The 243793-nt window shown below is 47.2% G+C and overlaps 2 protein-coding genes across 3 annotated transcripts; both read right to left on the bottom strand.

The window, feature by feature from the left end:
• Positions 1 to 1043: 1043 nt before the first annotated feature.
• FERMT2 (FERM domain containing kindlin 2) lies at positions 1044 to 48871 on the bottom strand. Its single transcript, XM_035551124.1, has 16 exons — positions 48799 to 48871; positions 48622 to 48709; positions 47853 to 48021; positions 32365 to 32598; positions 18877 to 19011; positions 13980 to 14205; positions 13710 to 13812; positions 13252 to 13359; positions 12283 to 12417; positions 10332 to 10381; positions 8762 to 8886; positions 7439 to 7545; positions 6918 to 7139; positions 4301 to 4425; positions 3772 to 3913; positions 1044 to 2395 (listed from the first exon to the last, which is right to left on the bottom strand). Exons 2-16 carry the CDS (start codon positions 48676 to 48678, stop codon positions 2222 to 2224), a joined length of 2112 nt encoding a protein of 703 aa, XP_035407017.1. The 5' UTR covers positions 48679 to 48709; positions 48799 to 48871; the 3' UTR covers positions 1044 to 2221.
• Positions 48872 to 65571: 16700 nt separating this feature from the next.
• Positions 65572 to 131949, bottom strand: DDHD1 (DDHD domain containing 1). 2 transcript variants are annotated; one of them, XM_035551200.2, is made up of 13 exons: positions 131244 to 131949; positions 116873 to 117046; positions 109580 to 109681; positions 104416 to 104544; positions 102430 to 102577; positions 91643 to 91749; positions 91394 to 91500; positions 79370 to 79632; positions 77062 to 77137; positions 72297 to 72446; positions 70734 to 70986; positions 69241 to 69423; positions 65572 to 66593 (listed from the first exon to the last, which is right to left on the bottom strand). In XM_035551200.2, exons 1-13 carry the CDS (start codon positions 131947 to 131949, stop codon positions 66412 to 66414), a joined length of 2580 nt encoding a protein of 859 aa, XP_035407093.1. In that variant the 3' UTR covers positions 65572 to 66411. The 2 variants fall into 2 exon arrangements, with proteins under 2 accessions (XP_035407093.1, XP_035407092.1); XM_035551199.2 differs by lacking the exon at positions 109580 to 109681.
• Positions 131950 to 243793: the final 111844 nt, after the last annotated feature.

Genomic DNA, 243793 nt, shown 5'->3' with positions numbered 1-243793 from the left:
CATCCCCATCGGCGCCAGGCAGCCCAGCACTTACTAGCCTCGTGCCACGATTTATCTGCTGCTTCTCCAGACTTCGAGGTAAACTGCAGCTCAGTTATCCCCCCCCCCTCCGCCCCACTCCGACAGCTCATTTTAAGCTGCAGTTTTTCATCCGAGGGGAAGGGAGAGGCAGCCTCGAAAACCCAGGCCCCCTCAGCCTCCCCCAGAGCCTGTGGGGCTCCTGGCTTCCCCCATCCCTGGGGGCAGGAGAGCGGCCTCGGCCTTCCCACGCCCCAGCGCCGACCTCCCCCCGCAGCCTCCGCACCGTTTCCTGCGGCCTCCGCGCCCTCTGCCTCCCCCAGCTGCACAGAGGGACATGGGGACGGACATGGGGACGGACACGGGGACAGATGCACCTTCCCCCATCTCCCCTCCCCTCCAGCATAACCTCGTCCCTCTTGTAGAGGGGCTTTTTTTTTGGCTCGCCGTCCCCACCTCCCAGCCCTCCCCGCGTCCCACGTGCATCAACCCGCGCGCAGCCGGTGGGGTGCGAGCTCCTGGGGGTGCAGCTCCAGCAAAACCAGTGGGAGAGTGCACGAACTGGAGGGGAACGCATAAACTGGAGGGGAGGTGCAGAAATGCAGCAGCGATGGCGAAATGCCTGGCTTCCTCCCCGCCTGCAGGGAGCAAACCCCGGGGGAGATGCTGTGGGCATTGCGTGCGTCCTCGCCCAGGGCTGGCATTGCTTTCTCGTCCCCATCCTGCCCCATCAGCAGCTCTGCTGTGTTGGAAAAGACAACCTGAACCCGTGAGCTGGATTGTGCCCTTCCCAAAGGGTCCGTGTCCCTCTCCTGGGGTGTTTTAGGGTGGCCCCGAGGCTGCTGCACAGCCTGGTGGTCCCTCAGTCACCCCTGTCACATCCCCTAAATCACCCCTCGGTCACATCCCCTGAATCACCCCCCGGTCACATCCTCAGCCTTCAAACTAGGGGCAGGAGGAGCCCCAGGGGTGGGAGAAGGGCTTTGGGGGCGCAGCACAACCACAGAACCCAGCGACGGCAGCAGTTAAATAAAAGATTTGACTTTTATTTAAAATAAAATGCATTTATACATAGTCTTGAAACCGCAGACTACGGGAACGCAACACTGGTTATTCCTGGCATCAGGAGGAGCGGGCCACCCGCTGCCGCTAACGCAGCCCCTGCCCGGGGCCCGGCGCTGAGGGTCTCCTGGCCCAGCTCCGAGGGCGTACTTAACTTAGGTAAAAACTGGGCTGAAACTGGTGGGTTTGTCGGTTTTTTGTTTGTTTCCACACCCCCCCCCCCCCACGTTATTCCCCTTATCCCTTACAGGCATACTACAGTTAATGCTGATACACCAGATCTATGCGATATTCTAGCTGGCTTGTGAGAGTAGTTAAAAAAAAAACTGTACAATTTTATAAAATTTGTGTTTTTACATTAGTTACACAAAATCTATACTTCATAGACCTTTACTTCATATTGTAATGAAAAAGTTTGCATATCATAGGCAGAACAGTGGCTATGCTGGTGAATACTAAAAGTGTCATAATACAATATGGTGTAAAAATAAAAAAAAAAAGACAATATAAATGATTATCAAAAGGAAAGTTAACAAATAAACCAAGCTATAACAGACTAACAGAAGGTCGTCTTCAAGGCCACACGCAGCTATCTCCAAAATAATGTCAGGCACCTGCAGCAGTCCTGGTGCATGTAGTGTGAAAGGAGAGATCGAAATTCTACTTATGGGTAGGACAACTTCCGAACAGGTCAAATTTACAAAATAAAAAAAAAAACCAAAACCAAAAACAAGAACACAAAAAAAAAAGAAATAAAACACTCATGCATTAAACATGATAAATAGACTTCATATAGTTAAAGCCCTGGATGGCTTTCAAAGAAGATGGCTTAGAGTTCTCTTAGAAATTTGGCTATTTAAGGTCAGTCAAATCTGATCCCGATCTGCCGGCACGTTCGGTATCTAAAGGGGGCAGGCAGCATCACCTGGCCCAGGCACAGTCTCGTTATAGCAAATTAACAGAAGTGCTCATTAGTGCACACAGATTAACTGGTCTGGTAATGCAAAAATTTTCATGATAAAAAAAAAAAAAGATACATTTCAAGCTTACTTTATTAAGCAGCATATTTCAAATAACAGCTTTTTAAAGTTAAATATTAATACGGCCACGGGGTTTCCTCTCGGCGTACAGTACATGGGCCTCACACCCAGCCGCTGGTCAGTTTGTAGAACATCTCCTCGTCTAAGCTCTCGTTCTGGTCCTTCGCTCGCGTCGACAAGAAGATGTAGCCGCCGATGAACTCGTGCACCACCTTGCAATCCACCTCCGTGCAGATGAAGGACACCCGGACGTCATCTGCAAACTCCACCGTCACCTAGGGCAGGGAACCACGGGGTGAGGGGCACCGCGCGCATCCCCGCCGCGTCCCTTCCCCATGAACCGTTTGTGCTGCCCGAGAGAAACCCAGCTACACAAACTGTGCTGCAGCCACTACTGCTAGAATTTTTGGGGACAGAAAAGCCTCTTGCTGGGAACGAGCAAGCCTCCTTCGCCTCAGAGACCGTTACAGAGCGTGTTCGTGCCTCTCGGCGCTGAGCCTGTGCGTGCGCACCCTGTGCTTTACGAGAAGCAGAGGCTGGACACAGGACTGTTAATAAGGGCTGGGATTTGTTTCCCGGTTCCCCTGCGAGTGTATTGTGGATTTATACGCTAAAGTTTTGCTGTAGGAATGTTTTACGGGGTTGGGGAGCTCGTTTCAGAGTGACTGCACAGCCTGCCCATCCCGACGCCCAGGAATTTTTCGTCCCCCCGACGCCAACAGCTCTGCAGGGGCAATGCTGGGGTTTTCCTGGCAGAAAAAGAAGGTCTGGGCAATTCGGATACAGGGGTTTGCAAACTGGGTCCAAACAAAGACTCCGAGCCTGAATAATTCTGCCAGCAGCTCTCAATGTGCTCTGAAGCACGCGGGGACAGCCTTCACACAGTGGCTGGAAGCCTAGATCGGGTGCTGTGCTGGGAAAGAGCACAGAGTTTGTGCACCCAAATGTAGTGGTTGGGAAAACAACTATTTTGGAGCTCAGTGAAGTGCCTGCTCTTGCTTTGCATTAATTACAGGAACGTCTGAGCTGTGCCACAAGTAAATGGGTTTTAATATGGATAAAGGCTCAGCACATTGCTGTTACTGGTTAGGATCACGCCTGAACCTCAGTCCTGAAGTCTGATTCTGTTTCACTGCCCTTGAGTGGGTGTTCGGAGAGACCAGGCCAAAACTGCTACGCATTAATTGTGTAACCGGCTTAGTTAGAGGTTGAATTCTTTCCTCGTTTTTAAGGGTCACACTTGGCTCCATCAGCAGCTCAGACAAGCTCTGATGGATCTCCAGAGGGTGGAGGTAGGGAGAAACTATTTTATGTGAACACAGAAGGATGCCACCCCAGAGCTACCTCCAGAAAAAGAGCCTGAAAGCTTTAGTAAAACATGCTATCGCTCTGCCTGTTTCCAGCAGTGCACCGTGACCTTCCAGCCAGCCTCGTGCCAGCAAACCGCCTCCCAGAAGCCACGCTTTGGAAAACAGCAACAAAAATCTGACTTTTTAAAAGCTGATGTACAAAAACTGACTGCAATGTCTTTTCCACGTAAGCAGGGAAGTGGCCTACCTGTGTTAAACACCGAGCAGAGGGCCCTGCAACCCTGCGGCGCACACATCTGGGCGCAGGGCACAAGGTGCACAGCTGGGATCTGCCCTCTTACCATTTTAATCTCCCAGTTCACGTTCCACTGCTTCATGTTGCTGAATCGCCACGTTTTGACGGCGTCGCCCGTGCTGGCGTCCATCCGTATCAGCCGGTTGTAGGCGATGCCGATCAGCTCCTCCTTCTTGCCCCCCTGGAACCTGCGGCACGGCGAGGGATTAGCAACTGCGAGCTAACGCGGAGCTAAACGTGTTAAATCCAGCAACCCAGTTAACTTATAAAATATAAATTGATGTGATTAACACCGACACAGTCGATGTGATTAATGCTTTTAATTTCGGTTCAGGTGCAACTTCACAGGCCAGGATGTGCCACCGGAGAGGTGTGAAAGAAGGGGTGCATTTGCAGGTCCTAAGCAGTACGTGCAAATCCCCTCTCCTTGGAGCTATGGCTTCATTCTGACCAGTCGCAGATGACGGATTTAACCCAAGGATGTCATTCCCAATCCCAGGAAAATGCTCATAGGGAACACACTCCGTGTGTTTATTCATGGCACACACCCTGCTCTGCCCAGCACGCCCACTGACCTTGCGATGAAGTGCGTGATGCCAAATTCGGGCAGCGATTGCCACGCTTGGATAAACCGCATCTTCGCCTCGATGAGGCTCATCTGGGCGACGTTCTGGTGGGCCTCCAGGATGCGGGCTGTGATCTGGGTGCGGTGAGACACGGCGGCGTTAGGCACGGGGCTTGCGAGCGGCACCTCCGGCACCCCACTCGCCACGGCCACGCCAGCAGGCACAGCTCGGCCGGCGCTGGGAACGGTGCAGGTCAGCGCCGTTATCAGCAGTGCAGATAAATGACAATTTCTACCCTGAGGACGTATTTCAGCTATTATTGCTCAAAGAGCGGGACCACGGCTGATGGAGCTGTTTTTGCTTAGTATCTCCAGACACAGAAAGCAAATAGAGCTCTGACCTGTCTGAAGGCAGAGAGCACTCAGACTCATTTAGTTTAAGACGCAGGATGTGAGCAAACGGCAGGGCAAATTTCTGGTGTAGGGTTTCTACTTTCGCAGCATAAATCACTGGGGACCATTACAAAAAACAAACGGGGCTAGAGTTTCTCAGGGAGGATGGGTTTTGTTAGTTTTTTTCATTGCTGCTCTCACAACCAAAGGGGGGTCTAGACTATTTTAAGTTTTTTAACTTAATTTTATTGTTGCTGTCACTTACCAAGTCTCTTACATAGCCTGGCTGTAGATGGCAAGGCGAAAAAAAAAAAAAAAAAAGAAAAGGAGGCAGAAAGAAAAAAAAGCGATCAGAAATATGGCAACAAAGCAAAGAAAAAGAGCAAATTATCTGCAAACCAAAGTTCAAGCCAAAAAAAAAAAAACAACAAACCATGCACAATTTCGTAGGCAGAAAAGCAGCCAAGGTGAACGCAAGCGCGGAGAGGGGACAAGCGAGCAGATTCGCCCCTCGTGCCGGTGCAGTGCCGGCTTCTCGTGGAAATGGTTTTGGTCGGAGAATTCCTGCTCTCCCACTCCTCCCCCTGCCTCTGTGCAAACTCAACTCTATTTATTTGCATGGAAAAGGCCTTGAGCTCAAGAGCTGCTTTTATTTGAGATACGCAGAGAAATGATGGAGATGCTGCTGGGGTAAGAAGCGGCTGCGGGATGCCACCAGCAGAGCCAGGCGCTGCCTGGGGACAAGGCAGGGACATCAAACCCCTGCCAATTCCCAGCTCGTGCAGCTGAGAGCCCTGAATGCAAATGTTTTTTTTTTTTTCTTTCTTCTTTCTTTCTTTTTTTTTTTTTTTTTTTTTTGCTTTTAGTATTTGGCACTCCCCAAACCCAACCTGCCAAGCCTACACTGCTGCAGCGGCACGTGGAGAAAAACAACCCCTGAGTGGGTTTGGGGCTGCTGCGTCTTAAAATCATCTTGCGAGGCCCATTGCCAACTCCCATTTTGCACGTCCTCCTCCTCCCCGGTGCCGGGGCACGGGGAGGGGGGACCCTCACAGCCAAATTCCTTGCATTCCCTCCTCCCTCTGTCCTTCCTCCTGTCTGTCCCTCCCAGCCACTCCCAGCAAACAGCCTCTGAGGCTGCAAACTCTGCCCCTGGCCACATTCAGCTGATGCCCACGGGGTGCTGAGCCAGGCAAGGGCTCCTGCTCGTCCCCATGGTTCGACAGGGGTTATTTCCATAGCGAGGATACCTGCACGGTAAGCAAGTTCTGCGGGCTAATATTTTTCCAGGTGCCTCCATTTTACCGAGTTCAAGCCTAGAAGGTATTATATATGTTAAAACTGGATATTTATGCAGCCTCTCCTCCATCCAAGTGGATATAAAGGCTTATTCAGAAGAATAATAAGGGCTATATAAAATATAACTCCACTGCCAGGAAATCATCGTGCTGTGCCAATAAAAAGTTATATTTTTCCTGCTTCTCTGAGTTGTAGCCTTCTTCTTGGTTTTGAGAGGTCGGATACAGCACAGGCTGCGGAGCTGCAGCCAAACCATTAAGTCACTGAAAGGCCACGGAGCAATGCCTTCCTTATTTCTGCTGCTGAACTGAAATATAATGTCTTTCAGAATGCCATGCATTTATTCCTACCACAAAACAGTTCAGCTCTGTCATGCACGGACTGAATATAGTGTGGAGTTCAAGCGCAAGTCACAGCAATTTAAAATGAAGCAATGTTTCAAAGACTGGCATTTTGAAGTAGTGGAAAAGCGAAGAGAGAAAAATGCAAACCACGTTACAGCCAAGTCTGTACAAAGCAGTGCAAGCAACTGCAACTCCGCTCATCCTGAGGCTTTCCGCACCCGCTCTGCGCAACTTCTGATCCCAGCACCGGGATTTGGTCTCGCTGCTGGACCGGGCTTTGCTGGACTTTGCTCCAGCACCCTCCTGCAGCGCCGTGCGCGGGGTGAAAACAGCTCCAAGAGGAACCAACACTGATTGCTTCCCCACAGCCCAGGCTGCTTGCGTGCACGTCACCTATCAGCGTAACGATGGTGGTGGGTGCCATTCCCTGCTGCCGGGTCCGCGGACTTCAGTGGGCGCTCATTTTAGTAACCGTGTGCATCCAACCCAAAGGCAGTGTCCAAACGCAGCATTAACCACCGGCTCCTGCCGAAGCGGGCGCGTGCGGAGCCCGGTGCGTACCGAGGCTGCGGCGAGGCGGCCGGCACCTACCTGCTTGTTCTTGTACTTCTTCAGGTAGCGAGGCGACACCAGGCACTCGGGGTTGATGTCGGTCGTGATCTGCTCCGGGATCAGCTGCGGGTCTGGGTTGAGGTGCTGCATCTTCAGGAAGGAGAGGATGTTCTGCACCTCCATGCTGTACGAGCTGTCCGCCATCGTCTTGCCCTTGGAGGCGAGGCGGCAGGCGGCCATCCAGCTGGCGTACTGCCTCTCCTGCAGCCCAAACGAGACCCGTGCACCATCAGCAGGGGGAGCTGGCACCGTCCCCCGCCTGCCAGAACACCCAGTGTCCTTTTTGGGGAGCCTGGTGCACAGCCACAGACGGACAGAACCCCGCCGCGACATGGACGGATGGACAAAACCAAGTGGAGGAGATGCGGCACTCCCAATTCAGGGCGCTCGTAATATCAGCACCGAATACTTCCGCATGCAAACGTGCTTTGGGGTTTTGTTTGTTTTAATTAGCAGCAGCTAAACGGCCCACGCCACGCGGGGTGAGCCGACGGACTTACGTTGTCACAGCGAAGCCAGATTTCGTTCATTCCCTCCGCAACGGGGATCAGGAGTTTGATGTTGAACTTCTGACCGGAGATGTTCACGTCGGGGGTGACTTCACATCCTGCAACGAGGGAGCCAGCGTTCAACGTGTGTGTAAAGACGTGCGCTTCAGCAAGGAGGAAGAAAAAAAAGGAGACGAAAAGGCACAGCACTCCAGCTAAACTCTGGCAAATGGCATCACAGGTCTTGCAGCAGATCTCCTACGGGACAAGCGCTCCATGTCGCAGGGACAAAACCCCTGACAGACAGCCGTTTTTCCAAGTGGATGGAAAGAGAGGGAAGCAAGCAAGATCTGGTTTGAAAGCAACGAGGCTAAGGCTAACACCTGCCCACTGGACTCATCTCCCAGACCTTCCCTGGCCTTGGGAATGGACCCAACAGCCTGCAAACACTACGTGACCCCTAAATTTTCATGAAAGTGCAGGAAGTGGTGGCTAGCTGGATCCTGAGCCCTTTGTCACTATTTTGGCTGGGCTCACTGCGATCTTTAGCGGTGAGCATGAGCATCACGTTTTCAGTGTCTGCAAAGGGCTACGAGCCATTGTGCCAGCGTGGGGGTGGTGAATTGGGACGGCCAAGGAAAATATGCCAAAAGCTCCCATAAATGTACTGCAGGCTGGGATTCTCAGGGCTGCACCCTAAAGTCATTTGGCATCACAAAATTTGTCTGTGTGGTTACAAAAATAACCTTTCTGAAGTTTGGTCGCTCTTGGAGGAGGGATGTTTGACTCGACATAACAGCAGGCAGCCAGAGGAAGTGTGAAACCTGGTGTGCAAGGCTTGTGGGGAGCACCTGAGCGAGGCTGCCCACAAACAGTGCCAGGGAGAGGAAGAAAAAAATATTCCAGGAGCAGAAGGAGAGCACGGTCTCCTCTCTGCAGCTCAGTGTGCTCAGGCCCATTCTTTGCTGTTGGAGTTGGTTCAGCAGTTTTGAATAGCTGTGACGAAAAGGAAACTGGGACGCTGTCTCCTTGGGCTCACATAAACCTGCCTGGCTTTGCTCTGCAGCCGAAAAATGGGCTGGTCAGAGTGGGGAGTGCCCAACAGCTGTGCTACTGAGGAGGTGGCAGCACTTTCTGATGGGGCTGTGGACCACACGCTTGCTAGACATCTAAGTCTATACCATGATATCAAACCCAGTCACCCTCTTTCCTTCACATATGTATTTATCTAGCCCTAGGATGGCATGCCAGGAACACAAACGAGTGGAAAACCAAGATGCAGCAGTGGCAGACAATTACTGGAATAGCTTGCAAGCGTGCGTATGCTGCTCTTACCTCTCAAGTTCATCTGGTGGGCAGGTGTCCCGTTGGCTTCCTCTTTGCTCTTGTAGCAGGAGATGGAGGTATCTTTGAAGGTGCACCAATATGGCTTGTAACCTTTCAGTGTCAGCTTCTTGGGCCTGCCAGACAGGTTGATGGACATTACTGTGCAAATCCGCAGCTCGCCAGGCGATGGGGTTTGGTTCAAGGGACTGCTCAGCTCCTAGGCCAGCTGCTGCACTCAGAAACTCCTGTCACCTGTGAAAAGCTGCTGCCAGCAGCCTGGGGGATGTCCAACCCCAGGACAGCCCCTGCCGGGGAGCTGCACCACCACGCGCTGTCCCTAGAGTCTCTGCAGCACCACCAGGGACATATGGGGACGTATACACAGGACGCATACACATAATAGTGAAATATATTGCAGCTCCTCCCTGATGAAGCACGACAAGAGGCACATCCAAAATAGATTTCATTCCCGCTCCCTGTCCTCAAGGGGCAGCAGCAATCAGGCTGCAAGTGACCACTTGCCATGAAGCAGATGCAGAAGTTAGGCTGGCAAAATGTGCAGGCAGCAGAGGTGAGATGCCCAGCTCCCAGACTGTCCACCGGTGCCTTTATGGTGTCTTTTGGACTCAAATTGCAATTCTCAGGGTTTGAAGCTTCCACCAAACGGGAGGAGGGAACCAGCATCTTCTTGCGGTTCCATCTTTTCTCCTGACCACTGGTGCTCCAATTTGTGAGCAATTAGCAATTTGAGTTGTGTCTGATTTTATTGGCAAATAAGCACATCAAAGGAAACAAGGAGGTTTTTGTCTGATGGTTTGCTTTAAGGGGAAAAAACCACCCACTCCAAAGCATGGCGCAGGCGCCAGCCTTGAAACTTTGCCCCAGTTGGAGCAGACACAAGCCTGGAGAGCGGGACCAGCCTCATTACCACACGTCCGCAGAGGAAGAAAAGTGCTTTTCAGCACGCAAGTAGCAGCTTCTGGCTCCAGAACCACACGATTATGAAATAAAGGCTTGTTAGGGAGCTATTTCGCTGCCACCGCTTTTCTTCTGCTCCTGTTCCTACCCTGTGAAATCCCATCAGGTTTATTCACCGTCTCCAAACCGTTCACCGTCACCTGTGCTGCAGCAGGCAGTGGACTGCAAAAGGCAACTGTGGCTGCCAAAGTGCTAGCCAGGGTCCAGCTGCTGCCGTTCCCAGTTTCCACGCGCCAGCACCCAAGTTACAGCAAAATTAACAAAGCCCATAAATCCTGAGCGTACCTGCCGGGGTGGCTGCATTGGGTTTGATATTTAAGAAGTGATCAGCTTCGGGATCAAATGGGTTGGCTGGGGACAGCGCGAAATACCCAGTGACTGTGCCAAGTGCCGGATGAAGAAGTAAAAGGTTTTAATAGCGAGGGTGCCCAGATGCTGTGAGCTGCGGTAGAACAGCTCAGTGGTTTTTCATGCACCATAACACAGCGGTGTGCGGTGAAATCTCAAGTCAGGAGGGGGAAGAAACGGGCATTAGGCGTCAGGACCATTAATTATTCACTGCTCTTATGTCTCCCAAGCACCTCTTCCCATCAGTACTTACTTGAATACTTTAATGTAGTCGGCGAGCTCTGGGATGGAAGTGATGTCACCCTGAAAATAAAAATGATCCCCTTCAGTCACCTGCCCCAGCAGAGCCCAGGTAGGTGGGGGCTCCGGGGCGGCGAAGCACACAGAGAAAATCTACTGCACAAGTGCTTTTTGGAAACCAGAGGACAATCTTTTATATTTTTTAAGGAATTCCTGCTGCCCGTGCCCTGCAGAGCCAGTTCCCAGCCAGGTCACTGACTGTCACACTGGCTTGTGCTTGCACAGGGATTTTTCTCTTCCTTTAAGATTTCCTTACACTACAAATAAAAGAAAAAGATGCTGCTTTTGCACTACCCTGGAGGACTGTGGAAGGGCTTCCTGAGAGTCTAGGAAGGCTTTTTTTGCCTCCCTAGTTTTTTCATATTGAGTTTATCTTGGTGTACCTCTGTATTTTGGATGAGTAGAATACAGAGGGTGGCATTTTCAATTCCCACGAGCTCCAACTAAAGGGTTTTCGAATGACAAAGAAAGCAAACAGTGCTACAGCAGCTTCCAGAAGCAAGACAGTTTACTTTCTGTCTGCAATGAGCAATGCTGTTTATAGATACCATGGGGAAAAAAATGCAGAATCTAAACAAACAATCCACTAATTGCCCATTATCCGTATTCAATTACTCAAATGCCTCTGGAAATGGCTACTGTTAGCAACCGGTACAGAAAGGGACGGATATTTTTTGATGAATCATTGTCTTCTTCACTCCTGTTTGGCAGGGACTGCTCCTTAGTACTGCACTTCAAATCTGCTTTGCAAGGAAATTATAAAAGATATCTTGGCTCTAACAACTGGTCCTTATTTCTGTTGCATCTAAGTGATGGTGCTCTCCCTGGGGGAACACTAGAATGAGCAGCAGCGGTTAACATTGCAAATATCTGCAGGCTAGGTGTGGATGTTAACTTTAAAAGACCCTTTGTAAACACTTAAAAAATTACATGAACTGTAAGATTGGAAAATTTCAGGGTTTTTAGGTTTTGAGAGGTTCAGAATTTAAACGAAACTCAAATGTACAAAAGTGCTGGAGAATGGACAAATGTACAAAAGTGCTGGAAAAGCCGGGCTGTGCCGACAAAGCCTGACTGGACCTCGTCCTTTTTCTGCAAATTAATTTTCGGGCCTTGCAACTTTGAAGGTGGGAAGCCAGTGTTAAAACAATGTCTCAGAAAGAAAGGAACCCTCTGAAATACAGACACAGCCCACTCCAGGCTAACATCCAGTCTAATAAAAACAGGGTTTCAAAAGCATAAGCTATTTCTGAAAATCATGGCAGCTGTTTCAGATACTGTAAAACTTTGTCGTGAACTAGAAAACAGTGGAAGAGAAACATCAGTGTGAGGAATTTGGGAAAGTCAGCCGCGAGAACAGAAACCAAATGAGTTTTATTTGAGTTTTCCATTATTTGAGTGAGAAGGTGGCTTGGTGCAGGGGGCTCAGTAAGATCCTGGCTCTTCCAGAAATTCTCCAACACAGTTTGGACTTCCAATCTTTGTAGGAAAAAAGTGTTAATGCACTCGATTCCTGTGGCAATGCCAATTAAATTAACTGGAAACACCCCAAAAAGAGACGGCTTAAATGCAGCCTTGGGTTCAACACGCGCCCATGCTCAAAGAGCTTTTACCAGCTCCATGCTGGCCCCACACTGGACACTGCCTGGAGTCCCCTGCCACCAAAACCACCTAGCTGTATTTCAAAAAACACTAGTTTAATGAAAAATATTATTGGGCTCTGTGTTCTGCATTGCTCCACCATGGTCTTTTTTTTATTCAGCAAGAGCAGAAATAGAAAAAAAAGGGAGAGGAAGGAAATAAAACTGGTTGGATGCATGGAAAAAAAGCATTCCTGCTTGGTGAGAGGCGAGGAGGGGACATATAAGGCACCACGCCACCACACACCCAGCTGTAGCCCTTACCAGAATCGCTGACGTTTTGCCACCTTCCAAAGTAATTTCTAGGTCGGAGAGCGCAGCATCCACCTCATCCACCTCCTTGTCGCTGTTGTTCAGGTGGTTTTCCGACGACATGATGGACAGCTTATTGATGTGGTACTGAAAGGCAAGGCACAGCCCCATGAACAAAGGAGCTCCTGCGACCTGGAAACCTTGGGCTGGCCATGGCAAAAAACTTTTGCTTTAATGGCACAGCCCATGTTTGTGACAGGACGATGGTTATGCTGCTGAGCTAATGCAATGTGCGGGTGTGCTCATGCACACATATTTTACACCCTCTTGCACTGCAGCTCTTTTTACCATGGAAAACCAAAAAGTCTGCAAAATCTCCCTCTAAGGACCATGCACAACCCCCTCTGGACTGCTCAGGGAGTTAAACAGAGTCTTCACATTTCTGTTCTCACTATTTTCTTCCTGGGAGGGGCCCTAAGAGCAGACTCTTGCTCCTGTTGGGGATGTTTTTGCATCCTACTGCAACAAGGAGCGCCAGACCACACATAGTAAATGGCCTGCCATCCATCCCACAGAAGTCAATAGCAGGTGTAGTATTTATGCCAAATAACACCAAGTATTTCATAAAACAGATAAATAAATAGTTCTGGGAAACCCACAGATTATCACCAGCTGTTCAGGGGGCAGCGTGCCAGGAACGCACAGTTCAGTAACCTAGTGTCCTTACTGGGGTTTTTCAGAAAGGGTAAAACTAAAAGTTAAGGCAGACATAAACATGTTTGGTAAAAGAGGACTAAGTTCTTCTTCATGAGAAGTAATAAGCAGAAAACATTTAAATTGCCCAGTAAGCTCAAGTGAGTATTAGGAGACGGGAAACGAGCATGAGAAACCCAGCCTCCCACCAACGCATCAGTGGAGATGTCTGCAGAGCCACAAAATCCACATCACCCAAAACCACAAGTGTCTGGGCCCATCTCCTACCTGCAGCGCTGCGAACATCATCATCTCCTCCTCTGTGCACTCGATCTCCTCCAGCAGAATGGCCCACTTGGACTGCTCGTACAGCTGGTTGATCCTGATCGCGTCGTACTGCGCACAGCGAGAAATGGTGCGGCTGTGAAACACGTGCTGCAGCACGACCCGCCATCTCCCACGCTCCCAGCACAAGCAAAGACCACCCAATTAACCTTTTTCAAGGCTCACGTCAATCCAGCACTGGAAAGCCTCATGGCCACCCACCAAAGCATCCCTTAGGGCAACTTGAGTGATGCCCTGTGGCAGCCCGGGACGTGGCAGTGCGCACACCCAGGCTTGATGCACACACCACCAATTTTTGAAGCGATGGAGGATTTACCAGCACAAGTGCACGTCAGAGACACAGGCATCCTTCGCCCAAAACATTCACCTGCAAGGTGCAAGTGAAATGAATAACTCTGTACCTTTGGATTCAGGTCAAAAAAGCTGTAGTACTTGAACCGGAGCAGCAAAGCCTCGTTTTCTTTCACCTCTTGCTCCATAAGAGATCGGGACGAATCCAGCCATCTGTAAATTGTCAACAAGGGATAACACACACGAAGAGCTCTGGCGAACTCGCGACGACGCTTTCAAGAATGCAATTTAAAACCACATATATCTATTTTTTTTTAAGGAAGACCTTTTTTTAAGGGAAAAAAAATAGAAGAGAGAAGAAAAACAAATCCTGAACTCACCCTTGGTTGATTTTGGCTTTATCGAGAAGCGCCTGTGGCTTGTACATTTTTGCGAGGGACTCTGGGGAGGTGACAGGCTGGCTGACGGCCAGGATGCCCGGGTTCCCCTCCGACAAGGCGCTGTCACCGAACCAGGCGGATGTGGGTGACAGGGGGCTGCCGTCGTGAGCGTCGTAGGTTGGCGTCATGGTTTTGCTGTACAGTCCCGGGCTCGAATATATGTTTCCTACCAGCGAGAGGAAGAAACGCCGGGAGTTAGCTTGCGGCCAAGCCCTGCTCCGTACAAAGCCAGTTCAGACACAAAAACAAAGCCAGCGGATGAGAAACCTTCCCTTTTTCTTTTACCATTTTTTTCCGCAGTAGGAAAACACTGCGCTGCTTGTTTTCCCATGACAAGCTGTCCCAATCTCTCACTCTCTCTCTCTCAGCTCTTCTCCAAGAGCAAAACTGATGGAAAAGCCATTCCAGGCTGAATCCATGGGAAAACCCTCAGGTCTCCCAGGCCGCCAGCCTCGGGAGCTGGCGCCTGCCCCTGAGCTGGGACACGAGCGGCCCCCCACTTACCGGCATTACCTGTCGCTTAAAGATTTTGGAAGTCAAAGGTTTTAGAGGAGCAGGAAAATAAACTAAGGGCACGGCCAGAGAGACCAGAGGCAGAGCACAAAAGTCCTAAGGAGGTGGAGCTCACCTTTGACGGGGCCGATGTAAAGAATATCGGTGCCTATGGAGAGGGAAAGAAAGGAGGGAAGTGAGAAGGCGAGAGAAAGTCACCGGGAGGGCTGGGAAGGAGCGGAGCTGAAAATACAAATGTTTGCAAGAGGTCTGAATAGCACACGTGAGGTTTAACCACCCAAACCCCAGTGCAGAGCCGGCCTCTGGCTGAGACTCCCCTAGTTAAAGTGATTTCGCTTAAAATCAGGGAGGCGTTTCAGGTGAGTTTGCAAAATTGTCTTTCTTGCCAAATGGTTTCGAGCGGGACACTCAAGATGTGGATTCTCTGAGCTTCCTGCAAGCAACGCATCAAACTGCTGCGATCAGTCAGGTTAACGGTTGGACTTGATGATCTTGAAGGTCTTTTCCAACCGAGGTGATTCTGTGGTTTTGGCAATTGCCACTTCTCAACACAGACCCGAAACTGCCATGTTTTCACCCTGATTTACTGCCGGGGAGGCTCCTCCAGCGATGCAGCCGCAAGATGCGTGCTCTCCCGCTGCTGCCCCGCTGCACGCCCTCAGTCGCCAACAAACTGTAAACCTGTTTTTTCCCAACACGTGAAACACTTGCAAAGCTGCCCAGAAGCTCGCCCGTCTCTTTGCACACAACTTTCATCAAAAGCACTATTTTTCTGAGCATTTGCAGCAGTGCCAGCTGACTCGGCAGGCAAAGTAACCCAAATGACTCCACGCTCTTATGCTCATGTTACAAGAACTGGCCAGGCATGGAAACATGGCATTTTTGTGGACAGAAAAGCTTGCTTAGATGGCCTATTTGATATTAATGTGCTGAGCGAGTGGTGCTATTTGGTGCAGGACTGATCACAAGGCATGCATTAATCCTAGGTGAAGTTTTACAGCTTGTATAGGTAAAAAAAATCACTTTTAAAATTACAAATTACGAAGAGAAGAAATCCGACCTAACTTGGCATCTCATATCCCATATTAGCTGACAGCTAATGAGTCCCTGCTTATCTCATGGGAGCATTGATTTTTATGCTAAGAGTATAAAATCCAAATTTTGAAAGTAAAGGAAGTTTAACAAGTGTATCCTAATGTCAGTGATTCCACTGCGTATAAAATTCAGGCAATGAGCTCAACATCATTTGCTGGGAATAAATCTGTGCACCACTATTTAGGAAGACCAATACTTGGCTCTTTGGGAAAGGATTGTGTCCTTTTGAAATCACGTTTCCCATTCCAGCTTGCTCAGATGTGTGATACAATGCACCCAAAATATACCTTAGAAGAGCACTAGCTCCTTGAATGTGCAAGAAATTACAGAAAGATGAGCCACAAGACTGGTTTGAGTCCATCCTATTGGGAAGATGTGCAACCCCCCAGCTCTTCCATGCGTGGTTCTGCATTTTGGAAACCCAGCTCCAGATAGCTTCATCTGTCTCCTCATGATGAAATATCTTCCACATCCCCAGCTGTTTTGAAGTATATTAAAAAACTTCAGAGAATATTAAAAAAGTATTCCAAACACTTTGTAACACTGCAGGATTCGATCGAGAGTTTTCCCACAATATTTAGGACTGAACTGAATTAGAGGGATACATCTGGGCCCAGCAATCCGGTCCGATCTGGAATCGAGCTACATGATACGACATCTGGAAGATAACACAATCGACGTCAGTGAACCAACTTCACACCGTTTTGAGGGGGTTATACACAGAACTGGCCTTTTTATTAACTGTCTGATAGGATGGAAAATGTAAGTGAAAGCTGGCAGGTGCCATCGAACCAGAAAACCTTTGGGATGCTTTTTAATGCTGCTGCTGGGTTAGCTGGCACCCTGGTTGGGATTCATGTTCTGACCAAAAGCCTGGGGACTGGGAAGCAGTGTGGGAACCTGCCACTGGGACAGAGCTGAAAGCTGAGGCTGAGCAAAAATGCTGCAGGAATCACGGCAGGATGGGAATATCCCCCTTTGAGCTTCACACTTTCAAGGAGAAGGCAGCGGCTTCTCCTTGCCGCCATCCGTCGGCCCTTGCATTGTGCCAGCTTCAAGTAGACAGGGCTGAACATGGAGCAAGGAAAGGAAAACCCACTTCTTGCCCCAAAGCGGGCAGATGTTCACATGGACATCCATGCATGTGCAAGCCCTGCTCCCCTCTGTTCGAGTCTCTGCTCCAGAGCACAGAGGAGCAAAGCTTCCCCGTGGATGTTCTCCATATCACCTTCTGAGAAGGTCGCTGAAGTCATTCAGAAACATTTCAGAAGTTTTCCTTAAAAAATTTGCCTGTGGCAGGCACTGTCATGGAAAGTTTCAGCTTAAATAGCTATAAACTTGGCTAACTTATAAACAAGTGAAAACAAGAATTTCAGTGGAAAGTGTTAGGCAATACTTACTGCAGGTATATTGACAGCTCTGCCTACAGAGGTTTAAATTGGTTGCATTGCCAGATGTGGGGTCCTCAGTGACAAAAAAATGCCCATTAAATCTATATGCACTGAAACAAGCAGATCCAGAAATGTTAACTCATTTCACATCAGCATTCAGTGCACAAACTGATGTTGGAACAACAGCAGCAACAATTTATTCAGATTAAAAACATGACGTCTAACTAATGGGACCTAAACGTTGCAGGTAGCTGCAGTAATTAAACCTGCAGCAAAAGTCCTTTCATTCACAGAAGTAGTGCAGGAAAGAAAAAACTGTAAGACAGTTCAAAGTGACTCACTGAAAGAGTAATAAATAATTTAAATTAAAAAATGTCTTTTGCATACGTTTCCCACAAAGCAAGCCAAGTATTTCCTATTAATCTAACAGAGATGCTCTCTGTGAATGTTGCCTTTCGGAAAGGCTGATGACTACCTCTCCTGATGGAAATGCCAAACGAAAATGAAAATTGGCCTGAGCTTTGAAAGATGCAGGGAAAGCTCCTCTAGCCAGGAGTGGATGAGGACTAGTCCAGAAGTATTATTAAGTGACTTAGAAGAGAAAGAGTGAGAACAGAGGAAGAAAAGGAGTATTTTTCTCTTGCTGCAAAGCTCCCAAGGGGCTTCTGCAGCCCACCCTCCAGAAGTGCCCAGGGTGGTGCTGAGCAGCTGGGAAGCTTGTGCAGGAGCCCCGGGCCCCTCCATCCCACAAGGGATGCAGACCCACAGCTGCCCCCCCAGCTGGTTGCCGAAAAGGGGAGATGCCAGCCCTCCCCTGTGCCCGTGCCCCGTGTGAATCTGCCCGCAGGCATGCAGGGGTGAGCACCGTGCCCGCAGAGCACCACCGAGCACGCTGCTGTGACCTTCACTTGTACTTTGGTTAATTCAAGAGCAATTAATACAAATTTACTGAATCCCAAGGTTGTTTGTTTTTTAACATTAACGCTTCCCTGCTTCTCTGCTGTCGCTGGATTTAAATCCAGGAGCGCTGGCAGCCAGGCATGTCTCGCTCGCCCGCCAGCACGCATCGCTGCGGCTGTCTCCGCGAGTCCATTAGGGTTAAAGTGTTCCCACTTGACCGCCTTCATCCTTCCAGCCCCAGCCTCCAGCCGCTGCGGAGCAGAGCCAGAACACCCCTCTGCTTGCAAACACTCCCGGCATTGATTTGCTGCTTGTGGCAAGCGGTGCTGCTCCATTAGCAGTGCTGCTTCGTTAGCGGTGCTCTGTGAGCCACACTGGCAAACTCCCGCAGCAGCAAGAAACCCCCGACAATGAGAGCTTTCTTTTAGCGTTACCACCTATAGCCACGCCCTTAGCATTAGGGAGCACTAATGCAATTAATAAAAAGACTATTTCTGGTGGGCTATAAATAAGGTTTAAAGCAGCGGTGTTGCCTAAAACGCACCTGGAATTTGAAGTTAGGAATGGTTTTCCATTTAACTTCTTTCTTAATAGGGTAAGAAAACATTTCAGTAACACAATCTGCATGCTGAAGTGGTCACACTTTCTTTTTTATTTTATGTGTTTCTTTATTATTTTATAAAGCCTGGCGTTGTTCTGCTCCCCTGCACACCTCACAGCCCCAGGCATTCATCTGCGCCGTCATGACCGCGTGCAGCAGCCCTGGATAACTTATGGAAATAATTCGGGGTCCATTTCTTGCACAGACCTTAAGGAATTTGGTCAGATCAATACTGCTATACATTTTTTCCCCGCATGCATTCCCATTTTATTACCTGGCTGCTTCCTCCCACTCTGCTCCCCATAAGCGCATCACCACAAAGCAAACCCAGACTCACCCGACCCCGGCGTGATTAGTGGGCCCTCCAGCTCAAAGGCTTCATCTTCACATTGATCATCCAGCTTCTTCTTTTTTTTCTTTGATGGATCTCTGGGTTTCCTCAAAAGGGAGAGCTCTTCTGGATGCCTGATGTCTGGGGAAAAAGCAGACCTCTTTAACAAAGGCAGGATGGAAAAATGGGGAAAAAAAAAAGAAGAAAATCTTTCCTTTAGGAATAACACCCAGTGACTTGCAGTATCTTGGCTGATTTTCCTGCTTTACTATGGATAGAAGTGAAGTTGAGACCCAGCCTGTCTGAAACAACCACCTTCCTTGCACCAGTGGCGAGAGCTAACATGGTGTTCGGGTCAAACACAGCACTTCCCAGGCACAGCCACCTCAGCGCAAACACAAGCACTGCCAGACCCTGGCACCATTCCCACCCCATATCTTAACTATCTAATTTTATATCTTTCTTTATAAATATTTAACCCACCTATTCAGGCACCTAGGTGACAGGCCTGGTTCTCTCCCATCCACAGCAGCAACTCAAGAGTCAAGCCACTTATTTAGTTATCCGACTAGAAATGTCACACACAACACCCTTGTCTTTCCCACACAACATCCTTGTCTCTAAACCGGAGAGATGTGGATTTGATGGGCGGGCTATTTGGTGGACAAGGAATTGGCTGGATGGCCGCATCCAGAGGGTTGCAGTAAACAGCTCTATGTCCAGGTGGAGAGCAGTGACAAGTGGTGTCCCTCATAGATCTGTACGGGGACCAGTACTGTTTAATGTCTTTCTTAATGACACGGACAGTAGGATCAAGTGCACCCTCAGTGTGTTTGTTGATGACAACACGCTGTGTGGTGCTGGAGGGAAGGGATGCCATCCAGAGGGACCTGGTCAGGCCTGAGGGGTGGGCCTGTGCGAACCTCATGGGGTTCAACAAGGCCAAGTGCAAGGTCCTGCAGCTGGGCCAGGGCCGTCCCAAGCACAAACACAGGCTGGGCAGGGAATGGATTGAGAGTGGCCCTTGGGAGAAGGACCTGAGGGTGTTGGTTGATGAGAAGCTTGCCACCAGCCGGCAATGTGTGCTTGCAGCCCAGAAAGCCACCCGTGTCCTGAGCTGCACCAGCAGCAGCATGGCAGCAGGGCAAGGGAGGGGACTGTGCCCCTCTGCTCTGCTCTCGTGAGGCCCCACCTAGAGCCCTGCACCCAGCTCTGGGCCCCCAGCACAAGAAGGACACGGACATATTAGAGCAAGACCAGAGGAGGCCCCGAGGATGCTCAGAGGCTGGAGCCCCTCTGCTGTGGGGACAGGCTGAGGGAGCTGGGGGTGTTCAGCCTGGAGAAGAGAAGGCCCCGGGGAGACCTCACAACGGCCTGCCAGTGCCTAAAGGGGCTGCAGGGGAGCTGGGGGGGACTTTTTACAAAGGCATGTAGTGATAACGATGGTTTTAAACCAAAAGAGGGTAGATTTAGATTAGATATGAGGAAGAAATTCTTCCCTCAGAGGGCAGTGAGGCCCTGTCGCAGGCTGCCCTGAGGAGCTGTGGCTGCCCCATCCCTGGCAGTGCCCCAGGACAGGCTGGATGGGGCTGGGGGCAGCCTGGGCTGGGGGCAGGGGTTCCTGTCAGGGAACTCCAGCCTCTCCCACTTCCCTGCCCCAAACCAGACGGAATAATTCTAAAACCACGTAACTGAAAATGAAGAGCATCAAAGTGCATCAGTGCTTCAAGCCATGGGAGTATCATGGTTTGCTTCTACAAAGCACACAATCTGCATGACTAATGAAAATGAGAAACACATAAAAATATGTAGGAAAAAGGGATTACACGATTTGGGTGACTGGGTAACAAAATCCTCCCCAGGAATCAATTCTTGTCACGTAAACTGCAGCTTGGCCAATTAAAGAGCCACACATTTGGCTTCCATCACAGGGCTCTTGCTGTTCTGGGGGTTTGGGGTGATCATATCCAGGCAAAAGTATTTTGGGGTGTCACACCTCATGCATCCACTTCCAAGTGGGAAGGAGCTTTCCGGGAAAGCAAAGACCAAAGAAACCCTCAGGAGAAACCCTCTGGAGGGTGTCCAGAGGTCCCTGCTGGCACTGGGACCCCAAGCGGGGAGCAGGGCTCCATCTCCTCTCTGCTCCACATAGATCGATAGGTAGGAACTGTCCTGGCATTCACTTGGGCACAAAGCCATTTCATTGCAATGATGAAAGATTGCAAAAAGACCTGCAAGCTCTGAAGTACTGCTCAAATTAGAAAAAAAAGGAGATTCTGGTCACACCTGAGCCTGCAAGGAAGAGCTTTAGAGCTGCCCCTGCAGCTGGCTGTCCCTGCTCAAACCCCTTGGTGGTCTCCAGCTGTTTTCCCCCAAAATGCACAGAAATGTGCGAAGCTGTGAATCCTTGACGCTTTAAGGAAAGTGACCACAATTCCCATCTCAGTTGCACACTGAAGCTTGCAGCTGTACACGTTACGATACCTAATGGATTGCCTGGGGAGAAACTTGCTGTTTTCATTTGGCATGGCCAGGAGGGCGCGCGGGCTCGTCCACCAGGGAGGAGAGGATGCACAGAGTCGGAGCAGGCTGCACTTCCCCACCAGGAGGGATGCTGAGCAGGACAACCGGTAATCACCCACACCATGAGGGATTACACGGTCAGCATTTTACCCAACACATGTGGTGACCACGCCGGCAGCAGTGGGAGTTTGCTGTCTGGTCCCAGCCACAGGGATACCATTAAACCTGGAATTCGGTGGCCAGCACGTGACCTGAAGGAGACACATCTGTGCTGCTCCGTGATGCAGCAGATGTTTCCTACCCCAGCCTCTTTCCCTGTGAGAAACGATGGATGAGAACACCAGGCTGCGAGCAGGCTCTGCCCCAACCCAGCGACACACCATGAGCCAAGAAACCAGATCTACCTCTACCAGACACGATTCCCACCATCCCCAGCCGGACAGACACATCTGGCTTTTCTTGTAAGCAGTCTGTTTCTCTCCAAGCCCATGCTCCCGTTGGGTGCTCAGGCACAGGGCACATCCCTGGAGCATCCCCAGCTGGAGCACTCGGGATGGAGCAGGACCCAGCAGCCTACGTAGGTGCAGCGCTGCTAAATCACACAGCTGGACACGATGCAGTTTCCACATTTGCCAGGGTATGGCTGCCATTATAAACAGCACATTCCAAAAATTACTTTATTTTTTTAAATTTGTTACAGCATGGCTTCCCTGGCAGGCTGTGTCCCGTCCCTGGACTTTGTTTCCCTGCTTGCAGACGCCGTGAGCTCCATGGGGCCACAGCATGGGCTATCCCATCCCACAAAGGGCACCACAACGCCCAGCCTGCGGTGCTGTTTGTACAACAACCTCTGCTTCTCCCCTGGGGCACAACTAACAACCTGGCTGTGCCTGCCACATCGGGGCCATGTGATTTTAGGTGACATGCAAGGACAGATGCCTCTGTCCTGGTGTCTCCTCATCCAGCACCTCTGGATTTACCCATCCTCCATACTGCGGGTCTCCCATCCCAAACCACCCTCTGACACAGCTTTAATTAATTAAAGTGCACACTGATTTATTATTACTACACAAACACTGTCCATCATGCTGAGCTCCCTCCCCACAACAGCTAGTTTCACCTCCACTCAACACTACTTTTTGACCATTTCTAGCAATAAATACCCGGAGCGCGAATACAGACAGCTCTTCTGATTCACTCTTCTTGCCTCCAGCTTATCTCATTACGAAAAAATCTGCTGGGATAACCAGGATCATGAGCATGGGACAACACACAGCAGAGCCTAAAATGAGGAGTTCCCCTGGTATTTTGCTAGCAAGGTTTATACTCTGCTGTTTATTTATGGTGCATTAGCAACTGATGCTGCCGCTCAGCTGAAACCATTCAAAGAGGCCAAGAGAAGGGCTCCAGGCCAAGCTCGGCTCCTGAGAGCAATCTGCTGGAGACGGCCCAACGCTTGACCATCTGATTTCAAAGCGACTTTTTATAGTTTCTCAGTTGTTCATGACGCTATCTTCGGATTACAAAGGATGCTGCAAGTTTTCGGCAGCTGCTTCAAAGCCGTGCATTGCCGCGGGGCACAGCACAGCAGCATCCTTGCCATGCAAGAGCACTGCTGCTCCTCCGCGGCTGAGCACTTTTTTCAAGTGAAAAACCACAAGTTTCACCCCAAGAGCTGGTTGCTGGACAAACCAGCCTTTCAGAGCCTTCAGAACCCCACTGAAGCCAACTGCAGAAATTTGGGTTGCAGGGGGAAATAAAAATGAACCCTGCCGTGCTACAAGCACACAAGAGGCAAGCGAACACCACTGTCTGCGTGTCTGCAGTTCCTACCCCCGAATTAGAGAAAAAGTGAAAAGCAACTTTGCACATTTTCTGGCTGCGCTTTTCAATCTTTCAGTAAACTACTGGTGAAAAAAATCCTTGACACTGCTTATGATTAATAAGTTTACAAAGGCTCTTCAAGCGTGTTTTGAATAGAGACGAGCTTGGCAAACATGCTGTTTAGTTACTGTAGCTAAAGCAGAGGCTGTCCGGGGTGTAAGGGCTTGCAGATGGTAGTGCTCCAGTTAATTGGAAACTGGGACAAGGAGCTGCTCAGAGCCCCAGCCCCTCTCTTCTGGCCATAAAAGCAAGAGAGACGTCTTTAAAGTACAAAAGCGGAGTGAGAAATCTCAAGTCCTTGATATAGGTTTGTGCTGTGCGGTAAGTCACGCTGCGCCTGGAGATGGCCATTCGCTGGAGCTGTCCTCTGGGGTAAAACATCTTCCCAGGTTCAGTTCCAGCCCCAAATCCACACGCGAAGGCCTCTGTTAACATCTCCTCCCTGTTTTTCGGCTGACACCAGGCTGCTCCTGCCAAAGGTCACCTCCGAGCAGAAGCGGGTGGGTTGCAGCAGCGACCTCCTGATGCGCTGTGAGCTCGCTCTTCAATTTATGCTTTTGTTGTCATCCTCCGGGCCTGTGTTTGTTTCAAGAGAGACTCCTTGTCTGTACACACAAGACAGATGGCATTGGCAACATCTATGAGAAATTACTGTAAATGATCCATTTAGCATTTTATTTCTATTTATTGTGCAAGCGCGTGGAAACCCAGCTATTCCTCCTCCTGCCGCGAGCCCCGGCACGGCTGGTGGCAGCCACCAGGATGCTTGTATGGAGGGGCAGTGCCACCAAAACCTGCTTCAGAAACCTCTTCTCATCCAGATCCGAGTGGGAACCATTTCTGCAGCCCCCAGCAGAAGGGGCTCGTCGAACCCATTGGGTTTTACCAAGAGAGGGAAATGCCCTCGGGCGAGGGGAGCACACGCATGTGATTTTCATAGCAGGCATCTCAGAAACGTGACGGGGAAGGCGGCTTTTCAGCCTCCAGGATAAATTTCCCCAACTGTTGGACAAAGGCATTCTGCTCCCTGCAGCATCTCCTTTCCCGTTCGCCTGCAAGAGCCTGTCTGTGCCTGTGCTGTGTCTCGCTGCAGACAAACCCTTGGCCTTTCCTTCCCGTGTAATCCCTCATTTTTGTTCCAGCCCATGCACAGCTCAGCCGGCCCAGCTGTACCCATTTATCTCCCACCCGGAGACGAGCAGCAGAGCTGGGATGAAATCCTCCTTCTCCACAGGACACTCGACTGACTGCGCACAGAAAACTGGCTTTGAAGAAAAATAGCTGCCCTGCAGGCTGTAAAATTCAAAATTTACGCTCTTTTGGGCTGAATCACGCGGCTGCTGCATCTTTAACACCAAGGTGCGTTGCGGCTGGCCCTGGCCCCAGCCATGGGAAAGGAGTTGGGAATGTAGAGACAGAATCAAAACCCATGGGTTTTGGCATGAAAGAAGAGGGGATTTTGCTGCTTTGTCCCCACTGAAGGTTCAAACTACCCTGATTGTCCCACAGGCGGCGAAGCAGCACACCGAGGGGTCAGGGGACACCAAGTGACGATGTGAGAGCTCTAAGTGACGTGTTCTTGTCATGATGAGAGATCAGATCTGTGGTTTTCTTGTACCGACCACATCCACAACATGGCATTATCCACTGGAAGCGGTGTCTGGGGATGTATCGACTTCTCCAAAATTTAGAAGTACGGGAAAGCACACTACTTTCAATATCCAGTTTTGATATTTTACGAAAAATAACTCTCTGAAGAAGTTGCCATTCATTTTTCTACCCCACTTCTGGCTGCCTTAAAAGGCCGGCAAGCTGGTTAGCCTAGCTCTCGAAGCATTGAAAACTCCATAATTTTACTGGTAACACAGACAGCATTTAGGGGAAATCCTCTCTTTAATGCTCATCCAGTTACCCTCAGCTAGGAAATGTGTTTTGAAGTGGGTTATTTCTGCACTGGATCACCAATGTCTTGAACCAATGACTCATAAAAATTATAGCCTTTGCACTTCAACATGATGATTCTTAGAAAAATGAGACCTCAAAACCCGTTCCTTTCCCATTTCAAACCTAAGACTACAATTTTTTTTTTGAATCAGCAAATTCTGTTTCGAGGCACAAGCTGACAGACCTAGGTATCACTGCCTTATCTTTAACATAAACTCATTCAAGATAAAGTCTGCAAAACAAACCTAAGGCAAAAAAAAAAAAAAAAAAGAAAAAGCACATAGCTTTGGGAACGCCTGGAGATAAGAGCCCAGTTGTACCGGAGGCGGTACCCCAGCTGACGGCGGAGCAGGTCCTCAGCAGTTTGCTGGGTTTGTATACCCACGCGCATTCAGAACATTTTATTATGGGTTCTTCAGCTGCCCGGCTGCTTAAATATTTATTTGGGTAAAAGCCAAGTTCTGCGCCTGCTGCCCCAGGCAAGCAGCTCTGTCAGGACATCCTGCGAAGCCTCCTGAGATGCCCGACAAGTGTCACGGGCACTGTCCAAACCGGGGCTGACCCTGGCACGGGCTTTGCCTTCCCAAATTCCCTACGGAAAACCCAAGCGCCCACTGGATTAGCGACTCGCTGCCAGGGCAGCGATCTGTAAAGCCACCCGAAAAATGGTCTCTGAAGCTGTCAGATGGGTTTGCGGAGTTGAGGGCACTTCTTGCAGATGCTGTGTGAGCGGTATGCGGAGCCGAAATCAGGCGGCATCGGTCGGGGGGACCCAAGAGGAGGAGGAGGAGGAAGCACAGAGCAGCGACGGAGCCAACCGTTAGCACGAGGCTAATAAAAAGGGCCGTCGGAGAGACAGGAGGAGCCAAACGCTGAATGTTTTGATGTTTTTTTCCACGAGTGGGACGGAATCCCCAGGCTCCGGTTAACCAGATGCCTTTGAGAGCCCAGATGGCACTTCGAGCCTTTCCCTGAAGTTTCTGAACTGCAGCTGAAGTCGAATTAAACTCATTAGATTAAGTGCCACAAACAAGAGAATAAATCCATTTATAGCCTCTGCATCGGGCCATAAAGAGCCATCAGAGGGAGAATAATCCTAGGGAAGGTGGTGGGACCGGGTCTGCCAGCAGCTCCTAATGTCTTCAGGACGGAAGGCTATTTAAAGGGTCTCTGTCAACAGACGAGTAAGGATGAAAAAATTCACTGACTCACGCAGTGACATACGAAGTGATGTTACTCGACAGGCAGAATGGGGACGGCGAAGGGGGGAGGAAAGGGGAATACTTTTTTCCATTTCAGTCACTTTGCGATTCCATCTCGTTATTTCTCTTACAGTCCAGTTTCTGGTGTTCGTCTGGATCCTACACAACAGCTGTGGATGAGTATAGGAAAGCAATAAAAGAGGAAAAGAGCGAAATGAAGAAGTTGGCAGCAGCACACTCGGGCCTCCCAATTTAAAAAGCTGAGTACATTGCAATTTGGCAGACTCTCTAAATGGTAAGATTTCCTTCCACACCCATCCCCTAGACATATTTAGAAATAGCTGCGCTACTGCCAAACCTCTGCTCGTGGTAGCAGAAGGCAGCAAACCCTGCCTCGGTGCTTGGCCGGCTCTGTCTCTGCGCTGGGACGTGCGTGATGCCTCCAAGCATCCTCGTGGTGCTGCTGTGCATCCCCAGACCGCACCAGGGGAGAGCTGGTGCCACCCCTCAAACGCTCACATGCATTTACCAGGACCCCACTTCAGCCCCAATATTTTAGGAGAAGCACTGTTTTGTTTTGCGGCGGGGCGTGAGGGAAGATAAAAAGGTTTAAGAGGAGATTGAAGGCACTCTTCCAGCAAAGAGGAACCTAAAGGAATATTTCTGGGTTCAAATGGCAAAAGGCAGAGTGGGTGGCAGCTGGGCACGTCCTGCCATGGGGGGAGAACGGGGCTGCACCCTCACAATTTGCAATGGGGTGCAATTTTACAAGGGCGAGGAGTGACTGTCCCCATGTCCCGTGCTCTGCTCCAAGGCCTTTCTGCATTTAACTCCGGCTGCACCCAGCCATGCCGGGCTGCTGCTCGGCGTGCTAACGAAGCCGGGCAAAGCCCTGGGAATGCTGTGCATCTAGGAGTACCAGCGGGTTTCAGTTTTGCAGAAATAGCAGCTTTTTATAGAAGTTTTTTTGGCAACTGAGGGCGTGGAAATATTACAAATACTTCAGAAGGCAGAGGACATTCTGTACTGGAGGAGAGACCATTTATAAAGAGAGGGAAGAAAAAAAAAAAAAAAAAGGTAGGGTCATATTCAGCGTCTAGACTGCCGGATGGTGTCGCCTCGCTCGGGCTTGCATCACGCAGCTCCCAAATGCCACCGCCACCTCGTCTCGGGTTGCACTCGGTGGCTGGAGGAGAAGCGAGGAGGATCAGCTATCGCCTCCCCGTCAGTCACGTTCTTCTGCTATTTTGGGGCAGGGAGAGGTGAGGGGAAGAAGCGGGGACTCCCCAGCCCCATCCTCGGCCCCATGAGCTCCCCGCGACTGGGTGACCCTTCCCGGAGCAAGAGGGCTTCCGACTTTTTGGTGTCCCTGAGGATCGGACCCAGAATGGGTGCAGGCAGGGGAACTGCTGCTGCTTAACACAGGTGCTCCATGGACTTGGTTTCCAAACCAGGCGGTTAATTCTCACGAAGCTCCCCGAGGATGAGGATGGAGGAGCTGGGGGAGATGCCTCAGCAGGGAAAGACGACCTGAAGGAACTTCTTTGGGTCCTGCACAGCCTCAGGGGGGACAAGGGAGGGAGCAGTAACGTGTTTTGGAGATCCATACGGAGCAGCCCTTCCTCCCAGGGCAGCATCCTCCCGGCTCGGGCACCCGTCCTCCTCCCAGCGCTCCCACCAGCACCAGCCGCCACCATCTCGGCACGCAGCAACTTTCCCTCATCCTGGGGCTCCCAGGACACACGCTACTTCCCTGAGAGAAGCAGCGCTGCTGGGGCAGGAAACGCAAAAGCATGGGAAAAAAACCTTCACACTTAGGGCTCTGTTTGCTTTTCCTCTCCCACGTGCCCTGCCAGCAGCAGCGTATCCTGCCTGGAGTCCATCGCTGCTCCCAGGGTACATGGAAAAAAACCTACAGGGAGCTGCAGCAGCAGCAAGGGAGGGGAGCCTGCAAGGAAGCAGCGCGATGGCAGGAGTAGACGCAAAGCATCCTCTGCCCTGCAATCACACGAAGCTGGGGAGGAGGGGAGGATTTCTCTGCGTGTAGTTCTGCAGGATGATCAGTCAGCAGGAGCCGTGACACGGCTGTGCGTTACACGCTGGCACAGCCAGCTCTGTGCGTTCAGCCGCATCCCCCACCTCCCCAGACCTCCGGTGGAGATATTCCCACCCACACCAATCAAGTGCTGAACTGCAGCCACGTCAAATCGCATTTGTATATTTGACAAGCTGTCTGCCAGGCAGGAAAATCTCCCAAGCAGGACAAAGGGGAGGGGGACACGTGGGACACCCGTAAGCGGCACCATGTCCCCAGCCTGCAGCACCCTGCTCGTCCCCGTGGCACCTCTGGCAGTCCCTGAACAAAAAAAGGGAAGTTTTACTTTCTCTTTCTGTGGTCTTTAATAGCAGATCAAAGCTTGCCCTCCCGCTGCCCGGGCATGCAGCCAGGGCCAGCCTTTGGGCCAGGGCTGCCCGCTCCATCCTCCGCCCCGCTCCGCTTCTCCTGCCTCCATCCTCCATCGCCCCCTGCCCCGCAGGCTGACCCTCCCCACCGGCTGCTGTGGGAATCGAGGGGCTGCAGCCCAGCCATTGGGAATGGGGGAGCCTTTTCCGGCTTCACACGACCTCCATAAACACCGGGGGGGATGTGCGAGAGGCTCCAGCATCTTCCCACATCCACCTCTGGGCTGCCCCAGGAGAGCCCCGGCACAACAGCGGCGAGGGCTGCTCTCCGCAATAATTTCCATCTGCACAAGATTACAGACTTTAGGAAGAAATCCCAAGGGTGACATGACATGCCTGGCTGCTGTGCTCAAGGAGACGACAGCCTCTGCTACAGCCCTGCCGGGGACGGAAACCTGTCAAGGCTGGATTGCAATAATGCCCTCGTTTTAATTAAGAGAGATGCAGAACGGCAGCAACCTCGCCGGCAGGTCCAAAAGAAGCAGGTCTGAGGGCAGCAGAGCCGCCCTGGTTTGGTAATGTGGTCCCGTCAGAGGATGCTCTGACTCGCAATTTCCCTCCACAGAGCTCAAACAGCATTCCTCATCTGCTATTGCTCTAACATGAATTCCCCGTTCCCCTTTTGCAGGAAATTCAGCCCCTGACAGAAATACGAAGTCTCAGGCACCACTTGGCGAAAAGCCACTTCCAAGACCGAAGAGCCTTTCACAGCAGGCAGAAACTCTGGGCTGCCTCCCTCCTTACCCATCCCTCCCTCATTTTACAGAAGTTGCAGAACCAATGCTGTTGCAAAACCTTCACGTAGGGCTGCAGCACTGCATGTGCCACACCTCTGCAGAAGAAATATCATTTCTCGGGCCACCCCGCTCCAGCCAGAGGATGCTCCCTGCCTGCAGCATCCTCCAGACCAGGCTTTCTCACCGCAGAGCAACGGCAGAGCTCAGACATCTCTACATCCCAACGTGCAGCCCTCAGGATCCAAGAGAACAGCTGCCCACGGGCTGGAAAACACATGCACAACGAACAGGATCGCACGGGGAAGCTTCTTCCAGGAATTGCCAAGCTTTCTGGTTGTTAACCCTAAAGCTTGTCACATTCTATAATTTAAAGTGAATATAAGAAAAGGCGCAACCCAAATAATACACCCAAGTGTGATCCTGCTTGTCTGTAGGGTATTTTATAGACGTAACCAGCTAGAGTCCTGGTGACATGAGGAATTACATTTAAGGATTAATTACTCCTTAATCATGCCATATGTTAAAATTACCGAAGTATGTAATTAAATGCTCTGGGGGCAAAGGCAGCAAAGAGAGCTGAAATGTGAGCAGTTCACAAACACAATTCTCTCTGCTGGACACTGGTTCAGGCCACAATGAACTGTAATTTTAGAAATCAAGGGATTTTTAGAGGAAAGAGTTGTGCTGTTAGAGCAGGGATTACCTCTTTCCCCTTCTACCTTGAAATATCTGCTCAGTTTTCCTTGGGGAGGCAATGAGCACAGTTGGTGTTGGTGCTCCCTGCACAGATGCTGGGGAGGGCAGGAGAAAGGTAATGGAGAAAAACAGGGCAGAATAAACACCAAGTGGGGGGGAATAGAGAGGAAAACAGGCGCTATAGCAGGGTCTGCAAGACCCCAAGAGAGGGATGTGCTGGAGAAAAAGGAAAGGGGGAAGGATTTTGGTTCCTATACACATATAAACATATATATATATATATATATCTCAGATATATCTGATACGTAAGTTAAAAGTTATATATATGAACTATCCAGCTATGAAACTATATTATATATGGATATAGAGGCATCCGTATACCTCCATGGAGCAGGGAAGAGCCTCCAGTCCCAGCCCCGTTTCCCCATGCCGAATGTGGCCGTTTTCCCTGCAGCTCTGCCGAACATCTGGCTTCCAGTAAACACCACGAGAAGGGCTAAACAAGATTTAATCGCTGTATTCAGCCTCGTAGTCTCCATCCATCGTCAAACGGCTTGGGCTGGTGTAAGGCATGGAAGGAAGAACGGGGTTTCCAGCCAAATCCTCCTTTTGCTCCTTCCCCCCCACCAGGCACGTTTAGCCCAGCGCTTCGGATGCCACAGCAGAAAAGTCAGAAACGCCTGCGACAGATGTGCTGCTCCTGCCTGCTGCAAAGAGCTCTTATCACTGCCCAGCTGCAGCCCTCCGAGCAGCTTTCCACCCCCTTGCACATCTTTAAATATTAGCATTATCCTGTCGGTTTGCTCATAAATACGCTGAGAGTCCTGGAGTTAAATAAATAGCTGCTGCAGGCCCATTTAAGGTTCTGACTGCTCTGCGGCGGCAGTGCAAGCTCTCTCGTTACGTGATTAACTCTATCAGAATTTCCTGACGTGACTCACTGCTATAAAGATTCAGCAGCAGCAAAGCAGACGCTTGTGACTCCTCTGTCTTCAAGGTACTGAAAATGGCAATGGAAGACGGGGGAGGACACTAAATCCACTCGGAAATCACGCTGGCTAAGGCTTTTCTATTTTAAGGAGAATTTTCCCAATATTTATCAAAAGGAAACCCCCAGAAACAAAACAGGAAAGGAACAGCGGAGAGCCCTATCAAGCTCCATCGTCAGCTATATATATCGGCTTAGCCGCGGATGCAAGGGGGCCGTGTCGTAACAGCTCGCTCCCAGCCGGCCGCTTCCTGCTCCGTGAAATAACTGGGTCAGCCAAGAGTAACCAGAGTCGCTTTTGGAGAGCAGAAATAGATTTTACTACGCCAGGGCTCGGCTCGCGTCGCATCCTTTGGGAGGGGAGGCTGCCCCTCGCGTGGAGGAGAAGTGGGTGGCAGCGAGAACATCGTTCAGTCCCTCTGGACTGAAAGATCGTGCCCAGGTTTTGGGGGGGGTATAAGAAACATGGAAAAATGGGTAAAACGAGATGCCCGGAGGCAGCAGCCTTGGACAAGCACTGTGCAAGTGAAGGGAAATTTACTGAGGGAAGAAGTGGAAGGAGGAGTTGGGGAGGAAGGAGGAAGAATCGGTCCCTTCCCTCCACCAGACACTTTTATAGCGGAGCATCATCACTTAACCCCTAATACGATTTTCCTCTGGAAAAGAACCCATGCATCTGGAAGATTTCCTATTGCAGGGCTTGTTTGTCATCTAGCGCATAAATTTGCAGAAAAAAAGAAAATTAGGACCCAACAGCAACAGCTTAAACACAGAGCAGGGCTGCTGCTGCCCTGCCGCCCGCAAAGCCGAGCACAGCCTGGTTATGAAGAGTGTTCAGCGCCGCATCTCTCCATCGGCTGTGTCTGCAGCGTGCTTTTTTACCTAAGTATTTACCCAGAAAAGACGAGATCTGAAAGGCAGGAAGGCAGACACCCAGGTGTCGATTCCCAGGTGTTTGGGGCTTGAAGGTGGAAATCGGCAGCGACTCGATGAGCTCACGGAGACGCACGTGAATGGGAAGAGAGGGGGAAGCCGAACCAAGCGGCCCGATACTTACTGAAGGTTTTGCAGATGTCGGAAACCGCCTTGAAGACCCTGTCCGAGAAGTTGACCTTCACCTTCACGTACTTCATGTTGGGCAGCTGCAGGCGGAGCAGCTTGTGCTGCGGCGTGAACTGCAGCTTGGCGTCAGCCTGGATCCCGTACTTGTCCAGCGTCCAGTGAGTTTTCAGGAGCCACGTCTTCTTCTTTTCCCACCACAGCGCGTGATCCGACCAGTCCTTCTTGACATCTGCAACAAAGACCCCATTTCGCCAGTTAAAACCGGGACCAGAAGGAACGCTCAAAAGACATCAAAGCAGAAATTCAGGGGCGTCAACCGAGACGCGCCTATCGACCCGAAACGCCATCAGACAGAAGTAATTGCTGCGCTCAATAGCACCCAGAAGCCACCTCGGAGATGAGTGCCTCGCTTTTCTAAGGGATGTACCGAGGGGTCTGAATCGTTTTGGTGAGCCCTCACCTCTGGCTGTTGCTGCCAGCCCTGCTGAACAAAGGAGGCTCTTTCTGCTCTCGCAGAATTTAGCACAATGGGGGCTTGCTCGGGGAATGGGGTCCCTGCGCACTGCCACAGCATTAACCCAGAAATGGGACAGAGAGGAGGGAAAAAGTAGGAAAAACGCACGACAGATCCATGGATCACCTAGCCTGGTGGCTGGGACACCAAGGGGCTCGTTAACAACCCAGCACTGTCCCCGGGACGGATTTTCCCAGCCCTTACGTGATATTTTCCTCTCTCCCACTAACACCCATCCTGCGCCGCGCTCTCCCCTTGCCTGTCCCACAGAGCGTCTCCGAAAACTGCCCAGGCACCAACGGTGCAGTGCCAGTGGGGAGGAGCACGAGCGCTGACCGCAGATGGGAACTGCCTCGCAGGCATCCCACGCCGCTCCGCCAAAGCCCAAAGGCAATAGTGGGATTTTGGAGCTGGCCACGTGCGCGATGCCACCCCAAGAAGGACATTTTCCCCCGTGCCATGGCACAGTGGCAGAAGGCACATCAGCACCCGCTGGGGCAGGAGGAAGGCAAGAAGGGGGCAGCTGCATTTTGCAAGGACAAGTTATGGGCACACTAAGCACAGAGGATTTGTTTTATTTGCAGATTTTTATTCCCGAAGCTACTGCTAATTTCATATCCAGGACTCACAGAAAATAAGTCACAACGGGATCTGGACTGCGGGATCATTGAGAAAAAACAGCATGGGATTTGAAGCAGAAGCTTTTTCCATGTAAATTCTGGTAAGATGGCACAGTCACGGAGCCAGAAAGTGGAAATGTTCGGCTAGACTTTTCAACAGCCTTGTACAATCAAATTAAACAAAACCAAATATAGAAAAGCATGCAAACTTGCACAAGCTTTGGCTACTCTCAGAAAAATCCGAGAAATCATTACAATGGACTTTGGTAATGAAGTCCAACTTCTGCCCTACTGGAAGCTGAGCAGGTTGGCACGGGAAGCCTGGGGGAGGAAAAAAAAAAAAGTGTTTTGAATCTCTAACTTGTGCCTAACAGGAGGGGATTTGGGTTTAGGCTGCAGGTTAACCTCTCAGGCCATGGCGTGAGCATGCACAGCATCCTCCTCCCGCCCAAGAGCAATTAACAAATTACCAGTGAGATGCTGGCTATGCCTGGAGGTTGCTGAATGCCCCTGGGGCCGTTATGCACAGAAGAGTTGGTGAATGTTTAGCAGCAGTGTCTGCGGGCTGGGGAATGCCAGCCTCCCGCTGCCACCTGAGCAAAGGTTTACAAGCATTCAGCAGGGCCCCAGCTCACGAGTTACTGATTTGTCGGGGTTTTATGACAAGGCTGGGGATTTCGGCTCAGCCCTTGCACACCGACAGCCACGGGATGGATGCTTCCTATGGGAAGAAGAGCGAGCCGAGAGCCTGGGCAGACCTCTGGAGAGCACCAGCCCGATGGCAGCGCTGGCAGGGAGAGCAGCAGAAATGAAGAGCCCGTTTTCACATTCGCCTCCCAGAGCTGTGCCAAGAGGGATGCTGAGGACGTTTCGGGCAGCAAAACCCTGGGAGCCAGCGCTGGGCACCTTTGCTGCTTGCCCCGAAAAGCAGCTCAGGCCGTCCTACACGTGCAAGAGGCATCCCTAATCGCCCAGACAGCTGCAGAGACCTCTGCGAGGACCAGACATCCGATACGAGGGGAAAGGCTGCTCTACAACCTGCTTTCAACCTTAAATATCCCAAGTGTTAAATTCACGCCGGCGCCTTGCCACAGTCGCACCGCACCTGCTCGTCCGGCGTGATTACATTTGCAGATTTTTATTCCCAAAGCTACTGCTGATTTCACATCCAGGCTTCATGGAGCAGAAAATAACTCTTCATCGAGATGCGCGAGAAGTACTTTTTAATTCTGCAGCCACTGTCGCACAGACGGATGCATGCACGCACAATCACCATTTAAGCACTTCGTAACGAAGCCAAATTTTGGTGTAGTGCGAAATAACGAAGGACCCTGGGCCGGTAGGATACCGGGAGGTTTACCAACGCCTGACTTCATAGCATGGTTTGGGTTGGAAGGGCCTTTTAAAGATCACCTAGCCCAACCTCCCTGCTCCAGAAGCCTGAGCGCTCCTTGGCAGGCTCCCCGCGAGCTTATGACTTACTCGCAGTAGTATACAAGACCCCGGTGTTACATAAACACCGCCTTTGCCTCGTTATTTTGGGATATCCCCCGTTGAGGAAGGAGCCCTCCTCCTGTGAGCCAGGAGCCCGGGCAGGACCTTCGTCACGCTCCGGGAGGATGAGAGGTGCCTCCTCCTCTCCTCCTCCTTCCTACAGTTGGCCAAGCCCCGCAGGGCTGAGATTTGGGTTGGGAATTATTAAAAAGAGTAGGTGGGCAGGGAAGGGCTGCCAGCCTGTTTGGTGCAATTTGGGGTTTGTTTGTTTGCTTTCGAAGACGTGAGAAGGAAATGAAGCTGTGCAGCTCGCGTGGGTCCTCCTGCAGGACTCTGCCTCGCGCTCCAGCCTTGCACACACACGCGTGCCGTGGCCACAGCCAAAACAGAGGCTCCCGCTCATTTTTTAATTATTTTTTAATTGTAAGCAACGACTTTTACAGCAGCAGATTCAAGTCCTCTGAGCACGAATCCTGCCTGTATCCATTTGTGTACGTACGCATATCCACGCCGATATAAAATACCTCAATATAAATATAATGATCAATATTTTGATATATTATGCATCTAAAACATACAGGGACACATTTATTTCATATATACACACAGACATACCTGCATGTATATGGATGTCATATCTCCACACACATATAAAACATATATAGCTGTGTGTATACACAATAAATGTTATATACGTAAGAATGTATATATACATTAAATGTTATATACATAAGATATGGTGCGGGGACTGAAACCAAATCACAACCCAAGCACTTCCACTCACAAAAGTGGCTTTTGTGCTTGGTAATCCACCGCGGAAAACAACTTCCAGGCTTTTCAAGGAGAAGAATGCTTTCATACGGATGCAAGAAGACAAATGAGAGTTAGGTTTTTTGTGGTTTTTGTGTTTTTTTTTTTTAAGCTTAACGTGCAATATACACCTCATTGAAAAAAACCACAAATGCGGACACCGCCCGTGGAACGCCAGCGGCCGGCAGCAGACGGCTCGAGAGGACTGGAGCACCTTTGGGCTGGAGCAGCGGCTGATAAGGCGGCAGCCCGGCGCTCGCAAGCCGCAGGGAGCGGCCAGAGGCTCTCCAGGGTTGGGGCTGTGCCCCTGTGGGGACAAAGAATTCCTGCAGAGGAGCCCGGGGCTGCCAGGTGAGCCGGCTGCAGGGGATGCATAAGGCACTGCCTGGCTGCTTCGCCGGGGGAAATACAGAAATGCTTCAAAGCATGCGAAAAAGGGAGAGATTTAAAACTGTGAGTGAAAAAATAACAACAGTAGAAGAGGGGAGAAGAAAAATAATCGCTTTTTGCGGTGGCTTCGGTTGGTTTTCCATGTGCTATCAAAGGACGTGTGCCAATAAGGTGTGCAGGCGCTGGCAAGAAGCCTGCCCTCGCATTGCTCCGATGTCTGAGCATACTTTATGCGCTTTATGGGCTGCTCCGGCGCACGGAGCAGGGCAGAGGTGGCAGGGGATGAAGAATAAGAAGGGTTTTGCAGCCATGAGCACTACCAGGGGTCAGCTCCAGCTAGTGGCAGCTCTCTCGGTCACAATGTTATTTGCTCAGTGTCTGTGCATATCTATATACCTGGAATCTCTGCATTTACCCATATATCTATTTATTTATTTATTTATTTACCCATATATATATATATATATATACACCCATATATATATATTTACCCATATAAATATATATACACCCATATATACATATATTTACTCATATATATATATACCCATATATATATATGGGTAAATGCAGATATTCCAGGTATATAGGCATGCACACTGTGCATATATATATATGTATGGGTAAATATATATATATATATGGGTAAATGCAGAGATTCCAGGTATATAGGCACGCACACTGTGCATATACATACATATATACACATACATACAGATATATTTATCCATGTATACATACATAATGTATATTTATCCATATATACATTATATGTTTATATAGGTGTGTATATATACATACACCATATTCACCCATCTATAATTACATGCACACTCTCTTGGTAAATATATATATATGGGTACAGCTATGTGTATATATATATATGTATACAACCCATATCGTTCCCTATGGGGTGGGACATGACACCGCCGCGTCACTGCTCGCGCTGACCTCTGAACACCCAGATTCCTTCCAACATGCCAAAGCCACTCCTTCTGAGACAATCATGGAAGAAATATGCACGAACTGGGCTGTTGCCATTCATCTCGGGTCAAACAGAAGCGCTGATGGTTTTTGCTGGGTGACAGGGTCACTGTCTCGGGCGCAATCTATTTGTTGGTACAGTTTTGAGTGTTTTGGGGTTTTGGAAGTGTAAATTGGGATTTAAACTGGGATTTTAAATGGAAAAGGATAAAAAAAATCCTTCTGCCCTTTGAGCATGACACTTGAAAAATTATACTTTGAAGCACAGAGAGAGAAATACTCTAAAAAAATCATTATCAGCCTGCTGTAATAAAGCTGCAGACAGGACAATCTGATGCTCTTGGTACTCATGAGATTTAATGGGGGTTTTAATCAGATGCCCTGTATGCATTTGAGGCCAGCTATGAAAAAATCACTGTGCGTCAGCTACTCTGCAGCCACCACTTGCGAAAGGGCTTTTACCTTCAGGTGAAGACAGAGCAGCAAAGCGCTACCTTGAATTCTCCCACGTTTACCCCCCACGGGCAGCCACCACCCCTGCTATGTTATCCTGCCTGTCTTCGGGAGCACAAATATCACCTGAGCACACCCACGGAGGTGTCAAAACCAGCGCAGACCTGTGCTGGAATTTAAATTTAAGGAAAACATTTCTTGCATGAAAAATAGCCTGACTCGTTAAAAAAAAAAAATCATAAGGAAAAAAAATCAGCCGTGCAAGATCCAGACGTCAGAGCACACTGCTCGGTTGCAGATAGCTATGCAAAAGCACTGAAAAAAGGTGCAAAAAAACCCCGCAAAGGACAACAAGCACATGAGGATGCGATGCAGAGCGCAGCCCTTCAATGCATCCTTGCTCCGAGTAATTATTGGCTGTGCTCTGCTAATAAGGGAGTGCTTTGCTCTGATGCTGGAAACGGAAGTGTCCTTTCATCGGGTTTGTAAGTCAGGGCTACAAGGGCAAGCCCACACCTCGACATGGTGTATGCTGACTGATGCACCGACGAGTTGACAAAAAAAATGCAGCTGTCGATCCTCCTGCTGCCCAAAAGCTCAGCACCTCCTGGTGAAGCACCCACGAAATGTTAGGTTTCTCGGTGCTCGGCACTGTTTGGTGGCCCACAAAGAAAAAGGGGCACACGGCATGCTCTCTGCCAAGTGGTTTTGCAAAATCATGGGGCCAAAGCTCTGAGCCCTTGTCCCTGGCACACACCTGAGCCCCCGCCAGCACCCCAAGGCGACCGCGCGCAGCCCCGGCCAGCAGGACGACTGCCGACGAGCGTGAAAGTCGCCTCTGCTCTAAAGTAAACTCTAGGAAGGAAGCTCTTTTCAGCGGTAATAGGATTACTCAACTAGCACTTGGAAATTTAATTCATTAAGATGCCACGGCACTTGCACTGCTAGTGCCCAGATCCCTCCTCCTCCGGCCCCAGCGGCAGCGATCTCCCTCGCTGCTCACCTGCAGCGGCAGCAGCGACACCCTCCTCACCTCTCCAGCATTTGGGGCCATCCCACAAAACGTGTAAAGCACAGGCTGTCGGCCCCACAAGCTCTGAGCCGAGCATATGGCACCTGCCCCCGAGGCAAACACTTCCATTGTGTTTTTACGCATAAATTTATTATGCGTACGGGCATGTAAAATAAAATCCGTTTTATTTCTCAGCGTTTGCTGCGGCAGGAGGTCCGTGGGTTTTTCTCTCCTGCTTTGTGCAGCCATACCCAGCCCAGTCTGAACTTGCTGGCCCGAGTTTAGCAGCAATGCTAACCCCGGGGGAACGCCAGGAGACCCCCCAGGAAAGCTGAGCGCGACCCCCAGCACCCCCAGGTACCCCACACCAGGCGCACGTGCGTCCTGCGGGCTCCCTTAAATCCCCTGCGCCAGCACCAGCAGCAGTTTGGATTGCTCATTTTTCTCAGGGAGGAAATGCAGGAAAGCAAGGGCGGATTTTTATTTTCAAATATTTTTTAACAGGGTCTTCGCATCCTGATTTAGCCCCTCCGTTGCACCCCCCTCGCCAAGCACGCCTCCAGAGGCGGCTTTCGCCGCCTGCTCTCCGCGGCGGATGGAACCACGAGAAATGGAAGCAAACTCGATTAGGGTTTACATGATTCACCCAGCACAAAATAGGAAGCATCGCACGGAAACAGAGCGGCAGCGGAAGGAAGGAAAACCGCGTCGGCGGGGAGACTCCAGCTCCCTGCGGGGACACAAAAGGGACGAGCGCCCGGGGGGGGCGACGATGCCAGCGGTGCGCAATCCTGACTCAGCCCCCGAGGTGCGATTCCTGCCAGAAAAACAGGAATGACACCCGTGCTTGATACCCGAGCCAGAGGACGTTGCACGGGACGCATGCACGGGGCAGATAAAGGCGGGCTGAGCAGGCAGCCTCAATTCCCTGTGCCGTGTTTGAAGGCTCAGCCCCGCTACGATGCTCAGTGCCGGTTATTCGGTGATAACAGCTTTGTCTGCAAAGCGAGCTGTGCAACCGCTGCTGTGCCTGGGGTGCGCGGCAGAGCGATGGAAGAAACCCCACCTTTATTTATTATTATTATTATTTATTTCTGCAGAAGTCATTGTGCCATTATTCATAGTAACTTCTGCAGACATATGTGTAATAACATCTGCAGAAATATTATGCATAATCTGATCAACAGGAATTCAGAAACAAGTGTAATAAATTCTGCAGAAATATTACGGATAATCTAATAAATAGGAAACACTATATGTCTTCTTTATTTCCATGCTGCAGGCTTCTAAAGGGCTCCCAGCCCTCGAGCCCGTGGCTCCCGCTGACCACCTGGAAGGCACAAAAGCCACCAGGTCGCTCGCCCTGGGGTCTGGCTGCTCCCAGCGAAGCTCTGCGTGTGACCGGCGAGGACGGGAAGCTCGGCGAGACGGCGACATCGCTCTTCCCAGGCGATTTTGGAAAGCGCAGACTTTCTAATTGAATTTGGAGCTTCGGCGATTAAGCCTTCCAAAAGCACATATATCTGCAGGGAGGAGGGGGAATAAAAGAAAACAACCAGTGAGACAGCCCAGATAATTGGCTGGTCGGAGATTTAAAATGTAATAATTGGCAAGATGAAGTTCAGGTTGCCGTCTGGCTGTTTCGCAAGCTAAAAGCCATCCAAGGTTGTAAAAAACGAAGGTTTATGCAACTGCTCGTGTGCCTGCAGCCCTCCAAATATTGCTCTGGACCTGCTGCCCACTTACAGCCCTGTTTTCCAAGGACCTGGAGGGCTGCGGGGCGCTGGAGCCAGCTGAATCTGGAGAGAAGTCGCTTTCGGCAGCGCACCGCTCCCAGGCACGGGTTAATATTTGAAGGGCCACGAGGTGCCACCTGCACTCGGACCTGCTGCAAACGCGCCGCAAACGGGGCGAATGCGAGAGAAGCTGAGCGGCACGGTTCTCCGGAACAAAGAAGAAGTTGAAAAAGCTTTCCTCCGGCTTGCCGAGCACTTGCTTCCCCTTTCCCAGCAGTTCTCCCCCATGGAAGCTCCAGCCTGGATAACCCAAACCAGGGTCATGTGCAAGAACCAAGCCTGGCCAAGAAAGCGAAGTTACCGCAACGCGGCTCACGTTCCTCATTTCCCCGTCAAGCAGGAATTTGGGGATCTCGGTGTTTTTCCAAAATGTAGCGAACAAAAAACCCTGAAAGCCAGCGAGAACGCTCAGAGCTGAGTCCCGCCGGCTGAGACCTTTTGGTTTTGCTCCTCTGCCCCTTCTGAGCTATCAGCCACATCTCAGAAGGAGAGCAAGAAACGCTTCTCCTTCCCAGGCGGCAGGAGGGGGCATCTGAGCAGAACGAGACTTTTCCCCCAAAGCACGTCCAGGCTTGGACCTGGGATAAACTCGGTGTGCCAAGAGCTCTGTGAGCGCTGTAAATCTCCTTCCTTTGCCTCGCCTGTAAGAAAAGCCACCACCAAAAAATAAATCCCCCAAAGGCACAGAACACGGGCTTGCAGCGGCTGTGCAATCGGCGATGTTGAAACGGCCGAAGTTTGCAGCGCAAACACTCCCTCTGCTCTTTCCCAACTTGGCAAACACTCTCCACACCCAGGAGTTCATGTCGCTGCCCACACACCTCTTCTCCCCCCCCGTACCCAGAGAACAAGGGTTAAAACCCGCCGCGGTCGCAGGTTATGCCGCGAATCCCCACGTGCATTTCGGCACGCGCCGCGCCGCGGAAAGTTGCTCTTGCAGGGGTGCTGGGTGGCAAGGCGGCATTTCAGAGCACGGGTCTCTGCCCTCGTTGTGCTGGGGCCACAGGCACCAGCCATAATCCTTTCTGCCAGGCACCATCCCCTAAAAACCGGCCCGTTCCCCCACTTCAGCATCATTCCTTGCCCTTCGTCTGGCCCCACCCGAGGCCCTGCTTTGCCAGGGCGCGCGCTTCAAAGACAAGCGCACGTTTAGCGAATTGAGGTTCCTGGTTTGCTTTTTGTCATGTCTCCGAGGGGGACGGATTCAGAAATCCCTGCTGGGGGAACGCACAGAGGCAGTCAGCTTCTGATTGAAACGTTGGACTATTCTGAGCGCAATTTTATTCGCTTTTTTGTATGCAGCTGAGGGAGACCCGGCCAGACGCGAAACGCGAGGCCGCATTGAAAGCCCTGATGGACGAGGGTGGGGAAAAGGAAAGGATGGCCGCAGCAAGAAAAAAAAAAAAACAACAACCCAAACCAAAACAAAAAAACAAAACTAAAAGGGAAGTGCACGGATGTGCCAGTGCTCTCATTCCAGCTCCATCCGACGTCAGCGCTTCGAGCAGCTCCCCTCGCCAGCTTCCCCCCGCGTTACGTCAAAGCGAAACCTGACAAAGTGCGGAGAGGAAGCTGCTGACTTGGGCTGGGTCTGAGCGGCGAACCCAACAATTTCCTGTCTGTGGTCGGACAAACCCTGGCACCGCGGGAACGCCGCCGCCGCTTCCCCCTCCGACCGGGCTCCATATCGCAAGGCCGGGCTCTTCCCAGCCCGAGCGGGGGTCTGGAAGGGGAAAAGCCCCCCCGGCATCACCAGCACGGCGCGAGCCAGCGGGGAGCTGCGGGAATTTTCCGCCGCGGCCCCAGGTGGAGGACGGCTGCTTCTCCACGCGGGCTTCTTGCTTGCTTTTACGCGCCGCTATTTGGACGAAGAACAAACACACGAGAGAGGAAATTACTGCAAAAATAGATTTTTTGTTTTTGGCATCCCAAGAGCCATCGCCACTCGGGGCAGAAACGCTAATCGCCGTGACCGCGGCTCGGAGCTGCGTGCGGCTTTTACCTACCCCCGCCCCGAATTCCTCCGCTCGCTGGCAGCGCAGATGAATATTCCGCTCATGCTAACAAAGAGGACATTATTTGAGCCCCGATCCTGCGATTTTGTTGTGTGCCTACGTAGAAGCTTCCTGGAGTCAGAAGCTGGATGCAAAGCAAGGAGCCTGCCCCACACGGAGCAACGCGCGTGGCCTCTGATTAACGGGCTGCCTTAATGGCCGCTTGCATATCTCACTTACATGCCAGGAAAAATATGTTACCCAAGGGAGGAGGATTCAGCATAGGTCGATAGTGAAGATATCAATCACGCAGAGATATGAAAAAGCAGGGCTAGCAGCTCCAGAGGTCTCCTTGAAGATGCTGCTGGAGCGGGAGCATCCCTGCTGGGTACGGCCTGTTGCTGGAGCTGCTCTGCGCCAGCCTCCCACCACGTCCCCTCCCAGCTGCTGAGAAGCCCGGGATGACATTCCCCAGAAGGTGGCTGGTGCTGGGCACTCGAGGAGCAACCCTTGCCCAGCATGAGCTGCCCTTGGTGGTGACCACCACCACCACCATCACACCACCACCACCACCATCACCTCCTCGCAAGCCTCCCGGCGTGCTGACCAGGACTCACAGCCCTCTGCAAACACCACGCACTTGAAAAGCGAGAGAGGGATGATTTGAGCACTGGTTTTGAAGCAGAACTTCCTCCTCGCCTCAACTGACAGCTGACGGCCAGACGAGCATCCATCCGCAGCCCTTGCGGATGAAGATGCTCAGCTGTCATCCTCGTGGCACGGCTGAGAAACGCCCCGGCCATGCTGCAGGCACCAGGCACGGATGTTTAGATCAGGATTTTTGGAAAGCATGCCTACAATAAAACCCTTTCCTTTACTCTCGTTGGCCTCCAACCGCTCCTCTCACCTCCTTTAGCAGCAGGGTGAACATGCCCACCTATAGCCCTCGCCTATGGCTCCTGGGAGGATTGCAAGGCAAAAGGAGCAAGGCACCTGCAGGACAGCCCCGCAGGCTCACCCTGCCTCATATCCGCAGCAGAACAGCACGGTGCAGGCACTCTGTATTTTTTATTTTTTTTTTTTACACAGCCTTGAGCTCTTTCAGAGGGCCCATTTCAAGGCAAATGATTTCCACAGCAGGTCTCACCAGGGCTCGGCGCATTTGTAAGCGCTGCAAAACCTCAGGCACGGAACTCGGAATCGATGATGCTGCACTTCCTTGGTGTTTTATTCATAGCCCCGTAAGGGTTCCATTAAGGAAGAGTCCTTACGTGGCGAGCGCTAATATTTTCATTCAGTCTTCCTACAGAGCGGGGCTGAAGTCATTGGCGAGGTAATTCGGGCAGAGCCCATTCGATTGGGAACAGAGCCCCTGGGCTCCTGATGAATCCCAGACACATCTGCAGGCTGAAACCAGCGGAAGAAAGAGCTCAGTGTGCTACGCCAGCAACAAAAAAACTCAAAATTTGCATGTGCCAGCTCCCCTGCCAGCCCCCGTGTTCAGGTGGGAGCCGGCCCTCTGTGGCGACGCACCTGGAGAACAGGACAGCAGGGCTGCCAGAGGGGGCAGAGAGCCTGGCACAGACCCCCAGGCCATCACCAGAGACCCGCTTTGCCAAAAAAAACACGGACTTGGAGGCTGCCATCGCTGCTGTCAGGTGCTCTGTCGGGGCAGGGGCTTGCTCTGCCATGGGTCCTGTGCCCGCATCGAGCCGAGGGGTCCCAGGCGGTCCCCTCTGCAGGTCCTCACGGTGCTGTGCAGCTTCATCCCTAGGCTTTGGCATCCGATCAGTGCACATTTAGGTCACCTGTCTTCAGCCGTTCATCTGCCAGACGTTGTTTGTCCCCCTCCTTGTTTCCTTCAGCTCGTCTTTTACTCCCGCAGCACCCACCGAACGCCATCCCCCTTTTGCAGTACGTCCCAGAAAGCTCCTCCCAGGCCCATTCCAAAAAAAAAAAAAAAAAAAAAAGAAGGCAAGTTTTTGGTCGGGTATGTTTAAAACAGCCTCGAGTTGACAACAACAATAACCTCTGCTCACTTCCTTCCTTCCTCCACTCGCAGTGATTTTAAGCCGCGTTTTTTGTTTGTAAGTCAATAGTGGCAGGATTCCTAAAAACCCCTGGGTGAGCACCACGGGTTTCCAGCGCGGAGCCGGCCCTGCGCCCCAGGACGCAGCCTTGCTTGTGATTTTAAGCAAGGAGAAACAGGTTGCTTCGTACTTCAAAATTAACCAAATGTCTTCTGCGAAACTGGAAAAGTCTAGAGTGAAGCCAGCTCTTATAACCTTATTAAGTATAAATACGTAATAACAACAATAATGATGATAATAACGATGATAATAACAATAATAATAACAATAATAATAATAATCTGGCCCAGCTTGAGATGCACTGCACATTACAATGGCATGGACAGGATTAACAGCACGCTCCCTACACCGTAACCGGGATTTTACCCCGTACCTTTATAGGTGACCAATTAAATCCTACTGCTCTTAAAACCTCAGCAGTTTTTGCCTATTTTTCAGAGGTCGATTCTGCGAAACACATGGTACATCTCAATTAACCAAGTGGCTTAATCCGGCAGGGTGATAAATAACAGGGAGCGAGCAGGTCACTGCAATTCACTTGAGTAACCAGATCCCTGTCTGCTGCTTGGGATTTTTCCAATCTGCATTAGGGATAGGTTTTAATTGTAAACTCCCCAAATTGCAGGCTCTGTGCTGGCAAGGACTGAATGCACAGGAGTCACTGATACCCGACGCTTAAAGCCACCACCCTACACTTCTGCCAGCACCCTACAGCAGGGCCAGTCTGCTCACGGTCCCCAGCGATGCCCTAAATTTCAGCAAAACTCCCCCAAATCATCTTGCCCTACCCCACAAGCAGGGCAAGAGGACAGAGCAGGCAAAGCCATGCCCACGGCACCGATCCCCCATCCATCTGCCAGGGGGAATCCCAGAGCTACGGGAAACATCGCTTTTAGGAAGTTTCCCTAAAACTCAAAGGGTGAAAACTATGACCTTTGGAAAACAATTTTTCAATGCTGGGAGCTGCTAAAAAAAATAAAAGGGCAGCAGCAGGGAGCGAGGGATGGGTTGAAAGTGCAGGGAGAGGGGTCTGACATGGGAAAGATGCAGGATGAACGCATCTGGAGGCGAAAGGGTGCAGGAGGGCGAGGGGACAGCATCCATCCTGCTCCCCAGGAACGACCCCGATCAAGCGGCTGGCCTTCAAAGCACAGCAGTACAAATAATGAGGATGGAAGGGAGGTGACCACATGCAGGGAAGGCGAGGAGAGAGGGAAGGGGCAGCCTGAGCGTCCGCGGGCCCCGAGCACCACGACAGCCGAATGCACAGCTCCCGCGCGGGGCCGAGGGCCAGCATTCCTTCCCCATAATACAATGCCTAATTTAACGGGAGGAGAGGAGCCTGGCGAGCTCTTCGCGGGGGGACGCTTTGCGTCAGGAGCTAATTTAAGCCCTCGCTGGGCTTCGTCCCCCTGCACGCGCCGAGCCCCCGCACGCCAGGCGTCCCCTCAGTGCGACGTCAGCCCCGAGTAGCAGAGCCCAGGGGGGCAGCGCTTATCCATCCGGGGGCCGATTTTTACCATTTCTAGAAAGCCATCGACTTTTTTTTTTTGTTTTTTTTTTGTGCTTCCCCCAGTGCTCAGCCCAGCTTCGGCAGATCTTTCTGCAGCTCCGGCATAAAAATAACAAAAATAAATGAGTTTTCTGAGTCAAGGCTGTCTCGAGCTCAAGACCCTTTGATGCAAAGGTTTGCTTCCTTTTCAAACGAGCGTACTTATGTCTGTCTCTTGCTTCCTTTAGCTCCAGATAATTGATAAATTGGAGCCCGAGCATGGTGTAAGATGGTGTTTTTAAAGCCACGCAAACGCTTCGCATGTAAGCAGGACCTGCAGGCGCAGCTGACAGCGCTGCTACTCCCACAGCCACAGGCATGCGCCGGCAACTCGAAATTAATATTTTATTTGAGCAATTACGGTAATCAGCCTGAACAACGCTGCTGGGTAAACACAGGCAAGCCATAAGGAGCCGATACAAAGAGGAGCCGCTACGAGGCTGTCCCTGGACCACGGGTTGGGGACAGCACCAAGTGGCTTTTGGGGACGCCGGGCCGCGAAGGCACCCACGGAGAGCCCACAAAAGCTCGCAGCCGGCTGGCCCCACCGCCTTCAGATGCTGGTTTTCACATGCCCCAGACAAACGGGCTCTTTGTCCAGGTGCGAGCTCAAGGCCACCGGACACCGCGGGGCTCCCGGTCCCCCTTGTTGGCCCCAAAAGCCAGGCAGCCCCAAATCAGCTCAAAGACGCTTTCCTCGCCCAAAGCGGCACCGCGTGTGGAGCAGGGCCAGCCTTTCCAGTGCTGACCGTGCAAACGCGCTGCCCAGCTCCGCTCTGTGCTGGCTTTCCGAATTAAATCTTTTTTGTCAGCCGGAGAAGGCGCACTCGCACAAAACCCACCCATAAATGACGATGTCTCCCGGCCCCACGCAAAGTCCCCTTTGCAGAGCAGCTCAAAGCACCGGCCCCGGGGCGGAACGGTTCGGCTGCTTCTGGCCCGAAGTGGGTGCAGAGCGTGGGTGCTGCCGGGCACCCCTCGGGGCCCCAGGGGGCTAGGTGGTGCTCAGAGGGGTGTCTGGGGAGAGGGGCACCCCGGGGCACTCGGAGGGCTGGGACAGGGTGCTGGGTGCTCAAGCAGAGTCGTGGGGCAGGGTGCTGGGTGCTTAAGCAGAGGCTGGGATGGGGTGCTGGGACGTGGAGCAGGCAGGGTGCGGGGTGCTGGGTGCTCAACCAGACTTCTGGGGCAGGGTGCTGGGTGCTCAAGCAGTATGCTGGGACAGGGTGCTGGGGCAGGATGCTAGGTGTGGGCAGGGTATCGGGTGCTGGACATAGGCAGGGTGCTGGGCACTGGGCATAGACAGAGTGCTGGATATAGGCAGGGTGCTGGGCATTGGATATAGGCTAGGTACTGGGTGCTGGATGTAGGACGGGTGCTGGAAATAGGCTGGGTGCTAGGCATAGGCAGGGTGCTGGGTGCTGGATATAGGCTGGGTATTGGGTGCTGGACACAGGCAGGGTGCTGGGCACTGGGTGCTGAAGCACAGCACTGTGGCAGAGTCCTGGGAGCTGGGGCAGGGTGCTGGGGCGCTGGACGTGGGGTGCTGGACACAAGCAGGGCGCTGGGTGCCGGACACGGGCAGGGTGCTGGGTACGGGCAGGGTGCTGGGTGCTGAAGCACAGCACTGTGGCTGAGTCCCAGGCTCTGGGGCAGGGTGCTGGGTGCTGGGGCAGGGTGCCGGGCGCTGGGGCAGGGTGCTGGCTACAAGCAGCCGTGTGCCGGCGCCCAGCCCTGCCCGAGGCCGGCGGCCGGGGGGGGGTCGGGGGGGACTCACCGAGCTTCTCGACGAGGCGCAGCATGACGCCGCCGATGTGGATCTCGCCGGTGACCCGCAGGGTGACATCGCGGCCCAGGTCGGTGACATGGACGCTCAGCTCCCACGTCCCGTCCGCGTAGCAGCCGTCCGGCATGCGGATCCCGTCCAGCGCCATGGCCCCGGCCTCCTGCGCCGCCAGCCAGCCCCGCTCAGCCCCGGCACGGCTCGGCTCGGCTCGGCTCGGCTGGGAGGGAGCTGGGGGCGCGGGGGAGGCGGGGGGTGGGGGGGGGGGGGCCCGAGCCGCTGCCTGCGGGGCCGCCCGGGAGGAGAAGGGGCGGGCAGGGGGAGAGGGGCGGGAGGAGGAGGAGGAGGAGGAGGAGGAGGAGGAGGAGGGGGATAATAATTAAAGGAAAAACGCGCCCCGCGCTGCCGGGCCCCTTGGCCTTTTATGGAAGCGAAGGACAGAGCGCGGGGGGGCCCCGCTCCAACATCCGGGACTCGGCACGGCTCGGATCGGCTCGGATCGGCACGGCACGGCATGGCTCGGCACGGCTCGGCACGGCTCGGCACGGCACAGCTCAGCACGGCACGGCTCGGCACGGCATGGCACGGCACGGCATGGCACGGCACAGCTCGGCACGGCACGGCATGGCACGGCTGCTCAGCAGGCCCCTCCAAGCACACCCCACCGCCACCCCTACCCCGGGATTTCCCCACTTTTCTAAGCCCCCAGCCCCGCAGCAGAGCCGGCCGGCACCGAACCGCCTCGCCCCGCGCCGAGCCGTACCTTGGCATCGCAGCCTTCGGCCCGCGCCGTGCCCGGTGCCGCGCTGCCTCCCTCCATCCTCAGCGGCTGCGAGCCTCGGGGATGGGAGCTGTGGGTAAAGGAGAGCCCGAACCAGCACGAATGCAGAAAAAAAAGTGATTGTCCGCTTCCTGTGGCTCTCCACCCAATGATACATACGTCCCGCCGTGGCAGCCGGGCTTCCTGAGAAGGTGGCGGCGCGGGAGGAGCGGAGACGCGAGGCCCACGGTGGGCAATATGCGTCCCGCGGTTGGCGCTGGGCAGCCCCATCCCGCTCACCCCAGCCCCTTGCAGCGGCCTCTGCCCTCAATTTCCACGTGTGCCGCTCCCGTGTCCCGCGCCACGAACGGCAGCCGGGGCTTTGTCGTGGTGGTGGGCACGAAAAAAGCGTGGTGGGGATGGTGGGGGCTCCCCAGCTTCCCCCTTTTGCTGTTTTCGTGGAGGTATTTATCAAGGGTTGCTCCTCTGCTTTCCTATAAGCCTTAATAAAGGCTTTCCTGAGCCAGGTTTCGCACACAAAGAGCATGGAGGATTTAGGCTAACGTGGCCGATGCTGCTGGAGGGGACTTGGGTAACAGTGGCCTCCCCCCAAAATCCTCCCAGGGCCTTGGTCCCTGCCAGTGTAACCCCATTTCTTCCCCCTGAGCCTGGAAGCTGAGCACACTCTGCGTGGGGACGGCCTGGGAAGGCAGGGCAAAGCCATCCCGTAACAGCCCGGCTCGTATCTCGGCGTTACTCCTCTGTCAAACAATAGGGCAATAAATAGAAAGGGTTACTCTCCGCTCCGGCGTTTTGGCCGAGCTCCCCAGCTGATGCAATGCAACACGGCCCCGGTGAAGCCGCATTGTTTCAGTCCAGCTGACTGCACTGGTTCCTCCTGCCCCCAAAAACCCTTCCCGGAGTTTATTTCCCCAGCCTCGGTGGCAGGGGGACGCCGTCCCCGGGGCTCCCCTTCCCACCCGCAGCGGGGGTGTGCGCGGAGGCGGGCGGCCTCGTCGCCAATGCTTGGCCGAGCCGCGAAGCAAGGTCAAAAATGCACCCGCGAGGCTCTTGCGTCAGAGGCAGCCAAGCATCCCGGGGCTCTTCCCACTGTTTGCAGGAGCTGTGTGCTCCCTACGAGCAGCAGCAATAGCCAAATAAGGTGCCGCAGCGCACGGCCGCCCTGCCGGGGCAGGGATGATGCCCACCAGACCTGCCCGCGCACGGCTCCCAGCCCGCTGCCCCTTCTGCCTCCGCTCCCCGAAAGCGGGATGCTGTTCCCGTGAAATGACTCAACAGCAGGGCAGCTCTGAGATACCGGCGGTGGAGCCGAGCTGTTCCTTCCCTGCCTTTATTAGGCTCCTTTTTGCTCTGTTTTTGTTTGCCTTTTCTTTTTTTTTTTTACTGATTATTTTAATTTTTAACTATGCGTGATTGTCGAAGCCAGCTCGCTTTAATACCTTGCTGCTTCGGGGCTGTGTGTGAGCCGGTCAGACTGGCTTTCTCCAGGGTGACTGAAATGTGCCCTGTGTATTTGGGTGCCTTGGCTGGGTGTAGGGAGCAGGAAAAGCAGCAGGATCCAGGCACGGGAGCAGAGAAATTCCCCGAAGCCAAGTGTGAAGACAAACCCATTTCCTCCCGCGGTGCAGCGCGGCCAGGCACAAGACACTTGGCCCCATCACCCCAAAAGCTTGCCCAGGTCCTCATACTCCCCATCCCCAGCCTCTTCCTGAACGAGGGACAAAGTTTAAAAAGAAAACCCCAGAAAGGAGAAATGCAGAAGCCTGATTTTCCCTGGTGCTTTTTGCGGCTCCAGCACCTCCCTGGCTCTGTGCCCCCATTGGTGCCGCTCCATGCTGCACTGTGCTCGTGAGCCCACTGTGCCCTTCCTCAGCACCTTCTTTTAGAGCTGTGGGCTTGGAGCAAGGCTTGGAAGGATGTGCTACAAGAAATAAAATCCCAGGCAAGAGCAAGCCATGGGCCCACAGGCAGGCAGGGCTGAGCAGCAAATATCTCTCTCTCCTCGTGCCGTTGTTTCTCTGCTGGCAAGAGCTGTCCGAACCATCTGTGCGGTTTTCCCCGCGTGTCTCCATCTCCTCCCGGCTCCCAGCGCCCTCAGGACACGGCCAAGGTTCGCTTTTCACAAATGACCATTTCCTAGCAGAGGGAAGGTCACGCTCCTGGCAGAGGAAATGTGCTGGTAACTCCGCTTCCTTGTTTATTCCCGGCCACATTCATTCTTCCCTGACTCTGACATTTCAGAAATGTCCATGTGACTTTTTCCTTTTTCTGAAAAAATATATGCAGAGCAATGGAGTTGTGTCACAGCTTCGCCTCACAGGAACAGAGCAGAGGTGCAACCACCTGCTGCACGCACCAGGTTATTCAGCATCCCTGTAATAAAAGGGTGGACAAGTTTTGAGTTTAAAAGAGTGGAAGAAGCACTTGAGAATGGAGGTTCAGTCTTTCCAGACCGTAATAATTCTCTCTGGTGACCTTGCAAAGACTATTGAGCATCCCCATGGCTTGCTACCAGCAGTACAACAGTATTTCCTTACATCCCTGAGGGCACAACTCCACTGGTGCAATCCCGCTGCTTTGCTCACGCAGCCTTCTGCCAGGCTCATCGTCTCAGCCCCAAATTGTTTGGTCCCGAATGAAAGAAGTCAGAAAAATCCCCAGGTGTTCGTCTCCTCCTTGGTGAAGGAGGATGTGGTGCCCAGGGCCGAACACACGAGGCAGCATCGCATCTCTTCCCAGGGCGCGAGGGCCAGGAGGGATGGGCAGGTCTGCAGGCTCAGGTCCTCGGATGTCTTCAGCATGGGCCAATTCTTCTTCCAAGGGGAATACAGCCAGGGATTTTGGGGAAAGGATCCTGGTGCCACGGTGGGCATCCCTACAGACAGCAAGAGCTGCCCTCCTGGTGGCCAAGGACACATGGGACGAAGCTGGGGAGCAAGAGCTGAGACTGCCACAGCCATCCGGCGCGGTCCTTCGTGCCCAAAGGTTACAAAACATCCCCCTGAGGCTGGAATAAATCCTGGCTTGCAAGAGATAGCTACTCTCCGATAAGAGACGCCGAGCCAGAGCGAGCCACCTCCTCCCTTGTTAAGCTGAGCCAAGGGTTCATCACCCTGCAGCTACCAAACTGCAGCTCCTCTCCATGCTGCGTGTGCCTAGCATCACGCCGTGCCCCCGAGCCCATTACACGCACACCACAGGACCAAAAACCCACTGCAGGGCTCTTCATCCACTCAATCTTCTCTTTCTTTCCAGGAACTGGAGACACCCAAGCTGCTGAAGCCCCAGGCTGGGAGGTTTTTCTTCCCAGCCTCATCCTCCACAATCAGCTGCGCACAACAAACAACCCCCCGGGCTCTCCTTCCCCGACCCGTGTCAGGCTTTAGTTTCCTGTTGACATTAATCCCTCTGCCGCCGTTTATCTTCTGGGCTTTTTCTATCACACGGCCGTGTCCTTCCGATGTTCCAGCTGCCAGGAGCGGCCCCCACGGCGTGAGGTTCCCAGAAAGGAGGCAACGTGCCCCAAATCAGGGTCCTCGGACGCCGGGTGTCCCTGAAAGGTCCCGGAGCACCCGCTGGATATCTGCCTTAGCCAGAGGGAGCTGTTGGCTTGGATCCACGTGGTGGAGAATTTGGGTATATCCTGGTAAATTCTCCCCAAAGCTAATTCATCCCAGGGCTGAAAAATGTCCCCCAGCTCCTCAGTCACGCAACCGCTATGCCCAGGACCCCGCTCTCATCACGGATGTTCCTCTGCCTTGCCCGTGGTCAGAGCCCAGCCTGCACCTCTTTATTAGGGGCTCCTATACCAGGTGGGCCACTGGACGAACGGCCTCCCGCCTGGCCATTGCCAAATTTTGCAACTTTTCCAGCAAATGTACTTTTCCCTGCCCATTTGCACCAAATTTCAGCCGGTGTTATCCTCCGGATGCTTTGCAAGGTGCTGTAACTTTGCAGGTGGTTGGTGTAAATCATTTCGTTAGAAACTTTTGGTGGAAGATCCTGTGTTTTGATGAGGAAGACCCCGAAATCAATCAGTTTGTAGAGATTTTGGCTAAAAGTGACTTCACGGGGTGCTTTACTGCCGTACTGATTTGCACTTGCCCAAGAAAAGGGGTGACTCCAGCCCAAATGTCCAAATATCTCTCCCCCCCTCCTCTCCCATAATATATAACACATTAAACCATTTTCTATTGTCCATCAGATTTTTGGAGCCTTTGTCACTCCCGTTCTGGCTTTTCTCCACCTCCAGAAGGCCTCCTATTCATTGGGCTTTACGAGTACAAAGTACGGGCTGGGAGGCTGAATTTATCTGGGGGAGCTGAGGCTCCGAGCAAACCCAAATGTCACGCAAGGCTCCCTCAGCAGCCCCGGAGCTGCCGACTCTGGGGTGCCAGAAGAAACACCCAGCATCTGGTGCTCGCTGCTGGTCAAGAACAAATGAAAATCCCGAATAATTCATCCGATGGCTCCCACACCATCATCTACAGAGCTGCCCAGAGAGCGGAAAGCTTGGAGTGGAAAGCGCCTGCTTGGACGTGATTTACTGGGACGCAGCGGGGGAAAAAAATAAAATCCCCGAATCACACCACCGATTATTCCCAGCTTCTTTTCGGGGCCTTTCAGGGCAGCTGCTGTGACGGGAAGCGGGGCTGCGGGAAAAGCCACCCCACACCCTGCCCGGTATGTGCAAGCTGCAGCCCCGCAGCCGGCGGCACCGTGCGCGCCCTGCCCCGGCGCTTCCCCTTATCTCTGCGGCCCCGGCTCTCCACTCCCCAACGGTCTGGGGAGGCTGGCTCCCTGCCCGTGGGTTTTCCCTCCGTGGGTGCAGGGAGCAGCGAGGCCAAGCCCTGTCCTGTTATTCTGTGTTTGGGGATCCACAGCCGGGGCATCCCTGAGATGTGCCCGACCGTTCCCACCTGGACGGATGCGCTCTGGAGCGGGTGGGAATCGATGGGAGCTGGGGACAAAGCCCAGCAAGAGCAGCCCCATCTCCTGCCCCATCTCCTGCCCCATTCTGGGCTTTCACCACATTGTTTTTTCTTCGCTCGAATCCCCCCAACCCCGTGCAAATTTTGCAATGAGCTTCCCAGGGCACAGTTTGACCCCGTGGCATTGCAAAAATCCCCAAATCGTGAACTAGGGCAGCAAATCCAGCCCTGGGAAGTGGCTGTCTGGTGGTGCTCCAGAGATACAAGGATGGGGATTCACGGGGATGATTTTCCCATTGCAGAAACTGCAGCCTGGGCCACCCACCTCCTCTGTCCAGTACCGGGATGCTCGGTGCTGGCTGCAGCTCCAGCCTGCCTTGTGCCAGTGTCCCGGTCCCCACCCTGCAGCCCCAGAAGGATGCTCTGGAGATGGGTTTATGCTTCCTCTCCCATCACCCGGGGGAACAACGGCAGCCTGGGGTGGGCGGGTAGGGAAACCCAGACCCCCTGCCGATGCTGAGAGCAAACATCCATCACCCGAGCCCCAAATCATTCAAAGCCTGAGGAATTAAGGACTCGGAGCCAGCCGTGCCGCAGCGGCGCAGGGAGCAGGGAGTTCCCCAGCGCTGCAAAGCCCCAAAGGCCAAACAAGCAGAGCAGCAGGCCCATAAATCCCACCCGTCCTATAAATCACACCCTCCCCATAAATCCCACCCCTGGCCGGGAAGCTCTGCAAAGCTGGCTGCGAAGGCTGGCGGAGGAAGGAGGGCGCCGAGGACGGATCCGACGGGGTTTGGCCGCCCTTGCTCCCGCGCTGCTGGAGAACAAAAAGCTCCCGACCGAGTGCTTTTATCAGCACGCACGTCACGGAGCTGCGAAATCGGGGCTGATAACAGGCGCGTGAGCAAAGACACAGGCGCCGTGCGGGCACCAGGGCGTTTGTGCCGCAGAGAGGTCGGCTGACGGAGCCATCGTGCGGCTTCGCCCTGCAGGAATCACCCAAATTTGCCCCCAAACCCACGCTCGGGGTGCAGGGGGAGCAAGCCACCATCGTCCCGTGCGACTGCTTCACTTGGGCACCCCCAGCGTCCCCCAAGCTGCCCTCCTGCCTGGTTTTTAACCAAGCACATCCTGGTGGGTTTGGGGTGGTTGGGAAGAGCCTCCCCGGGCACGGGGTGCCGAAATTCCCTGGGCAAATCTGGGCACAAACACCGCAGGCAAGGAAGCCACAGGGATTTCTCCCATTTTACAGAAAGGAAAACTGAGGCTGGAGGCATCCAGGGCTGGGAGGATTTGGAATAACAGAAATAACAGTAGAAAATAACACAGGTGCTAGATTGGGATAACAGTAACCCCAAACTGCTTCCTTTTGCAGGGAATCAAACAGAAAACCAACACACCTTTTAAAGAGGATTATTGTGGGGACCTTTCACTTGCCTCCTGGCCACCCCAGGTGCCCGGTGTGGCCGCAGCGAGCTCCAGGGCTGGATGATGCCGAGGCAGCTGGATGGCTTTGTGCTTGCTGGCTTCGGTCCTCGCCGGAAAGGTCAGCAGCGATCGGGGCGGTAATGCAGTTAGCGCTGGAAAAATAGAGACAGAGCAGATCGGGGCGGTTTAATAAGGTGGGCGTTATTGAATCAGCCGGGTGGGATGAACTTCACCTCCAGGCAGCGCATCTGAAGCGCCGGCAGCTCTGCAGGGAGCAGCGGGGGGCGCTCAGCGGGACCGGGCATGGGGGGGAGTTGCAGGGAACCCACCAAAACACCCCAAAACTTGACCCACCAAAAAAACCCCAAAACTTGAAATTACAGTGGTCTGTGAGCTCCTAGAAGGTGCACAGCGGTGCATAGACGTGGGGAGAGGAAGTCCAGGGGCAAACCCCATTTCCTTCCCCTAGGGCGCCGTGGAGGGACTGTGTTTCCATGAGGTTTCTGGCACAACCCCACAGCTCTGTGAATCTGGGACACGGGGGGACCTGTGCTGCTGGCTCGTCGGTGGTCGTGCTGAGACACGAGGGGGACCAAAGGTGAGAGGAATTCAGGCTGTTTGGCCCAGAGAAAGAGAGCCTCGATAATATCTTCAGGCAGATAACAGAGGGTTTACCTAAAGAAGGAGGGAGGAAATGCTCGGTTCTCTTTTCCACAATGGAGAGGCAAAAAGAGAGGGGAAAGCGCCCAGAGAAAGATTCAGGTGAGCTCCTAGGGGAGTCTATTTTGTGTATAGGGGGCTGAAGGACTGAAGGGGGTGGGGGGCATCACCATCATCAGAGGTTTTTAAAGCTAAGCCAGAAACCAGGTGTTTAGCCTGGCCCAGGCAGCAGCTCTGTGCTGATGGGACTCTCCCACCCCAGCCCCTTTTCAGACCAGTAAACCCTCCCGGTGGCTCCCTGCTGAAATAGGAGGATGCTGGGGCCGCCGTCCAAGCTCCCGAAAGAGCAACAGCTTTGTCCTCTCCAAAGACAAGCTCAAAACCATGCCCCTCACAGGTAAACCTCCGTGCTGAATCCAGCGCTGAGGAGGCAGCACAAACCCTTGTGACCTCAGGATGGAGAGCACGGCGCTGCTAAAAAAACCACCCCCGGGGCCAGCCAAGACACCAGAGACGCAGCCTGGAAGGCAGCAGAGCTACAGCAAACGCTCGGGGGCCCAGAGACTTCATCGTGCCGTGGGGAGCTGCTCTGGGAGCGCTCCCGAGGTGTGGCAGGGCGATGCCGATGGGATGGGCGGTGAGGGCAGGCGGGTGGCCGTGTCACGCATCTGCTGCTCCCTGGGGAACGGAGAGGCCGAGGGGAGATGGCGCCGCATGCGCTGCAGCCCGGTGAGACCTACCTGCAGCTCTCGCACAGCAGGCGGAGGTCTCGGTGCAGAGTCAAGCGTGGTCACTGCGGGAAAGGGCAGAAACCAGCTGGGTCCTGGAAAAAGGAAAAAAAAAAAAAAAAAGCCACCAGAAAATCAGGTCAGGCTCTGAAGGTGGCTCAGCAGGCTGCGGGGAAGCTGTCGGGAAGGAGAACAGCACAATGCCGTTGGGTGAGAGGTGTCCCCAGCAGAGAAGTGGCTGGGGTTGGGGTTCCCCTGTGATGGATGTCATGGTTTCAAGTAGGACTGCGGCACAGAGGTGCCCCAAAACAGCCCAGGAAAGCACTTATCCCTTCTCTGGCTCCCCAGGGCTCTCCACACCAAGCACCAGCTGCTGTTGGGAAACCCCACCTGCACTCAAGAGCCCAAATCCCAGCTCAGCTGCTCCATCCCCATCCCCACCACTGGTGGCTGCTCGGGCAGGGATGGGCAGGTCCCAAACCCGGCCCCACAGCCTGGGCAGGGGATGAGCAAAAGCAGTGGCGCTGCCCCACGCCCCGATGGAAGTGCTGCAGCAGCGTGCCGGGATGTGCAGAGGCAACAAGATATTCCCAGGACCTCACTTGTTTTCCCATCTACACAGAAACACGGAAATGGAGAGGAGGAGAGACCTATTTTGGCCGTCTGCTGTGCTTTTCCTCCCTGAGGGGTTTTAACCGAGGTCCTGTGAAGCCAATGCTGTTTATCCCGGGCTTGCAGCCTCTAGCCCTTTATTCTGCTCATTTTTAAATAACACAAGCGTTGGGCTCCATCAGCTCCTCTGGGAGATTTTATTTTTTTTTTTCCTTAAAGGCTGAGTCCAGGAGATCTGGCTGCCAGAGGATTGGTTTTTTTCCAAGCACAGAGGCCCCTTGCCTCCCTACAGGGCTGTGGTGCAGCCAGGGTCTGCTCACATCATTCCTACTTATTTGGGGTGCTGGAGATGCTGCCGGCTGAGCAGGCAGGTCACTGCAACATCAGTTCCCTGCAGGGAAGCACCGCTGCCTGCCCTCACCTCCTGAATGATGACACGGAAGGATGACAGTGCCTGGCCAGGAAGAATAGTGATAGCAGCACTGGAAAGAACAAGGAAAAGGAAAATCATAGCAAGAACCCGAAGTTCAGCAAATCCCTTGGAAAGGAGTCAGTGCCTTGCAGGAGCCACGGCAGGATTTCAAAGGACAGGTCGCCAGCACCATGTGGACGACCAGCCTGCAGCGGGGTGGCCATAAGTGACGTGTCCTCCCCAGAAGGGACCCAACACGGACACGGAGCCCCCTGTCAAGTGGAGACGGGGGGATCCCAGGATCCCTTCCTGCGAGATCCTGGGTCCTGGGAGCAGGGCTCGCATCTCAGCTGGCGCAGGACCGCCACCTTCTGTGCCCAAACGGCCCGGGGGCAGAGAGTCACAGAGCCACAGGAGCTGGGAGAGCTCCCTGCCTGGGTCAGCCTGGAGTTAACTTTCCAGGCGAAGCTCTAGGAAAGGAGAAACGCTCAAAAGGCCAGCGCAAAGGCTGGCGCGGCGCTGCTCTGCTCCATCCCAGAAAGCCAAACAGATGGGGCTTGTCCTGCCAGGCAGAGCAGTTTGGGGGGAAATAAAAAGGAGAGGGAGATGCTTCCCTGCAGAATAGCTGTTCCAGAGAACGTGGGTGACATTTCCAGCAGGGCAAGGCATGCTCCACGGTCATGTCCCAGCTAATACAAGGAAGATATGGGCCCGTCTCCAAGCGCTCTGGCTTTGGGCCAGCCGCTTAACTCTTGGCATCTCAGTTCCTCGGCTGAAAAGCAGGCGAGCTGTTCTGCCTGGCCTCTCCCTCAACCCCTGGGATTTTCGGGCTCTGGGGGGTGAGGACAGGAGGTACACCTACAGCCCCACACAGTGAGGTGGCCAGAGCAGGGCCTGCTGGACATGGCTGCGACACAAGTGATGGAAAACAGCCCCCAGCTGGCTGTCAGAAACCCCGTCCTGTGCTCGCAGGTGCTACAAGCCTGATTTTGGTGAGGTCAGGTTCAGGAAGCATCATCTGGGTGATTTATGGTTTGCTTTCTGGGGAGCTGTTTCCTCCTGCTCATCCAGTGCTGGGGACTCCCCAGTGCTCGGGACGCTGGGCTCTGGGGCTCAGACACGACCCCATGCTCCTGACCCACCTTCTCCAAGGGAATTTGGTGTCAGCAGTGAAGGGGATAGCACTGAGAGCTCCTGGGACAGCAGGAGGCTGCCTCAGGGAGCTTTCCCTTCTGGATCAGGTGAACAGGCAAAATGCCAAATTCACCACAGGCGGGGTGCGAAGTGCCCGGCTGGACATCGGAGGGGACCACGAGCTCCTGGGCAAGCAGGAGAGCTGCCAGGCACAGCGGGAGGTGACGTGCGGGTGGCCAACCTGCCACCCCATAGCAAGTCCCCTGCCCTCCTTGACCCCATCCCCGCCAGGGTTGGGGGATTTGGGGGCTCACGGAGGCAAATCCAACTGCAAAACGCAAAACCTTATGTCAGGAAGAAGTCCCAAGGCATCCTAAACCAGAAGCATATTTGGGGAGTGAGTCAGTGGAGGGGGGAAGCAAACAGAGAGTTGCACCCTTTGACTTGATGAAAAAAGCATATGGCAACAGCCAAGATTGTGAACAACACTCCCGCTCCGGCAGCCGAGCCAGAATGCAAAATCATGACTCAACCATCGGGTTTGATCCAAATCTAAAGGAAAATCTCGTTCAGGAGGGGTATCTGCAGGGAGAGCCGGCGGGAACCGATTTAGCAGGTTCATTAACTAAATTGTTTGGAGGGAGTAAATGATTTTGCAGACGCTTTTAGGCTCATTTTAAAGCCCTGCTTTAAAACACGGCTTCCACTGTGGAGAAACAAGTGCGCTGTGCCTGCGTACATAGCGCACGGAGTACATTTACCCGCGTTACATTTACCCTCACATCCTTTTTCCAGATACCGCCGACTCAACTCGCGAGGACCTCAGCGCTTTACCCAGACACAGCTTGCAGCCAGAGCTCCTGCTTCCCCCAGAAGTATTCCACAGAAGGCTACGAACACGTCACCGTAAATCGTAAATCCAAGAAGGCTGTGGATGCCATCGTGATGACGACACGCAACAAAAAATTGGCAAAACGCTCGCTGCAACATCCTTACACTCTTGCTTTTCCTTGGGCAGCTGGATGCCGCCCTGAAGCTAATTAAAAGAATAGGAAGCGCTGCAGAATATGGGAATAACAGGACTGCGCCTGCAGATGTTTTCAGGCACCGCCACTTGGCTCGGGCCGCTCGGAACCAAACCTCACCGCAGGGAGGGCAGCGCGGGGCGGCGAGTCCTCAGCGCTTCTTTCCCAAGCCCTCGTGGATGCAGATGTCAAAAGCGCGACTCGCGGTCAGCCCAGCGACTTGGGAAGGGAAGGGAAGTGATCCCTAGAAAGCAGCCCCGCGGTGCCGGGTGGGAAGCTGGCGGGACGCAGCGGTCCCTCCCTGCTTCAGCCATCAGCATCCCAATTTATGCAGCTCTGGTGAAGGAAGAGACGCTTGTGTGCTGCTAGGGCAGGATGGCAGCCCCACTGCTCCCCTTGGGAAGGGGCAGTGCACCCGTAACCATCAGGACAGGCTGAGAAGGATGCTTAGGGTCCCTGGGGACCCTGCAGGGTGCCTGCTCCAGACCTGGGACCGAGACCCCCCCGGTCAGGCAGCTCAGCAGCTCCCTTCCCTCCGCCTTGCGCCCACAGCTCCTGCCAGGAGCATCAAGCTGCGACATGTTCAGCACGTGCCGGCTGATAGGCATCAGGCTGCTGCCAAGCCCTGCCTTGATTTCATCGCTGCCGCTCCTGCCTGCTGCTTCTCCTGCCTGCCTCCCACCGCCGGCTGCAGACAGGTCCCTCCCCGGCACGAGGAGGTGGCAGGTTTCTTCCGTGACAGCAGAGCAAGCATCTTCAGAGGGAACATCTCTGCCCTCTTTTTCCTGCAACCACCACAAAGCAACCCCCCCTCTCCTTCCCTCAGTGCGCTCCGGTAAGACGGCAGCGGGGAGATGAGCAGTGTTTGTTTTGGAAGTGACCCGTCCTCCTTTGCAACTAGGTCTAACCATTTCCGTCCTGAAAGCATGTCTAGCAAGGCTGAAAGTACTTTCAAGGTTATTTTTAAACGCAAGCATCAGTTAAAAATAATTACAGTTGTGAAAATCATTTCTGACAGGTCCCACAGTATTTAATATTCTGGGAAGTTAGCACAAGAGGACGCTGGCAGTTTTAGGCTGGAAACGTGCGTGCTCCTCGTCTGGCCCTTTAGCACAGGGATAAAAGGTGGAAAGACAAAACATTTTCGCATGTTTCAGAGGGCTCATCTTCATCGCGCAGAGATTTTTGCCATTTTCAGGGATTCTCAGTGGGAAATGCGCCCACGTGGGCAGGCGGCGTGCCGGAGATGTTTATTCCACCACCTAACACGATGTTAGGCACTCACCCAGGCACAGTTACGGGGACTCGGAACAGGATCCCAACGTCACCGAACCCGAGGGCAGCTCTTTGTTTCAGCAGGGCTGGGAGCTGGCTGGTGGGGACGGAGCATGGGCAGGACCACACGGGCTGCTTGAGGTGGTCTGCCACATTACTGGTGATGTATCAGGAAAAATCTGGATTCATAAGGCACTTGGTAAAATTCAATCATTTCTACTTGAAACAGATATTATAAATTCAAAACCCAAGCTAAATGATACTTCGTATAAACTGCAGAAAGCAGTTAAACCCCCAAAACTGAGATGTTCTGGTGCAGAAACACGCTTGAAAAGCCTGTTTTAAGCTGGAAGTCAAAGACCTTCTTACCAAGGGGCATAGCGAAACATCAACACTCTAAGTACAAAGTACCGGACTACCCTGAGATGAGGTACTGACTTCCAGAGAGAAACTGAAAGAGCCCTAAAACCAGCAGGAACAAATCAGATGTGGGGTCTTGAGTGTGTGGTTACAGCCACAGCCCGATGAGAAGTTTGCGCATCCCCTCTCCCCTCTCCCTCTCCCTTGTCCACGCTTACGGTCGATGAGGGACCAGGGACGGGCAGAGTAGCTGCAAGGAATGGCATTTTATTTAAGAAACAGATTTATAACATATATAAGGACATACTTAATATCCATATATATATATATATTTATATGTCCTTAATATGTAAGGACATATTTAAGGAGCAGATCTGCGGCAGATGCCCACAGAACTGTCAAATGAGAACTCTCTGGGTAAGTCACTGAAGGTTTCAAACCCACAAGATGCCTCCTGGCACTCCTGGGGTTTGCTGGGGACCCAGGGACTTTTTGGAAAGAAAGGACTGCAGCCGCCGCCTGGCAGATAGGGCGGTGCAGTGGAAACAGCTGGCGTTGGAAATTGCTTTCTAAAGGGCCCAGAGAGCACTGGCCTCCAGGATGACCCGAAAGCTTGACAGCCAGGCATTTCTGCCCATACATTAGACGTCTCCTTTTAATTCCTGGGAAGAGGAGGCCGTGTCAAGGCACTGTCAGCGTCAGAAGCCTCGCATGCCTTTCTAAGTGGTTCTGTAACAGCATGTGGAGCAACACAGAACTGTGACATCTATACAGCAAAACGGGGGCCCCAAGGGGGAAAGGGGAATCCCACCAAGTCTGGGGAACCCCTCTTTGGAGAGGCCAGCCTCGATCTGCTGCTCACTGGCAGTGCTATGAGGACAAATGCTGTCAGGCCCCGAGCGAAGCTGACTGATGGCAGTGACGGTGAGGGAGAACACGCACACCCATCCTGAAAGCTAAACACATCCATCTGGGCTCTGCTGACACTCGGCTTTCGGAGAAGTCTCCCAGATCATGACAGCAATACGTGCCCCTGGGATTTCAAGCGCGTTGCAAAGCTTCCACGGCGCTTTTAAGTCCTGAGGATGCACAGGCCATGCTGAGACAAGCACTGCCTCGAAGCAAGCTTCAATTCCAGGGGACTGAAATCGAAGCAGAAATGAAAACGGAGGGCTTCTGAAGAGGTTTGAGAGCAATGAGTAGGAGACAAACTGTACTAAAAAAAAAACAAACAAAACCTAAAAAGCCCAACAAAAAAATAACAACAACAACAACAACAAACAGAACAAAAAACTGCGGAAGAGGGAGGGGAAAAAATAAACCAGAAGAGTTTGCTTTTGTGGAAAATAATTATCAAATTTAGTCCAAATGCAGTGTACAAAAGGAATGCCAGACTGATGTCCATCCAATAAACCAGAAAATAATTGTCACACAGGTGACATTTGGAAGATTTTTAGGCTTTTCACAAGGTCAACAAAGACAATAGATGTGGACTCCTTGTGAAATAACCAAAAGTGGTCACTACGATTGCAGATGAAGAGCAGCCAGTAAGATAATGCTTGGAAAACTGAAAATGACATATGGAAGCATGTTACTGGGTCTTGGTGTGTGAAAGCTTCCTGAACCCCTCACCGTTGCTGAAGGTGCATGGTGAGGAACAGGGACATGGCCCTGTCTGACCCCACTGCCGCTCGGTTCCAGCCCGGCTCGAGCAGAAAAATGTGAAGGCAGAAACCTCAGCTCCAAGCTACCAACAGAAAAATGGGAAATGGAATGAAATTTGAAATAAATTTCCTAGGCAGAGGGCGCACTGATAGACATTAACTATCTAACTGCAAAGAGTTGACAGGGATTAATGAACTGAAAAAAAAATAATAAATAATTCCCACCCATTTAGCTACGGGCACATTCAGCTCTGCTGACAAGTGGCATGGGAAAGGAGCACCAGGACAACCGAGTCATAAAGGAGGAAGAGGCGGCAGCCAGGTGTGATATAGACATGAGAACGGGACACATCTTTCAGTTCAGCCTAGTGCTGAAGGTGGCCAGCTAGACTGTCATGGGAAAATAAAACAAAGGGTCCCTGGCACCAGAAACAGTGGCAAACAAAGAAAGGGGAGCGTATACAGGGGATGTGATGTTAGGGCACAGCCACGGCAGAAGAGTTAGGAGGAAAGGGATGGAGTCCAGTGCTAAAAAAAAAAAAAGTGCTGACCATCTGCAAAAATGACCTCGTAGCAAAAAACCCTCCAAGTGTCAAATTAAGACAAAGAACTCAAGGACACTTTTCGGAAAACAGCTCAGTATCTGTCAGAAGACGGACAACAACGCAGTGTGTTTCTTTTATCTTAGTTTCTCAAGAAAAAGCACCAGTCAACACAGCTTGTAAAGCTAAACATCGTTCTTGCAAATGAAAACAAGTCAGTAATTGGAAGCCAGGACATTCCAGCTCTATATTATGCTGCGGACCATCTGACCAGAAAGCTTTAAGCATGAAATTTAGACTCTAGCATGCAGAGACGTGACTCTACTTGAATGTGTTGCACCGTAGAAGAGAAACGGGGCAACCTTTTTTCGAACGACTTCAAAATTCAATTACCATACAGCATTTCATCTCAGCAAGAGGATAAGAGATGTTTTCCTGAGAATTAAAAAGATGAAAGTCTGCCTACAGCATGCTTAATGTGTTCGCATGCACTTTAGAATAGATTCCCATTTATTCTTTAGGTATGCTTTCTCTTTGTAATTAAGCTCAGAGATTAGTAGATGCTTCATGAAGTCACAAGTTGGAACAGAATCATAATCCACTAAATCAGAAAAAAATGCAACGCGATGAACAGGTCCTGGTCCTTCCTCTGCCTTCTCGCAGCAGCTCGTGGGGGACTTTGGGGGACTTCTCCCTGCTTTACCCAGAGGTGCACAGCAGGCACGCAGGGATCTCACCCCTTATAGGGAGAGCAGTGAGCAAGCACCAGCACGTCCTGATGCGGGGGAAACTGCTATCCCATAAATCTGAAACACGTTCTGGACAACGGCAGAGTTCGCACAGACCGCAAGCATTACAGGAATTAAGCCCCTTTTGTTTACAGCACTGAAGAAGAGATCTAACGTTGATGCAGTGCTATAAGGGGATAGCACAGCAGTGACATTATCCAACTCAAAGTACTGAAGCACAGACTGTACACATTTGGAAATGTTTTGCGTGCTCTAAATATAAAAGGAGATTCTCCTTTTATGTTCGAGTTCTCCTATTTAGGAAGAGTCAATTAAACAACTTATCTGGAAAACCAGTAATGTAAACAAAAGCCTGCTTTCTGGAGCAGAGGTGTCAATCTTCCCTCTCTTAAAGGGTTGATTTTAATTTTTAATGATTACTCATCAACCAAGGTAAACGTGCCAGACACTAGAGTTACAATTCACCGAGGCCAAAAGGATTTCTTTCCAGAGTTCCACACTGATGCTTTGTCCTTTACAGCACCCAGCCACCCACCTTTGTTCAGTTTTATTTCACTGCATTTATGGTAGTGCTGTTTCTGTCACCTTCTCTCCCCCTTCCCCTCCCCTTTTAGTCTTTATCTCTTTATAATTATTCCTAAATCCATACCCTCAACACACAGGCCTAATTCCTTCCCTACTGCACCATGGCCTACGGCAAGAAACAGCCTGAGCAGTATTATTTGGGAGAAGAGCCGCCCTCTCCCTCCTGGATTTCAGAACGGGAAGCCTGGGTGGTTTCCACATCTCTTAACCGCTGGCTGAGGCTGTCTGCTGTTTTGGGCTGATGTTAGCACATCTGTTTACATTGAGAACACAGCTATTCACCAACACCACGGCCTCATTTTTTTTAAACATTAGTTTAGATTCTGCAGCTTCTAAATGTGCCATACAGATCATAAATACCTGAGCCAGAGGCAGCTCTGAGGCCGTATATCTGACACTTCTTCTCCAGAGCCTCGCATGTTTTTAAAATCTCAGCAACGACCTTTTAGTGTTTCATTTGGAGATTATTTCCTTTCATCACGACACTTCTCTCTTCACAACTCCTGAATTACTTTCAGATACAAATCTAATCTAAGTTCTGGTATTCTCAGGCCTCACCAAGTTTATTTTATGCTGCTCTCTTTCCTCTCGATAGGTTCCTTGTACATATATATACACACATATATGCATACAACTTTATACAAACACACACATATGTACATTTAATAATGGCAGGCAAAAGACAGCTGGATCCTCTGCACACCAAGGCTAATGTGAGGTCAAAACCTTCATATATTCTGGAAAAACGCTTGGAGCCTAAAAAGCAAAGGCCTAGCAAAGCAGTTACTTACCTTTGAGAAGAAGGTGACTAATGTCATTTGTGTGAAACCACAAATATTTATTTTAATGAAAAAATACTTAAAGTGTGCCACAGTGTCCATATATTCATTTGAATAGTAGTACAAAGATATGTATTTCTGAGAAAAAGTCTTAACACTGTAGAAAATAAATGTGGTTCTTAAATTATGTCAAAAGAAACCAGTAAAAAAGTAATGTTTTATACACTGGAATAAAATGAAACAGTTAGAGATAATAAATTATAATTACAGTTTTTCAAATATTTGCTTCATGCTTTTTCAGCATTAGTTTCCAAATGTGTCACGTATAATATGCTCTCAGAAGCCAGCAGTCAGAATGGTCTTTCAATGGTAATGTGGACAATAGGATGTGGAGCTGAATAAAGTCCTAGAAAAATGACACCACCGTTTGTTATTTACTGATACATAAAACATCAGAACATGGCAGTTTTAGGTTTGTAAGGAACGTATATTTTGTTAATGGAAATTAATTTAGTTTTTTAATCAACTAATCTTTTATACTTCAATGAACTAAACAGCAATTATGGTCATTAACAAGTATGTCACCCAAGCACACTGCACAACTGTGCTTACGGGATGCTACACATTGTATCGGCTCTTTATACAGTCAAAGTTAACAAGAATTTGGAATAATTTCAGGTCTAATTAAGCACTGCAAAATGTTTAAAACTATAAAGTGCTTTTAAATACAAATCATTTTTGCTCTTTAGAAACAGGAAAAAATCCAAACATGCACTTAAACCTGAAACCTCCATGCCATATATACTGCAGTTTAACAGTAAGACATCAGTTTTGTGCCATTCGTTTTAAAATTTCCTTTCCCATCCCTCCCCATACCCAGTCAAAAATTCAAATAGCGTCTAAATTGGATTTGTCGGTATCATCTTGGTCGTGCTTGTACATGAAGGTTAGAAGGAAAAGAGCAATATCCAGAGATGACCAATAGGCAGTGTGTGATGTGACTGCAGACCAGTATCTGCTCTCCACAAGACCTTCCCTGAGCTCGAAATCAATCCTGTGCTCCAGTTCCACTAGAAATTGAACGAGAAACAGAAATGTCGTTAGAACTGTATGTCAGTGGAAGAAATCCTTGCATATTTTTCTCTCAGACTTAGGTTCTGGTTTTGCTTGCACACAACCCCTCTGTTCACATTTAACAGTACGCTCATATAAATCAGCTGCAATTTTTAAGAACACATACATACATTTTAATGTACATGCATGTAGCACAAACCTGACCTATGAGTGGTGCTTAGTTCAGGAAAAAAACAAAAACAAAACAGAAACCAAACCAAAAGCTTGGAAAAATCCCGTGTTTTTTTTTAAGTGTCTGTTTTCCACATAGTAATGATGGAAATACATTTATTTATGCTCCTTGGGATAACTACACCGAAGTATCCAGGAAATGTTGGGACCCCCTTGGGAAACTTTGTCAGAATGTGGATGGCTCAGAACTTTCAGCAATAAACAATTTTTCTGCATCTCTAGCAGCTGTACAGGGAGACTACACGCAATACTACATGCCCTTTCTGAAATCGAGCAGTTCCTACATTGCACTAGCCCTTTTAATTTCCAGATTATTCCAAATATATTTCAGCAGTTATCCTTTCATTTCAATGGCTGCTTTGATTAATAACACATTCAAAGTAATTTTCACTGCGTGTTTAACTGGGCCAATGGCTAACCTATTGTGAAGGCACTTTAGTGGTTAGAAAATCTCTACAAGGAGCAATAGAATGAAAAGGACAAAACTGAAAGCCTGCTTAGCTACAAAAGCCAAAACCCCATATTGAGTAAAAAATGTAGCTATTTATCAAAGCCAATTTCAAGGAATTTTAATTCTTGGCTCCAAGACCGCATAAATGGAGCATCACACAAGCGCTGCCTCCACAGTCATGGCACAGCAGCATCAGGGAATGACAGGCCTTCATATTTTCACAGCAGCATTTCACTGCCTTCCAAACGCAGCAAGGAGAGGGAGTCGGAGCCTTTGCATACCAGGAGACAACCACAGTCATTTCCACTAAGATGCGTGTATTCAAAATCAGTCTCTCTGCAGAAAAAACACTCCGACCAACCCTGTCTCCATTACAGAAGCTTGGGAGGAAGCCAAACCCCACTGCAAGCCGCGCGGCCGCTCTCTCAGAAGCGAACACTTTGGCCGTGGATTGCATCATTCTGCTTGCAGCCTCGCTGGCCTCTGCTCCACGTTCTCCTTCTATGGAGCAGGGATGGGGCTGCAGCAGAGAGGGATGCAGGAACTGTGCAGAAGGCCCTGAAGTGCCACCCCCGCAGAAGGAACTAATCAACAGCTCCACAATACTCGCTGTCACGTTGGTTTAATTTCCTTAAGTTTAAAGCAAAGTTTCTGTCCTCAATACTGACTCAGGAAGGTTATCTGTTGAAAGTAGCAGCGATCAACAGCCTGCAATGTATCATGTGAATGCTATCACAAGATACAACAGTGCTAATACTTGTGACTGCTTAGATTGCAAAAAGCCCCTCCTTGCAATGAGAAGTTTAAAAATAAAATCAAGTATGAGTGTCTGTAAAGGAAGTACCTACATTTTTCCAAAAAAATGCATCTGCTAAAATTGCTCGCTATGTTCCGGGTGGTTCAGGCTAGGACAAGGACAGCCTCTGTTTCCAGTCATAAATGCCTTTAAATATAGATTGCTTCAGAATTGCAAATATATGGGCAAGCTTAAATAAAATCCATTTCATGATACATGGTAAGTGGGATTCTCTGCAGGAATTATTTTGCTTTCCCTAGTGATGGTCTAGGAACTACTGATGTACAGATCTCATCAGCTATAACTCATACACACATATATGTGTGTGTATAAACAACAGACACAAATACATAAACGTCTTTTAAGAGGAAAAAAGATAACAGGGAGAACAAAGTCAGTCCTTGGACAGCCTTCATAGAATCATAGCACAGCTGAGGCTGACAGGGTTCATCTGGTGTACCCCCAGCCCCAGCAGGGCCCCCCTGAGTAGGGTGCCCAGCCCCACGGCCAGGCGGCTGCTGGAGATATCCCTGAGGAGCCCTCAGCCCCTCTGGGCAGCCTGTGCCAGGGCTCCGGCACCTGCCCGGCCCAGCAGTACTGCCTGAGGGGCAGGGGGAGCCGCCGGGGCTCCGCGCTGGGCCCACGGCCTCTGGGCCTGGCTCCGGCCTCTCGGCTCCCTCCTGCAGGTGGTCATGGACATTGCTGGGATCCCCCCAAGCCTCTTCCTTTCCAGGCCGAGCAGCCCCAGCTCCCTCAGCCTCTCCTCACAGGGAGATGCTCCAGGCCCCTCAGCACCTTGGGGGCCCTATGTTGGGTTCTCCCCAGCATGCCCGGGTCTCTCTTGTACTGGGGGGCCCAGAACAGGACCCAGCACTCCAGGTGCGGCCTCCCCAGTGCTGGGCATGGGGCAAGGATCTCCTCTCCTGACCTGCTGGAGACACTTTGCCTCATGCAGCCAAGAAACCATTAGCCTTCCTAGCAACAAACGCACATTGCTGTCTTAGGAGATTCAAAAAGAACAGACTCAATTTTTATCATTTTAGAGCAAACCAACAAAATTAAATAGAGGCATATGTTATGGCATTTCCAACCTCCCACAACACACACATGCAGCCCACTGAAGGTCTTGTTCCCACAGGGTATGTAAGGGGGACTAGTCACTAACATGTGGGTTCGAGAAAGCCTGAGCTGCTTTGTGAGAAAGGCGGCGTTCCAACAGTAGTGGCCCTCTTGTCGTCCCCCTCTGCTCCATCTTTCCCGGCCTCAGGTGTCTGTGAGGTGGTTGTACTAGATCGACCAAATCTTGAAAAAAGCATCCCTCCAAGGCCCTTCCCAATGCTCGCAGCTCCTGCATTCACCAGGGAGAGAAAAAAAAAAAAAGCAAAAAACACAAACACAAGCACAAGAGCATCTAAATCAAACTGCAAATTAAAGTCACTGTAGCACCCATCAATTAAGAGTTGAATGACGGAAAACACTATTCATGCTTTTCTAGGGTGGGAACAGCTTATCTGACTTAAGCGTACACTGCTCACCATGAGACTAATCTAGTGTGCAAGCAAAGGCTATAATTTGGAAACTGTAGTTAAGGGAACAAAAATACAAAATAACACTTCTGAACTTTTTAAGGATGTGTTGTAATTCCTCTTTCATAAAAAGCTGAAGACTAAGACAAAAATGTTTTATAACAATGGTAGTACTTTCTGAACATAAGGATCCCATCGGGACATTCAAGACACTCCTTTCGGTAAGGGGTCTTATGTTGACATAACCCTTACAGAGATTTAGAAATGCTATATCATCCTTCAGAAGGACTATTTTGGTTGCTCAGGAAGAAGGGTATAAAAGTTAAGAACAAATCTGTGTTGTTTTCTCCTGACTTTGCTGCCACCTTATGGACAAGACATTAAAGTTACTATAGTAAAACAGCAAAAAGCAGCGTACTGTGAGAGATCACTGCTTTGGAACATTGTGTATTTTTACTTAAGGACTAAACTGCTTTTATACACTCTATTTATTAGATTAGAAAGATTCCTTGCACTAGGTTATGTTAACCTTCTTCCAAATCTCACATATAGAGCTAAAGAAAGTCCTTGAGTCAACAAAAACTGCAAGTGTGTGCTCAAATATAAGCTCCAGTGAAAGTGAATTTAATCTCAACTAAATCAGAGCTTATTTTGAATCAGAAAGCCAGAAGGGGACAGACTTCATAACTAAGCAGCCTGAATTTCCCTTGGTAAAATGATGAATTAAATAGAACTGTGATACTTTATAAGGATTGATTTTTCTCCTATTTGTCAATACCAGAACATGTAGTCACAAAACAAGCTTTAAAACATTTTTCCATGAAGTACAGTGGAAACTATTAAACCCCCAGGATGTTACCTCAATAAGCCAGACAACAATAAGGCGGCAATAGCATAAACTCCCTGACCCACATCCTCTCCCTGCAAGACTTGACTCCAGTGTATTATGTAAACTATCTTTACTTCAAAGTAAATGTTAGTTTGGATTAAAACAAGCAACACACCTACACAGAACAAACACTAAAAATAGCCAGGAATAGCTTGCTGACAGTTGCACCTTAAACACCACACCACAGAGCAATGAAGCTATACAAGAAGATGCTATATAAAAAAGAACATAAAAATCAATTACCCAATATACTGGCTTTGCCTATGTTTGTTATAGACTCTCCATAGTGGCGTCGAACCATGACTGGTGAAGTAGTTGGGCTTGGTACAGTTGAAGCACTTTCGCCATCAGTTACTGAGGTAGGTTCTTTTGTTGGGTTGAGAAAACTTGGCTTCATATGCTCATAAGGTAGAGGGTTTGCAGTGTTGTACCAGTGGATCTGGACAGGTGAAATGTTGCTGTAGTGTTTCAGAATTAAAGGTTCTAACCTATAGGCCTGCAAGAACAATTCAGAAAAGAAAATTCTGAGAAAATACTAAAGAAAATTCCCATACAGAGTCTTCTTCAACCTCAAATCCAAAATATCTGTAACAAGTAAAGCTTAGAAAATGACAGAATAATGGCATTATATTCTGGTTCACTTATTTTCACCGCCTGGGAGATACATTAGCTGCCCAGTTGCTTATACACACACATTTGCATATTTTTCTGCAACAGCTTTACTACCCATTTACTGACACAAAAACTGCTATTAACAGATGTTTGTCATTATGCTTAGAAAGACCAAATTTTACACAAGTTAAACTGATCCTGCACAATGAAAAAGAGTGGAAAACCAACTATGTGAACATTTTGTTTGATAAATCTTCATTGATCCCTGTGCAAACCATGAACTGGAAGGGCGTTTGTATGCCTATTAAAAAGTCACTTTCTATCGATTCTTTGTTTTTCTTTGTTTACTTTTCTTGTTTACTTAGCTATAGAAAAGGGTTCTGCATTTATTTATCTTAGAACTAAGCAGAATTACTACTTGCAGAGTGGGCCTGCTGACTGCATCCTGACTAGTCATCCTAGGTGTCCCAAGAAAATTCTGTTTTTGGAGTTGCTAGAGCTGAACAAGATCAGATGAGCAAGAACCAGTGTGTTTGGAGCTGAAAGATATCCAGCTTCAGGTAGAGTTTAAAACCAAAAGTATCCCCAAATTACTATTCTACAGTAAGCGTGAAACTCCCAAATCAGACTTCCATCAAAGAAGTTGCCGAGGCAATACAGATCAGAAGCCCAACATCCTGCCTTTGATAACAGCGAATACTGTCTGCCTATAGAAGAGCTTAAGGACAGGGCAAAGCTACACCAATACTTCCTTCCCAAGTCCTATCCCACCCTCTAACAATCCGTTATTATTCAAGGATCCCTTGGGAAAACAGTCTTTGATTTTCTTCAGTACCTTGTAAACTGCTTGTGTGCGTTTCTTTTAACAGCAGTAGTTTCTTAAGACATATGACGTTTAATAGAAGTCAGTAAGTTAAATAAAAGTTGGAACTAGAGTGAGAAATTTCATGTCTTTGCAAAAAACATTGGGTATTCTCACATCTTACCCCTATTAATATGAAAAAAGAGGCATATATGATATTTAAGGCAATTACTTGTAGAAAATATTCAACAGTTATACAATACTAATTAAGACACAGTCCTGTGCTGTAACATACTTGCGTTGATTCACATGCTTTGAAGACCACATATTATCACACAGCTGATGCTTAAAAACACTCAAGGCAAAAGCTTGCAACTGCAATTACAACTCACCACTGGATCTGTTGGATGAAAAATATTTAGTAAGCGGTTACAAATTGTTCTGGGCAGAATATGATCTTGACTACCGCTGTTTCCTGGACGGATGCCACGCAATGCCAAAAACACTGCTAATGGAGATCCCATACAGAAGAAATTCTCAACCTAAGGAGAGATTTCATCTACATTAATAAGGGAAGTAATGCTTTCTAACATGGCTGGATTTGATTTCTGTTTTACAACCAAGAGACATGTACAGTATTAGTAACTCAAAACAGGGAAGAGCACTATAACATACATAGTGTAACATAACAGGTTAAGTTTCCCATTTCCCTTTGCTGTCAGAAGAGAGTTATTACATGTTGTGGTGCTGCATAGTTCAAAAACTGAAAAACAAGTTGGATAATTGAACTGAAACAAGTCTACCAACACTGGAAGGGGTAAAGTGAGAAGAATTTGGAAGACACTAAGGATATGTGATGAGTTTCACAAGACCGAAGTCTGATTTCTCTTTCCAAAGACTACCACAGCTCCTTGATCTTACCCTCACCAAGTATTCCACGACACATTTTGCTACATACACCATCAAGGAAGTAGAAATGCAAGCTAAACTAAGTATTAAAGACAACACACAGAATTCTCATGGTAGTCACACACACATGTGCAGGCTGGTACAACCTCTTAAAAATATCTGGTGTTCAGTGAACAGAATGGTGCTTGTCAAAAGTGCCACCACATCACGCGTTAGGCACCACTGCCTAGGTACAGCACACCGAGCTACCCTGCAGGCTACTCCCCTGCTGTCCAAAGCTACTGTGACTTGCTCCGAAAGGACTGCCTTTAGCACTGAGAGGCAAGCTGAGTGAATCCGGACTGCAACCACTAACCCATCTGACAAAGGTCACTGAACATGCATCAGTGGTAACGACTTCTGGTCACTACCAACCTGGGCCGGGATTCAACAGTGACCTAGAGGTGAATGGCTTCGTATCCCATTACCAATCCTCAGACATCGTCTCCTAGAAACATCAAATGTAAAACTCTGTAGTCAAAAGTATTTTCAAAAGTCAGATACTTTTTAACCTTTAGAATATTTTCTTATACGAGAGATTAATTTTACCATTATCAGAACTTCACTGTAACTTTCCCAATAGTGCCAGTTTGCAAGGCACTACAACCAAGCAACTATTAATGCACTGCTGCTGAACTGGCAAGAGAAATGACTTAATTCCCGCTAAGTGCATGTGGAGAATACTTGGATTCCCACACGCCTTCACTGTATGTCAGCACATGGAGCGAGGGTGTGGAAATAATGGTCTGTTTCATCTATCAGATTCCAGCCCTGAACAAAACATTCTTCCTCCTCTTACTTGGCACTGGTACTCCACCTCTTCCATCCAAAAGAACACACAAGTCCCAATTCAATAGAAAAAAAATCTAGGTCTTCAGTAAAGCTATTCAATGTCATATGCTGCAAAGCACTGCTAATTGTCATCTATATTATTACTCTAGCCTAGTTCAAAGCAGCTCTCCTTTCAATTAAACTTTACAAAGAGCCTTACATTTTTGCAGTTTGGACAAAAAGCTGTCTCATCTTTAAATACAATAGGAACAGACATTCACTGTGTAATCCTTTAAACTGAGTAACTTCTAACCCTGTCCATCTGATATGCCTGTATACCGCATTTGGAGTACACGATTACGGTCTTTCTGCTTCAGAAAGAAATCAGAAAGTGACTGCCACCTTAATGCTTGCTAGGAGATAGTTTAAAGATGTTTTCATGAATTCACCTTAGGCAAGTACAGACTAGGTGAGAATCTCAAAAGGTAAATATTTGCAATGGTTACAAGGTACATGGCTTTTATTCCATTTTTTCTACTGGTAAACAGAAGATTAACAGCACCCACAGACAGATGACATTTTCTTGGACCACAGTGTTCTTTGCTATGTATTTTCTTACGTGTGCAAGCCTTTCAACGTGATCTTCCAGCTCTCTCATTTCCTCTGGAAAAGTTTACAAAGACAAAAGTACCAAGCGGAGGGTACTTTAAGGGGTGGCAACAGATCAATACCAAAGCAGCACACACTAAAAATCGAAAGTAAGTCTTCCAAAAATAAAGTCCTTTAAATTGCAGCCATTAGACTCCTAGCACTGTTGCAAAGTGGCTGAAGAGAAGACTACAATCTGATGAAACCTGCTGGGAACAGAGGACTAAAATCTTTCTAGAAAGCATCTATTAATTTTGATGTTTCTCCATGAAGCAGGAGTGAGGCACTTCACATATACTTCACTGTAAATGTTTAAGAGCAGAGAAGCAATTTTTAAGAACATGACCTTTCAGGATAGCACTTTTCTGCCGGTTATGATTCATAAGCAGAAGTCATAATTAATTTTTATGTTAAGCAGAAGCTGAGCCAAATACTCAGCCGTTCAACTTAAGACTGATGTTTTTTCAGAATGAAAAGAAAAATAAAATAGCTGAATGAGACAACACAAGTGAGACAGCTCAGCCCTTTTGTGCATAAATGAGTGTGGGGGATAGATGAACATGTTCAGTGGTGAAGTTAAAACAGAAGAGACAGAAGGCAATTACAGTTCATGTTTATGTTCTGCCTTTTAGCCTGGAGGATCCCAAATTTCCTCCCACAGAGAGGAAATACAGACCTCTCCAGCAGTCTCTACCCATTCCTTTGCGCGGGAACATTCTGCAGCCTTAACAAAGAGAACAGACTTCATCAGTATTACATGGGGAATTTGACTGGACAGTTGCGTGTTGAATTACTCTGGCACATTTTTATATTCAGTTTAAAGTCTTCCTCCTCTCCGATAAGGTTGCACATCAGCATCCTACTAAACACTCATAATTCTTGTACAGGTGGTAAAACACTAGTATCTTACATAAATTTGTGATTGTTTTTGTCAACATTGACATCACTGTCAGATGATGCTATATAAAAACCACTGGGTGAAGTACTACCTGGAGCTTCTTCTGGAAGAGCTTCTGTAACCTTCTGTAACCTTCTGTAACCACAGAAGCTTCTGTAAGCTTCTGTGAATTAGAAGTGCTAAGGAATCATGAATCACTTTGGGCCAGCACACTAACAAGTCCAGATTTAAATTAATTTCCATCTCAGTAAGGAGCAACTGAGGTACATCCTGCTCTCCCCTTCCATATGGTGACTGAAAATCACCTTACAACACTGTTATTTTCATGAACCACAGAGTCATAAAGAGGTAGGTATTGCACCATTCCCCACGCTTTTATTTTCTGGCTAATCCTTTTCATTACAACCATATGTACCCATTTGGTTGTGCAATACAGCCTAAGGAGATCAGGGACCAAAGAATCCAGTTGCCTGCATTGCACGGACCAAAGTAATTTGTGGATCAAGCATTTGCCCTGAATAGTAGTAACTCATGACCATCTAGAGCTTAGGTCTGGCACGAAAGAACCAAGGTGCTTACTAGTCAGTACCTCCAAAGCAGTTCCTTCTCTTTCAACAAGCTAGTCATCACCCTCAGTTAGCTGGACTGGCTTGCTCATGAGCAATCAATCATTGTTCAATGTCATCCTGTAGAAATCCTCCCTTGGCAGAGGCCCCTTGCCACAGATTCATAGAAAGCCTCCTTCTTCTCCTGGAGGTCTCCTCACCTCCCCTTGAGGTCTGTCTCCAGCACAGTACTCAAGCAATGGGAGTCACCAGTGCAAAGCACTGCTTTACACTAGGAGCACTAGCATAAAGAAGTCAAACGTCTTTCTTTTAGTAAGGGTAAGAAAAAAAGACGCATAGCGTTGGAAAAATACCTAGCAGCAATTTGGATTGATACAGTCTTCTCTTCTTCCACCTTTCTTTTCCCCTCCCTTCCTACTCCCTCTAAAAAGCATCTGTTCAAAGAAATCTTCAGTTTAAGCAGAGCTGAGTGAAGAGTCTTCTTTGCACAGAGCTATAGGAGTATCAGTCTGACTCCAGCTTCTTTGACGGTAGAGATAATAGAACAACATGTGTTTTTAAGCCGTGATAAAAATGAGAAGGCTATGACAAATTGAATTATGGTTAGTTTCCTCTTTTTCATGGCTCAGGATTGACCTTGGCTTCTGGAAGTGCTTCTGAACTCAGAAGGAAAGAAAAATGGCAAGTTAAGAACAATGATCTATTTTCTTCTCATCTATCATGTCACATTTTTATAATTTAATATTTTAGGATATAGTAGAGCAAATACGAAGTGTTGCGTATCCCACGAAGAAGCTAGAAAATGTCTTTTCCCGGTGACATGAAATCCTAGCGATTTACAGAGCCGATTAGGAAGCAATCTGTTTCATGAGACTAAAAGTAACTTGTCCTAACTGTCAGACCAGAGTAATTTGGAAGGAAAATCCACTGCTGGAGGAAATTCAGTCAGATTTACTCAGAGGTGTGACATGTTAGAAGTAGTCCCCAAAGAAAATGGGTTAGTTGACAAAATAAAAGTGAAAATTTTTAAGATACGTGATTTTTGTAATTTGCCAAATGACTTTTACCTTCCCACATGGTTGTGCGTGTATGTAATGTAACAATCTATACGTTGGCTTATGTATTTACATATAAACATATATATTTGTAATAAAATGTAATATATGAATGTAGTAACATGTTTACACACATCCATACAAATTCAAACTCTTCTACCAACATTATGTCTATGGACATGGAAAAAAAAAGGTAGAATAACTCAAGTGCACTTTTACTACAAGCAAAACATTTAGTAAAAACATTTAGTAAAAACCTAGACATACATACCTTAAATTTTAAGACAGGTGTTTTCGATATGGTAGATGCCTTTAAGCCTTGTAACCTCTCCTCTATTTCTTTCAACCTAGAAAATAAGAAAATCTTTCTGAGATACAAAAAATAAAATAAAAAATAGCATTAACTTCTCTGATCCAAACAGGCATTCCTGGAGGGTCCAACAGTTTTGTCTGTTAGGAAGAGAGTGACCGTGCTGTTTGTTTTTTCCTTTGAGGCAGTCCAGTCGATTAAGATCAATGCTTGTGAAATCCTGTTTCTCTGACAACAGGAGGAATCAATCAAGACATGACAGTTTCCTTGTTCATCACCCCCAAGAACTTGGCTATCTGCCTTCCTCAGGAGCAGGTGTCTCATGTCCTGCTTCCTTGGTGGTTTTGCACCCAAATCAGCTGGTTTTTGTTTGTTTGCTTTGTTTAACCAGAGCAACAGGAAACCCCATGGCCCAAGCATTATGGAGTTCTATATTGTGGTGGAGTATCTGGAGGACAGCATCCCACATTTTCAACTATCATGAAAAAAGGTCATTTACTTGTTCTTCTAGTCAGCATAAATTCAAAAATAATAACAATAAAAAAGAGCAGCTACAATATAAAAGGCCTCCTATATAGGTAGAGCATTATGCCCTCTTCAGAGCAGGAAAAAAACCAATCTCTTCAAGTTCTCCTAAAGCATTTTACAAACAAAAATGTTAAGCTTAACCTCTGTCATCCTGATTAGGAAGAAACAAGTCTGGAGCTAAAGCTTTCTGAAAAGTGGTACTCTCAAAAAAGTTAGCATGCTTTAATGAATACTAATTCATTAAAAAAAAGAAAAACTTGTTAAAAAAAACTAATTCATTAAAAAAAAAGAAGGCATGTGGAATTCTTAACTATTGTGAACTGCTGTCGAAGGGTTTCAATAAACAAACTCGTATGCTCTGTGTACGTTATTCTACAACGTAGAATATTTATACATGCTGTCACACACCCTACTCAGGCATAAGTACTTCCAGAAATCCATTACATATTTGACAACCTTACAACACTAGATATCCAGAAGTCAGAAAATATAGAACTGGCATCCTGTAGCAGTTAAGACTGCACGACACTAATGTGGTTCATGGACAGGAGAGCCACTCTTATCTATTACAGAAGTGCCTGTGTGAAATGGTACTTGAATTACCACGGATGAAACCTGAAACACTTCAGTGAACGCCTAAGGAGCTGTAAGTGTGAAAATGGTAATTTTTCACTACTCACATGCCAGTAATATGCCTGAAAGCTTGTTTTACCACTAGGCAAGATTATTTGGTCTCTTACTTCCCTTCTCTCAGAAAGGTTGCACTTTATCCAGCCTTGCAGCTGTTAAGAGATGTTCTGTACCAACCTCTAATTACACGCATACTGATTTCAAGTACTGCAAGAGATCTGATACTATATTAATGCTTCCCAAGTGCCACCAGTACTAAGATAGGTTTCAATAAGGCACCAAAAAGAACCGTGACCATGATTTATCCCCGCCTTCCCACTGAAAGACTGAAGCTCAAGCTCCTATTATTAGATTCTCTATTTACAAGGGCCTCATAGCACCTTGAAATCCAGGTTAGAACAGGGAAGGGACCTTAACACTGTGGAGACATCATGATGATCTACAACGTCCCCTAATACGGAGAATCCATACCAACACTTGTAAGGCACCAAAACCAAGATCCAATCTGCCACAATGGGCAGTGCTGCTTTGCATGCAGAACTGCATTAACCTTTCCAAATGGTAGCATGCAGAAACTGGTAAATGATCCGCAGCAGAGCAGTAATCCCATAAGCCCAATCACAGTAATCACAACATCTGTAATCCAGCTGGTGGAGCTCAATTTCCAAGCTGAGCTTTCCTTGGAGAAAACTTCTCATTTTTCTCTAGAAACACAGGAATTTCACTACTCAGGTTGTGAGTATTTCAGCTCACTGTCCACCTGCGAGCTACTTTGCTGTGTTTCTCAAGTCTCTTGAGGGCTAACGGCCTGACTGTCTCCTTTCCCTCCCAGCTAAGAGCAGCTCCCAGTGCATGCAGGCAGTAAGCAGCAGCTACTTGTTTGGTTTTGGTACAGCCCATAGGATATAGGTTCAGAGCTCTTATTAGCAGTGCCAGCTATCTCTGACTGCTTAGTCCTGAGTTTAGCATTTACCACTGCCATTCAGCATCATCACAGGAACAGCAGCCACAGAAGATAACAGCCATGGTAGGTTCTGGAAACACCCAAAGGACATCATTTAGAGATGTGTTTTTTTTTTTTTCCTTTCATAATCAGAAGTGGATGCATTACCGTTGTTTGGTTATGTAAAGTTCTTCAAGTAAACGTTGCTCCTCGTAACTCATCCAACTCTCTTCGAGCTCCTCCTCCTCCTTCTGCAGCAACTGCTCGTAAAGCCTGACGGGGTTCCAGCCAGTCATGATGTCATAGGTGATGACACAGCCCAGTGAGTGGGACACGATCGAGACTTTCCCTCCTTTCTCCTCAAACTCTGGATTCCGAGAGCAGAAAAGCGTGTAGAGCCGGTTCAGCTCCTGCTGCAGCCCCTTGACAAGCTGTTTTAAGACAGTAGGGGAAGAAAGTTTAACAACATCATCATATCACTCCTGTTCATGTATGTTGAATGCTACATAGACCAGCTTCTTGAGCATGCAGATAGAATAAGCATGATGGTCTGTTTGCGTAGGTTCAGGAGGTGAACAAAGCCTTAGGGTTGCTTCAACTCTGTTGCTGTTCTAGAAACAGCCCTCAAAATGCCCACCTGTAGAACAGAACAAATGAACCTGAGGGGCACCACCAAGCCATGTGCCAACCCTAAAACTGCTGCACTGCACAGCCCGAGGCATGATCACAGAATCCTTTAGGTTGGAAAAGACCTCTAAGATCACCAAGTCCAACTGTTAACCTAGCACCACATCACGTCCCTAGGCACCACATCTACACGTCTTTTGCATACCTGCAGGGATGGTGACTCAACCACTTCCCTGGGCAGCCTGATCCAATGCCTCACAACCCACTCTGTGATATTGAAATAAACCCTCAAATGAGTAACAGCTGTGCTTGAATTACTCCGCAACATCCTCATGAGATAAGCAATAGGTCTCTCTTTTCACTAGCAGTCCATTAGCAAAGCAGTGACTGCTAACACACCTGTATTTCCCTCACTGCCTGTTTCTCCCCCCGTTTCTCCCTCTCGGCAGTATGTTTCTCCTCTGTCAGAGGTTCAGCTCCTTTTCTCACTTAGGAGGCTGGAAGGAGCCTGGGCCATACGATCTGGAACCAGCTTGCATTTCTGCGACAAGCCCTGCACGTAACCCTAGACCCATGCTCCCTTCTCTATTCATCAAAACGAAGTAACAGCATTCCTACCTTGCTGCGTGGGACTGGGAAGATAAATCCACTAAAACTGATATGCTCAGACACTAAAGCGACAGCCTAAATGGGTTCTGGGAAAATATCCCAAACTGCTTTTGGATCTTTGTAAAGCATACTTGATCTCATTCAGTCTTTCATTATTCTGCCCACTGCCTATCTACAAGTAGGCTTTCTATCTTACTTCTACTCCTACCATACTACCCCCAATGTATTTTTTCCAAAGGAATCAGAAAGAAATGATGCTGATAAAGAACAAAAAGCCTCATCCCAGGCAAAAGGAAGATAGGGGAGGAGAAAGAGCACAAATGAGACAGGCAGAGCCAGAATTTGAACATTTGATATAAACAATGCTAAGAAACCGAGTAGGTATTTACTGGTTATAGGCTTTTGGGAGATTGTGAAGGAAAAATAGGAATGTAACATAGTTCTCAGACATCATAAACTAATCTTACGATACTACCAAAATAAATACATATTGGCCCGAAGTTAATTGAATATCCCAGAGGTTTATCTGCTTCAAATCCTATACTAGTGTACATATGCATAAAAATGTTAAGATTCACAGAAATAATTTTTAAAGAAAAATGTAAAAAGCCACAAGATTTAGAAATTTGACAAACAAAAAAAAAAAAGGCAGCTTTACTTGTGCTATTCAACATGGTAACTGAGAAATGCTTCCCGGCTGTGGCACAGAGGAGGACAAACAAGAAATTGCAAATCATTTCCTTGTTAGCAACAGGAAATTAGAGCTATAGAACATGTAATTTGAGCATGATTTTTCAAGTGTCTGAATCATTACTGAATATAAATATGAATGGCACTAGGACTGTCAGTGTCTGGTGCACTCTTTACTGAGACAGAAACCACACAAGCCCTATCCCTCAAAGCGTTGTGAAATGATTAACAAAGCCTTGCGACAGCTCAGAGAGGAAAATATCAACATTCCCATTTTCAAGTCTTTTCACTGTGATGCGTTTGGCACTATGCAGACTTTGGGTGCTACTTTCACACATGAACAAACAGGCAGAGGTTTTTAGCAAGAGCTGAAAATAGAAATCAGGACTAGCTTTGGCTGGCTGGCATTTTCTCCATTTAAAAAAAAGGTTTTGATTACAATCCAGAACAAAATAACAAATCTGTTGAAATCAAAGCGGTTCAGGATTGTTGCCAGGAGCTCAGAGATAAGAGGGAATGCTGCTCTCCAGTGTCTGTGTGGCCGGCTGTTGTGATCCTCCGAGGGAGCCGACACACTTTGTCCTGCCATCGGGGACCTCAGCAGGGAGCCCAGGACCCCCAGCCACACAGCAGGTGCTCTGCCTGGAGCATGGGCTCCTTGTTTCAGAGCAGGCAGCATAGAAATGCCAAGCAGACTGGTGCTGGACTCATTGTGGCTTCCAGGCACTCTGTCAGTATAGGGGGAGACGACTAATGCCATCTCATTTTAAAAATCCTACACCATCTAAACCTGAAAGTCCTAAGCAATACATGCCAACATGCAACTTTTTTTTTTTTAATGGGAAGTTAAAAATAACAACTCAACTACTTCCCTGTGTTGCTTGTTGCATAAAAGCTGTTGCTCCCAGTGCACTGCCCAGCTTACTCAATTGTCCTGTACCCTACTCTCCTCTACCGTAGTCTTATTTCAGAGGAAAAGCAGATACCTTCCAGGAAGGATCTTCTGTCGGCCTGCCCACAGCCCATAGGCACAGAGAGCACAAGTAACCTGCTGGCATCACAGCATTTCTTTATAAAGGTTTTGTTCTCTTGCCATTTTGAGGCGTAATACAGCAAATTCCTGGAAAGTCCTGGTCGGACACAATATCTAACCTTGCTTTTGACCGTCCTGCTCCTTAAAAACATGCCGTTACTGAGGAGATAGGCAAAAACATGGACAGCAACGAAACTGTTCAAGGATTTCCAAATAGCAGTATATTTAAGTTTGCAAGCCAGAGTACAAGCATTAAATTCAAACTAGATCATTGGCCAGATATTGTTTCTAAACTCCAAATCACCGGTTACCTAACTTTGTTGTATAATAGATCTGCTGTAGTAAAGCCTCCAGGTTTTGAAGCACTATGTATGAATGGTTTATTTTTCTGCTATGACAAAAACAACTCTGATCAGACAACTGATCCTTTTGATACACAGTAAGAAAAAAAAAACGACAGAAGGAAAAGAAAAAGCAAATTCATTTTAAGTCCCAGCTACAAAATTATTTAGTTAAGCAGTCTATAAAGTTAAGATATTATTTAATCCTGAGCTGCTTTCTTAGTCTTAAAAAGCACACAATACCCTGACCTGTAAAACAAAAGCTTGTTTTGAAAAGGGTTTTAGCCTGGCAAGTATAACATGAAGTGCTTTCAGATCTGTTTTGTAGTTACAGCCTGAATGTATCCTAACCCACCATTAAAAATTATTTCTATAAATATCAATTGTCCTTATCAAAATCAACACTTCATTGTAATTAAACACGAACACAGCCACCTATTAAATTTTCTCTCCTAAACTGCATCATTGTAAAGCTGACTTTTTCCCCCCCATGTACAGCTGGTCATGTTTTTTTCCTCCCTTTAAATGGTTTATGGGAATCTGTTTAATGAAAAAAAGAAAAAAATAAAGAAAAAAAAAAAAACAGGTCCCCTTTCACCCAGCCCCCCCTGCAAAGCACAACACCTGAGTGGCTGCTGCATGGTCTATACCTCACTGTCAGGTTGTAAGCGGAGGGTGCATAGTCCAGAGCCTGGTCTCCTGCTGGCAGAACTTCTCCTGCTCACACTTGAGCTATAACCGATGGCCTCCCAACAAGGAAGCCCTTTGCCCTCTGCTTTCCCCTGTGCTTCTGCCAACCCTAAGCCTCACTGCCTGCTGCTCCATGCATCCATTACGTGCTTAGGAAACACCTGCTCTTTCTGCCTGAAAACAGGAAAGTAGGAATCATCCAGGAAAAAAAAAAAGTGAATAGTGGAATGCAGCATGAACCGACCCCTCTCTGTTTCCATCTCCCCTCTTGCCTCCTCCCTCCCCGTTTCCACCTTATTTTGGTGATCAGTGAGACTGAGCATTGACAAAGAGCCATTTCTGCAGCCCCTGCAGTACTGCTGTTCTTTGCCAGCCCCCCCAGAAGGGCTTTTAGTAAGGTTTTCCCCACAAAAAGGCTAGAGTTTCCTTGAGTTTTTGCCCAACCTGTATCACCATCTCCTAAAGGCTTCTTGCACAGACTAAACAAGCTCAAATATCTCACACAAAAGGATAAATGTGGCAGCAGCCAAGTGAGTCAATTTTTTTCCATGCAGCTGCTCCCACAAACCTTGCTGGCTGCTTTGACTGCTAATCCGCTGGCTGCTAAGCTCTGCGTTACCCTCAGCTCTTCCAGGAGGGACCAGTGAAATGCAGCAGGCTTACGTGTCTGCTATGAGCAAATCAAACCATTGTAACAACGGGAACACTTCTTATTTCTTCATGAACAGCCACATCAAATCCCTTCATCCCAGCTGAACCTTCCACCACATCAGTTTAGCATCAGCCTGAGGACACTGCATTATTTGAAAGAAAGGTACAGAAAATCTTCCAACGTTCCTATTTTCCTTTCCAGAAAAGTCCTTTCTCTTTGTTCTGATTTCTGGGGAAAGAAAACCTGAGCACATTTTGCAGACTGATCGTTTCAGTGCAGACTGGTGCAGGATTAAAATGCTATGAACCTTGCAGATGCATCACTGCAAATGCTCACGTATAACCAGAGAAAATAAAACAGAAATAAAGAAGGACTTTACAACACCTGAAGCCTTTAATAGAGTCAAATTTCAAAGGCAGATTTTATAGGCAGTCATAATCAGGCAAATTAAGCAACCCAAAATCCTCAGACTTGGTAGAGCGCCCTTATGTGTCATTACATTTTCAGACCTGCAAAAATAAAGACGCTTGAGACACAGCCTGTGACACAGCTTGACACAGCAGTATCCAAGTCATGGATGCATTTCCTAGATGTTTTATTCTGCTCCCAAAAGGCAAGAGAGAGACCTGATTTCCAGTGGTTGAAGATTTCAGTAACACAGGGTGAATGGAGAAAAACACCACAGGACAACTGAGCAGATGCCGCATGCTGCTACTGCTCTGCAAGGCTCTTTTGGGAAACTATTTTATTTTTGCTTCGTGAAAAGTAGATCGATTATTAGCTGCCTGGAGCTCCCTTTATCAGCTGAACTTGTGCCAGCACATCTTCCGTGTAGGAAACTTAAGCTGACAGGATCAAGTTGCTCAGAAGTCATCAGCTTATATGCTGACAAACTGAGGTTAAGTGCTCTTCACCCTTCGCAAACTTAATTAAAAGCCAAGCAAAGAATGGCCTCTCTGCATACGTGTTGAGAGCCAGAGTGACAGTCATGCAATTTGAGGGGAAGACAAAGCTGAGACTGACAATCAAGGCAGGGAATGGGTCACTGGGCCTGCTCTCATCTGGCCATAAATCCCCTCTGCTTTTCTGCTTTCCAATTACATGCCTGTCTGGCATATCACTTCCAACACATAAACCAAACCAAACCCAAACAACCCATCCCAACCGTTCAGGAGTCCTGGTGGCAAGGGCATGTGCTTGTAAACACAAGATGGGAGCCTCGGCCAGACGAGACACACCGCTGCCATCCCGGCAGAGGAAGGAGCTGTGGCAAGACTGACCGTATGGGCAGAAGGATCACGTCTCTAATCGCCTCTTGGACACTTGGGTACGCCTGGATTGCTGAAGCATGAAGGGCAGTAAGTAAATGTGTAGGCAGTGAGATATGCAGAGCTGCTGTCTGTCTCAGCTGAAGCCCCTCTGTGAAGGGCATTAAGAGTGTCCTGTGCTGAGCTGGAAAAAAACAAGCCTCTAAATCCCCATCACCAGCATCCAAAACAGCCGTTCATTCCTCTTCTGATGGAAAAAAGTCTTGCAAGACCCAAGCGTAGATAAGCATGCCGATTTCTTGCAAAGCAGAAGGAAGTTGGCTATGTGTGTGGCAGACAAAGGCCTGGACCACCCCGAGGAGGCAGTAGGAAGAACTTCACCTCCCCTGCATGTCCTAGTGGGCAGATTGCTGGGGTAAAAGTGGGCTTTTCAGTGCATTCCAAAAGTACCAGGGTAGAAAATGACACTTTCACTCAATATTCAGGAAATTATTATTTTTTTTTCCACGAGAATAAGGACTACAAACCCTCTGCTGGCACCCTGAGCACAGAAGTGACGCAGAGATTTCACTGTTCTTACTCAAATCCTCAATGGCCTGCTCGTGGCTGAAAATTGAATATAGCACTCTAATCTCAACCTCTTTCATCTGCCAAAGACAACAAAAAAATTGCCCTTCTCTTGGGCTCTCCTGATTGTCCTCTACTGGCACTACTCTCAGCTCTGAGCACCCCCTTGTGAAACTTTCGGAGTGCCTTTCTGTCCTATCCACGGGACCCTCACCACTGGACATCTTCTCACATGAACAGCTTGAAGCCCAAGGGAAAAAAAACACAACAAACAATAACAGATAACTACATATTAAAAGGGAGTGCAGGAAACCTGACCTCTGCACCACTCCAGCTTGAACAGCATGAATGTTTCTGTAGGCTTCGTGGGAAAGGAATCTGAAGCAGATCTGAGAACTGTGAGCTCTGTGAGCAGTTCCCTCCAGACGTCAAGAGACCTTCAAGAAGAAAGTGCAAATTTGTACAAAATTCAGCAAACAGGCAATAAGAAAGCGTGTGGGCCAACTGAAGGTGGAAGAAGGTCTTTAAAAGCCAATGAAAATCTGAAGCTCAAGGATAGATTGTAAAGGAGCACGAAAACAAAAGCAAGGAGCATTTGCTTCACATGAACAAAAACATGCCAGCACATACCGCAGAGGTGGGGAGGCTGCTGACCCTCCAGAACACAGGAGTTGTCATGCTGCCTGGCGGCATCACGGATGGATGCCAGAAGAGTGTCACAACAACAGATGAGAGGCCAGAATGAGACTTAACTGTGTGAAAAGACAGGAACGGCTTCGTGTCTTAGCGACGTTACAGATAAAGGATCCACTGATCTGCCCAGACCCCAGTCTCTTTCTCACTACCCCTCTTTTTGTTGAAAAGCTGAGCCCAACCCATTTCTAGCCAAGTCACCGTAGTCAAAGCTAAGTTTAGGTTCTGGCAGATCCAGTAACCTACCACTTTATGAAGCTGACAATCAAATGAATTAAGCAACCTGTGAAAGTGCTGGCAAGCAGCTCCCTATTAGGTTCAAGGGAATAAGCAAAACCAGTGTTGAAATAGTCCCAGTTAAAAATCTCCTGCCTCACATCCCTCTCCTTTTGAAACATGTTAAAAAAATGCTTTTTACTGCTGAAAGGAGTGAAGCAGAGAAGAACATTCCAATTACAAAACCTCTTATCAAAGAGGGATGAAATCTCTAGTAAAAATTAATACTAGTTCCATCTTTGAAGAGTACAGTCATTAATCCCCTTTCTTTCGTATGTGTGTAAGAGCAAAGTGACAAGCCACTTCAAGGTGGACAGTGCAGCCTGCCCAGGGGAGCAACGCTATGTTGACTGCATGTCACTGCATCCCCTGGTCTCCTAAAGCCTGTAACACTCCTCCACGTCCCTGACCCTTCATTTCCTCTCGCCAGCTGGTGAGAAACATTCAATGCCCATTGCATTCTTTCCCCTGCACGTCGGCTGTGGCGGAAGTAATCCATAAACATCTACTGATCTTCTGAGGCTATTGCAATATTTGAACTAACATTTTAAAGGTCTTTCAGTGACGGATGCAGATAATATTAAGCCTGTATTGCAGGAACTTTCTGCCAAGACATATCAATAATTCACAGCATTACAATTAGCCTGGAAGTAAGCACAGTGGAGATCAGTAAAATAAGCACTTAACAATATAATGAAGGTGACAACACTAAATTTGCTATGCATCAATTAGGCTTTTTAAACTCTGTCAGAACCATTTATTATTAAAGAAACACAGAACCACAGCAGCACGGATGTGACACAGTCACCCACTGGACACACTAACAGCCCATATTACGTTACCATAAATAGCACCAGCAAGATCAGAATCAGTGTGAAATGACTGCTCATTTAGAAATAGGCATGCGGGCATCAAAATATCAACTTAGTTTCTTTTGTTATCATGTCTGTAATGTTTAAACAGGGACTCTGCTTTCCTCATCACGGAGCACCACACAGACGAGGAGCTGCGTAGCACAGTTCACTTGCAGCCTCACGCAAATGCCACAATCAACTGGGAGGGCTACAAACAGCCCCCACACTGAACTCTGAGACCAGGCAGTCTGAGATGTTCACTGAATTATTGATACGTGTCTAGTATCACATTACATGTCAAAAATCCAAAAGGTGCTTCTGACATTTTCCTACCATGCTGCAGAAGAAACAATACCTGCAATCAGAGAGGGGGTTATCCACCAGGTTCCCGTAATGCCTCACTGAACAATCCAGCTGCATCCGAAGCAGCTGTCTGCTGTCTCATATGAAAGCTGATATGACAAGGTTTTTCCTTATTTTTTCTTTCCTTCAGTGGTTACCCACTCACATATCCCTCAGCAAGAGGTTTAAAGAGCAGTCAAAAGCTTTAAAGCAATGGCCACATTACTTCCAGATGTGGGGAGAAATCCTTTGAATTAGAAATAAAATTAGTATCAAAGTATAGTTAAGCGTTGTCAGGTGGATAACAGCTTTTGTTCTTCTCTAGGGTGAACTCACTGCATTGTTCAATTCATTTCATGGGGCACAGCAAAGTTTAATTAGCTCCTTTTGAGACACTTCTAAGATGTTTGGATGGAAAGCTTTAGGAGCACCAACAGCATCCAAAGACTCAGGTTGGTGTTATAAAGTGGTGTGCAGGAATACTAATTCTGAGCAACATGGGACTATGTGAATACTTGAAGACAAAGCTTACTTCCGAGCTGGAATGAATACTCTGAACAGAGTGACCACTGAACATGGTGGGGAGATGGACACCACAATGCTGGTTTTCCACAGGAATGCTCAGCTTGATAATACTGTCCTTAATCTGTGCAAAGTCAGGTCACAGGAAATAAAATGGGATAAGAAGGAGTAACTAAAAAAATACAAGTCTCATTTCTGTAGCTAAAGGCAAAATAAAAGGTGAAAAGACGTACAAGTATTTAATGACTACGGGTTTCCACAACTCCTAGCTAAGTGAGCAGGGATGTGATCAAGAGGTCACATCCTTGACAACTCAGTGGCAGCACATGAACTCTGTAGCTGAGCAAAGAAGAAAAACTGCATCCAAATATTTTGACTACAACAAAGATTCACTTCAGAAACCTGTTCTTCAAGGTTTTAACATTACACCTGTAAATAGTGCTTTTTGGACAAATGCTCGCAATTCAAAGTGTACAAATTCGCTTTGAGAAAGCTGTAAGATTTATCAATGCAGACCAAATAAGGAAGGGTAATGATCAACCAGGACGTATTGTTGGGGTGAAATGTTTCAAGAAAATTCATAGAATCACAGGATGGTTTGGGTTACCCTGGCCCAGCTGCAGGACCTTGCACTTGGCCTTGTTGAACCTCACGAGGTTCTCACAGGCGCACCCCTCAGGCCTGCCAAGCTCCCTCTGGATGAAATCCCTTCCCTCCAGCACCACGCAGCTTGGTGTCGTCAACAAACGTGCTGAGGGTGCATTTGATCCTACGGTCCCTGTCATTAATAAAGATATTAAACAGTACCGGTCCCCATACAGACCCCTGAAGAATGCCGCTTGTCCTTGGTCTCCACTTAGACATCGAGCCGTTGACTGTAACTCTTTTGAGTGTGACCATCCAGCCAATTCCTTATGGGTTATAGGGTTATGTTTCCCCTCTTCCAGTCCACTGGGGAATTCAATGGACTGCCACGACTTCTCAAATATGAAGGATAATGGCTTAACAACTTCATCTGCCAGTTCTTTCAGGACCTGTGGATGCATCTCATCAGATCTCATGGACTTGTGCATCTTCAGGTTCCTTAGAGGGTCTTGAACCTGATCTTTTCCTACCGTGGGTGGTCCTTCATTCTCCAAAAATTCACTTGATTTAGTGAAGAAAACAACTTTTGTAATCAGATCTAAGTATAGCCACAGCAGTTATTTGTCAATTCTCATACCTGAGGGATGGTAATATACCTGCAAAACTACAGCTCTTCTGGGCAATGAATTCAATTTTTCATGCATCGTTGGCCAGCATACTTAACCTTTACTTGCTAATCCATTTCCCATAAGATGCCAGTAGGCATGCCAAGCCTCTAATGCACTTTAAAAATCTATTTTCGAGCTGCCAGAGAAGTTTTCTTCACTTGCCACAGAAGTTCACACTGGTCTCAGTTCCACAACAGACAAGGAAACCTGATACACAGCTGAGAACCCAGGAGCCCTGAACAATGAACTTTGCATTAGCAAGCAACAAGAGAGCACAGCTTTCATTACACTTATTTCTAGTGTTGGAAGCTTAAAAGGCTCATAGCAATTTCAAAACCACTGCTGCTATCAGGAAAGTTATTATTATTAGGAAGTTTAGGTTTTACAATTACGTTGACAGTCTAAAGTACTTAAATGTATTTAATTTTAATGAAAGGTGGCATCAGGTCCTCTGGTAAGCTTTGAAAATACCTTCCACAACCCCTAGTTTAACCACGCAGACTGAGCATGAAAGCTGCAAAAACACTACCACTGCTCTATATATAATGCAGTCAATAAAGAAAAAACTATAATTCCTATAGAATGTAATCCTAAAACCTCCCTACAGGGCTTTTCCAGGACGTGTGGCAAACAAAGGATGCTCATGGGGTGATGCAATGTATATGTTTTACAGGGTACTTTGTCATTTATTCAAGGCTTTTCCATTTGATGAATGGGGCCACACAGACGAAAGCTCACATGCCTATGCAGGCATGGCAAGAATAAACAACAGCTTCCAGTATATGAACAGTCACCTAACAAACAGGTAACTGTCCTGCTTTTCTTGCAAGGTCAAGTGTATACCTCTATCAAAACTGGCTTGGGCATGTTTACAGATGCTGCTGGCCCCATATGACTTCACATGTGACAGAAATTTAATGACATCTACAGATTTTGCAAGAGGTAAGAAGATACTCAACTCTATGGAGTCCCATTGCTCAGAATGTGCAGATGTACGAAAACACTGTAAAAAACCCTCTCATTTCTAAGCTGCTGATTTCTGCTCTAAACATACTACACTGATTGAAGTTTTTGCTGTTTTTCTACTTTTCGCTCTGTTAAAACTCTGTATTTTGATTACTTGAAGTGTAAATGTTATTTTTTTATGTTCATAATTTCTCTAAAATTACATGCCAAACTTAGGAGTCCCTTAACAGCAAGGATATACGAGGATCATCCTGCTGGATGTTTTCCAGATATTTTACACACATACTGATAGGACAAAAGGAGAACCTAGTATCCCTAATTTTACAAAATTAAAGCCTCATGTCTTTCAGAAATGTTGAAGCTGCTGGTTACTCCTCAATGATACTAAAAAAAACACCGTAAAATATTATATGCTTGCACACATGGTAATATTTCTTATTTTCTACTGTAGAATAAGAAAAGACATTTCTATTGCTCATCTGAAATAGATGCCTGTCTGCTCCTGTCTCAAATCCTAGGACGAACTCTGCCAAATCCTGGTTATCTTCTCACAGATAGCTCCCAACAGGAAAACAAACCTGAATTTTGCCTACCCCTTGGATACAAGGCCAGCACTGAATTGGAAACTTTTCCTGTCTCAGAAACAATAAGTGAGGAGTGTCAGGGGTACAGAAGGAAGATCCCAGAGAGCTGCACTTGCTGCCCACGCAATACCAGCAACTACAGGTGATCTATACTTGAAAAGTTTTAGTATTATTTATTTAGTGTCTCAGGAAAACAAACAAACGAACAAACAAGCAAACACTTACTTCATCCCTATAAAGAGGACTTGTGTAGTACATGATATCCATCGCACTGCTGTTCAGCATGTCCCTTAAACCTCGTACTTTATCCGGAGTAATGGAGTCCACAGTGTCTGAAAGAAAAGAGACTTGAGTTACATGCAGGAGAATGATAAAATCCAAACAAGGCACATGCAGAGAACACAGCATGAAACTTCTGGGGGACAATTTTGAAGACTACAGCTACTGGAATAACAAAAGAATCAAGTAATGTACCTCCATCCAGGGTAAGTTTTGACCTCCATTCAACCGGAAGAAATTCAACATGGGTTGCAAGATTGGAAAAATACTTCTCTTCTATTTTTCTTGCAGTATCTCGCATCCTTACAAAAAGAAAGAAAGAACATCTTCCTGTTAAGACTACTATTGGTGCACTTATCAAATAAAGTCAGTGCATCCACTCATTTCTTGCATTGCTACTTCTACTATAATGCATGCTTATTAACGTAGGTAAAACAAAATTGTGAGGTGAAGTAATTCAAGTACTTAAAGTATCATATAATGGAAAATTATGTGTATTACATGCTCAACAGAATTTATGAACTTTAAATGTATTTTACTATGAGCCTAATAAACCGTCCAAATTCAATTGAAAGACATCTGTTAACGCTGGTTGATTCGGGCTAGAATGTGATCTAAAAATTAAGAATTCTATCACTGCCTTGAAATCCTGAATCCACTGAAATCAACCATTTAGTCCGTTATGTAAGGAAGACAATTCAGTGCTTTTAAGCACAACGAAAGCTATTAACAATATTGCCTGAAAAGTCAGAATTTTAATTTCTCATATCAAACTGGAAAGCTTTAAAAGTTCTCAGAGCGAGAAACAGGATCACTCATTAGGATTTCAACTTACAGTAGCAGATGCAGAGACTGTGCTTTTAAATGACTTTTCATTTTTAAAAGATATCTCAACATGCACGTTGGTGGACACATCTCTCTGAAGGGATATAAGAAACTTAAAAATACCTCAAAACAAAATATATCTGAACCTCTCTGCTGTCTGGGGGAGAAGGGGAATACTGGCATATTATACTCCTTTAAAAATGCTACTTTACTACTGAGGCATGAAAGACCCATCAGCAATGGATGAAAAATAGCATGAAATTCTAGAAGAAGACAGTAAAAAATCCATGCACTCTATCAAACACATTTAACAACCAGAGGAAACGTTGTATTTTCCCTTCTTTCCTTTATACTATACTTAGGTCCCAATGACATTAGCATTTCTGAAGATGAGCACAACAAACTAAATCTGACCGAGGGGCAGCAATGCTGAGTTTCCAGCAGCTGGTTCCCAGTTAAAAATCAGAATTTTGTTTTGAGGCAAAACCCAGAGTTCCAACATGTTTTATTCTATTTTCAAAGCAAACCCCCTTCTAATGATTGCTGCAACCAAATGCATGATGACATTAATCTCCCATCAGTACTTCTGCAAATCCAAATGTGCTTCAGGTAAGTTTCACCCCCTGGCTGAGACATGTTCCTTGAATATATGAGTGCTCCTGTTCTGCTGCAATAGAAATGCAACAGTTCAGCCTAAATCACCACCAGCACCTGAGACAGTAATCGCTTCAGCTGCTCTGTTTGATGGGCAAAACTATCTGCTCTGAAACGGTATCAGCACTACACAGGGATCCTGTATGGACAACTCGTGTCAAATTCCTGTCCTGAGTTTAAATCCATCCTTACGTCTTTAAAATAAAGCCAGCAGTACACAGCAGGTAGCTGAGACATGAAGTCGGGAGCTGCTCAAATCTCTTCCACAAGGTTGCCACAGGAGGTGACAATTCAGATGAAAAGGAAGAAGCACTGACAAAAGTCATTCTGAATTTCCCACTATAGCTGTTGCCCTGCACAGATCCAGCTCACTAACAGGATTTATGTCATGCAGGAAAGCTGAAGGTGGATGTGGCCAGAGGAATGGACGCAGAGAGGAATTTCAGCTCCTACCAGCAGCTTGTGAGGGCTGCAGAGGGATGTCACGGTGGCTTTGGGCGAAACACTTTCTACTTTTTAACTTTAGCCTCATCAGCTTCACAGTGTGGGAGAACACGCTTCACCGAGGAAGGGTTGAAAGCCAATGCCTTGCAAAAACATTTTCTACAAAAATAATTCGTATTGTTTTAAATCATTTTTTTTTCTTCTCCTCAGGTAAGGAAAAGCACATTATGCTAAGAAAAGGCAGGTCTGTGACATACCAAATTTTTAATTGAAGTGGGCAGTCAAAAACATTTTCCCATCAAAAAGTAGGTGTTGGTTATGAAAGAAGGGAAAAAAGGGGAGTATCCTTTGACACACTGTGTTTCAAAATAGTTGCTGATGGCGTGACCAAGCAGTCAAGAAATGCAACTAATCAACATCTCTATTATTAAAGCCTAGTTTGATTGCACTCCTAATTTCCTAGCATCTAGTCCAGTGAGATGGCAAAGGTTTACACACAGGATGTCCTTTCTGTATAATGGGGGAAAAAAAAAACAGCAAGAAGACCTGCTTAAATCAGGGCTGATGAACCTCTTTGCTTATGGCTATGCAAGCTTTTTTGAATATTTTTTGCATGTCATATGTAAAGCAAGCAAACAATAAATAAATAATATAAATACACACACACACATACGTAGTGGTGATTATGTACATCAGATGAAATAATGAGTCAAACCTCACCTAGGGGAGTAGATCCTAAAAAGGATAAAGGAACAGTGCTGCTTTGCCCTAAACAGAGCTTTTAGCGCTCCTCACGAGCAATTCCAGCATGCCTTCCAAGCAGTGTTTGTACAGGGAGAGTGACTGGTACTGGCTTAGGAAGGGAATTGTTAACATTTCTGTGCAGGTGTGTGTGGGGACTACACAGGCACAAAGTGACCCAGCCCTGCAAAGCACAGACCAAGCTGCCCCACCACCATGCACACAACGCGCCTCTGAGGACACTTTCTCGAGAGCATAGCTTCAGCTGCACAGATTATCAAGAAGATAAAAAATTCAGTAAATATATATATTAACATTCGTGGAGTCCTTGTGTAACCGAAACAAAAGAAAAACACACCTGTTTGAATAAAATCAGATAATTGCTCATACAGGGAAACTTAGGGACCTAAAATCCACAAGAAAAGTATTTGGCAATGTTGTCAGTTCTTTAGTATTGCTAAATCTGCTAGATTTTCTGTGCAAGAAGAAGGATAGTGGCCAGCTAACAAGAATTCAGAAATAGCAAGTTTAACAGTAGATCAGCAAATGAGCAGCAATCTAAAGCTGCTAGACTTAAAAGCATTAAAAGCACAGAAACTTTATATGAATAAAGCACAGATTTCTACACTGCAGTGATTACTTCGAATGAAAGAACTTCTGCGTAACTTGGTCCTAACAGTTCAGGGAAAAACATGTGAACTATTTACCCATTAGTGGCTGCAATAAACATTATGAAGAAATAGCTATTAGAGCTATTTACAATCCCTGCTTCAAATACGATGGCCTTCTTTTATCCTGCTGGTTATTAATCTGCTGATTTGAAGGTTTTGTTTTTAAACACAGATGGGCGGCTGTTAGGTAATTAACCCCCAAACCTCAGGAGGTTACAGGATGGCACAAGTCACCATCAAGCTGTGTCACGTCCAAAGCAAGGAGGTGGGCAAACTGGAACCCTCTATCAGGAAACAAAATGTTCCCTGGAGCTCTTTGCCATGGAGTTTCTTCCTGTTCCAAAGGGCTCAGGTCTTACTAAAGCTGTTTATGGGAAAACTGATGGAGGATTTTTAACTGAAAGTCTTATTTCTAAAGCTAGACATAAGAGTTTGGAAAAACGATGCAGCTAAGAAATTCTGCCAAAGCTTTTGGGAAAGCTTCAAGTCTCCCCCAAAAACTGGGCCAGTTTTGTGTCCTTTAGCAAAATACAATATGCAATTTTAACTTTTACCCTCCCACATCTTGATGGTTCCCCTTCCATCAGCTGTGGTTGCCCAGACATGGTGCATCCTTTGGCAGAAGGGTTCCAAACTTCGGCTAAAACAGGTTATGGACAAACACTCAAATGCACTTGGGGCATACTAGAAAATCAAAAGGCAACTCTGTGTGCATCTTCCTCCTGTCTCGCAAAACACATTCTAGCAGAAGAGGTGGTCTATTCCAACAGATTTCTGTTAGCTGCCACATCACTGATGTCAGACCAAGCATTCAGCAATTCCATCTCAGTGCTGGTTCAGGTGTGCTCCTCCACTGCGCCACACTGCACTGCGTGTTAGCCTTAAGGAGCTGGTTAATACTACAAAGTCCTGACTGTTTTCAGATTACAAATTATACAGTCACTAAAAAAGTTTAATTTTTTTGCCTACCACTAAAAATTCCTATGCCATCCAGTTCAGCATTACTAGCCAAATACTGTCAGAAAGAGGTGCAATTATTCTCCCCCGCATTATTTTACAGCAGCAATATCACACCCATCTCCTGATCCCAAGAGTCACAGAGGCATTAGAACACATTAGCAGGACAATTCCCAGTGCAGCACATCTCATTTACAGGGAATGGCACTAGACGGCATCTCCCACTGATTTTCATCAACAGCTTTATATTCCAGATTTTGACCAAAACTGTGGTGTAATTGCCAAGCAGTGTGGCTGTGCTCACATACAAAACACCAGAATATACACCTGCTATATATAAGCACATCTGTTTTTCTATTAAGTCTTTTTTTTTAATACCTTCTTCTGGCTTAAAAAAAAAATCAGCTATTTTATTAGATGGCAAGTCCCTCCAGCCACTTGCTAAATTAACAGGAACCGAAGTGATAAAACCTCATCTAAACAGGCAGAGAATTATTCCCCTTTCCAATACAAACAGAAGTTGAAATATTGACCCCAGAGCAACAATTACTTAAATATATACATCCAAATGCATGGTAACAACTAAAATTTATGATTTTTCTAAGAGAAAAACCATTCGAGCACAGATACAGTGCATGCCTTGGAAAGCGTTATGACCTATTGCTATTTTGCATGCAGGAAGTAATGGTCTGAAAATACTTTGAGACTCACGATAAAATGTGTTTGGCTGCCTATCTCTGATTAAAGCAATGTACTAATACTCCCATATTTTCATAGTATCCATCCTTATATAAGTATAATCCAAGGGTGAACTACCATATTTACAATTATTGCCTTTTTTTTTTTTTTTTAACTCTTACGCTACTCATTTTACTGCTCCGTAGCATTCAAATAGTACATAAGAAATTGAAGAAATTGGAGAGCTACAAACAAGTTAGCTTCGTCCAGTTCACAAACTTTATAAAATCACTTTGATATCTGGTAATGGAGCAAAATAACTGAAGGGTTGAAAGTGTTACTCATTTTATTTCTAAGTCATCTTCGCAAACTCTCTTCAGGCAGAAAATCTAAAGCCGAGAATGAGGGAATGCTCCTGAATTCAAGAAGCTTACACCAGCCAGCTTCTTACTCTGAACTCTTGATTTAGGAGCTAGGGCAACGGGCGAATGGCTGGGAAAAGAAAAACCTTGAACAGTTTTCTTTCCTCGTCTCAGTGTGAAGGAAATCCATGCTCTAAATGTGTGTACTCAAAGTAAAGCAGGAATAATACATAATTGTATACATACTTTTATGAAAATTTCACAAAAAAAATCTTTACTCCCAAAATGTTACACTTCACATTTCTTGTTCATCCAGGGCAGAGATCCCCTTAAAGTATTTGTTCTGCTGCTAACCCAGAAACAAAGCAAACTAAAGCCATTCTTGGGTCACATACCTGGTAAATTATGCTCAAAAGCATTCCCATACTGGTTTCATTACTCTGGAGCTCAGCACAACAGAGCACAGCACTCCCTGCCTCTTTGAGGAAATAATATCACAAGTTTTTGAGGACACTTGAGGCTGGGTTGAACTAAATTTGGTAAATTGAAGCGAGTAGTGGGCATGAGTAATAAAAACTGAGTTTAGCTCAAGCCAGAGGAAATGAAAGGGACACTGTGTTCAAAAGCTCAGCCGTGTCTCAGAAATGCAAACTCGAGTTTTATTCAAGGCAGATTTCAAAGAGCACCTGCAAGACATGTGTTGTCTTCTGCCCCTGTTCGTCAGGGATTCATCTGCTCTCGGGCCTTAACCTACTCAGACCGCTGCTCTAGGATATACGGAGACTCATTTTACTTCAGAGGAAAGATGAAAATTCTAGGAGGCAACCAGAATGAACATAACCATGATTCACGCTTCATGCTCTTCAAGAATAATGGGACTCCGGATGACCAAAAGAACCCAACCTTCTTGGTTATGACTATGGGATCCCCAGGACAAGACTGCGGAGGTCCAGGTCCTCCAAATGCAGGTGCCCCCCTACCCAGCAGCACAGCTTGCCAAACAGCAGCAAGGATGTCCGTCGGTGAGATGCTGCCTTTGGCAGTGAAGCAGATCAGGCACTCCCTGTTCCCGCTGCCATACCCTGCCTCCTACCCTGTCCCTCCCATCTTCCAGATGGGGTTCTGGGTCTTTGGGTAACTGCAGCGATCTGGATTACTATGGGGCCGTACAGTCAGTTGTGCTGCTGTGGGTAGGGAAAGTGTAATGCTGGGCAGAAAAGAAGGCTGGGGAGAGGAAGGGAGCAGGAACAAATGCAGAGATGCGCAAAAGTCCCAAGCAGGCTATTGTACCTTTGGTCCAATATGCAGTTGTGTTAGATAATTAATAAACATACACAGAACAAGCTCTTACAAGAGTATTAATACCCTAACCATCACCTTTTACCTCTTGGGCTGAACTCATTTACCTTCCAAAGAAAGCTCAAGTTGAAACCGGTACAACAACAGTTACCACCTGCATGCTTAACTTCAGAGGAACGTGCAATTATTGCCAGCACCGAAGAATGGAAGACAAACACGTAATATGTATGTAATGAAATGCTAGCCTTTAAATGGAAAATAAGCAAAACTACCCAATACGTGAAAAGCTAAAAACATAGAAAACGTTCTACTAGGAAATCTTGATTTAAGATTCAAGCAGCAAATATTTAATGCATTGAAAGGCCTCTGAGAGGCTCTGCAAGGGCTTGTGTACCACTGGAAATTTACCAAAACAGCTATTCTGAGGTAATTATAATGATAATCCACAATTAAAAAGCTTTCTAATGGGGCTTGCAATAAAAATGTAATTGGTGATTATGGAACGCCAAGATGATGTGCTTGTGCAGACAGCGATTTTTGTGCTACGAGCAGCAGCACAGGCAAATACAAATTTTGAATCAAAACAGAAGATTCAGACAGAGGCAGACAGATACCAGGGTTGGACAAAGAGCAGCCAAGAAGCAGCACAACATTACAGCTATTATGGAAATACACAGAACAGTTACTCCATTCATTTTTTAAGCACAGGAGTTTATAAAATTGAGAGGGTCAGCTTCTGGTAAAACAAGAGGATTTTTTTTTAAAGGAGGTTGGAAACATGGATAGCAACATTCCTAAATTCTATTTAGTATATTTAAGGACACCCCTCTCCACCCCTCCCAACACACACAACCTTAAAGCACAACTTCAACAACATGAGAGACGAGGCTTCAGTGCAAAAATATTCCATTAAGTGTGAAAGTATGTACAATTAAAAGATTATCTTCAAATTATCATCTTTTTAAAGTTAACATTGTACCATACCAGAAATCTAATGTCAGAATACTGCATCTGATGGCAAACCAAAAAAACTTTTCATATGACATAGAAATACAGAATAATTTTTTTTATGGAAGAAGATATAATAATTCCTTTTCTTCTGGAGCATCTCACGGAGCATTATTCTGTCCACGTTAGCTCAGCTGAATCATTGATCCAGCCTGGAGGAGGTACTGTCTCTTCTCAGACGAGTTCTGCTGTTAATATCAGCACTGACAGGAGCAGCTTGTTGTACCAGCTGCTCTGCTACATTTAGATAATAAATGTGTTTAACTTTACTGTGAAGAAACAAAATCATGTCACATCTTTTAAAGACCTGTTCATTCAAACATTGATAAAACGTATCTTTTCCATTTACCTACTTAGAGGACACCCTGCAACCCTAGCATCGAACCACATTAACGAGTAGACTGAACTCGATTTCTTAATGAAATTAGCGCATGCAATTTTAAATTACCCTGGAAGCAGGGTTCTGTTTTCAAGTCTGTGACCAACAGTATCTGCCTAATGATGCAGATACATCATGAGCTGTACCAATTCCTTCTTGAGGCAGTAATCTGAGGACAGCATATCAAGGGAGCTCTGGTAGGGTCTCTCAACCCACCTGGGTTACAGAGAGAGTATTCCGTGTCTGGGTTCTCTTTCTTTTCTCCTTCTTTTAATACCACTTGTTCAAGTGTGACTATGGTTTTATGCTATGAACTGAAGTGTTGCTCTCACACAGGCTGAAATAAATGCAAAAGTTTTATACCAGGGTAGATCGAACCAAAAGGAAGCAACAATATATGTACATGGCAAAGATGAAATGCAGAAGAGAGGTTTTTAAGGGTGGGAGAAAAGGAAGGAACCCGAGCAATCAATCCCCATCCGGAGATCCTCCAGTCCCTCCAAGCACCATACCAAAAAAATGCAAGGCTTTGTGGAGTTTGCCTCTTCTTTCTACCCACCAGACTACTGGAATAACATAGTTTACAGCAGGCTCTACATTTACTTGCTTATTAAAGACACCAGACAGACTTAGAGCAAAAGCAGCTTTCTATTTCCAAGGGACACACAATGACTACCCCAGGGTTCCCACACAGGTAACATCCATTTCTCAAGCGACACACAAAGCTGCGTGCAGCCCAAGACAGTGATGAGCTCTGGGGGCTGCTAATGCTTTCTGCCACTGCTGGTGGTACCCAGGTATTGGTGAAAGAAGAAAGGAGGGATGGTGACACTAATGGGCAGACCTAAGGCTTAAGTTCCAGATTTAGCATGGCTGCAACTACAGGCTTCCCATGAAAGTCTGCCTACTTGAAGCAACACTGAATTATTTTCTCTTTAGATTCTACTTTAAAGGGTCAAAAAATACTTCTGCCTGTCCTTCTTATCCTTTTTCAAAGGCAACATTTGACTTCTTGTGTCCCTAATGCAAAAGAACATTAAAAAAAAAAAGCTAAAAAGAAAAACACACACACACATCACAGATGAAAGTGCTAACAGAAAGTGTTAGTACGGCTTGTGAGAACTGCCACTGTGTCGGCCTGGCAGACATTTCTTCTAAAATCTCTTCCTAGAACATATGGGATCTTCTCCACCGATAAGTTTTAAGCTATTACAAAAAAAGATTTCAATCTAACATGATGTTTTCATTTGCAGATTTTGTACAGACTACACAATTTATGCCAATAATTAGAATTTTAAAAGAATATGCAGTGCTGTCTGGTATTTCTTGAGGGTATCTGAGACCAGAGTGGAATTTACTGAAGCACAAAGAGTCTTGCTTCCCTTTTAGATAAAATATTTCATAGAACGGGCTGCCAATTAAAGTGGGACTTCTTATGGAATGGACACCTATGCACTGTGTCTTAAGCTGAAATTAATCCACACATACAAACCCTGTATGTATTTTCAATGCAAAATGGGGTAGGAGGAAAGAAAAAGACAAAATGACTCCAAGGTGGAAGTTTTATTTCTGGTAGCTGTTAAAACAACAACTTATATTTAGGATGTTTGCATTACCAGTGTAATTGGCTCCTACAAAAATGTAAGTTTTTACATTTATCTTGGTGACTAGTTCCAGATTTTTATCAAAAAAGGTTTCTCTCTCCAGTTTTGCTTGCTTGCTCTTAAACACCACAAATGTAAGAGAAGCGAAGTGCTACACAAGTAGAGTAGGGAGTAGCAGGTTGTTGCTTTGAGATGACAAATGACACAGCAGTGAAATCAAGAGGCCTAATCTACTGTACCAGAGGACACTAGAGTGGAAAAACGAGCTGAATGAACACAAGAGCCTGCTGACACGATGGCACACACTAGAGAAACGGCACCTCTGTCACTCGCGTACTAGAGAAACGGCACCTCTGTCACTCGCGTGAGTACTGACCTATATAGTCGTTCATTTGCCACAAAATCAGCAATCCTAGTTCTACACGTGCCTTCGCAGGAGTTACTGGGTGTGTTACTATTGCTGTTAACTTTGATGGAAAGTGGAAGTATTTGGGGCACACATACTAAACCACCTGCACAACAGAGATCTGCAGTTAACACTTTTAGCCTCCTCTTTCAGCTAATGAAGCATTCCTTAACACCACCTTGTTCCCACAGTGCTGTCACCAAGACTTTACAACTCCTTCTAATATTCAACAAAGGTATTTTCAGGGACAGCATTCTCAATAACTTGGGAGTTTCTCCTCCTATTCACCAGCACTCTGAGTGGCCTTCTGAATTAGCTTGGATGTCAAATCAAAAAACATTTGCAAAGCAAGCTTCACAAAAGACTTTTAATGAAAAGATCTCATAAGCATTTAATTATGTTGTACTTTCCATCAGACTTCTGTGTTCAGAACTCAGTTCTGAACTTCAGTTCAGAACTCAGACTCTCAGCAGGAGCTTCCCACTGTATTAAGTAATTTGGCACTGGTAGGAATGCCAACATTCGTTCTAACTCCTCATTTTCCCTCTCTTACCAGCATGCATTTCACTTGCTCACTGTTCTGACAACCAGCAGGAGCAATGGAGATTCCACTTCTTTTTGATCAAATGAAAATCTCTCCCCACCCAGTTGGCAAAGTCACTGAGCACCAGTGCTAGAAATTCACTGACCGGTCCCCTGAAAGTCATAAGCATTGGTCATGAAAACTGGATGTATCTTTGCTCTTCTGGCTTGCAGCTACTCTCACTAGGCCCATACAGTTGAACTGACATAGGAAGTAGTGCACCCACAACATAAAGACTAATGACTGAGGGAAAGAGGGAGGGAAAGGAAACAGGAAGAGATACAGCTTAAACCGAAGAGTCTGCTGTCATTTATAATGTCAGCGTTTCATTCAGGCTAGAGTTGCTACTGCAAATAGTATGAAGGACTCACATAGCTGTATTTTTGATGATCCTTCCTTGGTCCATTTTCTGCCCAATACCATGCACAACAAACACAATGTGACTAGTTTGTGGTGGCTTGTCTTCTAATGTAGCTTCTTCTACATAGCCTCTATGTAGCCTTGTCCCACTACTTGAAGCTGTAGAAAAAACATTATCCTAGATCAGTTACATTCTATGAAGTGCAATGGTCTTACATGACAGATGCTTAACTTGTCTCAGACCAATACATTAAAGTATTCTGAAAATACAATTATACATAAAGAATTAGCATGTACTTTTTAATAATCTGCAGTTTTAAACTCCTGAGAGATTTGAGCAACTAGGTGCAATTAACTGTATCACTCGATGCATTAATAGGCTATTTCCACTGTAAAGACAACCAATTTCAGAGCTGTTTTCAAAAACAGCTTTTGGAAAACATTTGTATAATTGTCCATCCACTTTTACGACACAATGCTCTTCTTCTATGTACCTCAACCATTAAACTTCCTTATATTTCCACCTTATTTCTACAGTGTGAACTGATCATTGAAATGTCTTGCCAGACAATCGATATGCATTGTCACTCTTTCTCCGACCCCATTAAGAGAATCGGCTGAAAAGCTTTACAATTTTTCATTCTGACAGGAAAAAATCTACATTTTATTCCAAGCCCATCCATCCTCAGATTTCCTCACTCATTCCCCAGCTCAGTAGCCAAACCAAAAATCAATTATGCTGGCAGATATGGGCATCCTCTCGCTGTCCTGCTGATGGCTTATGAAACCCACTGGCACAGCGTGGCTTCATCCCCCTCTAGTGACAGACCCATATAGAAGGCAACAGCCTCGTATGAACGCTGGCTGTGCAATGGGGGAGAAGTATGAACCCAGCAAGCCCTGCAGATGGCCATAGAGGAAGAAAGCATCATTCCTCATGTGAAAATCTGAAACGAAGAACTTGGTTTTCTTTTAAGGAGGAGGAAAACACAACAAAAATGCTAAGGGCGGTTTTTACACAGGACAGATTTATCAAGTGGGCTTCTATTTGATATTTGTTACCCCAAACTGCTTAGGACAGAGGTTGTTTATTATTTATTACACACTGCCCAAATCGTGTTCTGGATACAGACTATTTCATTTCTTCTGTACTTTTGTGCAACAGCATTGAATTATATTAATTCTTGGCAAACATTAATTAAGTATCCACCCAAGAGCCCTGTGGGTTAAGAGGGCATTAATTACAGAACAGAGACACGAGATTAAAGCCATACCTATTACTTGATCTTGTCTCTTCAGAGACAAAGGAAGAAAACAAAAGGAATTTGTGTATTTTCTTGTTTTTGTAGCTGTCCAGCACTGCACAGGAACGCTACTGCAGAGAGGACAAGTTCCAGATTTCCAGATTGGCACCAATCTGCCTTTCCTTTGAGGAGGAACATCTTCTCTTCCAATCTTCTCAGTCTCACTGGCTTTATAACTGGTAATTTTGAGCTAAACTAGCTTGGATTTGTACTGAAAATACCTTCTGTCTAGGTGTAACTGCTCGCCCCTCCTCGCAGTACATAGGTCTGTCTAATGAACTGAAAAAGGCAAGAACTGGCAAGAGGGGAAGCTATGATCATGTATTTAAGGAATGCATCACAGTATGCAAGTAATACAATGGCAAAGTTGAGATTGCAAAGGGAACTGTGATTCTTATATTGTGTCTGCTAGTCACTGCCACTGTTGTATTATAGTAGTAAGCATGTGAAAACTGCTGCTTCTAAAATAATAATAAGAAATGTAATACAAATATGCCACAGACTATTCATGTGTAATTACAATTATGCACAACAACCCAAGGCACCTATTACACTCTTCTGCAAAACTCCAACAGCAAAAATGGGCCAGTCACATATTATAACTTCAAACTGGAAGTCTCCTTCTAGTCTTAAAGTAACAATCTTAAAATACCGGTATTTAAAGTATTCTTTACAAACCCCGAGAAGTATTACCTTTGGAAAACCCCAACTTTTGTGTAACAGTTCTTGCAATTTTAGATGTTGTTGCATCACTGTAAAGATACACTTCATCCACACTGTGCCAGTCCACATGGTTGCGACTCAACTTTAGACTATGAATAGCTGCAGCAAAAAGGAACAATATTTAATTTAGATGGATAAAGGGAAAACAAAAGCCCATTCAAACACAGAAAGAAGGGTAATTCACACACACTTTAAAATCTAGATCTCCATTACGCCTACATCCACACTACTTCTTACCTTGAACAGTTTTTACATTTCGGATTAATCTCACCAAGACAAACAGCAATTAGGAGACCCTCTCTGAGGACATTTCACATTATTCTCCTGCCACCCTCAGTTTGGGCTGTTAGGCTTCCAAAATATATCCTTAACTAAAAACAAAGAACAGAGGGGGCAGGGAGATGCACCCCAAAAATACTGCTGGCTGGTGTGATGACCAGGTAGCTGCCCCATGCACTCTTGCTAGAAAAGCTCAGCTGCACTCCTATTTTCTCTGTCCTGTGACTGCTCAGTGGGATCCCTGGTTTTGACCAAGGTTACAGAGCACTACAGCAACACAGAGGCTTTCAAGGCTCTGTTACTAGAAGGCTCCACTGCATCTGCTAGCCTTTCAGAAACGTCTAGGAGATGGAAATGCAGTTCAATGAGAAAGCCTCTGAATGAGTAATTTCTGGCACCGAACAGAATCTAGCTCTTTCAAAGGCCACTAAGAGCTCTATAGAGCATTTGTGCAGTTCCTGTGTTTTCCAGATTTGGAACTGATTGAACTCTGGGACCAACCTCATGACACACTGCCTGATTGTCGGATTAAGCACAGCAGGCATGTTGTAATGCAAGGCAGAAACTCTCAGCTGAGCTTGGAGCTCGAGTGAGCAAAACCGTATCACAGCTCTATTACTAGCACTGCAGATTTCACCTAGGTATGGAAATCTGCTGCTTAGGTCTCATCTAATGTGGGATACGCAATACTTGGAAAGCTGACAACTAACAGCAATAGCCCTCTGACAATAAAGGGTTATTTAACTATGTCATTGGTCTTGCTAAAAAGTCCAAAGTCATGGAAAACACCCAGAGGGATTTTATTTTTTTCCATAACAAGTGGAGCTCTAGCCTGTCCCCTACTTGAAGTCACTCGTATTATTTGTACTCTAAAAACATTCTGAGAAAACTTGAGCCATCATGGTTTCATATTTTAACTCTCTTGCAGCACAAACCAGCCACATTAAACTAAATGTTGTGACCTTTCTCCTATAGCATTTTTCTTTGCCTAGGCAGACAGAACTAACAGTGTGATGAAAAACTAAATCAAGTCTCTAAGAAACAAGGGGATTAGAAAAGGATGACCCCTTCTGCCACAGTAAATAACTGCTACACAAAAAGTAACTACAACTACATGGCTGTTTGACACTGGCAGAGCAAAGAGGAAGGGAAAACAGCCTGACTTTGCAGAGCAGACACGTCAGCTCAGGCTGATGACTGGCCAGAGCAAGAAGCAATCTAGTGAGAACTCAATGAATGAGCAAACTGTTTCCTAAACACCCCTGCAGGCAAAGAGATGAGTCTATGTCCAGAAATCTCAGTTTAGAACTGGAAAGGAAAGGAAATTCCCAACAAAACTTCCTCTTTCAGGCTTGGAGTCAAAGCATCAGTCTGTGATGTCCTGAGAGGCAGGGAGTCCAGTGGCAAAGTGACTTCCTTGCAGATATGTCTGCAAACTCCTCTATCCCCAAATCCACGATCGCTGCAGACTTCTTATGCATCATCCAGCAGGTCTTTAACAAGCTTGTTCCGCTCACATTCTATGAAATCACGCAGTATGTTCCTGGGGTAGCTGACAGAGGAGGGCTGGAAGCATGATGCCTTTGGAGATCACTGTGTTCAAGGTCCAAACCATGCCCAGCAAGAAGCAGAGAAGCCTGTGACTGAATTGCTTATTATCACCACTGGAAAGGCAGTGGTTTGGGGAGGAGTGATCCTTAAATGCTGTCTGCAGTCAGGGCTGGTTTGTTTTTTTTCCTTTTTTTTACAGCACTTGGACTCTGTATCCTTCCTTTCCATCTAACACCAAAAATAACATTTTAAAAGGTGTTTTGTCTTGAAAATCAAATTATTATGAAAATAATGATTCTTTAAAAAAAAAAAAGAGAGAAAAAAGATGCAAACCATGCTTCCCAGGTATGGGATACCAAGGGCTGCCATCGCTATTTTGAACCTGAACATGGGTAAGAGAGAATTCTTTTTCTGAAGATAATACTGATTTACATTTTGTTTTCAGACACAAAGGCTGACTGCGATGTAAACCTCTTGCATGTTGCAGAGGTAGTTAAAGTGACAACTCTGGAGCTGTTCACACCAAGAAATGTCACAGTGTCAGAAAGTCACCAAGGCATGTCACAGTTTGCCTGAGGAAGCAGAGGGTATCAAGCTGCATAACTCAGATTAGGCAGTGAGTACAGCACAGGGGAATGCTCTTCATGCTCATTCCTCTGCCTTCTGGTCCTCCAGCAGCACGCTTGCTGTGTTTGTGGCTTCATTCCAGGGCACCAGGTTAGGATGTTGCTGAGCTTCACTGAGATCTTACCGTGGCTAAGGCATCTTTGAAAGGCAGGCACAGAAGACAAAGAATCTCCTCGTAAAACCACAGGACAGGAACCTCCCTCTGGATCTGACTTCTTGCAGCTTTGTTTTCACATGAGCTACTTCGCTGACACTAAGAAGATGCGCAGCTTCTTTAGCAGGAGTCGCTGTAGATGCACCTTCCCCAGTCGGCAAAACCCCTAAGCAATCTGCACGCTGCTCAGTTTTCTGGTTTGGTAAAAAGACCAAGTCCATAGAAATGAGACCAAGTTTTGGTTTCCTCTGTAGCCGGAAACAAAACTGTTTTTTCAGGAATACCAAGCAAGACAGACACCTAGAGTTTGAATACACAGAAGGCACAGCCCCACTGCAGATGCAAGACAGGCTGCTGCTAGACAGAGAGAAGCAAAGGTGAAGGGAGATGGATTAAGAAAGGCCTTCTCCCAGCTGAAAATATCGCTCTTTCCTATCATAGAAATCTCCAGTTTCACCAAGACAGATGAACATAGATGGAAAAACCCCTCCACAAAGTTTAAATATACAAATGGAGAAACAAAAAAAAGAAAATACAAAGTACATATGCCTACAGCCTTGAAGAACCTGGTCTCAATTAGACAGCAGAAACTCATCTGGAGCCAAAATAGCAGGAGAATAACTGAGGAGCAGGAAGCTTGCACTGTTTTTTTCATGCCAATAGCACAAAATCCATGGAGAAGCTGGGGACGTGCACACTGCACGTGCACTGCCAGTGCAAACAGCCACCTGGCTCCAGTGCTCGAGGAGCTGAAGGCTTTCAGCAGAAAGCACTGGCAGACAGGCACTAGAAGATGGCATTTCACAGAGCCAAGAGTTTTAAATTAAATATCTTTTAAGGTAAGCACCTGTTTTTCACTCGGTGCTTTCATCTACCTGCCAAGACCAAAGCACGGGGTGATTCTTTTCTACCAGTTTCTATGCTCACGTCAAGATCAATAGAGGAAAGCATCTTTGAAGTGCTAAGAGCCCCACAAAGGCACTGTCATTCCAGTTAGGGCTAAAGACCAGAGAAGGGATACACACTGTCTGAAATCCCTTCCTGCCTTCCCTCCTCCTCTAAATTTATTTTTAAATAAATCTGTGTTGCAATCAGCCTCAGTTTCTGCACAAAAACTGGCCAGATCATACACATAGCTGAAAGCACAATTTGGCCACTGTTGTTCTTTTTTAAACAACTTTGAAGTTCTGGTATGTAAACCTGAGGTACAGTTGTGGACTGTAAATCATTCTTTTCACTCAATACACAAAAGCACATGAAAAAGGCTGTTGCTTTTAATCAAATTGGGCTGTTTCACATTGCTGTCCTTTTTCTATGGCACTTTACCACCTCCTAATTCATGAACACCACTAATTGCTATAAAAGCAACTTTAATTCAAGCCCATCCAACAATACACCTGAACATGATTTGGTGAAAAATACATAGAATAATTTCAAAACTACAAGGACAAACTGAAAGGCAGAAGTCTTTTCTTACTGTTTAAGACAGAAGTTACGCTATTCACCTTTAACAGATCTGAGTTCCATGTGTGAGAAGAGGCAGGAAGAAGTTGACTATGCACTGCGTGGATTTCAGGCATTTGCATTTGGACTCAGTTACCAAAAAATATCATTATAGGAAGTCAAAAGGCAACTATTAATGCATGTCAAAATAAGTTCTCATCCTTCAATATATTCCTAGGAACTAAAAGAATATATGGTATGACAAGAAGATTTCTAAACCTACCATGTGCATTTACATTTTAAATCGAAGGTGCAGTTTTCAGAAGTCTATTTCCACAGTCACTAAGAGTTTAATCTTAGTTTAAGCATTACCATGCTTTAACGGTGCCGGAGAAAGATCAGCGACAGGTACTTTTGAGCCTCCTGCAATCATTAATGGCTCTACTCCCACCTTCTGAAACAAATTTGCACATCAGCTGCTGCAAAGTTCACAGTTCTGTGACACAGCAGCCTTGATCATGTATCCTGTACAGCCTCCCTTTTTTATATCATGTGTCCAAAGTGTTATTTCATTTCAGTATACAAAAGCTGCAGTAAAAACAATTTACAACACAAAATTAAAGACGCATGCATTATTCAAAAAGTGGCAAACAAAATATTATCTAGTATAAAACTCTTTATTCAGTTCAATCCCCCATTCCTTCTCTGACATAATTTACCTTAACACCAGGCCTGTAGAGATTCTCAAGAAAGTTGCTTGTAGGTTATTGAAAAAGCCAAACCACATAGTAAGAGCATAAAAGTTTATAGTTTTTATCAATCACAAGCAATTATAATAAAGACTACAGCATAATACTGCTAGCATCTACTTTCTCTATGATTCACAATGCTGCTACTTTTCTTCTAAGACTCACGATGCTTTTTCCTTCCCTTTTGAAGGAAATGGCATGAGCACAGCTCAAGACATTGAAGCATGTAATTCTAACACATTTCACTGATACGAGCAAACTAGAATTTAAAGCTTCTTCCTAAACCAGGAGTACTACAAGGAAAAAAAATAAAAATCTACAATTACTGTACCTTGGGAACGCTTTCGCTTAAGACATGCAGCATCTGAATTCTCCTTATATCCTCTCCATTTGAACAAAGAAGGGAGGGAGAAGGGAGGGAGGTAGTAGAGAACTAAAAGTAAAAACACTGAGCTTCAAAGTAAAATTTTTAAAAGGGGTGTCATTTCTTTCATTAGTGTTAACATTTTTAGAAAAAAAGTTGGTGCATTTATTGAAAAAGTATATACATTTTAACTGGTTCTGTAGCAAAATTGTCAGGTCACATTAGCCAAATTCAATTTTGTCACTCTTCATAAATGGTTACAACATCACAACAAAGCTAAAGGCATTAGTAAAAGAAAGCTGTGCCACAGCACAAGCAGTCTCCCTGAGTGCCTTTGCATTAACATGTACAAAAGCAGAAACACACTAGTTGGTACAGGGTAGAACACAAAAACCCTGAAGTATACTCTAAGCATTTAAAAACAAACAAAACAAAAACAACTCAATTTTAAGCACAGCTCTATTATTTTCCCCAAAGAGTGTAAGAGGATCATTAAAAGTTAGATTAGACAAAAAATCCTACTGTCCCTGTTTTGTAAGTCCTCAAGAAGCTGCCTGCAGCAGTGAAATGCAACAGCATGCACTTTGCCTCCGACAGCCCTCCCATCTGCGAACAGGAGCTTCCCCTTGATGGTAAGGCAAGTCCATAACTTTTATTAGACTTTCAATTGTCTTATTTCACTAAGAATACTGAAATACTGCATAGCAGACCAGAAGATTCATTTTCATGGACTTACCTTCACATCAGTGCTGTGTGATTATGGAAGAAATACTTTAATGTAAGTGAAAGCTGCTGCTGAGCAAGTAAAATTATGTGGTCAGGAAGCTGCTTCTTTTGGCACTTACACAACAGGAGAAAAGCCCTCAGTTATAACAGATACCTTTTACATCTTGGGGGCTTCCTGAGCAAAGCTGACAGTGAGGTCCTACAAATCTAACTCTTCTGTGCTAATGCTCTGGGATCCCTCATACAAATAGCCTTACATCCTAAGCAAACCAAGTAGTTTCAAAATGCTGTAGCCTCAAAAACCTAACGTAGTCAAGAGGGTGTGCTTAAATCCAATGAGAAATCAGAGTTTCCAGTTGGGCTTCTGAATCCATGAAGTCACTAAAGCTGCAACAACTGGAAATCAGTCAGCCTGCTGGAGAACAGGGAAATTGCAACTGAAATGACATCTGCCCTTACAAACATCAAGAGTAAGTAGTACTCTATAGTCCAGCAGCTTTCACCAGTGCCAGTGGGTGATATTCCATGTTTGTGTCAAGGGCTTCTTATGCTTCTTCCTACCCTCAGCTAACAGCTCTGTCAGCAGACGCATTAATACAGATGCAGGTTAAGTATATTGCTGTTGCACATCTGTTTTCTACAGGAGAAGAAAACTAGGCTCATAGTTACTGCACTTGGGACCTGATGAATTAATTTAATCTACAAAGTATTTTACTTGCTCTTGCAATACAACTCACAAGAGGAATACACACAGGAAATTCAAGTCAAGTATAAGAAAGAGCTTTTTTTTTTTTATGGTGACAGTGGTAAAGCATTGGCACAGACTGCCCAGAGTTTCCTTAGATGGAGATGATCAAAACCCCACTGGAAACACTCTGAGCAGCCTGCCCTCATTGGTCCCGCTGCTTTGAGCAAGGGGGTTGGACTAGATCTCCACAGATCCTTCTGATCTTGATGACTTTGGCTCTACGAATAAGACTTTCCCTCGTAAAGGTTAACTTAGTCAGCTGTAACAACAAAAAAAATGCCTTTTTTTTTTTATGAACAGGGAAAAGCGTATTTGAAATCTAAGGCAGAACGGAGCAACTACTCCAAATGCAATTTTTCTATTTTTCGTGGCATCTAACCACACACTGAAAATCCATAACAAAACACAATAAACTTAGGCACTTTCAAAATCAATGCATTATAGAATTTGTTCTGATTCTGACTCATGGGATTTTTTTCTACATTTCTTATAACCTAACATAGAATCGATCACAGAGTAACTTCCATGGAAAGGACTCGCTGGGGGTTGTCTGCTCCAATCCCCCACAGCCATGATCCACTTTTAAGTTTAATCCAATTTCAAATTTGGATCTGGTTGCTCTGGAGATTTCCAGCTGAATTCTGAGCATCTTTACGGATGGCTATTCCACAGCCTCTCCGTGCAAATACAATCATCTACATCTATTCCTATCTCACTATCACATACATGAAACTTTCAGCTTCACTTCATCCTTATTAAATGAATACATCTGAAGATGATAGGTACATAACTGTACATGACAGCTGATCAAATATTCTTTAAATATAGGTAGCAAACCTTAAAGCTGCTAAAGAATATTATTTATAATAGGCACCAGTCTATGATGCACCCTTAGAAGCACTGCTCAGTGGCCTTGAATGGAAGAATCACAATTAGCTGCCACGCTAACCTAGTGCAGTAGGAAGCAATGCCTGCTCTTCCTTCCCCTTTCTTCTTGCTGAGCACCTGCTGTCCAGCACTGTCCCCACTGTGCAGCAGACAAGATTACAGTTTTACCACACACCAGGCAGCTGTGGGTCCCATGGACTGAGCCTCCGGCTGAAGGTCAGTCTGCTCCGTGTTACAGAAACTGCTCTTCCATCCCTGATCACCTCCCTGCACTCGGGCAGTGGGCTGCCTGCTGACAGCTCCTCTGTGCCATGGGAGCTCATAGCGAGGGGCACGTGTGCTCTGCCCGCACAGCAAGGCAGGAAAATCAACCCTTATGCTGCAGAACGTCACTGCCTTTACTGTGGTTGGATGTTGTTAGCAGAACACGTAGTCTAAGAAGCTTTGAGAACCTGCCACGATCCAAGTGCACGGTCTTGTTTTCTCTTTCAGTGGCCTTGATATCACGAAGTCACCAGAGAATGCTGCTCCTCTCCTTCTTTGGAGAAGTCCTGAACTCATCAGCTGCCTGAGCACGCACAAAAAGCAGCTTCTAAATCTTACATTATTCTGTGCATTTTAAGTTTACTGACTGCTAACGAAGTATTATGATACCCTTTTTGGATTCCCTTCTAGATGCTTTCATCTCAGTTACTGCTTTGCAGAACAAGTGTTATAATATTACAATATAATATTTATCTCAGAAATATTTATAGAATTATTTTACAACAGTAATATGTTTAAGTATTACAACTGGGTATATGCAGTACAAGAAACGTCTGTATTACTGCAGAAAGACAGAGATATCTATCCATTCTCAGTGTGATCAAATAAACACCCCAGATATTTTCATATTTTAAGTGTCGATATTTACATTTTAAATTTTGAACCAAAGAATTTAGATCAAAACATCGCCTTACATCTTGTGCTGGTATTAATTTACATCTGATGTTTTTAAACATTTTTAGAAGTAAAGTTAATTGACTTAAGTTGGAAGTTTGAAGAATGAGTCTTCTTTAAGAAAGATATGCAAAGCTAATAACATAAGAGAGCCTAGTGTTACCCGGATGAAAAAAAAACAAAAACAAAAACAAAACAAGTACTAGATAAATGAATTTGAGAGCCAAACGTCGTCTGCCTATCAACAGAGAGGCAAGACAACAAATCAGACCTGGAAGCCTACATATACTGTTTCATCAATGCAGCATCTCATTTAGGGGTGTAACGTGTCAGACTCAATCACTTTTAGCAAATTGTTGAGCGTCAAACGTCAAGCTCTACTCCCCACTACAACTACTAAATGACAGCTACTCAAAAAAAAATAATTTAAAATTCCTTAAAGGAATGAGAAGCCAGAAGATACTTTCCTGAATCTGCTGATATTATATTTGTGATTTGCATCAACTCCAACATAGGCTGCAGACATTCGTTTTCACAACAGAATCGACACAGAAATGCAGCCAAACCTCTGGTGCTCATCCTTAGCATGGTTTCTTCTAGCTGTATTATATTTATGTTTTGTATACAATTTTGCATTTTCTCTTTTCCTGTAGCTGTATTGGTTACCCTGTCTTACAAGACAGAATAGCAATACCCCTTCCTGTATCTATCAACTATTAAACCAACCCTTAAAACTGAAAAACACATCTGGAGTTCGGCCAGGATTGAAGCAGGCTCCAGGGTGATGAGATGTGAAAGAGAGGGCAGTCAAGCTGTGGAGGAGGGAGGTGATGCCCTTGCAGCATTTGCTTCCACTGGTATTCTGGTAGCATTCCCCTGGCCTGGTTTGAGGCATCTCAGGGGGCAGAACGTCCTGCATAGTCAAGGAGGAGAGAGAGGCTCGTGCCCTCACCATCCCTCCTCAACGTGCACACATCTGCCTGGTCTGTGGTGCCTGGGGAATCAGCTGTCACATCCCCACTCCTCACATGCACGGTGCACTTCAGAGATCTCTGGTAACTGGCCCCTCAAGGCATTACAGGTGCTAACACATTCAGGGCTAAGCATCCCTCCAGAAATCTCAGGAATTTGTCTCATTTCTATAAGCAGCAGGAAGAGCTCTGGTACCTGGGAACCTCATCTACAAACTCCCACAGAACATAACTTTCTGGGAGCCAAATCCAGGCCAATTGGATATGGCAAAACTAAAGGTCACATTAATCTGCTTGGACAATGCCAAGAAACAAGCGCAGGCAACACGCGTAGTGCTCATTGCCACTTTTTGCAAAGCTGAACTCATCTGTATGGCTGATTCCACACAAACAAGGGAAGCAGCACCACTCAGCCTGTGCTTAAACGGGGTCATTCCACTGCCAGCGATGTGCTAGCAGGCTACTGAAAAGCTGAGGGTGCTGAACACCTGCTAAACTTGCTCACAGTCCTGTTCTCTCCAGGAAAGGATTTCAGAGGACCAAAAAAAAAAAAATGCAAACGAACTGTACACTGAATCTTAAATGCTAGCTTACAGGATATTGTATGCTGCCCCAATGTAGTAGGCTGAAAAGGATTATCAAAGTTATCCAAAGCAGGAGCAGCAAAACGGGAACCTGCTCCTAGCTTCTCAGCCTGCTGCCATTGGTTACGGCAAAAATTGGGGAAAAAATCAGGAACCACCAAGTTTGTCAGCTGAGTATCAACACCGTTCTCATTGACAAGCTAACTTTTCATTATTTATGATGCAAAGTGGCATGTTCAAATAATAAAGTAATTATGTGTAAGTAATAAGAGGCTTTGTTACAGCAGATTGCCTTCGCTTTTGCTGAGGAGTCACGTAAGTTTGCTGTTTTTTCACCATTTACAATGTTTTATCACAGCATTGTGAACGGCCATTTTGCCTCCCACTGGTATTTACAGATCTATTCTAACTTTCATTAGTCATAACAGCCCATAACAGTTACCTGGAAAATTTGGTGGGACCAAATGTGTTTAATACAGGATGCAATTTAAGGAATTTAAGCTGAATTCAGCACTTCAACTAGTTACGTTTACTTCACCAAAGACCACGCAAGTCACAAAGCTTCTCCCAGTGCTGTGTGCAGATGGCAATCATAGATGCCAGCTGACCAGAGATGTTTTTAGAGGTACATCATCATGACAAAATCACGTTTCACACTTACTGTTTAATAATTTTTCTGCAAGTCCCCTATTACTACAAAAAATCTATTGAAAGGTTTTGGTGATGTTACACGTATTCTATTTTCAAGTGACTCCATACAGAGCTATTATTTTTTACTTTAGTATTACAAAAGGCTCTGGTGGCTGGAGTCTTTCTCTGGTCTTTTATATTTTTGTAAATAACAGGGACTGTATCTTTCTCACTCCTTTCCTCAATCTCTTCTACCTCAAATCTGAAAATTTCTGTTCCATAAGCCAGACTTTTGCTGAAAAAAGCCCACCTGAGCTCCATTCCTTACACACTGAGGTGCACCCAAGTGCAAACAGACATTATTCCTTCCTCCCATCGGAAGTTAAGCTACCAAAGGCTGCAAGCACTCAGCAGCCATAAAGATGCGCTTTCCAAGCAAAAGCACACTGCCCTACCAGAACCACACTGCACTCACAGGGAGGGTACAGCTGTAATAGCAAAGCTGAGCTTTGTTTCAGTACACTGAAACACTAAATATTAGCTCATTTAAAAACAGGTAACAGTGCCCTTCAAAAGAGGGTTTTTGCTGGCACAGTTCTGTGGCTCAGGGGTCACACAATTTCATGCACCTACCTGACAGAGCTGTTAAAGCAGAAGGCTACTGCAGACTTGGCCAGAGGGAAAGAATTTTTGAAGTGGTACAAATAGAAAAAAATAATTCAGAGTTTTTGCTAGCTTTGAGGGGAGTTAGGAACTTAACTGCTTTCTGCATTACTAACAAATCTCTTCAAGTCAAAAAACACTCTTCTGGTTTTCCCTACAGTTATTACAGAAGAACCCTGAATACTATCTTGCTTCCAAATTATTAACAAGGTTTTCCTTGCGTGGTCGCACAGTTCCCACAGAACTCCTCCATGTTCATGGCCAAAACACGGCCACTCCTCCATTCTCTAAACATTTTGTACAAAGTTGTAGTTTAAAGAAGCTTAAACATAAAGCTGCTTTGTAAAGAATAACACAACCAAAAATGCTACTAAAGTGTACTGGAAGGGCTCTGTACTTGCAGCTCTTTTTTTTGTGGAAGTGGAACAAGTGACAACCAAAACACAAAAGCAAAGTGTGAAAGCCAAAAATACTGAGCTTTCGCTGTGCTACACTTACCCAGAGCAACCAGTTCAACTGCATGCAATAGACAGACAGTAATTTCAGAACACTATTCTTAAAAATGTTAAATGCATTTGACTGAGATTCCCAAGAACACTAACTGGGCATCCTCAGCCTGGTCATTAAAGTATAAGGACTTCCATAACAGTATGAATGCCTAAGATCTTCTATAGCTGAAAACTACTCTAATAAAGTCACAGATTGAACTAGAACAGAAAATGATCCGCAAATGTGATCTGCAAAACTGATGCTCCCTTTAGGGCAGAATTAGGAACACGGGACAGAGAGCTAAGAGCCAGTCTGCATTCAGACACTGACACTCTTCTTGGCCCATAAAGAGTTTTCAGTTTGAAGTAAGATTTCAAACACTAACCACAGATACGAAGCATTAAGCAAAGTGGGAGCAAGAAGTTTATCCATGAATATAATTTTACGGTGTTCAACATGTGTGCTAGCAGGAAATCCTACAACATTAAGATGCACTGGAGAAGGGGACCGCAAACTGAAGTCTATAATACTGCTCATTACATAGGATGGAAAAACCATCACAGATCATGCTCTTATATAAGACCCCAGCTGTCCAGAAAACATGCTACAAAAGTGATCTTACCTTCCTTTCCATCAACAGGTTTTGATACTTCCATATCAAAGCTCTCCTGCAGCTGCTGGCCTCTGAAGCGGTTGAGATGCTCCTGCTCTATAAGGTTACTTTCCTCCTCTTCCAGAGGCTGCCACGTACCGTCAATAAACCATTGTCCACGCATTACAGGAATCTTTTCTGTTTCTAAAAATCAAACAAGAGGTTCTTTAATGCTACAGATCACAAACTGAGAGCAGATAAAAGGGAAAGGGAACTCAGTGGTGTTTTGATGAAAAAGTTACACTCCCTCTGCTGGGACCCCTAACAAGGTAACCACAACTGCCTTGAGAAACACCACTTCTTCCCATGGGGCTGAGGGTGTTTGAGGATGTGAAGGATGGACAGAAAGATGTACATTCTGCAAAATTTATTCAGGGTTAAGTTCAACAACAGCCCAACTTTAATGGGATTATACTCCTCTGTACCCAGTTGCCCCGTATTTAAAATGTTTCTCCATACAATTTGACTGATACGAACCAGGGGTTTCAAAGTCATAAGGATGATGCAGAACGAGGAGACAAAACCACACAGCTTACCCTGACTGCATAGAGCTTTGCTTCCTTTGGGAATTGCACTTAAAATAACTCAGTTCGCATATCTTAGCATAAAGGATGTATGTAAAGTTATTTCTTGATGAAAATCAGTCTTTCGGTGAGGGTCGTTTTCAGTCCCTGTCACTCTAGTTTCATTTTCAGCACTCTGAACAAGGAAGCTGGGTGCCAAGCATTTGCTGTCCACGTGACAAGACAGAAGTCTCTCAAAAAACACATCCTGGTATCTATTCTTCACCAAACCATGACTGATGCCAAAACTAAACACTGGGGCTGCAGGGAGCAAGAATTCTCCTATTACACGGCTCCCTGCAAGCGTTTTGAGACAATACTATCCATTTTAGCTAGCTCAGCTCAGAATTTCTCCTCCTATACCTGGAAAATAGAGCAGAAGTGCAGGGTGTTTGCACCATGGCCATGTACCTCCAGCCTCATGGGACTGGCACAGAAACCCAGGGGGCTGGCCAAGACCCCTGGGCGATCCCACCACCGATTTCCCGCGCACACTCACGTGTGCTGCTGCATCCCTCAGACATAAAGGGAGACTCAGCCAAATGCAAACATTTAGTGTGTGCACGCTAATGCACAAGCTCAGCTCTCCAAAGAAATACTCAACCACAAAAGGAGAAGCTTAGAAAAGGGGATGGGGGAAAAAAGAGCTAGGCTTTACTGCCCAAAGAACTGTTCCTACTTGGAAGGTGAGAACAGCTGGTAACAGCTGAGAGAGAAACAATAGATGCAAAAAACAGTAAAGGAACATTAGCTGGGTAAAATGCAAACAAAAATCAAAAACCCGACCAACCAAAAAAGTCAATACAAAGCACAAAGACTTCATGGTTCCTGAGCAAAGGACAGAAAGCAGAGATGCCTGACCTGGCACCAGGCTGGCAGGAGCACAGCAGGGCTCAGCAGAGCTGCCAGCAGATCTCTCACCTCCTGAGCCTTGTGGAGCACCACGCTGCGATGTCCCACTAAGCTGGATGTAGGGTTGCTGGATGCAGGTTCAGGAGCCTCTGCACTGCCCTCTGATACAGATATACCCCTAGCATGCCTTGTGCCCGTGGACGCTAATACACAGCACAAGTATTTCAAGTATTTTTCATGCCAGCTGCTCACAGGTGAGAACGTGTAAGTAGCAGAGATTTGCAAGCACCTCCCTTATTTACTTGGGACCTCTGAATTGTTCTGAACTCTTCGTCCCTTGGAGCACTGCATCTACAACCTACGAAAGCAACAGGAAAATCTCCTTGCAATAATCTCCCCACATGGCAGGAACGCTCCGAATATTCCAAAGGCGGTTTCAAAACCTTTCCCATAAAAGATTTACAGGCAAACAGCATTTCTCCAAATGCTGTTCAGATGTTGCGACCTCCCCACATCACCAGCTCTGCACATACAACACAGACCACAGAGCTGGTTGGCCTGACCAAAACGCAACCAGAAGCAGCACAGGACCCGGTTCTGCCATTCAACTTCTGTTCCTCCAGCTAAACCAGCTCTTCCCAATAGGGCTGAATTGTTAGGCCCTGAATTTCTAACATTGAATTTCTAATTTTCCAGGTGAACAAAAAGGACGGGGTGCTCAAAGGGCATGGTTAACGAAAATGAATCCAAACCGTCAGAAAAACAAGAGGTGGCTTTAAACTGTGGAAATTGACAGTCACTACAAATGACACAAATTTCAATTGTCTATGAAAATTTAAACTGGTTTTGGAACCTACCTCAATGAAGTGTGAAATGTCAGTATTTGAAATGAGCTTTCTCGACGTGAAAGCTTTAGCCACAGCAATGTTACATTGAGCTGCACCAAGAACAAAAAATGAGTTTAAACAGTAGCTGCCCATCGTGTGCTTGTCTTAACCTTTGCTGTGTCCCCCTACATTTTACACCTGTCAGATATCCGCATTCTTCAGCACAGCTAACACACACACATCCAGTTAGGCTGCTCGTACAACAAAGCACTGTCTATAGCAAGAAATGAAACGCACATAGGATGCGAGTGCATATAAAGGATCCCATTGTTGCTGAACCAATGACACAGCCATGTCAGATGTTGATCCTTACTGGGAAAATCTGCAAGCAGTTCCTTAATTCTTGACTAAGCATTCTACGACGCTCCATTCATTGAATCCATAGAAAGATTTTTTTAAAAGCCACATGAATACTATTTTGTACTCGGCACCGAATGAATACAAGACGCCTCTTTTTCATTTTTGAAGGGTTTCAAGGTTTTCACATGGGAATTTCCACCTCCAGATTTCTAAAATTCTAAGCATTAGCAATTAAAATAGACATTTTCAGGTTATTTCTGCCCAAGAAACTTTCCCACAATGGTTCTGTGAAAAAAAAAAAAGTAGATGGCAGCATTCAACAGCAACTCTCAAATAATAGATGGGCAAGAGCCTCCTCCAGAAAGGCTCAGCCAGGAAAAAAAAAGGCATGATTGAAATAAGAAAGAATTTATTGTAAAATCTTTACAGTATAATTTAGTTTAGGAATAATCTAATATATCTGGCTCTAGGGCTGGAAAGGGCATTTATCTGGAAAACACTTCATCTATAAATCACCCTCAGATCCAAAGACAGATTATTAGGGAGCTTTGTTTTCAAACCAGGGCTTTAAAAACTGAGTAAGGTTATTCCGCAGTCCAAAGCTCAGTGGGATTTCAGGGAGACCCAGGAGTTGCTGCCCCGCTGCCTTTGAACTGTCTCACCCTGCACCTGCAGCCACGGTGCCTCGTGCCTCGTTCCATGGCTCCGGCTGGCTCCTGCCATGGTGGCAGGTTTGATCGCTGCTCTCCTGCTGGGAAACCTCTGCAAGAAAACCTCTGGGTGCAGGAGGCAAGCGAACGACGCTTCCTTCCATCAGGAGCATGGCTTGGTCACTGTCTGTCAGAACCGAAATCACCAAATTTATCGCAGACGACAATGAACTGTACCGTATTACCTTTCGTTAGAAATAGGGAAGAACAACTTCCCATTAATATCTGGGTTTTGAAAACTGAGCAATGATGGCTATACCACAAGAGTAACGCCGGATTTCGGTTCGGATCAAACTAAGGGGCACGTGAGCTACAAAGCAAGAGCACTGTGCTAAAGGCAATCCCGTTGCATGCCCTGGCTCGGGTGGGGAAAGGAGGCGATTACAACACAGCAGAGACTGCTCGCTATCAGCTGCTTGGCTGTGGGAAATGGCAAAGGTGCGCCTCGGTAAACAACGCTGCTTCATCTTGGACAGGTGCTGTTATTTAAAGATTACTCTGATTCCGCCAGTGAACTCAACGCAGGCTATTACATTAATCACCATTAGAAAGTGATGTACCAAAATAGCCGGTTTGAGGCCCAGTTTCACTCATTCCTATCCACCCTCCATAAATTCATTCGTCTTCAATATTCAGATGATTTTAGAAAGCTTAAGCTAAAGTCTCTCAGTACTTTTTTCTTTTATGGAAGAATGAAGTGAATGAAATACAAGGCTATTTACATCATAATACGATTTTTTTCCCCCCACCAATACAGAATTCAAAATCTGTAAGATGAAATGTTATTTATCTTTGTCCCTACAACCTTGATCCCTAGGAAAGGATTTGCCTTGATTTCTTTACTGCCTTAAGTCTTACACCATATAATCTGGAGCTGGCGACACTCCAAACTGAAAGATACCGATACGTTTGGCTGGTTAGACACTTCCAGGGCGTATTTACACAAGGAGTCCTAAAGAAGTTTGAATGGCAGAGATTAGGAGCTAATGAAAAGCACTTTATTTTAATTAGTCATACATATTTTACCACTTCTGGAGAAAAATAGTTTAAGTGACTGCAACAAAGGATTTATACATTTTTAAACGAGTCCTTTTTTTCCTGAAAAGCCAAATACAAGAGCTGTAATTATGTGAAGAGACAAGAACACATGCAATTTACACCCTGACAGTCACCTAAATCCTCTTAAGAACAAACTTGTGTGGAAATAAAAACTACATGCAACACATAGTATACGTGCAGTAATCTATATACGTTATACGCCAGCTCTTCTTTTTTGTGAAGATCTTTGAATTGTGTGACCACCACCCAAATATCAATTGCATGAAAAAAGCTACGTAAATCCTTCAGGATACAGTAGGAAAAGTAATAATGGAGCAGATTTTGTCTGCTTTTTTCTTTTTGTACTACTTCTACATGAACATGACCATTTGTATTGCTTAAAATGGCAAAATAGTAAAAAAATACCTAAATTTAAATAGTGTACAGCATGAACTTTGGCTCATAAACCTCTTTCACCTCACCTGATGAGAGCCAAGAAAACCTGCAAAACTAAGACCAGACAAGCTTATAACTAAAAGTTCACAGAGCTTAAACAGGAAAACAAGAGGAGGTCTGTTTCAGAAATATCAATACAAGCCAGCACGCAACCTGGAGATGCACAGATGGAATGAAATCAGAAGAAAGCAAGATGCAGTGAGCTTTGTTTTGTTGCTTCGAAGCAACTTGTTCAGGTCTGATGGCAAAGTCAAGACACTTCTAGCTCCATCCACACACCAGGCTCCAGCCAGCTGTAACAATTTACCCACAAATGAGATCTAAAAGGTTAATATAATCTTCAAAGGCTAAAAAATAAAAATTTACATTCTGCTGAATAAGACAAAGCCAAAGGGTCGGATAAGTAACACAAGTTCATAAAGCGTGGTCAGCTTGATATGCAGGACTTCTGCTTTCCAGCGCAGTAATTTCTGTTCCTCCAATTTGGCTTCCTTGCCACCACAGTTGTGAACAATCTGCAGTGCACGAGGATCATATCTGCACAAACTGAATGTAACTGTGAGGCTACAATGTGTGACATCTCAGCTGAAAGCTACTGAAATAATGAAGGGAGGTGCCCACACACTAGGGAGGGAAAAAGGGAAAAGAATGTGTTTTTTGTTTGGTTGGTTTGGTTTTGTTTGTTTGCTATTAACACTCCTTTTGAAAAGTGCTGAACATTGCTGGGAGTGCTGCACTCCAAGACTTGCAACGTAATACATATAGGAACCTGCACGTTGACATGAGCCACTGAAATAAATGTATTCTACAACAGTATCCACGATGCTATCCTGAACTTTTTAGTATTTGCTATTCATTCCTACTTTATCAGGCCTTAGAAATATATTTTAGGCACATTAACTATTGCACAGCCAATTAGACTTCTCACTAGTGTGAAAGAATAAACTCTGGTATTACCCAAGCAGCACCAGCATACATCCTACCCACCCAACAGCCCTCGCCACGACTGCCTCTCCAGTAGTAATGATACTTTTGCTAATGCAAATGCACAGAGCACAGTTTGCAGGATAGTAGCTCTTCCTCTTACTTAGTTCTCCTGAAGAAAAAAAAAACATATAATGAGAACAGGAAGCTTTATTAGGAGAATAGATGGTTACAGAAACTGCTCATGAGATGGAAGAGCCCTGTGTTTTACTGCTGGTGACCAGACTGTGCGCACGGGGTGAACAAACAGATGTAATAAAAGACAAAAAAATAAAATTTTATTATTTCCATAATCGCTAGGTAAGGGACTTTTTGCTACAGCTTAGTGTTCTATAGCTTTCTAGCTATTTCCCAGTATATCATTTCAGAACAGAGCAGGCTCCTGATATTTAAATAAATGGAACCATTCTTTAATCACGGCCAGGATGACCTTCTTTTGTTTAACTCCAAACACAGCAATCTGCTCTGCTCTTCCAGAAGTAACAACATAACCTAAAGAGGAATTCAAGGGTAAAATCCTGGCCTCAGAAGACTTAATAGATGTAGCTACATGAATTTACAGAGGCAGAATTTTACTGTGCATCCAGATCAAACGAGACTTCATTTGCAGAGTGGTGAAGGATATTATTCTGCTGGTCCATCAAATAATTCTAAATTGCTTTACGGAGCCAATTTCAAGATTACAGGTGGAAGTTACTTTTGGGTTTCACAGAGACTAAACATATTAAGAGCAATCTGATTGGCATAGAAGGGATTTGCTTTCCCGACTCTGATCTGCAGAGCAGCTACACATGCAAGCCTCTGCACTTGCTTCAATGTCAGGCTCTGCTAGAGAGGAACATGGATTTTGCTCAGCTGTGAACGTGAAATCACCGCTGTTTTATCAGGACCACACAAAGTACTCAAGCAACAGCTTGTAGTTGCTTTACCCTGAACCATTTTTAATTGGTTTACACTACTGAGCAACCCAAAACAAAAAAGAAAGGCTGATTTTGGGGCTGGTTCAAACAGCAAGTACAGAAGAAACCCCTCAGAAAGAGATGAATACTTTCAAAGTCACCTCTCATCTTGATCGCTGTATATTACCCCAAACTATAGGGTATACCATGTTTTTCAGGAAGGACTTTTCTGTTTTTATATAGCAGTTTCATCACCATCTCTGCAATCACTCTTTACACAAACTTGAACCCAATGGCTTGATACGAAATCCTAAAACCCACCTCACTAGCCATGTCAAAGATGTGCAGGAAACATTCATCAAAAAAATTTGGACTGTTGAAATGTGAAACAGGGTTGCAGTTTGAAGTTCAGGGTCTTATTTTTATTGAATCCTAATCCATTATAATAGCTTACCAAATTTCAGTGCTGATACTCTGAAGTGAGGCGCTTCCACCAGCAGCATTTGTTGCTGCAGTCAGTAAGTTGTAGGAGCTGGTCCCTTACCAGCCCTTTTCTAACCCACAGCAGCTTGCATTTTTTGAAACAACACGAGGTGAAAGCTAAACTGAACCGCAGAAGAATGACTGTGCCACATGACAAACATGGGAGTAACTCCTAAAACCTGAGCACATGCTCGAATCCCACTGAAAGTCACGGGACTTTTGCACAATCGTACCCTCAGCTCTAAGTGTACGTGCTCTCCTGGGAGGTGCTCTTCAGTCTGTCTTTGTTAGCAAGCTCTCTAGCACCAAGCAGCAATGATTATGTACGTACAGTTTGAGCAAGCAGGTTCCTGTACAGGAATACCTTTAAAAAAAAACATTAGGATTTTTCCTGTGCGTGCCTGAGACCTACCAGTACCACTAATGAACGAGACGAACGTATTCAAGGGCACACTAACCCTTTCTCTCAGTTCCTTCCCTCTTCCTCCTCTGCAGGGATTTTCCTTCATCTCAGAGCTCACTTGCCATGCAATTTACAAATTTTACAGTCTCTGTGCATCTCCATGCCAAGCACACTCCAGCGTGGCTTCAGCTACTTGCAACCCACACTCAAATACCTCACACCACCCTACTGACCTTCTCTCAGGCCAACCATTACTTTACCTATACCTTTTTCAGCCTTACGTACCACTGACAGAATTGCTCATGCTTCTAATTTTTATTTCTCGCTCTTCTGCAAATTTTTCTTCCATCAGTTCTTCTGCTTATTAACTTCTATAGTGTCAGATCCTACAGATATTCTCTTGCTCCTGTCAGAACTGGAGCAGGCTGCCCAGGGAGGTTGTGGAGTCTCCTTCTCTGGAGATACTCAAGGCCCGTCTGGACGCCTACCTGGGCAGCCTGCTCTAAGGAACCTGCTTTGGCAGGGGGTTTGGACCCGGTGATCTTTCAAGGTCCCTTCCAACCCCTTCAATTCTGTGATTCTGTGAGAACAAAAAATGAGCTCTGTCCAAGTTCTTTTTCCCCCTCAACGTATTTTTTCTCCCTGAACAGCCTCTCCCTCTCACAGACATACACACAGAAATTCAATCCATTTTTAATCTGGTCCTGGCACCTCCAAATTAGGTCCCACCTTATTTCTTTGATATCTCTACAGTTGAGTCAGTACTCAAACCTAAATGAAGTCAGAACGGAACTCCTGATCCTTCTCATCCTAAAAACGTGTTCTGCTTTCTCAGTTACAGTGGATAACACCCTTCTGTCCTTCACCAAGAACTTCTAACCAATGCATTTCCAGCATCTCTGCCTTCCTGCTGGAGGAAAAGTGATGAACAGCATTGAAGGGCAAGCACAGCTCACTCTGTAAGCTGAGTCCATCCTTAACAACTCAGCTGTAGTTGATACCATCCACCAGAGAGTGGTTCTGGTCATCTATGGGAGTAAGAGAACAGATTTTTGTTTAAACAGTGCTTGCAAATCACAAAAATAAAACCTGCAGACACAAACGTAGCTTGTTCTCAAAGACACATCCAAGCGAAGTGCCAACATCTCCCACCTTTTTTTAGAAAAGCATCCTCGAAGCCCCAAGTTACCCCTTTTGAAAACAGGAAAGGCACCAGAAACCAGAGCATATGTACACACAAATGTACTTTGTGATTTGATACAAATTTCAGATCTGCAGTACTCAGTGTTTCATCAGCATGTGTTAGGCCTTCTGGGCAGGAAGAAGCTGGCTGGACCTAAGCTAACAAAAACTTTTGGAAGGAAGGTGCAATGACGAAAAAAGGCGGAAGAGTAGAACCCAGGAAAGATTTTGATGAGCAAAAGTAGAGCTTTACCTTGCCATGTACACTATCAGTATTTTATTAGCAAATGAAGAGTAACATACCTGGGCAGAAAAGCAAGAAAATAATATTCATGTATTCACCCTTCAAATGAAAAAATCCTTTACATAAAGGAAACAGCAGCCAACTTCAGCTGGCCAACACACCAAAAGCAATGTTCTAAGCATGCTATAAAGCAACTAAAAAGCGTTCAGCTGCTAAAAACAGACTAAAAAATAAAAACCACGTACTGATATGAACCACTCTTGGTTCCAAACCCTCAATTTTCATCTTGCCTCATAAATCTGTTTTAATACTTTTTCTGTGTTTCGGAATAGAAGACAAAACCCATAAACCAACGACACAGCCTCAGAACAGCAGGCATTGATTAAAGTAGCCAGGCAAGCGGTCTAATGGGACCCGTGCCACAGGATGGGTTCAGGGTTGCCAGTGTGGAAATTTGTGCTGCCGGGGGAAGGCACAGCACCTGGCGCTCCTGCCCAGAGCAGGCAGCAGAGAAGCACCTCGCAGCTCCAGCATGGTGATTTTTAGTGTTGGCAGCGCAGTCCTAACAACGACCAGCGGCTGAGGTACAAAAGGGTTTGTATCTTGCTGCTGACCTCTACCTCCTACATCAAAACAAGCACATCAAAAAAACCTGCTAACAAAACAGCCTTTTGCAATCATCCAACGCCAAGCATTAGCTACCGTACTCCAAGATTTTTCAGTGATCCTGATTCTAGGTTCAGAGGGACGATAACACTCCCCTGGCATTCACATCTCATTTTGCAAAAAGCTCAACTGGCAGAGGCTTTTTACAACCTGCGAACCACTACCTCTTCTTCCAATTTACAGAGCAGCTCAGAGAGAGCTCACAGAAGTATACAGTTCTCAGAAATTTCTTTCAGAACAAGCTCAAAGGCATCTGAAGCAGTTTTTAGCCTGCCCAATTCCAGACTAAGTATACAGATTTTAAAATCAAGACCAAATGACCCCCCCCAGCACTCACAGAGGGGCTAAGCCCTGTAAAATCTCTGTTTAACCAGTACAACAAAGTTACTCTTACATCTCCAGTCAGGGATGATCCTCGTGAACCTTTTTTTTTTTTAATATAGTAAGTGGTTATGCTATTTAATAGACTTCTTCTGCAACTATTAGGTATGAAAACATGCGTGCTATAAAAAATAACAAACAAATCCCTTACCAAACCTGCGTGCAAGAGGAGAGTATTTTATCCTTCCCTAAAAGACAATCATCCAAAGAATCCCCAAACGGCTGTAGAGATACACATTTTGTTGTTGCTTCTCCCCACATACCGACAGATTTGGACAGAAGTCCTACTTCAATTTTAAAAGGTACCACTGCATGACAGACATCAGCCGAGGTGATGGGTGTCCCCAGCACAGTCAGAATTCAAACTGGAGAACACGCTGGGATGGAGACGACTACCTGGAGAGTGAAAGCGGACTAATTTATAAGAAAACACTGCCAGAACTAAATACATGCAACTTGACAATGTAACCATCAAAAAGCAAGGGGAAAGCAACTACCAGACAGGGCAACAGCTGCATGGGACAAACTTGTGAGCCAAGGACAGGACAGAGACACCCAGAAGTCCTCAGTTTGTGGATTAAACAGACTCACCCAGGCTACGTAAATCTAAAGAAAAACAGGTGTAAAGCAGCCCTCTTCAACTGGGAGGGCAGAAGAGGTCTGAATAATGTAAGATGATTCACACAGAAGACCCTCATATAAAATATCACTTATATCCGCATAAAACAAGAAGTCCAACTCCAAGCTACTCACTTATCTGGAAGCCTACAGTAATAATTTCAGTCCTCCTGTGCTGTCTTTGCAAGTTTTACAATGCTAATTAAATAAATCCCAGAGGTCACAAGGTAAGGATAAAATTCTCAGTAATTAATCTGCTCAAATTGTAACTCAGTCTGATATTCCTGATGTTACAAACGAATCCTGTGACGAGCTGAGGATTTCTGAAGAGTGAAAAAAATGCTTCAGCAAATGCCCAGCTAGAATCAACATCTTCCTGTCATTGAGATGACACAATAGAATTGTCAGGGCATCCAATATTGTTGCTGCGAGATAGCAGCCCTCCCTGAAGTACGGTACACATGTGAAACAGAACAACAAAACGGGCAAGTACAAAGATAAAAGCTTTTGACCTTTGCTCTGAACCGAAAATGTGAATCAGCAAAACCAGATAGCAGTTTCTGTACCCTTTAGCGTGCACCTCAGCGTATTTTAAGTCGGTTGTACTCATTGTTTTTCATGCTCGTGCAATCAGAGAGCATGTTCCTCCTCCTTTACTCGCAGTCTTGTCTAGTGTGAGATCTGGTTATGCCATCAGCACCTCCCGCCCATATCACAGGGAACCAATGTAGGAGCTACCCTTTGGATCCAGAACTGCATGCACAGTATCAAAGGGGAGTCATTGGGGAATAACAGCCACACCAAGGTCTTCAGAAGTGCGAGATGAGACAGAATCCTTGGGATCTGACCTTGCCGTCTTCTTGGGCCTGGGCGCAGCAGAGAACCAGGCAGAGAGCACCAGGCAGCAGCGCAGCAGAGCCACGCTGGCCAGCTGCCTACGGGGGCACGCAGCGCCTCACCTGGGAGGAGAGAACGGGAGAAAGGCGAGAACTCTCACATATACAGGGCAGAGGCAAGGAAACGTGCGAGCAAAGGAGGAGTTAGGCCAGAAGACGCTGACAGATCCCTGAAACACCAGAAGTTTATCTTAGCCTTGCAAATGAGCGGACCCGATAAGAAGAAAAGACTTGAGCACTCTTTAATCAGCTTTCCGGGGACTAAAAAATATCCCCTTCGTTAGTCTTCTCGGGACCATGAGTTTGTTTCTCTCCTGCCTAGCACTGCTTCTGGTGCTAGCCTTTGGGGATCTCTGCTTCCAAGCATTGCCTCTGCACAGCACATGTTATTACTTGAAACATCTGCTCCTCGGGCTTAAGGAGACTGAATCAGCTTCCAAAATGGACGAAGCACAGAGTCAAGAAATTAAACCTTTAAGCTGCTGATGAGTACAGCCTCTTGCTCTCATTACCGGGAGCAATCCTGCCTCACCTGACGGCTCTGCTCGCTCACTCCCCTCTGTCCCTGTGGCACAGCCAGCAAGGGGGACAGCAGCAGTTTCTTCATCCCCTGGATTATCTGCATCATCTCTTCCCAGTAACTACGTGGCAGATGCAGCAAGCACCAACAGTTGGGACTTCAGGGTGATAACACAAAAAAAAGCTGCACTTTCCAAACAAGGAGCTGTGCCCAGGCTCTTTTTTAACTCAAAACATGCGTGCACTGGGAGCTCTGCTCGCTCCTTGAGCTCATTATCCATCTGCTGGGGCAATGATTTGAAAGGCAAAAGCGTCACACCGCAAGTGAATTGTACCACCTGGTATTGTCTTTCACGGTCTCCCTTCTGTAAAGATGCTGAGAAAGAAGGAAAACAACCAAAAGCCCTGGTTTTCAGATCTGCACCTTTGAAGCAGTTCTGCTGCTCCTCTGTGATTCTCCTGTGAATATGCAGAGGGGACCAGAGAAAACTGCCTTGCCTGCTTCCAAGTCCATGCCAGGACAATGTCTATTGCTTGCTCGGCCAGTCCGCATCTCTCACCCTACTCCATAACATTTCCCTTGGCCTGGAAGCAACACAGTTGGAAAGCAAGTCCAGCTGTGACTTGGGGACAGAGGGTAAGCGGTGTCACTGCTCATCTGCTCCAGGAGAGCAGATGCATGCTTGTCCAGCAAGACCTCAGGACACATTCCTTCCAAAGGAAGAGGCCGAAGAGCTGAGGTGCCTGCTCATTCACCTGTTCCCCTAGGTCCCCTCTCCTCCAGCAAAGGCGACAGATGAATGCAAGGGACAGAGCCTCTTGAGGAAGTGTGACAGAAGGCGTACATCACCACCTCCTTTTGAAGCTGAGGTGGTGAAGCAAACACCCCTCTGTTGGAAAGATAAGAAATAAGAACTGTGCATCTGAGATGCCTGTTGCATCCCCTTGAAGCAGAAAGGAGAAGTCCCATGTCATGCTCCCTGCAGAACGATGTGCTTGGGGGAGACGAAGCATAATACTGTTACTTTCCTAGCAGAGAGGATGAGAGCAGTAGAGAAGCCAGGTGTCTCTTCCATCATTCTTCATCAAAGAAGAGGGATCAGAAGCATGCATGTGGCGGGGAGACTGGACAAACAATTGCTCATTTTCACCCTGCTCCTTCTGAAGAGCGGGCACGCATATTGAAGGATGGGGGGAGTAGCGATGGCAAATTTCCACCCTCACTCACCCATTCCCATTTAGGAAACGGGAAGCATAAGCCAGAGGGTTCACAGTCACCTTCCCTCCCACTTTCTTCTGTACGTGTCAAGAAACAAGAGGATGCTCAGATCTCCCATTCCACTATCTCTGTATGCCAGGGTGTGCATGCCCAGATCCCCCTTTCCTTCAGATGCGTGTGCACAGTGGGGAAAGAGAGGGAAAGATCCCCGGATCCCTTTTCAGATGGAAGTGTATGAAAAAGCTCCCAGTGCCCTCTCTCCCCCATGAGTTTGCATGCGGCATGGGGGGCACCCCCAGTGCCTCCTGCCCTCTGGGTGCTTTAGGGGGATCCAGTGCCCCCTCTCTCAAGTCTGTGTTGAGTGGTACCCAATTTCCAGGGGCATCCCGCCCTCCGCAGTGTGTGTCCAGGAGGGCGGGATGCCCAGCGCTGCTGGATGTCTGAGACTTGGCCTCCTCGCCCCACTATCTGTGGGACAGAGTGGTCCTTTCCCCCCCATCCCTTGTCCCCAAATGCACGTGGGTATCAAGCAGCACCCATTCCCCTTCCTTGTGTGACAGGGAGCACTCAGACCCCCCATTCACCTACGTGCGTGTGTTGTGGGGACAGAAGGGCCACCTGGTAAACCCAGCGCCCCCGTGCGGGCAGGGCATCCCTTTTTGGGGAGGACAGCGGGCAGAGGCAGCCCTGTCACCTCTCTTCCTCAGGTGTGGGGCAGAGGGGCCCGGTTCTTGCTCCATGTGGTGTCTCTTGGGGTGGCGAAGGGTCTGTGGCTCCCCAAAACGCGCATGGGGGTGAGGGGGCTACGTCTCTGCTGCGTCCCCCACCCCCAAGGGGCACCCACGGTGTCTGTGTGCGAGGTGTCCCCTCCGTGAGGACACCTGGACTGTGTGTGCGAGGACACCTGGGGACCCCCACCGGTCTCTGTGGGGGACACACGGTGACAGCCCCCACAAAAAGGCCTGCGTGAGGGGAACCCCGTGAGGGCCCCGTCATCCCCGGGGACAGGGGGGACCCCGGGCCGGTCCCGGCCGCACTCACGGTTCCAGTAGACGGGGTAGCACTCGGCGTTGGCCACGTCCACCTCGTAGAGCCCGCTCCGCACACACACCGGCTCCACCGCCTCGCCCTCCCGCGGCTCGGGGCCGAGGGCGCGGAAGGCCAGCTCGATCCGCAGCGAGTCGTAGCCGATGAAGGGCTTCCACGTCTTGCGGTCCTCCCGGTAGAACCAGCGCACCTCCTCGGCGCCCAGCTCCCGCACCACCTCGTAGCGGGGCCGCCCGCCGCCCGCCGCCGAGCGCGGCCGCTTCCTCTCGGGCAGCGCCGAGGCCGCCAGGGAGAAGCCGCTGCCGCCGCTCTCGCTGCTCGCCAGCCCCGCTCCCTCGCTGCCCTCGCCGCCGGTGCCCGTGGAGTAGCGCAGCGAGGCGCCGGACTCGGCCGAGTCGAACTCGCCGCCGCCGGCCGAGTCGCTCAGGCTGAGCTGCCGCGGCGGGGCGGCCTCCGGCTCCCCCTCGGAGGACGAGGTGGAGAGCGCGGCGCGGAGCGGCCGCTGCTGCTGTTGCTGCTGCTGGCGGTGGTGGTGGTGGCGGCGGGGCGGGCGGGCCAGGGGATGCTCCACGCCGCGGCTCTCCGCCGCCGCCTCCTCCTCCTCCTCTTCCTCCTCCTCGCCGCGGGCCGGCCGCCCGTAGCAGCCGCCGCCGCCTTCCCCGGGCAGGTCCCAGGCGCCCTGCGGCTCGGGGTAATCCATGCCGCCCGGCGCTCGCCTGGCTTCTTCTCCTCGCCTCACCTCGGCCGCCCCCGCGCCGCCCGGCTCGCGGCTGCCGCAGCCGCCGCCGCCGGCTCCGGCTCCGTCCGTCCGGGGGCGGCTCCGCATCGTCACGCGTGCGGCGACGCGGCCGGGGGCGGGCGGAGGCCTGAGGCGGAGCGGGGAGCACCGGGCGCGGCTTGGGGGCCGCGGGGCGGCGCTGGCCCCCGGCTCTGCAGGCAGTGGCTCTGCGCGGCCCCAGGGCTGTGGGGCTGTGCGCAGGGCTGGGTGCCCGTGCAGCAATTCTGGCACCCTCGTCAGGGGGTGTGAGGGGCAGCTCGCAGCCTGGGGGTGGGCTGTGGGGCTCGCTACTACTTGCTGGTGTTTGCCCTGTGTCTGTGGGGGGGACAGTGTATGTTTTTTGAGGCCCTGGAGTATGTCCAGAGAAGGGCTACGGAGCTGGTGAAGGGCCTGGAGCACAAGTCCTGTGAGGAGCCTCTGAGGGAACTGGGGGTGTTTCGTCAGGAGGCTCAGGGGAGACCTTATTGCCCTCTACAACTACCTGAAAGGAAGATGTGGGGAGCTGGGGGTCGGACTCTTCTCGCAGATAACTAGTGATAGGACTGGAGGGAATGGCCTCAAGTTGTGCCAGGGGAGGTTCAGGTTGGCAATGAGGAGACATTTCTTCTCAGAAAGAGCAGTCAGGCATTGGGACGGGTTGCCCAGGGAGGTGGTGGAGTCACCGTCCCTGGGGGTGTTCAAGGAAAGGTTGGACGTGGTGCTTGGGGACATGGTTTAGTGGGTGGTAGTGGTGGTAGGAGGGCAGTTGGACCAGATGATCTTGGAGGTCTTTTCCAACCTTAGTGATTCTATGATTCTATGATTTGTGTGAGGACCCTCCCCAGCCATATCTAATGGGGTGTTCACCTCTGTGTGTGCTTGGGGGGGTCACACCCCATGGCAGCAACCAGACCCTGCAAGCGAATGGGTGACAGCCACGCTCAGGGAAATGCTGCGTGAAGTGTCCTCATGGGGGATGCATGTGCAACCGGGGATCACCTTCGTGCAAGGCCCCAGTCCTCCAAATGCTAGTGATGACCCCGAAAATGGGAGGTGTTGGGGCTCACCTGCGCTCATTGGTGTGCCCCCAGTACGCCCCTCACAGTCGGCTGGAGAGGGGTCCAGATGTATATGGGTGCTGCATGATAAAACGCCGGGCAGCCTGTGTCAGGAACAAGGATGAGGGAGGGTGCCAGGGCTTCACGCCTGTCTGAGACCACTCCTGGTGCCCAACACACACCCATGGTTGGATCACTTCTCTGTGTGCAAGTCCCCCCCCATCCTTTCTCATGGCCATTGTGTGGGTGAGAAAGGGCGAGACTCCCAGAAACACACCCCAGCTTACTGGGGTGGGGTCACCTGTTTATGAGAAAACCCCCTTTTCGCAACACACCTGGGAGCAACAAGGTGGTGCGAGGGTATGTGAGCGATACTCCTATCTCACCTACACCTCAGAGGAGGAGGGAGCTGATACCTGTGCTGTTGTCACATCTGTGTGCTCAGCATCCCCCGCTGCCTTACACACCCACCCAGGCATTACAGCCAGCAGGTCACCGTGTTGGTCTGCAGCCTCCAGCCCTCTGCTCCCAGCAGTCGATCAAGAACTACCCCCAAAAAAAACAAATGCTGGTGTATGTGTGTGTACGTGTGTACACGCAGCCAGTGTGCAGGCAGGAAAGTAGTTGGCAGAGTTTCACATACATCTCCGTGCCCCCAGCCCTAAATCTCTGTGTGTGTCATTCCCCTTCTTGATTTACAGCAAAACCTCTCATAGCCCTGCACATCGGTTGTGGAAAAACAGGGTACAGTACATGTGTTCCCTGATTCCCCCATCTCCTACTGGAAATGGGATTTCACATGCTTAATACACCATTCCCTTCTGCTTGGCTCCATCCTACAGTCTCCTGCAGCAACAAGGGAACTTCTGTGTATTGCGTGGCATTGTATCTCCCAAAATAGGCTTGTGCCCTACCTCCTACATCCGCTGTCAGCAAGGGAATCCTGTTAATGGAGTGTGATAAAACAAAGAGAGGCCAGATTAAGTTCAGGAAGGACAGTTGAAGCTTTTAAAAATGTTCACTGTGGGTGAATGCATCTTGAATGCATCGGCAACACTTTTCAATCCTAAAAGCTCCAAGAATTTTGTTAGCATTCAGGAGCCTCCACCACAGGAGCCTTCTGCTTGCTTGTTCTACCTTCTCAGATGGGGAAAGAGGAAAGAGAGGAGATAAACGAGGTACAAGCAAGAAGTCACCAGAAGAAGCTGTGCTAGGGCATTTGACTTCCCATCGCTCTAGCTACAGGGATATAATGTTTGTTTAACTTACCATCTGCATTTCTAACGAACTCCACAAGGTAAGCTCGCCATGAAATCTGTCCCAGATTTTCCTCTGCAGTGGGGAAGAAGAGGGTAATGCTAGTTACCTTGTAGATTGTTTTGAAGACACATCTCATAGGATTCTCTTTTCATCCTTTTTTCTGCCAAAGCCAGTGGGATTTTACCATCTTTTGTCATTCAACAAGTGTTTCACTCTTCTTATGTCATCCTACTCAAATTCTCCCTCCTTTTGCTTCTTGTCTGAGACAACAAGGAAAGATTGCCCAAATGAGCAAGGGGCACATTAAATGTTCTTCACCTTATTGATATAATTCTTTGAGATGATTTGATCTGTGATTCCGTGGTTTATTTCCTGATGTGCATTTCTGGAGGTGTATGTCTGCTCTCCCTATGCAGACTCTATTTTCTTGTGCATAGTGTCTCTGTAGACAGTAGGCAAAAAGACTTTGTTCGTCATCATCAAGCTGAACCACAGCATCGAGAGTTGCAATTTGACTTTTCCATTACAGCCATCTTGGAGATCAGTGGAGATACACGGCCTGAAAACTGGTTTATCAAAGTGCCATCAAAGACACACACAAAAGTCCCATTATTGTTCACTTTGAATTTGTGGGGAAGGTCTTGCAGGGGTAGGCTGGTGCGAATGGAAGTTGAGAGCCCAAACCTCTCTTATTTGAGCTCAAAAGAGGATTATTTTCCTCTTTATGCTGTGTGCAACTCTCAGCTCACAGGCGTAGAGTAGCGTGAAAGCTTCTGACATGACACAGGACTCAACTTCCATCACCACAGATCTACATGAAATAAAAAATAAATGTATAAACTTCCTTTATCACGAGAGGACAGAGGTTTCCTTATAGTGGAATAAATGTAGTGGAAGAATGCATCTGTCTATATGGAAGTTTTAAAGCAAAGGTGCATTAATTTTGAAGTGTGATTTGTATAACACTGTGAATTTCCATGCAGACTAAAACCAGTGGATGCTGTGTTCACTGTATCATGGGACCTTCACAGAAGGCTTCTGCAGACTGTATATGCATACATATTTTCTTTCTGCAGAGTTCATACAGTTAGCAATTTCCATTGAAAATATAAAGCACTGCAAATCACCTCTGAATATCCTCCAATTTTAAAAAATTACTTTAAAAAATATGCACACAAGAACTGGACTTTGAATTTCACCATCAGCTCCACTAAAAACAAGAGTCACATATGCTGCTGCTTTCCAGGGTACAGACTAAACAAGAAGTACTTCTGAATTTACAGATTAGGTCTACATGGTCCTGGACTCTGCTGGATAATTGTTCCTAAGCGTATGACTTTGCACTTGCCTGTCCTAAGACTTCCTTTAACTAACCTCATTTTACCAGGTAGCTTGGACTGCTTTTGTCACTCTGCTGTCTTTGTTTTCCTGACAAGCTACTCCTGTTAATGCAACTTTAAACAGGGTAATCAGTTTTGAAATTATCGCGGTTCACAAATGATGCAATCATCCTGTATTTTCTTCCAGATCCTAAATAAAATACAATGAATAGCACAAGTCCAAGTGCTTGCAAGAGTCCATTAGAAACAGTCTTTATTCATTGATGAATCCTTTATAACAAAGCCATTTTAAGGTCTTTCCATTAGCTATTTTTAAGCCATTTATTATGCACTCATATTGATTTTGTATATATTTTTTTCTTCAAATCTGGATACAGTGCAGCACTGAGTCAACACAGTTACTGCTATCAACTGTATCTGTGATTTTATTAAGGAACAAGGTGAAATTTGTTCTTTGACAGGAACCATTTCCCATGAAAACTGATGATTACCTTTTCATTACATCCCCACTCTCCATCTCCTTATTAATTGGTACACACCACTTCATTATACCTAGGTCAGGAGAGGTGTCAGGCAAACCAACATGAAATTACGTGGGCTTGCCTCAGTCACACTCTTCAAATATTGACACGACACTGATTTTCATCTTAGAAATGCTCTTCTGGCCCATTTCTAAACTCTCACATTCTCACCCTGTGTGAGAACAGTCGCCTGAAGAGCCAGCTCTTAAAACCCTGACGTGCAAGTCCTCTAGACCTGCTGCTTTTAAAATGTCAGTTGTGCTGTTTAATGTTCTTTTTTAAGTTGCTTGCCTGGGAAGCATTTCATCATCATTATATAATGTGGAAACGGCATTCAACTTTGTCCCAAATGCAGGCAGGAAATATTTATCAAACACTTCTGCTTTTTCAGTTTCACAGCTATCCAAATATATTTGGATACACTGAGAGTGTTAGTAATTGGACTCTGCTAAAATATTGTTCATCAAATTAAGCAGGCTTCCAAAAAATCTTTGCTTACAACATGATATTATCTGCACAGGGGACATTAACTCTCTGGCTCCTTTAGAAGGGACGTTGGTCAACTGAGCTAAAAATCCCCCCTGGCAAGAGTTTTGTCCTAGTATCAGACGCAGGAGGCTTGTCTCTTTATGTTTATCTTTTCCTTGAACACCAGCGGGTTTAGTACAGCTCCTATGCCAAGGTCAAATGTGCCTTTCTCTAGATCTGAGATGTTCTTCCAAGGCCACGGCTCCATGTCCCTTTTTCCCCTACTGCAAGCAGCAGCAGAATATCCTGCTAGCTGTAAAAGACAAGAATTAGGGGGCAAGGAGGGGGTCATTTCTGAGACATCAGACACTGTCTCTCTCAATGCAGCATTGTTCAATTGTATTGCCTTTTTCTTTTTCTTTTGCCTTTGTTCCAGGGTAAACAAAAGGAAGAAAGCAAAGTAATGACCACTGGCAGAAGTATTTACCCTTTCAGACTTTGTTCTGGCAAAGTCCTAGTGCATGCTGAACGTTAAGTGCTCACCTGTGCATTGGTGAGACTCACAGAAAGCCGTGCACAGGCAGATTGCTGGCAGCGCTTGCAAAGAAAAGGCTGAACATGAGCTGTGCCTGAGCTCAGCGGCTACATCTCCTCCTGCCTCCTCCTTGTCTCTTCTTCAGGGGTACAGATTTTGCCCTTCGTACAGGAGTGAATCAGAGCAGGGTGAGTGCCCCATCCCTGGCAGTGCCCAAGGATGGGGCTGGGGGCAGCTTGGGCTGGTAGGAGGGGTCCCTGCCCATGTCAGGGGGCTGGAATGAGATGATCTTTAAGGACCCTTCCAACCCAAACCATCCTGTGCTCATAGAGGTGGATAGAATGCCTCACCCAGAAATGTGATTCCAATCCAGATGCATGTCCTGCACCAGAGAGAGCCTTTCAAACCCAGCTTCTCCTCCTGGATCTTTGGACTTGATGATCTTGAAGGTCTTTTCCAACCTAGATGATTCTATGATCCCTCATAGAGCACTGATGTAGCCCAGCTCCACGGCTGCCAATAGCTACCTCCGTGTACATGCTGTCCCGTAAATGAGGCCATCTCATTTCTAGGATATTTCCCTTCCTCCTGGAATATTCTTCCAAGAAAGTTTGTTTTGCCACATGTTCCTTTGCTCTGGGATTTGGGCTGTTGCCAGTGTTAGTGGGGTCACTCTGAATTTCTTTCTTCGTTGCTGGAGATGGTGAGTAAATGGATAATGTAGAAAAGGTAAAGGTAACTCGGTGGTGTTTTTTCACCAGTTATACCAGGATGCAGAAAGTGCCCAAAGTGTGGGCACATGGGAGACAAGTTGTTTTTTTTATCTCGAAGAACAATAACGTTGACAAAGGTATTTCTGACAAAGATTTATTTTGGGGGAAGTGGGGGGTGGGTGTTGTGTAACTTTGTGGTAAGCATTGACAGTGGACTTGACCAGACCAAGGCTGAAAACAAGGGCTCTGTTTTCATACTGTGCCAACCACTAGGCCAAGAGACAAAGCACAAAGATCCTCTGGAGGAAACCATCACAGACCTGTGGGAAAATAGAGACCTGGTTCCTGTCTGTAGGCACTGAAATAAAAAGTAGGAGGCCACTGTCTGTCCCACATGTCTTGCACCTTGCAGTTGGAAAGATACACACAGCACAAGCTGGAAAAGCCAATAAGAACAGGGAGGAAATAATAAAACAAAAACAAACAAACAAAAATAATCCTTTTTGCTGCATATAAAACCAGGTTGGTGAGTGGCTGAAAAGTAAAGAACAAGAGGTGGCTGCAAGTTGTCCAAAACTCCTGCACGTAGGGGTTGTAAAGGAACAAATTAAAACAAAAAACAAAACAAAACAAAACAAAACAAACTCATTCATTTGGGAGTGGGTTTGCCAGGGCTGGGAGCTAGGAGGATTTCATGGGGGTGTGCTAGAGGTCGCAGCTGAGGGTCTCGGGAGTAGGATCAGCTGGGGAATGAGGAAGCTTTAAAGCCCTCTGTGCCAGAGTCACAAGGTCTCGAGGGTTACACACAGATGTTCTGTCTCGTAATAACACCAGAAAATGTCGCTGGAGTGCCAGGACCTTGGGAACACTTGGCACTAGGAGTGCATTTGGGGTCACTGTCAGTGTGATGGGGTGTGAAATCCTGGCTTCACTGGGACCTACATGGGTTAAAGTTTCAGCTGCTCTCCGTGGCTCATCCTTTCCCCTCCCAAGCGTTTATTAATGTCAATTGATCACAATCCGCTGGCTGTATTTCTGGCTCAAACTTAAGATAACTGTTAGGCACGATGAATCATAAGAGATGCAAAATGCATTACCTAGTCCTCACAGCACACGCTGTTCTAGGAAAGCATAGTAGCAATGCTCATCACTGCATCCTTGATAGAGGTCCTAAAGGGCATATTTGACTTCAAGCATGAGAACTGTGATGGAAACACTCATGTAAAGTCAGGTACTGTCTTAAATACCTTACTGAAGCAGAGTCTGATCCAGAAGCCCTTTAAGCCTGCACCTATTTGCAGAGATGCAAACACTACGTCTTGGTGAGATGACACCAGATAGTAGGCAAGTGACCTTGGATCATCTTCTTCATATTGCTCTGATAGGAATGTCCTTATGACTAGTTTTTCAGTAGGTGAGATGGGATCTTTGCCGTGTGTGGCCGTAGCACGTGTGGAAATGTGCAGGAGGGTTGTGGAAAGCTGCTATGGTAGCGTGCAATGTCCCTGTGTGATCATCTGGCCGGAGCTGTTTGCCCATCAGGTGACGGCTAGGGCCAGGCCTGATGCCAGCTATAAATACACCACTCTGTATTCATTACATGGAAGTGCTTTCTTCAGAAGCCTCCAACTCCTGCAAGCCTCAGGACACTCTAATTTTGCTCTTTGCTGAATGTTCCAGCTCCTTTGTTCTGTCTCCGTTGCCAGGTGTATTCGCTTCTCCTCCGACGTGCTGCTAAAAGGTCTCCTCCTTCACGTTGTGCCTGGCAGGTGGGTTGGACTGTGGTTCTGCAAGCCTGAGAGGGACTGAAGGCCAACTGCTCCTGTGGTGTGCAGGCAGGAGATCTCTCTGTTCGTGGTGGAAGTCTTGCTATAGCCAGGAACACAGGGCCTGGCAAGGAAAGGAAGAAAGGGGCCTCGAGAGTGAGCTCTCCCCAGTTAAACTCGTTTAGCCTTCACGTTATCCAAGATCGCTCTTGCCTTACAGGCTGAAATGAGACAGCCTGTACTCACATGGCACAGGGGGATCAAAAAGGGAAGGAACAAGCATCTGACGTGGAAAATCTGCCTCTGGTAGAAAATCTGACTGTGTCAGGAAATCCAACTACAGTGGAAATTTTCAAGAATTTTTCCAAGGACTCAGGTTATTTGAAAGGCCACGTGAACAAATTTCCTCCCCATTTCTTTGCAGAGGTAGACAACCACCTAATAATGAAATACACCTTTTGCTTCCCATCGATTTGTGTTCTTTTACACCAGCCTGCTGTCCAAACATTTCCCATTCATATAGAGCATGGTGACATATAACAACATGTCCAGCACCACCTGCCTGGGCCTCGTGGATGGGGACACTGTGCGGATGCTCCACGGAAAGGATTCCTCCTGCTTCCGACCTGTCCATCTGGCGTAAATGAAGTAATTGAAGTCTTTCAGAATATTTTCCCATCTTCATTAGGTTTAATCATATCAGTTTCCAGAAACTTAGGGAAAAGCTAATTGGTTTTAAAAGTCCTGCAGCCCTCTCAGCCCAGGTGAACTTTGTGAATGGTTAGCAGCCTACAGTCCTGCTTTTACATCATGCTTGTAAAGCAAGCTGTAATGGGTGGATCTGCAAAACAGTGGTGCTTGTTATGATCCGTGCCCTGTTCCCCACACAGCCACTTGTGCTGGAAAACAGGTGCCTGCCCTCTCCAATTAGCTCGGTGCAAGTCTGGGATTTGGGGTGGGTGAGGGATGAGCAAATGACTTGTGTCACTCTCACTATATCTGATTCCACACCCTCATCAAAGGGTTGGCTTTCCTATGGGTCTTTATCACCTGAATATTACATGGGATTTGTACTTCATAAGGGAGATTCTGGTAATAGAGGCACATGTCCAAAGCTGGCGTCAGCACTACAACTGCCTTGCTGAGTAGCACGAGTAATGACAGGTTTAATGACACAAATGTCCATACTCAGATGGCAGCATCCCGTGCCCCACTCTCTTTTTACAGGGATTTTAAATCAGCTTTTTCTGGTGGGGGGAATAAAATCAGAAGCACATTCTGTAGTGCCACCTGCCCTGGCCTGAGTGGGCAGCCCGCACCGCAGATCATGACTTGGGAAGGTAAAGCCCCATCAGACAAAATGGATATGCTGCAATTAAACCTTGACAAAACTGCCAGCAGATGGGCTGTTTGTTTGTCACTTTCTGTTCTGGTTCTTAACAGATGCAGAGAAGAACATTTTGAGGAGGGAAGGTATCTGGATGGCAGGGACTTGGCTTTATCCACATCCTTGAAGTCCTGGGACTCATGCAAGTGTCAGGATGCTGGTACTGGAGCTTTCATTGCCTTGTGTCTGAGACAGACCTCAGTGAGAGTAGCCCAGAGAAGGTGACTGTCCTTCCTGCTGCTTTTTGCTATGCCCTGAAAACTGCTCAAAATGAGGGACAACTTCCGCTGCTCCTACTATTTTGTGAATTTTGTTTTCCTTTTCCTTCTCCATCAATTGCATCTGCTTTCCTTCTTTCCTTTTCGAACCTGGCAGAGCTAGCCAAGAATCCACATTTTGCAACTGATGCTGGGAAAGCAATATCCAAGGAGAGAGCCCAAAGCTAGCAAAAATGTGTTAGGTTTGAGGGCTGCTGCTAAGATGAGGAAAGTGTCTGTTTCTCCAGCAGCCAAATCACAAATGAGAGTCAAAGTCAAGCAGTAATTTCTATTTTTATTGGTCATTTCTCTCTACTTTACTTTGCATTCATTGTATCTTTTTGTAAAAAGAAAGCAAGAGCCTATCTCTTATATTGCCTGCAGAAAGCCAGAGATCTTGGCTTTTTTTGTGGCACATGGTGGGACCAAAACCAGAAGCAAGGACATCAGCATCCCCTTTGGGGATGAGTTACATGGCAGAATAAATGCCTACGGGATGGGCTCTCCCTAACAATCAGACTTCTGTAGGATTTTGTTGCCTGATGTGATCACCTCATCTGGATCAAAGTACTAGATTGCTTTTTTCCCTTGTTGCCCTGATCATTAAACATCCTTGCTTTGAAAAGTGTCTGAGCACCTTCACCGTGTGCTTTTAGGATGAGGACTGTTGAAAATCCTCTAAGCTATGGTGTCCCAGCAGTGGGCTCTTGGCCATGGTTTTGGATACATCTACACAAGCAAACGCAGACACTGCAAATGTGCAATCCCTTCTCCTTTATCAGTCACTCCATGTCAATCACCAGTGTGAAAGGCCTTCTCCAGGTGGTTTCCCTTATTTCTGTGGTATGCTCCCGCTCATTTATTTCACCTAAATTAGTAGCAATGCTATACTTACAAAAAACAACCCCCTGCCCTATGTCTTTTTCTTAGTGCCATGCTGCCTCCCTTTCTCTCACATCCAGTTTTTTCTTTTTATGGGACTTGAGGGCTCTTTGGCTTCTGGACATACTGGCAAACAATACCCAGCTCTGTGTTCCTGAACAAAACACTCCCCACGCAGCTCAGCTCCCACCAGCCTTGGCTTCCTCTCGTGTTTTCAGCATTGCCCCCTTCCTCCTACGTGAAGCTTGCCCCTTCCTTGGGTTCACTCCATCAGGTCAGCTCGAAAATGCTGTGCTTGGAGCAGCCAGCAGAAGCTCCTTGTTTTCACCTCTGGATGCTGGTGCCTGTTATAAATCAGTCAATAGTGCTCGATTGGAAGGATTCTGACTTTACATGAATTCATTAGCGAGCTTCTCTAAGGGTTTGGTTCAGTCAAGTCAGCAGGAGCCTTTCCAGGGGCTTGCATGTGCTTTGGGACCAGCCCCTCATGGTTTACTCATTTTACTCAGATGTTGGCACCTGAGGCCCCTCTAGCTGCCCTCTATACCCCGAGGGACCTTTTCTGTCCCCCTCACCCAGCCCTGCAGTGGGTTTTCCTCTGTCTGTGCAGCAAAAGTCAGGGCAGGCTCTTCACAGCCAGCCCCCATCCACTGACCCCGAGGCACGAGGCTGCTGGAAGGGTCGCTCCACACCGAGCAGCCCAGCCCTCTTGCCACCCTGCTCCTGCTCCGTGCAACCTGCTCCTTCCTTCACCCCACGGCCATCCAACAGGGTAACAGAGACTGCCTTAATGTGTCTGGAAAGATCACTCTAGGTAACAAGTTTGGGGAGTTCAAGCTTCCTTCTGGGCTGATTTCAGCCCAGCAGGTGAAACATTACTCAGTTAATTGTTCTTTAAGCTCTGAAATGGTTTTTCTATCATGCTTTGATTTGAAGTTGATGATATTCATTTATTTCGGATCATGCTTTCCCTGTCTTTTAGCAACAGCACAGCTGGAAACCCAGAAATGCCTGGTTAGGTTGGAACATACCTACCATGTCCCAGAGGCTTTAGTGGCTCTTAATAAACATGATTATGAATGATTTAAAGGCCTTAGACAAATCAGGGCACCACAGTGCTATGTGTGGTGCCAAACAAAGAGGTGCAACCGTGTTTGTCCCCAAAATGTGCAATCTCTGCTATGCTGTTGGCAGAGGGTAAAGCGAAGTATTGAATGATGGCGTGGCTTGTGGAAGACACAGGGGTCTTTTGTAGGGTCTGGACATGAACCCAGCTCAGAAGGTATCTGCTTGCTCTCTGAGCTTTCTGGCAGTGCAAACTTTGTTCAAACAGCAGCTGTTCCTTCTCTTCCTTCCGTCCTTAGGGCGCCTCTTAAAGAAGGAGTGGGGAAATTTCTCTGTGATGAAAGCAGCACTACATGAAAGGGCTGAGGCTCGCGTCCCCTGCAGCCCCGTTCCTGGCCCATCCTTCTCCTCTCTTGGCAGGAGGGAGGTAGTGCTGGGGAGAGAAGACATTAGTGCAGACATTTCACCCAGCTCCAGGAAGGCACAACTGGGTCCATGCTCTGTGATAGGCAAGTCCAGACATTTTTAAGTACAGCTAAGCTGGCTGCATTTCTGTGCTAGATAAATGTTGTTTGTGAATTGATTGATAAAAATCTGCCAAGTATTTAAATAAGTGCCTTAGGAGTCTTTTTTTTTCTTTTCTTTTTTCTTTTTTTTTTCTTCTTCTTTTTTTTTTTTCTTTTTCTTTTTTTTTTTTTTTCACTGGAGTTTGCTAGCTTTTCCACAGTAAGACCATCCCAAGCATTTGGAGCCCGTCTGCAGCAACTGAGCATCCAGCATTATCCAAAAGGACGTGATAGGGGGATCAGAGATTTAAACTTCCTACCTCCTGTGGCTCCTTACAAGCAACATTGAAAGTGATCTTTTCAAATTTACCCTGCAATGATGAGACACTTTTTTTTTTTTCTTTTCCCCATCTTGTCTCCACATTTTCATGTCCAGATTTACTCACCAGCAGCTCATGGAAACCCAGCCCTTCATCGCTGCTGGCAAAGTGCTGATTTTTCATGTCATGTAGCTTCTGTGGAATACCATCAGGAAATAATACAATAAGTGATTTAGAAATTTTAGTAATAAGTAGTAATAAGTCCAATTACAATAAACCACCACTTATCTGAGTCTCTCACACAAAATTTGTGCTTTTCAGATGCAATTCTGGTCTCTGCAGGAATCTAGCAGCTTTGACAGAAGAAAGGAAATGTTTAAGCAATTAGAAACCTTTTTGCAGGATGTTTTCTTTGCAAGACAATCAACATCCTCAAGACATCATCTGCAGCGTGTAAGACTGTACGTAGAAGTCCTGAGGAACTGGAACTGCACCCAAACCCTTGCTCTGCACACAGCAGATACCTTACTTTCACTGCAAAACTTGAACCACACGTGATTTCTTGAAGGTCAATGACCGTAAACTGAAATTTTTTGTATTAGGCAATGTTAATCGGATTGAGGCTGATCTAATCAAAGATGTGAGGAGTCGGCTTCGGCTCTGCTTGGCAGCATGAAGCCTGCTAATCCAAGTGCCACAGATGCTGAGACATTCCTTCATATGGTATGAGCCAAGCCCTGCAAACTGCCAAGTGTTTCCTCTGAAATTCATGGGAACCGAGAGTGCTTGGCACCTGGCAAGACCAAGCTTGCTGCAAAAACCCTTTGGAGAGGACAGGGTTTACATACCAGAGCCTGGTGTAGTAAACTGAGTGTGGCCCCAGCCTTGCCATCTGCCAGCACGAGCCGAGAGCCGAGCGTGGTGTAGGACAGCTTGTAAACCAGGGTGGGGAGTCTGCAGCCCGAGCGGTTACAGACTGGAATTTCATTCATACAGCATGGATCACATGGCTCATTTTGCCATGGTTTTACAATAAAATCTTAGCTAATGTGTTAGCAAAGCCTATTTTGCCCTGAGAAAGGCAGAGGATCCCCACTGTTATCACTGAAATACATTGGATCCATTGCACAACTCTGCTCGGAAACGTGCAGGGGTGCTCAGCAACTACTTATCCAGCCTGTGCCTAGACTTGGCATTGACTCTGTGCACCACAAGAGAACTGAACTTGATTAAAACTTCACACCAAATCCAGATGGAGAATGGGAAAGGGCAGATTTCCCTTCTCCACATCTGAGTGCCATTTTCAGGAGCACACAACTTTTTGGGCTCCAAATTCTGGATGTACAAAGGTAAACGTGCTGATGAGACATGCACCCGCGTATTAAGAAATGGTCCCCACAGCTCTGCAGAAGGGTAGGTCAGGTATTGTGGAGTTGTGGTTGTGACTAGGAGAGGATGTGATCTCAGGGCCAAGACACAGACACAGACACAGACACAGATTTCTAGGTTGGAAGAGACCTCAAGATCATCGAGTCCAACCTCCGACCTAACACTAAGTACTCCACTAAACCATATCGCTAAGCTCTACATCTAAACGTCTTTTAAAGACCTCCAGGGATGGTGACTCCACCACCTCCCTGGGCAGCCCGTTCCAATGCTTAATAACCCTTTCGGTAAAGAAGTACTTCCTAACATCCAACCTAAAACTCCCCTGGCGCAACTTTCGCCCATTCCCCCTCGTCCTGTCACCAGGCACGTGGGAGAACAGACCAACCCCCACCTCACTACAGCTTCCTTTAAGGTAACTGTAGAGAGCGATAAGGTCGCCCCTGAGCCTCCTCTTCTCCAGGCTGAACAAGCCCAGCTCCCTCAGCCGCTCCTCGTAAGACTTGTTCTCCAGACCCCACACCAGCTTGGTCGCCCTTTTCTGGACTCGCTCGAGCACGTCCATGTCCTTCCTGTAGCGAGGGGCCCAAAACTGAACACAGTACTCGAGGTGTGGCCTCACCAGAGCCGAGTACGGCAGGACAATCACTTCCCTAGACCTGCTGGCCACACTGCTTCTTATACAGGCCAGGATGCTGTTGGCCTTCTTGGCCACCTGAGCACACTGCTGGCTCATATTCAGCCGACTATCAACCAATACTCCCAGGTCCTTCTCGGCCAGGCAGCTTTCCAACCACTCATCTCCCAGCCTGTAGCTCTGCTTGGGGTTGTTGCGCCCCAGGTGCAGGACCCGGCACTTGGCCTTGTTGAACTTCATACAGTTGACCTCAGCTCATCGCTCCAGCCTATCCAGATCCTTCTGCAGAGCCATCCATGAGGAAGACCAATGGCAAAACAGAGACTGAAGGGCAGAACTTCCTTGCCAAACCTTTGCTGATATTTCGTGTTTTGAAGCTCATCCCTTTAGTTATTATCCTGAAGCCAAGTTCACCAAAATGGTCATGAACGTTTTTTAATCATTCCTGCAAAAAAATGCTTCTACAAAACCTGCTTACCTGACAGCTGACATCCTTTCTTACCAGTGATTTTTATCTCTGAGTTGAGCAAAGTACATGACATATGCTTTCATCTGATCTGGAGGCAGGCTGAGCAGAGAAGGAACTGGTTGGCCATTGTGAGATGGAGAGATTACAGGAGCATTGCATCAATCCTGCACAAACAACGAGTTGGCTGATTGAGCCCGTGAGAGGCAATAATCAGGGCTCACCCCAAAATATTTGGTGCACCTGGTTTGCTGGGGGTGTGATGAAACCTTTTGCAGGGAGGTGTTTATGAGCTCCGAGACTCCTTTTCTTCCAGTGCCCACCAGGGACCTGGCGTGCCATGCAGATACGCTGCTCAGCCCAGGACTGTCTGCTCTGGATGCTCGCTTGGGGGCACTCTGCTCCTGTAGCACAGAGCAGATATTTTGGGGTGGGTCCTCATGGAGTCAGTGTGAATCTACACGGTGGGTTCTACATTACTTCAATTTTTCCATCATCTCACCTACTCTAGTCCCTATGAGCTGGATAATGAAATTTGACCTAGTACTGTTGACTGGTAACAGAGGGTAGTTCTCTGGGGCATTAGAAGGCAGTTTAAGAGATTGTTTCCCTCCTTACACATCTACTGCTTTATTTCAGCTGTTAGGTCCTGTTAATTTTGCTGTTTGTAGATCCCAGTTTTTCAGGGGAAAACTTCTGGATTTTTTTATTGTCATATGATGTGAAGGCTCAATCCATAATTCCTCCAAACGACAGATGTGTAAAAGGAAAGTTGCCTCTTCTGATATTAGGTCCTTTCATAATGCAGCCATGATCATTTTACAGTAACGACTGGTCCAAAGGTCCAGCAGGGACATGACCTTTGCTTTACTTTTGAGACACTCAAAATAAAATTGTCCTTTTGAGGATGTTTTGTAGTAGGCCTGGACCGGCTACAGGGTGATGCAGGTCTCAAACTTAAATTTGGTGCCTGCCCCTAGGCCTCTGCGTCAGAGATCAGTCTTGCCCAAGGAGTTAAGTAGCACCTGGGGTGGTGTTATGTGTGGGTATGCACCACCATCCAGCTGTACTTAATGAAGCAAGGCAAAATCCTTGAAAAAAGAAACAAACAAAAACCAAACCAAACAAAAAAAACAAAACAACAACAACAAAAAAAACTGAGATCAGCAGGCAATTTCTGTTTCTCATTGGCTTCACTTCTTTAAGACGTGACAGAAACACCCTATCTTGGCTTATTTCTCGAATTACTGGTGTGCCACATTCATCTCAGTGCAGTCAGCTAAGGCAAGCCCATCTCTAAACATCCATAAAATAATTTTGCAAGCAGGATTCCTTTCCTATTGTCCTGGTTTCAGGTAGGACAGAGTTAATTTTCCTCCTAGTAGCTGGCAGGGTGTTATGTTTTGGATTAGGATGAGAAGAGCTCTGATAACATGCTGATGTTTTAATTGTTGTAGAGCAATGCTTACACCAAGCCAAGGACTTTTCAGCTTCTCGCTCTGTCCTGCTAGCGAGCAGGCTGGGGGTGCAGCAGGAGCTGGGAGGGGACAGACCCAGGACAGCTGACCCAAACTGGCCAAAGGGGTATTCCATACCATCTGATGTCATGCTGAACAATATATAGGGGTGGCTAGCCGGGGTGGGGGGGCCGGCTGCTCGGGGATAGGCTGGGCATCGGTCAACGGGTGGTGAGCAATTGCATTGTGCATCACTTATTTTGTACACATTATTACTATTATTATTATTATTATTATTGTTATTAATTTTCCTGTCTTAATAAACTGTCGTTATCTCAACTCACAGGCTTCACTTTCCTGTTTCTCTCCCCCATCCCGGAGAGGGAGGGGGGAGGGTGAGCGAACGGCTGTGTGGTGTTTGGCTGCCAGCCGGGCTAAACCACAACACCTATGAATCAAAGAAAGTTACTGGTTGATGTGTGGACTTTAAGTTTGAAAAGAATAGTTAGACATCTGATGGCACCCAAGCTTTTTTCTGGACTTCAGGTTTTGTCAGTGTTAGGGAAGGATCTACTGCTCAAGTCATGTTCCTCTGTAGAAAACACAGCATTTCTGCTAAGTGTATCAACTCTGCATATCCTATACTATGCAATGCTGCTGTTGGGACGACATGATGTGGAGCAGCCTGCTGCCTGTAGGACTACTCAGGTACCTGGCATGGGACACAAGCTTTGCCAAACAATCTCTGTCACAGCACTGGTACAGGTCTACAGCTAACAGACCAAAGATAGATGAGAAATGATGGTGGGAAGCAGGTTATATGAGTTGTATTAGGGCCCATGGACCATGCATATGACTTGTGTCCCCTTTGCAGTTGCCTCCAAAAAGAACCAGATGAAGGAAGTGTTTTGTGGGCCATCAGCTGTTTGTTTTTCAGTTGAAGATTTCTGATTAACTCAAGTCTTGCAAAACAAGGGGCAGAAATACCATATGGGAGCTGTCACATCCTGGCTTATGACTTGTGGTGCAGTGTAAGCGTCTCCGACAAAGCACCATCCAACCTTGGCCTACAGCCTCCAGCAGCAAAGAAGTCTGTTTTTGAAGCCTGCAGCATTTTTCTTAACTAACTTTAACCGTGATGCCATTGATGGCTATCTCTCAAGTGGCTGTTCCAACTACATCTCGTGTCAATGCACATGTACCATGTATTTATTTATTATATGCTTATTAGTGTACAATGTATGAGGAACCCTGGGCTTTAAAATGGAGACTGCACAGATGCCATTAAGTATGAACAGATTGAATTGGGCAGGCCCTGGAGTAGGGTAGTTGCTGGCCAGGATGACATTCAGCAGGACATGGGTAGAACATTGTGGTTTTACACATCAGCTAATAGCTACACCAGAGCAGAGCAGCACCATGAGCACCTGTAAGTCCCACTGACACTCTGAATCACATTGAATGAGCTTGGAAAAGAGAAGAGGGATAAAATCTTGGTTCTGTTGAAGCAAAACCAAAAACAAACAAACAAAAAACCTCACAAAAACAGCCAGACTCTCACTAGCTTCCCTGGAGCCAGGACACTACCCTGGGACTCAACGTCCTGCAAACTGTTCTGTGCAGACTGACCTCTGGTTTTGTTCAGAGCTTCGCTGGCTTTCCTGGGGCAGCAGATGGGCTCTGAGACCTGCTGCACAGAGCAGGGCTGGAGCAAGAGCTCCTGCACATGCAGTGTCCCTGGCTGAGCGGGGCCGTGGTGAGCTGTGGCATGGCCTGCTGGCTTCCCAGACCCTGCAGCCTTCTGAAGCCAGCGGGTGTTAACCAGCAGTCAGGGGAGTTCAATCCTGAGCATATCGCTGAACACTGCTTCAACATCCCTGCAGCTTTCAAGGGTGACAAGCGATGTTAACTCCCCCTACTTGGATTCCACCTTTTCCAACTGTCACTTGGTGGAAAATGAAGTACCCTCTCTAATGCGTGGTGAAAAGGTCAAAACTGCTGCCATTTGGGAATACAGGGCTTCCAACTAGGGCTTTCCTGAGGAAAACATTTCCCAGGATTTTTTGATGTTTCCAATCCTGGAAAAGTACTGTTTGGGCTGCCCTAGGCAGATCAGAAGGCAGAAAGAGGAAGATGTCTCATATGGCCACGAGATGGCAGCTGGAGCCTGGAAGTTGCTTGAAGGCACAGGAGCTCCCACAGAAAACTCCCTCGTTTGCCAGCCCAGTTTTAAATCGCCCAAGACACGAGTCTGCATTTGGGAATATGCACCTGCACTGCTCCGCTTTGAACATTTCGCATGTGTGCTCGGAGTGTGTGAGCTCCGGAATATCTGATTACCCCTTACATTTCCCAGCTCCTCCGAGCCTCCCTCAATTAGTCAGTATAAAAAAATGGTTTAACCAATGTAATCCCTGTTGATAGGAAAACAGCAGTGCATCTGGTAGTACACTGCGTTATGATTTAGTTTACTACAAAGCCTAATTCAACAGAAATCTGCAGCCAGATGCTCTGCCCACTTCATGCCACGACCACTTCTGTCTGCAGTTTCTCCCAAAGCTGTGCTCTTCCACTCGCTGTGTTAAATGGCCAGCTGTGTGTGTTTTAAGGGGAGATGGGGCCTCATTGCAGGAGACCACCTTTCTTTCAGCTGCACTTTAAACCAGCCCTAGGATGCCCTTTGTCCCTGCAAGTTGGCCTAGCAGGGCTTGGGCTCTGCGCAGGCCTGTTGTGCCGAGCAGAGCCAGGCCTGAGGTCTCTTGGCCTTGTTTGGGTCCTCACAGAGACCAGAGAAATGTCATCTGGAAAACAGGGTTAGGGCAGAAATGAATGATCATACAATCACAGAATGGCCTGAGTTGAAAAGGACCTTAAAGATCATCTAGTTTCAACCCCTCTGCTCTGGGAAGGGTTGCCAACCACTAGAGCAGGCTGCCCAGAACCGCATCCAGCCTGGCCTTGAATGCCTCCAGGGGTGGGGAGGTCCTGGTAGGATCCTTTACATGGATGGATCGTAAGACCATAGAGAAAGCATATGTGGTGATCAAGGTACTGGTTTGGAAGTCCTGCTGTAAAGCCATTTGGTCAAGAGCCAATCTGCAAGAAAAGTGCCCATGACTTTGGCTGCTTTCCCCAGAAGTGACAGCATGGTACGCTCGATCCCAGCCTCTCTTGGCTGCTGAGTATATGCCAGTGTGACATGGGTATCCTGTTATTTGCATAATGGAAAATACACTAATATTTCCACATTTTGGTGAGATCTCCATGCACTGTGAAGCTATTGCTGCCCATCTTCAACCCATTCCAGTATTTCCTCATTGAGCTGCTGTTTTCCCAGCTGAGGTGGTGATAATAATCATGCTGCAGACTGCTGCAGCACCGACCGATAACAGATGAGCACCTGCTGCTTCAGAAACACCTTGAAAAAGAAAATATATTCAGTTATGATCTGTGTCACAGTTCACGCAACTGGAGCTAGAGGAAGGTGGGATGGACCCACACCCCAAGGCTAGGGCAGAGCTGCCCCCTGTACCGGGTACCCCCAGCCGGCCCCACACATCTCCTGCCGGAGGCAGATGTACCTGCTCCTCCTCCCTGCTCCATTGTGCTTGTACGTGCCATGAGCAGATAGCTCCTCGGAGCTGTCACGCTTCTCACTGCAGCGGGAGGGATTTCTTGGCAGTCGGGAGTGGTAGGAAACGGCCGTGGTGGGGACGCCGAGCAGAACAAGGAGGAAATTGTTATCGGCCGCGGAAAAAGGTGAGGAAGCATCGCAGCAATTTTTGCACTTCTCGAATGGTTTGGCTTGTGAAATGGGAACTGCCACTGCTCGGGGTGAATTTGTGGAGAGAGCTCTCCTCTTTCTTAAGAGTGTGAGCTTATTTTACAGGACAGGGGAACACAGCCAGATAGGAGCTGCTAGCTTCTTTTTCCCTGACCTACCATGAGTTATTTACAAAGGTTTAGACTTCGTTAAAGCAAAGATGAATTTCTGAGCCTGCCAGTTAATATCTTGCAGCTGCTCTTCTGAGGCCCTGTTCGAAGACCAGCAATGTTACCAGGCACCTTCCCTCTGACATCAGGGGGCACTGGGATGGGGTTTATGCATTTGGCAGAGGTTTTCTAGTACTGTATTTAAACACTGGAGAGAGCAGCAATGATTCAAGTCAGGTTGAGCGTTCAAGACTGGCTTAGAGCTTTCTCGAGCACCGAGTCTTGTGGATTTGCATTTTGTATGTAACGGGGCACTAACCTTGGGAATTATGTGGTCCTCATGAGACAGGGATGATTCCTGCTCTACTCTCTCCTCATCTTCAAAGCTGTTGTAGCCCAGTGACATCCCTTTGCTGTCCCTGGGGCTCTGAGGAGCCAAGTCACAGAGCTCATATGCTGGTGGATTCACACTGCTCCTGTTCCACTGGTTTCTGAGCATTATCCATAGCCACAAAGCTAATTATCTATGGGCACGAGCAAACATCATCTCCTTGGGATGATTTACTTGTGCAATCTGATGCATTGTGCCTGTGTATCTCCTTATGAAACTTGTTCTGCAACCAAACGCTAAGATACCAATTAATGTACCACGCAGAACAAACAAGGAATTAAGAGAATAGGAAAGTGATCTTGCAGATCACATCAGGGATGGAGAAACACAAAGATCATAAGCCAGGAGGCGGTTAAAGAAGGTACAGAAGTAAAGAATTCAATGGACAGGAGATAACAGAGGTTTGCATCATGTGAGGATTAAAGGAGTTGTAGAGAAAAGTTAACCAACATAACCCTTGGTCATTGCAGAGGGCAGTATTGCCCCGCAGTACAGCTGTTTGCAGCCACTAGTGGCAGCCTTGGGTTGGGATGTCGCTTCTGCAGCTGGCCAAAGGCTTGCAGAACTACCAGCCCATCCTCTGTCCCAGGGCACAGAAGCTGGGCTGCTCTGGGCCATGCCCAACCAGAACAGCTGTGCCCCGTTGGGTGGAGGCTTCAGGATCATAAACAGGGCTGAAAACTGGGGCATCCCTGAGGGTTTGTTTCCACAGTGATCCCCAGCTGTGCACGCCAGGGCTGTGATTTAGAAATTTCTTCCTGGTGGGTGTCCAGGTCCTTCTCTTGCTGTGCACTCTCAGTTTCTGAGTGCCCGTACACAAATTTCCAGGCATGGCATGGGATGAACACACAGAGCCAGGGTCTGCAGTGAGCAGGGATGTGTTCCCCAAAGAGGCGTAGAGGGGCTGAAAGTGAGAGGAGCAAATGGAGCCATTCCCACCTCTCTGGGAAGGAGGTATCGGTCGCTTCCTTTTCTGAAGCTGTGCCCTTCGGTGCTGCTCCTCCATCTCTTTCTAGCAGGAGTAAGTAGGAGGATAAAGTGGTGCTTTCTCAGCAGTGCCTGCAGCTGGAGCAAGGTTCCCGGTGTGGAAATGGGACCCCTGTCACGGTCCCTTTGGCCATCAGAGGAGAGTGCGCTCCTGCCACCTCATGGACGTCTCGGAGAACAGAGAGGAATTTCTCCACAGGAAGAGGGGATTGTGATGAATTTTTCTTCAAATCTATTTCAACAGTTGAGAATTTAGCTAAGTATTAAACAGATTAATTTTTTCTTTTGCCTTTATGCAGGCTTTTGATTATGCAGTTGCCGTAATGAACTCAATGTGGTTGTTTCCGATTTGGCCCTGTAGCATCTGGCAGGGAGCCTCCGTCTGAATGCGAGTCTTGCTGCATCCAGATTTGATTCCTTTTCCTTGGCACGGCTTTCCCTCCTGCTGATGGAAGCTTTAAAGAAAAAAAATACCATGACATCTGAAACACTGCCAAAAAACATCAACATGCTTTCTGGCTGCCATCTATTGTGCAATGCAAACCTCTTAAGATTTAATATTTCTAAAACTGCGGTGCACCTGCTTGCAAGAAAAACTACCTTGTCACATGATGACATGTTTTGTTAAATCACTTTTTTATTTATTAGCTTCAGAATGTGGGTTTCTTCCCATTCTCCCCTTTTTACCTCCTCCGCCCCAAGATTTCTCCGTGAAATAATGCTTCCTTCTCGAATTGTAATCTGTAATTATACGATGCATTTCCCACCCTCTGGTTTTGGCAGATGCTTGTCTTCTATCTATGGTGAGAGCTTCGGTGCGCTGGGTGCATTTGGTTGTCTCCTGCCACTGGACCCAAGCACCAGTTAAAACCCAGCTTGGCCCAACTGGGAGCTTGCCAGTGCCTGCAAGGTCACTTTGGTTCAAGCAGATCTTCACTACCGGCTGCTGGACTGAAGAGGGCTCTGCTGCCTGGCCAAAGCACAGCTCTCCGGGCTGCCACTAAAGAAAGTTTCCTCTCCTGTTTGATTGTTTGATTTCTATTTTTTTTGGGGTTGTTTTTCAAGGTAGATTTCAGCTCCACAGGTGCTTTGCTGGGGTGGGAATCCGAGACAGAGCTGGATGGACTCAGATGGGCTGGGAGAGCTCTGAGGGGCGAAGCCACCCGAGAAGCACGTGGGATCTGTTCCTTTTGCTCCCACCTGGTAGATCAAAGGATTGTTCAGCAATAACTATCAGCAGGTCGCCTTCCAGGTGTTGCAGAGGTGTGGCATGTTGCTCAGGTTACACTTACCCCGTTGCCAACACTGGAGCAAGCACAAATTACGTGTGCTGGCTTCGGGGACTGCTCTCAGAAGACCTGCCCCTCGTTTTTAAAGGGGTGGCAGCATGGTCTCACCTCTACCTGCCTTTGTCCAGTGTTTCTTAAGGACCTTTGTGCTTCTTCCGCCCTCGGAAAGTGGCACAGAGGGGGGAGTTCTCCATAAATAACCAAAAACCACGCTGTCTTGCTTTTTATCAAGCCACCTGGCCCATGAGAAAGGTGGGACAGTGGAGTCTTCTGGGTTGCAGCCCCTGGGGATCCCCAGCACCTTTGTGGTCACTGATTTTTCCATCACATCTGCGATGTGCAAACCCTAGCAGCAAACTGATTCAAGGAGGGGTTCACACTGCTGCTCTGAGCCTTGTGTTGGCGTTACCAGCCCCTGTGACATTTAACTGGAAGGAGAGGACACGAGCAGCCTCGTCCTTGCTCCTGGCTCTGAGCTGGCGCAGGGGTGGGTGGCAGCTTGCGGTGGCAGGCAGATGCACCCGGCTACCGAACCACCTGGTGCTTTCAGCAGCTGCCGAATAAGCGGAGACCCTTGGAAAATTTGTCAATATTTATCCTCGCTGCATATAGCAGATGAGCGTTAGCAAATTACAGGCTGTGCCACCACAGACAGGCAGGCTCTGGTTGCGCGGAGCTGGGCTTGCCAAGTGTCCTTATTGATGTTGCCTTCATCAGCTGTGCTCGCTAGTAAATCAGCCACTTCAGCTCGACGTTTGCCTCTGTAGAGGGGCTGGGAATTATCTCAAATCACTGCAGAAATTCTCGTGCAATCCGGAGTGGTGTGGCAACATGTAGGTCACTGTAGCAGCATGTAAGTGGTCTGCAGTGGTCTGAAAAAGGCACTGGACCTCTGGAGAAATGCAGCCTGTCCTTGGGCACAAGGCCATTTCTTTGAATTGGCCAAATTCTCTTTGCGGACAGGCTCTGTAAGAGTGGACAGGCTCGCACTTTCCCTATAACCAACTCTGGCTGCCCCAGAAGCCTTCCCAGCTCCTGCCCTCCCCACACATGTGGAGAGCATGTCCTGCTGCTGCTGCTGGTGCTGGGACAGGCTGCTGGCTGCTTGCTCTTGCCATCCCATAGACACAGACCCGAGTCCACTCCATGGCCTCATTGACCCCGAGTCAGGGCTTTCAAGTGATAATGAGCGAAAGGAAGATCTCCCCTCCCGCCTTTTCCGTCCTCCCGTTGAGCAGACACAACATTTTCTTCGTTTGCCACAGAACAGCACAGGTCCCAGTTCCCATATTGTGAAGCCCTCTGCCATAAATCAGGCTGATAGGTTTATTCTCTACGTAATGGGAAATTATGACAAATGCAGCTGTATAATCTAGTTAGTAACTCACCATAATGACTACTTCTAGGGTGATTTATGGGTTTTGTCATATGTAAGCTTTCAGAACATTAGAGATTACATTTTTCACACTTTTTGTTGGAATCTCAGTTTATTAGACTTTACTGCAGCATTAATCACTTGCAGTACAACCCCAGACTTCACAAACGCATCGGATCAGCATGAAAAAGGCAGAGAAAACAAGAGCTGTTGTGAATTAATGAGCCGGGTAGCGTGTCTCATAACCAGCAGTGAAACAACCTGTGTTCTTCTTCAAGCCGCCGCAGAAAGCCCCGAAGTCCGTGAGTCTTGGACGTGATGTGAGCAGGGCAAAGAATTGAAACACCACAGCCAGGCTTGAAACCCCAAGGATCTGCGAGGCTGAGTCTATCCTAATTAATGGTGAAATGATGTGTGAATCTGTCCTAAGTGTTCAAATAAAGAAGATTGATTCCCAGTTATAATACGGCTTATAAGTAAAACACTAGGATTATATAGGGGAGATGTATGTGTCGTGAAACAACTGATAAATCAGGCAGACAGTTCCAAGGTCTACTGTGAAGGTCTGGGAAACTTTCAAAGTTGCCATTTATGGAGTTTGGTGTGGGATAAACTGGACTAAAAGGCCATCGTTACCCGAATTGCTTTGGTTTATGCTGTTTTTTTGCAAGAGGCCCATTCAGATAACACTTTATAATACTCCAGGAAACGTGTTGAAAAAGTCCCTACAATCCATCAGGAACAAGCAGAGGGGAGGCTGGGGGTGATGTGACACATAGGCACGTAGGGCACCATTACAGTGCAGAGGGAACAGGCCTGTTTTGGGGTAAATCAGCATAGGTTAGGGAGTTGCAGCTCAAACCTCTGCTTGCAGAAGACTTGAGGTGCACTGAAGGTCCTGGGCACCCATCTGATTCGGGATGAGGGTGGGTGGGTAAGGTGATCTGCAGGTGGTGAGGAGAATCTCTGCTCACCGAGCACCTGGAGAGCTGCAGACACCGATAACTGATAGCAGCATGGGCCAGGGAGGTGACCTGGGGCTGCGGAACGAGTCCTGGTGTCCCCTTTCTGCTGCTGCTTTCTGCTAAAGATAACAGCCTGTTACCAGGCTCTTCTTGCCCAAGTGATAAGCGGCTGGTGAGATTCAGTGCTGCATGTCCCTGTCTTTGTCTGCTCTTCTTCTGCGCCCTGCGCCAGGCAGGATGGGGTCCAGGGTGGAAGGATGTGGGATCTGAGAGCTGAGATGGGCAGCCAGACAGAGCAGCTGAGGTGTCCCAAACCCTCACAAGTCCAAAATACAGCCCTGCCCCACTAGTGCCAGGAGGGGAGACTGAGCTGCACCACAGTGTGCTGGGATGGATGGATGGATGCCACGGTGCTCAGGGCAGCAATCTTCAAAGAGAGGTCCTGATCCCGTGTGTGTTGTGGTGTCAGGTCTTTGCTGGGAGAAGAGAAGGTGTAAAAGGAAACTGCTGAGGCTGGTAGGTGTCCTGGAAGCAGGCCATAACCCCTCCCCACGGGTGCTTGCTTGGCCTTCTGAACGCATGGCATCTTATCGGGCTGTGCATTGACAGCTGTCTGTGGAAATGCTGACATGTGAGAAACCATCAGTGGGTGGGCAGTGCTGCCTCGTACCGCCAGCAGCTGGGCTGAGCCTTCTTCAAAACAGGCCCTTAATACGAATCTTTGCTGTCAGGAGCAACAGACTCCATCCCTCATTAAACCAGAGCCTTTTTTTTTTTTTTTTCTTTTTCTTTTGAGGAACACAAAGAGCCACTCTTGTTTATTTCATTCTCATTTTCAATTTGTCGTGTTTGGGTAGTTCAGGACACCCATTGCATGAGAAGCATGAAACATTGCATATTGCCAGAGTGTGGCATCTGTAACTAGATGGAAATGCTGGTAAATATCCTTTGGGAGGCTCAGGGACGTGGCAGCCAGACGCTCATGTCCTCCAGCGCTGTCCAGTGGCAGACAGGAGACCAGCACTGCACAGCCACATCAGATCTTCTCTGGCAGGTAAAAACAATTTTGCTTGTATATGTGGACTGTATATAAAAGACATAAAAAGAAGCAAAATTTTGCATTTGTTTTTTCACATTTGGCTTGATACAGGCTGGAAGACTTTTTTTTTTTTTTGTGATTTTGAAGCACCCGTTCCAGGCTGCAGGCAGCGACACTGGTCCTGTGTGGATATGTCAGCGATGTCCCCATGGGAACCCAGAGACAAGGCAAGCAGGAAGAGCATCCCCATGATTAAAGGGCTGCAGGTGCTCACTCCAGCATCGCCTTGAGCCCAGGGGACCAGACTGACCCACTGGAGCCTGCCCTCTGCGTGGTCGAGGGGCTGGACAAAGTCCTGTGCCAGCTCAGCCCTCGTCCGTCAGCACCAGGGCATCGCTGTGGTCACATCCCAGACTCTGCCTGCATGGCGTGGGAGAGATCTTAGCCTCAACACAAGCACACAATGGCTGGTTGGCCATGGGGCTGCCCATCCTCAGATAGACTTTCCATCCAGAAGTGACCTATGGCAGGAGGATGCAGGATGTGGACACAGCAGGAAACACAAGGAAGCCCTTTGCAGCATCAGACCCTTTAGGTCTAAGCCACGTAACAGGGGTCAAAGCCAGCTCAAAGCTTCTCAGCCTGTGCCCATCAGACCTCGGGAGGAGGCTCAGGACAAGGAAGCGGAGTGGGAGAAGATCTGAAATGTGCTTCTTCGGGTGCTGCCAGGACAGGCAGCCACACACACACCTCCAGCTCTCCACTGGCAGCAGGAGCCTGAGGCCTTGCAGTGCCCTGCTACAGCCAGGGCCTGGGGGGCCAAATTCACCCGTGCCTCAAGCCGGCCCTGCTGGATGCTCTCAGCCCTGATGCAGTCTGGAGGAGAGATTTGCACCCAAATCTCCATGTCCTGGGCTGTGCTGCGCAGTTCGAGAGCACAGGGCCAGACCGGGGTGGGGGGGGACACCCTGCCGCCCCCCAGCAGTGGGGTGGATGTGGGGTGGCCAGGGCAGAGAGGTGCCAGCCTGGCCTGAGCCTCCGTCCCTACACCCAGCTGGGGCTGGGGCAGCTCCTGCTCTGCTGGACCATGTGCAGCTCTCATCCTCCACCGCCTTCAGTGCCTGTCCCCACCGGCCCAGGTGACATCTTCTGCAGGAAGGTGTAGCTAATAAGCCCCGTGCAATATTTTGTCTCTGTTTTCTATGCAGCACAGAGCAAAATTTAATGGGAGGAGTTTTCGTTAGGCTTGCCGGCATCTTGCTATTGCTCTCCGAGAAGCCTGCTTCTCCCATCCTTCTTCCCCTCGTCTTTTATCTGCAGTCTTTTATCTCCAGCTCGGGAAAATGGAGACAACTCCCCATCCCCAGCTCCGAACACCAGGGAGTTCAGCGTAGGCGGTGGCACGATGCTGTTAGAAATGGTTTCTCCCCATGCCCATGCTTCCACGTCTCCACATGCTCCCAGCCCTGGGTGCTGGGTTGTCTTCTGGGGGAAGAGCACAAAAGATGGGAAATTGGGGAAAAGCCAGTGAAAAAACTGCGTTTCTGCTCACGTTGCCGTATCTGCTCCGGGGTCAGGGAACTGCCAGCAAAAAGAGCCCAGATGTTTCTCAGTCTGCACAGGCAGGCTCGCCAAATGCAGGTTAGCAATACCAAACTGCACGTTTGTGACAGCAAGGATGCCCTTGTTGCAAAGGCCCTGGCATAAAATACATGCTGTGAAACGGGAGGTCGGGGCGCCGAAGTGATTTAAGAGCCTTTGCCCCGACTCGAGCATTTTAAAGGGGTCTTTGCATTTGTTGGGTTTCTGGGTTCTAATATCAATGAGAGAATTAAATCATTATATTAAAACATCAAAACACTAATGCTTTGTTTTCATTGGCACGAAGCAAAATGATCTAACTCAAAAGCCATGAAATATCAGCCTTTTTTTCGCCGATGAATAATAAGATCTCTGGCTGCTCGTGATTGTAAATTTAATAATGTCAGCGATTTGAAAGGTTTGAATCCTAAACGTGAAGAAATGTGTTTTACCCCTTCCATCCACTGCCTCTCTCCCCCCTCCCCTCCCCTCCTGTCAGGAAGTTTTGGGGCAAATAGGCCAAAATGCATCGATCAGAGCCCGTCGGTCTCGTGTACCAGGTGAGTGCCAAACTCTGCTTACCCAGCGCAAGCCTCCATCTCCCAGGTGGTCTGCATTTGCTTATAGCTGGGTCCTGTAAGCAGATTTAATATTTCATAAGCACTGCTCCATCTCATGCCTATATTATTGACACCACATGGAAGTCAGGAAATTGGTTCTTTCTGGGAACAGTTTGCAGAAATATGCAGCCTGTCAGCTCCTTTCTCATGGGGTGCATTAACAGAGGGGCTTGCAATTACAAGTAATGAACCTTCTCCAGATGTCTGCAGTGACTCAGCTCCAACTTTATCTTCGATGTACGAGATGGACTTGACAAGATGGATTATTTGTGGATATAATATAATAACTTTGCAAAACGTGGAATTCCCAATTATTGCAAGAGAGGCTAAGCATTCGGTAGGAGAGGAACGCCAAGGTTTATCCGCTGAATAAACAACAACAACCAAAAAGGAAATAAGCTGTGCCATTTCCCCCTCTTGAAACTACAAATGTTCCCATGCTGTTTTAATTCTTCCTCTTTATGATACCGTTTATGTTACACACATTAAAGTTAAGTCATGTCTTTAATAAGATGGAAACTGGAAGTGAGATTTTGAAGGAAAAGGAGCTTGGCGTCCTAAATTTGCTCTGCACTTGGAGAGCACAGAAAAACAACAGAAAGGATGGGATATACCAAAGAAAGCAATTTTAATTGTCATCTTCCATGGAAAATTGAATCCAGTCGTTCCCCACTGCTGTGAGTGCCAACGTACTGTGCTATATATGGCTGGGTGCTTATTTTAGCAATTCAGCTGAACAGAAAATAGTGTAACCAAAGTGAAATTTCTTGGGTAAAGCTCTAGCTGCAAATGATGCATAGGGTTTCTCAGGTTATAAATTTTAAACTGGGTTATTCGAGGCCTGCACTGAATAATTGGGACAAATCTCTTTTACTTTGGGTATGATTAAGAGCGATAATTTCATGCTAATGCCCTCTGAAGGCATAGTTGTCAGGCGTGGATAAAGGGATGCTGAATTATCTTTCTTTTAAATCACACGTCTCCTGGTACCCAAGTTGTAAGACCGGGCTCTCCTTGGGGAAGTATTTGTATATCTTCTTGGGCTGAGCTGCAGGTTTGTTTGATGTGGATCTTCAAGATAAAATTACTGCGCTCCAGATGTTACAGTTTAAATGTTTGTACATAGGGATTTCCTTGGTTGTTGAAGAGAGGAGACTCAAAACAGACTCGATCATTCATGCATCTATTTCTAGCACATGCTTTGCTATGTTTGAGGAGGCGAATGTCAAGAGGAGCTTTTATAAACAGGCCTTTCTTTCTTGGAGCGGTTTGTTTACCGGCTAATGTGCGGAGCGGGCTTCTTCAGCGCTAACAGCAAACTGTTGATTTGAACTATCACGCCTCTCTCAGCAGCTCCAAAAACCTTCCTTTCTCCTTGGGAAGAGAAAATAAAGGGGGGAATTCTGCTCTGTAACCGCCGTGGGAGGGATGTGCTCTGCCTTTTTGTGGCGAGGGAAAGGCTGAGCTCTGGGATGCTGGGCTCTGCCTGGCCCTGACCTGAGCAACCCCAGCTGCACCCAAGACTTTTTCTCCCTTCCAGGTCCCCCTGGGCTCCTGTCATGCCTGGCCTCATGCTGCGTGTCACAGAGGCACTGCGGGGACTCAAAACTGTGAAACAAAACATGTCCAGGACAGTGAATTTCAAAATGCCAAACGCTGTGCCATCAGCCAGCTGATCAGAAGGAAATACAGATGTTATGGGTTTCTCTATGGGAATAGCTCACACAATCACATACCTGCAGGAGATGAGCTCTTGGCACTTGGTGGGAAAGAAGAATCTGCTTGGGAAGGAGCAGAGAGCTTCCCTGTGGTGGGGCCGCTTCCCTACTGTGACTCTTCATGGGTGTCCTCAGCAGTTTGGGACAAAAACATGTCTCAAAGGAGCAGCAAACATGTGTTGAGACACAAGCGACTTCAAAGGGAACAAAAGCACATCAGTGTGGTTGATAATTATCAGAAGGAAAAGCCAGCCCTTTGTAAATAAGGAAAAAAAAATACACAAAAAAACACTGCAGGACCGGGTATCTTCTGACACCGGTTTTGGTGGCATCACATGCAGCAGTGGGGGAGCAGGGCTGGGGCCGCTGTCCTTGCCTCTTGTCCTGGGTGTCTGAGACGTCCACGTAAGGGGGATGGAGGGAGCCTGAGGCTAGCTCAGCAGTTGCTCTTCTCATCTGGCCATTTTGGGTGGCCTTGATGTCTCAAGTGATGGCTTTGTCAGCATGGAGATGCAGGGTTGGGTAACTTCTTCACTTCCATGTATCTACAGACCCTGCTGTTGACAACAGATGAGAAATTTGGGGAAGAACAGACAACCCAGTTAAACATCGGGACAGAGAAGAGGCAGGGGCAGAGCGACGAGGAGCAAGGTTGCGGAGATCTGCCCCGAAGTCGCTCCCAACCCTCCGTGCCCCTCAGAAAAGAGGGAAAGGGTCCATTAAAGCCCTGTTTGGGGTGAAAGCAGAGAACACCTGCACCCCTCCCCTGCTCCCCAGGAAAGAGGGAAGACATCGAGGTGTGAGCGCCATATGGAGCTGCAAAACATGTCCCCTCGCCCTCCTCTTCCACGCGTGCAGTGATGAGAGATGAGGAGAGCCTGGTGCATGCAGCCACCTGGTGGCTTCCACCCAAAGCATCTGGGGCTCTGGCTGCCTCCTCCCGGGCACCTCGGCCCCCGGCTATGGTGGTGGTCTGGGATCTGCCGCGGCTCCGCATCTGCTGGCGAACGCGGCCCGCGCCGCCGGCCCCAGGGTGCGAGCGGGCGGCCCCATCGGATGTTTCCCAAGCTGCTCGGGTGTTTGTAGTGAGAAAGGAATGTTCTTCCTGTCCCGCCCCAGCCCCGTTCAAAGCCCTGCGTTTCCCAGCCAGCCATATGAGTCCCTTCCCAATATAGTCTTCCCTTCGGCTTTATTTGACTTTTGCAGGGTTTTTGTTAGGCTGTGGAAATGGAGACAGCTCAGGAGAAACATCTCCCTACTGTCCCCTGCAAGGTGACCTCGTGTGCCTGGTGATGACCATGTCCCAGAGAAGAGCTCACCAAAGCCAGGCTTGTCCTTGCCTGTTGGTGCTGCAGGGATCGTAGATTCACCCATGGACAACGGCAAGAGGCTTTTTTCTTTAGTCTGGCTCTGCCTTTTTCTTTCAGCTTGTAATGATTTTTAAAGAAAAAATATGCACCTTCGCTATTCTGCACAAACTCCCTCAATTATCCTCTATACAACATCGCCCTGCAGTTCCTGGTGTAACAGCACTGGGGGTGAAAACCTTTGGTGCATGCAGGTGCTGACAAAATCAGTGGCAAAGTCACAGCCTATACTGCAGCAGCCCAAGAGCTCTTTATGGTAGTTACATGACATTATGTGTGTGAGACAGAGAAGGCTTGAGCCCTTTCTCAGTACCCGTTCTGAAGCAGAAGGGTCAGGAGCAGACTCGTGCTGCTGTCCCAAGTGCATGACAGGCAGCTTAGCTGCAGGCTTCCTTGCCTGAGCTTTAGTCCTGCAGTTGCTGGATGCGTTTCTGTGACCTCCACCCAGAGCACTCATCTCAAACCATGCCCTTGGAGTGGTCCGACTGGGGGTGGTGAGCTCTTTGCTCACTGGCAGGAAGACCGAGTGACAAAGATCATCCAGAAGCTGTTCAGGGTGAGCAAAGCCCTCATGCCTGGATATAAAAATGGTGCCCGCTGTGAAAACCCTGTTTATTTTCGGATGGGAAGCTGTGTCTTGGGGATGCTTCAATCCCACAGCCTGAGGACCTGAATTCTGCCCCTGGATCAGACCAGAGTGATGCAGGTGAGTATTGAAGAAAGTGAACTCTGCAGTGCTTTTAACACCTCCCACGGTGCATATTGACAGCTGGCTCCATCCACACTGACTGCTCACTCTCACCAGCAATTGCCATGTGGCACCTCAGCCATGAGTAGCGATCTGTGGCTTGTAGGTCCCCAAAAGGATGGTTTTCTGCTCTATATCTGGCTTTTCACTGCTGAGTGGCTTATTTGGTTCACACCCGAGGTGCAAACTGGCATATATGCAAAACAGGCAGCAAGAAAGCAAAATAGTTTCTGGGCTAGAGTCGGTCATGGCATGGTGGGGAGGAAAAGAGGCAAATAGTGGAAAAGTGGCTTGGCAGTGTAAATGTAATATTTAGGGCTAAGAACTTGTGAGGGACAAACAGGTACCATTTTTCTGGGATACAAGAAGCTGTGCCACTACAAATAGGGTAACAAAATCACCCGCGGCTCTGCAGGCTCCTCTGCCCAGCTCTCAACTCCTGGAGACCAACAGCACCCTGCGGCACGAAGGGTGGTCCCAGGTGGCCCCGTGGCTGTCCTCGGCGGTCCCCTTTGTTCCCCGGCGTGTGGCACTGGTGGAGCAGAGCTGATCCCAGCCGTGCAGCTGGAGCAGCGGGAGCAGCAGGAGCAGCAGGGCTCCCACCGTCCCGTCCCGGAACACTTTGTCCTTGGATGCTGCTCGCAGTGCGGCTGCGAGGACAAAGATCGACGAGCCAACATAAATCATCGTTTGAAGTCTGCAATGACAACATGGAGAAACATTAATGGGATCGTTTAATAAAATCCACATTGTTTCCATTGGGAAGCTGTATAAACAGCACTATCAGGGACTGCCTAAGCCAGCCCTTGAAGGCCACAAGTGCGTGCTGCTCGGCTCATGCTTGTTGGACGCAGAGGCAGGCAGGGAGCTGGATCGAACGATTGATTAATCAAACGGTAGTTTGGCTCACAGGGGAGCTGGGACGCAGCTCTAACACACCCTTCCCTTCCGTGGCGAGCTGGCCACCTCCTCCTCCAGCCCAGCTGGAGGTGAGAGATGCTCGGAGGAATGCGTGACGCCTCTTGCCTGCGTCTGCCCGCTCGTCCTGCCGGCACCCATGGGTCCCACCCCATGGCTGGTCCCGGCTTGGAGAGCCCCCTCGCTGCTCTTCCTGTGAAAATGGGTTAATCAGTGCCAGCTTCCCGCCTTCCTGCCCCCTGTCATTTAGGGACTGTCCCTTTGTCCCAATGTGCCGTGTTTGGAGCGAGGCTGGGTGCAGGTATGTTCATGCGTTTTGGTCTTGAGCCAGCACCCGGATCCATCGCAGCCAAATCAATCTGACAACAATGTGTATAATGATCCAGGGGGATCAGGGAGGTCCCAAAGCCTATCCACAACAGACATCACCCAGGACAGTGGTCTTGCCTCTCTGCCAAAATCCCCTGAGGCTGCCCAGAGGAGCTGTGGCTGTCCCATCCTTGGGGATGCCCAAGGCCAGGCTGGATGGGGCTGGGGGCAGCCTGGGCTGGCAGGAGGGGTCCCTGCCCATGGCAGGGGCTGGAATTAGATGATCTTTTACGGTCCCAAACCATTCTGTGATTCTATGTTTTTCGCAGCACCAGATGCACAAGTTGGCCAAAGGTCCTTCCTGGAGGTTTTGGTGGTGCCAATGTGCTGACTGCTGCCTTGGCTGAGGGAGATTTTTCTGCAGAGAAGCGAAGGCTGGAGGAAACACGGGCTGCGTTGTCCATATTTTGCAGAGGGATGAAGCTTTTTTCTGCATTCGCTTGGGCAGTGCTTTGATTTTTCTGGTATTTTTAGGAACTGCAGATCTGAACTTGATTGTTCTGAGCAAAGCCTTTAGACGGGCAGAGCTGCCAACTCGTGGGATTTTACTGCCAGCTCTGTGGTGTTTCTTAAGTCCCAGTGCTTGGCGTCATGTGACGAAGTGAGAATTTCAGGGTTTGTTCAAAAAGTTTTCTCAAATAAGGTGTGAAACCTGAGACACCTCCAAGACTCAGAAAATATAAAGAACAAAAAATATTTATTTATTTTTTTAGGTATACTGGTTTTTGAGTGAGTGTTTCAGGGAGCTGGCCCTGATTTTAAATGAGGCAGGTTATGCTGAGAAAGTGTAATTTTAGTAGCAAGGTAACATCTGCGGGGAGAGGGCAGCGCAGGGCACAGTGGAGCCAGACCTTTTTTTGGAGCAGACCAAAAATTCAATTTGCCCATTTCTTTCTAGCGGTTATAAAGCCTGTGGGGACCACCATAGATGCAGGTACCTGAAAGAGGTGCAAGTCCAAATACATCTGCATTACCTCCAGAGGACTTGGTGGCCTTAACCCTTCAAAAATTCAACTTGCCATTTAGCAAATCTAGCAATTCTTCCCGTGAGTCCTTAAGTGGAAATCTGTGGCTGTTGCACCTTCCAGTGAGACTGAGAAGCTCGATTTATGCAGCTTCAACTTGTTTCTGCCTCCTGTAATTTGTTGATCTTGTGCTGGTGCCCCCCGTCCATGCTGGATTACAGACCTAGCAGGCGCAGATGCTGTGCTGGCACTCAGTACCCATAGCAGACCACCAGTTCCCATGGGGCCTCCTGACTTTTGTTAGCATTTGCCTTCCCTCTCCTTGCCAGACCACTTTGCGATCCAATTTGTGGCTTTGTCAGAGCCCATCATGGGGTCTGGACAGCCCGAGATGTCTCCCTTCTCTGCTATTCTGCTGTTTCCTGGCTGACTCCAAGCCCAAGAAAATTGCTCCGGATTAATCTTTTTTTTTTTTTTTTTTTTTTTCATCTGTTGCTTTTTTGTTTGTGCAGCAGCAACTTGCTGGGGTTTCTTCTAAAGCTATGCATGGTGCTCCCAGATGTCTTTGATCAGCCAAGGCAAAACATTTAGGTGTTTTTATTTTCTTCTGAAACTTACTCTTTTCCCTGAGTACAGCATGCAGCCCTGCTTGCTGAAGGGGCTTTCTTGTGACAGCACCACTTTCCTTCCTACCTGACAGCTAATGGTTTGACAGTTTGATTACTGAAGGGAAGGATGTCTTGGAAGGGAGAATTTGCTTCCACTGGTGTGAAACCCTGCTCTGATGGAGCCAGGTGATTTCTGCGTTTGGATCCAGTGGGACTGGGATTTCCAGCCCTATCCTCCCTTGGGCTAGGGCACAAAAAAATGGATCATAACATAGCATAGCAGTGAAAAAAACACAAAATAAAACAAAACAAAACCCACAAATGACCCACCAGCCTTCCTGCACTGTCACAGTTACAGTTTTGCTAGGTTCACTGTTAGCTCAAACACAGTCCCAAGGGACTGGGCAATGCCGACAGCAAGCTGAAGCCCAGTTTTCCCCAGTACACCTCCTTGGCATGCTGGGGGCACAGGGCAGAATAAGCCGATCTTTCTGAGAATTTGCTGGTTAGTTTGTTAACTGTTTGGCAGCCTTCACCCACCCAAAATGACACCACAACTTTGAATAGCATAAAGGAAAACAGAAGAGAGAAAGAAAAATCTTTGCTGAATCTAATTAGTTGAATCTAATCAAGGGCTACAAACATAACCATGCTTGAATTATAACTGCGTCATTATTTCTTGACTGTAGGGCAGAGTGAAAGAAAGAATATCCTGAATGAACACACCCTGGACTGGTTTGGATTTCTTTCCCATTTCAATTTAATTCTGATTTTTCTGACCCTAGCTCCTGGGGCTTGGGATGCGTCCAACAGCTCTGTAATGGTGTTACTCCACCTGCAGCCTCCACTCCAGCCTGCGTGTCTGTCTGAGACTGCGTATTTTGTGAAATTGGAGCAATATCTGAAGACCCCCTCCAGGACCAGATCCCATTGTGCAAGAATTTGCACCAACGCCTACCAACAAGGTGGTTTCAGCTCAAAAGACTCGTGGCTACATTTTGTGGAGAGGCCCTGGGCATGAGCTGAGATTCACCTGCTGCCTTCAGTGCGTTCTTTTTGCTTCACCCTCCTGCTAACACAGTGACTTGGATCCTACAGCACCACGTGCACCCCCATTTGTCACTAAATCCCATTCTGTGACTACACTAAGGGCAAAAGAGGCAGTAAAGGTATAACTAAGGTCTTAGGACTAGTTTAAAACTATGTCTAGAGCTTAGAATTGGGACAAATGTGCAGATAGAAAATACCAAGTGTGATCCCTGAGTGTGACTTCTGGATATAAGGAAAAATTTTTCGTGTTGAGGGCAGTCAACTATTGGAGCAGGTTTTCAAAGTTGAACTGGATAAAGCTCTGAGCAGCCTGCTCTAAGCTCAGACATTGGATTAGAGACCCACAGATTCTTCTTCCAGCCTGAGTTAGCTGTGATTCTACAGCACTTGTGTTTATCAGGTCATTTCCTAGACGATGTGGCCACCTCCCGCTGATGCACTAGCTCAATCCCTAGATGTGGTGCAGTCTGGCACAGGGAGTGCAAGAAGTTCGTCCTCCTGGCCCCAACCTCACCATGTGCTGGGAACATGCCTGGATAGCTGAGCCCCAAGATCAGGGTGCCCACACTGGTAGGAATCCCTTTGCTTCCTCTTTCTCTCTTCTGCCCTTTGCTGCAGCCTACAGCAGAGACAGACCTGCAAGGCAGGACAAGGCAGGGTCTGAGGGGTCTCCACATCGCAGGGCAGAAGGTATTTCTTATGATGTGCTGGTGTGGGATGGAAAACTTGGGCTGGATGGGCATGGCCTCAATAATCAGCTCAGCACAGCATCCATGGCATCCTGGTGGGGCTGGGGCACAGCTGCACCAGGGAAGGAAGCAAGCCCTGGGAGACTTTCCACCTTCCTGGGACAGACCCCTGGGCTCTGAAGCAAAGTGAGGGGGTGAGAATGTGAATTCATGGCAATATGTGTAAGGAGCTATAGGCTGTCTTCCTTCCCTCAGCAGGATCATGGCCCTGGGGCACCCAAAGCTCAAGGGCTTGCTTCTACTTTGTTAAAATTGCCAAAACTCAGCATGAGCAGCAAAACGAGCTGGAAAGCAAAGCCAAACAACCTTCAATCAGAGAAGACTTTGCTGATAAGGAGAGACCCTCTCTGGGGCTCTGGTGCATTTGGGGAGGGAATAGTGTATCACAGACTGGAGAGGAGTCACCAGTGCTCTGCCTTTTGCAAGCAAAACAGACATCAGACTAGCAGTGCTATGCAGAAGACATGCAAAGTTATCCATCTGCTCCACACAGCCCCAGGAAGACCTCGGCTGGATATTGAATCCAGCTTTTGGCACTGCACTTGAGAAAAGATGCGGACTCCTTGGAGAGGGTCCAGAGGAGAAGAACAAAGAGGAACAGAGCTCTAGAAAACATGACCTGCAAGGAGACACTGAGAAAATTGGGGTTGTTTAGTCTAGAGAGGAAAAAACTGAGGGAAAACATGATAACAGCCTTCAAGTATTTTGACTTTCTTCACTGGATAGGAGATAGGAAGCAGCCCTCGGTGCCTGCTGGGGATAGCACATAAAGTGATTAGGTTAAGGGCAAGGGTGGCTGAGGTCAGGCTTTAGGAAACATTTTCCGAGGGTGAGAACTGGGATTCCTTGTGTGGGAGGTGGTGGAAACTCCATCACTGGAGGTTTTCAAGAAGAAATTACTTAGCTATGTGTCAGGGCAGGCTAGGTGGATGAGAAGACCCGTGGGGACTAGAAGACCTCTTGAGGTCTCTCTGGCCATAATTGTCCTAGGCGAATTCAGAAACTGAGCCACTTTAGCCTTGTCCACGTGGACTATATGAAGAGTGCCACCCTGCTGGAAATCGCATCCACTGCTTCGGCCACTTCTCACACGAGCGCCAACCCCAGCAGCTCCGAGGAAGGAGCGAGGACAGGGCTTCCCAGAGCGCTGAGCCGTGGGCCAGCTGCAGTTGACGGCTCCACGAGGAATGCCAAGGCATGCAGAGACGCTGGACGTTGCTGCTGCGGAGCCGGGTGTTGGAGGAAAACAGTCGTGTCAGAGGCGGGAGGTACCGTGGGTGGTTTCATTGTAGTTGTTTTTGTAATTTATGGCTGGTGAGCCTGGAGTCTGGGAGGAGTGTTCCTTTTTATGCTCTTTTGTATAAATCCAAATAAATAAATTCAGGGAGAATCTCTTAGGCAACCAGGGCCCAGCCAGCATGTAGCTGTTAAGATTAATATCTGCCTCTCGAACCGCGCCAGAAGACCAGAGAGGGAGCTGGCAGGGATCTCAAAGCACTTTGTAGGTTCTGAGTGTGTTGGAAAGTCTGGCGAGCTGCACCGGTGGGAGCTGAGTCCTTGGGCAAAGCCAGTCGCAGTGGAGGGTGAAAGATGGGACATTTCCTCCCAAAGCGCTTACCTTGAGTGAAAGCTATGAGCGTTTCTAGAAGGAAGGGACATCCCAGCTCTGGAAACCACACTGCTTTGCTCAGCACACCACCAGGACACAGGCTCGGGGACATCACCCCGCTTAGTCCCCAGGGATATGCTGGACAGGGGAGCAAAGCCCACCCCAGTAGGTGAGCCGGGGCTCGCTACATCCCCACCACAGTTTTTAATAGATGGAGGAGGACACCAATGGAGCGGTGCGTTGGTTTATTAGCAGAACAGCCAGGAGGCCAACTTCTTTTGGAGGGGAACAGGGTGCCGCCAGTAAAATGTCACCGCCCAGCTGAAGGAGCGACAGGATAATGGATAGGGGTGAGCCCCGAGGAAGTTTTGGATCCTGAATGCTCTCAGACGCTGCGTTCAATAATTTTATGACACGGGTGTTCAGGGGAGTTTCTCCCGGAAACATTTGTTTTATAAATGGCTCATTTTCTAATTACATTCTGCAGGGCTGAGCAGCAACAAGAAAAAGGAAGGGAAAAAAAGGAAAAAAAAATAGGGAGGGCCACAAGACTTGCCAAAGCTGACTTGACGCACACTTGCTGCAGCTTCCACTTTGATGTGAATGAGAAACATCCACCGAACGCTAGCGGTGGCCCTGGAGGGACATCTCCGGTGGGGAGCCGGTGGGACCTGTGCGATGGGGTGGCCGAGATGGCTTTGACAGGGGGGTGCCCAGGGAAGGGGGCCCTCCATGGTGGGCGGCCATGGTCAGTTCTCATGGGCTTCCCACCCAGCCCCGTTCCCCTCCCACGCAAGCCAGTTCTGTGGTCTCTTTCGCTCTTGATTGAAGAGCATGTTTGCCAATAAGCCCTGTCGCGGGGCGGTGAAGGAAGAGTTAACCACTTCCTTCCAAAAAAACACAAAAGGCCACCGCTTCCTGACATCCCAGGCTCAGTGCAGGGCGAGAGGAGCAGAGCGGTGGGGGACCGCGGGGTGACCCTCACCAGTGCCTTCAAAGAGCTGGGGGAAGAGCTGGGGGCATCGCTGGCTGCAGAGAGGGCCCCAGGCTCCTCCTTGGGCTCGTGCCCTGGTTCACGGGACTTGGCCTGGCTGGGTGCTGCGAGGCCAGGCGTCCTGCGGAGCCGGGCGGGAGCGACTTTAAAGCATCGCTGGTAAGAGGAGAGTTACAGGATGCGGCCCGTCTTCCCGCTGGAAGGGAATCTGGTGGCCACATGTATCTACGTCCTCCGACTTGATGATGATGATGAAAGATGTCATGCTAGGAAGCTCTGGAGATCAGAGACACGCGGACCACATACCGGCATTTCAACACGAGAACACAGCTCCCAGCGCCTGCCGAACCTCGGAATTTGCACCTTGTAACACTAGAAATGGACATCTGTAGACGAAAGAAAAACCCTTGTGTACACACAGATTTTATGAAGCTGAGGGGGGCTCTTTTATCCCTCCAACACTGTGAGGGCAGCCCTGCTGCCAACTGTTCCCTTTTGGATGTAAAATGCGAGTTTAACAGAGTTTGTGTGTGTGTGTGTGTGCCTACGTGCATGGGTGCATGCGCACATTATTCCAGGATTAGAAATCTTTTCCAGGCTCAACAATAAAGGGTGGCACATGGCAACTATTGTCCCCGCTCAGCCAGGGCGAAGTCGGGGGAGGTCACAGATGTCCTGACCATATTTAGCTCTGAGAACAGGATTAATTTAGTTTAGCTTAATTTATTTTTTCTTCTTCCCCTCTTTTTTTTATTATTTTTTTTTTCCTCTCTAAGGAAGAAGTTGCTGGCTGGCTGACAGGAATACAAGTCACAAGTTTCAGGACCAGTGAAGTTGGTACTCGTCCCATAGAAAGTCTCAGAAAATGGCTGTTTCTCAGGGAAATGGGAATCTCCTGGTGCCCTCCTGGGCTGAGGTCTCAGTGGAGGCAGTCTAGCTCACCAGCCACCTTTGATAATCAGGGATTGATTTCATACAAAATCATGGTTTTAGGCTCCACCCAAGCTATTGTAGCTATCTTCTCCTGACCTGCTCCCCCATGGATGTCAATGTGGGGGGGACGACGCTCCCCTGAGCGATCCCTTCTACGAGCTGTGTGCAAGTCTGCCCCTTTAATGAAAATAAGAGGAAGGGAAAAAAAACCTCAGCCCAGCGACCCTCCTTCTCCTGGCCAGATGAGCTGTTCCTCAAAAACACCTGTCTGGTAAATTAGAGTGGGAATTGTAAACGCCAAGCGCAGCATATTTTCCTTCGCCACTAATATATTGAAGTTGCATATGGTGCCCTAGGGGAAAGGCAATTGTTTCAAGTCAGCTTTTCAAATCGTGAGCAAATCCTAGGGAGAGAGATTCGCTGATTTACAGTGGACCTTGAGAACATATCACCATCCCGTGCCTCGGATGGGGAAAACACAGAACAGGAGCCGGGACTGTTACCAGCCAGGAGGGACAGACAGGAGGACCCGCTGTGCGGTGGCACAGATGGGGACGTGGGGAGCAAAGCCCCCGGTGCTTGGGCTGGGGCCAGGGGAAGCGCTTTAGCCACACACAAATTACCATCCTGTGTCCAAAGGAAGGGGAAGCAGCAGAGAGAAATGAAGGGGTGCACAGGGGGAGTTATGTCCCCCCTCGGCCATGCACAAGGGGTGCGAGGGAGTTCGGCCAGCAGCCCCACTGCCCCAGGGATGGGAATTCTCGCACAGCAGCCCTGCAGAGACACACAGAGGCGAAACGACCCGGGCTTTCAGCTCGTTTCAGAATAAAAGTTAATGCAAATAAAAAGCATTTAGGTAAGTGTTTTGTCATTTGGTCCCTTCATAGCTGGAAGAAGTGATTGTTTCAGATTTATGTGCTACGTGTTGTTTTTCTTGGCAGCGTGCAGAGTCGCGTGGTCTCAAAAGGCTTGCAATTTTAGGGATACTTTTTGATATTTAAAGAGAACCTTTTGGCTGAAGTCCACCAACTGCCTATAGTCACAGATACTAAAACTTCTTTCCAGTGACTGCCACTAATCACGCAACACCTTTGTGCTTAACATCTTGCCCTGGAGTTGACCCAGGGACTAATGGATCCCCATCCTTGCATGGTTCTCCAAAAATTGGTGCACAGACAACTCCAGCAAGGCCAGAGCACCCTCACAAGCAGCTGTCTCTAACAGGCCCTGACTGCCGGGGTTCAGTGAAAAAAGAAAAAAGAAAAAAAAAAGAGTATATATATGTATATATATATATAAGTATCCTTCATGTATATATATATGTGTGTATTTTTATATATATATATATATATATATATATATATATATAAATAATACAAAAATCTGCTGGCCATGCCCAGCATTGTGCAAATGTTGACACAAAGATGAGACATAAAAAGAGCTAGCAAAGAGGCAATGACGAGAAAATGAGTTGTTTTTCTGAGCATGGGACATCAGTGGGGTTCAGCTGGGAGTGGAAGAGAATAAGTGAAAGGCTACCTGGAAATAAGAGTAATAAAGCAAAGGTAGAGAGGAATGGAGGGAAGGACAGGTGCAGTGAAGTTGCCAGCCTTGTTGTTGATGTTATTACAAAAAAAAAAAAAAAAAAAGTAGTCCAAAGGGTTATTTCTTCAGTTTTGGTTTATCAAAAAAGAAAAAAAAAAACTAACGCTTTGTAGGTCAAGTTTATATATTTATATATCCCAGTTGAAGCCACCAGAGAGAGGAAAGAACTTGGATGCTGCTCCCACCTGTCCCCTGCCCTGGTGAAGCAGGGCCGCGCTGCCCTGCTCCATATGCTCATTACCAATCCCGCTAATTTTATTTCTGATTATTTATGTTTTTTCATGAGCAGCCATTAAATGTTCATTTGTTAAAGGCTTAACACATTCCATTACACCACAAAATTTATATTTGTAACCAAACGATGTCTCAGAGTGATTCAGAATTAAATTAATGTGACATGGACTATTTATCAATATGGCAGCTTGGCTGCTCAGGAACCAGGAATGATTTAGTAGCGTATATGTGTGCAAACCTATGGGCTCTGCCCTGGTATTTCTCTCATACTGTAGAGGAACTGATAAAATAATCCTCCAAAGTACCTCGACATATGGTTTAGATCATCAAAGAGAAAAATACTTGTAAAAGCACAAAGAAGGAAACCAATAAACATGTACATCTTACCAGTTAACTCCCTCTGTAGGAAATGTAAACCATGAAGGATGGTGGGTTTTGAGTCAAATTCTGTCATTTGTGTATTTTTTTAATTACAGTAACATATTGGCTTAAATTACAGCCTGGCCATTCAAACAATGGCCTTGCAGGACGAAGGGCAGAAACTGGTGGGGATCGGCGGGGCTGTTCTGATTTCTCTCAGCAGAGCCCTGCCCATTTCATTGCTGCCCCTCTGAACCTGGGAGGTTTTGACACTACTCCAGGCCTCACCAGGTTGTTTTTTCTAAAAGAAGAAATTTATGGTATAGTGCTAAGTATTGCACCCTTTTTTAAAAATAGCCATGTTTTCCTTGTATGTAAAATTTAACGTTTCTTTTTAGAGAGGAACAAGGCTAAAATCAACATATGTTTTGGCAGACTCGTGTCAACAGTTATCATGACTTTACCAATTTCCTATTTTTTTTAAGGAAGACTCCATTGCAAATATTCATATATTTGGGATTTGCTCTCCCATATGCCAGAGCTTATGCAATGACACAGTACTCATGTTACAGCATATTGAGATTATTCTTTAAAAATATGTACAGTTTTGCTACCTGGTATTTAGGCTGCAGCCTATTTTCAAGTATGTAATTAAGTAAAAATAAAACTCTCTTTGCATTTTTTTTTCTGGAAATTCCAGCATTAAAATAAAACAGTAGATGCCTGAAGTAAAGCACATCCAGGCATCTGAGACACTACAGCTAGTGCACCTGCATTAATCATTTCCTGGATTTTCCAAAATAAATTGGATGATAGTTGAGCATTCACCAAATTTAAAGTCTCAGATGATGCTCACAACAGCAGGCCACTGGGTTCATGAATTCAGGAAAGGATAAACCTTTCCTCTGGTGGAGTTATCTGTCTTCATTTGCCCACACCTTTTTAGCCATGTAGAAATTTCTCTCACGTAATTATTTCTCTAACACTACCTGTTTCCAATATTTTCATGATCTACCCTTTGGAAAGTGTGTTCTTCTTGCGTTCTTCACTGGTAAATCAGCCATTTCCCAACAAATTTCTTGGGATTCTTTTACATTTTGTCAAGTCAAATTTTATGGTTATAGCAGTGCAGAGGTTATTTATTGCTTCCTTGAACATTCTCCATTTCCTAGAAGACACTGTCTGTCACCTGCAGTAACGTCAGGGAAATTTATGAAGCGCATCTATAGCTCCATTTGTGATGATGTCACTCTCTTTAAGAGGAATGACTCCTCCACTTATTGTCAATATTTCAAATTGAAAGTACCAAACTTAGCCTTAAATAGATTCCACTTGGATTTCTTTATCATCGATCACATAGATAAGGTCTACCTTTTTGTTATCCCACAGTCTCAGTCTTCTGAAAGAAGGAAACAAGCTTTCCTCCAGGCTCTTTTTGCATGGCTCACCTTGGGCTCAGCCAGGAGACCCTTCCTTCATACCTCTCCATCACCCCCCAGAGTCCAAGGCAGGTCCAAGACACACACCCCTGTGTGCAGTCTGCCCCCAACCCATCTTTTGTCTGCTCGTTTTGGAACAGATGTCATTGCATCTGGTAAGAAACCACACTGCTTTCAGGTCACCTTCGTCTCTGGTCTTTAATGTGAAAACAGCTGGTCTCTGAAAAAGATGGGAAAGTCTTTTGCAATGAAGGGGAAAATAGGCAAAGAAGGTTTTTATTTGGAATTTATGTATTTGCCATCAAATCTATTGAAATATGCACAGCTGTCCTAGTCAGCTTTTATTCACCCTGAATAACATTTAACAGAAGACCCCAGAACTGAGGCATATCAAAGTCTCAGAGTTCAGGAGCACAGTTTCTACATTTACTCATTTCACACCAACAATGAGGAAAATACATTAGCAGCTGGAAATCCTCCTGACCTGGGAGTTTCACCTACAATTAGAGAAAACTGACAACTGTGTTAACCATCTGCTATTTCTTTTCTGAAGACGATCAAACGCTTCAGAAAAATGCTCCTTTGTAAAGTGTTGTCGGGGGAACAAGTGCATGACGTGGGTCCGTATTTATCTAGGAAAGCAAATAAACCACTTGTCTTGCAAAGGGAATTAAATGGAAACTCCCGAGGACACAGATCATGTGTGAAGTCAGCCACAAGACCTGTTTCGGGATATACGTGGCCTCAATGTGTTTCTCTTGTAGTTGTGTTTTTCTTCACCACACACTTGACGTGACTAACATGCTTCAAACGCTCTGCAGTTGCTCACTTTCCAGCCAGGCCACCGCTTCAACATGTGCACCTTGAAGTTTTAAAATCCACAGTCCTTTTTCACGTTTTTATTTTTGCTTTGTGCAATAACTTTGTGACCACTTCTTTTTGTAGCCTATCTTTCTGAACAAAAGTCATGCCATCCAGGAACAGCCGGTGACTGCCAACGCTTGACCAACCCAGCTGGTTGAAGACCAGAGTGCTGTAAGAAAATGGATGGACACTTGCTGAAAGGAAAAGGATGGCATGCAATTTTGCACCCAAACATCAATTTTTTCAAATATTTTTTTAACAAAATCATTTCTTTTTTTTCAACAGATTTGCTCTCCTTCCCCCTAAGTCCTTGCCCAGTTCATTGCCCTCACCTCCTTGTCTGCCCCCAACTGTTTTTTGCTCTAGATACCTTCACCTCCAAACCTTGCAGCTGTTCAGCCTTCACACTTTCAGGCTGCTGTGGATGAAGCCCGTGTGATGGTGTGGGATATCATTCTGTCTCATGCTTTCCATGAGATGAGGGTTTCCATCATTGGGCTGGGATTTCCATCGTTGTTTCAGCTCCCTTCCTCTGCCAAGGAGCTGAGCCCCTTCCCTGGGGTCAAGGATGGAGGTGACTGCTCAGCCTTCATCTTCAGCAAAGGCATTGATTGCCTGGAAGGCAAACACGAGCTTTTAATGATTTACCTGCAAATCCTGCAGATGTCCCATATCTGCGTAACCAGCCACAAACCAGGCAGCCTTGTAATGCAGGCTGGTGATTGCACAGGTAGCGAGGGTATGGGGTCATCTCTCCAGCCCTGAGAAAATGCTTGAGCTGGGGGTATCTACCTATCTACCAGCTGCTCTGACTCTGGCTGCCTTCAAGGATCACCATGTCTCCTCCACAGCCCAAGAATGTCCCACCTTGGCTGTACGGGCAGGTGGGGTGCAGAGGGGTCCTGGTGTGGGGATGTGCCATGGGCGCCCAGCCAAGCAGCACCCCATGGCACCCCAGCTGTGTCCACAGCATGTGGAGGTGAGTCTGGGCATGTGTCTGGCCAAGCCAGAGGAGCACAGATGAAACCTCTTTCCAATACATAATAAAAGGAGAGTGAAGCCAGCTGGAATATCCTGTACATTAAGTGTGATGACTAACTATAGCAGATGTTGGTGCATTTGTTAAAGTTTCCACCAGAGAAGGAGGGACTGGAATATGAGCATTTGAAAATCAAAGGTAGCCCATGAATTAAGGAGAAGCGGGAGATGAAAGGGGCCGGAGCCATGGGGAGAGAAGGGGGCTGCTGGGTTGGTGAGAAGAATGTTGGGGGAAACTGTGGTCAGGGGTGAGGGGATGGGGGAAGTCTGCAGGACCCGTGAGGGGTGTGTGTGTAGGGCCCCTTCACCAGCAGGGAAGGGCTGTGGAGCCTTCAGCATCACAGAGATAAATGGCTCCGTTCCCAAGGGTGAACGAGATGGAAAATCACACGCACGGCTTTGGGCAGCCACGGAGAGCATAGCTCGGGAGCCATGCATGCATCTCCCACCCTGAGCCACCACCAGAGGAAGTTCTGAGCAGCGCTACCACAGCTGTGACACCACAGGCACCAGAAATCAAGGGCTGCTCTGCCAAGGCATCGCCGCTCTCCTTCCCCTGTTATGGAATATTGGTTCTTCCTCCTGAGTGGGTATATGCATCTTGGGGCAGCTCTACTACACCCACTATGAGTCCCAAAGTCACAACATCTTATGTAAAGAAGAAAGGATAAATGCACTTAATCAATAGGTAAAGATAACTGAGGCACTTTCTAGTCAATACTTACTCTTTTCTGAGGAGTTTCTGTCCTGTCACTCAGCCAGTTTCTAAATGATGGAACACGAACGTTTTTGACTGATCTCTTTCTAAAAAAAAATAGTTGTTGTCATATTGTTGCTCAAAAAGGTAAAACTTATTTTAGAAAACAGAAAACTTTTTCTGTGGCTTACAAGAGACCTACATTATGCTAATTTATCTGATTTTTTTCACGAATACTATCAAGATTAGGTTTGAATACTTTGTTTACAGAAAAATATGCATTACAGAAACTGTAGCTTCCAGGGAGCAAGATCGGCCATATAAGGAAAATGAAAATTTTAAAGAGAACTAGTAAACTCTGTTTATTCCTTCAAATATTGTAAATAACTTGATTTTTGTTTGTTTGTTTGTTTGTTTTTTTAAATGCAAACTAAAGAGCATAACTATCATTTGACTTTTGCCTTTTCTTCTGCCATTCAAAGATTTTGCAAGCAAGCACTATTGGCCAATACTACAGCAAAATTCGAAGCGAAGTCTTATCCTCTGGAAAAAGGCTAGTACAAGTGGATTTGGAAGCAACCGAAAAATAATTTATTGATATGGACATACACTTATGCAAACTGCTTTTTTTTCTTTTCTCTTTAATGTTAAAATAATTATAACATGACGTATCAGCTGATATATGAAGCAATTTCGCTCAATATTTAGTAATTGCCTGCTGCTGATCTTTGTGGGATCTGTTCACTTATGTAACAGTTTCTCGGATTTATTCAGCCATGTGTTCCTCTGCACACAGGGCAACAAAATGCAAAGTTTAAATTCTGTATACACAAAAATGGTATATACACAGTAATGACTAGAAAAATATATGTAACTGATCTAAGTGTTGCTGACAAAAATACTTTCTCATTATTATTTCTCTGTGTTATGTGACACAGTTGGTGCTTATGTAAGAGTAGTTTAAGCAATACCAAAAAAAAAAAAAAAGCCACCCCAAATGCCTTTATTTATTTATAGGAATTACGTGAAGAGAAATCCATCAGCAATGTTAGCAACTTAGGTCTCTGTCATTGTCACTGTTATCAAAGATAAAAGGCAAAGAGGATGATCAGCTCTGGTTAAGACAAGTCCTTCTTTTAGCCCAGTTGGCTACCCTAATGAAATAATTTTAATTTTGGATATAATACAATATTGCCTTAGGTTTTCCCTGGCAAATGAGATGAACATCAAGTTTAAAAAAAAAGGCACGAAGATTCAGCTTGGAAAAATGGAAGTTCTGGAAGAAAGATTAAAATACATGAAATATCACTGGCTTGGCTAGCAGCAACTGAGGGAGAATGAAACAAATATTGGAATGACATAAATCCTGAGGAATTACAGAGTTATAAGGAAGGGCTGAAAGTGAAGAAGGTAAAATTTTGGCTGTCTAGCCACAAAAGTTTCCTGGTGCAGATATCCATTAGCGAAGTGGTCTTACGAGGAAATGGTGAAGGATATATAACGTATGACATTTATAACTAGACTAAACAAAAACTATGCAGTCCTTCCTTCACAGACGAGTGCCCCCAAAATCCTCTCCTTCTTCCCATGCAATCCCATGCACTGTGCATGGAGCAGCCACATCCCGCAGGAAGCACAACCCATTGGAGCATTGACTTTCTTTCTTGAGCCACAGCCCAGCCAAACCTGGGCTTTGAATGCTGCTGAACTCTGGCTGGGATGGCTTGGGCTTGAGCTGCAGTCACAGCCAGCCCTGAACCAAAATATGCCCTGGCTCAGCTCCCTGCTACCTAGCCAGGCTTTGGCAAGAGGTAAAAAACCTGCTGATAAAGGAGAAGGGCTGATCCCACACTCCTTGCTTCTTCTGCACCAAAGGTCTTTATTGACATGCTGGGATGACCTTGGGTTTGGGTCATGGTGGAAAACCCTGAAAGTCTTGGGATGTGCTCACAGTTTGGCCTTCCATGCCAGCAAACATGACTTCAAGCCTGCCTTTATGTCACATGTCATCCAGTCTCTGTATTTAACCACCTGCTTCCTCCCTCTTGCTAAGATTTCAGTTCTGTCTGGTGCACAGGCTCCTTATACGAGCATCACGAGCAGACCTGGGCATGCTCACGGGTAGCACATCCCTCGAGTGACTCTTCTTCCCCCACTGGGTGAGCAGCTGCATCTGCTGGTGTGATGCCAGTTGTGCTGTGAGATGGGACCTTCCCCTTGCAGCAAAAGGTTAGAAACGTCATTAATTCGGATATATCCTTGCGTTTCCCCTGTGCTGCCTCTTTTGTTCAAGGCTTGGAGCAGGACTTAGCCAAGGAGAGGAAAAGAGCTATGATGTCCTCCCCACTGAAAGCTGTAGGTAGTGTGACAATGGAAGGTGGAAGAAATCTACAAAGATAAGCCAAATTCAGTCCTACAGCCCTGGTTCCAGTACTCTTCTTGCACAGATCTGCTGCCCTTTAAAGATACTACAACATCTTTTATTGTACCTCAAGGCCTAAAGTTCCTTTTTGTCCAAACTTTGGATATAAGTCATTTTCTCCTACCTCTTGGAGGGTTTTTTTTTTGATGTCAGAAACCAGACACAACACTTTCTGAGTAGAATCAGGCTCTTTGAAGCTATTTTTCTCTACAGTTATTCTGGCCTGTATTTAGAAAACCTGGAAAAATACTGAGTGCAACACTCATGACGTGGCTGTATGGGAGTGGGATGCAAGGGTGCACCCGGCTGCGATGGCTCATGTGAGCCCGCGTGGGAATGCCGGGGCAGTTTCATCTTCCCAGTCGCTGTGTGAGGTCAGTGACCAAGTCCAAAATAGGGGGAAGCGGAGAAGACATGCAAACCACTTCATCGGTCAGCTACAGCTTCCATTCCTTCCTGCTTGGTCAAGGAGTTTCCATGACAGAGAAGGAAACTATGCCACTCCGATAGCCAAAACAGATAAGCACACATATCTCCAGTAACCCAGCAATACAGCAAGCTGGCCTTCAAGAATTGTTTTCATTCATGGCTACAGTGAAATTTCAGCTTCCAAAATCATCTCTGGACACAAAGCAGAGGAGAAATCATCTCTCTGTGACACTGCCAGTTCAGCGTGCAGCAAGAATAGCCTTACATATCTACCGCACGTCTCCTGCAAGCAAGGAGAGACAACCAGGCCTGGCTGTCTATTGTCTTGCAGTTGCTCAGGATTTTTTTTTCCAGTCAGAAAAGAATTGCATTTAGTATGGTGACTCCTCTGTATCCCACGGGGAAGCAGTGGGAAAAATGTTCTCATTCCTCACATACTATTGTGTTGGGTTCCCTCTTTAGCATGTACTCATGAGCTGGTGGGACATCTCTCCATGATGCTGGCAATTACAACCCGTTCAAGAATGGATGGGAAAAGTTCTCTGTTACTCAACTCCATGGGAGGACTGTTAAATAAGAGTTAAATACAGAGTAAGGCTTTCTAGCATCTGGAGGGAAGTCTGATGGTAGCTTTCAGACAGATGCGTTTCAGGTTCTCTCTGTATGATGGGGTCCTCAAACAACATCTCTTAAAACTGATGGAGACAGCTGGGTGGTGTTATTTGGTTGAATCCAGTTTTCATGTTCAGGAAAGCTCCCTGTGAAATGGCTATTGGAAATCCAGTGTCTGTGTAGAGTAAAAGTGTTTATATTAATGTAGGATATGCCTCAAGTAAAATGCCAGTGGAAGTTCTCCTGCTGTCCTTAGTCAGCCATGCCATCCAGAACTGTAGAGTTTATCTGGCTTTTCATTCCTGCTCCAAAAAGTCCTTCTTATGGATCTCTTCCCACCACTTTAGCACCTTTAGGGTCAGCAGTACTGGGGCTGGTGGTACAAAATTTAACCCCCAGCTGTGCTGCTGGCCATGAGCCAGTCTACCAAAGCCCCCCGGGTACAGGCACCAAGTCCCTGTCCTCCCTGGATGGAAAGTCCTAGGAAAGAAACCATATTCCTCTGTGGATGCAGCCCAAGAGAGAATTAATCCTGGACCATGGTGTTCTCTTAAACACGAAAAACAGATCATCCAGAAATTTATGGCTTTCTGACATTTTGAGTTGGCCTCTCTGAGCCAAGTGGCCACCAGCCTAAAGGTAAACATTGGGAGATTAGTTAATGCCTGTCCTAGACAAAAATATCTGCTGTCAGGGTTGCCAGGTGATTTGTTTAATTGGTAAAATCTTGTTTCTTAAAGCTATTTTGTGTGTGTGTGTGTGTTTGTGACAAAGAATAGCAAAGATCTAATCACAACATGATGTCAAGAGGCTGCCCTGCTCATGTAGGGAGTCCAGGGCAGAATGGGTCCAACCTGCCAAATCCTCCAAAACCAGCCCCAAGTCCCTCATCCTTACCTTCAAACCTGCCCTTGCTATGTGGCCAGTGCCACTATTGCTCTTCACTGCGGGGACAGGGCAGTGTCCTGCGTGGTGGCATTGGCCTGGATGCAGAGGGACAGAGCCCTTAGCCCTTTGTGTGGTTGGAGTGACAAGCCCTTCCCCAACTTCATTAAGGGTCTAAATTACCAGCATTCCTGTCTGATGTTAAGTGCGGGCCCTTTCAAGAGTGGCAGCTGGGTCAAGGTGTGCAGGCTTAATGAGTTAAAACAATTTGGGTCTCAGCAAGGAAATGGCTTTTCAGCCGGGAGGTCTCTGGTGTGAGGAATGTGCTGGGTTGTTTTTTTTGGCAAGGGTGGATGAACCCAGGTGTGTGGGACAAGCATGGGAAGCATACAACGGCACCAAAATACAGCCTCCTGTGGCCATTGTGCATTGCCTCCCCAAAAGGAGATGGCTGGGCATGGGGGGCAATAGCCCAGGGACCCTCCGATGGCAAACACAAGGCTCTATCTGGTCCTCACACAGGGGACTGAGGAGTTTGGTTCAAAGCACAAGGATTAGAAATTGGACGAAGACAGCCCTTGAGGGATTTTTGCAGTTGCAGCCAAAAAGCAGTGGCTTTGGAGCCCTGGATTATGGCAATATGCCTCTGGGGCATGATAACGCTGCATGGATGGTACGTGGGCCAGGGGAGAGCCTCTGATCACTGTTTCTACAGCCAGAATATTAGCTTTGGGGGTTTTGCCTTTTTTCTGGCTTGCAAAAATAAATACCACCCTTTTCCTCCCTGCTTGCCCCTGTTCTCATAGGAATAAATTCGACAAGGACTAGACAGAGAGAGGGGAGCTGCTTCCAGATGACTTTCAAGGATGAGAAGGGTGACAGTAAATGGGGTGTTGGTGGCAGGCAGATCTTACATATGGCACCGGGGATCCTGGCAGGCACCAGAAAAGCATTGTATTGAGCATCTGAGTATCTGCAGCATGAATAGAAAAGAAGGAAGAACATACTGAACTCCCTCATTATCATTGTTTCCCTATGGAAATACAGGAGAACAGCTCCGATGTCTCCAGCTTCCCAACCAACTGCTGTGTCAGCTGGGAGAAGGGGTAAGGGTGAGGGTTTGGGGCTTTTTCCACCATCTTCTAGATTGGGCCCTGGAAGCGCAGAGCTCAACAGGAGAGTTTTAAAAGGCTCAAAACCTCAGGATTTATGCTGCAGCAGCAATAAAATCCACTGGGGTGTATGTTATAGAGGCAGCTAATACACACCTCGGGTGGTGAAATGCATTAAGGCCATCGCTGCGTGGATTAATGTCCCCATAAAACACGTCCCGTCGTGCGACATTGTTGTGAGCAGAATGAAGCAATAACTCTGGGACGCTCCGGGCGAGCGTCTGCCCCAGCTCCATGCTTGCAGATGCATCCCCAGCCCCGAGCTGGAGGCTTTTGGGGCTAATAGGAAACATTTGTTCCAAAGCTGCCCCTCTCCTCCCATGCAGCACAGCCCAGGGACCCTCCGGCACCAGCTCCTGCTCCATCCATGCCTGCCCCACCGCCAGCATCGCTGGCATCCCGGTCCCTGTCTGTGTGGCCAGCTTGAGGCAATCCTTTGGCAGCCTCTGGGCAAGCCCCGGCTGTGGCAAACAACAGGTTTGGCAGTGCTGAGGGTGTAAATAAAAGAGCCTGACTCAGCCAGGGCTGCTGAGTGGATGCCGCGGAGAGCCTTGAAAACTGGAAAGTATTATATCATTTATTAATAGGCATTACTGTTACACTCCCCACCAGAGTGTGCATGTCCCCGATGACAGAAGTGCTTACTGGTGCTAATGAGGCAGAATGGAGAGGAAAAAATGGCCCCGTGGGTCGGGGACTGGCTGGGGAGCTGGGAGATGTGAGCTCAGCTCCTGGCTCTGCCACCGCCTCCGCAGCCAGCCCCCGGTGCACTGCGGGGCCCTGCTGTGTGTGGGGCTGCTCTGCCTCCACCTGTGGGTTTGGGGCACGACCCCACAGTTAACGAGGGGGAAAGACCACTGGGGATTTGTCCCCAGGTCTCATTTATTCCTGTGCTTCTCCTCCAAGCCTTTCCAGGACTGTCCTCCCCTCCACCTCCCTCTTTGCGCTTTGCACCATCAAATGCAAAGTGCAGATTGCAAAGGGGAGCTGTATGAACAGGGGTTGTAAAGAGGAAAATGCCATCCCTTGGCCATCCAGGGCTAAAGACACCCTCTCAGCACCCTCAGCTAACACTTTTCAGTGGCTCACCCAGAGAAGAGCGTGCACTGGCGTTTGCCTTCACCTGCTGTGTTATGGTTCAGCAGATGAGACACCCCTAGAAATGCCCATCCCCACTACAGACCTGACCCGTGCCTAAATCATGTGTCTGAAGCACACCACGGAGCATTGCCTTGTGCACCCAGAGAGCCAGGAGAGCCTGCATTTTTCAGATGGGTTTGCAGAAGCTCACAGGGTGCTTGTGGCGTGCTTTTTAAGGCTTAATCCCAAGGGAACTCTAGGGTCAGCAGAGAGCCCCTCTGTCAACTGGGGTGGCCATGAGCAGGCTGGGATGTGGTACAAAGTGTTTGGAAAAGCAGTGAACTGGGCGGTGTTCATCTCACAGATGCTGCTGGGACTGGCTCCAGCAGCGTGGGACCCCTGGGCACCCGCTTTGGTCTGCCCCAGGGCCCCCACCACTCTTACTTTCTACCTCTCTCCACCAAATCTCCCCAGTGGTGAGCACCCAGTGTTCGGGGTGGGGGCAGAGGACATGGTGCAAGGCTGTGTTCTGCTTCCACAGTCAAAAGTTTAGCTGGTGAAGGCTCCTAAAGGACCACACCTTGACCCACCTTTGAGCACCAGAACTGCACTACAGGAGGTGAGAGTTTATGCTTTCTCTGCTGGAGACATCCCAAATCCAGGCTGGCACAGGCATGCATGAAAATGTCATGTAAAACAAGCTGGGGAAATCAAATAATGAGCAGGCTGCATCTCCACGTTTCATTTTCTCCCCTTCCTCAGAGTGGCAATGTCTGCTCAGCACATCTTGTGAGCAAAAAGCAGCTGAGCTAGAGCAAAAATAAACTGGAAAGCTGAAATAGCAGGAGTGAGTACAGCTACAGCACAGCTTTGTGTAAAACTTCATTCCTTTCTGGTAGTAAATAAAAATAGTGTTTTTTGTTTCTTTTTTTCTCAGTGACTCACAGCACAGACATTGCATGGAAAGGGCACTAGAATCAACAGCCAGGGGAAAAAAAATACAGAAATGGAAAAATGATCATCACAGTGCATTTTTCCCATTCCCCTTTCATCTCTTACACCTGTGTTTGACTTCAGCCAACCTTACATAAATCCGTTAAACATCTGTCTAAGTCACTTATGAAATAAGCTGAAATGGTCTCAGCCAGGCTAACAGTTCATCCTGCTGGATATCTGTATGTTTCAACCCAAACAGGTTTGCAGAGCTTGCCAAGCCAGGCTGGCAGCGGGCTTCCCATCAAACCCCACTCATTCAAAATGTTAAAAATTGTTTGTGCCAGAACTTCTGCGGGCACCACCTTATGAAAGCCCCTATTTATATCTGTGAGCTTAGAGGCAAAGAAAGTTTGCTTAAGTGTAGTGGCTGACTCTTATAACATCACACTCGGCAGAAGTCTGTTTTGCAGACTGAAGGCACCTAGTAGGGAAAGAGCACCATGGGGTGGGAAATCAGGATCTTGGGATAATCTTGGAAAGGTGCAATCCTGCCTAAAGGTTATAGCATGTGTGAATGGTCACATTCTCTGAATGAAGGAAGGAGCCTTAGGGTGGAATGGATGTTACCCTTGGCTACCTGAGGTCAGGACTCATGGTTGTGACCTTAGTCATGACTTTGGGATCATACTAAGCAAGGCTGTGCCGCGGTTCTTCCCCTTCCGTGTTTCACTGGTGATTATTTCAGGGATCTGCAAACCTTTTGTCAGCTTCCAGGTCTGCTGCCTGGAAAAACTCGTTGTCTACTCATCTATGAATTGTCTTCTGTTTCTGCAAAGGTACCTGCTGTTCACCAACATTTGTAGGATGTTTGTCATGTGGGTATTGTTGACCTCTTTGCTTTATTGTGTGCATTCACAGTAATGCTTCTTAGAAATCTAAAAATGTTTTTTTCTCTTCCCTTGAGCCTATCTGAACACTTACTTGATTCACAGTCCTAATACGTGACTGTCTCACACAAATTAATTATCTTTGTAACAGCTCCGTAAAATTATAGGAGTCCTATTCTGTAGATCAGAAAATAGAAAGAAGAATTCAAATCACTTGCTTGAAATCATAGAGGAAAATCTTCCAGACCACTGCTGAAGGTCAGTTTATTACTATCCAAAAGGTCATCAGCAAACAAGGAGAACTGCAAGAAGAGGCACTGGTAGAAGAAGATTCCTTTCAGCCCATGTTAAAGAGGTAAACTCTATCTCTTCCCATGATGACTTCACTGACAGACACCCTGTTCTGGACACTGCTGTGTACGATTGCTCCTCTGAGCAAACAAAAGCAATAGTAACAGCTATTGTGATTGAAACTTTTGTCCCAGTGCTTCATTCTACTTGATATCTCATAAAGTTAAAAAAAAAAAAAAGAGATTTTTCTTTTGTAGAATAGGAGCTTGCTTTCTAGGAAACCTGCAATATAAGGGGAAATGTAAATAATTCATGTATCTCCATTTGTGAGTGGGGAAACTCCCCATCTTCTCTCTTGGTTGATCTGAGCACATAGTTACCTCGGTGTTTGTTGGGAGAAAAGGTACACACTCTTCATGATAAGCTTTTGCAGTGTCTTTTCTTCCATGTCCCTGGGTAGACACACAGTATCTGCTCTTGTTTCAGACTTCTCTAGCCTTTGGCATACTCTTCAGTGATTTGGTATCACCTCCTGCAGGTCTGAGTACTCTTCTGTGTCTCCTGGACTGTGTTTTCCTAAGCTCTGCATGAGAAATACCACAGCAGAAGGTGATGTGGAGGTCAGAGTCTGAAGGCAAGTGGATTTGCTTATTGGTAAGGTCAACCTGAGCTCAGGCTTTGCTGATACACCTAGCAGAGCTTTGTGCACTCCCCTCTGAAGTGAGCAGCATCAGAGCTTTGTCTCCTTGTAGAGGAGGTGATTTAACATCATGTGTTTTCGTCTGAGAGTGAAAGCTCCAATCAGGTCTTCTGTGCTCCCAGACAAGTGGGAGGACTGGGTTGTTGGCCCAAAGTTACCTGAAATCACTTGCTCTGAGGTGCCTATGGTAGTTGAATTAATCTCCATCTGTGATGAAATACAAGCAGGAGTGCTTTCCCTAGGGACAGTTAAGATCTTCACCTCTGGTAGGTGTCAGTAACTCTTCTTTGAATAAAGTGGATGCTTGAGGGAACCCAGTTGCTGCTCCAGATCTCAGGTTAGCGCCCACACAGAGGGAACCCAGGTCACACTCACCATAGCCAGGGGCCATAGGCATGTAAACAAATGAAAATCAGACACTTTTTTTTTTCCTTTGACAATCAGAGGAGCCCGTAACAACTTTTTATTACTGTGTGTTCAAAAGGTACATTCCTATACTCACAGTCACACTCACCCGGTACATAATAAGGGTTACTTAGTAGGGTTCGAAGAAGGATCAAGGATGTATCTCACAAAGACAAACGTCAGAGGATTCTGCATACTACACAGATGAAGAGCAGGCAAGAAGCACCTATGAAATTGCGTTCAGCAACCTACACAACACAAATGGGAATAGTAATGACAAAAATACTAGAAAGACTGGTTATTTCCAAAGTGTTTTATGGTGTTTTCCTTGGAAGCACCTATGACTACAAGTCACCACTAGAGATGAGACACAACAAGTGAAGGACTAGTGCTAGTCCCATGTGGCCATTCCTGCAGGAGCACGTGGAGATGACTGGATAATCTTAAAGAGCTCAAAGCTGAAAAACTGCAGTGTTGTATAAGAAACTGGAGGACCAGGACAAAAAACAGACTCAGATTTTTAAGAAAGATTTCTTAAAAACATGACAAAGGGTAGAATAACCTCACTGTGAAACACTGGTAGTTCCGACTCTGTTGAGAACTCCCTGGTCTCGATGTTCTCCCAGGTAGCGTGTTCCCAGTGGCTCACCCATCTTGTGTTTCTAACAAGGATGTTGCATTCCTCGGAGATGAGAATGCTCCAGGACTGTCCAAGGGGGTTGTAGGTACAGGAGGCAGAAGTTCTGGGATGTTTTGCTGCCAAGCTCTTCAGCAGCCTGAGGTGAGTCACCATGTCCTTCTGGGCCTTGTCTTCCCTCTGTAAAGAAGGGATAGCCTTTCTTTGGTTTCCCTATTTTATTTTATTTTATTTTATTTTATTTTATTTTATTTTTTTACACAACAGAGAGCTTGATTATGGCCTGGAACATGGTATAAATAAAACAGTGAAACAAAGTGCTGGTAGGGGAAAGATGGAAAAATTTAGTGAGTATGATGTTGGGCACTTGACATACCTGACTGAAGATTTTCTGTCTGTGCTGGTTGGATGCATGAAAAAAGCAAAACTCTAGCCAGCACATACTGGGCAAAAAAAAATCTGCTGTAGACTCACTTTCACTGGCAAAATGTCCCAACCCCATGAGGTGACACCATGGGGAATGCAGCTTCCCCCTCGGTGCCACCCTCTGCCGGGGTGCAGGAGAAGGCTGGAGCATTTTGTGATGGGCACTTAAGCATTGCAGGGGATGTGTACATCGGGAATTTGGCAGGGTTCCCATCGTTACAGGATAGACCTGTTTGTCCCATGTGGTCAGCTGGGCGCCAGAGAAGATGGCCCTCTGGAAAAACTCTGTCCATGAACATCCTCTACATTTAAAAATATGCTTCTCTTCTCAGCCCATCTATAATGCAAAGTGATTTTTCAGCCCATCTGTTTAAAGATTAGGCATTGCTGCTGATAGAAAGGGTCCTGCCAAGGAGATGAACTGAGTGACATGGTGCAGACAGACCTTTTCCATATTCCGCCCCAATTTCCTTCTGTCCTACCACTCTCTTGATTTGATTACTTCGCAATTTCAGTCCCGCAGCTCATGAAAGGGCAGCCTTCATTGCAACAGCACCTGGCCCAAATCCTCGTGGCGTGGTATGGCTGGGGCAGGCCCTAGGGACACCAAAACCAGTTCTTCTCCCTCTGGAGTAGGCTGAAAGCCCTTGCTCACCATTAAATTGTGCACCCAAAGCACGGTGTACAAAAAAAGAGGATCAAAGCAGCACAGAGAAGTCTGGGGAGCCAAATTCCCATCTAGCAGAAGCTGATGTAACTGCTGATTGCCACCAAGTGCCACCAGCTTCTGCTAGCTGAAAATTGGGCCCAGGCTGTCAGAAGCCCCTGTGGCTCTAGACAAAAAAAAAAAAGTAAATAAATAGCCTGGCAAACAGCATGTTCAGGTACCTGTCTGTAAGCATGGCTCAGATTGCCGTCCTTGTTCACCATGGAGAGTACCATCAAATACCACAAGAGGAGAGGGATAGGGTGCTGTTCATTCTGAGGTCAGACTACAAGGGTGAAGCCACAGTGTGTGGGCGTTTGCAGAACTGCTCTTCTTCAGATGGCAGGTGTTAAATTCTGTTTATACTCCAAAAATCCATGTACAAAGAACTTTGTTAAGTAGCTGCTTCTGAGGCTCTTGGGTAGCTGAAGATGTCCAGGGCTGCTCAGAGCTGAGACATGGTTAAGGGGACCCCTTCTTGGTGCTGTACTGAGCTGTGTAGGAGTTGAGGTGGGAGCAAAGGAGCCTCCTCCCTGCTTGATGTCCCCAGTTTGTTCTGGATCTTGCTGAAGTTGGTGGGAGAATGATGTTCCCCTGATATAGGGCAGGTACCCGGTTGCCTTCCCTGTACTCTGCTGCACAGGTGGACGGACCGCACCGCTCTCATGCCCTTGGTATTGTGCTGGTTTCTGGGAGGAAAGGGAACAGAGCACCTCCAGAGGGATGACCAGCAGACTGCCCAGAGATGGTCCCCAAGGTGGGTTCAGCTGACAACTGAGCATAATCTACTCAGCATGACCTCTTCCCATAAGAAAAGTTCTTCCTTTGTTGTGAGGATACCTGTTTGGGTGCAAACAGTTAATAACAAGGTGGCAGTAGCTTGCATCCACAGGTCCTGGGTTCTGTGGTATGAGGAGCACTTCATTCCTGTTATGCTGATCTTTTCCATCTGCTCTTTACTGCTTGCAAGGTAATCCCATGAGAAAAGTAGCTCAAGCCTGATGTTTTCAAGCCTCATCCAAAAATTATGTCAAGCATGAACATTTTATCATTAAGGGCACTAATACTTTGCACATATACAAAATTTGTCTTTTGATTATCCCCAGCTTGTATTATAATGAATTTTGTAGGCACTTAGCCAAACTCTTTACCTTTTGTCAGATATATGACCTGTTGTTTCAAAGAGATGGGAGGCTGGTCCAAAGCCTATTAGATCAAGGGGAGCTGTTACGCTGGTTTAGCAGAATTTGGATTGGTCCCTAAAGGCATCACAGATGATCTGAATTACCAGAAGTGATCCTAGGCAGTTGCAAGTAGGTAGAGATCAGTTTGCAACTACCAAGGTATCTGAAGAAGTTGGATCAGATTGTTTCAAATCATCTGATGAGAATTAACTTGACTTAATCAAATCACAGGGCAGCTGGAAAATAAATCTAGACTAGATGGAATAGACTTACCAACTACATGGAGAGCTAAATATACCAGAAGAAAAACAAACAAGCAAACAAACAAAAAAGAAAGAAGATATATTGGCTGGAAAATGCAGCGAAATAAATTCTGACCAGAAACTAGGTGTGTATTTTTTTTCCATTTGTCTAGAGTGAAATATGGTGAGTTATGTGGAGTCTTTAAATGAAACTGGATATCTTTCCAAAGGATATTCTCTACACTTCCATGCTGACCTTACTAGCCTGGGCTTTATAATCTCTGCTTTACAAAGCCTTACTTAGTTGATCATAGGGACTCCTTCTTAATGTACAACAATGAACTTGCAGCATTCTGAAAACAGCGAGTACAACTTTAGAAATAGGCAAAGCTCCCATTCCTAATAGACCAAAATCTTCCTGGTAGCAACAAAGTGAAGAGTCTGCATATGTATTGACCTGGCAGATGAGTTGAGCCAGTTACCTTGTCAGGCAAAGGCACTGATGTGTCTAACTCCAGCTACAGTTCGTATGAGCCCTTATCCAACTAATATCTCTATCACAAATTTAGCCCAGCTAAAGAGCAGGTGAGGGGCTAGATGATGTCATCATATCCCAGTCATCCTAACTGAGTATAATTTTCTTTTCTTCCAAAGAGTTTGGATTACTCACATGTCTTTCAATATGCAAGTCCCATCATCCTACCTGTTCCAAATTTGTTCTTTTTGTCACCCAATAGCTCCTGGAAAAGGGTGACCTGCAGCATATTCCTGCCATTTTTTAAATGCAATCTGTAACCCAAGAAGCATTAGAGCAAGTTCATCTGTGCCCTGGAGCAATATTTTAATGGTATCAGGTTTTAATTCCTTCATCTTCCCACCTTCCTCAACCCTGGAAGCTAGACCCAAATTTCCTGTGTAATTTGCAGCCCATTGATTTATGCTGCCCAACCACATCTCTGCTATACCAGTTAAATCACCTCTCTCTTGCCAAGTTAAATACTATAGCTCTCCCATGTTTGGTGGTAAACTCCTGCAATTAGCACAGAGGCATGTGGCATTTGACTGCTGGTAGACGCTGTGCTCGTTGTCCCGATCTGGTGAAGCCCCATGTCTGCTTGGAGAGGTGCCTCTCACTTATTATTCTTTATTGTTCTGGCTGCTGGAAATTCAATACTTTCCCACAAAGCCTTCTCATCTGCATCCTCCCAAACCTTTGAGCCACCTACAGTGCTTGTGGTCTGAAATAAATACTCAGATGTTTTCCCAGGCAACCAGTGGTTTCTTCTCTTCGCTTTAGCTGCTTTCCCTTGAAATGGAGGCTGAGATGACCAGGGCAGAGCAAATGACAGAGAGCAGGACTCTAAGAGCAAACCAGTGTGTCAGACCATAGGTCTCACTGGTCCAATATCCTGTCCCTGGAAGTGACCAAAAGCCTCAAGAGGCCTGGGAAAGAGTATGAGGTTCAGATGACCTCCACCAAGAGCCTACTCAGCTTCCAGCTGTTTGCACATCAGGGACTTTCTGAGCCAGAAGTGACTGCCAGTAGCTCCCCTCAGAGCTGCTGTTGGCTCCTCACTACCTACACCCAGGCCTGTCCGGGGCTGCTGAGGCACCCAGTCCCCCCAGCACAACTTAGGCAGTGCCAATCGAGCTGGGCTCTCCGTTGTCCTCACCCAAACATGTCTGTGATACATATCTATAAATCCTCCCTCTGGTTTGGCTCTTTTGGCACAACCCGCCCTCTGGTCCTGAGGCATGAGTCCTACGCTCCATGCTGGTGGTGGTGGTGAAAGGTGAAAACGCTCTTTGCCATTGCGCTATTCATTTACAAATTGGCCAAAATTCGTGCCCTCATCAATCCTTCTTTCTACAATAAATTCCCAAGTGTCCAACAAAGTTAAATCACATCCATTCTTCACCACCAGGCATCGACATGCGCTGGCATCCCCCTGTGTTTCAGCAGAAGCTGCCATAGATGGATTTCCTTCCTCCTCCCCTCCCTCCGCTCCTCCAGCTCTTCCCACCACTTGCGATACGGCACCCCGCAGCCATCACCACATGCTCACCCCACCCCTGTGAGCCTCTTGCAGGGAATTCGAGCCCCCCGACACCTAGGGCACTTCTCTCTCCCCTTGCCTTGCGACCATCTGTCTGCATCCAGCAGCAGAAGTACCACACACCCGCGTGCTCTCCCACCAACTCAACCTAAGCCCCTACCATCTGGAGATGATCTATTTGTCTATTTAGAATCCAAGCTCTCCAGGGCAGGAACTGTCTCTAATTGTGTTTGTGCCGTACCTACAGCTGCGTTGGACTGAATACATCCACTGTCATCTTCTCCTGGAAACTCAGCTCCTCCTGGGAGTGTCCAGCACTGAAAAGTAAGACCACTTGGAAATCCAAGTTGCTGGAGGCACATGCCAGAGCTCCTTGGTTGCACTTATATTAGACCACAGGCAAATTCTTCCAGTGACTGCAACAATCATCCAGCCCAATTTTTACTGCCGAGCTGACAAAGGGGGACTTAAAATCAGTGAAATTCAATCATGGCCCCGCCTGGTGGAGCTCACATCTGGCTGGGGCTCTGAATGTGCCCATCCTACCAGGGGCCTGCCTGAGGACCCCAAATGCACCAGCACCTGTTTTGGTGACCTCCAGCCAATGCCACTGGGTGGTAAATTTGGGAGTCCCCAGTCAGATTTTGCAGGCTGAATTTGGCCCTCAGTCCAGCACTGCAGAACAGCTTCATGTGTATAAACCTACTGTTCACAACTAGTATATAATCTGCCTCGTGCTTTCAGGATCATGAAGACCTTAGGTGCTTTTGCTCAGAAAAAGTGCAAAAATTAATTGTTTTTTTTTTTTTTTTTTTTTTTTTTTTTTTTTTCCCACTTGCTATTTAACAGCTTTAATTAAAACAACTGTAATTGTATTAAGGCCTCTTCTCTGAACTATAGCCTGTTCATACCACCCCCTGCTCAGAACATATTTTTTCAAGCTGTATATTTGCAATTGCACTGAGCAGGTGGTGGTGTTATCACAAATAAACGAGGTGTTGTCACAAAAACAAACAAACAAAAAAGTTTTAGAAAAAGGGATAAAAAGACTTGATAAATTTCTGGTCTAATTCAAGAGACAGCATGAATGTGATACCACAGAAAGTCTCCTACACACGGTTAAAAACATCCTGGTTCAATAATACTATTAAAATTTTAAAAGTGCATCTATATATTTTCCCATTTGGCTAACTCCGGAACACCATTTCTGCTTGTTTTGGCTGATTTTTGTTCCTGCATTTGAGTGTAAAGGAACAGTAAGGAAGTTTATGAATGAGGTCCCACTCGCATTCCAGGCTCAGCTATGTACGCGGGCTGCTTTCTGCCGAGATCCTGGGATGAAGTCATTGCAAAACCACCTAGTTTGTCCAGTGTGTTAACTCAAAAAAGATTGAAATGGACAGATTTGCAGTTACTGCAATGCAAACACACATACAGTAGTTTTCCTGCATGCCAGCATCGGCCAAACTTCAGCCCAGAAGGCTTGCGAAAGGGAGAAAAAAACTCTTTCCACTATGAAAGGCTGTTTATAAAATCAGTTTGATCAGCTCAGGAATGAGCTGAGATAATGTTTACCCGCACAAACACAGAAGATCATGCAACTGTCTTAACATCCCGAGCTAAGATAACTACCCAGCTGAAAAAAAAAAAGAAAAAAAAAAGTTAGAACAACAGGAAATGAGTCATTTACTACCAGTTGCTCAGGTATTTTAAAGAGCTTCCAGAACATTTGCTTTTGTGTACCTAAGAGAAAAAGGTCGCTGGTGGCGGGGGAAGGCCTGACACGAGACATAAAAGTGACTTTCCTTGCTGAAAGAGTAAAGGCAGGAGAACGGTTCTGTGACAAGAGGATATGAAATACCCTGCAATTCATCAGCGAGGAGAATCAAACGCCACCCGAGCGATCAGCATTCTTGGGGATTACGATAAGGATTACGGTGAGTTGTTAGCAGGGCGAGCGAGCCACTGAAAGATGGGCTTCCCGAGTGCCTTGGAATAAATGGGACAATTAAGGCTTTGGGGGAGTTAATGAGTTTTTTCTTGAAATTTCAGAGCAGCTGGCCAGCCCATGTGCAGGCAAAAAACATTTATTTGAGGAGGGAAGAAAAATAGGTAGCAAAAACCAAAACGTTTGCATTCCCTAAAAATATACTCCAAGTCTTGTGAGGGGGAAATAAATTATCTGCAAAGCTATCCTGCTGTCGGGGAGAAAAATCTGAGGCATTTTCCAGCCCTGGCTGCCCTCTGCGCAGCGGTGAGCTGATCCCTCCGTCAGATGGGTCTCATCACGGCGGCATTCGGTGCCTCTGAGTCTTTCATGTGTTTAATCTCACAACCCACCTGTGAGGCGAGGAATTACAGTGTGGGAACTGAGGAAGAGGCCCAGACATTTCGAGGGATTTAGCTGCCCAATTACCTGGCTCAGGGTTGGAGTGGGAATCGCCAGGAGAGAAGGGTGCTGCACCTGGGTCTGCCAGGCTGGAGTTGGAGCAGCTCCCTGCAGCAATGCCCATGTGGAGCCGGGACGTGGAGATCTGGGCATGTCCATTGTTTCTCCCTTGGTTATTGTTAAGAAATATTTTAAGCCTGGAGGAAAATAAATAAATAAATCGGAGAGACCGAATGGAGAGCGTGAAGGTCAGTTCTCTCTCCCAAGGCTGAGCAGAGTCTCACAGCACTGGCAGTTATGTTGATTCCCAGTGAAACCATTTACTAATTACCAAGAGCCATGAAGAAGTGTTACTGCCTTCTGAGTCACAGCTCTGCTGCCTCCCCGTGCACCACCACTGCTCACAGCTCCCCTGTCCCATGCCTCTTCCTGATCTGGGAAGGGTTCTGCTAAGGGGTCAGCACAGCAGATATGCAGGGGGATGTTTGTCCTGTGGGTGTTTGTCCATCTCTGTGCCTGAGTCTGTGTTGGCACGAGACACTGAGCACTAGCAGCTCTGTTTTCAGCAGAGGATTAGCAGCAGTGTGAGTGCACAGGGCCACGCCATGCCTCTGAGGTCTCCAACAGGGGACAGTGACTGCATCTCCCAAATACCTCCTCCTGTACAGTGGTTATGGTAAAAGAGTCACAAGCACAAAAGGAGAGATGAGAAATAACGGAGCTATTGACATGGTTTTGTTGGTAGGAGTACCTGCTTGGGCATGAAGACGTTTGTTTTTAATTATTATATGCTGTTGTTCATGCAGCTCAGTCTCTGCATACTTTTCCTCTGCCACAGTATGACCCAGGAAACACATTTCACTCTAAAGGAATTCCAAGGCAGTATCAGAAATTCCTCTAGATCTTAATTTATAAGACAGTTTTCCCTGTGAAGGGCTACAGTGGGTGTTGTATTTTGATTTTTTGCCATGGCTTTGCTATCAGCTTCTGGTAAACCATAAAATAAAATAAAATAAAACCCAGCTCTCTCAATCTGCAAAACTGCATGACAAAGTGCAATCAGTGTCTTATAAATCCACACTGCTATCAAGGCAGTTCCCTTCCCATGCACTGTTTCTTATTAAATAAATATCTATCAGCCGATCACACATGCTGTGTTACATTGCTAGGTATCCAGGCAACTTATTCAAAACTTGCTGAAGTCAATGGAAATAGCCTGCTGTCCCCACCAGACCATTGGCTTCAAAACGAGCTCGAGCCCTCCTTTAGCAACCAGAAGCCTTCTTCCTGGTATGTCAGCTCCCCGCACCTGCATGGAGCAGGAACTGAAGAGGAAAAGCATTGAGAAAGTTGCACCAGGCCTCATCCGAAGGCCCGAGGACTCAACTGAACCCATGTGGTTGCTGCTGCTGTTGGATGTCTCCCATTTTTTCCTGTCGCGAGCAGAAGGGCTGGGCTGGGCGGCTCGGCATCCATCAGCTCCCGAAACAGGCTGCACGGAGAGGTGGAGTTTCAGACAATCGGCACCCGCCTGCCAGCTGAAGTACAAAGCCTAATTGAAGAAAGCTGTTCTTTTCATCCACGCAAAGCATAAACAGCCAGTGTTATGGTGACAAACTTCCCAGCAGCTTCGTCGCTGCCACTCCAAGTCCTCGTGTACATCGATGCTGAAAGCAGAAAAAAGGAGGCGATGTACTTTTTTTGCAAAACTCCAGCTGATTCCAGCATAGCTTTGGAGCTGACGCCCAAAATTTACACATCTGCGATGGTCCTTAATCATGTACCGGATAATTCTTGTTTGGGTCCAAACCATGGAAAAATTACTCTTTGTTTCATGAGCTTTTACACAAGATCTTTATTCCCCCCTCCACCTCCCTTATTAGATAAGGTTATTTTTATTTCATAACTCCTGCCGCTTTCCTCTGTTTCCTGATGGCTCCATGGACACTGTCTGTGCAAGCAATTCTCAATCCAAAACCCAAGGAATTCTCCATTGCAGACCATGCCCTCGACAAGAGGAGGTTCCCCAATGCCACCCCGATCTCTCACAAGGGGACAGGGGTGACGACTTCTTCCTGGCTGAATATACCATATCCTCCAAGGGTCTGCTCTGATGCTGGGGCACAGGAACCACGTCAAAGGGCTTGGCAGGACGTGCAATGGTCTCAGGCTCTATTTCTGTTTTCGGGGCGTGCTGGGAGGAGTGGCAGGAGGTTAGCCTTTTCCCATCACCTTTGTGCCAGAGATACGCACGGCCCCGACGCCGCGCACTGTTGGCTGCTCATCACAAGGCCCCCTGTCAAAACGAGGATGGCTGATGAGCTACGAACAAGCTCACAGTTAGATAATAGATGAAAGAGCCTCAAGATAAATTAGGTGCCTCCAGAAAACCTGGCCAAATGTGTTTAAAACAGGGGATCCAACACCATTAATTCTCATCAAGCAGCTTTAAAAAAGGCAACCCAGCACTTGACTTATGCTTAGAAAACGTTATCTTTCCTTTTAACAGGGTTTTTATAGTGTATTTTGAGAAGATGACAAACAATAGGGTTATTTTGAAGTCATGCCAAACACTACATTCGCTGGAGGAGGAGAACAATGTTACCTCCTATCTGTCAACTGACCCTGCAGCCATTAAGCCATTTCACCAACAAACAATATTAATAAAAAAGGGAAAGTGCTGCTCTTAAGTTCCTTACAGCCAGAGCTGGAGAAATGTCTTCGAATGAGATATTCCTGTCCCCTCAGGAAAGATCACTTTGTCAAAAGCAAACCTTTCTGCAAGGAAGCATCAGTGTGATCATTTCTCATCTAAGAAACTAAAACAAAATGAAACATTTCAGTAATTCCCATGCTCCACACTGCAGAGGGGAAGACTTTGTTTGGTTTTGCTTCCCAGCAATTTTCATTTTTAAGCTACACCATATAAAACTGAAATGCAAGGGATAAACTTTGAGCCATTGTGCAGAGTGGAGTTGGAGCTTACAGCTTCTGGAGCAGGGACCATATTTTTGGTTTTGTGTCTGCTCAGAGCCTCATGCTGATCTCTGACGTGCTACTGTAAGACAAATAAGTTTACAGCAAATAATAACAAATACATAACATCTTTTCACCAGTGGGAGTCTTTCCCAAATTGGCCCCAGCCACAAATAGAGCTGAAGACTTAAGGGGGACATATGGGAACAGCTATTTTGTTGGCAAGACGAACACCTGCTCGCAGAGCATCCAGCCAGCAGGATCAGAAGGTGTGTCATTGCTAAAAGTGCCGTATCATCCCATTTGAAAAATATCAACAAACTCATCCGAACATTTTCAAGGAGGAAATTCCTTCATAATTGGGATAAGCCTGCTCTCATGTGACAGCCTGGCCTTGGTGTGTTTTTGGGCTGCATGCACCAAACTAGCAAATAATGTGGTTTTCAACGCAGAGGGGCTGTCTGCACAGGTAGACCTAGGGGAATCTGTGCCTGTGGGGTTAGGAGCTAATAATAGCCACCCCTTACTTACACATGCAGACTGAACTGCGCTTTCAATGCAAACATGAGTAATAATGATGCTATTTTCGGCTTTATTGGCACATGTCACCCCGGGTGCTCAGATTGCAAATTCAAACACATGCTGAACATGGGACAAAACCAGCTTCTTCTGGCCCAGATCCGCCCAGCTGTCTTCGCCCCACGCTGAGCCCTGTTCCCTTCCCTGCAGCTCTGGGCAGGTGCAGGGCTCGGCTGGGGAGAGCTCGGTGCAAGTGCGGGGCCTTTGCAACCTGATATGCCAGGGGCAGAAGTCGCTTTCATGTGCTGCATGTTTAGGCAAGTCTATGTCTTGAGGCCAACACACAAAAAAAAAAAAAAATCCACCATAAGAAAATAATTGGATGTTAATTTCCTCCAGCTTTGACTTAATTAAGCACAATTCCAGAAAATAATAAAGGGAGAAGGGAGAATGGGCATCTTTTAAAGATGTTGCTTAGGTAGGCGCAGAGCCCACTTTGTGAAGAAAAGTCTCTGATTGTGCCAGGGAGGTCTCAGCCCGTGGGCTGTACACATCTAATGTCTGCACCTTGGGCATCACAACTGAGGGCTGCAGCAACCCACGGGAGCAAGGGTGCAGCCCAAGGGCCCAAATCCCTGGGCTGCTTGGAAAACCCAAGGGAGAGACCCTACAGCCCCTGTACCCTGAGGCGGATGCTCTCTGGGGGTCTGCCCTTGTCCCCGAGGATCCCTTTTGAGCCGAGGTCACAGCGGCCCCCACTCGTGCTCAGCACCCATTGCTCAGATGCCCCAGCTGGGAGAGTGGCTGCTGTGCTGCTCCTGCTTGGGCTGAGAAGGGATTAGTTAATTAACAGCCCAAGAGTGCCAGGTGAAAGCCTATCTGTCGGAGCGAACATGCCCCGGTTCCTAGGCGTGTACACATGTGGTATCGTTTTTCCATTATTTGGAACATACAGAACTAAATTAATAACAGTTCTTACAAGGCCCTGGGGCTCTCTGTGGAAGAATTTTGATCTCCTTAGGAAAGGCTCACCATTTCTCATAGGAGAGATGCACTTGACTCCTGACCTCTTTTCAAAGGCACCTGTGTGAGCTTTTAAAATCCACTACCACCAATTATCCACTTTCAACCTGAAGTGTTTAAACCTCGGACCACATTAACTGAGCTTAGCACATAGCCATGTCATTGCAGACTTCCTGATGTGAGGAGATGCCTTGACACGGCTGAAAGAGAGTTTAGGGATGAGGCATGAGATTATCAGCTTCTTCTCCTGACAGCTTCAAACAAAGGAGCCTTTCAGCCACCTGGTTTGTGTCTCCCACACCTGCATTAAGATTGGGAGACAAACCTTTGTACTGCTGCCTTGATCCTATTATTTGCATGTACCTGTCCACAGTCACCCTGCATCACTTAATAGCCTTCAGAGAGACCAAAGGGAAGAAGATGCACATCTACTATTTCTCTTTCAGCTTTAATACCTTTTCTTTACTTTTTTCTTTCTCTCTCTCTCTCTTTTTTTTTTTTTCCTCTACAGGGCTGCAAGAATTTTAGGACACTACGGCATTTATTTAAACTCTAAGGAGATTTATTTGGCAGGGGGGTGGAAAGGGGGATACTGTGAGAAGGCAGAATATGGGGATGAGGGATAAAAAGGGAGCGGAGGCCATTTTAAGGGCTTCTGGCCGGGTTGTGGAGCACAAAGTCCTGTACCTGCTCTCAGCAATGGGCAGACGTTTGGCTGCAGGACTCCTCTGCTCCCTGCACTGGTTCGGCCCTGGGATCATGTCCATCCCTGGTCTCCATGAAGAAAGAGACACTGGTGGCCTTCCCCATCACTGCCCCCAATCCCAGACTGCAAGGAATGCCCACCCTCGAGGTGCTTGACCTCTACTCCAGGCACCTGCTCCCCTTCCCCACCCCGTGTTGGGATGCAGCCTCATTCCTCCCCATTCAACAGCACCGATCCCCTACATCCATGGGCTCAAGCACCCCTAGAAGCCAGCTCCCAGGCCAGACTTAGCCTGGACACAGAGCTCAGGATGTGCCCCCCTTCCCGCTCCCTCCGCCCGCCGGTGAAATTAGCTTTGTCTTCTCTGTCCCACAGCTGGAAGGAATGTCTAGATTTTAAATTAAATTCATATTCTCTTTCCCATGCTCACAGAATTAGCCAAAAGGACAGAACATTATTAACCTTCCGGATCCAGCCCTAGCTGACAAGGTGTCTATGTGAGGGGAGATTTCAGCTGTAGCCTGCATATATACATCGCGGCGCTCAGCCACAGCCAGCTCCTTGACTCATCAATGTAACTCAGTAAGGTAGAAATATTGGAGTTGCATTCATATTCCAGGCCTGGTTTAAATCACTAGCATTGTGGAAAGCTCTGGATAGGTCCAAAAAATAGGAGGGAAAAAAAGAGTTTTCTGGTTCTAGTTTTTCATATTTTCTTTTCCCCTCTGAAAAGTGAAACCCTCCAGCTGCCCGGCATTGCACAATGGCCCAAATACTGTGAGTTCCAGCCCTAATCCCCACCGCTCCGCACGCCAGCCCGCGCAGGGCTCGGCAGCATGCCCGCCGCTGTCATGTTCCCCCGAGCCCTGCCGCTGCCCCAAGGGGGAAAGCATTGTCTGCTCCTGGGGCCAGTGGTGTGTGGCTTGTCCCCATCACCAGACCTTGTGTTTGGCCTGCAAAAGTTGTCCTGAAAGAAACACAGGAGAGGGACAAGGAATGGGGTCAGCTCTCTTGGCTACCCTCTGGTTTGTGCTCTCACAAAATGGGTGTAAATCTCTAGATTTTGGTCATGTGTTATACATGCTTTCCATTATGGTCAGAGAGCAGTGCCAGGGATCTGCCAGTGTGCCAGGTGGGATGAAGCCAAGCCCAAGCATGTTTTCTGGTTCCCAGATGAAGTATAAACCCCTCGTTGTCCTGCCATCCCCGCAGAGGGGACGTGCCATGGGTGCTGTGCTCACCCTTGCAGGATCCCTTCCATCGTGGCTGCGGCTTGCCAGGCAGCTGGGGAAAGCCACTCAGATCCAGCCCTGGTTTTGTTGTTATTGTTATCATGATTATTATTATTACCAGAAGAGTGGCAAAGCCTAGGATCTCCAATATCTGCATTGCTGACACCCAGCATAAAGCAAAGCTTCACCCAGGGGTTGGGTGTCCTCGGGAGGGACTGATATAAACAAGTGATTATCAGGCATACTCGATGGATCGCCCAAGAAACATCCCCATAAGTAGACTGATCCTCAGCAAATAGCCCTGTGCCAAGTGCCATCCCCTAGTGAACAACAAAGGCTCGACCAGAAGTCAACAGCACCAGAGGGAAAGGATGGGCTGTGGTTAAAGATATGTGTTGCGCCTTCCAAGAGGGATGGATTTAGTTCTTCTCTTTGGCTTAGCTTTCCTATGATCATGACGTCAAATGAATCACTTCATCTTCTGCCACCTCAGCGCCCCATCTGTTAAAGCATATTTATAGTATTTTTTTCTCTTCTCTTGCCCTTTGTCTTTTCTATTCTGATTATGAAGTCCTCAGAGTAAGGTTGCCTCTTCTACACAAGGTCCAGCAGAAGAGAGCTCTGACCTGAGTTCCTGCTGCTGGAATACAAATATTATCTAGCGGGCTATACGGTGCCTACCATGTTGATGCTGGTTGAGGAACATGCATTACAATCCATGAAAAATTCTGATTTGAATGAAAACGTTGAGTGGTTTGGTTGGGGAAGGAGAACGCTGAGCATGGTTCCATTTTTTTTCCCAGCAAAATCTCTGAAGGAAGTTGACAAAGTCCAGAAATTCTTGTGAAATCAAAAAGCATTCAACAATCAGCGCTACAAAGTAAAACAAAAGACAATATCGTCTGTCCCACTGGCGGGTTTCCTTCCTCCCCACAACTTGCTGGAAACCCTTCTCTGACGCCCAGCCTTGGTCAGGGCTCTCATTCCAAAGGAATTGCTTCTGTGCCTGTGTGTCAAGAAAAATCTGTTTCCAATAGGCACTAAAAGGTCTGCTCATCGTACTCCTGTTTCACAAAAAGCACTCCCAGCTCCTCTCGGCGGCACGTTGGCAGTGGCTCACAAGGCATTTTGCCCTCGTCCTCCAGCCTGCAGAGCTGTGCCGGGTCCAGGAGGCTCGCAGCTGGCCCAAGACCAGCTCGTGGGAAGCTTCTGTGCTTCGAGGCGAAGCCCTCCCCGGCCCCTCTCGGCTTCCCCTCTCCTGCTACCACGGCAGAAGGTGGACAAACTGAAAACCTTTCACCTCGCTTTGCTTCTCCTTGGCTCATCGAGGGGCTGGAGCTTCCCACCAGCAGCTCCTCAGGAAGGGATAAAGCTGCCCATGTGTATTTTTTTCTTCCTGCATTTTTTTAAAAATGAAATTCTAAAGAAAATGTCAGTGTGCAAATTAATAGCTTTGTACCTGTAGGTGGTAAAATGGTTTAGGGAGCATCAGCCGATCTGTGTTAAATTCAGCTACAGGACAGAATTCCTCCTTTCTCTGAACAAATAAAGTTTTGTGCAGAAATAAAGGTGTCCATAGTTATTTTCCCCATCACAGACAAGGCTGTGGACTTACCTGCGAGCCACGTTGCCCCTGAGTCCAGGAGCACCCTGAGGACTTGTGCTGGAGACGATGTCCTGCTGTCACCGGGAGCAGCCCTGTAGGAGTGCATGGGGAGATCCAGAGTGCTCCCTCCTCCTGCTTCTTGCCCCATCGCCCCCCAGGAGTGCTGCCCAAGCCATTGGCTCATCCTGACCCTACCTCCTGGAGGCCTGTCCACCAGCCAAGGCCCTATTTGCGAGGATCCAGGAGCTTGTTAATCACCCCGAGCTGTGAAGTTCCTCAAGTGGAACCGGAGGCTGGTCAAGAAGCATCTATTTGTTCCCTCGCTCCATCCTCAGATGCCAGAGCATCTCCAGAGGAGGTCAGAGCGGATTCCCAGAAATGTGACCCATCCCCTCAGCAATGTGAGGGTAATTCAGAGCGGGCCGTGGGCTTGCCGACACCGCCGGAGTTTGCTGCCATGACTTCACGAAGCGCTGCACACCCCCAGGAAGAGCAGGCCAAGGAGGAGGAGTCCGGCGGTGCCTCTGCTGCCCTCGGACAGCAGGGGCTCGCGGTTGTGTAATGTTTACATGACCACAGAGCTCTCCATGGCTACACAGACCTCAGGAACAACAGCTCGAGCCCGTGTGCTCGGAGGAGAGCAGCCCTCTTCCCCTTGAGCAAGAGGAGCCTGGGTGAGTAGCTGAGAGCTGCCTGCGCTGCGGGAAGAGCCAGCAAAGCCCCACACATTGTTGTGTTGGTGTTCTCCATCTCCAAGCCACAACAAGCTTCCAAGTTTATTGTTTTCATGGCTGGGATTCCTGCAATGCCCTTGTCCCTCCTACAGTGCACACCATGTAGTCCCCAGATCCCTCACTCACACTTTGGATGTGTTTTGGGAAGGTGTTGGCACCTGCATGTCCTCCACCCCATCTGCACTGCAACATCACCAGCGGTGACCGGAGGAGGGATGAGCCCTGCCGATCTGCCCACCTGAAAACAGCCAGATGTGGTCCTTCTCAGCTCCAGGGCCCAACTGGATTTTGGCACAATCACTTCACTCCTCTGTCTTGAGGCAAAGTATAGGTCCACTGTACTTCCTCCATCTGCTTACCAAGCTTTGTTCCCTGTCCACCCTCTAAGCTCCTCTCGTTTCTCTCATGAAGGTAGCACAACGGTGAGCTAGGAATGCTGCAGGATGGGTTCTACCATCCTGCCTATGGTTCACAGTGGACAATCTCTGATACAGGTCAGATTGACTTCCATCTGAGGATTCGAATCAAAAAAAGATGATACGGGCTTTGTGAAGTGGGTGCTGGGGCATTCATGGCACAGAGGACTAGGTAAAGCCTGGAGAGGTTTGGTTCCTTGCAGAGTTGAGACCTAAACTGCTACATTTTAGGCCTTTTCTTGAATTTTCCATACATTTCTTGATTGCATCTCCTTTGCCTGCCACCATATTCCCAACACCACAATGCATTATTGGCACCAGAAATATGACTGTGTATGACTGTGGTGGCATGAAGTAGCTAGCAGAGGGTACTGAACCCACTGAGCATATGCAGAGGATGAGTGTGCTGACCACCCAAACAGACCAAGCTCTGCACCCAGCAGGATTTGGGCAGCTGCTGGGCTGGCAGCCAGCTCTGGTGCCTGGCAGGCTCAGGATCTCCAGCCAGGAGAGGGCAGTGCTGTGTGCACGCTCCCGAGCCAGAGCATCGCTGGCATTCCTGCAGACAAACCTCGGGCTGATTTTGTGCCAATGGAGATTACGGGCTCACCCTGACACAGAACAATTTCCCATGGCAAATCCTGGGGTGGAATGTGTTGGTCACTTGGAAATTGTTTTCTTTAGTTTGTTTGTTGTTGTTTTTAATGGAGATTTTTCCCAGAGTTTTTAGTGATGGTACCTTCTTGACCTCCAAATTTGGGTGAATGAATGTCCTGGTGAACAACACCAAAATCTTTGCCAAACCATGTTGTCTAGGGAAGAAGGAGGTCAGCCACTGAGACAACATCTGGGCAGCTTCACGGGGACAAGTCATACACAGTACTATTCAGAAGCCTCTTCTTTGCAATTTTCCTAAACTCAAAAACTCACAGGACCGTCCTCTGTCTCAGGGGGACTCTTTTTTATCATCTTGGGGAAGGATTTTTCATCTGGAGTCTTTTGGAGCATTTCAGGCTTTCCCAGCCCCTCATACATGAAGGCCCAGTGGTCTTCTCAATGCTGCAGGCTGCCTTGTCCGCCTTCCCCTTTGCTCCCAGGGTGGCTCTTTCCCTGCCTCCACTCAGATGGCTCTCTAGCATCAGGCATTCATTTACTCCCACTGCATGGCCAATCTTCTATTGATCCTTATTTCTGAGGTACAATACACTGTGGTGGCTTCTTTTTGCAAAGATCTGCAAGACCTGGAGGGCTCTTCCAGTCTTGCTGAGCAGCAGTGCACTGAAGGAGCTATTTAACCCTGGTGAACAACCCAGCCCAGTCCTGTGGGGGTGATAGGGATGCATGGTCATTCTCCTCCCAGGCAAAACCATGCAATAGTGTAGAGAGAAAAGAACCAGTGAAAAGGTTTCGGAGGTGTTTTCAATAACTGGTGGCCATCACAGTGGAGCACATCTCAAGGTAAGGGCCAGAAGTGGAGTTCAGGGAGAATGAAGGCTTGTTGACATGGCTTTGCCATGATGCTGGGAACCACCCAGTACAGCAATCCCTGCTACAGGGCTGAAAAACTTGCTAGCTGGGACAGCTTAAACCAGTTCCTCTAGTAGAAAAGGCTCTCTCTAGAAGAGAACTTCTTAGGAGGACGCTGTTCAAAGGCTGTGTTGTGTTTTTTGTTTGTTTGTTTGTTTGTTTTGTTTTGCATACTTCAAAGTTCCAAATGAGGTTGATAAAGACTCACTCACCAGGAGTCACGGTCACATAGATCCCTGAATACTGGTACACGACAGCCCCCTAGGTTAAACTCTTTGCCTGGTATTTAAGGCAGGAAAACATAGAGGGAAAACACCAAAAAAAAAACCATGGGGACCATGCGCCACCCACATGGAGAGCTCCAGACGTTCCCAGCACCAGCCCAGCAGCCACCAGTCTAATATGCACTCATTAGCAAGTGTAGACACTGGCAGCAGCAAATTTTGGGGTCTGCAGTCTGGAAAACTCCCTCTCTCCTCCCTTCCCAGCTCTTTCTTTGAAGATCCCCCAGTCTCCTGTTGACACACATCTTGTGGAGATGCCTCTGGCGAGAAGTTCCTCAGCACCACCCGGTGCAGTGAGGGTATAGCCTCTAAGGATGGATGGTATCCAAATGTTTGGCAGAAATTCCAACTTTCCTTACTTTTAGGCGTATCTGTGGCTTTTTGATACTGTAAACAACTGACATAGGCATGGAAGAATAGTGTATCTGAAACAGTTTATACAAAAGAATTCCATCTGTCAGTCTGTTTACAGTTCACATGTGAAAAGGCAAAAATCTTTAAAAGGAAAACCCCAGGGGAAAAAACATTTATATATATATATGTATATATATACCCCGTACATATATATGTGATATGCTACAAATAATTGTTGAAGTGGAACAGTATCACTATGGATTTTTTTTCACTTAAATAGCAGTATTTTTTTTCCCCTGGTGTAAATTAAATTTTCCCAGTTTGCTTTTTAACTTATTCAAAACAGCACAGAGAAAGCAAAGAAAGCAGACTGGAATTAAGAGGGTGGTTTGGGTCCTTTTTCTTTTTTTTTTTTTTCTTTTTTAAACACTTTCCAGTTTCAAAATTGTCCTAAAGCTTATTGAAATTGTGCATTAGATCATGGTATTGCAGTGAAGAAGAAATACTGCTATTACGCCCTTGAGAATAACCTTGAAACCTAGCCGCTGTGTTATCTAGAGGGGGATTTTAGAAATTGCTGTGAGAGCTTTAACTTCTGCTTGGACAGCCACCAAGGAAAGCCAGAAATGATCCAGATTTCATGTCTTTTCCCAGGGGAAGAAAAAATCCTGTATAATTATCCACCTCACTCCTAAACGCCAAAGGGCAGAACCCTGGAGACAAGCGCGGTAAATACATGATTTTGTAATGTTTGTGCTGAGCTGAAACAAACCTGGATAACATACAAGATCATACATAGGTGTCACATAGGTTAGAGGCACAAGCAGCTAGGGATGCTTTTAGTTCTTCTGTTGCTCTCTCAGAACCCAGTCCTGCCAGTGCAAGGTGCATGATGAGTATTAAAACCCTTTGGTGCTCAGCAGCAATGAGGGCCTTCTTGCCCTTGGCTGAGAGGACCCCTGTACTTCTGGTGGTAGAGATGTCCTGAAGAAAAAAGCTCTTGATATAGCACTGGGAAAGGCAGGTTCAGACATGATTCAGAGGTTGGACAAGGGTTTTCCACCTCTGGAGCATGAGTTTTTACATGAGTACTGTGATGGTCTTCCCAACCACATACTCAGTGGGACTCCAAGAAAGCTGGGGTGCCAGAGAGAAGAGGTTCTTCTTTTCACAGAGACACCACCAAGGGTTGATGCAGTTGGCAGACAGGCTCCGGACCACTCCACAAGCATTCTGCTGATCCAAGGACCAGCAAGTGTCCCAGCTCAGTCTGCCCTCAGCCTCCTGCCCCCACTGGTTTGGCTGTTACTGAAGGCACCAGGGAGACACAGCCTGCATCACGTCTCAGATCTACTCTAACAGCCAGGGTTGAGTTTGGCTGTTTGATTTTAGGAGCTCCACAGATGAAGCAAGATGGCTAACAACACAAATATTTACATGTGGCAACCGTTTGTTTTAATTGCACAGGCTGAAACCAGGGTTTTTTGATGCCCCCACAGTAATGGGAGGAAGGGGGTGTTTTTCTGCACATACCAGAGCCCAGCCAGCCTTGGGAGCGGAAGGAACGACGTTGCCCACCAGCTTGACCAAACATGTGCTCCTCATATTCCTCCACCATGAAACAGATTGCATCTTTTGTGTCTTGGCAGAGAGATGAGCCTGCAATCACACTGCAATAACATCTCACTTCTGGGAAACTCCACGGGGCCAGATTCTGCCCTTATGTCTTACATGGAGCAGCAACAAACTTGAAGCAGTAACCTGTGCTCCCTTTTCTGCAGATGTTATGAGCTCTTGGAGACCCTCTTTCTGCTTTGTGTTTGCACAGTGCATAGCAGAGGGCAGTCGCTAAGACCAGGAGAAATAATAAATACATTGAGGTTTCTAATGGAAGATCGTTGCCTGATGGGTTCATAGAAATGTGTTTGGTAGCATTAAGGGACAGATTGGTTGGGTCTGCAGTTGGCTACAATTATTCCCATTTCAAATTAAAAATTCCAAGCAGCAAAAGGTCACCCTTTTGGAATTTCTTGTATTTCAAATTGCTTCCTATTTCCTTACCCCAAACTGTGTGCTACCAAAACTTTTCAGCTGCTAAGACAGGATGAAAAATTGAATAAAAGATAGTGACTGTTTAACATCACCAAGTAAATAAATAAATAAAAAGGAAGCAAAACAAACACACAAACAACAGCAAAACACACGAAAGCCAGAAACAATATTTTTAGAAAAGTGTTTGTAATAATCTTGTTCCCATTGTTTGCCATCTTGTGTCCTATTTTACATCCCACTGCTGAAATGATATCACTGAATCTCTAAGACCAGGGAGATTTCTCGTAACAAAAAGTACATCTTAGAAATACCAACATTTTTTCTCTCACTGTTCTGGGAGATGCTGACATGATCTTACAGTCTCTGGGACCTGTACTGCTCTGATGGGAGAAGCCAAAGGTAGGGAAATTAAACTGAAATTTAAACTCTTCAAGTGATATTTTCTGGAGAGGTGAGAAAGTAGTTTTCACCAAAGCTATTTTTCCCAGGTAAACTCAGATTATATTTGGGGTGAGGACTAGTTCTGGACTACTCTCTTCTGCCAGATGAGAACGTCTCTGTGAGAGGTAGTTGTGCTGCTGTCCCCAGAGAGGTCTGGCCTGGGTCACAAACATATGGACATCTGTGGTATCAAATGGGTGTCTTTGGGCTCAAAAGATTTTTGCTTCATCAGTACATAGGACATTCCCAAGCCAACCCAGCTTCAGCTGAGGAGATCAGACGGAGCCCAGTCTTGCAGCTCATTAGAGAGTGTTTTAATTTATTTGCTATTCAGGCATGTGAAGGCTGAATTCCTTTTCACCTGCCACACAACCCTTGTTAGAGGGTGTCCTCTGTGCAATTAACGCTATTATTTTTAGGATGGGGTCAGGAGCTGTGACTTATGCATTATTTATTTTTGTTCTTGTGTTCCTGCTACCTTTAAAGTACCCTCCATCTTTGGGGCACTGTTCTTCTTGCTTAGCTTGTGCAGGCTGAAGGCAGGTGGTAGGCTCCTGCCCAGACCCCTGGAGCTTGAGGCTATGGGAGAGGTGACCAGGGACGAGGACTTCTTCTGACACCAAAGCAAATCACCACAAAGCTCTCCTCAGTCAGGAGGTCTGGAAGAAGCTTATGGGGCTGGAACTAGATGATGAGGTTGGAACTAGATGATTTCTGAGGTCCTTTCCAACCCAAGCCATTCTATGATTCTATGAAATCTGGCTCTGAAAGAGGCTGGTATAGCTATTACTGGATTTCTTTTCAATTTCTTCTCACCAGTCTGTTTCCCTTGCTTCACTCAGCCCATGTCTGGTAGTCTTGGATATTGACTTCAGCTTGGTTCCTCTTCATGTCTCCACCAACCTGTGCGCCAGGCCAGATGTCATGCACAAGTGGAGATGGGGACACACTTCTTAGCTCCAGGTTGTTTTTCTGGGGATGGTTTTGTGAGTGGCTGCCTCAATCCATATTGCAGGCCAGGCGAGAGGGGTGCAGATACTGAGACTGAAGTTGAGGCCAGCCTGTAAAGTCCTTGTTTTTTTTTTTGTCACTGCTGTCTGGGGCTGATGGAGAGCTTGAAAAATGATTTGGTCTGATGCAAAAATGATGGATAGAAAAAAATAGCCAGCCAGATCACAAGATTTTGCAGTGAAATGGGGCAAAAAATGCCCGTAGCAAAAGAAGACAATTGACCACAATAGGATGCCGTATTATTGGTGACTATCTGTCCGATACAGCTATGGAGCAGATGAGGCAAAGCAGGTAGGGAGATTATTTATTTTCCTTGCAAATTAGAAACATAGTATTTTACGGAATGGAGTAGCCTTGGCCAAGGAAAGATAAAAATGCAGGCAAATCCAAAATGTTTTATTTGTTTGCTAGCACACTAGTATGGATTCATCCTATAAAACTGTGAGATGCAGGAGTCAGAAGTGTAGGAGCCCTTCTGATTTGACATTGAAACCTCAGTCAATGGATGATTCAGGTCTGGAATGGTCCTCTGCACTGTGCAGGTTAGGAAAAATGAATATAACCAAGCTGGCTGTGCTGATACATCTCCTACTTCTCCACTGGTGACGGCAGAAGCCACCTGGCCAGTAGACTTCGTGCCAGTGGTTCCTCACAGTTTTCTAGGCCTGGTTTCCCTCCCAGGCCCCCCGTCCCACTCCTGGTGGCAAGCCTGGTGACAGCAGTGGGAGGCCCATGAGCCTCCCAACCCCAGCACCCCTCGGGCTGTCCTCAAGCACAGTGCAGGTGGGATGCTGCGATGGCCCCGCGATGATGGAGTGCACGGAGGATGAAGATGGGGTGGGAGTGTTGAAGAGCGTGGGAGACTTCCAATTTCACTGCCTCGTCGGCGTCCCCTCCCTCCTCGTCACAGAGCAGCCTTGCCATCCTGGCTTGGAGGGCCGGACGCATGCACGCCTTAGCGATCTCGACAAACACAGCCGGCCGGGGCACATTACATCAGTGCTGGGTGGGGTGGCCCGGCCGAAATGGCCTCCAGACAGCGCAGGATGTGACCCGCTCCACTCGAGTCAGGGCTTTGAGCGGAGAGATCGCACACACACATAGCCCTCACACCGAAATCCGCCCTCCCGCCTTCCCTCTTTGCTTTTAACCTCTTGTTTCTAAAGTGGTTTCTAAAATAAGCCCAGCTCACAGCAGCTGTGAAAGCCGTTTGCTGTCAGAATTGGCCCCTGCGCAGACGGCCTGGATATTACAGGCGCTTGTTTTGCATTTTAAGCCTAAACATTTTTCCCCCCCTGGCTTTTTCAGTTCAACTCTTAGTTTTTAATAGTCCTTGTCATGATGGAAAGTGCCAGACTCCAGCTGTTCTTCCCAAACCTCTGGGAGAGGCCTGGTTACATCTAGTTCTCATAAATCTTGAATCCAGTTCTAGCGAGTCTCTAAGCCTGACCACCACGCTGCCCAGGCAGCCCATGATTGAAAACAGGAGCAGAGGAGGAAAAGAAGAAAGGGGGGAAATCAAGAAAAGACCATGCACACTTACAGGCTGCTTCGGGAGAAGGCTCCAAGAGGCACAGCATGTGAGGCACGCTGTGATGAGAGTCACGGTGCTCTGTACAGTTCCCAGCTTGCCTTATAAATAGCTCGTGGCATTGGAGGGAGGGTTGGTGGAGAGGGATTGCTTGGAAAAACAAAGGGGAATTCACCTGGTTTGTGCAAGAAAGGACTGGGAGAACATTCTTGTGTCAGGAACTTCGAGGACCTGTATAACCCAGATATGGAGACCCTGGATCCCCCAAAGATCTTCAACTGGGACAAACTGGTCCAAGCTCTAGTGGCTGCTTGTCTGATCTATATCTGTTGTGGATTTGGCCCTTGCGGTTGCAAAAGAGAAAAAGGAAAGAAACAAAATGTAAAAACACATGCTGCTTTAGGAAATACGTACCCGTTAGTGTAGCACATCTGCCCTCATGCTTCGTAAGGAGTGAGAGGTTGTTTAAACAGGGCAGAGCACTAGCATCTCTCAGCAGGGTTATGCCTTGAGGGACAGCCCCAAGCTGTGCAACACTGGGCTGGCCAGGGCTTGGGCACCCTGCGTGCTCTTCAGTGGCTTAGATCCAGTTCTCCAAAACCCATGGTGCAGTACAAGGTGGATCCCTCTACATGGCAACTAGCTACTCCTGGGGTGGAACTTTTGTGTAGCTGTACCTGTGTGGCCATGTAGGCTGGCAGGGCATCCAAAATACTAGGGTTTCAAGAGTGGGGGAAAATGTGTTTCTGTTCAGATGAGGAAGCCATTCCGTGGCTTAGAAATCATAGTTGGCTTCTGTGTAAGGTGCACAGGTGTATCTCAGAGAGGATCAGTGCATGAGCTGGCAGCTTCAGGGCAAGGTGGTAAAACACATGGCGTAGGCTTGGGCTCATGTGAGCACATGGGAAATGATGGATGGAGCCCTTCCCGGGCAATGGCTTTTGGTTATGGTTGTTAAACTCTGGTCTTTCAGAAGCAGTGCCAAAAAAAAAACAAGGCCACCTCAACTTCCAAAGACATTCTGTCCTCCATAGATGAACAAAGTCTTCAGAAGTTTGGTCCTGCTTCTGCCAGCCATATTCCTACAAGAGACAGGATTTACCACTCAACTGGGAAATTTCTGCCTCTCTTTCTGTAAAAATACAGTGCTGGAACAGCTTTCTTGGGGGTTACTGGTGGTAAACAGGTCCTGTTCAGTTTGAAGAAGGAACTTGTTGGGGGGGGATCATATTTTCCAGTCACTATGCAGCACTCTGAGAAACTGTTCCCAGACCTCTGCAGTCTTTACTAGAGATGTGTCAAGATGCAGGAGACAATCGGGACATTGCTGCGTGTCCAACCCTCCTCCTGACTTGGAAGAGGAAATGTCTATGTTTCTTAATTGGGAATAAGATAGAGAATAGGAAACTACCCCTCTGGCAAATATGACCAGGGCAGCACTGCACTTGCCTTCATAAACTAAGAAGGACTGAAACCTTGGCCAAATTAATTCTAATTCATTCATGCAAACCTCTGTTGTTTGTGTCCATGTGGGACGCTTCAGGAACCAACATGGAGAGAACCACAAGAAGAAAGGTATATTAAGCTGGAAAAAAGCCCAACCTTCACTCAGTTACAAGACAGAAATCACTTCCAGCAAATAACAGTGAGATTAGCCAGTAGCATTGAAACAGGCACGTGTTTGGAGCACGGAAACCAGTAACTCGGGGGAAATGTGGAAGTCAAGGGCCATGTGATGGATGAATGGACTATGGCTTTTTAAGTATATGCATTTCAAGGGAGCATAAATGTTTGTTTCTCCAAGTGCAATTTAACCTCATCTGACTCTAGGGGCGTCTTTCCATTGACTTCAGTGACTATTGGATGGGGCCTATCAGAAGCACAAATTTCCATGGGTAAGCCATGCACTTAAACAGCTACATATTTAAATACTTAGATGAGCCTCCTTCCTGGATTTCCCAACATCTGTGCCTTCTCTCCTTGGAAGCCATCCCCCTCTTGGATCCGGATGCTCGGATTGTGTGGAAATGAATGAGAGCAGCTAAGGACAAAACTTCGGCTGTAAAGCATTGCTCTCCTTAGCAATATGACAGCACTGCAGCTGGTGGGTGCTCTATAAGAAGATCTGTGACCAGCTATAATTGCCTTATTGCCATTGCCAGGTGAATTGAGGTGTACTCCTGCAGAGCCTGGGGAAAATGGCAGAAAGGACAGTGGAAGAGCATGGGATGAGGCACAATGTGCTGCTTCTGCTCTTCCTTTTGTCCATAGCCTGTCCCGGGACTGTCTTGCCCCCAAACTCCTAATGAAAAGGCAGGGCAGACAGACTCATGCCAACACAGGCAGAGCAGCAAGGATGGTTTTGCAGTGTATGTGTCCCATTTATTACTACGGACACATTTCTAGCGCTGTTATAAAACTTATCTCCTCCTGTTATTTCCCAATATCAAATAGCAGTAAGAAAACAGATTTCCCTTTGCTTAACACAGGTAGTGTTACGCTAGGGAGTGTTAATGGCTTAAGCAAAGATTTTTCCACCTACAGGCAAGTGACTGATAGTTTATCCATCTGCTGCATAAAACCAATGCTTAAATCCCAGTTTTAATGGGTCGTGTCACCTGTGGTTTCCAAATAACTCTGATTTTCCCCTGAAGTCAGATGCAAAATAATGAAAATTGGTACTCAGAAGTCAAACAGATTTTCTTCAGTTCAACAAACAACCGAGAGCCCATCACTTCTTCAAGTTAAATCATCTTGAGTGATTTTGTCGTAGGTCAGGAGGAGGTCAGACGAGTTAGGCTCGGTCTTGTTCCTGTGTTGTCATCTCTCAGCAGGAGGAGGAAGTGTACCCCAGCAGGTGTCATAAACACCAATTTCCCCAAATTTCATAATCATTTAGATCTAATTACAAGATACACATGGTTTTTGACTTTCTCCAGAAAGACTTTGGGGAGCACCCACTGCTAAATCAAATACAAAGGAGTTTGAGGAGTTTGCTTTCATTTTGCAGCACTGGGTGGATTTGCATTTTTAATCCAGTAGATTCAATTTAATTCCAGAAAATTATTTTAACATAAAGAACATAATAAAGTTCAGGTCAATCCACTTACAGTAGCATTGCAGAGACAAAGAGGGGAAGAACTTTGCTTTGGTGTGTCCAGAATGAAAATAGCAATAATACTGAGCGTGGGACATGGGGTGGCCTCTGTGAAGTTGCTTCCATTTCTTGTCTCTACAACAGAAACTCCCCTCCTCAGTAGCAATTTGATCCAAAGCTAAAAGCCTGAGAGAAACCCCAAAGGTACCAAATATGCGCTCTCAGTTCATTTTAAGAGGGTAAAACATGTCAGGAAGCAAAGAAACCCATTTGCTCTGGAGGTCACCAAAAGCTGCATGAGTGATGGTGCCATTTTCAGCAGCAGGTAACTCACAGAAGACTCCTCATGACCTTGCCTGAGCTGTTTATGGCTTTCAAGGGGTGACGAAGATTAGGTCACTTACTTAAAAGTCCCGTTTTAGGTACTGACTGGCAGCTTTTGTCTCAATTCGCTCCACCCTTCAGAGCTGCAGCACCTCACCAGTGGCATCTCTCCTTTTGAAGGCCACACCGAGGTGACCTCAGTGCTGGTCCTGGTGGACCCCACGGTCCCTCTCCACCCTTCTGCCAGAAGGAACACTTACCTGCCTGCAGCCCCCAGGTGGGTGCTGGTACCTGAGACTTTTCTCGCTTGTAGACAGCGATTTGCCTTAATGGAGAGCCTCAGGGCAGGGACACCCGAGGTGAGGCTAACCAAGATTTACTTCATCTCTGGCTGGCCCTTTGGAGGGAGCTAAGCCACCACAGAGAGGAAATATTGCTAATATGGATGCTACAGTTATCCTTATCTCAGCTTTCTGTCCTTGCTGGTCATTAAATTATCCCACAGCCTTCACAGACAGTGCTGCTATATCCACAGCTCTATTAATAAACCTTCTGCAGCAGTAAATCCCCGTGCCTGACTGCAGACTGTCAGTACCTCCTCTGATTTATTCTCCATTTACCCGCCATTTGCTTTATGGATAAAATGAAGCAGCCGCTGGTTTTACTCCCTTCGTGACCCCGCAGCGATAGCAGTGACAGCCTCTGAGAGAAGGTGCTGAGGCCGCCCAGGGTTTGCAGTTGTAACTTTGTGCCAAAAAAAAAAAAAAAATCTCCTGAAATGGAGACGCACAAATGCGGGATACCCAGAGAAAGGCAAAACAAAGGACATGGAACAATTGGCTGCTGCTGAATGGGACTCCAGCAGATCCTCATGTATTGCTCAGCACCACTCCTGCAGCTGGAAGGGGCTGAGGGAGCAGGTAGGGCTGGGGGCAATGGGACAGGTGAGGGCCTATACTGCACTGGGGAAGGGGCCATGCTGCTGCACATACCAAGGAGGAAATCCCAAGCCAGGCAGATGTCAGGGCAACTGTTGGCTGTAGGTGTCTATGTCTGTCCCTCCAGGACAATGCTGGAAGATGGCAGAGGAGCTCATTTAGGGTATGTGGAAAGTTAAACAGAATTTACTGAGGGAGGGTCCTGACCCAGAGGTGACTCTAGCTCAAAGCACCAGCCACGCAAGCCAAGGCACCATGCTTCAGAAAGGAAACTGGGCAAGCAGGATGCCTCTGATGTGCTTTGGGGTCCTGTCTGCATTAAGGCAGAACAGCCCCACTTTTGACAGTTCACAGCTGACTTGTTCTGTGTGGGGGAAAGTTTAATAGTCTGTCTTGGCCCGGACAACACTTAAACTCATTTTCTGGACTCCAGAGGGATTGTGGTTGGCCTGTATCAGCCCCAAACACACTTTGATTCATTTTATTTCCTGGACTCCTGAGGGATCCTCTTTTGGCCTGTTTTGGCCCCAAGCCCTCTTTGATTCACTTATTTCCTAGACTCCCAAGGGAGTGTGGTTGGCCTGTTTTGGCCCTGTCTTGCTGTCACTTTTCCACGCTGGTATGTAATGCATCTGCACTCTTTAGATTTCTTCACTCCTTGTGCTGTCACTGTAGGCCAAGCCTGGATGTATTTTGCAATATTTCAGAAAAGATAAATACACTTGGTCTGTCTTCACTCATTCACCTTGCTAAAATTTTTCACCAGCAGGGGCTGGTGACCCCTGCTCAGCACATGTAGAGTGAGAGAGTAAAGCATTACCCACTGTTCCTACCCTAGCACCACTGATGTTCCTGCCCTGTGTTACCTTACACAGCCTACATATGAATGTCCACGGACAGGTCCCTGCTTGGAGTCCATTATGATGGTGCAGCAGCCCTTCCTCTTCACAAAAATTACAATGCCCAATGCGCTGGGCAGGAAGCTGATATGCAGATGGCCTCCACTCCATGAAGAACCTATGAAAAGCAAAGCTCATTAATGCTCTGTCCTAAAAGGAAAGGGGTTTGTGTGACAGAGTCATCTACCTCTATCACACCAGTCCCACACCAGTCTGTCACTGGAAATCAGGGCAGAACAAGCTCAAGGCTGTTGCCATCCTCCCACCCCTCCTACCTCTTTCTGTACACCCTGTGGACTTCCCTGGACACCCTCAGTTGGTATTTGCTCACTGCTGAGATCTATAACTCCACAATAACACTCTGCTCTTTTCTACTAAAATTTCAGAAGAATTTGCCAGGATATAGACAGGCTTCTCCTCCATTAAAGCCCTGAAGTGCAAAGCTGCCAGGGGCAGAATCCCAGTCCAGGCTTGTGCCCTCCAGAGCACACAGAAGAATAAAGTCTCACTTTCAGTAATGAGAATATTTCACACAAGCCACAATAACGGACTTAAGTTATTTCTTTTATAGTTTACAAACATTGCCATAGTGCAAACTCACTGCATATCCCAACAGAAGCACACTGCTCTCCATTCAGACTGTGGAGATAAATGTTTCAGCACAGAATTTATTGTTTATAGAGCTTACTCATTTACTGCACAACTCAGTTTTATCAAGATCTAGTTTCAGAGCCTAAGCAAGAAAGAAATTCAAAAAAGTCAAGAGACTGTTAACAGTGTGAGGAGAAGGCAGCTCCTCATTGTGTGAGAAAGTTTTATTGTCCAATTGTCCCAGGAAATTTAAAGCAGAATGTGTTTTTGACAGCTTCGTTAATGTGACTTTTTTTCCCCTGCCAGAAATCCAAGCGTAATTGAGACATAGTGTTGAACTTCAAATGTTTCCCTGAGACTCAAATAGAGAACTTGATGAAGCATGTAATATGGCATAACCTCCCAATTATTCACACGTTTAGATAACTATAATCACACAACTCCTATCACAGCAAAAAGGTTATTGTAGGCAGATATTGGCAGGGGCTAATGGACAGCATATTGCAAGGGCAAAGAGGGTTTGAAAGGAAACATTAATCAGAATTTGGTAGCAAAGTCATCAATCACAGCTTAACAAAGCTGTCACTCACTGCTGCAGTCCCAGGACCTCTATCAACTCAGAGTTCAACTCAGCAATCTCAAAGAACAGAATGTATCAAAGAAGAAATGCATTGCTTAAGTGTGACTGTCCCCAGGATACCCAGCCTTTCACGGCATGGTTTCTCTAGCAAGGGAATTCATCACCAGAATTTGTAGTAATTAGGGCATGTACTTTTCAGTCAAATGGCATCACTTTTCATTATTATTATTTGACACTTGCTCTGGGCTTGAGAAATGCAACTGCATTTTGCTGTTGGAAGTTGTTCTAGCCTGGAGCTTTTCTAGTTGCTTGCTGAGGCTCCCATAGCAAATCCTGGCAACTGAAGAGATGAGGACTGTAGAAGAGGAGAATAGCCCACAGATGAGGCACTGTGGTTATTCCACACACACATTAAAACTTGGCTGGGATGCAGTGTCCGGGTTTGGATCCCCAGTGCATGTGAAATGTTGATAAACTGAGCTGAGTTCAGAAGGCCACCAAGATGAGCTGGAGTACATCCTGCAGGTGGATGGCAGAGGGATCAGGTCTCATTCAGCCTGGAAAGCAGAAGTTCATAAGGGGACCTAACATCAGCCAAGATTTGTACTTCTTGTCCTATGCTCTCACATTCAGTTGCAGGAAGGTACCTTTGTTGAGGCTCTCCTCTGGGGCATAGCTACACAGCAACACAGGAGTGGGGCTTTTTTAAAATTCCCTCCATAGCTGGCTTCAACCTGCAATGCTCTTGCACACAAAGAGCAGGAGGTGAGAGGTGTCTGACTGCCTGACTGCAAGAAGAGCCTCTGCAAACAAGTTCCTGAAGTCTCAAACTTTCTGTACCCTCCTGTGCTGGCTAAGATGCTGTTTTTTGATGAAAAAAACATGGAAAAAACATGGAAACCTTGATCCACCCAACATATTATGCTGAAAAACTTCATGCTTTGGGTGCATAAAGTTTTCCACAAAAACAGGTGGGAGTCTGGCATGGCCAATGTGATTTGAGGCCAGTGCATGGTGTTTTTTAACGCTGCGTGGAAAACTTTGGGTGCTGACCGTCTTGTGTGGGGTCAAGTGAGTCATTATTTGCATTGGCTTTCCTCCGGACAGGGTGTCCCAAGGAGCTTTGTACCTCTTGAGCCACCTACTTCCCCCCGAACCTCTGGCACCTGTAGGCCACCAAAACTCCCTTCTGATGCTACTGCACAAATGCCACCAGGGACAATCCCTGCAGAGAGGTCACTCCAGCAGTACCAGTCTCCTCTGCATGCACTTGCAGGAGCTGAAAAAATGCTATCATCTTGGTTGGTTTGCTCTGTCATCAAATTGCCAAGATATGATGTCGCTTATTTCTTTTCTGATACCTGAGTCACTCTAAAAGAAAAAACATGAGTGTGATTGGGCTGTATCTGCCCTGGCTGGGCTAAAGGGTGGTTCTGTAGAAGGGAGACATCATTGTTGACACATGGTGTGAAGCAAAAAGAACCCGGGAGTTTAGTCATATCCTCACCCAGTCATGGTTCTCTTGTGCCCCAGAGTTCCCCCTCCCCAATAACAGAAAGTAAAAGTCCTGCTGAAAACCTTCATTAATGATCTGGATGATGGGCAGAGTGCACCCTCAGCAAGTTTGCTGGTGACACCAGACTGGGGGGAGTGGCAGATACACCCAAGGGTCCTGCTGCCATCCAGAGGAACTTGGACAGGCTGGAGAGATGGGCTGTCAGGGACACCATGAGGTTCCACAAGGGGACGTGCAGAGTCCTGCCTCTGGGGAGGAACAGCCCCCGGCACCGGGGCAGGCTGGGGGCACCCAGCTGGGAAGCAGCTCTTTAAGAAAGAGCCTGGGGGTCCTGGGGGAAACCAAGCCAGCAGGTCAGGAGAGGTGATCCTTCTCCTATGCCCACCACTGGGGAGGCCGCACCTGGAGTGCTGGATCTGGTTCTGGGCCCCCCAGTACCAGAGAGACCCAGGCATGATGGGGAGAGCCCAACATAGGGCCCCTGAGGTGCTGGGGGGCCTGGAGCATCTCCCTGTGAAGAGAGGCTGAGGGAGCTGGGGCTGCTCGGCCTGGAGAGGGGGAGGCTTGGGGGGATCCCAGCAATGTCCATGACCACCTGCAGGAGGGAGCTGAGAGGCTGGAGCCAGGCCCAGAGGCCGTGGGCCCAGCGCAGAGCCCCGGCGGCTCCCCCTGCCCCTCAGGCAGCACTGCTGGGCTGGGCGGGTGCCGGAGCCCTGGCACATGCAGGGGCTGGGGGCTCCTCGTTGGGGAGCTTCAAAACACGCCTGGATGTGGTCGTGGACACCCTGTTTTCTTTTTCCCTGCTTGAGCAGGAGCTTGGACCAGATGGACCCAGATGTCCCTGCTAACCTCAACCATTTTTCTCATTCTGTGAAAAAACTCCTGAGGAGACTTAACATGTGCTATTTGCTTTCAAGATGGACAGGAGACTTCAGGACTTTCTCCAGTGGCCACCTTCATTTCCACAGAACACTTTGGGTGCTCTCTTATACCTGCAGCAATGGGAAAGCTGCCCGAAGAGCCAAATTTGCTCTGGAGACAGAGTCTGCAGCTGATGCCTTTGGTGTGGGGAAGAGTTTTTCATCCAAGGATTTGGGACAGGAGAATCTCCTATCAGCCAGTCATGTTTGTCTGGAGGCCAGAGGATCTCCAGTATGCAAAGAGAGTGAAGTATGCAAAGAGAAGGCAGAGACAGCTTGGCCAGACTTGCAGTTTGAAAGGCCCACAGCGCTGTGGGTGCATGGACACCTTCTTTCCCCTCACCATCTGTGGACTGGAAGAGCATGAGATCTACCCCATACTGCTGCTGCAGCTGGCCTACCCCAGTTCCTACAAAATCAATGGACAGAGAAAATGAACCATAGATGTTAGGCAGTCTGAAATGCTGCCTGTCACTGTCCTTCCTTGCTCAGGGAGCTCAGCTGGGTGAATCTGCATGAACGACTCACTCATCCTCCTCTTGTATTTCATGGATTTGCAGGCATCTCTGGATGTCTCAGGTAACATCTGGCCTTCCATCCTTCCTAACACAAGCAGAGTCTTTTTGTTCACTGTGGGCAACAGGAGCCTTGAAAAACTGGACACGAATCAATACAAGACAAGTGGACAGTTCTGCACATAATCTGCAACTGTGCAAACACAGGAAACAACCACAAGCCGAGCACAGTCACCAGTGCACATATCCTACCCTGACATATAATTAGCAGTGAAGTCTGTAAGCCAGGCAGGTCCCCCGGACTCCCCCCAGCACGGAAGTAATGTTTGGGCTCTGGGTCCAGGAAAGACAGGAGCAGCTGGAGATGCTCCAGAAAGGAAAAACAAAGGTTTGGGACACATCACCCGCAGGGAAAGGTGAAAGGACCTCAGGTGGTATGTGAGCCCAAGCACCTAAACCTCTTGTTAGAGCTGCAGTGAGGGGCTCAGGCATGGCCCAAAGCCTGCTCTGCACTGTGGTTGAATGGGTGCTGGCAGGACGCCGGGAGAGCCTGGACATGGAGCAACCCTGGTGGCGTGGAGCCATGGAGAGGGCATGGTGAAGGCTTCCCAGCCTGGGGCTTGCCAGCTGGCACAACCAGCAGTGTCCAAGGGAAGGGTCTGGGCATGATCCCATCGGGTCTTCTCTAACGTTCCCAGGCCAAAGGGCCAGATACCACTGACAGCTGGGTCAAGTGGGGACACCTTTTACCGTGAGCCAAAGCTCCTCCTCACACCTTCTTGAGTGGAAATGAGAGGTTTTGACTGCTCTCCCACCACACCCATGAGGGGAAGGGAGGGGACAGGGTGGGGAATCGTTATTTTAGTCATTAGCTGATGGAGAATTTACTGAGGAATACTGAGCTCAAAATCCCATCGCTTTTTTGTTGCAGAAGTAGCTGGTGTGAGGAAAATGGCACGTACTCCAGGACAGTGACAGAGAGGAGAAAACCCTGTTTTGATAACTCTGCCAGTCTGAGCTCCCATGCCCTGCACACATTGCAGCTGGTCCAGCCAGTCTGCGTTCTTGCTCCATGACACCTCCTACCTCCATGGATTTTTGTTATTGTTGTTGGTGGGTTTTTTTCTCATTTTATTTTGGATTTTGTCATCTTCAGGCTGCAAGAAATGAGCTGTTGCTGCAGCCTCTCACTACAGCTAATGGACCAAACCCAGCTCCGCCATGGAGGGAACCCAGACCTGGGCAGGAGACTGCATCATAAGCTCAGTGGTGCAAAACAAGACTGCTTGCAAAGGCATTTTGGTGATGACCCCTCCATTGTCACAGAAAAACATTAGGCCCCTTTGCCTAATGTCTGCACTCGGAAACCATGCTCACATGTACTTTTTCTTAAAACTTGCTTGGGGCCACAAAATTCCCCCTCCCCAGGCTTTTTGATTTCATGCTTTACAGGTGGTGGCTCTGGAAAACTGCTTTGCTCATCTGGTGGCAGACTGCGAACACGTCCCATCCAACCCACAGCACAAGCCACCAATGCTCACCGCTCCTTCTGTTTGTTGATATATCCCAGAGAAGTCACGTGAATGCTTCCCGTGCTGTTATTGTTCCAGGGCTCATGATGGAGTATAACATTACATGAAACTGGGACTGTTTATTTAAACAGAGAGGGTCCCATCAGGGTCACAACCTGACGTCTCATTTCCCACCCGCTTGATGGTGCTGTGGGGAGACCAGCAGCTTGCATTTGGTCTGCTTTCATATCCAACACAGTAGGCGGAGAGGGAAAGCCGATTTGGGGGTACTTAGAAAGAACAAAGTCAAGCCATGCTTCTTGCACCAGGCACATCTTGGGAAATTGACTGCAGATAGGAAAAGTTGCAGATGAAGGCATTTAGAAGAAGAAAGTGAATTTGAAAAGCTTTTAAAACCCTTTCAAAAGCTGTCATAAAAAGCCCTTGGCCAGCTTTCTAACCAATGCAGACTGATCTAGCATCCTAGAGTCTAGGAATACAAGTTGACTTACGCCGAAGGAGGGTCTGCACCATCTCCTGGCCCCAGCATTAAGTGATGACTTCCGATTTCCAAAGCACTCTTAGAGGCTGCCTAGAGTCATGCAAGATATAAGAAAGGGGGCTGGATGTTTTGCAGGGTAGGCTGTGACCCCAAAGCAGAATATTTGCCCTTGGAAATGGAGGAGATTCACCAGTGCGGTTTCTACCACTGGGGCTCTGTGCCCTCTGTGCTTCTGATGGGACAGATGCTCTAGCTCCACCTTGGGTGATCCTACAGCTGCATCCAGCCCCATTGGCGTGCCCTGCCACATTCAGCACATGTGAAAGACCTCCCAGGAGACACCAAAATGTGGGATATTGGTCATCCAAGAGGAGGAAATGCCCATTGGCAGGTGGCCATGGGTCTGACCTCCAGAGCAGGCCCCTGTTTGCCCTCGGCATGCTTGGTGACCTTGAGCACAAGTCCTTAGGCCCTTCTCTCCCCTCTCCCCCTGCCCTGCCATGGCTGCTTTTGGAGCAACCTTTCTCTCTCTGGGTGTTTGTACAGTGACTTGCATAACTGGATGATGATTTTAGCTCAGGGTTTTCAGTCTGGTGATAAAGCCTGTAGTAATCGAATGCAGCAAGCGATGCAACGGAAACAAACCAGGAGTGTAAAAAAGAGAGATGCCTGTTCAAAAGGAGGAAGGAAAAGCTTGTTGATTTTCTTCTCATAATGAAGTTTGTCCTGAGTTTACTTTAATGTAGAGGAAAGACAGGAAAAAATGAAAAAATTGGAAAAGACCTGTTAGCAGAGGTTGTATTACAGGCTCACGTAATGGGGGGAGAACGCACTGCTTTGTGTGTGTCTGTGTTTAACAAGCAAATAAGGCAAAGATTTCTTTAAAGATACCAAACCCAAGTACACCACAGCTGGGAAGCACATATGAGCAATAGCTTTCACATGCTAACAAATAAAAGATCCTTGCAAAACAGATGCTGAGGTTTGTGGGGCTGGCACAGGCTCGCTGCTGGCAGGGAGTTAACTCACAGAAAACTGAAAGGTTCAGAGATGGAAGAGTATCTAGAGACCGTTTGTTCATAAACACAGCTGAGGGCCAGCAACCTGCTTTATACCCTGCCCGAGCTGCACTGCCGGAGTCATTCCTTGCAGGGTTTCTACAAGAGAGAAGGCAGATATGCAATTCTTCTGCAGCCCACGCTCTAGAGAAATAATTAAACAGTTTTTCTTAACCTCTTGAACTTTTCATTTATTATTGCCATCCATTATGTCTACCTTCTCAAATAGCAGGATCCTGAAAGCCAGCTCCAGGGGTCAAGGGTTTATTGTTTAATGGAGATAGAACATTCTGTAAATTGCACAAAGTCACAATGTTTAGAAGAGAAGCTTCTGGTGTACTGAATCTTTTCCATTTAACAAACAGTGAGCTTTGACATATGTTCTTCCTCCATAGCAGGAAATTTGGGATAAGTGCAGTACTGGCATGGACATGTTACCAAATCCTTCCTGTAAACCAAATGACATCTGCATTCAAATAAAAACATTCCTTGCACCAAATACCAGGAAATACTAAAAGTATCACTATTCTTCTAAGGTCATGCTAAAATGAAGTTTTTGGCTTTTAGAACACAAAGTAAGTTTGTACAGGGCCAAGACGTTTTGTTCAACACACATTTGCTGTTACAAATCCCAAGAGACATCCTTCTGGGTCAAATATGTGCATGTGTCTGTAGAATTTTGCAAGCATTTAATCTTCTTCATATGAAAAAAGAATAAATATTTTAGGAGCGTGGACTTACATTAACAAATATTCCTGTTGCCTTTGTTTTTACTAGTGCTCTGCTTTTCAAAGGCAGAAAAAGGATTTGCTTAAAACAAAGCAAACATCCTCAAAATGCACTGTGCCAAAATAATCAAGGGAATAAATACCTGGGATTTACAAAATATGAATATTCTTCAGTAAATAAACTGAAGCAAGAGCAGGCAAGGGGAGAATGCTGCCGCAGTGATGGGGAGGGAGTGCTGAGTGTAAACACTTTCATCTCATAGATGGCAAATCAAGAACATTTAAAGAAAATAAATGTATGCAGAGCAGATTCTTCCTTCTCATGTTACTTTCAGGGGATTTTACTGCCGATAGTTAACGCCACATAAAACCTTTCGAATATTATGCCAGCAGATGAAAAACTACAATGGCAGAAACAGCTTCCCATGGATAATTAGCATAAATATCTGCTTAAAGCTGAGTAATTTGTTCACTGTACAGGATGTACTTCAGCAGTTTTATGAGCTAAAAAACACAGGGAATGTTTTGAATGACTTACATTTGAAACAGCACAGGCAGATACCAGGAACTTTTCAGGGACTGCCACACAAAAAAGAAAAGGCTGCTCAGAGTGAATGAGCATCCGATTCCAACAAGCTCAGGGCCAGGCATCCCTGGGAGGCTTCACCCAGACACATCCTTGAAACTTCCCACTCAAAGGAACATTTTCCCTTACTGGAAGGACTGGGGAATCCAGACACTGAAAATGGAAAGGAAGGAGGAGAATGTAGGAAAGAATAGAAAAAAGAACAAAAAGATAAAAATCAGTGTTTTCTGATGTCCTTTGGAAAAAAAATGCAGTTTCCAAAATGGTCACCTTTTCATAAAGGTCTTTAGAAAAAAATGACATTTATTCCCTCAGATGCTGTGCTTGACAAGTGTGGTTTGAGAAAGTACAAGTCCAGTGGGGCTCCCCATGTATCCATCACTTCCACCTCCAGACCCAAGGAGGTTTTCTTCAGGCTTCCTTGGTGTACCCCTCTCCTCCAGGGCTCGATTTGGGTTTTGTAAGGTCTGTGTTTCCTGGACTATGGAGTCTCCAGCCTTCCCAGCCTTTGCAGAGGCAAAGGGGTTGGGAGGAGCAAAAGATCCAAGTGGAACTACCTGAAGAGGTGGTGATGGACAGCCCCATAAATCTCATATAATCCAAGTCCTGAAAAAGGGCCTGAAAAGAACGTGATGAAAGCACGGGTTTCCACCCACAGATAACAAAGCCTTGCAGCCCACAGCATAGTACAGCTGAAAACACATAGATATTCAGGTTTTAGAGGAGACCCCCAACCCACTGAGAAGGTTGCACATTTCAGGCAGATTTCCTACCTGGCTTTGGAGTTGTCTGTGGTGCTCCCAGGACCAGCCATAGCTCCCATGAGTGGTACGACTTCACTGAAGTGTCTCAGGCCAGGCACAAACAAAGCAGCAGTGCCTAAAGAGGACTGAAGCAATCAGAAATGCATATACCCTGCTCTTCTACCACATGCACCAAGTTGCTCTGGCCCTGAATGCTGCTGAACACTTCAGGAGCTTTATCTCCTCTTGACATCTGTGCACATATGGGCTGTGATGCCTATGGTCTCCATCTCGGACCCTGCAACAAGACCTGAGGGGATGGACTGCATGTGCACAAATGGAAAAAAAATAACTTATGTTCTCAAGGTTGTATTTTTCTTCTATTTTTAATGATTTTATTTCTTTTTAAACTTTTTGTTGCAATCCAAGCAGTGGGAAGGGAGATGAAAAGAGTCCCTGTGCCCTACTAGAACTACCTGATGTAGGCAATATGACTGCTCCATTCCACTGTATGACTTGGAGCTGCCCATTGGTCTTTTGAAGAAAATTCGTAGGGATGCAGGTAGATATCTTTGGAGTGAGATCAAAATACAGCCAGGATGGGAACCCCAAAGGAGAGGGCTGAGGTCAGCAGTGACTGCCCACCTGTATGCAAGTCCCCTTGGTACCCCAGTCCACCCAGATCCCTCAGCACCCCAACACCTGCCTGCGACCCCATTCCTTATCCCAACAAGAGTCTCCCGCTAGCTTGGACACAGCTTGCTGCCAGCTGCCCACATGCTTCAGCTTCAACAGAGCAGCTCGGCCGGTGGCAGCCTGCAGGGAAAGCCCCCGTCTGGGTTGCGATCTTGAGGTACCGCCAGAGGCAATCATCTCCCTGATGAGTTAAACCCCAGCTCCGGGTTGCAGCTTTCTTTCCGAGTGAGAGCTTGGAGCTGCTATTCAGACCTTATATTTAGAAAAATGTGGGAAAAGAACTAGATCCATTTCAGGGTTTGTATTTTTGTTGGCAGGATATCTGGTATCATTATGGAGAGCAAACCAAGGGTTTTTCTTTTTCTTTCTCTTTCTCTTTTTTTTCTTTTTCTTTTTTTTTTTTTTTAAACTATGCATTTTCTTGCCAGAAATGTATAGAAGTGGGATCTGATGGGGAATTTGTGGGTGAGAAGCCTGAAGGAGCAGCAAAATTATTTCATTGTCACATCCTTCATGTGCACAGACATGTGGGTCTGAGAGCTGGGAGGACTCCAGAGGTCTCTTCTTCCATCCTCTGGCCCCATGGTAGAACCAGCTTGACCTCCTCACCCCAAGCTTTGGTTAATGTCCTCTCAGATCCCTGCAGTGATGGAGACACCACATCCTCCCTAAATATTCCCATCCTGAGATTGTTATCATCCCTGCTAGACAGTTCCTTGAGTTTGCTGCATGCTGAGTCCAGGATTGCACACTGGATGTAGGGCATGCAACCCCAGCATCAGGCCACTAAATAGCATGGCTGAGAGCTCCTGAGGGACGTGCAGAGCAAGCCAGGCTTGCCCAGCCACTCTGAACACATAAACACATGAGACTGAGGTGGGATTCATTTTGAAGCTCATTTTTGCAAACCCAACACATAGTATAAGGACAAAACCCTGGCAGTCGATTTGACATATGTACTCTGGCAAACCTATTTGCATGTCACTATTAAAAAGCTTGCAAGACATCTGTTCTTCCAGAAGTTTGCTCTTGCAGATGGGTCAGTGGATGGCAAGGATGGAAAAACACAATGACCATGGGAAAATGACACCCACTCTTTTCCCCTCCTTAAGAATTAACAAAATCACCACCAAAATGCTGGATTATGGGCTTAAAAATCAGAGAGGGAGCCTTTGGAGAAAGCCAGCTGGCCTCCAGCAACAGGGACTCATCATGTGTTGCCCACTAAGCTGTCAAGTTAAGGACTTGTCCTACTATCACTCAGTCCTCAGAAGGTCAATGACTGGATTTGCTTATCGCCCAGATGCACTCTACTCTGGTTAATTGGCACCCCTGGTGACAGGGTGGATTGATAGCCTCCCATCAGAGCCTTTAACAGCAAGCCCAGGAATGACACAAAGCTCTCTCTCACCCTCATCTAACTGGCTTTTACAGCACTTCCCATGAAAACTGGAGAGCCCCAGGATGTGGGACAGGACACACTCATGGGGTATGTGCCCTGGATGGATGGGAGTAATGTCATGGATGTCAAGGGAGCCTGCCATGAGAGCAGGGTGGGAGAGCAACCTTGGACTTGTCCTTCCTTGTGTCCATCCATGGTACATGCTGTGCTGCCTGGAGAAGGGACATGTTGCCTTCTCCTGGTCCTTCCTATTCATGTTCCCTGGCATGCTGGAGGACAGGCTCCTCTGGACACTTCACCTCTTCCAGAGGAATATTCTTTCTATTGGTGATTACTGAAGAGGACCAGATGTTACCTTTTAGCTCCCTATTGGCTCTAATCTCCTTTCTTCTTTGATCCCAACACCACTTAAAAGAAACCTTGTATTTAGCTCCTCTTGGGTGGTCCTCAGGGAAGGCTTAGCTATTTCTAACCTCTTTTTGCTTTCTCAGGGCTCATTCCCAATGGCATATTCCTACCTCCTGGCATGGTAGGAGCAAAACAAGCCATGACTGCCCCAGGGCTGGGAACAGGTTTCTATGGCGGGGACTTGGTAAGAGCCTCGTTTCAAGTGACTCCACCAGAGTAGGCAATTCAAACAACCTCTGCCCTCTCCTCTGCTCTCAAAGTGCCAAACATCTCATTTCTGCCTGAAAGTCTCCAAACATCTTCACACTCAAAGCACACTCTCAAAACCAGTTGTTTGTTGGGTAGCACTGGTGGGGCTCCCCAGACCTGGAGGGACCCTTGGAGAAACCTGTCACCCATTCACCTCTTGGGCGTTCATCCTTGCTCACACTGTTACCACTTCATGCATGAGCCCCGATGGCCCGAGCTCACAGCACACACATGGTGTTAGTGACCAAGATCCACCATCTGTGTCGGCAAACTGCTGCAAAACCAAAGACAAAGTCTTGCTTTAAGCAAACAGAAATGTCCGGGACATACCAGACTTTGGGTTGGAAATCAGAGCCATATTCTTCATAACTCTGGCCCTTTGTTCAGACGCCCTTTGGAGACCTCCCGCAAAGACCTCACTTGGACTTCCAGATGCTAGAAATTAATTTTATTTTTTAATTCTGTGCCACAAATCCTTAATTTTGGAATGTGCACATTTCCTGTGCGGTCCCTGGCTCCTAGAGACTACAAATACATGTGAAATTGCAACAGACATTGATAACAAAAGTTTGAGGGCAAACCAAAAGCTTTTCAAAGCCTTCTCTAGATAATTTATCCTAGACTGGCGAGTCGCCACAAACTCAATGGTGGGGAAGGAGGCTGCTTTTGATTTAGCTGATGTTTAGGTGTGAATGAGAAGGAGAGATATGCGATTAATCATTGGGAGCAGGGAGATGGTATTATTTTGATTCATACTTGACAAGTTTTCTAGGAATGCTGAACTCGAGTAGAAAGGCATGGCGGACCCAGCTGTTCAAACAGTGTGATTAATTAAACTGATTCCATGTGAAAAACAACACTGACTCTCACTCTCAAATTGCAAATCATTTTCAATATATTGGGGAAGGGCCAGCCGAGTTTTATTAATTGCTTTGGAGGTGATGAATCAGGGTTGTCTACAGAGACCCACACAAGTGCACATTCCTGAGGACGTACGTGATGATGGACTCGTTTCACATTCACTTGGATCGGCGAGGGTTGCTTTCCCGGAGATGCTGCCATTTACACACAAGGGGGGGATGAAACCCCGGCATACATGTGCTCAACCAGTGCTCTCCTCCCAACCTTGTGCCGAGACACTCGCAAAATTGCAGCGCACGTGTGCGCCTGCGCGCACACGGAGCCGGCGCTTGTGTTTTGACCGGCGCTAATAATAAAACATCCTCTCCCCGCAGACGTATGCAGCTCGTTCACCTGCCAAACCACGGCTCTCTCAAAATATCAGCAGAACGAGAGCGGGCCTTGCAGCGTATGATTTGCCCAAGACCACACAGGAAGTCTGTGGCCAAGCTGGAAATCGAGCCCACGGCTCCTGGCTCGGGGGCCACAGCCCCACCACGGGCTCAGGGCCATCCTGGGACCTGTCCCCATGCAGCGCTGGGCCAACGCAGGTGGGGAGATGTGGGTTGGATGAGATCACCTTGCTTGCACATATTTGAACCCAGCGGGGTTGCAGGATGCCCTTGAAGCAGGTGCTCGGCAGGACTCGCACACCTCCAGGACAGCATGCTGGGGACCCAGCCTTGCCAAAACGTCCAGTAAAACCCTGCCCTGCAGCAAAGGCTTTTGATTTATATTTTCTCCGTGAGCTTGTCTGTTTTCTTCATGCTGCTGACAAGGAGAGGGATATTTGATACGTGCTGAGGGGCAGATGTTGAACACTGCAGAGCACTGCTTGCAGGAGGCAAGGCTGCTCCTCAGGTGTAAACCGTCTGATGGTCATAAAACGGCAAACGGGGGGGGCAAGGAAAGGGTCTGGGGGAAAGAAATAGATTAATCTGCCCAGTGCTCACAGAAGTGCAAAAACACCCTTGAAAGAGCTCGACTGGATGTTTTTCACCACAGCTGCCAATGCTGGGAGACTGACAGCCCAGCAGCAAGTGCTCAGACACCTTTCGCCTCGACCCAACCCCATGGGGCACCTTGCAGTACCGAGCAGCAACCCCATGCTAACCACTTTCAAATGTAACATTTTGAATACCTTGCAAAATATACATCTGAGCCAAGATTTCCACCCTGAGCCTGGCAGGGAGGCTCTGAGAGTTTATTGCAAGCACCTGTCTGATCTTCAGAAGCCTTGAGCTCCTACTGAGGTCAACGAGAAGAATCGGAGAGGTTGGTGGTAGCCACTCTTTCAGCAAAACCATGATTGTGACTCCAAAATTTACTGCCCAGGAGCCACATTCTGACCCCTCACGTTTGATCCCAGCAGGAGAAGTCACGTGCATTGAGATATGTCCCAGATTCCTCACATTGGTGGAGCCCATGTGCTTTCAACCAGCCTTCTCCAGGAGCATGGCAGCAGGCTGGCTCCTGCAAAATGCCAGTTTGTCCATCTTCTTCAGCCCTTGCAGTCTGCTATTTCTCCAAAACAGCTGAGTGATAGTTAAAAAATATTTGCCCTCTTTCCCTTCTCTCTGAAAGTCTCTACAGACCCATTTATATTGCTGCCTCGACTGAAGTTCATAGGAATATTCCCCTTCTTCTCCACAGGGGCCACATTTTTTCCCTCGGGAGATCTGTAGGGCCATTTACTAATTTCCCAGACATCTCAGCAATTCCCCCTCATCAACCTGAGCTTCTTAGAAATGGAGAATATGATCTTCCCTCTGTCTCTGGGTGATGTGACGCCCTTGCGTTCCTGCTTGTGCTGCTCCAAACAACACATTTTCTGAGCACACTGTGTTTGTCTGAAAATACACCAGGAGGGCTGCCCAATTTGGAAATGACTTGAATTACAAAAAAAGCACAGCTGTCTTTAACAGCTCTCGAAGCTCATGCAACTAGTCTGCAATTTATTGACTAGGATTAGATGCTTATTGTCTATGACACTTTAAATACCATTACATTGAAGTTTATACAAGAAAGTCCAAGTTTTCAAACTGGAATCTTAGCAATAACAGCTGGACCATTTGTTTATGTGATAGACAGAAAAGAATGACTTCTGTAATCTGTGTATTTGGCTTCAGGATTTTCTACGACATGGGGAGACAGAAACCTACCCCATCCCTAATTGGGGACTGTTAGACAGAGCGAACACCGCTGGCTAATTTGTCCCTGATGTTAAGACTGCTGCCAAAGCTGGGGCTGAATCCTTCCCTCATCCCCTCACACCTGACGGAGAAGCACTTGAAACCCTCTAGCCCACCTCTGACAGTCAGGGCTCAGTCTCCCGTCTCTCTCCCCCAGGCTGCTCACATTCCGCATTTTGTTTCTAGCATGAAAGACTTTGTTTTAAATCATAATAGTAACCAGGCTGTAATCACATTATAGCACACATGGAGAACTTGCAAAAAGTCATGTGCTTTGGATTTGACATTCTGATTTATGGTTGTGCGCTCCAGTTACACAGCTGCAATCTCATTTTCGACAAAGATGTTTTCTATTTTTCTATTACTTTGCTTCACCCTGTCTTTATGTCGAAGAAAATGAAAGCCACCAGGTGAAGCCAGAACAAGAGGACAAATGTTTGCATGTTCTGGATCAAATCCATGATCAAATATTTTATGCTATACTTTCATAAACAGCTTGCTATGGGCACATATGGAGGGGGGGTGTAGATTCTTAATTTTAAACCATTTGAAGTTCAAAAAAAAAAAAAAAGAAATCCAGGCTTTTATTTATTCAGAAACTAGATCAGCCTATGAAATTTGCATCCCAGCCACTTGATCACGGTGACTTCACTGAAGAGGGAAGAGGCTTGCAGAAGTACTCCTCAGACATTTGAGTAGGCTCGGTGCTTGCTGGGACCCAAGGCTGCTTGCCACCTGCTCTGTCAAGTGAAGCCCAGTGGAGGTGGCAAAGTCTTGCTTTGCTCAGTTAAGAGCAGATTGCAGTCATTAGCCCTTCCCTCTGTCAGTAACCCGTTCGCTTTGCATTCCTATGAAGAGTAGCAGCATTCCAGCTTAATTAAAAAAGCAAGCACTTTTGCAGTAAATTGCATTAATGTTGGAAAGGGGCCAGCGCTTATGTTTTACATGAACCTCTCTTGTCTTTAGCAGAGTAAAGAAAAGAAAATGTCATCAACATTCTTTTCACAATTTAAACACTGATGATCTATCTTTAGGGCTGGTGTTGGCTGAGCATTACATAGAGCACAAAACCACTGCTGTGTCCCTTACCGGGGTAATTTAAGCATTGCAGACTCAAAAACCTTAAAGTACAGTGTAAAATTTTACTAAGACCATCATTTTCATTATGGGTTGGGAAGAGTCTAGATGGAAAACGTATTTATAGTGGTTATGGGGCATGTGTTAAAGAGCTGAAAACACTCGTGAATGGAGTCTGTGTGGGTCAGACCCTGACCTTGAGTCCTCACTGCAGCGTGGCTTTGACTGTAGACTCTTTGGGGCAAGTAACCACGATGGATATAGACCTACAGCAACTTTGTCTCAACAATGAGGAATTTTACCTCTTATAGCAATTCTGCAGGCTCCAAACAAGGGAATTTTCCATCTTCAGGACAGGACTACCTCAAGCTAACAACTAAGTGTAAAGGTGGAGCTGGGACTTGGCAGAGCTGAGCACTGAAATGAGGTGTCAAGTTGTTAAAAATGTTCTGTGGAAATAGCTGGGCACCTCTGCGGAAATGGCTGCGTCTCTCTGTGCCATGAGGGGAAACTCCAGAAAAGATGTGTACATTAAGTAAGGTCCAGGAGAAAACGTTCACATTTCTTTCCTAGGCCAGAGGTTCCCATCCCTTGAGTACTCTATTTAACCAAACCACTTCTGCATTGGTGGGAGCTGGGAGGAGATACTGCCCTGAGCCACAGTCTGAAGGTGTCCTCTATAACAATTTCTGCTGTTCAGTTTACCTTCAATCAGCAGATGAACAGTAGCTCATCTCTGGGTGGAAGGAGGCTTCTTAGTGTTAGACCTGCTGGGTAGAAAGAGAGTAACTGCATCCAAAGCCTTGCATTTTTCAGGACAAAACTGCAGGGTGGAAACCTCCCTCCCTGTTCTGCAGACCTTTGATGAACTAATCCAAAATCTGAGAAAAAGACAGTTATTGGTTCTTCACTGCTGGTTAAATCCCAATATTCTGGTTATAGTACCAACGTTAATACTGTGTCTGTTGGTCATAAATCTCTCTATATCTGTGGTTTGTGGGGATAGGACAAGGGGTAACGGCCACAAGATAGAGCACAGGAAGTTCCGCACCAACATGCGAAAGAACTTCTTCACGGTGAGGGCAACAGAGCACTGGAACAGGCTGCCCAGGGAGGTTGTGGAGTCTCCTTCTCTGGAGATATTCAAGGCCTATCTGGACACCTACCTGGGCAGCCTGCTCTAAGGAACCTGCTTTGGCAGGGGGTTTGGACCTGATGATCTTTCGAGGTCCCTTCCAACCCCTTCAATTCTGTGATTCTGTGATTCTATATACAGTGCCTGTAATGGGTAGGTATGCACCAGCATGCAAGATCAGCTGTCCCTGAGCCAAGTAGAGCAGGAGACATCCAGGACTTCTTTTTCCCTATAGACAGGATTATTTTAGAGGATCTCTCTTGAAAAGGATTATCATGAGTGTTGGACTTTCAGCAGAGTAAAGAGTGGAGCAGGCCACCGGGACTCCATATCTTTGGTCTAAAGCAAGAAATGATGTGCCCGGCTGTTTGCTGCTGTACGTGCTCCTGCTGCCAGCTCCGCTTCTGGCCCAGAGACACCCAGGAAGGCAGAGTAAAACTGGGTACAATGCACCAAGGAGAACAGCCACAGTGTTTATTTTTCCTGCAGTTGCCCTCTGTTTCTATCCCTACTAGAGACAGTCAAAACATTTTAGACCAAGAGGTTTTTCCACTGGAAAATGCTATTCTTTCTGAAATCAAGCAGGAACTCATTCAAATATCAGTGACAGTTTTTGGTCTGGAAAAGTCAAAACATTACATTTTGATAGCGCAGTTTCAATTTCTGAAATTTTGACTTCCATATCATAATACAATCCTGTTCTATTAGAGTACAGTATGTAGTACTACATAATCAGTTATACCTATAAGTTGGATATAATGTAAAAGTCAAAACAAATTTTGTCCTGCAGCATAGTCTAACAAAACATCCCAATATACTGTCTTTCAGAATTTTTATCCTGAAGGCAATAGTGTCTTTTAGCTGTTCATTCTAAGTAGGAATGCTTTGTCATTTTGCAAAACATTTGAAACCTGTAGAAATTTCTGCTTTTGAACAATGCTGAATAACTGCTCAGTGCATGGTACTCCAGGATCATCTTCAAAATGTCATTACTGATGAACATAATTAAGCAGTGTCACTACAACACTCACAGCCACCAGTCCACCTTCTTTGGAGACATTTAGTCTATATATGATATAGTGTCTCCTAATTTTGTTGTCAATGGCATAGCTGTTTTCACCTGAGCAATTCATATATTCTCAGAATTTTCTTTATATGGAATGGGAAAAAAATAAAAAAGGAAAAAAGATCATTTTTCAGAAGTGATTTTCATGACAGAACGTAGTTACCTACTTTAGGTTGAAGAAGATGGCGCCTGGCCATCCATTTACAGTAACACTCAGAGTGCTAGTGAAGATCAAAGTTGCCTGTGCTCACTGCAGTGCACATAACAAGATACATTTACCAGAAAGACCTCTTTTCTAAAACAAAGCTACTGAGAAAAAAAAAAATCTGACATCACTGAAATTCTATCATTTTTTCCACAAACTATGTAAACAAAATCATAACATGAAATTATGTTTGTAATTCATCATTTCATAGACAGCTGTTTGGCCATGCACTTGCTGAAGACAGGATTCCAAGCACGTGCTAATTAAAAAAAAAAAATCTTCTATGTATTTTTCAGGAGAAAAACTTTTGTGGAAAAACAGCTAAAAACAATTGTCAGGGAAGTGGGCCCATCCACTCCTTGCAAAGTGGAAACATTTGGGGTATTTTGCATAAAACCCTCTTCCCACTTCCTTAGCCAAGGGTCATTGCAGGTGCAGAGAGAACGGCCCAGGAAGGGGTGATTTGTGGTTCCCTTGGGAAAGTGAGGAGATTCAGTCCCTTACCCTGCAGGTGGGTGGGCTGTGGGAGTGAGACCCTGTGTATGTGGGGGAACACAAACCCATGCCAGGCATCTCCGTTCCCTGCTTGCCACCAAAGGACAGCTCCAGCCTGCTCCATGTGCCTCACACTGTGGTTCTGTAAGGGTTCTGTAAGCATCTTTACCTGCTCAGATATTTGAATAGGGCTTTCCTGTGAGCTGGCAGACACCATCAGAGGGAAGATGCCTCTACAATAGCCGTGCAAGACCAGGCTGGGAGCCAGAGACGATACTTCACAAACAGGAGATACATTTCTTCCTGAGGCTTCAGGTAGGCTGTCTGCCATGGGCAAAGGGCTTGTGGAGCTGGTAAACTCCATACCTTGCAAAGAGACCCTGGAAGAGAGATTATGTTTTCACATTGTTTCCCAAATTACTTTCAATGTCAACTTAAAAGGCTTTTAAGGTTTTTATTTCAAGCGGAAGTATTAACTGGAACTGCCAGGGGCAGTTAGCTTGAGAAAAGCAATACCGTGCATCTTAAGCAGGGTAGAAATTTTTATGACCCAAATTCTTTATTTATTATACACAGACGGTGGAAGAAGGCTGCTGTCCCCCGTGCCCAGCAATGAAACAGGCCTGGCCACACTCTTCATCAGACAAATGGTGCCTGCTTGGAGCTTTCTTAACACAAAATGATGCTTTTCTTGTCATCCCTTCTCTGCAGAGCAACCTGAAGCACTCACAAGGCTGAGCCTGATTTATAGGGCTGGTGAAACCCATCACAATGCTGACATATTTTAGGCTGAATGTGTACCGGCATGGGGTATGATGCTTCTCCTTGTGTGCAGATGTTGGCTCTGGCTGACATGTCCCTGGTGGGTGACCACACTCAATAGTCCCCCTCATATTGCCCCCTCTGGTTCTTGGGGCGCTCAGAGATGCCCATGTGCATGTGTGCCCATGTTGGCTGTCTGAAAGGCCAAAGTCTGTGTAAGCACTCATGCAACCTTGCTATAGAGAGGTGGGGTCAGTCTCTTCACCCAAGCACCAAGTGATAAGACAAGAGGAGATAGTTTTAAGTTGTGCCAGGGGAGGTTTAGGTTGGATGTTAGGAAAAATTTCTTCACTGAAAGGGTTGTGAAGTCTTGGAACCGGCTGCCCTGGAGATAGCTGAGTCACCATCCCTGGAGGTATTCAAAAAGCATGTAGATGTAGAGCTTAGGGACATGGTTTAGTGGTGGACTTGGCAGTGCTAGGTTAAAGGTTGGACCAGATGATCTTAGAGGTCTTTTCCAACCTGAATGAGTCTATAATTCTACACAACTACGCCTTGTACCCACGTTCGCTCATACTTCCACCATCCATGCTCCTGTATATCAAAACTCCCCTGCTTACTGGCAATCAATGATTTACACAGCAGAAGCCAAATACCAATTCAGGGTGTGCCAGGGTTGAGAAACCAAGTGTGCACATGTGCATTAATAGCAGAATTCAGCCCCCACAGCAAGCCGTAGGAGATACAGCCTTCGTCATCAATCACATAAGTGGCCCACACGATACCCTCACCTTGTTCCTCAGTCTGGCTCTGACACACCATGAAGCCTCTGGCAGGTCTCTCCTCCATAGCTCTTAGTTACCTCCACAGCTGTGAGGTCCTGCAGGGTCCATCTCTCACTGCATACAGCACACCAGGGTATCAGCTGGAGTCCTTGGCCCTGGTAGAGGAGGGTGTAATCTTAGAAGGAGGACAGAAATATAAGAAACAAATTAATTCCTTTACTGTATTGCCCCAGGAAAGAATCTTTGCCCTTCATAAGGAGCCAAAATGGAGAAGATGGCAATCAAACCCTGCTTCTGGGAGAGCGAAAGAGGGCATTGCACAGGAAGAGATCGGGAGAGATCAAACATGGTTCCAAAGACTTGGCACATGCAGTGGAAAAACATATGTCATATGAAGACGGCACTTGGAAGTACACAGTGCCCCAACCTATAGCAAAAGAGGGAATCCCAACTGTAATGCCTATTTGAGTTGAAAGGCAATTTCTGCTTGAGCACAGATCTACCAATGCTTTTACCACAGAGGCAGTGAGCAAAGCTTCCCTGAGACGCATCTTGGTCAGCTCTGGCTTAGACCAGTCACCAAAGCTTTAGGGAAAGGCAAAAAAACAAACACAGGGGCAGGATTGCACAAGGAGAGGGAGAGGAGCTGTGGTGAGGAAATACTGCCCATCCCCCGCAACAGCCAGGAAGTTCCAAAGGCTGTAATTAATTTAATGTCCTGTAAATGCTGCATGACAAACATGGGGATCAGCTGTCTTTCTAAACCCGCTTGGAAATTCCGGCAAGTCCAACACCCAACACTTCATCCCACAAGCTTTCATTTCTACTTCTAGGGTTGTGCCTACTGGTGTGACACAAGGAGCTCCGGGCTCTTCATACTCTGAGGCTGGTGAGGGGTCCAGAGTCCCACAACTCTAAGGGTCAAATTCCTTCTGATTCCCATCCCAAATATGTTCATGGCTTCATGGTGGTTGTCCATATTCAGTCCCCAATGAAACAGTGCCTCCACATCTCCCATCTTCTTCTACATTTCCAAAAGAATGGTTCTAGCTCACACTTCACCTTGCATTTATGTGACAAAGTTTCACTCTACAAAATTACTTTGGCTTTCTCTTTGGCAGTGCTCAGAATTGGCAATATTACCCAACACTGTGTTACCTGCATTTTTCACTAGTACCATATATTTCTTGGGAGTCATGTCCCACAACCAGTCTCCCAGAAATACAAGAATTTTTACTTTAACCTGTTACTCCAGTGATGGTACAAGCTGTTGCAAGTGTAACCCCTGCAGCCGCATCCCTGCTCCTTTTTTATTCAAACTCAGTATTAAACTGCTTAGGGTCAGGTTTGGACCATTAGTTCCCCTTGTATAAGAAGACAGTTATCTTATTAAATATCTGATTATATACTACATTAGAGCAACACAATCCATCTTTAGCATAATCACATGGGACTTTCCCCATCTCCCACACTGCTGCTCACCCTTGCTTCAAGCTCTTCTCTCAGACCCTCCATAAAAATGAGGTCAGCTAATGGGCATGTGGCAGCTATGAGCATCCTGCCCTCCTTACCTCACTTGTGTGAATTTAGGCACTACTTTTTCTCTTCTTCAGTCCCAGGACAGTGGCCTCCAGTTGACAGATTCATTATTCTTCCTTGCTACTGGAGGTGCAGTTTCATGTGCTGGTTCTTTTAATACCTCCAGTGTTACCCATTCACTTGAACACCAGTTATTACTGAGTTCAGCACGGGGGTAAGCAGGCAAAATTCTCCAGCTTGCATTATACAGGTCACAGTAGATGATCTAATGATCCCTTTGGCCTTAAGGACTACAAATGTTAAAAGCATTATATGGCACATCCTTTAAAAAGCTCGATGTTTTTGGCAGTGTCCCCTTTCTCACTGCGATCTTATCAGCCCTCACAAGCTGAACATTGTTGAAATTTATTGGTTACTTAACATGAACGGGGGACATCAAGAAAGGCTCTGGGGAGTGTTGTGGATGATTCATACGTGGGAAACCATCCTCCCCAAGCAGTACTGAACCATGCTTGTGCAGGATGTGAGAGAGGAGAAGCACCATTCAAAGACACCAGGAGCCAAGCTCAAAATAAACAGAGGGAGCTATTTCCCCCATGGTGGGAAATGCACCAGTGCAAATCTTTGCCAAGGGTTATCGTGGGTGTGAAACGTTTACCTGGAGTCCTGGGGAGATTCGAGCAATCCAACCAGATCATTAAATAGCTGGGTCACATTTGGCTAGGGAAATCCTCCAAGCTGAGGGCAGTGGGGAAGGCACCATATGCATTTACCCTGTTGTGTCTTTTTCCTGTTGGAAACAGATCCTGGACTGGACAGATCTGGTTCAGGTGTCCGTAGGCTGCTGCTTGAGATGCTGCCTCATAGATGAGGTGGAAACCCAAGGCCTCCTCAACCACATTCCAGCTGAAGGTCCTACACCCTTGTCCACAAGATGAGGGACTGTTCATCTACCAAAGCCAAAATCTGCAGGAGTTCTTCCGAAACTGATGGACTTCCTGTGGCACACCATGTTGGGCAGAGAAGTTGCCCATTGTATAACTTCATTGTTAACACCAGCACAGGGAGTCAGAACACCGAAGGCACTTTCCATGGAGAAAGTCAATAAATGATTTTTATAGGTATATTTTTATTTTGCCAAAGTTAAATCGAGAGAGGAGAGCAGAAAACAGTACAGTTTTCATCAAAAGAGGTCTTTTTCAGTATTTGATATTCAAGCGAGTACATTTCAATTTAAACAAATTTTGAAAATAGCTTTTCATTTAGGGAAACAAAAAAGCAAAAAAAAAAAGATTAATAAAAATAGATTAACTGTGTTGGGTTTTGGTTTGGTATGGGTTGGGTTTTTTGTTGTAGTTGGCTTTTTTTGTTTTGGTATGGGTTTTTGTTGTTGTTGTTGTTGTTTTAAACTAGCTCTACTGATCTAATTCCAGGGTGGATAATTATATTCTGACTGATTGTTGTAGGATTGGAGTTCCAGTTGTGTAGAACATTCTTTTTATTGGAAGGCATTATGTGATGCTGGTTTCCATTAAGGAGGCAACTCTGAGAAGACTGCAATGCAGTCTCCACTTTTCTTGCATTGCTGTGCAATTGAAACATTTTCAAAAATCCACTCTCTGATTAACATACAGGAAAATGGTTATATTTTTTTTTTTAATTGATAAAATATTCTAGGAAAGAAAAAGTTTTCTATGTTGGTCACTTGGGAATTTTGCCTTGCATAGAGATTTCCCTTAGGACCAAATTTTGAAATCTTTATCACTCCTTTTCACAGGCTTACTTACATCAAAACTGACTTATTTTTTCACTCTTTACTTACACTAATTTCCGTCAATGGAAAGACAAATTGAAGACTTCAGGATTTGGCTCTATAATTTTAAGAATACTGTAAATCAATAGCTATGTAAACATACAAGTGCAGGCTCTTTGTTAAGGGTATGCTTATGAAATGTTTTTTTTAAACCACTCTGGCCAAAAAGGATGAGTATATTAAGAGAAAGGTCACAGGTTCTATTTGTTTGTAGTTTTTGATAGTGGAAAAGGAAAAAGAGAGGAAGCCAGTAAAACTTTGATTTTTTTGTCGTAAAAACAAAATGTATGTTTAAAAGTTTACTTTCCTCGTTCAAGAGTGAGCCATTTCAAACAGTTTATTTGTATATTGCAAAGAACTCCACTTTCATTAAAACATCCTTCTCATTAGAGAAATGAAACCCAATTATTTCTAAGCAGAGTACAGTCCTCTATACTGTGCATTATAGATAAAATCTTAACAAGCAAAAAACAGCTGTGGAGGACCCTATCGGGCACTGCAGTGAGTGCTACTTGCAAAGCTACCTGATAATTTTTATCAATGCTTTCGGAACTTTAAATGTGATGTGACCAATGTAACTCAGCTTTCCCCTTCCTAAAACTCAGTGGCACTTTATTGGCTGTGATCAGCACCCTGGGGGAAGCTCAGTGACGTAATTCTGTTGAGAAATGACAACGCTACAAATGAAAGGAACAACATTAAAAATCTTCATGGCAGGTCTTCTGGAGCTGTTAAAAGACCAGAGAGCTTGAAATCACTGCAGATACCACCTCCAGACCGAGGCTTTCATTGCTTTCCTTTGCGCACATGTTGCTCTGTCAACAAAAAGCAGCACAGTGCAGTTGCAGGGCATCCCTTAGGTCTCAGTGAGCAAATGCACCATTGCATGTCATTATTGGGGTTATTGGGCAGTCAGGTATTAAATGATGTCTCCGGCCATTATAAGGTACAAATCAAAACAGTTCCCCTCCTTCCCTTTGCCCTGACTAGCTACGGTTGAGGTTCCCCCAGACTTATGACCCCACAGTGCCCTTTGAGATGAAGATCAAGAACCAGGTTTGCTGTGCAAGAACTGCCTCCTCAGGCAGCAGGAGAGGAGAGATGGTTCATCTAATGTTCACACCTATACCAGTGCTTGCTGAGAGGGTGTTTGCCACCGGGACTCCCTGAAGGACTCTGGAGGGCCCCCATGGCAGAGGCGCAGTGACCAGATGGGTGCTGCAGTTTCCTCTGCACTCTCTAAATCCCATGGGTCTACTTCAAAGGAAAAGTTCATTTTCCTGTGCAAGCACCCACTTTTCCATATAGCAACACTGCTGCCCACTGCCAGGTAAAGAAGTCAATCAGCACCAAAAAAAGAGAAGACGACATTCTCCATTATCTTCCAGCAAACACCACATGATGGAGGCTGCTTGCTCATTCTCACAGTACCCTTGGAGGCCTTTTAGAATGAGCCAAAAGCCTGAGGAGGGCTCAGCAGCATTCCCAGGATAGCAGCAAGCTTTCTTGGGAAGCTCCACGTGCCATGCCCTCCCTCCTCCTGCCCCGTGATCCCTGCTTTCACCCGCTCCAGATGAGCTGCAAGCTGCTCCCCTCCCTGCATGCCCAGCCAGGAAGATGTCACGAGTTTAACAGCATTCGTGCCAGCGGTGGGAGCTCTCAGAGCAGCTTCCCGGCTGTGCTCTCCCGGCTCCAGCACACATCTGCGATCGCCGGAGCATCCCGTGGCCCCCATCCGAATCAGGGCCCCTTGGCACCAGCCAAGGCGCAGAGGCATGCGAAGACATGGTTTCCTGCCTCGGAGAAATTCCCTCCCCAGAAACGAGAGCCTGCAGAGTAAAACACAGCTGCAAATGGCACTTGGAGCCTCAGGAGGCCAGGCTTTAAGAATAAGCAGGCACCTTGGGCTGGGAAGGTCCGAGTACATTTTTGCAGCTATGTAAACAACAGTAAACTGCTCCTTTTGGCCGGGCTGGAGAATGATGGCATAACAGGAAATTCTGGTGGATGATTTTCTTTTTTGGAAACCACATGAAAGTTAACCAAACTTTCCCAAAACAGATGAAAGATTGTGACCAGGAGCAATCGGAGGATGAAGCAGAAGTTTTAAAGGCAGTTGTAATCCAGTCTAACCCCAGGCTGCACCAGCAGCTTCCTGAAGGGGAAAACAAGCTACTGCTCTGGGAGAGGACCTCTCCACCAGCTTCTGTCCCT

This window comes from Cygnus atratus, chromosome 5 (assembly GCF_013377495.2).
Source record: "Cygnus atratus isolate AKBS03 ecotype Queensland, Australia chromosome 5, CAtr_DNAZoo_HiC_assembly, whole genome shotgun sequence".
Lineage (NCBI taxonomy): Eukaryota > Metazoa > Chordata > Aves > Anseriformes > Anatidae > Cygnus > Cygnus atratus.
This window is presented reverse-complemented; position numbering and strand designations above follow the sequence as displayed.

Excerpts from the sequence above, each read along its gene's own strand:
- FERMT2 (XM_035551124.1), bottom strand. The coding sequence starts at position 48,678 with ATGGAGGGAGGCAGCGCGGCACCGGGCACGGCGCGGGCCGAAGGCTGC. Across the intron at positions 12,418-13,251 it reads TGATGTTCGCAGCGCTGCAG|TACCACATCAATAAGCTGTC; the intron begins GTAGGAGATGGG and ends CTTGCCTTTCAG. Across the intron at positions 10,382-12,282 it reads GCAAAACGTCAGCGATTCTG|GGTGACATCACTTCCATCCC; the intron begins GTAAGGGCTACA and ends TTTTATTTTCAG.
- DDHD1 (XM_035551200.2), bottom strand. The coding sequence starts at position 131,949 with ATGGATTACCCCGAGCCGCAGGGCGCCTGGGACCTGCCCGGGGAAGGC. Across the intron at positions 104,545-109,579 it reads TAAGCGAAAGCGTTCCCAAG|CTATTCATAGTCTAAAGTTG; the intron begins GTACAGTAATTG and ends TTTTTGCTGCAG. Across the intron at positions 69,424-70,733 it reads AGGCAAAGCCAGTATATTGG|GAGCTGCGAGCATTGGGAAG; the intron begins GTAATTGATTTT and ends TGGTGAATGCAG.